The 288,358-nt window shown below is 37.9% G+C and overlaps 1 protein-coding gene and 1 long non-coding RNA gene across 5 annotated transcripts; one reads left to right on the top strand and one right to left on the bottom strand.

Moving 5' to 3' along the window:
• The first annotated feature begins 57,953 nt into the window (after positions 1–57,953).
• LOC135313893 (uncharacterized) lies at positions 57,954–62,521 on the top strand. Its single transcript, XR_010373390.1, has 2 exons — positions 57,954–58,500; positions 60,777–62,521. It is a non-coding gene; the product is annotated as an uncharacterized LOC135313893 (long non-coding RNA).
• Positions 62,522–82,586: 20,065 nt separating this feature from the next.
• On the bottom strand, positions 82,587–269,218 carry TBC1D22A (TBC1 domain family member 22A). Of its 4 annotated transcripts, none has more exons than XM_064445556.1 (13): positions 269,010–269,217; positions 266,411–266,467; positions 263,935–264,275; positions 262,990–263,169; positions 236,065–236,135; positions 231,002–231,130; positions 229,440–229,502; positions 221,050–221,164; positions 194,475–194,581; positions 176,150–176,225; positions 160,242–160,369; positions 119,525–119,620; positions 82,587–85,891 (listed from the first exon to the last, which is right to left on the bottom strand). In XM_064445556.1, exons 1-13 carry the CDS (start codon positions 269,069–269,071, stop codon positions 85,763–85,765), a joined length of 1,554 nt encoding a protein of 517 aa, XP_064301626.1. In that variant the 5' UTR covers positions 269,072–269,217; the 3' UTR covers positions 82,587–85,762. The 4 variants fall into 4 exon arrangements, with proteins under 4 accessions (XP_064301626.1, XP_064301620.1, XP_064301636.1 ...); XM_064445550.1 differs by having other exon boundaries at positions 194,475–194,584; positions 269,010–269,216; XM_064445566.1 differs by lacking the exon at positions 119,525–119,620 and having other exon boundaries at positions 194,475–194,584; positions 269,010–269,218.
• Positions 269,219–288,358: the final 19,140 nt, after the last annotated feature.

The following is a 288,358-nucleotide window of genomic DNA, read 5'->3' as shown; positions in this document are numbered from 1 at the left end:
TGCCGGAACTAGCCTTGGGAATATATTACTGATTCTTTTGCATTTCTTCAGCTGCACCTGAAAGACAATGTCTAATACTGAAAACTGAGCAACGTATGTTGTGCTATTAGAACAATCCTTTTTTAAAAAAAAAACAACAACCAACCAGCCAAACAAAAAAAAAAACCATAAATAAGATATAAGACTAAAACTGGCCATAGTATGCTACCATCAATGTTGTAAACAGCTTCAGCTGTTTATCACATTCATCCTATATTTCTACATATTTTAATTCCAGGCTTCTTTATGCCATATACAAGGTTACAAATAATGCTGCTTTGGCTTTCTCAGTGGTACTTTAACCTACTGCTGAAGCTCAAGTGCTGTTCTGACCCTTTTATGAAGAAAAAAAAAGCAGAAACGTTGTTTTGAAGAGAAAGGCTGAATTGTTTGCTTTTAGCTTTATTTTAAAATTTATTTTATTTTGAAGTATAAGAATAAAGTCATGCACCAGTTAGAGGCTAACTGGATGGAAAACAGCTTTGAATACAAGGACCTGGGGTTCTTCATGGACACCAGGTTGAACGTGGACCTGCAATGTGCCCTTGTGGCCAAGCAGGCCAGCAGCCTCCTGGGCTGCGTTAGGCAAAGCGTTGCCAGCAGGATGAGGGAGGGGATCCTTACCCTCTGCTCAGCACTGGTGAGACACACCTGGGTATTGGGTCCACTGCTGGGCTCCCCAGTGAAAGATAGACATGGATGCAATGGAGCACATTCAGCAAAGGGACATGAATGTGATTAAGGGATTGGGCCATCTCTCACAGAAGATGAGGCTGAGAGAGCTTGCACTGTTCAGCCTGGAGAAGAGAAGGCTCAGGGGGATCTTATCAATGTATATAAGCACCCGACAGGAGGCTGTAAAGAAGGCAGAGCCAGGCTCTTTGTAGTTGCACTCGGTGACAGGACCAGAGGAAATGGACACAAATGGAAGTACAGAAAATTCCATCTAAACATAAGAAAGAGCTTTTTATTGTCAGGTTGTTCAAATTTCAGAACAAGTTGCCCAGAGAGGTTTTGGAGTCTCCCCGCTTGGACATACTGAAAAGATGTCTGGACATGGCTCTGAGAAACCCTCTGTGGCTGATCCTGTTTTAAGCACAGGGACTGAGACTAGGTGATATCCAGAGGTCCCTGCCTACTTCAACCATCCTATGATTCTGTAGCTTATAGCATACTGATTTGTTGTTTGCAATATGAGGGTGTGGTGAAGGGTCTGAGGGTGGCAAAACAGGAAAACCAGTTGTCGTGGTTTAGCAGCAGCTCAGCCCCACACAGCCGCTCGCTTACTCCCCCACCATGGAGATGGGGGAGAGAATCAGAAGGGTAACACTCGTGGGTTGGGATAAGAACAGTTTAATAATTAAAATTAAAAGAAACAGCAACAGAAATGCAACGTAAAGGAGAACAATGAGAGGCGCAAAGCCCCGGGGGTGGGGGCGGGAGGGGAACGAACCACTGAAACAAACTGCACATGACGCAGCCGCCCGCCGACCCGACACCGCACCTCCCCCCGAGCCGCAACCTGCCCCCCTCAATATACTGGTCATGGTGTCACATGATATGGAATGAACCTGCCATTGGCCAGTCGGGGTCAGCCGTCCCCACCACGGCCCCGCCCCTCCCAGCCCCCCCCCCGCCACGCGGCAGAGCGCGGGAAGCTGGAAAGGTAGCCGACCCCCACAGTGAGGATAATTAACCCCTTCTCAGCCAAAACCAGCACACCAGCTTGTCATTTTCTTCTTGAAACTCCTGAAACTATTTAGTTTAAAGAAAATTCTTACTGAAGTTTGTTTTGTACAACACTACATTTTTCGAATTGACAGAGAGTATATACTGCCAAGTTTGAATAACTTAAAAAAGTAATAAATCTGGATTAAAATCCACCAGCTTACAACACTATACAAAGTTGTGCATTGCATATGTAAGCCTCCACTGAACATTGTACCTTTTTCTCTTGTGGAGCCATCTTCTGCTTTCTCATGGGCATCTTCACCTGGGTATTTCACTGCCTTGAAGCGGCTCTAGAATTACCACTATGTCCAAATACCCAAAGAGCAAATTTAACAAGGACTTGCAAATAGGCGCAGGGATAACAGCAGGATACAATTTAGTATAACATATAACTCTACTGTGAAATAAAGGATCTACTTTAACAGAAAGGACAAATTCTGGTCTGGATAAACTGGTGTAAATCTGTGTTAACAATATACTTTCTTCAAATATCTAGATATGTAAAAAACAATATAATTTTGCCCTAATATTTACTCCTGTGTTTCCACCTTCAGCTGTGTATTCCAGTCTTCCTCTCTGCTTCAGCTACATATGTTATGGATTTGGGGGAGAGTTATTAGACTTTTTTGTGTGTATGAAAGAGGGCTAAAAAGCAATGAAGCTATAAGGACAAGTTAAACAGGGAAGAAAACAATGTTGGCTTTCTTTGATAAAATTGTTTTATGCACTCCTATTATAGATGTAATTACAGAACATTAGTATACATTACCTTGAATTCTATGGGAATTTCTCTGCCAGATTAAAAGAAAGGTCAAAAAAATAAATATTCTCTGCTACTGAGCAAACTTTTTGCTCAGTTCAGTTCCTTGGTCTCATAAACAAAAATGGCTACTGATTTTCTCTTCCACAATAATATCATATCTCTTATTAATTCCGCTGTAATTTGCTCCATTCAATCTCATTTTACAAATTTATTACTTCAGTAGCCCATTATTCATATGGAAATATCTGCTTATGTTATGCTGTGTAGTGGAACATACCATGACATGGCTTTACCTCAGGGATTTTCATTCTCATTACTTCCATACTTCACCAGTTTTTACACTATGGGTGCCATCATGGTCTGAAAGCCTGTCAGTGACAACGGACATGAAACATAACAGTACCGGAGGCTGGATAAGGTGTAGCAAGACCTGTATCACGACTCCAATGAAATGAAATATCTTGGAATTTTGGTGTCTTTTTTACAGTTTCAACAACAAGCAGTGTATCCTTTTCATCTCTCTGTCTTCTCATGCACTAAGAGACACCATGGTGATCTTTTCATATCTCTGTATTAAGACAATATTTTTCCACTGTAAAGGACTATTACATTTCATAATAATCTTTTCCTAAGCATCATTAATGTAATTAACATCCTGTTAACCAAGGCATTAGACCTTCAACATCACATAATAAATTTTAAGTCCACAGCTGGTAGGAAACTCTTTCAAGAGAAACACTGCTCAGGAATACAACAGCCAGAACTGTGAAAATCTGTTTGTTCAGTGGTGGAGAACTTCCAGTGTCCATTACAGAAGAACAAATGTCTGACTTAAATTGCTCCAAAGTGTACTTAAATAAATCTCATGCTAAGGAGCTGCACTTCCACCAGCTAGAGCTCCACCAAAATTGGTTAATTATTCTTTTAAAGACTGCTTCGTTAAAGGACATAATTTTGCTACAATGGCTATATATTGGGTCATTAAGTACCCTTTGGCAACAATTATTTGACATTATGGTGAACTATTCAGAAAACTTTAAAGCAAAGAACAAAGATCTTGCTGGACATTAGGAAGCAAGTAAGGCAAAAGCTATCATGTCCATCCACCTTGAGACATCTTCTTCTGAGTAAATATTTTGGTAATAACTAATATCCCACAAATTTCCTTAATATTTTTAAAACAAGTGCAATAGCCAACAGCTATAACTCTCGTGCCGGGTTTGCCACGCAAGTCATAAATTTATGAATTTTAATTTTCTCCTCTGCCCCATTTTAAAACACTACCACACTGCCATAACATAACAACATTAAAGGAACGTAGCTCAGGACCCTTTTTCACGTACAACAGTGCCTTTTCTTATTTGCCTGGGGAACGCACTGCTTTTAGACCAAATTAACTCACAGGGTGTGACATACCTCACTCAGCTTTTGCCAGAAGAGCTGCCACAACAGAAGTTGCTGTGCCCTACTTAGGAAATCAGCACAGAAACAAGCAGCATAATAGCACCATAATGGGAACATTAAGAAACTGTTGACCACTTAGACCACTTTAGAAAAGTCTAGAGGTTACGTGGCTGCCAAAATGATTGCCACTATGTTGCCACAATGCTCTAGAGCAAGACAATCAACATAGCTTTGTAAATTTGAGATGAAGAACTGTGCTGTCCATCCTGAGCTTTCCAGTAGACTCAGATCCTAACATTTCTCCTGCAAAATATGAGTTGAAGAAATAATATGTATCAAAAAAACCCATAACTTGCCTTTAACCATCCTTTACTTTCCCAGTCATTAAAACAATCAATTCCTGTGTCAATCCAAAAATGAACTGTTTTACATGAAAACTTTTTCTGTTCCTCTCCTGAGCTGTCATGTTTTTCTCTTGTATGCCTTTCATTTTTTTTTAATCCTGGTTAAGCAGCAAGCAAGCAAGCAAAATTGCTAGATTTGCTGGCACTTGTTTGGTTGGTTTTTTGCAGTCACTCAGTGTATGAGCAACCAAAGGATGAATGCAGAGAACAGGAACAAAATGAAGGTGGAAAAATAGAAAATGCTGCTTTGCTCTTGTAGTTGCTGAATTTTCTTAGGCTGTCACACTCTTGGTAACGGAACGCCATCATTTTGCTAAAAGTGTGAAAAAGAACAAGAGCATTTTCTGCTGCTAGCCTCAGCTCAGGCCCCTTACCCATGTTCTGCACTCCCACTGCTGCTGCCATGGGCTACTTACGCATCTGCTTTTCCTCCAGAGTCTTTCACCCTTTCTTCATTGCTTGGTAGGGAACAAAGCTTTATCTTCAAACCTGCAACTCCCTCCTCGGTGCTCATTTCTGTAACTATTATGGACTCTGCAGGTGTGACAGCATCTAGCACAGCTGAGCAAAATCCTGATCACAGTCCCCAAGACCATCACAACAGCAAAAATAACACATCCATGAATAAGAACTATAACCCAGGAAGCACATACAGCCAAGACAATACTGTAATTTATTTCAGATTTGTTCTCCAGCATTAAAAAAAGACAAGAGAGTTACAGATAAACAGAAAACACAGTACTCTCAACCATCACGTTTCAAAAGGATTCAGAGCACAACAAGGTTCCCAACAGGCTGCAGAGCAAGGAGATTTCACATTACTAGAACTGTGGATTTGTTAATACCTTTAAGGAAATCATGCAGATCCTAGATGTACATGCTCCCTGATGGTTGCAAGCTCATCTAAAATTGCATCTTTGTGCATGAAGGTTCCTCTCTCTCCTCCTTCGTCTTAAAAAGCAGGGAGAGATTTTAATACTTAAGAGGATTCAAGGAAGTAAAATTGTCTTCTCCTCTTTCCCTGTTTCTCAATCTGAAAATCCCAAACATTTGCTACACTTTCAGAAATTCTTCTTCAGGTTAGGAATGGAGGATGTGAAGGAATAAAATGTGTAAGAACAAATTATTTTTCTGCTCAAACAACCTGACTCTGGATATTGAAACCTCAAGGGGCTGGACCTACTCTCAGGTTTGCTCACGTGAACACTACTGAGTTCAACACAAGATACAGTAATGAGGTGATCTGAAGCACATCTCCTGAGACACAAGGCTACTGAGCAGAAAAGCCTTATGAAGAAGGGAAAACTTAGGATGAAACTTACCTTTTGCAGATTTTTTTTTTTATTTTCTTCCATCCATCTTCCTGATACGCAATTTTAAGTGTTAGAATTAATACACGCTCCATTCCATCTCTGTGAGTAAAAGCCAAACAGATTATTTAGCCTATATTTTTAGTACAACATAATGAACACACAGTTCTCCAATATCTGCCTTGTAATTAACCACAAAAGCACTCATTTTTCAGATTTTTAGCACAAATATTATTGTGTCACTTCAGTCCACCCATCTTCCCTGAAGACAAATAATTTCATCTAACAGGGAAAAGAATTTTAACATAAACCAGAGTTCATGCATGCAGGGGGAATCACTAAGGAAACCAAATTTATGATCACTGTATTGTGAATAAATAGCTCTTTGATACATGCTATAGAATGAAATAAATATATCAGCAGTTTGTTAACACTTATTGCACAAGTAAAACCAACATATGTTTAAAAACTGTATCCTTACTGAGGACAAAATATGATTTCCAATTAACAACCAGCAAATCTATCTGTTGAAGCCACATTAAAATATTCTTACATGTCTTGACCTATAGATATCTGTCAGAGTGGTCTATAAATCATTATTTCTTGATCATGATACTATGGCTAGACCTTCCATTTCACTGATGTTGTCAGTGGCTGAGATTGGGGTCAGCTCCAGAGCAGAAGACTTTCACTGAAAACAATTCCCAGCTGAATTGGGTAATGCACAAAAACAGTGAGAGGCTTTAATGATCAAAACCAACACCCTGAGCTGCACTTTGAAGAGGCAGCAGGTCATTCTGGGTCTGATATATGAAGAGCAGATGCTGACTGTGCCAAGGACATAATTTCGGGGCAGGCCCATCCATTGAGATGACAGAGGCCATCACTCTGCTTCCACAGGACTGGGCTAACATGGAGCAGGGTGACTCACTCCCCCACCCCCTGGGGACCACGCAGTTCCCTGGCAGCAATGTACTACTCCCACAGCCCCATGCTCTTCTTCTTTGGTCTCTTTTTTCAGCAGGAGAGGAGAGAAGTGATGCAACCTTTGCTCCAGGGGGAAATCACAGGCACTTGCTCTAGTGGGATAGTGGGCAGAGGGTAAACCCTCTCCTTGTCCCTCATGCAGGTCCCAGAGCAGAGCCCTGATTTGGGACCACAGCTTAGACATGCACTGCTTTGGCATTACCATGGGACACCACAAACTCTCTGGGAAGTCTTGTAAGAAGGGTTTCACTGGGAATTTATTAAATTATGTGAAAATTCAGATTTATCACAAAAAAAAAAAAAAGAAAAAAGAAACACCACAAATGAACAAACAAACAAAAACTAAACATAAAAAAACCCCAAACCCAACCAAAAATATTTTAACTTGGTAACTGTTGGTTTTGACTGGGGTAGAGTTAATTTTCTTCATAGTAGCTTGCATGGGGCTATGTTTTGCATTTGTGCTGAAAACAGTTACTGCTGAGCTGGGCTTACACAAGGCCAAGGCCTTTTCTGCTTTTCACCCCACCCCACCAGCGAGTGGGCTGGGGGCCACAAGGAGCTGGGAGGGGACCTGGCTGGGACAGCTGACCCCAAGTGACCAAAGAGATATTCCACACCATATGACATCATGATCAGTATATAAAGCTGGGGAAGAAGAAAGAAGGAGGACATGCTCAGTGTGATGGCATTTGTCTTCTGAAGTAACCATTAAGCGTGATGGAGCCCTGCTTTCCTGGAGGTGGCTGAACACCTGCCTGCCCATGGGAAGGAGTGAATGAATTCCTTGTTTTGCTTTGCTTGTGTACATGGATTTTGCTTTACCTATTAAACGGTCTTAACCTCAATCCACAAGTTTTTTCACTTTTACCTTTCTGATTATCTCCCCCATTCCACTGGGGGAGAGTAAGCAGCAAGTGGCTTAGTGGGGCTTAGTTGCTAGCTGGGGTTAAACCACGACAGTATCCTTTATGTTTATAGAGTTCAAATTATCAGAGGGCAGAAATATAGACTTCAATTTTCAAATGTTTTAAGACAGCATGACTTGAGCAGCCCAACTCAGGTTTTTGAACATTTGGGTATGGACATGGTAGGCAACACGGCAGCAGCTTGGAGTTTGCCACAGGGAAATTTGTGCTGATATTACTGAAACAGAAAGTTCGTTTGTGTGGAGGGAGTGCTGGGATGCTGTTAGAAGCAGCCAGGGGCTCTGACAGACCAGTAAGTGTGGCTGAGGGCATTATCACCCCATCTGTCCACCCCCCCTTTTCTCTCCAAAGTCAGCGTTCCCATAGCAGAGGCATCAGAGGCAAATGTACCTGCTGCTCAGCAGAGATCGCACTCTCAGCTCATCAACGCTTCAAGCCACAAAGGCACCCAACTGCTACAGCGATGGAGCAGATCACGGTGGCTTCTGTCACCCTGCTCCAGGGTAGCAGCTCCCAGCAGCATGGGGCAGAGGAGAGCTGACGGTGGTAACACCTTGGATCACGGCTGCTCAGTCTGACAGATCCCATCTGTCAAAACCCAAAGTGAGAAAAAGAGATAGATTACACAGGAACTGTAGTTGTATTAAGGGGATATGTAAAGTCATGCTTTCCCAGAAAAAAATTATGTAATTAAGTCAGTTACTGCGCTTGGTATTTGTGCACAGTATCTGTAGCAGCACATTCAATTAAAATTAAATAATAGAAAATAAATCTCAGCTGGAGCACTGCCTGGATAAGTGCCCAAGCAGGAAGTAGAGCTGTATTGTCTGAACAGTTTATGTTTATGAGCAATTCATGAAACAGATTTTTCTGTTGATTCTGCACTTTTCACTAATAATTATGGAACATTTTGGGGGTGAGGAGCTGTCACTCTAATCTAAACAAATTTTCCACTCCAAACAAACAGAAGGTAAAAATAACCCTGTATCTTATCAAATTTTAAGGGGACAAGTGTGTTTAAAAATTCATTGTCTGTTTTTCATCTATTCTGAGGTTTCTTTTGGTATTATGAATATGATTTATAATACTTTAAAGTGCACACACTTTGAAGTCCTTACCCATTGCCAGAATGGACGAAAGAGACTCTTGCATGAAATACAGCTTTGACCATCGGTGCACATTTTAAACAATAGTGGTCTGTGTACCGTAGAGCCTAGCACATGCATTCCAGTTTTTCTACAAGATTTTTACATAAACCTGGGCTAGCAACTCCACCTCTCACTGCTTTATCTGTGATAGCAGGCTGGCATGGAAAGTCAGTATAGTCCTTCTTTACTTTAGCAGGATACTGACAGAAGAAAACATGGAGAGTGAGTGCATCTTCACATATAGTTACGCCTATAGCAGTAAACTAAACAATGTCAAGACACAGGCAGAGCACTGGTCTGCAGCTCTCCATTCAGTTAAGCTGTTGCCACAGTCCCTAACACTGGTTTAGGCTTTGCTGCCTCAAACACTGCCTAAGAAGGACTCGGGGATAGTAAGGGCTGGGACCTCCGCTAGCAGTCTGGGCATGGCAGTCCCATTTTATGGGAGAAATAGAGCAGGATTCCTTCTGGCTGGACACAAACCATGCAGCGCCAACTGGCCTCAAGACTGGAGACCTGCCTCTGCCTGTTTTATTTACTGGTATAGATATAACCTGTAAAAAACTCTGCTAAAGGGGTATAGCGTCTGGTTACAGACAATATAAAACTAGATTAATGGTGAACGTCAAGCACATACTGTTGCTTGTCAATTTGACCTGCAGTTAGATCCACACAGGCAGTTTCTTGGCTGAAGACTTCAGGACATGAACAATATTTTGTAAGTAAAGCCATAGCCTTTGCAGGGTCTGATTCTGTTGATAGATGCTTTTCAAATGATTTTACATGAAGACTAGACTCAGGGTTGATGACCTGAAACTCAACAGCATGACCTCCATCTCTCTAGCTATGTATGTGCTGCTGTGAGGACCTCTCCTACTTGCACATTGGTGTGAGTCAGGCAAACCAGACTACCAAGAGGTCCTGCAGAGCTGCAATCCAAACACATTGGACTGGGAAACCACTTCTCTCACAAACACCCAAGGAACAGGCTGTTGGAGGACCTTTGGGTGAAAGATACAGTTGTGCAACAAAGCACTCCCCAACAAGAGGAAGAGCAAAACTCATTTAAAAAATTCCTGATGGAAAATTCTGTACTACTTAAATCAAAGCACTTTCACAGGAATGTTTCCATCTGTAGATTTTACAAAAATAGTCTACTCATTCCTTTTCGATATAGCTGAAACATTTCATTTTGAGAAATCCAGAGCATTCTCTTTCACTGCTAGTGATACTGTGTTATATTGCAGTCTCTCTGAACTGACAGGCTAGGAGTTGCCTGGAGACATCAACTGGCTGTCCACTCCTCTGCTTTTTGGGTACTATCAGCTTAAATACAGCATCCCTGGCAGAGAGTTGTCTAATCTAGCCTCAGAAGGCTTTTTTCATGAGTTTCACCCTGCTTACCAGTCAAAAAGTTATTCCTAATATCTAACATAAATTTCCCTCATCATTTTGGAAATATTATAGAAAAATGTCATCAGTCACTTCCCTTCACCTGAATATGTAGAGTATAGTAGGACAAATACTACATGAAAGCGTTTGGTCCTTATTGAAACAAAGCACACGTATATTATTAAAAAAAAAAAAAAAAAACAAAAAAACAAAAAAAACCCACAACATTTTGTCATTTTTCTATTCCCTAAACTATTTGTCAGAATGTTTTTCACAAGCAGGATCACATTCAGATGTTCATTTCAGTTTGACACTAACAGATATTCCGAATTTCCAGCAGAATGGCCATCCTCACTTCCAGCTCTGTGTTGTCTCTTCATGATTAAACATGCAGGACTACCCCAGTGCATGTCTGAAATGTATGCAGAGGCCATAGGTTGCTTCTTCAGCTCTGTTTTAGCTGAAGACAGCCTTGGATGAGCTCTCAAGTATGGCACAGACTGAGCAGGGAAGTGAGATCAGGAGGGACAAAAAGAAAAGAATGTTACAGAAAATTATTGAAATATTCTTAATTCATGAGGATCTTATTACCATACCAAAAGTAGGGTCAGTGAGAACAGCAGGGAACTCTCTGCAAGTAGACCTGAATCTTGGCATGGGGAGGTTTGCTATTTACATGCTTTCGATATAGGACATAGCTGCCTTTTCCGTTTCGAGTATCCACTGGAAGTGCTATCTTTCCCAAATTAATGAAAATCAAGAGTTAAGTTAAATGACATAACAAGTTCGAGACATTTCTCCTGGACTTCAGGAGAGCCAACTCTGGCCTCTTCAAAGACATTCTAGGAGGAATCCCATGGGCTAGGGCTCTGGAAGGCAGGGGGATCCAAGAGAGCTGGTTAGTATTCAAGGACCACTTCCTCCCAAATCAAGATCAGTGCATCCTCAGGAGGAAGAAGTCAGGCAAAGGAGCCAGAAGACCAGCATGGATGAGCAAAGAGCTTCTAGAGAAACTGAAATGGAAGAGGGAGGTTCACAATATGTGGAAAAAGGGACTGGCCACTTGGGAAGACTATAAGAATGTTGTCAGGGTATGCAGAGATGCGACAAGGAAGGCCAAGGTCCACTTGGAATTAAATCTGGCGAAGGATGTAAAAGATAACAGAAGGGCCTCTTCAAATACATCAGCAGTAAAAGGAAGACTGGGGATACAGTGGGCCCGCTGCTGAATGAGGAAGGGGCCCTGGTGATGCAGGGTGCAGAGAAGGCGGAGTCACTGAATGCCTTCTTTGCCTTGGTCTTTACTGCTAAGGCTGGCCCTCAGGCATCTCAGACCCCAGAGGTGAGAGGAAAAATCTGGACAAAGGAAGACTTACTATCATTTGAGAAGGATTGGGTCAGAGATCACTTGGGCAAACTGGATCCCTGCAAATCCATGGGCCCCAATGGGATGCACCTGCAAGTGCTCAGGGCGGGTGTTCTTGCTGAGCCACTCTCCATCATCTTTGAAAGGTCATGGAGGACAGGAGAGGTGCCCAAGGACTGGAGGACAGCAAATGTCACTCTTATCTTCAAAAAGGGCAGGGAAGGAGGACGTGGGAAACTATAGGCCAGTCAGCCTCACCTCCATCCCCAGAAAGGTGATGAAGCAGTTCATCCTGGAGGTCATCTCCAGGCATGTAGAGGACAAGAAGGTTATCAGAAACAGTCAACATGGATTCACCAAGGAAAGATCATGCTTGACCAACCTGATAGTCTTCCGTGATGCCATGACTGGCTGCGTCGACGAAGGGAGAGCAGTGGATGTTGTCTATCTTGACTTCAGTAAAGCATTCAACACTGTTTCCCACAGCATCCTCACAGGCAAGCTAAGGAAGTGTGGGTTGGATGAGCGGACAGTGAGGTGGATTGAGAACTGGCTCAACAACAGAGCTCAGAGTGTCATGATCAATGGAGCAGAGTCTGGATGGAGGCCTGTCACTAGTGGTGTTCCCCAGAGGGCTGTGCTGGGTCCAGTCCTGTTCACATATTCATCAGTGACCTGGATGATGGGATAGAGTGTAACCTCAGCAAGTTTGCTGATGACACCAAGCTGGGAGGAGTGGCTGATAGGCTGGAAGGCCGTGCTGCCAACCAGCACAACCTGGACAGGCTGGAGAGCTGGGCCAAGGGGAACCTGATGAAATTCAACAAAAGCAAGTGCAAGGTCCTGCACCTGGGGAGGAACAACCCCATGCACCAGTACAGGCTGGGGGCTGAACTACTGGAAAGCAGCTCTGTTGAGAATGAGCTGGGAGTGCTGGTGGACAACAAGGTGACCATGGGCCAGCACTGTGCCCTTGTGGCCAAGAAGGCCAACGGTGTCCTGGGGTGCATTAAAAGGAGTGTGGCCAGCAGAGTGAGAGAGGTTATCCTCCCCCTCTACTCTGCCCTGGTGATATCACATCTGGAGTACTGTGTCCAGTTTTTGGCCCCCCAGTTTAAGAAGGACAGGGATCTGCTTGAGCAAGTCCAGCGGAGAGCTACCAAGATGATCAGGGGGCTGGAGCACCTCCCTTATGAGCAAAGTATGAGAGACTTGGGTTTGTTCAGCCTGGAGAAGAGAAGACTGAGAGGGGATTTCATCAATACCTATAAATATCTAAAGGGCGAGTGTCAGGACGATGGGACCCAGACTCTTTTCAGTAGTGCCCAATGGCAGCACAAGGGGCAATGGGCACAAGTTGGAACACAGTAAGTTCCAGCTGAATATGAGGAAAAACTTCTTTCCTCTGAGGGTATCAGAGCAGTGGAACGGGCTGCCCAGGGAGGTTGTGGAGTCTCCTTCCCTGGAGACATTCAAAACCCGCCTGGACGTGTTCCTGTGCCCCCTGCTCTAGGTGTGCCTGCTCAAGCGAGGGTTTGGATGAGATGATCTCTAGAGGTCCCTTCCAACCCCTACCATTCTGTGATTCAGTGATTTTCATGTTAGGAGTCATCTTTATACAAAGCATAATGTGTCATCCTAAATGTCACTCAGTCAGTGATACTATTATAATGCTATTCCTTGGTGATGGCCAGGAAAAAGTTGTCCAGGGCATTAATCAACACTGTCACTATGTCATTTTTTTTGTCCACTATGAAACCTGACTGTAAAAGGATTATATCCTGGTTATAATCAGGAGGATCCCAATTATAATCCTGAGGATTATATCCCTGAGAATATCTCAGATATTGGTTGAGAGAAAAACTAGGAGGCAGTTGCTACCCGAGCTGGTTCATTTGTGTGTGCTCCACTTCTCTGCTCTTCTGTTTGCTGAGACACAGATCACCTCTAACAATCAAATAAAGGCTAACGGGGAGCTTTGGGGCCAGAATACTAGTAGAGAATTTTGTAAGCATTCTAAACAATGCTGATGGAGCATTGGGTGTATCACCTCTAGCTCACAGAAGTGCCTTATGAAACAGTGCATAAAGTGTTTGCAGATGGGGTTTTCAAAGATGGGGGGCACTGAGCTTTCCAGAGGATCAATGTCCCTTTCCCAGCTACACCCCAGCTCAGCCTAGGCAGGGACTAAGCAGACTTTGAGGGAAGATTGCCATCTACTGAACCAGAGCCTTTCACTGGGCTGCCCTCCCGAACACCGCTCGCTCAGCCTGGGAGACCCATGTCCCACCTGCAGCCTTCCCTGCCCACGGGAGATGGCCTTTCACCTCTCTGGTCTTCTTTAAATACAGTGAGAGCAGTAGAATTCTATAGAAATACCATCAAGGTACAGAAAGAGAAATAAAATCCCTCTTGTATTTCCTGTTTTATAAATTAATTTCTTATTTATATAGCAAGAAAAATAACAGCTAAGCATACCTGTAGTGGTTGGACTGTTCTGGGGGTGATTAACTCAAAGATGTAAATGTCCACATCTCTCAGCAGCTCTGCAAAGGAATCATCCTTCTTCATAAAGAATAAGAAATTGATCTATCCTCTTCTAAGACTAGAAAGCATTACATTTGCTGAGCAACGTCCCTATTCATCAGAACAGTAACCTGCTGCTACATTATCTGGGCCGCAAGGGTGCTACAGTATTTTTTCATTTCATTATAATGAATTAGCTGCTTGGCTATTAACATGCTTCATGTTTAAGGGAGATAGTCACCAGCTCCTAAAGAATCAGAGCCAGTCCATTCAGTAAACTGTCCCAGAGTTTATTTAATTACTGCGGTGCCCAAGTGTTTAAATGAAACTTCCTCCTTCAGATATGCCCCATCAACACAGAGTGGAATCAATAAGGCTCATTTGAAGCAATTTACCCGCCATCGTCTGTATTCCAGGCAGCGCTTGCATTCATCTGGGTAGTATTAGTTTATCATGCCTCTGAAGTATTTTCCTGTCGAACTTTCTCATTCAGTGCTCATACAAATGAATGAACAGTGTCAAAACAATTTCAATCTGTTTTATCTTTGCAAGAATTTCAGAGCCGGGGATAGGAGGTGGGGATGATTATCCAGGTCCGTGAGGGCCATGGAACAAGGACAGCATCCTTTCTGATTGTCATGGATATAGTTTAGTTGCTACTCAGCCTTCAGCCAGATGACCCTAAATTTCATCCCAATTTACTGTATCATCCCAAGAGCCTTTACGGTCCTTTGCTCAGCCAAGGCAGTTACCTCCTCAGATTTTTTGTGCCACCCGAATGATATACAAATGAAGTATATTCCCTTCTGCCTCACTGCCTTAAATAACAGTCAGGGATTTGGGAAATGCAGCTGTAACTTGCCTGGGTATCAGTTTGTTATTGTATAGTTACTTCAGCTCATTCCTTTACTCAGGTATTACAAAATATGTAGGAGATCAGGCAGCTGAATTCATCTTTATCACTAGTTTTATTCTGAAAGAAAGGGGCATCAGGTAACAAAAGAGACAAACTGAAGTTTCTTAGCAGTCTGCTTGACTCACAGAGATCAGAGTGAAGGAGACATCTGTTCCCAAGTGACTATTTAAGAATTAACCTTTAAAGAGGGCATTTGCTAGATTGAAAAGAAATGAGAATTCATTACTTATAAAGATGTGGCCCAGACTTGTTCTTATTCTCCTGGCGAGGCATCGCTCCCTTAAAGCAGCTTCCTTTGACTTTCAGAAGATTAGCTATCATTCAGTAATACCAATACACTCAAACACACGTTTACTAACAAGAGTTGTCTCCTGCCTCCAATCAAGGCATCACGGGCTGTCCTACAGAATTAATACAATTCCAGCTGAGCAAAAAGCTCATTTGAATTTCAACAGCCTGTGGCCACATCAAGGAACAAGCATTTTCAGTTTTCCAGGAATTTCTGGACAAGAAGCATGATACAGCTGTATAATTATGGTACAGCAATATGTAAAATATGCAACTAACTGAGTATTTTAAATTATGCTTGTAACTCAGACTCATGCATCCACTTCATATACAGCTTGATTGTCAAGACTTGTATCAATAAGATGGAGTGGTGCAGACAAGAAGATAGCTGCTCCTGTCTATAATAAGAAAAAATGGACAGAATTGTTTCAGTGTCACAGAGACACTGCCAAGAGGGTCTCTTTCCGTTGCATTAATGTATGCATTACAATTACAGAGAGGCTTTTTGTTTGCTTGTTCCAGCTGTAGAATGCAATGCGACACTTGTGCACACAGCCTCATGTTCATGTCTACTGCAAAGCACCCCAAAATTCAGCTAGAAGAAAATCCTGCCTTCATATCTCAAGTAAGCATCTGCATAATGCTGTTAAGGTTACATTAAGCTGATTTTTTTTTCTGTTAAATTTCAAACAAGAAAGTCTACAGCCTTATTTTGGGCTGCTTTTCATGACTTTCTTTTTACTATGAAAATATGTTTTTGTTTCTTGAACTCCTTCACAAACCCAAACATGCAAAGGGTTGAATATGGATTTTGATCAGAATGCACTCAATAGTAGACCCTGGTCTTGCAAAGTGATCAGTGCAAAAACATCCTTGTGCTTGGGAAAAAAACAGGAACCTCATTCTGAGGGAGATTAGCTAAATCTTCTGTTCCTTTGTTTTAGAGAACTGATTCTTTTTGAACTAGGAAACAAAAGTGAATAAATGCATTTCTAGGACACTGACTTCCCTGTAATTTTGTATGGAATGGGGCATTGCACCTAGTTTGAGAGATTATCCTCTGTAACAATATGTTTTCTAGGCAAAAACCTTCACTCCACAAAGGTATGCTTGATTGAGAGATTTAGTGGTAAGAGGAAGACCCTTCCTAAACTGGAGCTGTGAAGCCCAGAAATTTCCACAAACCAAATAGCTATGGGCAAGACAGGCAAGGAAACCTAATTACTTCCTTATGTAGAACTTGTGCCTATGAAAAAGCTAAAAGTGAATGAAAAGGAAACAAAGGGAAAGTGCATCCTGTGGGATGCTGAATGCCCTTCCTTCCTCTCTTTCCTGGGAGATAAGGATGCTCAGCAGTATATGTGTTTCTTGGGTTTTACTACAGTTCATATGTGGAACATTATAAAAAAGAAAACAACTTTTGCATACTACTGGTATCAGCCCAGGACCTTTCCTGAGAATGAGATTCACTTTGAAAAAACAATCACAAAACACCCACTGTTCAAAAGTCCCTGTACACAGTGGGGTGGACGAGAACAGCATGTCAGCTTTAATTTTAAATGTGTCTGATTTTCTTTTCTTGTATCATATTTTCCTGGCTCTTTATATAGGATTCCTTTCATTTTTCTTGTGTTAGTCCTCTGATTTTTAATTTCTTTAATTCTCATTAGGGTACATGAGAGTTGATACAGTCACATCATAATGTCAAGCATTTGCAAATAAATATTTATGGACCTCAAAAAATTCAATTATGCAAATAGAGTTCAATAAATTGTGAAAAGATATATTATTCTCCACACTGCATTGTGTGCATCTTCTTTAAAAAAATTCTTTTCAACTGATATTATGAGCTTGATAGAGCATAACACTTCCACTGGAACCACCACAGTTTAATTACGTGGCATCATATGTATTCCAAGTATTTCTAAAATGTGTAGAATTTGCAATGGAAATGCATATCAAAACAGCTATGTGACCTCTGCAATAGCCAGTTTTCAGAGCGATATAGTAACCCCATCCAGAAAACATCAAAATATTCCTAAAAAAAAAAAAACAGAGATACCATTTGTGCACATTATGCTGAAAGAAAAGGACCCGGCACATGCAGGGCCAAACGCCATGTGCTCACAGGCCTCATTTCTCTGGAAGGACCAGGTTGCCCGCAGCCTGCAGTGCATTGAGTCCCATAAGAAGATCATTCAGTTTTTACAGGGCAAGAGGAGTTTTGACCAGCAGGAATGTGGATTTTAAAAGTAGGCTCATTTTAGAAAGAAGTGTGTACTGATTTCAAAATAGCTTGTCTTCAAGGTACAGGCACGTAACAGCGATGCCAACTCATACCTAGGTGGAATGAATTTGGGAATCATTCTGAGTAGAGCGTACTTTTTAAATTAGAGAAGTCAATAAAACCAAGACTACAAAAGGGATTTTTTTTGGCTAGAAATCTCTGCACACTGCCCATACCCTTCAAAAGATATAAGCACCAGCATTTTTAAACCAAGGCATGTGCCTGACTTCAGCCTTAAAGTGGGTCTGTTCAGAAAAGATCTGTAGATTCAGTTTTACCAATTTCAGCAAAGCTGAGACTAGGCAAAGTAACCTCTTATGCTGGAAAATTCAGGCCATTATACATCTCTTCTAAACAATTAATTGTATAAAAAAAGATCTTAGCTAATCAAAGTCATACAGGAAATCTGTGCAGGGTGATGCATGCCTTCCTCTGCATTGTGCTGGCACAAAACGGAGATGGTGAAGGCAATGCCTGCCCTCTCTCAGTGCAGTGCACTCTTCTGGCAGCTGCCGTGGACTCTGGCCACTCCAAATTCTGGCAGGGGAACAGGCAGGGTGTGCCAGGACCTCACTTTGTACAAGCCAGAAGGTGACAGTGGAAGTACTGCAGCAAGAAGCAGTTATGATTTTCTACAGGGCACAGGTCCTGTTACCTATCTCTCTTCTCTTGGTACCCACTAGACATTTTTCCTGGCACAAACTGAATACCTGACATAGGCATGTCTATTTTGATGCAGCTTCTAAAAGGCATACATTAGACCTGTATCTATAATCGATATAAAAAAGACCTTCATAATCAGATTTTGGATGCTGTGATAATCACAGTGCTCCATTATACAACTGTATGTAAAATACCTAGTGCTCCAAGAAGTAACATTTTTCAACATTAAAGTAAGGTTGCTAAAGGAAAAGTATACTTCCTGGAACTGCTCTCTATATGTCAGAAGAGTAATGCTGTATTTATAGCAAAGACAATACTTCTATTAAATCTTTCAATCAACTAGGGACTGAGTGAATTGGCAAAATTATTTTAACTGTTATTTAGTTGGCTGGCTTTTAACCACAGCTAAATTTTACAACAGTGTTTCTCCCCACCTTCCTTTTATTTGATCATTCATGTTATTATATTTGTAAATCTTGAACAGGAAGATGCACAGAGAGTTAAAAATGTTGATGTTTGCCTGATCATCTCGAACCTTGAAGTGGTGGCAGCGAGTATGAAGAACTGGGGAGGGCATCTAAGAAAGTATTACAGTTATGACCAATGAAGGATGAGTTATCTGTTAAATCTCACCATGGCAGGTGACTTGTCTTTAGTGGTTTGTTACCCTCACTGCACCGAGGACTGTTTTCTACCTACTAGTCCATAGAAGAAAATATGTCCCATGGCTCAGGCACTCAACATAAGGTCAGCTGTCTATGGAAGAGGCTTCATCCACAGGTGGAGGACTATGCACAGACATACCAGGAGAAGCAGCACATTTTGGCCCTGCTAGCTGTGTTCACAAACGATGGCTGACAAAGGGGTAAAGCAGAAAATTTAAGCTGGTGGTGTGAGGTTTACTGGGATTTGCTGGTTCTCATGTGCCATATTTGCAGTGGAATCCAGAGCAGTTTCAAGGCCTGTTTATTGGGAATACCTTGCAAGGTAGAGGGTTTGAATGGGCTTTTACAATCATAAATTATAAAAGGTACAAAAATGGGTGCATGGTTATTCCCTTATTCTTTTTTCTGGACTATTGAACCTCCTGAAAAGCAGCTGTTTGATCAGCTGGTTTAGTTGCTACACTTCTGGAAATAACATGGAAAAACATTTTAGACTTTTACATAGCAATGATTGCAGGAGAAAATGTTGACCTCTTCCCCCCAAAAAATGATATCCAGGATGGGATTCATCTCATCTGGTCTTAACCATCTCAAATTTAGTCATTTACTTCAAGTAAGGTATAGATTTACCCTAAAACCTACAGAAAGACAGAAGAACTTCCAGACCCAGACAGAGATTCTCGCATCCTAAAATAATTGGCAAAGATGACTAGTGCAGAGTGAGGTGATTTTCCCTATTAAGAGCACAAGTGGGAGGTAGGAGGATTTATATTCTGTTTTAATGTTTTCAAAAGGTACAAATCTTCACCATAAGAACTATTAAGTGAGGGCAGCTGGAAACATTCCCACTTAATATTTTAATGTGAATTTCCCCAAGAGGAAATGTTCACTGTGCTTAAGAAATTTGAAAAACCCTTGTTTGAAAAGAAACATTAGGAGGAAAAAAAGTGATTTTGCAATGCATTCCAATAAGCAGATTGTTAAATAATGGGATAAGAAGCTTGACTTCACACACACAGGGGCACAAAGGTAGGGGGAAGCTCAGATTACAGCCTGTCCCACCTCATTCCAGGTCCATCCCAGCCATCAGACCATCAAAGGCCCATCTCCACACCCATGAAGAAGCGGAGGGGCGCAAGGCAGGTAGAGGAGTCCCAGTAACCCAGTCAGAGAAATAGCCCCTGTCTGGCTTCTCCAGGACTGTCCCAGGAAAGCCCCAGCACCATGAGCTGGGGACATCCATCACCATGGGGCAGTGGGAGCTGCTCTCCAGGTCAGCTTTCACACTGAGAGGGACCACTGTCTAGGGGTATGGGACACACTGTGGGGTGCAGGGGAAGAGCATTTCAGGATTGCACAGGACTAAGAACGGGATGCTTAGGGCAGGAACCAGAAGTGAGGACAGGGAAGGATCAAAGTTTTGTGGGGAGGAATATGCATAGGAAGATAGAGGAATAAGGGGATAGAAAGGATCAGTCATGTATGAACAGGTGTTGATCAGTATGCTTGTCTGGCCGTGCCCTGAGCCTGATCAGTGCAATCTGTCCTGTCTTGCTAAACGTCTTTCTAACTCTTTTCCTGGGTGAGGGGTAGTCTGGGGGCACAGGTAGGTAGCAGGGGAGGTTGTATGTGTGTGTGCCTCTGGGAATGAAGTGGGAAGGAGGGGAGAGCAATGACCCAGACCAGCTGCTGAAGTGACTAAGCCAAACTACAGGAGGGATGCACAGTGCATGTCTCTGTGTGCGTAAGAAGGTCTGTACCCAGCAGCTGGAGTGAGGCTGCAGCCTTGGGGTCTCATATGTCCAAGTGCCAGAAACTGGGGATACTGGGACCCAGGGGCAGCTACTGGGTGTCAGAGCCCAGCTGCTGGAGAGGTCCACATTGTACACATGTATATATTTCCACCAGCAAACCTCTGTCCCACTCATCCAGAGAGGGGAGCATGATGGGGAAATAGAATTAACATTTTCAATTTTATTCAAACAAGAAATTTCAACTGACTCAAACAAACTGTGGTATTTTGCTTTAAAGAATAACTTCACACTGTTTTAAATGGGTTTTTCCTCCTGTTTTGAAGCACAGTATTCCCTATGATACCAAAGATCTATTTCTATTTATTGCCTTTAGAAAAACTTACTGGTACAGATTCTAAAAGTATTCACATCCAGAGTAGAAAATGTCTGAATGCCTTTCTGAAACTACAAGTTTGAGGAGTAATTCAGAAATCACACAGGGGAAATTTTATGGCCTCAGTAACGCAGTAGGACAGGTTAAATGATCATGATGTTCCCTTCTGGCCTTAAAATTTATTAACTTCCTCCCATTTTTCCTGTAGAGAGGTTCAGTGATACTTTCCAACTACACAGCTCTCTGTGGATATGATATGGTAGCTGCATATAATTGCTTCCATCTTAGAGTACAAAAAACTGAGATTCAGAGGAGTTAAGTGACACAATCATCATGCAAGAATGCACTAGAACCCACATTAGACCTTAGATTTATTGACTGGCCATCTTATGTGTAGTCCATCAGCCTCCCCACCTCTGACAAGTTAGTTAAGTCCAGTGTTCCTTTTTCTTCAAAAAAAATAAAATAAGGGCAATAACACCTTCTTATTCCTATTTACCTATAAACTGCTGTCAAAGGTGATTTCAACTCATGTGGTAGCTAAGCAAGATACCTTGGGCAACGTTAGCTCCATGCAGTAACATGGAGCTCATTGCAAAATAATCACCTTAGCATTTAAAAAACATATTTTGCATAATCTGCTGCTATATCTGCTACAATGACATGAAACCTATACCGAGTACCTGCACCAGGGTGGCTAGTTTAAAGCTAGCAGAGGCATCCAGGGTGGATTTGAGCTATGACTACACACTGTTACAGTGTACAGGTACCCTAAGTGCAGCTGTGAAGATCCACTGCAGTCTTTTTTTATTTCATGTGCACCTGACATCTGTACTCAGAGGCTCATGGATTCTTTAAGAGGTGTGATCATGTCTTGCATATACACCAATTTTATCTCTGATTGTCATTCTGGGTAAAAGTATTTACATTTTAAATGATGCATGCTCATACAACATTTAATACACATAACAAATAATTATGACAAACACTCTTCTTAATAAATAGCAGAGACCAAAAACTCCTTAGAATTTGCAGTGTGAGATATAAAGTAAATTGGATTTTAATACTTAATTAAGTTGTTAAAAATTGAAGAACACTTTTTACAGTACATTTAAAAAATATATTTCATATGTAAACTCTCAGAAGATACTTAAAAACACATGGAATGGAAACACCGTGCAGTAGCTGAGGTTTCTCCTCTTCAGCTGAATCCAAGGACTGATTACAAAGAGCTGTTTTCCACATCAGCTTTGCCCTTTTCTCCATTTTACTCAGTATCTACAGATGTTTTAGGAAGAGATGATAGGATAATGTACACAGAATTGATAACACTATGCAGGTGACGAGTACCATGAGCAGTTCTTTCAATCAGCTCTCCCAGCAGCAGCTTGTAAGCAATGCCTGAGCGAAGATATAGAAATCAGAAGAACTTAGAAAATGCACTTAAGAACTTGTCTCCTTCATAGCAATACCAAATATGAAGGGCATCCATCCCCAGAAAATGCATCCATCACATACACAGTCCTGGAACGTGTGACAAGTAGCACAGCAGTAAAAATGTCTTTCCATCCTCCAGATAGGAGATTGCCATCGCTGCTTTGTGCATAAACCCGGGGTGCTCTTCAATCTGCCTCAGTCCTGCCAGGCATCTTAAATCTTGCTAAGTCTGAAACAACAAACCTACCTACTGACCTTCCTAACTCCACGTAGTCCCTTACATTTGTTAGGTCCACCTCTACTCCATATTAGCTATGCATGCTCAGAAGTGCCTTCTGAGGGGAAATGAGCGCCTGTTACCTATCTGGGAAATTGTATGTATATGAACAGGCACTTGGCTTCTGTCTAAATCCCCTAGAGAACCCAAATGGTTAGAGGTGGTCAGAGGTGTGACTAATTTTACCTCATACCCTTATGGCCACTTCCTGACTAATAAACTAAACATAACAGTGTTTACCATATGCTTCCTCAGGTGTCTCTTTTCCAAGGTCAAACATGTTAGCTTACCTAACTGTTCTTATATAGAAGACATTCTCTACCTCTAGCTATTTTTTTCTGAGGGTTTGGGGAGATTTTTGGGGTTTTTTTTACCATGCTTCGAGTTATATACTTTGCTAATGTCATCCTGAGATCTTTTTTAGTATACACTTGTACATTTTCTATGGACAGAAAAAAGAACACATAGTGATTTCAGTAATCACAGAAAATACAAAACCAAGTATCCCTTGCTTTTAGTTTTGTTCTCTTACTTTGATTTATCTTTTTTTTTTTTCTTATTCATGCTCTTTTTTTCTTTTCAGTCTAATCATTAGCTTCTACTGGAATGTACTGATCTGTAAGGGGGATATGTTTTGCAGTTCTCAGATACAAAACTTATGCCAGAAGAAGTAAGGGACTGTCTTCTTTCACCCAGAAGAGGCAAAGCACAAAATACACCTGCCTGACTTAAGTTTTGCTGGGAAAAATGCTTTCACATGCATCCTACTACATTAATGTAGTTATTGGTCTTGCAAACTGCAGAAAGAAAAAGCATGAGATTTGCTATTATTTCCATTTTTAAGTATATGATGTGCGTAATTTATGGAGATGTGACATTCAGATATATGAGAGAAGAAGGAGAAAAATCCAGGCTGGAGGAGGAGGAAAGAAGATTCTGGGTTGTTAATACAGTATTTAAAGCTTTTATATACATTTCAGTTTTTTCCTTTCAATGAAGCAAGCTTAGGCTTTGCAAATTAATGATTCTGTGAAGGATTTCACAAGGAGAGAGAATTAATGTGGAAGAATTTTGCATTTAAACCAGGGTTTTGTTACCTGTACCAACATATGAGATGATGGCAAATTAGACCAAAGATCTGCATAGAAGTTTTTCTGAGGAAGCAGTGAGAGGAATGGCACAAAGGATTTTGGCAAGTAACTAGTTGCCTGGGAAGACAGATAGCACACCCATTTGACAGAATTAGCACATGTATCTTAGCATAGAAACTTCAGTTGTCTTTTGTGGTCAGGATTTTGTCAGTTGTCTCCTCCTTTACCCACAGAGGGAAAAGAATCTTCAGTATTAACATATTTGTTGAATGAGGCACATAATTCTGTCTTTCACTGTACTCCATTTCTCATAAGACACATAAGCTATTCTCAGTTCCCAGCTGAATGCAGCTCTGAACTTGTGAAAGGGATTACAGAATTTTATTTGAATAAAAGCTAGTAGTTGCATTTTGTGCCTGGTATGATTATTGAAATCACAATGTGTTCTTTTTTATGTATAGAGTTATACCAGTGTATACAATAAAGGACTTCTCTGCCAATGGCAGAGAAGAGTATCGGCTGGAGCAGCTCCTACGGACACACAGTTGAAGTACACCTGTTATTACATGCTGTAGTCGTCCTCCACTGCCATAAAACACAAGACCTACATTTTTGCATGTGCATAAACTAATGACAGAAGACTCATATTCCAAATTACTGTTGTGGAAGCCAAACCCCAGGCACCAACCCATTTTCATGAAAGCATGACAAAATGAGATTTTATTCTTGAACCAAAAATGGGATAAAAAGACCCCTAAAACACTAATAATTCTGAATTAATCAGTTATTACTGCTTTCTTTAAATTGAGTTTAAAATTTGTGCAGTGGCTTTGATTTTAACTTTTTGTTAAATCAAGCACTGTTTTTGCCAGTACGGAAAACTTGCCGCATTGCACTAACAGTTCACATGCATAAGTACAGTTTAAAAATTGGGCAAGAGTAGCTTTAACATGGGGGTGGGAACTAATCGTTCATTTGCTGTAATATCTGGGGAAGCTGAAGGCAGTTCACATTTTTGTGTGTCACTGTAATAGTTTCAACCAAACTAATCACTCTTATCCTAGCTCTTTTTTCAAGGCTATATAAAACCCCTGAGTGTGACATCAGCCCAGCAGAATTCAGGTGAACATGGCACTAAGAGATGGGATTCATGAAGAATCATTTACTTCAGAACTTATAGTTTGCTAGGGTGGATTTAACTCAACAGGACTTTCGACAAGAAGATCTTTCTATAGAAACCTTTATCTTTCTCTTGCCATGCCTTTTAATTAATCAGAAGCCTTGCATGGCTGTAATCAATGAACACAAAATAAGTAAGCAGGCAGCTGCAAATACAGCTAAGGGAAGGAAAGGATGTCATGGATTTCTAAACAAAGATGTGACAGATTTACTGGAGGGAGAAGAAAATAGAAAGAGCAGAAAGAAAGATTACAACCCAACAGGATTCTCTGATTTTACATTCTTCTTCTCTTCTACTTTCATTCCTCTGGAACATAGGATGGATGCCAGAGATGCATCAAACTGTCCAAGTATAATTTAAGTAGTCAGGGAACAGATGTTCACAACAGTTTCTGGTCAGTGCAGGGATTTTATTACCTGCCCACAAGCTTCTACCCACTGTGAAAACTGTATTTCTTGAAGATGCACTGTATCAGATTATATCAAATTACATGTATTCTATAAGGTTGAATGACCCTAATCAACTAGCAATGTAATACAATATCTCCTCCCTTCCTCTTATCCTCCCTTTCTCCAAGACTGAATAGAAGATACTTACACTGGCCAATATTATAATGCAGGCTTCAAATGCTCAAACACTTCAGGAATCTGACTTTGAATATTAGCTATTTCCTACAGTGTGAACAGGTGGGACAATGCTGGAAACTGAAGGTGAGCAACAGTTCTCCTTCCCTTCTCACTTGTACATGTAGCAAAGGTCACTGCTCAAATCCCCGTCTTACACTTTCAAGGGAAGGCGACAGTGTGTTAGCTCCAGAAATCTCCCAAAACTTTTTTCCTTTTTTATTTTTTCCACAAAAAGTAAGAAAATGGTTATTTCTCTAAGTGATCATCAAGGTATATTTATTCTTTTCATTTAAGAAGAAAAGGTAACCAAACACATTGATGGGATTTGAACGTAACAGGATTTACATACAGAACCTGATATATTGACCTGAGTGGAACTGGTAAAAGGAAGAAAAAATTACCGATACCTAGAAAAGCGTGACTGGAAAAATGCCAGTCAATGAATCAAATATATAACTTCATCAGCATAAAACATCTACTGTGCATTAGGGATAAGCTTACACAGCAATAACTGTAGCCCACATATACACACTTGTGTTAGCTTTACATACGTCAGCACGAGTGGAATAGCTGTAGCTTAGTGGACCTATGTATCTGACATTTTTCCCAACTTCCCTGGAGGCCACACCAAGAATGTGCCATCACAGCAGCACTGCCAGCAGAATCCAGGAAAGGCAATTTTAATCTAGCTGAGGTTTCTCTAGACATGCTGCAGTGTAGTTGTATCTTCAGCCTTCATTGCAGATGGAAGAATTCAAGTCTCCATGATCGTAACATACTGGTGTGTTTGGGGGTATATTTGACTTGTTTGTGTTCAACAGTTCCTTTAAGAAGGAGAGTGTTTCTGGACTAGGTCAGTCAGAATTTCTAGAAGAATACAAAATATTGCACATTTCCTTGGAGAAATTTTGTGCCTATTGGGGAAGAAAAGGCTCAAGACATTGTATGCTATGACACATGAAAGAATCACGGCACAGAGAGACCTCAGAGGCATTGGAAAGGAATTTCCTAAGACTCAAGGGGACTCAGCAGTTTTTTATAAGCTAGCATTACAGTGTCAACTGCAGTAAAGCTCAGAAGCAAACACTCATTGGAACTCAAGAACACAGTGGGCAGGGTAAGAGCTGTAAGTAAAACTACTATTTTTCGTTTTTAACTTCCAGTCTATGTTCCCTATTTACTTAGAGCTTTATTCAAAAAGTGAAGCTTCACTCAAGTAAAACAAAACTTTACTGATTTTGAAAACTGACTTGGAGCTAATCTGAGTATATTGATCTCACAGCTGTGGCCTCTTTGTGGCACTATCTCAGCTATCCAAGAAAAACCAAACAAGACTAATGGCCTACCTAGGCAAATAGAGTGGCTAGGAATACTTACTGCAGTAGAGGTGAAAATATTTCTTCCCCTCTTTCACTTCACTTTAGTATTCCACGGTATCTTCAAGCTATGAAAAAATTTGCATATTAGAAATCTTTGCAGTGTTTATAAATCCTTCACTGTACTAGAGAGAAAGGTTGTACACTTGTTCCTTAAATGTTTATCAAATTTTATACGAGTGGAAGATCTCTTCTCTAAGTCTGCTATTTTGAACAGGGCAATATAATGTTGCCTGATGTCGTGAGGGTCCATGTGGTACATATGTTCATTCGTGACTAGGAGATGCCTTAAAACAGTCCTGAAACAAGTGTTCTAGTTGGCTCTCTGGGCACTGTCATATCACACTAGACCTTCACAAAGAAACAAAATAAGCATGGTAAATAAGGCTTTCTCTATTTTTCCACTGTCATAAAGTCAACAATGAGAAACTCTGTACTTTCTTTGCTTAAACCAAAGTTCCTGAAGTGGCCTGGAAAGACAAAATAAGAAGTACAACAAGTAGGCTTTTTTTTTCCCCACACAGAAAAAAAAATCTTCAAGTATGCTTGCTATGTAGCTAAGAATAAAAAATGTTTAAAAGAAAAAAAAAGAGAGAAACAAAACAGCAAGCAGGATCCTTCTTTCTCTGCTTAAAATGCACCAACTCTCAGATGTTGTGTAAATGGTTCCACACCATCTGGCAGCTCTGTGGAGAAAAATAAAACAACATTTGCAGGTACTGTACTTCTCACATTTTGAATAATGTACCACAATGCACTAATTGTCATAACATGCAGCACAATATACAAAGAATTTAAAGTGTAGTATGTTCCCTCTCATTCATATTTATGCTACACAGTTCCAGAATGTACTTACATTGTGTGCAATTACTATTCTGTGTATTGCCTGGCTGTGTAGATTACATGAGAGAGAGATGATACAGAAATGAGATACTTTCCACAATGCAGCCTTGCATGGCTGGAAGGGTACCATGGCACAGCAACTCTTTCTTCCTCCATGCTGATATAGGGAGCCTGTCACCACCTCCTAACACGCTCCAGCAGTCTCACAGACTACAGCCTATCCTGCAACTGTTTCCACTGAATCCCTACAGATCTGCACAGACATCAGCAAGAGCCAGCTCCCTCAGCAGCTGGCCAAAACCCAGGTCTAATAAGAATTAGCAGATCAGTTTACAATGTGCCATTCTCTCTCTGAGAAAAGTCTGCATCCACTCACTTGCTATAGTGGCGCTGAATATAGCCCCAGGATACCTACACCTATACTGTGCTCCATTCAGAGATGGGAAGATGTGTTTCTCTAATTGCCTTGCATGAGTATAGTGGTTTCTGGAAGCACTGGTGTCTGTGGAGATGAGCCAGGAAGGAAGCAACAACAGTCTTCATAGTAGCTCATGCAGGGTCCCTCCCCACATGAGCTGCACCTCCCCGGGTGGCTGGTTTTGAAGCCAGCCAGAATGGTAGCATAGCCCTCCATTTCTTTGCCTGTTCTTACATAGTTCCACTGACAGGAATTTCGAGATGGCAAGTAAAGGGCATTGCTCGTGGTCTACAAATGGTGACAAGCAGGACCTTCCCAGGACTTGGTCCTGTCATAGGCTCAGAAACTAGATGGTAACAAATTATTCCTCACAACCTCTTTAAGCAGCTACCACATTTTTGTAAATTGCAGTCTTTATCAGATGTAGATAATTTGGGGAGAAATGCCTGAAGATTTCTGTCTTCCTGGTTGACTTCCAGTAGATCTCCTTTTCCATAAGGAAGGCGTTATTAAAACTTACACAGATAGAGAAGTTAGCATGTGTCAGCCAGTCTGGGGTAGCTTTCCATACATATCTTCTCAGCCCACACCAAGGCAATTAGTTATTTTAACCTTCTTTCTCTGAAAGTTTATATTATGGAAATGTCTTGCTCTATCAATGAGGAAATGCATACGGTGGCGTCTTCCCCAGCAGACTTTTATGCCTTCTGTTACTGCAGTTTTTGTCTCATCGTTCTCTCCTCCACCACATCCAAACTTTATGCCTACTCCTGCTCTTTCCTCATCCGCTATCCAACCTACGCGGCTAAGCCTCCTCCTTCGGTTTAGTAGGGTTTTTCCTTCATTAATTGTGCATGCTACCAGGCAGACTCAGCCACAGACTGAAGCTGGCATCTTATAAGGTCCTGCCTCTGCCTTCTGTATGTCTTCATTATATTGAGAAATAAATTATCTTGTTAGTTACACTATTACATTTTAAGTTGACATGTAAATCTTATTATAAAAGTGTAATGATACAATAAGATATTTTATTCATGCATTTAGCCCTCTTTCTCTGACACTTAATTATAGCTACTGCTGCATGGTGATCTGAAACATTAATTCGGCAAATCAACTAAAATCCTCCATAATAGACTGATTTCTTGCCCTGCTCTTGAGGTTCTAGTTTACTATATACTGAAATTACTTTAAACATGTGTCCAGTGAACCTTTGAAGAGCAAAAGGGCTTCATGGGAGTGAAAAAAAAATAAAAGGGAGTATTTCATTAGAACTGTGGAGAGAAGCAAACCTGAACTTTTGTATAGGATGAGAAAAGAAGCTTTGCAAAGACAGAAATGGGATCTTCCCTACCATGAGCAACACAGTACCCATGTATCTGTTCCACCACAGCACAATGAGCACATAACCAAAGAGTGTTACGTTATGGCATGGCGCATCTGAGACTGCTTCTTGGCTTTTTACGGACCTTTGGCCCAGATGACCTTCCTTCACATGCAGATGTGCACACTACTGTGCAAATGCATGCACATGCTGGCCAGGAAAGCTGTGGTGCGAGTTAGATGTGCCACACCATGGAGCCCTGAGGACCCTCAAGATTCCACGCATGGCATCCCAATTTTTCCTTGCAGATAAACAGCATTCAGCCTGTGTTCAGGCTCCCTATGATTCCCCATCACCTTAGTGTTGATAGCACCAGAGCCTTCTTCAGTCTTGAAAGGAAAAGCCATAGGTTATTCTCCCTGCTATGTAACCATAAGCCCCTTATCTCATTGTAGGAGCAGATGGAGTAGACAGTGACTGCACAGAGAACTGGGGCCAGACATCCTGCAGGAATATTTTTATTGAAGCACTCCTTAGGGGCCATTCACCAGACGTCAATGCCAAGGCCCTACATCTTCCAGTAGCAGCATGCAAAACATGCAAAGCCCTGTTTCACAGCTCACCTGTCCCACAGCTGAACCATCCCAGTCTGCATCCTGAAAGAGCCCAGAAGTTCTTGCATGTATAGGAGGGCTACAGAGACAAGCATGCATGGAGTTACAGCTCAAAGGGGGACAGAAGTAATTTTGATCTTCAAACCTTAATTTTAAAAAACTTCTGAAATTGAGCAAAAAGAATTATAGTTCCCAAACAACCTGTAAATTGTACTGATGATACTGAGACAATCTCCAAGAAAATAATCATCTCCTGCACTGAAAACAAGCCTGACCCTGGTAATGCACACTTTCAGTAAGGTGCCCATGACCTATATAACAGGGAGATTTTCATTTCCATAATGTGAACAAAACAAAGGACAAAATTGCATCTCATAAACATGAAAGATGTCCACCCTCTTTAACTAATAAAACTGACACATTTTCCCACCTAGTGTATACAAAAGTGGAAGAAAAAAAGGCCAAGTCTTTCCCTGTGGTGATAAATAAGGCTATAAACATTCCAGTAGAGTTACTGCACAAAAGGTAAAGACAGCTTAAGGGACTTTGGCACCCTGCTTTTGCTGAGCATCAGCTGGAGGTAGATGACTAACTCTCCTGCATTCCTTTGAAAATCCTTCTGAAAACTATACTCATTTCATCACCTCAGTAAAATTTTTCTCTTCTGCTTGCATATCACATATCCCATCAAACCTGGGACTTGCCACTTTAAACAGAAGACTTACTACCAGTAAACATGACTTTTCTAGCCTGACTCCAGCATGACTCTATTCATCAGTAATAAACTCTGAGTATAAATCTGTTTTACTACTGTACTTCTCTCTGTGTCAGAAATTCACATACAGATTTGGTATAAGCAAGTCCAACTTCCTCTGGAATTTTAGGAGGCAAACTCTGCAATGACAGGACATTGTAAGTTATATGCAACTATAAAAACATTCAAGTGACAAAATATACCTGTTTGTTATTCAGGGAGAGTATCAAGACAGCAATTCACGTTACCCTTTTCAGAACAACTAAAACTCTACAGCTGGGGCAATACATTCAAAAAATTTCAGATCTCCTTAAGACACCAAAGGAATTCACTAGGTTTTAATAGGAAGTCAGTCCACAAGTTGTCTACTAGGAGCTCAACGTTTTCTTAAAGTCCAACACCAATTGTGATCAACTTCACTGAAAATTTAAAAATTAGCTAATGAATTCTTTTAAAGGTCTGTTCCTTAAGGAAAGCATGACAGGAGGACATAAAGACTTTAGATTATACCTCTATTAGCTGTTTTTCATACTTCACTTCTTTTTTCCCTACTATCACTTCTAGCTTTACAAATTTAAGTAATTTCCAGTCCTCCACATTCGCAGGCCTGTAAGCTACCATTTCACCCCAATTTCTGGAAAAGATGATACAGAGAGAAAAGCAGTCCAAACTCATGACTTGACCCATATGTGCATACTGCTTAATCACAAGCTTGGGTGCAAGTTTACCATATGGTACTTGGGTCATCTGCAGAAGATGTGTACTCTAAGTCACAACCCTTTCCTTCCATATGTAATCATAGAATCACAGGACGGTTTGGGTTGGAAGGGAACTTAAAGATCATCTACTTCCAACCCCCCTGCCATGGTCAGGGACACCTTCCACTAGAAGCTTGCTCAAAGCCCCACCCAACCTGGCTTTGAATGTTTCCAGGGATGGGGCATCCACAGTTTCCCTGGGTAACCTGTTGCTGTGCCTCACCACCCTCATAGTGAAGAATTTCTTCCTTATATCTAATCTAAATCTACCCTCTTTCAGTTTAAAGCCATTATACCTTGTCCTATCACTATACGCCCTTGTAAAAAGCCCCTCTCCAGCTTTCTTGTAGGCCCCTTCAGGTACTGGAAGGCTGCTATAAGGTCTCCTCAGAGCCTTCTCTTCTCCAGGCTGACAACCCCAACTCTTTTAGCCTGTCTTCATAGGAGAGCTGCTCCAATCTTCTGATCATCTTCATGGCTCTCCTCTGGACTCAGTCCAACAGGTCTGTGCCTTTCCTGTGCTGAGGGGCCCAGAGCTGAATGCAGCATTCCAAGTGGGGTCTCACAAGGGTGGAGTAGAGGGGGAGAATCACCTTCCTCAACCTGCTGGTCACAATTCTTTTCATGCAGCCCAGGATACGGTTGGCTTTCTGGGCTACAAGTACACATTACCAGGTCACATTGAGCTTCTCATCAACCAACACCCCCAAGTCCTTCTCCTCAGAGCTGCTCTCAATCCTTCTCAATTTCAGCCTCAAAACCAGCCTTTATTTGTGCTTGGGATTGCCGTAACCAATGTGCAGGACCTTGCACCTGGCCTTGTTGAACTTCATTAAGTTTGCACAGGCCTACTTCTCAAGCCTGTCAAGGTCCTCCTGGCTGGCATCCCTTCCCTCCAGCGTGTCAACTACACGACACAGGTTGGTGTTGTCACCAAACTTGCTGAGGGTGCACTGTCCATGTCACTGACAAACATGTCAAACAGTGCCAGTCCCAATACCGACCCCTGAGGAATGCCACGTGTCACTGGTCTCCACTAGGACATTGAGTCATTGACCCCAACTCTTTGAGTGTGACCATTCAGCCAATTCCTTATCCATTGAGTGGTTTATCCATCAAATTCATGCCTAAAAGTGGTGCTGCAATGCTACGGATAGCTCAGGTTCCCTTTAGGGTCTAGCTAAGAGGCTCTCTGAAAATTAGCCACCGGCTGGCTGGGAATAGGTGTAAATTAGTCTTATCATACAGGAATAAATAACTGCTTCTTAATACACTTTTCCTTCATTGATTGTCCAGTAGACAGTGGTTCTTTCTTCTTTAATGCTGCTATAAGGACTATCTTCAGTTAAGAAGTAAAAAACTCCTTCTGAACTTATTTCAACTTGAGAAAAATTACTAGTTCAGTTCCTGGTAGTCAAACTTAGGCAATTATTAAAGACCAATTAGTTGCAATGCAGTTCTGAAAGATGTCATTAAAAACACATACATGAATAGAACTTAAATCCTACCAGTAATAAGCAGGAAGAATTTTATACAGTAATCATGATTCTATTTTTAGAGAATTATATAAAACAAGCTTGTTCTTGAATCTGACATGTTTGAATAACATATGTATGGAAACCACATTTTTATTTAGTAGCTAAGAAACACCATTCAGGAATAACACCACAACTCACAAATATACACCATTATCCCCTGTAATTGGCAAAATCAATACCTTACTGCATAAGCTACAGTATCTGTTCCTGGGGGAACAGTAAATTGAATGCACTTGGGAACAGTGGTGAATAGCACCCTAAACATTCCATTTGTCATGTATGATTTACCACTATTTTTTTCATTTTGTGATGCAAGTGTCACTTGTTGGTCTCATCTTCCTGTAGAAAGCAAATTGTTTTGATGAAGGGAAACTTCATGAGTTGTGGGAAAAAAAGGGCAGACTGGTCATGATATTTCAATTAATTGGAAAACTGTCCTACATGAATGCCATGAACAGTATCCTTCTTGATCGCAGAGTATCTTAATGTAATGACCCCTGAAGGGAAACACTCTGAATCTCTGAGATTTACCTTAGGGATATTAAAATGTAAGTCACAGTGGAGAAGACTGAATACAAAGCATGCTTCAGTCCTCCTTGCACAGACAAATGGACTTTAAAGAAGACAGCTTTTTATTTGTATTGCCAATTATATTATTATGGTAACACCTAGAATTTTCCCTTCCGCTTAACTCTGTCTGACCCCTTTAAGAACTCACTATGTTAAATACTGGAGAAATCAATAGACAGAAGCCCCCATGAATTACAGTTCAATTGAAACAAAACGCAAACAGAGAGAAGGAATGGAGTAAGAAGGTTGGAAAAGAAATCCTCCAGTTATTATCTTAGACTACAAACATTACAGTATTTGTTGTTCCTAGGGAAGAGATGAGGAAAGGGCAATGGATAAATGACCTAACTTTGGGAACCTCTTCTATATAGGACTGATGACATGTAACAAAGAACACCACTGTCTGCAGAAGTGCTTAGACAAGTAGTGGAAATTGATGCTGTTGTCAAGAACGAGGGGCATTCACAAAAGAAAGTATGAAGGAGAAGCTACAACACCCCTTCAGGACAAGAACCTGTGACATACCTGGACTAGGGTTTAAGGTTCAGTTTTCTGGATACGGAAATTAGAAGTTTCTTTAAAAGAAAACAAACATACAATCTCCCTTCCAAATTTCTAGTTTTTGTAGGTAAATGTAATTTTTTCCTAATAAATTAATGCCATGAAATCTGTTTGCTTTTGCAGACAGCTCAAAGAGATTTTAACTCCATCACAAGTATCATATACTTCCTCAAAATCCCATTGGGTGACACCAGCTTTAGTAAATACTAAATGTTCTGGGTGAAGCTAGCACATATGTATGGTATGTAAAGCTGCCACACGTGATGTAAATCATCATGTTTAATAAGTCTAAGAACCCTGCTCCCCCTCCGTCCCAAAATTTTCTTGCATGGAAAATTAGATGTTCTCCAAAATATCAATCTGTTGTGTTAGTAAGGTATTAAATCAGTATCTCTCTCTAATGTCTTATGGTACTCAATTTGTTTTGGGTTTGGTTTTTTCCCCCATTTTCCTATGTAAGTAAATGTTTTATTAAACAGATTTGATCACCACATAACAATCTCTGTCTGAGGTTGAACCACTACTGATTCAGCCACAGATCTTTACACCTTTCGTGTCCTTCAAAAGTGAGTTAAGATGTCTCCTCAGAGCAAGCAGAATTTGCAAGATGAATTTGAGTGCCCATGGCAAAAAGAGGGAGCAGTAAAATGGAAGACTGATGCATATAAAAAAGACTGAAGCAGCTAATGTTTTATATTTTAGTTCAATACTTAAATCTCTTCTGTACTGAAAGCTGTTAAATCTTTTCCCTTGATCATGATTTGTGAATGTTTCACTAATCAGTTGCACAGGTATTTTTCATAATTCCAGAAGAAACAGAACTGTCCGTATGCTATGGTCATGCTGCAGTCTTCTGAGCTGCAATTTATTTTTTTTATATTCAAGATATCCTTCTGGGTAACTGTCAACTGCCAAGAAGAATTGAGGGCCAGGGGCTCAGTCCTGAGCTCAAATGGGGCCCTAGGCAGGGCATGCAGGTATGGTCCTAGTGGGGTCAGGGGTACTTGGTGCCCTGACACAAATAATTTCAAAAGGTTTTCTCCCCTCAAGAGTAGTGTATTATCTGCCAAAGAATGCAAGTAAAACTTGCTCTGTGTACTTGAGTCATCTTTCATCCTAAATGACACTGTTTCCTGGTCACTCCCTGGGAAGATTAAAATTCATGAAGGTATCTAAGGCACTCCGTTAATTTTGGTTCTTCTCTTTTCCTTTTTCATTTCTTTCCTCTTGTTTTCCTCCCAGCACACACCTCCCAAACATGGAGTATTCTGACAAGCTTGGTAGAAGCTGAAATATTAAATTGACTTTGATCTGTTGAAAGAAAAAGGAAAGATTAAAACCACTTACACCTCCAAGCCAGCTGCTCAACTGCTTAACCTGAATTTGCAAAAGGGAAGATGAGACAGTGCTGTGAGAGCCAAAATGGTGCACGGAGCCATAGTGACCCATTTCAGCTTTCAGGCAACCACTCAGGCACTGTTTTCAGTGGTGGCTCCAGCAGGAAAAAGAGGAGAGGAAGAGTACAGCATAAATTGCTGAAGAGATGTGGCAAGCCTGTTTGGAAACAAACAGTTAGTGACCAGCTGGCAGAATTAGCAAGAATCAATCATGCAGTAAGGTCATTGGAAAATGAGAGTAACAAGGGATGAGCTAAACAGTAGCTAAATAAGGTAGAGAGGCAGAGTCTCAACAGGCTGCTGAGAAGCAGTTGGTGGAGGATATTATAGCCACTGAGGCAGAATTATAGCAAGTATTTAAGCATAGGGGCATCATCAGAAGGTGGGTCTGAGCTGGGAAAACCCTGCCATCTGAGGGTGGGAATGGCTCTGGTCAGTGCTTGTTCTGGCAGAGTGAGCAAGGGGTTGATCATAGCTGTCTGGATGCAAGAAGAAATCTGATTAACTCCTGAATGGATAGACTTATATTTTTTTAACTACTGTGCCATGTATGCATGTAAATAGAACATAGGTCAATAGTGCTTACAACCTTCAAGGGCAGAAAGACTTTCATATCCATGTTTCTGTAGACTGACATGAAAACTTATTTCTGCCTGCCCAGTACAGCATAATTACATGATCTCATGTTGATGTTTAATCCAGTTATTTCATCCACAAAAGTCTCACCTGGTTTAAGAGATAGTAATCATAAAACTCTTAGAAGTATATATCCAAAGGATAACTTAGCCCATTTATTAGTAAGGAAACAAAGGAAGTTATCATTAACCTAATGGCAAAATACAGATTGCAACTTCTGTTTACTTGCATTAAAAATGTTTAATTGTTTTAATAACAGGCTCACTGGCAAACTTCTAATTTGGATCTATTATCTTCCTCATTAGAATTCCAGAGGCAGGGTGAGCACACAGGCTGCTTATTATACAAGAGTTCATTATCAAAATCTACCATAGATTGATTATCAATAAAGTGTTTTCATTTCCTTAGAATCCTCATCACAGTGCTCTTTTATTTATTATCCTTCCACTCCCTTTTCTTTATCTAATCAGCCTGTGTTGAATCAGCTGCTAAGCATTCAAGAGCAAATGGTTTCTTCAGCCTCATAACTATTAGAAGTCCATGGGAGTTACCATTCAAACCAAATGTGTTATTGTTTTTCTAAAGATCCAGCTCTCCTTTTATTTTTAAATACCTATGCATCAACAGTGTAATACCAAATGATGACCAAGTGCTTTCTCAGGCAGATATAGAAAACATGCTCCAAATACAGAGTTTACCCTTCTGATCTGGGAAGTCAGAGTGTGCACATGCACATTGGCACCTTCCTCCTCACTAGCCCTGGAGAGCAGCTATTGCCCATGCCATGAATTTCTGCTGGGAGAGGGCAAGGTCCGAGAAGCGACTCAGGCAAGCTGGAGCACACTAGATGGCCGAGGTTCAGCTGCATGCAGCTGGTCTCTCTGCTTAACAAGGGTGCCTCTCTGCTTAACAAGGTTGTGTTAGAAAACAACACATGGCATCTGAAGTTCCTGTTCATTTGCAATCAGGGAAACTGAATTACTCAAACCTCCTCTAGGGCTGTGATTGGTAGGAAACAAGGGAAAGACATGGTAATGTTTAAGCACTGTCTTTTGTACCGGAAAGCTGTCAAAGTTCGTATAAATAAATTGTAGAAAGAGGAAGCTCTGGGCATGCTTTTCAGTGGAAAGGTGGGAACATAATTCTGGAGGTTTAAAAGAATGCTGCAGCGCATCCTGTGCTATTAAACAGAGTGAACACTACATGCATCACCTATTTGGGCTGAACAACTGAAATGACTGAAAAATTTTACTAGCTCTGACAAAGTTAATCTGTATGCCAAGCTGTTTACATCCTTTAAGTCTTAGTACTAATAGGTGGAGGTAAAATAAGTAAATCTACCTCTCCCTACGAGCTAAAGAGGGGAAAACTTCTTTTCTATGATTTCCATCCCAGCTATTTTTATTTACCTAAACTATAAAACAGCATGCAGTACAACATTACTCAGAGCTTTTGTATTTTTATCTTGCAACTGATGAGAGTCATAAACTGACCATAGGCCCTCAGTTGTTTTGGGAAGATTTCAAGGGCCTCTGAATGAACTCTCTGAGGTTTCCCAGCTGGCCCACAGGATGCTGTGATGGCTGGTTTGCTAGGACCCCACTGTGCTGAGTGGGCCATCCTTGGCTGGTGGAAGCAGCTGGCTCTGCTGGCTGTAGAGTATGGCACAGGGGAGCCTTCTCTTGATGGTTGACATGGGTGTTGCTCAGTTTCGACTTGTAAGTGAAGTTTCAAAGTGGATGGGATGGCAGTACCAGAGTGCTGGCCCCAAACAGGACAGCCACCTCATAAGTGGAACAGCACAGCCATACATCTGATGCCCTGCTGCAATTTTACTCTTCTGTTTGAAAACAACAATATATGGTTCATGTTTTTTACCCCCAAAAAGAAGAAAAAAAAAACCAAAAGGCACCTACATATTCCATTCTTAAGCATTTTTTTCATGACTGGGGGAAAGAAAAAGATGTAAAGACTATAGAGTAGCTTCAACATTAAATACCTAAAAAATGTGAGAGAAGTATGTTTGGGAGTGGTACTGTATTCATGGTATTTATTGAAGAAAAGTTCCTTGGCAAGTGGCATCTTGGTGATTCACTCATCCCAAAGGCAGGAATTTTGTGAAACAAAACTACTGTCTAAGTAAAAGCTATCTAACATTTTCTATGTAAAGCTGTCTTCTTAAAGTTGTCTTTCTAAAGTGACTGTCTCAGTCCCTGCCTCACCATCAAGCATTACCAGAACTGACCCTCTAATACTGCCCTGTGTGTTTTCCGCCTGCAGGTCTACAGAAGTAACTTTCTTATCCATCTGGGAAGCTGTTCTTGTTCTTCTTATATCTTGGAGAACAAATACAGACACAGTGGGTGAAAGCCTCAAATTATTTAGCAATCTTAAGGAAAAAAAAAAGACAAGGGTCACATATAAACATGAAAACAGAGAGAGGAAGGATCCTGTTTCAGAGGAGGCGCATAAAATGGGGGAGGAGGGAGGTGTTCAGTTGTTTTGTTTATATTTAGGTAAACCAGGGACATTTTTTTGTAAGCAGATGTTTTCTCAGCATTGAAAAACGCTTCTCATATAATATGCAAACAACCTACACAATATGTTTTAGCCAAAATTTTGGTAAAATTTAACCAGCATTAAATACACCTGCACAAAAAAAAAAGACCAAAGGTAGCTTATACTAGCTGAAATAAGAACTGTAAACTATATAACCTAAAGCCTGAGGGCTCAAACTGATCAATGCTGGAAGCCAAGGAGGATTTATATCCCCTTATATAATACTGCATTCCTGTCTAGGTATTCCGTGAGCTTTTTCTGCCCTCTTTGACAAGCTAGTAGGCTTGATGAATCATTGTTTGTTTTCTGATTTGGCAATTCCCATGTTCTTATAAAGAAAATAACATATGACAAGGTCAAGAATATGAAGACAATTATAAAAGAAGCTTGACAGATCAGATAAAACTTCTGGGGTATAAAGGGAAAAAAGTAAATAAGGATTTTCAGAACAGACATTAGTGTGGATAGTAGGAACACAAGCAGAAATAGACAGCTCCAGTCCTGGAAAGGCACAGGAGTCGGTTATTTGTCAACAACAGAAAAAAAGAGGGACAAAGTAGTCATCGATACCTGGTAGCAATCTAATCCATGAACGGTAAGGTATAAGATTTTTTTTTTTAAAAAAAGGGCAAATTTAAATGAAAGAAGAAAAGGAGGAAATAAATTCTGAGCTGGTGTAAATGAAATCAACACCAACATTGATGTCAGCCCACCTACAGGGCATGCTCCCTGTAAGGATCTGGTCTGGATATACCTCCATCTATGTTCAAAACTGTCTTCAAGCCAAGGGCACAGGGTTCATCAGGGAAAGAAAGACATGTATGAGTAGATTCAGAATGGAGAAAAATAATCAGAAACAGCATATCAGGTTTCAGGTAAGCAAAGAAAGGGAAGTCTTCTTGAATGAAATTTATGCATGAGCAGAAGAAAAAAATAAGATTATCTGAGGAACATCAAGTCGTCGGAAAAAGAAAGTAAAAGTTCAATAAAAATTAAATGTTTTTCATATAGATTACAGAAAATATAAAAGGATTTGGGCTGGCAGTGAGAGATGGGCAAACAGGAACAAGATGTAGAAGAAAGAGAAGGACTGAGATGGAAAGGGATGGTATTGCAGTCCAGGTGCTAGGGTGGGACTGTGATGAATAGCATCTGTTTAATTTTCTGGTTTGCAGTTAGTGTTTTTTTATGGTCCTATGAAAAATCAGTGGCTGGGCAGCAGGTAGGAACACTGCTTGTCTGCTTTGCCTTGACCACTGGGCTTTAGCAAAAGAGGAATATTTTACCGATGGGGCAGTTGCTCCTTTTCTGACAATAACTGAACCTGCTCAGTGGGAAAAGGGTGTAGGACAGCAGAGCTAGGCAGCTTGGAAGGGACAGACTTTGCAGGCAGGGAGCTGCTAAGGTGCAGAAGCAGGCAGGGGAAGTAGAAAATAAACATGTATTCAGCCCAGAGCTAAAGAAAAGAGAATTTTCTGAGGTACCTGGTAGAAGTTGATCCAAACCAGAAGGCTATTGAAATTTGTTAGACTAAGAATAGGGCTAGAGAGAAAAACCTGTCCAGCCCAGTACAGGAGGTAGAAGGTTTGCATTCTTTTATTTCAGCTCTTTTTGAGTTTCTCACTTTTTAAAAAATGCTTACTGATCTAATCTGTTCTAACAAAAAGTAGTGTTCAAAGTTAAGTGTTATCTGGTGTTTTCTGCAGTAGCTGCTTTAAGAAAAAGAGGCAGAGAGTGGCTTCTTTCTGGTAGATTTTCACCACTACTATCACAGGGTGAGGACATTTTCAGTTCAATTTCTAGTCCCAGCACAGACTTTTTAGGTGATCTTGTGGAATGGCCTTTTCACTTCTGCTTCAGTCCCAAGTTTCTGATATATAGATGATATGTAGTCAGTGTATGACCGCTTAATTCTGGAATTCGTACGTATCCACATAAGCAGTAACGAACTACCCTTCCGTGTCCCTTAAGAATACATCCAGTTTGTCTCATTTGGCACTTCTCCAAAAGCTTTTCCAATAACAAAGTACAAAGATGGCCTAGCTTTTAGGTACAATAGTATGACATTAGTACTAGTGTAGATATGCAAAACAGAAAAGATTAAACAAATTTTAAAAAAGGAAAGGATGATATCAGCAGTTTAGTAAACTTAATAGTCTAGGCAGCTGTAGTTATTATGTATGTTTGTACTCCACAGTAACAACGTGAGAGACATCAAGTGGCCACAGCGGTTTGGTTAGAGACAATTCTGAATTGACTCCAAAACAGAGCAATAAACTTTTGTAACACAAAAACACCAGAAACCTGGAAACCTTCAGGAAAGTTTTTTGATCAATCAGAAGACTTCATCTTTGAATGGAACTGGGATCTAACCCTTAGCTAGGTAGTCTACATTAACTCAGTCTTAACTCACCTACCGCAGAGCTGTTTTGCAGCATTGCCTTTATCTATGTTTTCTCTAAAGAATAACAGGCTATTTTTCCACAACTTATTCCATGAGTAGTCCCACTGATTTCAGCAGGAATGTATGGGAAAATAAAGTGCCTCAGAGACTAAGATTAAATTCTAAGAAAGGGAAGGAAGCACTGGAGATGGAGTGGCTGTAGCTATTTTGTTTCTGCCAGCTGGAAGTGATGACTCCTGGAGGCACACAACCCTGGCAGCAGTGAAAGTGGAAGGGGAAACGAAATCTCTCATGAGCTTACAAGGCCTGTGTCTTTCCCATTCTGAAAATCCAAAGGAAGACCTGCTGCTTTCTTCAGGGTCCTGCATAAGAAGACCACTGAGCTTTGCTCTGAGCAGAAAGAGAGAGAAAAAAAGGTCAACTCCTAATCCTAAATGAGAGCAACCACCAGCGTGCATATCCTGGCTTACAGACCTGTTGCATTGGAAGACACCTAAACCCAAGGCTGGAGGTTTGTCTCTGAGAATGCCTCTCCAGTGAGATGCAAAGGGTATGTGCCTGAATCGTGATGTGGTTTTATTATTATAGACTGAACTATGAAACCTGAACTTTTGGTAGGAACACAGCAAAGCAATGCACTTTCTCAAAAGTCAACATATATACTCATGAGCTAGAGATCACAACAGTGATATCTACGGTTAAGCTGATACCTCTTACTGAGGTGAGCAAAAACACAGGGTGTTGATGCATTGTGGTGTGATTTAGCCAACAGTGGAGGTGGAACAACTAGAGGTTGTTTTGTGTGTTGAAACACAGTGTGGACACTTCTTATCCTATATCTTTGCAGTAGAGTTCAACCTGTTCAGTAACAAATCCATTTAAAGAAGGAAAGCTGCTTTTTATTTCATGAGATCTTCATCTAATGCCATTTCTTGGATGTCTTCAGCTCTGTTTTTGTGTGGATGTTGTTTAGGAAAGAATTCTGATAAGCAGGCTGAAGAAATACAACAGATTAGTATGTTAAGAAAAGCAGCATATTAAATTACATGTACATTGTATTAGCAGCCACTGAGTTTGTATTACTAGGCAGTGCCATGTCTGCTTTGTGATTTTTTTAGTTGAGCAGTTATAAACACAGGGAGTAAAATTTTTAAAAGGTGCACCTGTACTGCACCAATAAAACAGGCAATTTTGTGCCTAACAGGCCATACAAATGCACTCTCATGCTCTTGAGGATTTTCTGAGCACAAACATTATTACAGACCTAACTGAGATCGAAGTAACAAATGGTGCAGCCTGAAGCCATGGTTATCTATTTATAATAATAATCTTTCCCTCTTGAAAGCTGTATCCAACCTGTGACATGATTTCAAGGTAAAATTAAAGAAATACGTTTCTTCAAATGGAGTTTGGGTTGATGCAGACAGAGTTGGCTGGCTGAAGGCTAGTCTAAATCCTTTACTGCAGTCTGAATTTCCAGGGAAACACCATACTTTGTGCCCAGGACTTGTGCAGCTGGAGAATGGAATAAAAAGGTTATAATAAATTGTGTTACTCTATTAAGAGCTACAATTCTATCAAAAAGCTGCAGCAAGTGCCTTACTTTTTAATTATGTAAGATACCATCTTTAAACATAGAGAAGAACTTTGTTCATGACTTGTCCTTCTGCCATAAAAATGTGCAGTATTGCTGGAATTCCAAGGTACATTATTCTTAATGACCCATTTCAGGCCACAAGTTCACAAGTGCTTTAAGCTGACATTTGCCAGCATTGCCACCACGAAAAGCGGCCTGCTGGCTTCCTCCACTTCTCCGGCCTGCTGTTGTGCTTCTCCACCCTGGCACAAAGCTACCCAGAGCTGAGTGGCAGACTGGGACAGGGAGCTAATACAAGCATAAATCTGAACTGGAAGTGGGAAAGGGTACAAAAGCCTCACTGCATTATTGCATAAGAAATTTAAGCACAAGGGTGAAGGCAATGAACTGGCAAGGTCAGGTAGAAGCTGCTGGGGAAAGGTGTACTGTCCTAGGAATTTCTTTTCTGCTCTCTTGCAAGAGTAATTGGGAAATTATAGTAGAAATTTGGTCTAGTCTAAGAGCTGTGTGCAGTGTAGGCATGGCCTATGTTGCATCCTATACTTCCATAGCAAAAGCAATTCTACATTCTGAATCACAATTTGTTCAGAAAAGGTATCACGTGAATGCTCTGAGGGCAATGTTTGTCACGTTGTCTCCCATTCCAGCACATCAGAGAAACAGCTCTGCTAAGGAATTGTACGTGTAAGGAGGTTAAGCAGGATTTCTGGTTACAGTTTTGACAAATGTTCTGGTTTACATGATTTTTTAATGGAGATGAGTTCAGAAAAGAGCATCTCATTCTTCTACAAGATGTAATAGGAGTGGGAGGAAATATTCATCAAAAGCTGATAGGTGATGATGTGCCTCTTTGGGAGTGGGCACTACCTACGGAGAAAGGCCTCTGTTTCTCTAGGAGGGAATGGGAAAAATGTTCAGTGAAATAGAAAACCTGCATGATGATTTCATTATGTCAGGTCAGCGATTCAGTTAGATGGACTAGGACAGTTAGTGCCAGCAAATCTTCTGACTAAACACATAAAGGAGGAGGTTACTCACCCTTCCAGGCCTTTTGAAAATGACTGCAGGCATCGTAGATCCTTTTAAGCACAGCTAAAGAGGGCAGATGTCCTTGCTGGTCACATATAGTTAGGCAACTTGTTGCCTGGAAACACATCCCAGTGGTTTAAGCACTATAAAGAATCAATTAAAAAGTTGTCTTTGTTCCAAATTTTAAGTATTCTCCTGTTTTCAACTTTTACTTTCTTTAAGGCAACTGTTCTATATTTTGTAAATTAGCCATAAATGGACATTAAACTGATGAAATCCCTTAATGCTTCCCTTAGCAAAAGTAAACAATGATAGGCACAGGTTTTTGAAACAGAGCAGCTAACTCAGCAGAGGTGTAAAGGAGTCAGCATCCTTTTGCCCATCCCATCTTGATTGACTGAGCAGCAGAGAGACGTGGGATAAGGCACTTTAAAGTGCCTGAGAGGTAAAAGTGAGGAAAATAAAATAGCGGTGGAAAGCTATTAAGGGATCTGGCTGCGGGCAGCACACTTGTGTTTGCATAAGGGATGTCCTTCAGACAGCATCATCAGGGTGCTTGGCCCTTTATAGAACATCAGAGACTCCGAGGCTAAATTTAAAATAAAACCTGATCAAACACTGTATGTAATCTATGTCTACCCTGAAGTGAAGTACTCTTGAGGAATGAGTTTTGTGCTGCTTCTGAATTACAAACACCTCAACCCAGATCACAAAGAGACAAGGTGCTCAGTCTCACAGACCCATTTTTAGGAACTTGGCTCCCTATCTGAAAAGATGCCTCAGGAAAAGATCACAAAATAAACCTGCCAAAGGGGAAGCCGCTTATCTAGCCAAGAGGAGACAGACAGGTTTTTTCCTTTGCTCTCCCTATTCTCCCTCATTTCCACCTCCTCCCATCTGGAGGAGCCTGCCTGAGATACTTGCTGCCCGGCTAAATCTTTCTTCCTGAAAGCAGCAGGCTTCATCCAGTCCTTTCATACAGTTGCTCAGTGTTCAACCCATCTAGGATGCAGGCTGTTTCATTCCCTTCATCTCTGCATATTTTGGAACGTTGCAATTTCAGAACTACCTCCCCAGAGGAGACTAAGCTGCTGGCCACGCTGAGGACACCCTTGCTGAAGATGGGTCACAGCACAGCCATGGTTGCAAAACTAACAAGGCACAAAGAAAGCTCACAGCAGTGAACCTGGATTGCTACCTTCACTGCAAGGGAACATGTCAGGGAGGGGATATCCTGCATTTCAGATCCCACTGTAAGCATTTTACAACCCAGTTAGCGTTTTACTTGGATACTGCATAATATATCAACAGTCCTCAGAAAAGGAGTGAAACTCAGGATTTTATCAAGTGAGATAAAATCCCCTTTATCAGGTGAGGATCCCAATTTCTGACCCAGGCACTAGACTGAGAGCATGTCTAATGTACCAAACATCCGCGTTGAGACAGATGGTACAGCAGCCACCTTGTGAAACCTGAAAGCACTCAGGTGTAACACACACGACAAAATGCTCGATATTGTCAAATATAAGGCATCTGTGAGTATGCACACAGGTGAAGTTTCATGTTCCTACAGTATACAGGGTTGTGCAGCAGCTGAGGAAAATGATTTGGGATTTAGGCATCAAATTGTACTTATGTCCTTCAGAGGGATATAGGATTTGATCTTCAAACCCGTGAGCAGGATTATTGGCTGGTACTTTGTCACTGCCCCATCTGGAGCGTGCCATTATGGCTCCCTCTGGGAGCTCCCATTTTTAACACAAGGAATCTGCCACTGTAAAAGAATTAGGCTCATTTAATTTGCAGGATTAGGAATCAGTCACACAGGACAGCAGTTTGTGGAGAACGGGTAGGTATAGTGCAGCTTCCAAAGTAACAGAAAAGCCTACAAACCAGTTGCAACATAGAGAAATTAATTAGTAGTTATTAGCTTATTATCTGGCTTATTATGTACTCCACACTGGAGTCCTGAATGGATTTGGGCATTCCCTCACTCGGTACTGCCTTATTTTATGCCCCAGACATGGATTCTCTCTTCTGCACACAGGAGGGAATGGGTATCTCAGGCTGGAGCTGTTGTGAGTGGTGGGGACAGGCAGCTAGCGAGCAAAAAGGAGATGCTGAAGTGAAATCTGTATCTGAAATCTTCCATGCAGGGAGGTACAACTGCCAAAGGGCGCTCCCGTGCCTGAAACTTTTCTTATGGTTAGGCACTTACATCAGTCTTGATATGCAGAGAGTTTCATCTGTGGGCTGTTTGTTTGTATTTAATAGGACAAATTCAGGTGGGAAGGGACCTCAAGAGGTGTCTAGACCAATCTCCTGCTCCAAGCAGGATCAACTCTTAGGTCAGACCAGGTTACTCAGGGATTTATCCAGTTGGGTCTTGAAGACCTAGATGGATGAAGACTGCAAAACTGGGCCACCTACCCCACTGCTTGACTGTCCTCATGGGGAAAAAGATTCTCCTTACATCCCATCTGAACCTTTTTTCAGCATATGCCTCTTGTGTCTCATCCTCCTTCCACACCCCACTGTGCAGGGCCTGGATCCACCTTCTCGGTACCCCTCTGTCAGCACTGAGGGTGGCTGTTCAGCCCTCCAGAAGCTCGAGGCTGGACATCCCCAGCTCCCTCTTCCCCTCCTCACAGAGCAAGTACTCCAGTTCCCCACTGTCATGGTGGACCTCAGCTGAACTCATTCCCAGTTATCAGTCTCTGCCTGGGACTGGGGACCCACAACTGCCTCCTCTCAGTTCTGCAATACCCCCACTGGATCATGCAAATACCTGCGAAATGGAAAACTCCTCAGCACCACCTTCCCCATGTGGAGCCAGGTCCCAAGCCACATCCCAGCGCTCCTAAAAGGGCTTCTATGTACCTGTGCAGTAGGATGGGGAGGTATGTGCTCTGCAGTTATACCTGGCCCGTGCATCTGCAGATGGAAGGTTAATTGAGCTGCTGTGCCTGATTTTTGTCTCCCAGACATTTGGGAAAGGGGGAAGAAGGCTGTGGTTTTTTCCTGCAGCATTTCTTTGTTTTAGCTTGAACAGCTGCTTCATTCAGTTGAGCTTTATCATTTCTCATCCAGTATGATTCTGAAAGTCACAGCTTCCCCGGCTGTTTTGCATGGCTCTAAGCCTTAAGTTTCCTTGTTAAGATGAATTCCATTTTCTAACTATTGATCTTACCTTCTAAATTTTTCATTCCCTCTTTGAAGTTGCAGCCAAATAGAAATGTTCCTGCCACTGACTGTGATTTTCTCACATGAAAATCAGCTCAGTGTATACTGGTATGTAAAGGTAATGAAATCAGATCATCATCTGAGAAAAATCAAAGCCTGCACCAAGTTACTTTTATAAAATTATTCTCTGTTTTCCTGCACAATGGAGGGCCAAATCTGTATTCCTGGCCTAGGTGTGGTGCTACTCAGATGATAAACATATTCTGATTCCGTATAACTTCTTAATGAATTTGTTTACTCTCATAGATTCACTTTCAGCAGATTAATGATTATTTTCTTCCTAGAGAAGATGTTTCAGTAATAATCCTTTTGGGTCAGAAAGAAAAACTTACTGGATAGAATTGCTAATGTTTCGGTGAAATATTGTACAGGACAAAATTATAAATTAATGCCACATAGACATATCTTAAATGCCTAAAATTCAGCTGAGAGACTTGTTTGTACATTTACTCTGCTGTGAACACAGGGAAAGTAGAGTCAGGTGATGATCATTAGTCAACTATTAGATTAATAGGTAGGAAATGTTGACTTCATAGACTCACAGGACTTTTTAATTAAATTTTCTCCTATTTTTTAATCAGTGTAACTCTAATTATAAGTTCATAAACAAGCTTACTGACCAAACTACTCCATGCAAATTTTTTCTGTGCGCAGTGCACAGTTACAGGGAGGGTGTTTGTCATAGAACTGAAGGGTTGAGCAAGAGTAAAACAAATTTTCTAGTAAATATTTTTTCCAACTTCTATTTTATTGTAGTTAGGACAACTGTTACTTATGTCAGGAAAGCCATAGTCTGCCACCCTTTCTAGGCATCTAGTCTAAGCTCTGCAGCCTTATCCAGTACCTCCCAGACCCATCCTGAGGTGGACGTTTCAGCGTCCCCATAGTAAGTGGGGAGCCCTAGGGATCCCAGCGCCCCCCAGGACAGCAGCTCAGGCCAACAGCAGCCCGATGATGGCAAAAGGTCTAGGCACAGTAAATGGGATGTAGCCTGGAACTGGACAATATCAGAGCATGGGCATTGTGGTGGCTGAGGAGCATCTGGCTGCATGATACACTCAGCACTTGTAGAGCCTGGTCCAGAGCTTGGGAAGCACAAGATGTGGCTGCTAGCCCAGTCGGGTGTCAGAGGGATGACACTTCTGCTCCCGCTTCCCTGCTGGGTGTCCCCTCCTGGGCCAGCTGTGGGCAAGGAAGGGGCAGGCTCTGCCCCACGGCCGCACAGTGAGAGCATGCAGCTGGCACTGAGCAGCTCAGAAGTCGGGGCAGGGAATAAATCAGGCTTTGGTCCCCAAAGTCAGATGGGTGCAGGGGCCATATGGATGGCACTGAATAAAACTTCTCTGTTTTATTCATTCATATTCATATTTATCCAACTAGCAGGACTTTGTGGCAGGGATGCTGGCTACCCTCTAGTGACCACTGATTTTTGGTTTTCAACTATCGGTTTTACAAGGAAGGCACTCAGATTTCCCAGAGATGGAAAATGGTATAAAACAAGCAAACAAAGAATTATACATCATCGTCATCCTTTCTTAAGCATCTTAATTACTGCAAATGTTAACACAGTTGTTAATCCCTCATTTAATAATGAAAATGCCTGTCTCAAAACCTGTCTGACTTTTATATGTAAGCTGTGATACTACAATGCTCTGGCCATCCTTTGATCTTAGACACAATGGGACTTTGAAAAGCAGCAGACTGTCCATTCAAGCCTCAGAAAGCTCCTCTCTGATCACAGTGTTTCTGTCTGAACAACCCCACTTTTATGCTGCACTTGCAAACAAAGGTCCTGCCTTCTTTCCTCGCCTCTTCACATCTTTCATGACCTATTTCCCACTATAACTTTGTTCTTTTCAGAATGGTAACTAAGAAAAATTTGCAATTTTCCTTCATTTCCTTTTTTTCCTTTCCCTTTTGATGTCATTGTGGTGACATGCTGAACTCGGGACTCTGCTCTCAGCACTCCCTTCCTCCCTCTGGCTCAGTTCATGCCACCCCTCCCCACCTTCCTGTGTTCCCTCCTCTTTATGCTATTTGGTTTATGATCTCAATGAATATAACTGTTCTGTTTAGGAAAAAAAGATCACTTTTTCTTTTGATCCACTTCCAGTGCTCATTGTATTACCTTTTATTTCATTCCTTCTACAAAAGTCATTGTTAAGCCCCTTTTTTCCAAAGTATTTGCCTTTTTTTGATTCAAAAATCTCTACTTCAGTGCCTTTTCTTGAGAACTTTTGTATCAGTGCTGGTATCTTTTGTCAACTCCCACTGCATTTTCAGTCTCCCTTTCCCTCAGTATGATCCCTGAAGAGGTATGTTTTATTTTTCTTACCTCTCTTCTCCTCAGTGCTCATTTCAACCAGGTTCTGATGTTACAAATGTTGCAGTTGCTGCAATCTTTCATATTTTTGGACAAACTACACATTTTGCCTTCTGAACATTAGTACATTGAAATTTGTTTCATGTCTGCTGCTCCAATTCATAAATGTCATGGTTTTTCACTCTGCAGAAATAAGCAATCCTGCAAGTACCTACATTCACCCTCCACTAATCTTTGGACACAGTTTATGGTTTTCCCCTTTTAAAAAATGCCCACGTTGTGATTATTCCTCATATTTGCAAGGACTGAAGATTCAGCATCTTTCCGACCCATAACTTATTTTCGTACTATTGTCTCGAGCCATTTAGAGCTCAGCTTTGCAGGATACTAAACATAATGATGCATTGGAGCACTTAAACATCGACTTACTCTTCAGCACATGCGCAGTCCGCTCCAGCCGTAAGCACCTGTTCACATATTGAAATTTAAGTACAAAATTAGGTTCTCAGGTGGACCAGGGTTCATGGGCTGAGTCTTTCACAGAGCCTTATGTTTTCCTCTGTCATCCAGAGGTGCTGCTCAGCACAGAATGGTGTTCAAGCAGCACCGAGCTCTCCAGAGCCAGATCTGAAGCACAACATTTTTTTGTAACACCAGTGGGTGGAGATTCGGTGCCCTGAAGTGCTGACATTTAATTTCAGTAAAACTGGAGATAATACTGGCAGAAATACCCATCTGCCCATCAGCATATTAAAAAGTAGCTCTCTATAGATGTATCAAGGCACCTTACCTGTCTTCTATTGAATAATTCCCCCATGCTATTCAACCACCGACCCAGATACTCCCCAAATTAAACCAGATTTCCTGCACTACTGTTGCAATAATTTTCACATACATCTTAGATTGCTTTTCAGTACAATGGTCTGTTCCTTGTTACACAGGAGGAAATACAGCCTGAAATATAACTTTGGAAATGAATAGAGTCCAAATAATTATAAAACCTGATATTGGAATATATTATAGTTATGAAAAGCATACCAGAGAAATTGGAATAAATTGAAAACTGGAAGGAGAGAGGATATTAAAAGGACATAGAGAAGTACAGCGCAGGGATCAAATTTACTAATATGAATATCTGAACAAACTCAAAAGTGATTTTGCTACACCTAATAAATGGTTAAGAGAATTTTAACAGCACCTACAAAGCTGTTTCATTTTCTGTTTAGAAAAGTGGATGATTAGTGTCCCTTCAATATCAACTTTTTCACATGCAAACCTGACAAGGAGTGATTGAGTTTCAGTAAGTTATCCTAAAACCAGGCTTTCTTGCATGCTTATCTTGTTGCATTTCCTATCTAGGCTGTGTCTGCAAATTTCTTGAGGACTTTATATTTTTACTCTGGGTCAAGATATTAATTTAAGCTTTCTAAAGTATTTTCCTTTACTAAAAATGTAAAATAAAGAAGAGGATCACACAAATTCTAAAACCACTTATTCTCTCTATCTTTTAAATAACACACTATATTGCAAAGAGAAAGTTCCAAAAGCTAAATCTAATCTTCAGAAGTATGTGCTCCATTTTACAGCACTTCCAAAACAGCAAAGCAACTGAAGATTGAACAATATATTTAAATTTTTTAAAAATATATATTCTGGAAACAGATTGCTTAAAAGCAAGTTTTGGCTAGCGTTATTTTTAATCCTTTAAAAATTTCTGAACAGAATGGAAGGTGAAGCAGGTATTGAGGATTTAAATAATTAAGATACAGTTAGACTAAGGGACTGGATTATTAACCACTGGTGGTTGAAACACCCAAGTTAAAGTAACCCATACAGCCACACATAGTTGCCCAGATCCTGGAGTTACTGAAGTTATTGAAGTTTCCGCTAGTAAAATGTACCAAGCACCTGGTGGTTTTGTACATCAGGAATTTAGATGTCCGACTTGAGCATCCGACTCCCGGAAAATGAGGAGTGACTGCAGTATTGCGAGAGTGTGTGTTGGCTCCCTCGAGGGTCGGGTTCCAAATGGCAGAAAGGGTGATTGTGCCTGTGCGTTTCTTTAAAGGTTTCTTAAAATTATATTGAGAGCTTGGGTACAGAGCTCACAGCTGAGTTAGGAGCGATAAGGGCCCAGAAGTCTCTTTTGTGGACTTCTTGGACATGCTCCAAATGCATGTGGCTTCAGTAAGGCTCACAAATTTAGGGCTAAACTGGTGCTAAGAAATCTGTGGGCCCAGGGCCTGCAACAATCTTTCAGAAAGAGCTGTGGATGTTCAATCAAATAGCAGCGGTGGCCCAGCCCGCCTGCCCGGCTGCAGAGATTGCAAGGCAAGCTGAAGAAGCTTGTTAAGAAATGCTTCAAGCAAAACTAAACAGAGAAAATCATTGTAAGGAGAAAAGGGGAACACTTCAAACACAGCCTAAAATGATTATTCTGCAAATAAGTGCTGCCTTCAATCTCAGTAAAAATACCTGTTTGCATAAAGCCAGATGATAAAAAGAGCAGCACATACTTTACTTTAACGTGTAAAGTAAGGGGACAGACACCTTTGGAGTCACAAGCTGGAGGAGCACAGCACAGCCTGGGAGGAAACTGCTTCTCTGCTCCATTTCCCCTCTGCTGTCCTCACAAAAGCCTTCCTCTGCAGCTTCAGGCGACAGGTCAGCCTCACCGGGACTAGTTGGTGCTCAGTCTGCCCCCGGGGCTCTCCCTTGCCCTCATCCCCAGGTTGCTGCCAGGGCTTGCAGCAGACCGGCCAGCCTCCTCCCAGCCACAGCAATGCGTGGTGTGTGGGCACAGGAGCCCCTGCCTCACATCGCTCCCCAGCCACAGTTCAGGTGCTTCCTTAGCACCCAATTTCAGCAACAAAAATGGGAACTCAGTTGTTCACAACAAAGAACAGTTCAGGGAATATTTTGACAAGTTTCTTTAGAAATAAAACTTAGCTGAAATAATGATGTAAGCATAGACCAGCCAGCCTGTATAACTGATTCCTTCTTCCCTTGCAGCCACTTTCATTCCTCAGTTCAGGGTGCAGAAGGACTTGAAAACAGCCAGGGGTCTTCTGGAGGGAGCAAGGCTTTGGGTTTTGCACTGCTTTGAACACCATGTTATCTCTATCTCCTCCCTGCTGTCTCCTCTGGAAATCCAGAGGAGGAGGAGGCAATGGTCCTTCCCTGGCATGCAGGCAATGCTGCCGTGGGCTGCTGTGGAGCTGGAACCCCCCGGGCCTGGGCTTTGCCGCTCCATCCAGTCCTGTCCAAAGGAGGTGGCTCAGGCTTGGCAGCCTTCTCCACAGGGGCTGTTGTGCTTCATCCCTGCCATCACAAAGCAGCTCTTTCTTTTCCTGCATACTGCCCACTACAAGAAGAGTTTTAGCACGAAGTACTTACCATTCTTTTATGAGACTGTGATCTCATCGATGTTCTATTATTTCCTCTCTTTGGATGGTTTCACCTGTGAAACTGCCAGGAACTGACAGAGGCAGTTCATTAGGAGTTGCTGAATCCTGTGGCCTGGTAGAGGCGAGGCTGCCACCTCTCCCTGTTCCCAGGGCCAACCCAAAGGGACCAGGAGGTCCACACTGCCTGTTGGGGACCCATGGGGCTCCCTGGTCCCTCCAGTAGCCAACTCTGAGATGCTCTGAACTCTCCAGTGCCCATCATTGACTGGGGGGAGCTGTTTCCCTGACTGGGATACTAGGGCTCCCCCTCCTGCTTTCCCTTGTGCCTCTATGTTCTTTCATGCATGTGTGGAGATGGCCTTTTACTCCAATAATTTAAAAGCTTCTGTTAGTATCTGCACTTTGTGCTAAAATGAGAATTTTGGCTATGGAAACTATAATATTGGTGGGTTTTTACATTTTACTGGCATTCATGTGATCGGTAAAAATATGAACCTTTTAGGAATGTCTTCATATTTCCACTCTGTAGTCATAACTTTCTTTGGACGGGCTGAGATTTATCAGAAAGGATTAAGGAAAAGATCACGCTGTTTCTACAGCTGTTGCCTTCTGTCTCTGTTTTCTCTGATGCCTGGCCATCTATCCCCCAAACTAGAAAGAGCTTCTCTTGTAGAGCAATTGAAAGTCTTGGGAGTGATATATATAAAGACACTGTGCACCTAGTTTTATATTTGAGACGTTTCCAGCGGATTCTTCTATTTCCATTTAGTAGGTCACTTACAAAGAAAAGAACATAAATTATTAATGGAAGACAATAGGTCGCCTTTTTTTTAAAAAAAAAAATCATCCCCATGGGGCTCTGATCAGTGGAGTTACACCAGAGGTGAACTCTACCACAAGCAGGTTGTTTTTACAGTCTACTTTGTACTAATGAAAATGCATAAGCAAAATGTTAACCAAATTATTTCAGAAGCTGCATCCTAGGGTTCAGTGGTTGTTCTAGCTCATTACTGCAAGGCCAGAATCAACTTTCAGGCTCTTGTCTCTCTTGCCAGTCTGAGGAAAAAGATAACATTCATGTATTCACAGTGGAGATTTTGTGTCATCAGATGTTCTCTGTTCATACTGGCGTGTGCTGTTGTTCTTGGGTAATCATACCTTCAAATTGTAAAAACATTACCATGATTATTGGGGAAACATTTTTTGGAGCTAAAAACCCACTCTGAAATACAAACCTACCTACTGCAGCTCTCAACTTACTGAACTCAATGGGACTTAACATAGCTCCAGTAAAGTCCACAACAAAATTTCTGGCAAATTCAGGGCAAAAGGGGTCTGTCCATTTCATATTACACACCTCCTTCTCCTTGTCATCTATATAGTTGAGAATACTGAGATAGTTTCCAATCATCTTTCATTAAGCTTATATAATAAATTGGGCTTTTTAATTATTGAAATAGAAATATGAAAAACTATTTGAAACACAGAATGATTCTTTCTGCCAACAGAGGTGGAAGATAATTACTACCAGAGTAAAGTATTATTTGTAAAAGACACCAGGAAAGAAAGAGCTTTTCAGAGACACAAGTGGCAATTACACACTAACCTCTCCAGGAATCTCCATGGCCACTGAACACTATCAATGCTTGTGCGAAAAATCCCCTCGTTAAGGTATTTCAGTATCTCTCATTAGCACGAAGATAGGTTATAACCTATTTTGAAACATAAAGCACTAGAACAACTCTGGCAATCCTGCATATGCAACAGTTGACATCCATGGATTTGTGAAAGTCTAATGACCGAAAAAACCCACCACTGCTGCTGCCAGGTGAGCAGTGAGGGAAGTATGTCTGTAGACAAGTTTTAATTGACTGTTATGTGACCTCTTCTGTAGGCTTTGCTGTGTGCAGAAGCAGATAACTGTACTTATAATACCAAGTGTGTGCTTGGAGTCATGTCTTACGCTACTGCTTTTGGTGGAAGAAGATGCTACTGGCAATGGGAAGTGGCAGTAAAAAACACTCTTCTGTAGATGCTACTCAGAGAGAAGCCAGGAGTGGTTCAGAAGTGCAGGGATATATTAGATTACAAGAGTTAGTGCAGGCTAAGTAATGAAAAACATGCAGAAGCACATTCTGCAGTTATGAATCATGTTTCTACCACAACTATCATTTTTATTAGCTACAATATTAATTGAGTTTCTTTGCAGTTACTTCAGTTCATCTCATTATTAGCAGAAAATATATTAAATTGTGAACCAGAGCCCGTGGTGATCTCATGGATGTAGGTTCATAATAAAGGACTAAAAGTGCCTGTCTCTGCAGCTATCTTTCACGGAGCTGCAGAAAGAATTTACTGGACTCTCGCTAGAGATTTTCAACTTCTGAAGCTGACAGGTAAATGTTTACATGCCACAGGAAAACTGGGAAAGGTGGAAGAAATATGATGTATAGGAAGAGGTGATGGTTCCCATACTACCATGACCATTTTAGACCCTTCTTAGGTGCGAGCTAGTGGACCCCAGGCAGGAGCAGTGCCACAGCCCACTCAGCTGCCCTTTGTGACTTAAAGCTGGTTGTGTCCTCTGCCTGCAGGGCTTATGAGCAGAGCTCTGTGCAAACCAGGCATCACCCCACAAAGATGGCTCAGATCCTGAGCTTGGGGGAAATAACATATCAGCATCAGTTTTTCTTTACCAGGTAGCACAGGGGAATAGCCGTGCATTACTTCTGAGCAAAACTGTCTCTGAATTATGCTTTTTTCCAAATGAAAACCAGTTTGGCAAATATGCCTTGTTCCATGTCACACAGCGAATGGATCAGTTTGCAAATTCATCAGTTTGCAAAGGACAAGCAAATCAGTTGCGTCGAAGCTCTCTAATAATGTCTTGGAATCTTTTTTCTTTTTACTGTAAAATAGTTTGTATGCATTTGTATATATTTGGTTATTATATTTCTATTTTAAAAAGGTTGTCAGGAAGTGCTGTTAGTAATTGACTTTGGAGCTAGAAAGTGGGAGGAGACGTGAAATGTTAACACTGGAATATCCCCTGCTATTTGGAAGGACTTCACATGCGGTGAGCTGTAATGTTTATCATGTCTGATCTCCAACCTCAAGTTTGCCAGCTTGCAGGTCTGTCCATTGTGGACACAGCCAGGGTGTTCACAAGCTTGGTTTAAGCAGGTGAGGAGGAAAAGGGATTATAAGCTCCAGTAGAGCAAAGTGGTGAGGGAACCGAAGAAGGTGACTTAGAGCTGTAAAATGTCATTAGTACCACCAGGTGAGCCGAACCACGGGGCTGCCAGGGAGAGGCTGGGCACTAACAATTTTGTAAGCAGCAGGGGAGCAAGAGACTGCAAATGAGTTTGTTCAGGAACATGATAGTCTCTATAGCTGGATCAAACAGCCAGAATCGATGAATTGGATATATTCAGGAGAGGACGAGAACGCACGTATGTTTGCCTGTAAGCCTTTGATTTTTTACCTGCTTTTTCCTTCCTGCAGAGCCATATGTTCTGTGTTTTGCCATAAGATATGTTCTTAGACCTCAAAGTCACAACAGACCTTATATCTTTCAGTCTGTGAGATTTCACCTAACATCCACTTGCATGGAGCAAGAACTGCTTTGGGCTAAAACTGTGTCTTCTAGGTAAGTATGAGGAGCCAAACTATTCAGCACTCTGATAGTTTGCTGTAAGAGATAATCCCACTGTCGAAGGTCTGAGCTCTGCTTCCTGTCTGAACTTCTCCAGCTTTGCTTCAAGACAGTGACTGCTCACCATCTTCCTGTGCTACTTGAGAGAGCTCTTAGGTACTGTGCTGGTTTTGGCGGGGGTAGAGTTAATTTTCTTCATAGTAGCTAGTATGGGGCTGGTTTTGATTTGTGCTGGAAACAGTGTTGATAACACAGGGATGTGTTAGTTACTGCTGAGCGGGGCCTACACAGAGTTGAGGCCTTTTCTGCTCCTCACCCCACCCCACCAGCGAGTGGGCTGGGGGGCACAAGTAGCTGGGAGGGGACACAGCTGGGACAGCTGACCCCAACTGGCCCAAGGGATACACCATACCATATGATGTCATGCTCGGCATATAAAGCTGGGGGAAGAAGGAAGGGGGGGGGTGTTGTTCAGAGTGATGGCATTTGTCTTCCCAAGTCACCATTACGCGTGATGGAGCCCTGCTTTCCTGGAGATGGCTGAACGCCTGCCTGCCCATGGGAAGGAGGGAATGAATTCCTTGTCTTGCTTTGCTTGTGTGTGCAGCTTTTGCTTTACCTATTAAACTGTCTTTATCTCAACCCATGAGGTTTTTTTTCACTTTTACCCTTCCAATTCTTTCCCCCATCCCACCAAGGGGGAGTGAGCGAGTGGCTGTGTGGAGCTCAGCTGCCAGCTGGGGTTAAACCACAACAGGTACCAAATGTATTTTTCCTAGGAGGCACTTACACAATGTGGGCAAGTCATCTCTCTGTCCTTTTTGATAAAGGTAACCGTAGCAATCTCTTTAAACTTGATATTATTAGGTCTGTTCTCCAGCCTCTAATCATATTTGACGTTCTTTTCAGCAGCTATTTCAATTTTTCCGTGTTTGTTGATTGTTCAGCGTTTGCCCTAGGACTATTCATATGTATTTGATGTATTTACAGAGGGAAAACCTCTTCTAAGCTTCCCTTCTGCTAGGTTAAAGGAACTGAGCTCCCATCTTCTGAAGCAGACTTTCCACTCCTCCATCTTACAAGCCTTTTCCTGCACCCAGTCAACACAGAAATCCCCTTTCTTGGACAGGAATGACTAGAAATGCACACACATATTTTATTCATCATCCTTTCCCCCTGACAGTGATTTTTCTTATGGCTGCCTCAGAAGTCTCTGGGATTTTTTTCAGAAGCTGTTAAATACTAACATTTGTGCCTGTGGGCCACATAATTTTTTTCCCAGTATGAACTTTATAGTGTTCTCTCTGTCTTTGGCAGTAAATAAGTTCTGGAATATTCAAGGAATGCCTTTTTCTGTTATTCCCTTGTTGTCCATGTGAGAAACTGAACTAAGGTATTGTTTATTAAGACTTATGTTAAGCTCAATGTAAAGCATGCGAAGAATACCTCCCAGGCGTGCTTATGCAAGATAACCATCAGAGATAAGACAAGCAACCCCATATCACCAGGAAGCAGGAAACGACCCCCTAACAACAACTGAAGCATGCGAAAAGTACCTCCACTATCTCATTGAACATGGAAGTAAAGATGTATAAAGAGAGACTGTTTGAACTGCTCAGTACGGCAGTTGGCGGAGCGCAGACTCCCCTGCCGTCCAGCGCTGTATTTGCTCATATTCTACTTGCTACAATTAATAAAATTCTAATTGGATTATGATCCATTGTGGTCTCAATTTATGACAATTTGGTGCCGTGACTCGGATAAGGAACGGTGAGCTTCTGTCCTCCGGGGAGGCGCCCCGCGGCAATCCGCGGCCCCGCGACCGACAGCTTACCTCAACCTTACCGACGAACCTAAATTCTAGAATGATGAGCAAAGGAGAAACCGGTAAAATCCCATAAAAATTCTGTGCACGGGAGTCCGGACGAAGACGCAGGGCGCGTAAGTATATGGCGAATTTGTTCGCGGGTTTACCGTTCGGGCGGGATTGGGTTTCCTGGAATATAACGAGTGAGAGGTTCGCTATATTGAACCAAGCGAGTGTGGACCCTTAAGTACTGCGTTTCCCATCTCCCGCGAGGGACTGGGCCAGGAACAAGGGGAACGAGTGAGTGCACGCTTGTGGATATTCCAGAAGATGGGGGCGAAGGGCAGCAAGCCTTCGACTCCCATGGGAAAGGTACCCACTGTACCTAAGAATACCCCTCTGGCATATATCCTAGACAATTGGAGATATTTCCCTGGAACCCTAGGGAAAGATAAACAGAAAATGATAAAATATTGTACTAGGATATGGGGAGGGAAGAAGATTTCTAAAGATGTCGTTTGGCCAGTCTATGGGTCAGAAGAGGATTGGGTCAGACAACAATTAAACCTCTGGGTTAACAATAAAAAACCCCTTAACCCAGAAGAGAGTCAGTATGCGGAAGTGTGGCTAGAAAGACCGAGAGCTAGACTTTATCCACTGAATGAAGTAAAAACTGAACAAAAGAAAAAGAAGGAAGAGTTAGACGAAACCCTTCTAACCCCCCCTCCTTATATTTCTCCTCCTGCTCCCGCAGCCCCTTCAGAGGTCCCCAGAGCGCCCACTCCCCCACCAGAATCGGAACAAGGGTCTCCCCCTCCTCCTAGACGCGTAACTAGGAGTCAAAAAGGGGCAGCTCAGATGTATCCTTTAAGGGAAATACCCATGGGGGGACCCCAACCTGTGATTGGATATATTTTTGTGCCCCTAAGTTCGGCTGACCTACGAGATTTTAAAAGAACCGAGATGGGAAACCTAATTGAAGACCCACTCGGAGTGGCAGAAAGATTAGATCAATTTTTGGGACCAAACCTTTATACTTGGGATGAGATGCAATCTATCCTTGGTCAATTATTTACTACCGAGGAAAGAGATATGATCAGACGAGCAGGAATGAGACTGTGGGATGCTCAGCATGCCCAGGGACCCCCAGCAGATATTAAATGGCCACTCCAAAAACCTAATTGGGATAATCAGGATCCGGTGCATAGAACTCATATGCAGGACCTGAGAACTATAGTAATTCAAGGGATTAGAGAAGCAGTACCCCGTGGCCAGAATATCAATAAAGCATTTAATGAAATACAAAAGAAAGATGAGAGCCCTACTGAGTGGCTGGAACGACTGAGGAAAGCCCTTCAGCTGTACTCTGGGGTAAATCCAGACGACCCTTTAGGGCAAGCGCTCCTCAAAACTCAGTTTGTGGCAAAATCATGGGAAGATATCAGAAAGAAGATTGAAAAGTTAGAGGACTGGCAGAATAGAGGGTTGGATGAATTATTGAGGGAAGCTCAGAAAGTCTACGTAAGGCGGGAAGAAGAGAGCAGCAAGCGACAAGTAAAAATGATGGTAGCAGCAGTCAGAGAGGATCGCAAAGGGCGGACTGGTGAACACAGATCTGCTGGAGCGAAACAAGGGAACGTGGTAGTAAAGAAGGAACAGAGATGTTGTTTTTACTGTGGAAAGAAGGGACATATAAAGACGAATTGCAGAGAAAGGATCAGGGATGAGGAAATATTAAAAACAGAATAGGAGAGTCAGGGGCTCTATATCTTAGGGGACCGGAATCATCATGAGCCCTTGATAAAATTAAAAATAGGTCCCCATAAACAAGAGTTCACCTTTTTAGTAGACACTGGGGCTGAGAAATCGACTATTAGGCAAATACCTGAGGGATGTAAAGTTTCCCCTGAAAAAGTACAAGTAATTGGGGCAAAAGGAGAATTTAAGACAATAGAATCGGGCCCCCTGAGTGCCAGCTGGTCGGCTCAAGCCTGTGAGCTGTACGCATTGTGGAAAGCCTTAGTGTCACTGAAGGGAAAGGATGGAACTATATATACAGACTCACGCTATGCGTTCGGAGTAGTACATACCTTTGGGAAAATATGGGAGGAGAGAGGATTTGTTAACTCACAGGGAAAAGAACTGATACACCCAGAATTAATTCGGCGAGTTCTGGGGGCATTGAAAATACCAAATAAAATAGCAGTTGTACATATAAAGGGACACCAGCGAGGCACGAGTTATCAAGTTAGAGGAAATAATGCAGCTGATACAGAAGCAAAATGAGTAGCAGGCAATTATAGTACGATTTTGACTATGCAACAAGTACCTGTTAGTAATAATTTGAGTTTTGAGTCTGCAGAAAAGGAAAAACGAGAACAAATGGGAGCTAAGGAACAAGATGAAACAGCTGTCCGGACTGCTGAGCGTGGATGGACTCATGCCAGTCGCATTAAAGGCCCAGTGACGAGACCCCACTGGAAAGTAATCAGTACTCCAGGTGACACCAAGATAACTCTGAAAAGATAACGTAATGATAAGAACTTTAGTTGATTATTTTGCCGCATTACCTTTTGGTATAAAGTGTATATTGCTGTTTATATTTGCTATAATTATCTTTTTTTAATCTATTATATATGGAAGCGTACAAAGTGTGTTGAAGGAAATTGCTAAACTTATGTAGTAACACAATATTGAATATAGAGGAAAAGCTAATAAGCACTTTAGATATACAAATTAGATGCAATCATTTGAACTGCGATTGTTATCCATTTGCTCGTTGCAAGTGTAAGGTATGCCAGGATAAATGGTGGACACACTGTGAATATGGATACCCTCCGATAGGAGTTTGCACACAGTGTTGGAAAACCCAAAGAACTCTCACTGAGTGGAAATTAAAAACAATTAGAGTCGGAACAAGAAATTATTCGAGGATCCCATGAATGGTGGAAAGTTTTGCCAAAGGAATAAACCCTTAGTATTATTGTTACCATTCCAACGAATCAATCCCCTTTGTGGTTGAAATTTTGGCTACAAAGTGCAGAAGGGAAGTACTAGCTGTGTCTTGCTTAGTCCCATTAGTTAAAGCTGCAAAGTGGGAGGCCTATATAAACAGGCAGAAAGCCTGAAACAGCTGTTCTCCTGAAGATTTCCCTTGCTGCCAAGAAGATGGTACACCCCGTGGCTCGAAGCAACCGAGTCGACGGGCGAGGCAGAGGAGGAACAAACTGTGGAGAAAAGAACCAGAACAATGAGGCGCAAAAGCAGCTATGGTCGAACTTCCCCAAGACTGGTAAAAGTGTACTTAAATTGGAAAAATTGACAGACACCCTTTTTCCTGGTATATCGTTAGTTTTATTATCGATAATAGCCCAAACTCCGGAAAAGGTTAGATCAACGTAAAAAAGATCGTGAAGCGGGCAAGTTATGGTATGAAAGCTGGTTTAATGTTTCACCTTGGCTAACCACTTTGTTGTCTGCTTTAGCAGGACCGCTTATTATGTTGATTCTGGGACTTATATTTGGACCTTGTATATTACGCTGTATTTTACATTTTATTAAAGAACGGTTTGACCCAGCTAAATTGCTTATTTTGACTACAAGGTCTGAAGCAAAATATAAGAGTGTATCTATTAATGAAGATGACGATTGTTGTGAATGCATTATGCCACATAAGAACTATGATTGTAATTGTGAGATATTACCTTGTGAGTGTTATGATAAATGTCGGAATTGTGGAAGAAGATTTGCCTGCAGTGCCGAAAATGAAAGTAGTGTCTAATAAACAATAATAGGATAAAAAGAAAAAGGGGGGATTGTGAGAAACTGAACTAAGGTATTGTTTATTAAGACTTATGTTAAGCTCAATGTAAAGCATGCGAAGAATACCTCCCAGGCGTGCTTATGCAAGATAACCATCAGAGATAAGACAAGCAACCCCATATCACCAGGAAGCAGGAAACGACCCCCTAACAACAACTGAAGCATGCGAAAAGTACCTCCACTATCTCATTGAACATGGAAGTAAAGATGTATAAAGAGAGACTGTTTGAACTGCTCAGTACGGCAGTTGGCGGAGCGCAGACTCCCCTGCCGTCCAGCGCTGTATTTGCTCATATTCTACTTGCTACAATTAATAAAATTCTAATTGGATTATGATCCATTGTGGTCTCAATTTATGACAGTCCATATCTGCTACCTTTGATAACCAGCAATCTAAGCGGGCTGCCTGTGCCAGCAAGCCTTGCTGGCACTTCAGATGGATATGCTCGAGAATGAATGGGACAGAACAGGGATCTGCAGGGACTTCACAAACCCCATTTCAGTTGTGATTTGTAGCTAAATAGAAACACATCCCTACCTGCAAAAGAATATCTGATAGTCATATTTATTCTCTCTCTTACAAACTATAAACTAATTCTTGCTGTTTAGCTCTGGTTATTCACTGAAAGAGGAATCATTTTCTCAAGGACTGAAAACCTTGAGTCACATCAAAAATCTAAAGATCTGAGCCTCATGCTTCTCACAGACACAAAGAAACCTCTTTCTTACGGATCAGCAATGGCACCTAATAGCTAAAAAGACAGAAGAATACACAGGAAGTTTATTCCTTGCAGTAGCTTTTTTCCAGCCATCTGCATTTGAAGGTGGTCAGCTTGTTATTCAAGGAATTAATGCCATGGGATGTGGCTGTTGGATAGTCAGGGTCATTTTGAAATGTGTTTGTCACCAATAGTGGCACACTCAATGATCCACGGTGCAAAGCTGAGATTATTTAGTGTGACTTCCCAGAGCGCACACATTAAAGAATCAGTTTGGCTTTTGGCCTCCCTGCATTTAACTCACTGGTAGCTACTTACCCAAACAATAAGACCATCAGCCATCAAAACGATTGCTGAGTTCAACTGTATTTCATTGGAATGAAACTAGAAGTCCTGCCAAAGAAAGGGGAGAGACAAGAAGGTCTTGTTTTACCATTTCTGTTGACTGTCCTCTTCTAAACAAATGGAATAAAATATAATTAATATAATGAAACCATTTTTCAAGTGAACACTTTTCTAAGTATTAACAGTAAACTAACATGTTCTAAAGGACTGTCAGAAGAAAAAAATCCTATTAAAGAAATAGGAAGATGACATCTTGTATGACTCAAAGTCTCAGACTCCTGTTGCAAATTAACGCCTAAAGAGTCATGCTCAGCAAGCAAAAGGGCACACTCCTGCAGCTGTATTTTCAAATATCCTATAGTAGGGCTTTGAAAGAACCCCTGCTGTGTAACATCTAGCTCAGTGAAAGACCAGTCACTAAGATCAATACAAAGACTCAGAACGCTGCAATACTGATAGGCCATTAGAGCAATTCTAAAAATCAATGGAGTATTTAACAAGGTGCTAATGTAACTTCATCGAGAGCAAGATAGTGAGCCTGCCATAACATGCTTGTGACAGATTTTTGCAGAAGTATTTTCAATTTCTGTGTATTTTTGAGAAAAGAATGCTCCTGATAACTGATAAATAGCAGTCGTCTTTGTGCATGGCATCCTAAATAACAACCTTCCCCGACCCCTGCCAACACGCAGCTGACATGGTGTACTAATGCTGTTTTGCTGGAACCAGCCCAGCTGTTAAGCCAGTCCTATCTAGCAGTGGATCAGCAAGGCAGCTCACTACCTACACCCAGCACCCAAAGTTGTTCTGCTGATACACTGACATGAGATGTACGATAGCTAAAGAAAGCAATGCTCAGAGCAACCTAGCTATATAGGCTACTCCTCAAAGGTCACTTCTAATTTAATGTAGGTCAATAAACTACCCCCTCTCAACATCTAGTACACAGAGCAGATACCACAGCAGCAATATTGATGGAAAATTCTTTCTCCACATGGAACTGTGCGACCAGCAACTATTTTTTGATCCCAAAGTGAGAAAAGGGATGAGGCAACTGGAATGACATTGCTGTAATCAATCACCTTGGTCATCCAGTCCCAGGCAGTGACTAGATGTCAGTTCTCTACAGCAAAGGCAGTATAAGAAGTACCATTCTGTCCATCCTCCCCCCTGCAATTTTCTACACCCATCAGTTGTGCAAGTATCTGTTGGGAAAATATTCTAAACTGAACCACTAAAATTGTTGCGTTTTTAAAAACAAAAACAACAACCAAAAAACCCCACAATAACTAGCACTTAAAAATAATTAACCTTGATCCTATTGCACCAGTGGTTTAGATCACGGTCAACAGGCAATTGCATTAGTGAGATTGAGGGTGCCCTGAACTGCAGGCTGGGTGTGAAAAGTCTTGCACCCCAAGAAAAAAATCCACATGAAAATATACCTGAAAAAGCATGTGATGATCATCGTCTCAGCCTGCAAAGCCCTTGCTTCTGGAGGGCTTGGAAATCTGTCCTGTCTTCCACCCTTGTCAGCTACTGTAACAACCTGTTGGAGCATGCCACTACAGTACAAATTAAGATGCCAGCAGTATACTGGTGGATTGGGGAAAACCTTTGGTTCACATGCAGGAAAAAAAGGATCTTTATTAAGTTGCCTAACCTATGGAAACTTGCTCCAAAGTTTTTCCATGATATGGCATTTGTACACAGGAATTAGAGACCACAGAGAGAAAAGAGAGATATACTTTTTTAAAAAAAAGCAAAATTAGGAAGTCACTCAAAAAGTTCAATGCAGCTTGCAATGGTTACTTCACTCCTTTTATCTCAAGAGATGAGAGTAAAGCAGCCAGGTAAAAGGATAAAGCACTTGGGCTCCATATCCCACTTCCAATCAATATCTGAAGCTGTGGAATTTCACACAGCTCACCAAGACGGAGATTTCCTTCTTTTTCACTCATCTGTCTTGCTTTCCTCCTTTCCTTTCTCCCTGATCCTAGACACTTATCCATTCCCTGCATTCTGCCAATTTCATTTGAGACATTTTAAAATCGCTAATCCCATACTTTTTTAACTTGTTTTAGGGGTCAGCCTTCTCCTGGGTACATTTCATTGGAGCACAGGTCGGTCTGGTGAATGCGAGATCCAACACAAAGTACGCAGTGCATAGCTAGAAACCGCAGAAGCGGTGGCGGATACCATCACATTTAAACTACTTTGTTTGGCTCATGATGCTGCATGAAGCCATACACTGGGTACCTAAACCCAGGTTCTTTTCAGGTGATGTTGTCAAACTGTTTTCAAAGGGATATAATGCTGCAGTCGGTAAGTTTCCTTGATATGAGGGATTCATGATTGATGAAGGCAAATATTGATTACCTGAACCTACGTTCAAGTTAATATTGAATTGTGGTCAAATTCTTTGGGTCTTGATTTCAAGAATCTGGGATTATCTACTGCCTGGAAATAACTAGAAACACTTCTGAAAGACAAGCTCTTTTTGCCTGGCTGCTAATATTAAATATTAGCATATTCTTAAAGCTTGGCATAAAGTATTTCTTTAAGACTGACTGTTTTTAATAAAACATATCCATCTGCAATTATAAATCAAATAGCATTATAATTAAGACATACTTAGCCTTTTTTATCCTGTGAAGGTTTGCGTGAAATTGGAGCCTTGGTGTGGTGGGGTTTTTTTACATAATTGAACCTTTTCACAAGTTACTTCTTCATACTTCTTAATTAAAGTGTATAACAGCTTTTTATTTAAAGAGCACAAATTCATCAAAACAAATAACAGCAAAATAAAATAAAATAAAATAAAACAAATAATTTTCACTGAATTGGTGCATCCGTGTTTCCTTGTCACCTAGTTAGAGATGTGGAAAGTAATGCAGAGATGGAGATGGAATTTCGTTCTTCTTCACTGGACTCCCAGCACTCCTCCACCAAATCTCCTCTGGGACAGCAGAAACAGCAACTCCTTTGGAGCATTAGTGCCGTTTGCAGCTCACTGATAATACCTTTCTACTAAACTATTGTTTTACCTGCTCTTCACCATTAAGAGTGTTCATGCCTACATTAATACACTCCTCCTCTTCTCCAGAGCCCTAAGAATCATCTGTCAAAGGCATTTCCATTCAAATGGAAGAACACATAATCCTATTCCTTGGATAACACGTTAGTTTAAGTTACCTTTATCTCTCCTGTCCTAGTACTACTTAATTTCAGAGCAAATTTGTTTTCATTCCGTCATAGTCTCCAACCTTCTCATATTTTGTCTGCATAATAGCATGGTGCAGCAAGTCTATGACAAAACATGAATTAATTTTCTGTGGCTGCAGGAAAAATCATGTGTTTTGTAGGCTGCAGTAATTGGGTGATCCTACTGGGACACCCTTATTGTCACTGCAGAATTTGAAGTGGCAGGTGTTTAGGTGTGATGCAGATTCATCCTCTCATGCCTGCACTGCCTAACAGCATGAAGGCAAATCTAAAGCTTCCAAAAGCCTGTAAAACTCTGATAATCCTGCTAAGATTTACTGCAACTGTTAAAGAAAGAGATACGAGCAAGTCCAGAGATTAGATAAAAAAGAAACTTTTTTTTTTTTAAAGATAAGCAAGTCCTTTCTGAAGGAAGAAAGTCTGTAATTCACCTTAAGTACTATCCAAGGAGAAACTAATTACTTTCAGATGCAGGGTCAAGTTTTATGTGGGGCCATCTTGGCCTGTAATCTGTTTGTCTATGAATAAACATATGTGCTCTGAGGAACCGTGGAGTGAAGATAAAATATGATCACAAACATATCTAGCCCAACTCTCTTGGAGGTCTGTGGAAAGGCTGCCATTGATTTCAATGGGATTTGGATGTAATTCTGTCATTCAGCACAGGTGCTTTTGTTCAGGACATTTTGGTTCTCTCAGTGTCAGAACAAATGCAGCCCACATTATCATCAGAAGAAACCAGAAAAGCACGGTACTTCTGAAAATTAAGCTACCAAAGCTTTTAGAACAAAGATGTGTCACCTCCAAATGAGTCTTTCTCTACTGGTGATGACCACCAGTTCAAGTGCTAGCTTAAATGTGAAAAGGGTTTTCAGCACAGCTGGAAAAAAGCAGGCAGAGATTTTGTGAAGCTGGAGGTTGCTACTTCTGAATTCCACGAGTGGCACCTTGTTTAACATATGAATTCTGGGGCGCTCATTGATGACAGCCATCACTAACCAGTGGATCTGCTTCCTAAATAGGCAGGAATAAAAATACATAATTCCAGTTTGCAATGGTCAGTGCATTAACAAAAGAGTTCACTATTTCAGTGATTTCTATAACTACCAACCTAATGTCACAAATAGCTGTTTCTCAGACACATCAGCTATAAAACTGAATTCATTTCACAGTGCTGAGATCCATGGGCTAAGTTCTTCCTGATGCATGACAAACAGGTTCATAAAAAATCATATTTCTGATTGCTGGAGCAATGGAAAAGAAGAAAAGAAAAAAGAAAATATCATTTTCCATGACTTGAAGTATTTGAATTTCAACTTCTGACTGGACCAGAAGTTACAGGGAAGTTGTAGGGCCTTTGAGGTGAGGCTTCTAGAAGCATCTATTTAAAGATGATTAAATAAGACAGTCTTACCGATCCATTCTGACCATGACATCACTGGACAGTAGCAAAATGGCTGAGCAAAACTTTGGCATTCTATATAGCCTGTTGATAATTTTCTGTTACAAAAAATTGGTGTCAGAAAACATTTGGAAAATTAGAGCAAAATTCCTTGTGGAAACAAGTCAATATCAACAACTCTTTCCACCGAGCAGAAGCAAGGACCCCATAGATCCTTGTCAGTCAGACTGGATTCCACTGGTATATTTGTGGGTTTCAGACAGTTTATCCTCACGTCCCCCAGAAGGATGGACTCCTCCCCAGCCATCAGTCCCTACACACCATTTGATGCACATGACCTGGGGGGGGCAGGAATGATGGGGATCCCCTGGCCGGTGTCAGGTCCCACCTGGGTGACCCAGGACGGTCTACCAGCTCAGTGTGATGCCAGTTCCTAGTGGCACTGACACCCCTTGTTCCTTCATCCTTTCTGCTTTCCCATTGCATGCCAGATGCTTTTCCTGACTAGCTCTCGCCACTGAAGGATCGTTGTTTCTCTTGGGCCTCTGCACTTCACTGCTCAGAATAAGTGTGGGGGTTCAGGTTGTCTGAGGAGGAGCCTGCTTTCCTGTCCCTAGCATTACCACCCAAAAATGATGGAGCCCTGCGGTTTTTCCAGTTACTCTGAAACTACTTGTACGAAAGGGTAGGAAAAGCCAAAAGCAAATCCCTATACCAAATTCAAGCACAGCAACGCTGCTGTCTGTAGAAACAGTTGGACAGAAATGAAGGGAAACGAACCATGCCTCACACGTGGCTGCTCCGTTGGCATGGTCCAGCTGAGAAGTTGCCAGCCACTCCCAGCCCTTCTGTTGAGGGCACTTTCATCCAATCTCATGTCCTCCATTTGTACTCTTGGAAGAAGATGGGGATTTAGGGTGTCTTTTACAACTCAGCTCCACCTTTGAGTGTAACCCAAATTCAGAACTTTGATGTATTATTACCTCAAGCAGAAATATCTCTACCTCCCTTATACAAAATCGCTGCCTGTTACACACACTTTGCACAGGTAAAGCCTGGTGCCACTCTCAGCTGGCTGTTGCTGACCAGAAGCAACCATGGCTGGCTAAGCCTTAATAAAGTCTTACCTTATTATAAGGACTTTCCCAGGGATGTAATGCAAAGGCAGAGATAAACTTTTTCACACGTAAACTTCAAGCTCCACATATACATTCAACTTGTTAATCATATTTAATAGCACATCACAACCAGACTGACACACGCAGTTTATTACCAACGGTCAGTTCAGATAGGATGGTAGCCACCTCTGAGATGACAATGAATTTGGGCATGCTCGTATCATACCTTCTAGGAAGCACCTTTCAAACCACTCACGGGTATAAAAGTGGTGCAGCTAACTCAAGGCATGGAAGACAGCAAATCTGTAGACAAGCTGTCTGAAGTAGTTGAGAGAAGAAAAACGTCAGTCATCCACACTTGGAAACTACAGTGTTTGGTTTTCACAAGTTACAGACACCTGCATTGTTTGCTACTGAAAAATTATATTTACAATCTCTTTAGGTGAAATAGTGTACTTTAATCAATGAAATTTAGAAGAGCTGAAGGGTTACTTTTAAAATAGCATTCTCTGTTGCCTGAAAGTTTTTACTGCAGAGCATAAGACACAGAAGTAAATGTAGTCTGTCTCCAGAGCCTGCAAGCTAAAGCGGCAGTGCTGACATACGAAATAGTGAATAATACAATGAAAGTAGTCTGCTCTTCTTCTAATATGAGCTTGGAGATGTCAGTGCTGGGACTCTTCAGAGTAATAACATTGTGCATTATTAAAGACAAGATCTCAACAGCTGCTTAATGTTAATATAAGACCCCTGAACATATTCTGAGAGGCTCCATGTCAGTCCAATATAGGCACTGCAATTTTAACTTGCAGTATAATTACTGCCTTCTCTTATGCTTTGAGAGTTTATTTCCTGTTTTGTCAGGCAATCATTAATCTCTTCTCTTCTCAAAAAAAAAAAAAAAAAATGTTCAGAAATAACTTGTAAAAGCTACCCACAGTTCTCCATATACTTATTTGAAGAAAAATAAAGTTATTTTAGAGTCAGCTGAATCTCTGTCCCTTTCCTAGAGCCTTGGCATTCATGCCCCATCTTCACTTTTCCTTGAATAGAATTCCACTGTTCCCGTGTTCCAAGACTGAGCAATACTGGCAGCAGCTGTGAGCAGATTCGTAAAGAGCCTCATGCAGGATCTGAGTTTAAATTCTAGCTGTTCACATGCTGTGTGCTAGCATATGTTATAAGTAACTATAAATTGTGTACAGATGTGTGCTGGAATTCCAGTGTAGCCAAGCTAACAACACTGAACAACACCTCATGTGCTTTGTAATTATACATAATGAATGTGCTGTCATATAACAGAGTCCATGCTTGTGGCAGGATTTATCCACTGGCTTTGGAAGCAAGGAGTAAGAATTACGGTATGAATTTTTAAACAAGATTTTTAATACAAGATATGCAAACCAAAGAGAGGAGACTGATTTCTGGGGAATGTTTTATGTAAGAGGCTCTGCGTAAATGAGCACACAAGCCAGGGCTTGAAAAACATTCGTTTAGAACACGTTTTGAAAGTCTAAAGACAAAAACATTTACATATAAGTAAAAAGAGGAAGTATGCAAACATTGTCCTAGTTGGAAAAGCAAAGTGCCAACAAACAGCAAATAGAGGGAAACACAGTGAAGAAAACTGGGGGGAGCAGGCACAGAAAGGCCATTCTAAGGACCAGGAAGAGCAGGGCTGAGGGGAGATGAGCATCCTTGCAGTACCTTGTAAATAATCTCTGCTGTCCTCTTGTGCAAAACTGGTGATTTTCATCAAGTGAAGATTAGTATGTTGCTCTCTGTAAATTAGAGTTTGAAGAATAAATGCTGGCAATATTGACTATCTTCGTTGGGTGCTGCGTGGAGGGGGCAGACCCTCATTGCCCACATACTGCTGTGCCCTTTCCATGGGTCCAACAGAAGAGCAACACGGCTTTTTTTCTCTTCTGACCAGTGGCAAACACCAGGCAGATAAAGACAGCCTGTCTAGAAGAAATAACACTTTTCTTTAAGCTGTATGAACAAAGCAGTAGAGGAAAAAGCAAGGAAAAAGCCTGAACACACTCTCAAAATGTGAGCACAGGTTAGCTAGCAGCTGGCAGAAGATCAAACTTCTGTGGTCTCTCCCACTCAGAGCCATCAGGCGAGGGCTCTCAGTATGTGTTTTAAGCTAATCTAAATAGCTTTAGCAAGGCCTGTTGTGACAGGAGAAGGGGTCATGGTTTTAAACGAAAGGAGGGTAGATTTAGACTGGGTATAAGGAAGAAATTTTTTACTATGAGGGTGGTGAAACACTGGCACAGGTTGCCCAGAGAGGTGGTGGATGCCCCATCCCTGGAGACAGTCAAGGTCAGGTTGGACGGGGCTCTGAGCGACCTGACCTAGTTGAAGATGTCCCTGCTCACTGCAAGGGGGTTGGACTAGATGACCTCTAAAGGTCCCTTCCAACCCAAACCATTCTGTGATTCTATGATTCTAAATCAAGGTTGCTCTGATCCCACTATCCTGCCCTTTTCCAGCTTTTTATGCACTTCTCCTCTGTGACTTTATCACAGGCACTCACTTGATTGCATAGTGAAATGATTCAGAGACCTAGAAAAACTGAAAACTTACCATGAAATAAAATAACTAGGTTTCAGCCAGGTCAGTTCCCTGAACAGGAGCCATGTGAAGTCACAGAGATGCCAGGACTAGTGCAAGAGAGAGGAGCGAGGTGTGCAGCCTTGGTCCACAGAGAGAATGCAGGTTACAGTTACCTCGCCCCAGATTGCTTTAAGCTGCTGTGGAAGCACACTGTGATGCCCCTCAGCAGATACCACAAGCTGTTTTGCAACCCCATTGATATACATTTGCCCTTTTTGGGCAACATCGGGAGAGACCTTTTTATATAAACTAAGATGTCTTGTGTTCCCTCTTCCCCACGTTGCCATCCTGAGCAAAAGAGGACTTGTAGGTTTAATGAGAGTACTCTCCAATAGACAGTAGCAGCAAATCATTAGTGAACAGCATCAGCTCTGAGAGAGCCACAGCTCTTAAGCTTCATCCTGCGTTTGAAAGTGATTTGCTATATCAAAGCTGAGAAAATATATTAATAAGAAAAAGGAAAAAAAATCCCATTACAGCTTGATTATATCTTGCATTTTTGTTATTCAGCTTACCTTTTGGTATAGATCTTCTTTCTGCTTGTATTATACATTTCAGTGCATTTCTCCATACACATAATATTTGCATCATTTGGCAGAGAACATGAAAACCTAAATGATGATCAGACTTCCCAGGCTGTGCTGGAAAGGGTCTGTTAACAGAAAAAACATGCAGTTAAATCACATCATATTAAATCAGAAACATTCTTAACCCTGAAGCATGGCATCTTATTATTTATTGACTGTTTACTCTTGACTCTTTGGACTCCTCATATCTCACGAGCCTGATTAGCTACCTATCTGATGGTTATGTTTTCTCCTCTCTTAACATCCTTGGCTTAATCTGTGCAGGTCATTTTGCTTGACCCACTTTGTCCAAACTTGTGATACTGCTCAGTACCCTCAGAGTCTACCTTATAGCATTGATATAGCTTAACACTGGCTGGTGTCCAGCCTTTCTCTGCTGCAAACAAAAAGCTGAATACTCCCATCCCTTATCTGGGAGGGACAGCTGCAGCTGTACTTCCTAGCTCAATTTTAACTGTGCATTTCTGAAAGATTAAGTGCTATATACAAATTCAAAGTGATTCTTTTGAAAAAAAAAATATGGAAAACATGTAAAAGCACAGAAGAACTAACACCAGGGAGGGCTGTGGCTCAGAAATCCCAGGTCACATTAGCTTGTCTGCCTACAGACTGTACTAGTCAATGAGCAACAGTTTTCTGCTATTTTATTGCCCCACTGCCTTTTTTTTTTTTTTTTTTTTGCATTAGATGCTCTATTATTTCTTTAAGACTGCTCATAAAAGAAAACTTTAGCAGACTGTATCTGACCACTTTATATAGCAATGTTTCCTGATTTTCTGGAGGAACTGGTCTGAATTACATGACATTATGCCATATAATGATGGTAAGAGGTAGCAAACTCTGCTACTACTTACGCAGTTTCTAGGCCAGGATAAACTGCTGCAGAGGAAGAGGAGTCAGTGACAAGTTATGACTAAAGGAATTTTTGTAAGGGATGATCTTTCATCTGAGTGTCTTAAACTTCACCTTAACAGAGTGTCATTGTGTTGGGCAATTGAGGAGTTCAGCGGCAATGTGCAGGAATTCCCAAAGAGCCTGCAACCAGCTTTCAGACCAGACTCGTTATGGTAGACCTGGTATCAAGTACACAGTATACAGGGTAACTTAGTAAGACAGTAAAATATGAAGTTAGTGTATCATCCATACAGAATAATCCTGGCCTCGACAACAACAAGAAAAAATCAGCTACCATTACTGGTTCTAGCCATTTTAATGTTTTTTAGAGAAAAACAAGATAAGAGGAGTTGCTCCATCTCAAAGGATATGTATTGCTACACCAAAGCATGACTAACTACATTGTTAGGACTTCAGCTGTAAGACTTAACATGCTCCACTTGGTTCCCAACTGGCATCCCCTACTTAACAGATAAGGAATGAGCTTGGTGATTAAATTATTTCCATCAAACGCTCTCCTCTTTCAGCTATGCTTGTTGTCCTTTTGTTGTTTTATTGACCTCCGTTTTTCCAGGCCATTGCATTTCCAGACAGCAGCGTTCAGAAGCATTACCCCATTAAGGAAAAAATTAGTTTGTAGATTTTAATATATCTAGAGCCTTACTGGTATGTGGTTGCATTTCTTCATCCGTCCATTTGTTTCAGGAGGTCTTGTATGCCTTTGCTGCCATTGTAATTGATTGCTCTGGTTTATTAGGAGAAGCACTGCCATAGTTGCTAGGAGCAATGCCCACATTGTGCTGATAAGCAATAATGCAGCTCCAGAGCAACCTGGATTTCAGAGGCTGAAAGAGAAGTGCTTGGAAATGTTTGCTATGGGAGGTGATCGTCTTGCCTAAGAACAAGTGAGTACAAACTCAAAGAGGTGACTTAAGCACCATAGCTGAACTTTTAGGGGGTGGTCGTGTCTCTGTAAGGACTTTGGCATGGTCTCCCCACCACAGCAGGGAGACAGTGCTGCCTTGTGCAAAAAATGAGGCAGATGCATGACTTTGATCTTCTCCTTCATGACACCATTGGCCAATATCTGTCTTTGTAACCAAGAAACCAAAGAAAATTTAATTGGGATTCATCCCTACACTATGCACGTGCTTTTTGTCTCCTTCCGTTTCAATATTGAACCAAGTTGCAGAGACAAAATCTGGCCCTGTGGTATTATTCAGGGTGAACAGCTGAAGGATGCAGATAGTCACTCTCTGAATGAGCTTGCAGAGGCTAAGTAGGTAGATTAGGAGAGTACAGGTGGGAAAGCGATAAATCCCACGATCAGAGGCATTTACAGCAAGCTATGAGACTCTGCTTTGTGCTGTTTGTTGCTTTAGGCTGGGATTTTTAAATCCCAGTCTTTGTTGTTTTCCCAGCTTTGTTTGCTCAAGGCAAAGTGATTGTTGAATACCTCACACAGAGACCCCTAATTCTGGCTGGGACATCCAGTAATATACAACTTAAATGAGACACGGTATTAGTACGCAGAATTATGTCATTCTGGTCTTACTGCTGCTGGTATTTCACTGATTTCACCATATGGTCAATGTTTTCAGTATGCTATTTTCCTACACAGAGTTTCAGCCTACATGCCAAAGCATAGCATGATGTACGCCAAAGGCTACATTTTGCCAGATTTCCTCCCATGCAGTTGGGTCCTGTAAGATCTGACCAGTCCCCAAATAGCAACAGAAACAACAAACTGGATTTTCCTGGTTCTGAAAACAGCGTCATGGCAGGGTAGGCAAATTTCTTTTGACTGACCCTGATATTGAAGGAAAGCAGGAAATTTCTGACGACTGGCTTGTAAAGTAACTATCCCTGTATGGCATAAGCTTTGGACTGCGGTTATTTTTATTATCCTTATGTTACAGCTAGAGACTTGACTGCTAAAGTCTTCTTTTGTAGGCTCAGAAATAAAGGGTTACTGTTCAGCAGCTTATTGCTGAGTGCGGCTTCTGGCTCTTTGCAATTGTAGGATAGATGCGCCCTCCCGTGTACCAGCTCCGAAGTGTTTTTACAGCCATAGCATTTGGACACCAGAGACACCTCTCCAGAGGTTTGGAGATTTCTTTTTTTAACAAAATTTTGTCAAATAGCAACTCTGCCAAAACTCTCTTTCAATCATCCAGAATTTATTGATAAAATTTTCAATTTGGAAAAAGTGGAGAAGCTTAGACTTGCAAAACAGATACCAATAAAAATAGTGGGGCTGGCTCCCCCCACCTGGCTTTTCTGCCCAAGACAGAAGCAGCACATGAGTACATTCCCAAGGATGGTCTCATAAGATTTTGTACATCTGCTTCTCATAACATCAGTAAAATTCCTGTCAAATAGAGCAGGGGAAAGAAAGATACATTTCAAGGTAACAGCCACTCTGCATAAACTTCATTGAAGGAGCATAGCACCAGACGTACATTTTAATTTCAGGGAACCACTGAGAATTCTTTTATTTATTTTTTACATACTTTGATTTTGACACCAGCATCCCTGCATCAGTTCACCACAAAACATTGAATCAAAACAGTAGCCATCAGTACCTGTGCCCAACAATGTAAATTACTGCATTTTTCAAGCGTATGTGTTTCTTCCTGAAATATTAGAGCATATCAATATACTGTAACGTGCCTGCATTACAGAGCTGTAATACAGGAGTCTCTAACTGACAAAAAGAGTGTCTTTGCTGACAAGGAAAAGCTTCTGGAGATAATTCTAGCTCAAATGGTAGAAGAGTTATGCCAGGGATTTCTTTATGTTTTCCCTCATAAAGAGCAAGGAGTCAAGGGGGAGGTATTTCTATTGCCCATTTTCGTGTAGCTGACTAGTCCATCTCAGCTCTTAACACATCTCTTCCCCAGAGTGAATCGGAGCAGGATGAAAGTAAGAGGCCGTCAACTGTCTCTGTACCTTTGTCTCTTCATCGTCCCTGGAAGCAACCTGAAGAGAGTAATGCAGGCAGTAAACTAGCTGCTTAACATTGGGTAGTGTGAATAATACCTTTTTGGGTGACAACTTAGCTATCTCAAAATATGCTCTGCCTTCCATCTTTTTTTTTTGTACTGCTATCCAAGGTGGTACAGATGATGCTAGTATTGTTATTTGGGTTAGAGATGTATCGGATTGCTTTCCTTTCAATGGATTATCCAGTCAGATTAATTTTTGTCTTTTCTTCTTTTCCTTCTTTCTTCTTCTTCAAAAAAGAGTAGTATTTTTGTCTTTGGATGGTTTTCAGGCTATTTCTTTTCATCTCCTATTGTAGGTTGGGAAATTCCAGATGTATTTTGTTTCCATTGATCTATTTTGCCTAGTCACCATAAATTTCAATCTTCTTCCTCTGCTGCATTTATTCCATCAGTTGTCTTAACTGGCAGTTTCTTTAATAGTCCTTGTTCACGTATGAGATTTTCATAGCTTTGAGCTACTTCTTTTCTCTAGAGAGGAAATTAATTTGCACTTTAAACATAAGCAACACTTAGTCTCCATTCAGACATCGGTAGCTCTTATGCTGTGGGCTGCCTCAGATCTATCAGTATTTTTTTTTTATCCCAGTTTGTTTCTTTCCTTTAATAAAAAAAAAACCCCCATGGTACTGGAACCTGATTTCAGATCCTGAAATTACACTTCCTTTCACTCAGGCCAAGCAAGCAAGAAACCTACCAATTACTTCTGAAGTTAAAATCACTTGCTTTTCAATAAGCCAGAAGCGGATGCTGTATCACTTCCTCATTCTGCAGATCCCGTTAGTATGCCTTAAAAGCCAGAAAGAAAAAAAAAAGCTTATAAAAAACCCTATAAAAGTAGAGTTTGAAGTTCGTGTTATTACTAAATGCTCAAATATATTTACTGTATACAATAAAAAGTTACCACATAATATGACAGGCTAGGCAGATGCTTTTACAGTTATAACGCTTAAGGTCCAAAATTGGATTTGACAAAAATTCCAGAAGTACACACAAATGATACCCAGAGGGTTTTTTCAAACTGAGTTTAAAACATATCTGGTAGTACTTATTGGTTGCAAAGAGGTTGTCCAAGATAAACATTCTCATACATGCTGGGCCTCAGGATCCCAAAACTATGCTGCTTGAAACCAGACTTCTATTCATTGTAGCTGTATTAATCCACTCTGTATAGATACCGGCTAGGTACCTTTGATGAGTTCCATGGTACGTTACCAATTATGGTGCCTCTTCCCTCTAACCATCATTTTCCTCCATCCTAAGTTAGATGAAAGATGGGGTTGTCCTGCCTGTCAGAAAGGAGCAGAACAGGATCTACAAGAAGAGCTTGGAGCAATCTAATGAACTGAAAGCAGTCATTCAGAATGAAAAGATGTATCTTCACAATATTCCTCCTCAATAAAACTTGACGTACTTTCCCCTAGATCTACTTGATAATTTGAAATTGAGAATCACTGCTGTCCTACAGGAACTTTCTACATCTGTACTTCACAGAAAAGTTGTGTAAAATACAATCAATATATGCAAGTAGCAAGACATAAGATTAATGTTATTAATTTAGTTGAGGAACAATGATTTAAAGTGGGCTGCTTAGGCTCTTTGATACAAAGATGGGTCAGGCTAACTAAAGTAAGGATGACATGGAGACTTGGCATTTCTAAAGGCGTAAGTCCCAAAGTTTGCCTTTTCTCCTGACATGGAAAACCAACACAACCACATTCATAAAGGTGAATGCATGGTTTAAAAAAGATTTGAGAACAAGTCTAACCTCTGATATGCAAACACAGTACGTTTCCTCCTACCATACACAAGTACTTTTCAGGTAGCTGTGGGCATCACACTAAACTTAAGCAGTAGCCTCCAATTTTTCAATTGCTAATACTGTCACTTTTGGTATTCTTCAATACCGATTCTTCAATATTGGTATTCTTCAAAAACAGTTTAGTTTCACAACACTGAAGTTACTCTGTTTATCCTGTGGATTGATAATATGTTACTGGTGGGTTACTAATTTGGGGGGTGGGGTGGTGGTTTGTTTTCTTTCTAAAGGACACATTCAGCAGGACACAATCAGGCCATTTTGCTGCTGACTTACTGTTTCTGTCTTCCAGAGGAATATGCAGGTATATGAAGTGAACACAGTTTCACACTAATTTGTGGTTTGGAAATCTGGTCAGCTAAGCAGGACCTCCTCTGGGCATTTCTCAAGTCCTCACTCCCTGTCACATATCAGCATCCCAGCCAACAATTCCCTCTAGTGTTCAGCAGTTTCACCCAAGACACCGACAAATGCATGGTCCATTCTGTGAGGTAGGATCTTTAGCTTCCTCACTGTCTGGAAAACAGATTATATAGTTTGGACGCTACTTAAATGGGAAGAGTAATCCCTACTATTACTACTTCTTTTGGTTAGACAGGATGGTAAATTGTGTCCTATACATTTTGCTTAGCAGCCTATAATATTTATTTACATTACAAGTAGTAGGAAGAAGATCCCAGTGCAAAGATCCCATTTTAAAATGAAGTAATTTGTCAACATTTCTGTTTCCACTCATTTCAATTTGCATGCAAGGATACTAAGTTTTATCTCTGGCTGTGCTACAGGGCTATGGTTTATTCACAGCAGGAAAGATAGCAAATACAAACAGCAAGCTAATGGGCTGAACTGCTATCTAGCTGGAGCTAAAGCATAGCTAAGTAAGGTTGACGTTACAGTACAGTAGCTGCAACAAACAAGTCAATGTGTCCTTCACATTATAGCTTATTTGGGCCATGTGAACATAAAATTTGAACTTCAAGTGTGCATTTTAAAAATGCGTCTGAGATAATTCATGATTCTTTCTAATATATGTACAGAAATACTGTTTCAAATTAAAATTGGTAGCAGCCACTTCAAAATATGAAAATGCCAGTGCTGACATCTAGCATTGTGAACATAAAATTAGAACTTCAGGTGTGCATTTTAAAAATACATCTGAGAGAATTTATGATTCTTTCTAATATATGTAGAGAAATGCTGTTTCAAATTAAAATTGCTAGCAGCCACTTCAAAATATGACAATGACAACGCTGACATCTAGCTGTGGCCTTGTCCCCCAGACTCCTTTAGTGCCGGTGGAGATACAGAGAAACTTTCGAGGTGCCACTCACTTGGCACAGTTCAGAGGTCTGTTCAGAGGCAGTGGCGATGGCACCTGGGAAGACCCGTTTCTCTCCATCAGCTACAAAAGGAGCGTGTGCCAAGCTCAGATGTAGATGTCTACATTTCTGACATGCTATAAAACTGAGGAGATAGCACCTTGCATAAATATAACAGAGTGACTACTTAACCAACACTAACTCTTATGTTGTCCAAAGATGTCCCCCTGTCAGGCCAATTATTTTGTGCTTACTACTTTTCTTGGGGAGTCCTTGTTGGATTTGGGTATCCTTTGCTGGCTACAATTCCTTTTAACTTGAATTGATCTGACAGCATATTCAGCATTTTCAGAGCATTTCCATAAGGAATACAAGTTTCCACAAACAAACAGGTGTCCTTGCATGGGGAAAGATGGGCTGTTATTCTTTTGTGGATAATAGAAATAGTATTTGCCAGCATGATTTGAATTATCACAACTTCCATGTCACAGAGGATGACGGCACATTCAACAACAGGCTGGCCCTTACCATTGAAGTATTCACATAAATCTTCTTGAGTAGCCTCTGTATGAGAATGTAATGGCTGCTTCACCTGAACATGAAGATGTCTGCCGCCCAGTATTTTGATGACAGCAACGGAGAGAAATGTACTCCTTTTTTAAACACACATAAAATTTTCCACTGATGCAATAACGGTAAAATATCTGGGAAAACATATAACAACAAAACCTCTTCTTTATTTATATGCCAACTTTATCCATTCCTGTGTGCAAAAGCTGAATTATTTAGTTGCATGAGATAATATATTCTATAAGGTTGCAGCAAATACTTGTTGATGTCTTAGGATAAATTTTTACTTGATCAGGTAGGTATGCGACTGGATTTTTTTCTCCAGATATATACACTGTTGTCAACTACAGTCTAAAGGTGCTTCCACAGGCACTGCTTTGAGCTGGAGTTACCAACTTATTTTTAGACCAAAAGTAGTGATGAAAAATTGCCAAGTGTGTTGAGTTGCCTTAGTTGTTAAAAATGACATTTTATGAGTGAGATAGCCATCTAACTATTGATAAGCCTGAGCATCTTGTTACTTCCTGTGAGCTATCATGACAGCTACATATTCTGTACTGCTGCTGCTGCTAAAAGAATGAACAGAATTGATCAAATGGGCTGGTAGCAGGAACCGTTCACTGGAAATCTCAGTTCTTTCTGGAGGAAGATGGAAATACACGAATTTCAAAAAGCTCTATGTCAGAGTCTGCATTCTGAGTTGGAGGATGAAGTTGTCCAAATAACACCAAGAGATGCATTTCTTATCCTTTCTGAAAATCAGAAATTAATGGGAATAAAACTCTTCTATTCTCCCAGTTTGTTTTTGTTTTTTTCTTCTATTGCTCTAAAATCCAGAATGATCTCCTTCCCATGAGGTGGACCTTTGAGTAGGCAAAGGTAAATGATGGTTGGATAAGAAATTTCTGGAATAAAGTGCATTGGGTCCTAAAATCCAGATCTCACTTGTGAAGGATACGTAACAGGAAAACCAAAGCAAATACGTACACTAAATCCTGATCAATCTGATAACAAAGGCAGACCAATAGACATTGCAGGAGACTTCTGCTAGAAATTTTGGCCCTTTCTGGCTTGTATTAGGAACAAAATGGATACCTGTACTGTAGTTCAGACACTTAAGCTTGTGCCTGGAGCATAAGTTTCTGAGGATCTCCATATGTACTGGTGGCAAATTCAAACTTTAGTTTTTTTGATGTTGAGGAAGCTTGATCACAAGCATAAATGTGGAAGTCCAGTTCAAACAATTATGCTTTGCTGACTGTGCACATTAATTCTCTTTTGGAAGCTTGTAGGAAATCCTCTTGGCCAAAAAAAGTGCCTAGGTTTCAGAGCATCTGTCTCTAAGAGGCTTCCTGTAGTATCACATCTCTCTCAGCCTCTCATTTCTGGCACATCTTGACTCAAGTGTGGGTATGTACAGAAGACACTGAACTGTTAAAAGGTTCTTTGATATGGTGCCACAGCAATTTAATTATTTACTCCCGTGCTGCCTCAGCTACGCTAAGCTTCAGGAATTAGATGGGATGCAAGATTTCAGCTTTAACCTATAAAAATGCAAATGATCTGGAATTAAATTGCTCAGGAACATCACTCTCCATCATACTGTGATTAGAAGCACTTGAGCTGGAGTTCCTTCCCATGACACAGCATCCTGCCTGAGTGATTGCTGGACTGGGAGCTTTTCCACCTTGCCTCCTTTTCCTGTCTCCAAAGAATTTAAAGCACTACAAAACACTTACCTTCCTCCCCACTCTGTTTTCAAGGAGGAAGTGACCTGAAGTGCAGATCAGATTTCTGGAAAGTCCTTTCTGTTGCACTTTACATTTATACCTGTGGGATATCTGCCCAAGACATAAGACAGATATCCAGGACTGCTTCTGTACAAGAAAATCAACAAACAGCTTTCAGCTATGTCTCCCAGCGCATTCCTTGTGAGACCCTGGGACCTTTACTCCACCTTCTGATCTCTTCTGCTTTTGAAAAAGTAATTTGAAAAACCTCCCCTTGCTAATTTTCTGCAGGATCTTCAGAAGATTATAGCAGATGAAGAAACCCAATTTTATTCAAGGTGAGAAACCAGCATGATTACAATTCATCATCACCCAAGCAAGTAACAGAAAGACTGCCATTGCATCCCTATGTCTCTTTTTCCCTGAATGCTGTGTGTAGTTTTACACAGAGAAGTCGTTAACTTTGCCTTCCATACAACCAGGCTAGTGTATTTTCTCACCAGACTCATCAGGATTATTGGAACTCGCCCCTAGCTTCCTTGAAATGAAGGACTTGAGGTTCCCATACATACAGGACATCTCTCCTTGCTTCTTAATCTACTTAAATCATCCTTAAGTTTCCAGATCTCGACCCTTTCACTACCTTTTACTGTTTCTCTGCACAGAGCTGCAGCTCCTCTCCTTCCTCACCCCAGAGACGTACAGAATTCTGTACCTCCTTTGTTTGCCACCTGCTCCCCAGTTTAATTCTGCTGTGGTGTCAAATTATCTTCATCTGCTTTTTGCAGAAAATCCTCAGTACCCTGTATGTATATGGTATATGCAGAGAGATACCTTTGGAAGTTGTCTGTCTTATTAACTTGCAAAATCTACAAGATACAAGGGTAGAGAGTTGCAGAAATGTAACTGAGCACAGAGGTCTTCCTACTGCATTTGCTCTTATGATACAGGGTTTTGAGACCGTAAAACAAACACACCAAAAACATGCTTTGATGTAGTATGCAATATGCCTGATGAAAACAATAAAGCTTTCCACTCTATATAGTGCTTCATAAATATGCCTTTATTTCTTCATCTTTCATCAGTTTTACAGTTTTAACCAGTGCCTCAGTGTTAATACTTGTCAGAAGCACACAATGGAACTTCAGATACTTCTTTTCTGTAGTTCTGAAGTTAAAAAAAATCATGGACTTTTCCATAAGGAACTGAGCCAAAAAATAATGAAAGTAATTTCTTATAACATATTACAGAGTTACATAAGATTTCAACTTACATGTCTATCCTACTCCATGTACTGTATTTACATAATTAACTACTTTTTTATTATTTACATTTTTCAAATACTGTAGTCATAAATCTTTTTATATCGTACATTCTTGTTTAAATTTTTATTACAGAAATTCTCTAACACGCATTTTAGACACTACAATTTCAATATTTCACAAGTTCTAGGAAATTGCTGTCTGGTTTCACTAGTGATGTGTCAAGATGTCTCCTTCATAAGAAAATACATATTACAAAGGAATTTTATAATACTCAGAATCTTGAATTTTGGAAAAAATAAAGTATGTGGGATGTAATAATGATAGCATTATTTCCTTTGCTATGCAATATTTTGTTTGGAATGACATTTTACCTGAGATGTAGAACTGTTAAATGTAAGGTGTACGGTTGTTTTTTTTTTAATAAAATGAAATATTTTATGTAAATCTTAAAGTACTGAGAATTTGAAATTTTACATAAATGTTGGCCTTCTATTTACTGAAAACTATTCCTATCTGTATAGATATATAAATGTTATTTATATATCTAGATCATATTTTCCAGAAAAGTCTATATCTACATAAATAATCATTGTTATTATGTTAGGAAACTTCCCACTATCCTTACAAAGCAATGTGCTCAAGTACAATATTCAACTTCTGACACAGACACAACAGTAAATGTGACCTCTAACGGTAATACTGTCTTCCAAGGGAAGTAAGAGGTACCTGTTGAATTTGGAAGACATGGCAGACAACTCACGTGGACCCGATGAAGGAAATTTTACATATCCAGTTCCATAAATGTTATGCAGGAGCATCTGACACAGCAGACAACTTTGGGTCAACTTCCCATGTTACATGTAACTACCTAAATAACATCTTAATAGAAAAAAAGTTAATTATAGAAAACCCTTACAACATTGTACACGTAATGCTGTGTGTCTTCTCTTGTTACAATAATATGCATTTCTATTAACAAACGATTGTAGATACTAAGTTTAAAGCAAACTATGATAAAGTTCAGGTTTCTTTTATTCTGTTATTGTTAGATACTCTGTTAGGCACAATATGACATTCTTTGTAAACATAAAGATAAATTTTGATACATTAGACCATGAACTGAAGTTACAGAAAACAGTATATGGACATTTAAGAAACACAGATCCACTACACACTCTAGGCACAAATGCAGCAATCTAGGAGGCCTGACCTTGCATCCATTGCAACTGAAACCCCCAGCTGACACCAGTGGAACAGAAATGCATCCTCATCACCAAACACTCATGCTTCTGAATTAATTCAGTTTTTTCTCTTCTACCAAAGATTTAATAAAATTTTAAAATATGGAACTCATAATCACATGTTGGTAAAAATGTATATTATTCTATTTACCCTGAAACACCTAATTATTATGAAGTCAGTGTCAAGAACTAAGGCCCCTAAAACAAGTAATGCAACTAACACACCTAGAAAGCTTTTCAAAATTTTTATCTACATCTTTTGAAGAACTTGAAAATAATCTTCCAATAAGAAGTCATAAGAGAAAACCTCTTGAAGATCTTTCATTTCCCAAACTTAAAAGAGCACTACACTTTTCACGCAACATTGTGCAACTTGAGAATTGAATTGAGGAATAACAATTCTGAGCTTCCAGTATATTGCTTATTGCAACTCTCACCCTTAATAACCTGTATGTGTACGGTAGGCACAAATTAATGAGTTATTTACATCCAGTAGAGCAACATCAGAATTCGTATCTGAAAAGATTTCTCAAAAATAAATAGAGCACTTAAATTATGTACGTTTTAAGAAATTATTCAGTATCCCATGATTAAATGAAGAAACATTAATTTCATCCTATAAAGTCATAGAGGATTCTTATTCTGCTAATGATACAAGAGCAATCTGAGTATGTAGTTACTGTCGTCATTATTGGGAACTATCTTCTCACTTCCTCTGAATAATCAGAAAAAAGGTATTAAATTATTTAACAAATAAGCTTTGGAACGATATATTAATTTTCCTTTTCTAACATGCTAGAAATGGAGAATAAGGCAACAACTGAGATAAAAATATATCTTGCTTTGTAAACCAAGCTTCTTAATACGTTTCTTAAAAGTGAACTTTCATGCTGAAAAATTGAAAGGCCTTGAAAGAAAGGCTTGAATTATTTTGACAAGACCAAGTCTTCTATTTCATTCATTATTTTAAAAACATTCCAAAATATATACAGAGAGATTTATTTCAGTGTTATAGATGAGTCTTCGGCTTTAGTAACTCTTCTGTAGAGCTAAAAAGCTTCTACAGCACCCTGCAAGACTGAGTAATGTTTAGAAAATGCCACCAATTTCCACTGCAACCTCCTATATTCTTATATTATTGAAGTATTCTAACCTAATTCCATGGAAAAACAACAGATGGTGTGTGAATATCAGTGTATTCTGAGTTATAACCAGACCTCAAAACACAGGCTTTGCTGTCCCATGTGGCCTTTATGACTATGTAATTTTTTTTTTTTTCCCACTGAAAGTAAATAACTTTTATTGACCAAAACTGGCTGATAAAGTCATGGCAGGTGACACTGAAATAATGACAAAATCATTCTGTAAGTAGTTTTAAGTCTTAGGTACATACAAAATTGCTCGACATAGATCAGACAGACTGCAATGCTCCTAATTAGTGAAGAAGGGAAGAAGAAGAAAATTATGTGATAGACTTCTGAACTAATTTTTCATGCTGAGCAAAAAAGTTCACTTTTAAGTTCATTCAATGCTTGATAACCTGCTTTGTCCATTTCTTTGGTATTCTGTTCTCATTCGGCAAATTCTAACAGAATTTTAATGGTCGTCTTAATTCAAATGAAAGAGCAATGAGCTGAGAGCACAACCAGAACAACAGATGCCATAGTACTGCAGAACACGTTGGTGTTAATGATTTCTGGCTCTTTATATTCATTTCTTGTAATGATTGGGGGCATCCGCAAATGCAAACTTCAGTCTGTAGGCCTCTGCTAGGAGTACACTAATTTCTTCATTTTCCCAGTGTACTGTGGGCAAATTTTGTAAAAATATCAGCAATTCCTAGATGGATAGAAAAACAAAACAAAACATTTTTTTCAAATACCAGTGTAACAGCAATGTATTACTTATACAGTGATTATCTACAAGCACTTACTCATGGTAGCACCTCAGTATTCCAGACAAACCTGAGATCCCATTAGGTTTAGTGATTTTCCTATAACTTTTACAGAAATACTTGTTATTCAGTATTTCCATTCAGAAACCAGCTATTAATTGTAGCTGAACTATGGTTATTTTCTAGCGTTCAGAAAAATAAAATAACTCACTTGCTCTGTATATACTATGAGTGAAAGAATGCATTACTACCCAAATGAGAGATGGGTAAATTCTATGTACTTGCACTTGCCCTTGTACGATTACACCACTATTGGTGCCCCCATCATGGATGCAGACCTCTCGCGGTATGTAGACAATCAAGAACTCACCCGCAATGTATCAGAACCATTCCATTAGTCTTCTGAGTGGTAAATAGTGTTAGCATATCAATTTTATTGCTGGTAATTGAGATACAATGCTCATGGGCATTGGAGTCACTAGAAACTTCTAGAAATTTAATTCTGAGCTCTGTAAGTCCAAAATGGTTTAACACAGGACCCAGTCTTCTTTTAGATTTGCCATATTTCCTACATTATTTTAGCACCTGGGTACATCTTGCACACTTGCCAATTCCAACCAAGCTCTAGAAGTTTTCACATACCCGTTTGCCTCTAGTTCTTTAAAAATTCCACATGTATCTTCCACATTGAAGATCTTCAACCTACTTTCAGTTTGTAACACCTGTTGCCCAGATCATTTCAATGTCGCTATACTGGGTATGAACAATAGGAATATCTATAACTTCCTCTTTAAGGAGCAATAAAATATTAATTTAATTTTTAGTACCTTAAATGTTTTTATAACCTCTTTATCAGGTGGGTAAGAGGCAGACAGCTACAGACAAAGCAAAGTTGCTGATTACATTGCAGAAGTGCTAAAATTTTCTTCCCTACTCTTCTCACATGCAAATGTGAAGAATATCTGACTTCTGGTGATGCTGCTTTCTAGGTATGCCTTGTATATACTACAGCAAACAACAGTTCAATTTCTTTCAATGTTAATTACATAGCAATATAGATAAGACTCATTAATAAAAGTAATTTCAATTTATAATTTGAATTTAATTTGAAAAGGTCCTAAAATGTGGATTCCTGCTTTTGTAGGGTATCTGTTTTATTGTAGCAACATGGGATCAGCAAATAAGCCCAATCTCCTCTTGGTCAAAACCCCAGGATTGTAGCATAGATGCTGAACTGTGAGGCACAGGATCAAATCCCACTGACTACACCCTGAAGGATCCTTCAGAAGAGTTACCTGAAAAATGTTTGCTTCCTATTCCATCACTGAATGGTCAGAAGGGCATTATATCTATCTGTTTTGTTGCCTATCCAAAGTATTGTTGTGCTCCAGGGCATGGAGTTATACACTTGGATATATTCTCAAAATTATGGTTGATTGTTAAGTTTGGGACTTCTGACAAAAATTTCCCAGTCACTTCAGATGTTTTCCCCTTCCCTGATATCTGGGGAGAAGTCTTTGGCAGTGATGCAACGATAAGTTACTTTTCTATTTATACATGGAAAAAAAAATAATTGTTATTTCAGTCAGTTGGAGTCAACTCCCACCTCAATGCTTAGCCCTGGTTTCTCACTCTCTTCTGGCTTCTTGTCCCAAAATATTTTCTTACAGGTCAGTTTTTCCTCTTTCTTGTATCAGGTTTAGGCAAAATTCATTTCAAGCAGCCTAAGCCCAGGAATAGAGGTTATAAGGAGCTCACTGGGACAGTGCCTGTATGTTCAGTTCTGATAACAGCACCAAAATCCACCATGACCCACAGCAGCACAAAACTTCAAATCCTCATCTGTACACTGAAGCTTGCCAGCTGTGAGAGCAGGACTCTTTGGAAGATCATCTACTACAAATTCTCTCCTGAATTCATGTAAATGACAGCTTTGTAATGCTCGCAATTTGACCAAACTTGGCAAGTTATTTTTTTTTTAAATAAAAGGCAACTCAAAAGCCCACAAATCCTCAAACCTGATGCAAAAGCCTCCCTAGGCCAATTATTAAATTCAAGTTTCAAACTTTCCAAACAAAAGACCACCTTGACATACCCTGTTTCATGCTTTTAATTGCTTTGACAAAAACATTCCTTAAAATTTAAGTTGTGTCAAAGCAGCAAAAGGGAAGTTTTTGGATGAGTTACATCACAACAAACTGAATGTGGAATTTTATGATGGGGGTTATAAGGCAACCTCAGGAATAAGTGCAGTTGTTAAGCCTCCTTGTACCTTCCAGGTGCTCTATTTTTGCAGAAAAAAATGCAGACAATTCATGCACATCTGTATATGTGCATATATTTGTGAGCATGTGCATATGTATATTTTACATGAATATGTTTGTTAAGATTTATTCTAAAGAGCAGAAATAAGAAAGCAGGAATGCAATTAAAACCACAACCATCACCCTGCTATAAATCAGAATCCTGCAATATCATGTATAAGTACACAGTGAATATCATCTTCTTCATAAGGGTCTTATTTTCCTTGTCCCCCCCTTCTCCCACCTCTGCACCTTCTTTCATGGAAGATGGCTATAGGAGCCCTTAGCAAGCGTTCTGTGACTTCAGGAAACAGCAAGGAACAGAAATGAACATTAAATGATTTTGTGTGTGTGAGAGAGAATTATTTTGGCTTATTCTATTTCATGGTCTTGCTATACTGGTTCTTGTAACATGAAACAAGAAAGGATAGAAGTTGAGCAGTACTATATCTTTAATTATAAATAATAAGTAGTAATACAACAGAGCTATCGTGGGAGTGTCTCTATTACACTTGAGAGAGCACATTTTTAATAAAGTGTTAAACAACTGCCAAAATCCCACTTTTTTTTTATTTCTATCTACTTATTTGACAGTTATGCTAATAACTGTAATTAATAAATTAGCAGTGCAGAGTAGGAAGATTGTGTGGAGGGATGATAAATGCCTACCTACATGAAAGGTTTTTTCCTTTTACAAAAGTAACTTGCAACCAGCTGTAAGACACAGCAGTTAAGTCAGTGAGTTTTGTAAAATTAGCTCTTTTACTGTTTGCAGTGCCAAGACTTTGCTGGGTCAGACTTCTGGTGCAAACTGGTACAGATGATTCATATTGCTTGAGCAACATTTTGGTTTGGTTTTCCTTTGGGCTACTGTTCAACCAATCCTCCGGCCACTGGAGAACTGTAAGCCTTCTAGCAGACCTCAGCACTTGTACTTTGTCCAACATTAAAACATTACCTGTTGCAACCAACACCTGCCTGTACAAAGGTCCTGTTCAGCTATTCAAGAGCTAGTGAATGGAAGCTAAAGTGTTTCAGCATGAGGTTAGAATGCAGGAGTCTACATTAGTCACAAATTTGGTCCACTACACTGATAGTTTCTGTGGCAACTGTACATGTTTTTCAAACTAGAAAATGTTGCTACATGCTTGTGAAACACAGATAATTCTTCTAGATGAATGAAATCTGCTTTTACATTCAGTTTTGACAGTAAGGTGGTCATACTTGATATGCATATCAGAAAATGATTACAAAAATATAGCTTATTTTCTTAAAACCTTCTACGTAGCAGTCACTTTTACAAACACCTGACTGCTCAATGATTAAAAAAGGAAGTAAAATCTTATTACTTGTTACACTTACCTCTCCAGAGCACTGAAGGTACATTATCTTACAGAACGAAACACATTTTCTAAAACAAATTTACAGTTTCAGAGTTTTGTTTGGAAGTGATCGAGGAGGAACCAGACAAAACACACAGTTTTTCTCCCAGGAGACACAGCACAACAGTAGGAGAAATCAGGTGCTCCAGGCTTAAGGCTGGAAAACTCAAACTATTTAACCTTATGCTCTTCGTTGAACATGCAAAGACTGTATCTTCAATATTAATGAAATTTAACATGCAGCTGAAATCTGAAATACAACTACTGGTGCAGAACTAGTTTACTACTTCTATGATTCATTGCAAACTTATTAATAATTTTCATCAGAATTGAATATATACATAAAAGACAGAACAATCCATTGACCATTCAAGTCCATTTCTGTTTGAGTGGGCATTTTGCCACTGTTACCAAGGGTAAAGACTCATTTCTTAACTACTCATCAAAGTCTAAGTCTGATACAGACTAGTGAACATGTGTTACAAATCCAAGTGAAGTAACTAGCCAATGACACACTACTTCAGTGATTTTCTAAAGAAAAGGCTTAGCTTCCTGTGATCTATTAAAGAGCTTCAAAATTGGCTCAGATAGAAATAAATCTTACATCTTGTTAAAAACAAAGTAAAACTTGGCAAAAACCCTAATAAAGAAATTTTATTTTCTTTAACTGCTAAAGAAAATCATGCTGCATTTATTGCTGTCTGAATATGGAGCATTCTTTGAAAACACTCACCCCCCACATCCCCCCAGAAAACCCAACCCAACACCAAAACCAAAAGAAACAAAAAAATCCTAGTCTTTGAATTTGAAGATACGTACTAACATATGCTACTTAATATTTACAAGACCACCTGAGAAGTTTATCTAAAACAGCTCTAATATTTACACTTACAAAAGAGCAGATGACCACAAGAATAATGACTTGAGAGTATTCATTTGTTTTGAATCATTATTCTTATTTTTTCTCCAACAGACAAAGCAGGAACCACTAGAATCCATGTGTAAATAAGGCATCCACGTCAACTGATTAAATCATTTTTCCTATCCACAGTCAGAATTAAAACATAAGACCCTCTGAAATATGATGAATCATAAACTTGAATTAATATTTACCATTAAAAATATATCACTGTTGATAAACTGCTTGGTACATTTCAGAAAATTGCATCTGAAAAGCAGTATTTCTAAAATATTCTTGCAAGAATTTTCTATTTAATTTAAATTATATTGTGAAGCCACCTGAGTGAGAAATCAGGGCAGCCAGTAGTCGTCAGCAGAGCTGGGGTTTCTGAAAGCCTAGTCCATTGTTTATATTCTGTCTGTGTCTACAACAAATACACTCAAATTTACACTCTCTGCATTTGGGAAATAGAGTATCCCAGTTCTATTGGGCTCTTACTGCACTGAATAGCCATATTCATCTCTTGAACAAGGGCCCAGCCTCGTGGCCTAGCCTGCCAGCACCACCTCAGTTTGGTCTATACATGGCGTTAGCCCTCTCCCGTCACATGGTGGAAAAGCATTTCCAGCCTCCCTCTTTCTTTGCCATTCAGGCAGTGGCAGGTTTCCTCCTGACTGGGGACGAGTCACAGGTACCTGAGGTATGTACAACCAGCAGTTCATTCCTCATCTACTGAATAACTTTGTTAAATTAAAATAAACACCAAACCCAAACCAAAACAAAAACAGAATACTAACAAAAAACACCCCCCAACCCCCAACCCCAAAACACAACAGCTCCCCCAGCCCCAAATTAATCCCTGTTTACTTTCATCTCTGTTTAAAACACAAGAAAAATAAGTATTTTCAAAGTGGTAAAAACCTTAACATTGTAGGGAATGAAATGGCAGTGATACCTTTCTTGCCTCAGCCTTGACTGACCAAGTCTGCTCTGAGAAATCACAGGTGTCTGTGTGCATGATCGACAGCTGGGGGAAAGAGGCACTACCCATAGCAGAGGAGGATGAAGGTACTACTAAGATTTGCTCCTCCCTCCCACCAAGTACAAGAAAAAGTTAAGAGACTTTAGCACAGGGCTACTAACATCGTTAGGGGACTGCAGCAGACGTTATACCAGCTGGGAGAAGAGAATGCTAAGGTAGGATCCAAGAGCAGTTTTCCACTACATTTCCACATTACGGTGAGGGTTATAAGTAAGAAAGAGGGGCCAAGAGGCAACAGTAACAAGCTGAAGCTAAACTGTCATAAGAAAAAAGCCCTTCGCAATGAGGGCGCTTGAGCAGCTTGCCAGGGAGACTGTGGAATGTGTCTACTGGGATTTTCACAACTCACCTGGACAAGGCCCTGAGCAAGCTGCTCTAGCTCAGATGCTAGCCTGGCTATCAGCAGTGGACTGCACTGTGGACCTCCCCCTGCCACTGAAATTTTCCAGTATTTTATTCTTTTAATGGATATGGGCTTAATTAGAAAAGAAAGCCAAAAGCACATAAAAAAAAAAACCCTGCTAAACATATTTACTTATTTGGTCCATTTCAGGAAACAATAAAGATATGTTTCCTAACAATGAGAAGGCTGTATATTTTCATTTGGAATGAAAGGATATAGAGGGCTGGTGTAGCAGTGTTGCTGGGTCGTACTATGAATAAATTAAAAACCTATATACCAAACTGATTTCTTAGTATGGCAAAAGATATAAGCACAAAGTATTTAATATTATTTGTAAGAGTGTTCTGGTTTATGTTGATGTATTTAAAACACAATTCTGAAATAATTCTTCAGCACATTTGAAATTCAACATTTTCAAAACAAAAAACCTCTTTTATACAATTTCACTCATTGTATTTCCACTACTTTAAGTGCATTTGGATTTACGTGATAACCTACATGTATGTTTTTTTAAGATATGCTAAAATATGCTAACACTTTACATATCATGGTCAACTATGCTACGATATATAAAGTAAATCTAAACACTTAAGAGCAGCTGTATAGAACGTACTTTTAAAGTAGAAGTACTTTCAAAATATCATTTTCCTTCAACAAATAAACACATACTCAAGAACTATCCTAATCCCCATGTAATCAAGACAAGACAGGGGTTAACTTGCTGCAAGTGCTGTGGTACAGAAGTACCTTTAGAAGTATGAAAAGTAAGAGTATGAGGTCTATGTCTTAAACACCATGGTAATAAGATCTGGGAGTAATACTGCCTGTTAAGCAATGGCTGCTGTCAGATATAAAATTATTCTTGAGGGAAAAAAAAAAATAATCTTATAACGAAAGAGCTGATACATATATCTAAAAGAAAACATCAGACTACAAGGCAGATATCTCAAATAGAAGATCATTTCCAAAGCCCATGTTCCTTAGTTTCCTCTAAAATCAAAATGTTACAAGTTCCTTGTAAACTAGATCAAAGCTGAATACTAATAAAACTTCACAAAACACATTTTTAATAATTATTACAAAGTCATCAGTCTCTCTTCACTGAGACTGTAAACCCAATGAAATCTCAGCCCATTAAATCAATCTTAAAAAATAACCCCAAAACCCAGAAGGAAAAGAAAACACGTTTTATCATGTTTTGAAATCTAGTTCATTAGCAAATCCCCTTATAGTGTGAGGTCCACTATAACCCCTTTAATCCATAGAGTTTTAGCATAAGATTTGGCAATAATACTGGTTATTTGGTAATGGCTATCTATAGCTATTGTGTTATTTATCGTCACCCTCACTCTGACTCTATATGTGGCTCTTGAAGGAAGGAACATCAAAGCCAACTACAGAACAAATAACATGTTGATAGTTAATAAAACATAAAAATATTTTTCTAATGAGTAGAGCACAAACGTATCTTCTAAGATAATCAAAGCGACTTATTTACTTTGAAAACTCCAGACTTTTTTGTCTGTGTAAATTATTGACAACGTTCAACTGCAGGGTTTTTTTAACAGATGAAACTTAACAGAACATAAAAACCAGTAATAGAATAGCATTTTTATTTCTAGCTAATATAAGAATGGCAATAACTAAAGTTAAAATCAAACTTGAACATACTGAGGAAATGAATAGAGTTAGTTTTTAATGTCAAAACTGAGAACTGGTCTATTAATTTAACAAATACAGGCAGTCCTAAAATACAGTATTTTTCTACGAGAGTTGTTAATCCTTCCTGCTGCTAACTGCAATGTAATTATGGTCTGAGTACTTCAGGTCTACCACAGCTCTATTTTGTAGTGATAGGCAGAACCTGCAATCTTACTATATTTTATGATCATGAACTTTTCAATATTATATTTTAGGACTGTATATAACTAAATGAAAGGTAAATTAACATTATATAAAATCTTTCATTATTTAATTGTTAACAGCTATATTTTGAACAAGAGCTGTATCTGTTACACATTACATACACATAAAACACTGCCAAATTTACACTGGCAATTTGATTAAATGCCTTCTTTATAAGAGTTATTTGCACTTTCAAATGTTGTGCTTGAAATTTTAGAATATAGCACTTACTTTTGAAGAACTAATGAAGTGCAATAGTACTAAAATTTATTTAGAGGAATTATTGAGACAAGCTAAGGAGGAAACCAATTATTGCCAGGAGAAAAATGCCCATTTATCTTTTCAGATAATATAAACCAGAAATAAACCATATGCATACATTCAAAGAATTCTAAATATTTTTATGATTTTATGAGAAATTGTAAAATGTGGTGCAGGGGCTAGCCAGAACTGGATAATGATTTGACTTTTTTTTTCCAACCAGATGTAACCACTATACAGGCAAAAGAAATACTTAGTATAGGAATGATTTAATTCCTATTTCCTTTACAGCATTCTTTTTAACTTGCTCATATTTGGGATTGTCGAGTGTGAAGGAAAGGGTGGCGTGGATGGCTAGTACCAAGCAGGCATCCTCTCCGTGGACTCGGTCCCTCCCCTGCATTGCACAGCGAAGCAGACAGACAGATGTGCCAGAGCTACTGCCTGGCTGAGGCCCTGTAATAGCTGCAGTGGCCAGGTTGGTAATGTGATGTACAATGCTAACCTCTAATCCTCTTCCCAGGTACTTAGGACGAAGGACACCCGCTGCTTTGGGACTCAGCCAAACTCAGTCCAAATCCTTCCCCTTCAGCCTGCTATCGAAGTATTAACAAGTGCACTGGGTGCTAACATGAAAGCACAGGTCCAGCGCACACTGCAGAGCCCACCTGACCCTGTTCAGATGCCTTAGGGCTATTTTCCCCTCTCTCTGCTGCTTGCCTTTGATACGTAATGCAGCAAATAAGTAGGGCTCTAGCTCTGAGACAAGTTTTGCTTTTCTTTCTCGAGTACTGTTTTTCCTCTTTCAATGCACTCACCAATATTCCCTACGCTGCTGCCACTTATTTCTCCAGCTGTCCTAACCTACTACATGGAGTTGCAAATAACGGGCTGTATTTCTGGAGTGCTGCGCATCTTATTAATTACCTGTGTTTCAGAGTCAGAGAAAACATTTCTTTCCTATTGGGCACAGCTGGAATTAGGAAAACTAAGATTTTGAAACCTAATACTAAAGAGATAGTAGGAATAGGTCATCTACTGCAGCTTAAGAAATATTTGCTGCAGATGCAGGTTAAGAGGCATAAACGGACCTGGGTCTTTCAGTGGTACAGCGCTGACCTCCTCCACCGCTTCCTGAGCGTGGAAAGCTGCATGCCATAGTGCGCACACAGCGTAGGCAGCGATGGCTGAGAGAGCACAAAGCAGCCCTGTTTGGATACTGGATGCAATAATGCCCTCCTTGTTCTTATCATTTCAAAGATTATGAGTGAACCTAAACTTTGATAAGCAGAAGATGGGGAAACACTGGTTCATCTATGCTAAGTGGTAGCCCCATTTAAGCCTGCCCTAGACACAGTCTGAAGGATTTAGGAGATATATATTCTTGGCAAGTCATAAATCAGCGTCACTCAAGAACTCCGACCTTGAGTGTGAAAGTTCACATCCTGTCCCATGACAGCTTAGAGGAAAAAAAGCAAACAAAAACCCCAAATATATGCTGCAATAGTGAACATTCAATTTCTTAAATTCAATGCTAAAGTTATTTTTTATTACAAATTTCTTTATTGCACATTACCTAAACTATGCATCTAGAATTTCTTGAAAGTGTTATTAAATCTTTCCAAAGAATTGACTATTAAACAATCGTTCCTACTTATCCTAATTTTGACCTTTCTTTCATACACCATGACATCTTAACCAACAGACCACATAACTCAGAACAGTATGAAACTAACTACAGGAAAGGTTACTCAGAGTTCTAACTAGGCTTGCTGCATCTTAGAATGCATACTTTTGAAAAAAATCTAAATAGATTAAAGGTTAATTTCTCCTCCTATCAGCTTATAGTCAGCAACTCAAGTGCATAGTGATTTTCAACAAGTATATCTTTTTGAGTCTTTTATTCAAATATACATTTTTTTCTTCTTCACTTCAACTGAACAATCTCCCATTAATCTTCTGAAAACATACAGAAGTATGCTATTCTTATAATTAATTTCACATTCCTAATAAGAACTTCATAGAAACACACCTTAATATTCTGAAGATGAACGCTTATGAAAAGTTGATGGTCTTATCATTTCCCTTTCATCTTTTTCTTTTCATGGCTACTGAAAAAGATTCCTGGACTCAGCATGTTAAAACCACTAAAACAGCAATTAAAGTCCTGTTTCATCCAGTATGGATCTCTCACGCAAGTCATTAGCAACCTTAATTGCTAATCATAAAATATGTAGTTCTAAAGAACTATGTCAGAGAAGCTGTGCTCACCTAGCTGAAGAGAAGATTTACATCTTCATTTACACAGGTATGAAAATACATAAACTAATATGGCCAAAAAGTTCATTAAAAGACTACATCTTAGCTAATATAGTAGGCAGCCTTATGTCCTTGTTCTCAAATGAAAACAAAAACCAAAACCACAAGTAAATCCCATCCCTAAATATAAAACAGGAAACAAAGTTCCGTTAGATCTTTTCTTAACAAAACCTACCATCTACATGTTATTATCTACAAGTTTGTAAGACGAGGTTAAGGACACAGACTTAAAAACAAAGCAAGCACTGCCACAGAACCTAAAAGATGTTCAACTCCATAAAGAAACACCTTACTTTTGTAATACCTTTTTGTTCTGAACTGTCTCAAAAAGCTTCCAAAATTACTTGCGTGTGAAACAGAAGAAATTAAGGTACCGATACAGAATATTCAAGACACAAGAAAGAAGAGGAAGTCATCTTACTTGAACAGTGATGTAAATTCATACTTAGATCAGCCGAACAAAAACAGTCTTGGGTTCTTCCTTACTTTTAAACTAGAGGAGACAGAACTTCCATTTTAAAAATCTCATATGAAAGGTGAATATCCCAGGAAACATCCAGGAAGATTTCTCAGTACTCCAATTGCTATGGCACAGAGCAGAATGGTCCTGATTATACTTTCTGCCATATTGTTTTATGAAATATTGCTATATGGCTGGTATTTGGAGCTACATGAAGTTTGTATGCATGAAAATACAAATCATAGCAAACAAATTAAAAAAAAAGGCCAAGTATATAACTTGTCACTAGCTCCATGCAAAAAGCAACAAATAAAGGAAAAGTACAAATATCTAGAGTACAATAAGTCATCAAGATTAGAAGTTATTCTGGTAACAACAAAAAAACAACAACAAAAAAACCCACACCAACAAGCAAACCCCATCCAAACACAGGACCTGCTGTACCAGTCAAGACTGTAGCAATTATGGCAGAATTTAATTTTTGAAATGAATTGCCAATGAGCAACTTGCTACATTCTATCATTTTTTTCTGTAGTCAAGCAAGATCAAAATATTTGTACAGCAGATTCCAACAGAAAATTTACTGTTCTGCCCTTCCATAAAGTCCATATGCTCCTCGCTCTTCTTGGTTTGGTTTTCCTGACCATAATTTGGCAAAGCATTTTAAGTGGAACAGTTTGCACAGCTCCAAATTGACACATATTCCCCTCTCTACAATGACTTTTAAATTTTAATGCTGTAATATGAATAGATAAAAGCTCAGCAAAAAAAAAGAAGAAAGAAAATCATAAAATACCAATTTAATATAATGAACCACAGGGATAAGAGTGTATCAAAATTTTATGTAATTCAGACTTAAAGCAATTAGTATGTTTTGACAAAAAGGTATTTCACACTGTAAATTATTCTGAGTAAAATCTCATTTTAAGAGAAAACATATATTAAAGATTGCTGATGCAAAATTGCCTGTATATATAAGTAGTACTGTCTGAGATATACAATTTTTACAACCAATAAATATGTCATAATGAGGTGGCTACTTAAACTAGCATATTTTTAGAACAAAAAAAAAAAATCCTAAACGTAATTCAAATGGAACATTGTCAGTATGCTAGCGATATAGAACTGGAAGAGGCCACTTCCATTATGTTGTTCAATCACCCACACCGCATGAAGCCATATATAGGTGTTTTGTTCTGAATAATAAATAAGAGTTCCACACTTGCCGTGTCAAAAGCCATGAAACATCTGTGCACCTCCGGCAGACTTAAGGACATTAATACAGAGAACCAATGTCTCGGCAGTGAAAAAGAAAAACCAGACCACCTTCATGAAGATATCACAGTTAAAGGAAAGGACAGATGAAGAACCTGTCCAAAGTCCTCTGTCTCTACCTTGGCACAGAATCTGGTAACTGAAATTTTCCAAATGAACCGGAGAAGCCTCACAAAATCAATAACAACTAATCCAAAAATTCCTTCTACTCTGAGGATAACACGAATGTTCACATCAAGAAATCATTTAAGCTTCCTTGGTGAGCAAAGCATGCAGGCACAAGAGCTCAAGACAGGGATCATCCAAGCTGCACAGGTTCTCTCAATGGACAAAACCAACAATATCCCTCTGAAATCTGTCCATTCCTTGATGCCTTAAGAAAAAAAAATATATGAAAATGCATTTCCTTTGTACCCCTTAAAAGAAATGATGCATCAGTTGGAGAGAAGTTCCAAAAGTCCTTCCAGAGACAATCAGACTGAAGCATTAATTCAAAGTAACACAATATAATTCAATTGTACATTAAAAGCTAAAGAATAAAACACTCTAAAACAGTATAAATACTATGCAAGAAACATGATTAACAACTGTGCTCAAGAAATCTTTCAACCTCTGTTTGGGGACAACAAGAAACCCAAACCAGGATTAATCTTACTGTATTACACAATATCATAAATTTATCAAGTTTTGTCAAAAAATATATACTGCTCTTTACCTCCTAATATTTTATGTAGAAGGTATTTCACTTTATCTAATGGCTTATAAATCAAAGTGGAATAATTTATATCCTTTTGATCTTTCACCAAAATTACATTATGACTTACCCATTTACGTAGTGATCCAAATGCATTCCTGAAGAGAATCATACTCCCTCTCAAGCTTTTTTTGCAAGGTTAAATAAGCCACATTCTTTTAATAGTCTCTGTTAGGGCAAGTTCTTAATTTCTCAGTGTACCTTTGCTGCTGTTATACATAATTCTGAACAAATTACATAAAACCAAACACGTAATTCTCATGTAAATCAGAGAGATATGCAATTTTTTCAAAAGCATACAGACAAAGAATTTATTACTGGATCATGGAAAAATACTAATTCTAAATGGAGTATATTAAAGCCCTAAGGTACCTACAAACATCCTAAGGCCCTAGGATTCTAATACAATTAAAATACTAATAAATTTTATTTATACACTATTTACATGCCTTTCTTACATATCACTACAATCATAAAAAATAGAAATCTACAACTTTGGCTTTGGCCAACCATAATTTGAGATCAAATTTCTATACAAGATGATAAATGCCTCAACATTCATGGAAAATATGGGTTTGCAAATCAACAGCTGAATGCAGGACTCATTCTGTGCTTATCTACAAAGGAACAGCCTCCAGATACAGACATGAGAAGAACTGAATGTCTTCCCAGTAAAGCAGGTGATGATGGGCTAGGTTAATATTTTCTGACTGAAAGATGAGCTGATTTTTAAGATTTCCAAGATTAAAGTTCTAAAAGTGCTTAGGCCATGAGTACCTCTCCTTGGTAATTCTAGTCCATTCATGTAAGGAAATAATCAAGTTTACACTCTAAAACTTCCCAAAAACCTGCACACTGAAAGCAGAGCCCCCCATCACAGTATCAATACCCAGAAGAGTGGTTTGGCAGTGGAGCAATCTGGCAATTGCGAAGCAGCTCCAGACCAATCATCAAAGACCAAGCAAGTCAAAAGCCTTCATTTTCCATTACGTAACAACAAATCTTAGTAAAATCATGGAAAATCAATATGGACATGTGACAGATATTACAGATATTACATAAACTAAATATTAATAATAGTTTGCAGTATTTCTCCCAGGTGTAGGGTTCTCACGTCCATGTGGTTTTGTAAAATTCAAATTACATTAAGAAAAAGTTTGTGGCCTTCACAGATTCAGCAAAAAGCCTTGAAAAATCTGCCTGGAATTATTATCTAAAGACTCAAAACCAAATAAACCAAATAAACCAAATAGGTTTTAAAGAAAACATAATACCCAAATTGATTTTCTTTAGAGAACTGGGCTTTTGACAAAACTATTTCCTTTATAAAACCGTACCTTGTGAATAAAATGCCATTTTGTTTAAATAAATGAACGTGACCAAAAGGTGCTTAAGGGTTTGGCCAAAACTGTAATAACATTTCTAATGGAAAAATACTTCAGTGGTGCATAATGCAGTATAATACAAGTGTCTGATGGGCTGGTTTGCCCACAGTGACTACATCTCTCGTCTGTTCCTTAGCAGGCAGATGAGGAGGAATTCCTGAATTTATCACAATAACCTCCAAGAGAGGAAACTATAGCACAGCTTGGATGATGTGGCCTTTTCTCACAGAAGAGAATAAAGACACCAGCTACGTGAAATATAACTTTCAGAGGTGTATTACTAGTGGCAATTTTGGTTCGCTTTAATAGGCTTGCCCGTGAGCTGGCAATTCAAAGGCAGCTCTGTGCTATGCTCTGTCGTCTTTTCTCAGGGGTGGTAATCTTTAAGAAAGGACATGGTAGAGAATAACAGCTATTAAGAATTTCAGGTGTCCCTGTTTAACCTGTTGACCTATGTAGATCAGCACCTGAAACTAAGCACACATGTAAGAACTGTGATGAAAAAAAGTAAGCCAAAGTTTGGTGAATCAGTTCCTGAGGACAGGATGCAGCCATTGCTATTCACTCAGCTAACAGCAAGCAAACGCTACCATGCAGAAAACAAATTAGGATGGGATAAATGGGAGCTCTTACTATATTTGCAACGGGATGTCTAATGCAAAGAACACTATAGAGAGCAAATGAGTTGTCATGTGTAAAGATCTCGCTCTTTATGGCAGCTGAAAGAGCTAACTAGGAGGCTAGGATGGCAATGTAAATCTGCTATAATGGCATTTCTGGAAGAATTTTAAATCCAATTGGTTTACAAGTAGACGACAAAACAACGGGCATTTTAATTCTTGTTATTTTTACTGTCTTGTAGTTGCAATGAGACAATTTTGTTGTAAGAGAGCAAAATCTACATGCAACAGCATTTAGGAAACCATAGGAGAGAACAGAAGATTGAAAGGAAGAAAATTAATCCTACTCCATCTGCTTGTCTCAAAGAAAGGCATATGTCACTTCATCCTATTATTCAGCTCATACTCCAAAAGCTTTTAGTTTCTCTTTGTTCTCTTATCAGTAGTTTTGATTGAGTTTGGTAGTCAAGTGTACAGGCTCCTGTGATTTTAGTCTTCTCCAGGGTTACACACTGATAAGGCCAATAATTGACATTGTTATGCAGCCGTTTCTGCTGAAGAAATAAACATGGAAAGAAAACAGTTTTCTTTGTAGAGAGATGTCTCCAGTGACAGCTGTGAATTACTAACTAAATGGAAGCCCTGCCAGTGCATTTAGTTTAGCAGGTCACTTAAATTGCTCAGGAAGAACAAGAGTTTTTTCTTTGTTCAAGAAAAACCTTTTTATATTGAAATGGAGAAAACACAGAAATCCCTTTGTGGTATTTACTGAAAATAAATACAAACATTGCTGATGAGAGAAAAATACCTTATAGTAATCAGAAAGTGTTTTTTTCTGGAAACTTACAGGACAATAAAATCAGATTTTCATTGTGTGGAAGATTTGATTTAAAACTTGGATAGCAACAGCATCTCTGTAAAATATAAGTGATAAAGCAAGGCTTACAGGAAATCTCTCCAGATTATACCCACCCTACCCTTCCTTTAGCAAGAGTCAGAACTGAATGGAACTCTTGACAACATGTACAGATGAGAGGGGACCCAGATTTTGCAAGGTGTTCTGCCCAGCCTGCAAAATGCATTGCTGGACCTGTATGGAGTTTGGTCTCAGCATCCTTACAACTGTAAGGCTCTGAACAGAAAAAATACATATATTTCTTGTTATTTCATATAGGCTTCCAAGATAAGGAAGGACACAACTTACTGGCAGAACAAAATGAACTTGTGTCTGGAGGTCAGTTATGTTATTGGACATGATGACAAAAATTAAAAAGTAATTATAAAAAAAGAAGTGATTACTCAACAACTACTAAAGCCTTTTTAAATGAAATAGTGCTTTTTCTCAACTACAGAGATCCACTATTTTAGACATATTTTACAACGGCAGTGTGGTTCTACCACTGTGGGCTTCTTAGTAAGGATAACTAAAAATTACTAGATATCACAATGTTTAAGAGTTAATTGAGTGAGGGCAAAAATGTTATACATGTTTAAGAAATGACAACTGCCATTTCAAAGTTGTACTCTAAGGCCAATTCATTGTCTAATTGTTTCAAGAACTGTGAGAACTTCAGATATTTTCTGTATCTACACATGAGAGCAACTATATATGTCAGTGAGAGTATTATTTGTCAGATACACAACAGAAACTTTGGGCTGATTCCCAGAGTTGTAGATGTTAAAGCCAGGAAACATCATTACTTATCTTGGTCTGACCTCTTGTGTAGATAATAGGAACTAAACCTAAACTTTTTTTTTCTTTCAGGAGAAACATCAATTTGAAAACTTTAAGAGCTACAGAAATTAATTACTCGTTTTATTAGTGTCTTAGGATTTTTCTCCTATCAAATTTCTCCTATATTAATCAATTCATCTATTGGTTTTCTTTTTGACAAATTAAATATGTTGAGTACTTCAGTCATCCACTCTGAGCCCTGTCTGTCTGACTTCAGACATCAGAACTGGGTGCAATATTACCCCCAAAAGCCCACCGAAATGCAAAACAAGCTCTTATGTTCATTAATTTAAGGATCCAATTATTCCCACGGGCCACAGCATTATTCTGGGAGCTCATATTGAGATAGCTGTCAGCAAGATCCCCTAAGATCTGTTCAGAAGCCACACATCCCCAGATACAGTCTCTCACTCCAGAGGCATGACCTATTCTACACATCCTATATTTGCAAAAATTTTTCATTTTACTATATCAAAATACAGCTTGCCTAAAGAGGTCAACTGAACAAGTGATTCAAGATTGGTTTATGTAACTGCTCTGTTCTCTCCACTTTGTCAGAATGGTAAACCTGTGCCATGCACAGATTTTTATTATCTGCTATTTTATTAGTGGAAATGCTGAATAGCATCAAGTCAATCACTGACTCCCACAGAAGCTCACTAGAAAAACCTCCTCTTGAACACAATTAACTAAAAAAATATTTTTTTAGTCCTCCTGGTAGGATGCCATATTATGTTTTTGTTGATACTGTTAAATGTATTTACAAGTAAAAAAAATTTAAAAACAAAAAAAACCAAAACCCAAACCACCACAGTATGAAACCACTATCTTGCACATTTATGTCTATTAACCAAATACAGGATATCACCAAAGGATAAAATCCAGTTTCACAGTCTTGTCTGTTATCTAATGTAGATTCACTTTCAGGAATAAAGATAGAAATGAAGCTGTTAGGAATGACACTGGGGAAAAGATAAGTTTCATATGTTCTTAACTGATCGTAAGAAAATTGGATATGTAACTAGATAAATAATAATTATTAGAAAAGTATTGGCTAAGTAAAGCTGATAAAAATATTTAATACTTTAATTAAAACTATATCTTTATTATCTTCATGAACATAATATCATTTTCTTCACAGAGAGTCTCCTGAGATAGATAGATAAAAAATGTCACAGAGACAGGAAGAATTTTCATGTTACAAGCTTTCCACTAAAATCTACAAAGGGAAATAAAGACAAAGCTCTTGTAGCAGACAATATTAATACCTCTTATTATTATTGTTAGCTGGACACGCTGCGGTCACTAAAAAACTGCAGTCTCTACAGTATTATCCTCTGGCAACTTGGATCTTCCCTACTTACAGTCTTCCTGAAAATTAGGAAAAGCCTTTGGATAGCACTCTCAAGTGTACAATGATGCCTACCCATGAAGAGAACAAACCCATCACTAAGAAGAGTTCTGATAAGCTGAAAGTGGTAGAAACATTAACAAAAAGTAACTGAGGATTAAAAAACTTCATGGAAGCAGAAATAAATATCAAAGACTATCCAAATAGCTAAAAACATAAAAAAAATTTTAACTGGAGTGGATTTCTTCCTGAAAAGTAAAGAAGACATAAATAAAGGTAATAAAATGTCAAATTCTTTCATTACAGTTTCACATTCATGACCTACACTATATCATTTATTGGTAAGTGATCATGGTGCCACAAGGGAAATGATAACATGCTCAGCAAGACTGAAATAGGATGAGACAGCATCCTTGCAGCCCCAGCGAAGCATGAAGTCAGTCTACTCACAATGACTGGAACCACTCCAACCCTAATGCTACCTCATTTACTTTCTAACGTTCTGTTGAGATAGCAAAGTTGCAGTACAGATTTGGAAAGCCACAACGGTCCACTGCTGATTCATGCTGTTAAATCATGCTGTTATTACATTATATTTATGCTGCTATCCCACTACTTTATGATGGGAGACTTCATTATGGTCAGAGCAAGAGCAGATGATGAACTACATGTCAAGAACGAACAACGCTTGTTTGCCTGCATTAAAATATATAAAGTCTATACATCAGGTGAAATTAACTGTAGTGATAAAGAAGCGTTACAAGTTTCAGATACAGTCTCATAGAACTCTATTTCAATGCTTATATAAACATACAGGCATGTTTTGCCAAATGAAGGATTTAGCTGTTAATCACATGAGGAAAGCAGTTAAGCTGAGACTATAACAGAGTTCTTATTTTTCTTTGATCCAAAAAGTCTAACTTTGGCTGTGTTCTTTATATCTTCAGAACTCTGTGGTTTGGGTTTTTCTTGTTCTTCTTATGGTGCATCTTCAGCAACTCGATTTAGCAACTATAATCAAAGGATTTGAAAAAGATTGCTAGGAGCCTGAGCAGCAGGAAAAGATAATTAATCGTTTCCTTCTATAATTTCAGCCTCTGGACTACCAACAAGATTTTACATGTACTTTAGATTTCACAGATACAAGCTAATTAGGAGATGGAAGACACATGTGTTCAGTGTACAGTCCTACTATCATCTTTGGAATCCCTTATCCTCTTTAGTAGGTTTTTAATGGAGTAAGTGATGTCAGTAATGAGAAAGCACAGAATTCAACTGAGTTCCTAGATACCGTGAGTTGGAGATGAACTTTTTATTTTCTTCCATGAAAACAGTGATTTACTGTAAACAATCATCTGAATAAAAAGGTGTCTAATATGTGGTCACCTCTCAAAAGAGAACTAACACTTAGAGGTTTGCACACAAAAGTACCACGAATTAGAGTAAGAAATAAGAATGCAGATCACACTTTCCAGTTTTTCCTTTTCTAACCAATAAACAATACTGTGCATTGATCCCCTTAAGAAATCTCCTATCAAAAGCTTTGTATTTGAATTTCTAATTTTGATTATATTTTCAAATAAATTCAGCTAGTTATTTCAATAGAGAGTATAATTTTTGGCTACTGATTTTTTTTTTTGCTGAATAGCTAGACTTTAGTTGCTGTGCAATAAACTGGGATATTTCCCAGTCTGTTTAAATTTGTGATATCCATTAAATTAGTTAACATATTTTTTAGATCATGTAATTTTTCCTTCAGTTACATCTATATTTATTCTGTGTCTAATTCTCTCCCCATTAAGTCTGTAGAAATGGGCATTTCAAATAAATGTTAAAACACCTTCCAATGTCATATTTCCAGCATTAGTAATTTTCTCTTTGTCAACTTTCTCAATCCCATTGGTATTCATCACAACACTATTCGCTGAATTAGTTTCAGTATAATTTGTTGACACACTGATAGTCTGGCATTGCTTTTCTACAGTAGCTGTCCTCTATTATGTAGATATTTTTATCCTAAGGCTCAAATTGTTAACTTTACTGAAGACAAAATATGATAATTCTGCAATTAAGACAAACTCAATGTTTACTCTGAGAAAAGAAATAATTTGATGAAATCATTCATGATACAGCATGATTGTAATGCAGCAAAAATGAAATCTGGACTGATAAGAACATCCAATGGTATTTGCAAGAATCAAAAATCCCCTCCAGTTCCAAGAAATGTACTGTTCTGTTAAAAGGTGATAATTCGAACATCATGGAAAGTTACACATTACTTGCTGTTTCAATGCACAAATCATAGTTGCAAGCTATATAGATGAATGCATTAAAAAGCACAGGGTTTTTTTTGTTTTTTTGTTTGTTTGTTTTTTTTTTTTACCAAACGGATAGCATAGGCAGCTTTTTCTGCTTTGGATGTTTTTGGCTGGTTTTTGGGTTTGGTGGTGGTTGGTTTTGTTTGTTCGTTCCCCCCCCCCCCATTGTTTTGAACATGAAGGAAAAATTTCAAGTTTTACCAGTCCTATAATTTCTGGTTGTAATTTCATTTTCTGTTCCTAGAAAGTCTTACCTGGTTTTGATACCCACTTAAGATCAGCTAACAGCAGCACATCCAGAATGACACAACACTTTTTTAAAACAGGGATGATACCAGAATATGGATGTAAAAACCTCAGCTCAGCTTTTTCATCTCATTTTCTGCCACAATCTTATTATGCAGTATTAACAGTGATATGTGTTAGCCTCAACTACAAAACTGAAAGAATAAAACCTTTGCATCCTGGTAAAATGCTCTGCAAATTATACTTGAATTGCTCTGCATGTTCAAAAACATTTCTGGTTTTGAAGCCTATTTATTGAACTTATATTTTATTGATTCTTAAGGTGCCCAAGTGAATTTGCCTTCAAAAACAAAAAAGCATGATTGTATTTATGCAACAGCAGCACACCTCCAGATCCCTGAGGTCCTACTCAAAATACTCAAAAGACTATACATTTTTCTCTCCATGTACAATTTAACTCTTCGACAATAGCATTTGCTAGAAATGGTGAGTTGAATTTGTCAAATAACTCAACAGAAGTCAAAACTGAATTATTATTCTGGTTCACTTAAAGTCATCCAAAGACCCAGAGGATTATCAAGGAAATACTTTATGGATAATTGAACAAAAACCAGTCCTGATCCTTGCATCTTTCCCAAAGGCTTATTAGACAAATTATATTCTTCATACTCATTGTATTTTATATATACACATCTCATTCTTTTTTATACAGTAAGTGAAATACAATCCTACTTCAATTAGGACATACAATATGATTTTTCAATGCAGTGGGAACTACTTAACCATTCCAGCTTCTCACTTAAAAGTGATTACAAAATTGTGCCAAAACCATAATTTTAAAAGTTTAGCAAGAGTTGTTTAAATAAATTTATTGACACAATGACTAGATTTGTCAGAGACTTTGAAGAGTCCTCTGTCCCTAAACAGCTTTCCCCCAACCCACTTCATGTGTGATTATCTCTTAAAAGTTGGGGGGTAGTTTATTTCCAACTTGATTTTGATCAAGCTAGTGATTTATAAAATACATATGGGTATCACCAGCTGTAACAATACTTCTACAGTTCTGGTTTTTTTTTTTTAAAAGAAAAGCAATAACACATGTAACTCATATTAGAAACAGCACTGTAAAATTATTTTCTGATCTCAGTTAGTTGGATGACAATAAATTACTTGCAATGTCTATTACACCGTTCTAAATTAACTATTACAGAATTTCATCTCACTTTTTGTAATCAATTCTTTTATTGAGAAGCATTAATTCAGCATAGATTAAAATTAGATATAGTGACCAAGTCAGAAACTTCTAGAACTTCTCAATATCAAATATTGATAAAGTAACTGGAGAAATCACTTTATTTGATTGCCACTTGCATAATTTCTGCCTTGTTGTTTACTCCAATGATAGCACAATATGCCACAAAATCCAGCATCAGTTAAACACTGCAACTCTGACCTTTCTAGATTTTCAGAATACACAGACTTGGGGAAAAAAAAAAGTCCAAGTACTGCTCTTTACTTCAGGAAAATGTTGTTATCCATCATTAAGTATCTTATGTGTGAACACTTTAGGAACTCATCAGAATATATGGACCTGAAAACTAGTTTCTATAACACTGTTCATAAAGAAACCTCGTTTAAAACAACAATGATTACACTACATTCAGTCCAGGTCAGTCTCATTCACACCAGAAGTTGCATTTGCTATTCATTTTTGTTGCTACATCTGGTCCCATTTATTGGGTGTCAGTTCATTCTGCAAGGACAATCTTCAACAAAAACAATCAAGTAAGGGACATAAAGCCATATTAAACATTTTCCTGCAATTAAAACAACAACATTAATGAAAACAATAGAGAAAAAAAGCACTTCATCTAGCACAAATTTCACTAAGCAATTTCCATTAAAAATTTGAGAATTAATTCCTGGGGCAAATAGGAAAAGCTGACCAATGGCACTGTAAGGTTAATGGGATCAATCTAATCACATCCAAAATATGCAATTTGCAGGGAGTATAATGAAATAAAGATTTTGGTAAACTGCGGAACTTTGCAAATATGTAACATGAGCTAGTCAGCTTGTCAGGACTGAAGTGTTAGGATCCTACAGCTTTTACAGAACACGGTTTGAGAAAGTACTTATTACTATGCCATTGCTACTGGAATGATCTATAAAGTTTTACGTTCAAGTAACTCTCCATGTCCTCTGGTTTTTGTAATCCTTTATATTTCCTTCTTCAAGAATCTCTGGCCCTTAACAGACTATTACAGTAGGTAGTTAGAGACCAAGTGACGTGTTGGTAATATTCTTGTTTAGGTTGGTCTGCTAATTAGTCACTACACAAAAAGGGTAGTAATGGAAAGGTTTAAAACAAATCAATAAAATACATTAAATCAATTATTGGCAAGAGTATGTAGAATGTGTAGTATGATGTTATGCAATAACTATAAGTAAAGTAAAAATGCACTCTAGGGTTCACTCAGTTACAGTAAACGGATAAAATTCTTTACTAAACAAGAGTTAACGTTAACACGTTCAGAGTAGAAACTAGGCATCTTATGGTTTGTACATTTGAAAATCATCTTCCTTTTACTACCGCATAGATGTGTTTTCCACCAAAACCATATTTCATTCAAGGCTATAATACTAAATTCCTTGAAGTCAAATAATAATAATCATAGAAAATAGAGCTGCACACAAAGGGGGAGGGCTCAGGACTCTCTCATAGTCAGTAACTCTGCCCCAAAGAATGAATGCATACTAAAGAAACACACACCTTTTCTTGCCAATGAAAACATTCCAAATTTAAAGGTATCTTTCAAGCAGTACAAACTGTATAAGCACTGTGCTCTACAGTTTTTCTCTACACAGCAGCAAGTTTTACAAGTGGAATTATGTTCAATATCTCCTTCCCTCTATTCAGTCGTCTCCACTGGATTTGCTCCTCGATGCTTAAGAGCTTCCCTCCCTCCTCCTGACTGACACCGTCTCTGGTAACAGGCAGTAGAAGAAATGGTATTTGGGCTTACAAAGAGACATTCAAATCTTCAAGGAGGTCTTCAAGGAATCTTCAATATTCAGACCACTTAATGTAGGCATTTAACAGATTAATTCTATTTTCTGCCAATGCCATGATCCCTTGTAATTAATAGAGTGAAATAAGTACTTGCAGAGGGTAGGATGAGATCAGAAGTGACTGATTCACACTCAGGTCTTTCCACTGACTACAAACGTAATTTAAAATTACTTTATTTCTAATTTAGACCTGGCTTACAGGATTTGCTTTATTTCATTAAACCTTAAGCCTGACTACATAACGTAACCCATTTTCAATCTAACTGGTCTCCATAACGTGAATCATATCTACATATAGTATTTGTACTGAACTATGGATCTGGTTAACATCCTTCTTTTGTTACTTAAAAGATTAATATTTGAAAAATAAGGAGGACAAATATTAGCTAATGTCACATATAACTGATTTAGCAAATACAAATGACTGCTAATTTTGTCATATAGTTGCTTTGTTCTTTCTGAAGAACACAGAAAACCATCAGAGTTACAACTCAGTCCTACTAATATATGGTATTACAACATCAGCTTTCATTTACACAAAATCTGTTGTCAAAGAGTTTGTTCTGCATTAAAGAAGGGGTAGAAGTTAATGAATTGCTGTATATTGCACATGAAATCCAAGCACAAAACTGCACATTCAGTGCTCATATTCAAACCTTTTAATTTGGTGCATCTACAGTTGCAACATGTTCCCTGACAATCACAAAAGCAACCCATTCCAAAAGTAACTCAATTTGGAACTCACTGAAGAAAAACACTGTCTAAATGCAATTTTTCAAATGGCATGAACATTTACATGGAGGCAAAAACCTGAGTATTCAGGATTATAAATGGCTATATCCCTTCTTATGATTTTTTTTAACTGTAAACAAACGTAGAAGTGTTATGCACATACTTTTGTACAAATTATTTACTTTCCTGTATTTTCAGTATAACTAATATATAAATTTTTAAAAAATTATCGTATTCAATGTTAATCATTCTGGGAAAGCTGTTCTTTCTGCATCATTTCAGAGAGGTATTAGCATATTACATGGAGTTTTAAACTTACCTACTAGTAATAAAAAAGTAACGGTCTAATAGAGCAAATTAAGAAAAACAGTGGAGGCAAAATATGTCTCTAACTTGCTCCGATGAGTGATGTAAGATTTCTTAAGACCCTTGCTCTTCAAGCATACTCCTCACCTACTTGCAAGAAAAGGTTGCTGGTAATCACTGAAAAACAATCCTCTGTATCCTCTTACCTCTTACACATTTCCTCTAGAAACAGCCGCTACAGCTTTTACAGTGATGTACCTTGTTCCCTTTTAGATGTTCTCAGCTAATGTGCTGGGGAATGCAGCACCTACTTCTATGTCCCAGTACCTTGATTTTCAGATTTGCCAAAATGCCGAGTAATAAATGACTTGGTGACAGTCATATGACTTGAAATTATATTTAAAACAGGTTAGGGTAAAAATGAAAAGAACGTTTCTAAATTGCTACACTTGTAGTAAAGACTACAGATAAAAACAATCATAAAAGATGAAAATAATTAAGAAAATATATTTATTTTACTTATATCAATATCAAAACCTGAAGACCCTTGTCCTGTTTCTTATCATCAAGGTTTCACCTTTCTATTTTTCATGCTGTATTCCCAAGAACAGAAGTCCTACTGATACAGTATGATGCTGGCCGTGTCGAGCTAGTCTCCCTCAGCAGGGATTTGGAAAATTTATTCCTGTGTTGGCAGTCCTATTTAAATATAAATATTTTTTTAAAAACAATATTCTCTAGAGTAGAAGATGGGTGTGTTAAAAACTAGACAGATCTCCTGAGGTAAGTCATGGCTGCAGTAATTAGGTATTTACCTCTTTCCATAAGTAGCTAAATCTACCACTCAAGGACTGCTTCTAGTTTTGCTAAATTGCTTTGGAGTGAGAAAAGCTTAGTTTTCACTGACTCCCGTGATTTTTCTGATAATATTAGACTAGTTCACAGCTCAGAGTAACTTCTGAGTTTCAGCAGCAAATATATATATTCAAGCTACTTGCAATTCAATATAATTGCACTATATCTTGCAATTTTACCAAGTACAACTGTTCCAAATATTTTGGGGAGTAACTATGACTTCTGGGAGAGTGAGCTAGATGAAAAGGGGGAAGAGAAACAACTGCGCAGATTTCAAATTCAGATACAGAATCCAGAACTTATCTGTATTACTGGAGGTAAGTTAAATATTATTTTTCAAATGTCAGACATGAGTAATGTATTATTACTATGAAATCTTGGCCTATAAACTCAATCAAAATAAAGAAAAAAGAGGTGAATTTAGGTATAAAAACATGCACATTGCTAGCTGAACAAAATATAAATCAAAAGTGGGTTTGTTTTGTTCTGGGTTTTTAAAAATTATTTCTATTCTCAGCTTTGCATATTTAAATCCAAGCTCCACACTGAAGTTTCAGAGATAAGAAATGGTACTGTTAGGAGTTTTATTTCCTTTTTCATGCTTCTTAAACCACTTTTATTGTACCATTTTTAGTATATAAACTGGTCAAAACCTTCCAGTAACTGTCTACACAGAGGGCAAATCCTCTGCCTGGCACAAGGCAAGCACCCCTAGTTTCTTGAAGTTAGAAGGATGATGTACAGTCCAGCTGTTATATTTTTAGTTTAATATTAAAAATTTGCACTAAATTTCTGTGGGACAAAACTGCTGTTTTCAAGACTGTATGATAAAATGTGTCTGCATTTAATTTACAATACACTCATATGTAGAGATCAAGTAAAGAAATTAATGATAGTCAGAAGATGCAGTAGCTTTTGACTAAGTTGGTTAGCCTTGTTAACAGAGCAGTTAAATTGAGACTGTAATAGCTGGAGTCAGGACCAATGGACACAAAGTTTTTCCCCTACAAAGCTGTGTTTAGATACAGCTTTTACCAGTCACCTCATTCTTTGCTGACTCAGCTCTTTGCATGCAAAAATAATGCAGTAATTTTATTATTGTAAGTTGGCTCTTCTGAATATAAATGATTTAACAGTGCTAACTCCCAGTTGTCTACTACCAGTACTCGGAGATTAAGGAGCAACCTCTTTAGATTGCAAACTACGATGTTTGAAGTCTAAAACAGCAGAGTTTCCAGTTGCTTGCAACACACAACAATATATTGAATGTCTTCCAAACATACTCACAGCAGGGAATAAAATGACAACAATGTTAGCGGTCATTAACTCTTGACAGGTTTTGGTACCTTCACATAAAAAGACCCTGTTAGTTTGCATACATGAAAGAGTGAGGGCACAGGAACCAGCACCACAAAACCATCTAATCATAAAGCTTACAGAGAAGAGAGGTACACACTCCTCTGTTCAGAAAACTAAACTGTTCAGAAACATTACTTGTTTTGGATTTTTTTAAACTCAGAAACACTTATTTTTACTGCAGTAGCAATGGAAACTAAATTTCTAGCACAGTACACACCAAGAAGCTAAATTAAAAATATATTAGTTATGCCTCATATATGAAGTGAGAAGTCCTGTACTGTAATGTAGAAGAAACCATTTAAAAACTCACATCATAAACTAGGAACAAGATCACAAAAGATTAAGGAAACTTGTATTACTGTAGTTGAGCATTAATAGGTAGTAAAAATCATGTTTTTGATATATGACATTTCTATAGTAGATAATCACTAGCAAGATTATTCATATTAAATTTTTTAAGCGAAAGCGTGTTACTCATGCAGACAGCACTATGAATTGAATTTATCTTCCAAGCATCTTGTAATTCAGTTATTCTCTAACCATCTACTAATTCCATTTTTAGGGTGCAAAGTTACATTATTTAACTTGTACAGCTGTAGCAAATACACACTCTGGAAGGTGTATGGAATCAGATTTGTCTTTCTTTAAAACCTTTTTCAAGTGATTTTAGTTCACATACAGGAACCTACTTTAATAGAAATGTTAGTTCATGTGAAAAGTGAAATAAAAAATATACCCATAATAAATTTAACAGTCCAAATACTAATAAATGCAATCTATGGACTCCTTTGTGATTGCATACAAAGGCTGTAATACTGTAATGGAGAAAAATGGCAGACAAGTCCAAGAATGAAGTAAGGAGACAATATGCTCATCACCTGTATGTTCCTAGAAAACATTTCCAGGGAAGAAAACCAAGCATTTTTCAATAGCTCTGTTTTTAAACGGTTCTGATTATTCCAGACTTTCATGCTGAAACTGAATATCATTTAATATAGGTGTGAAATCCTCTGCAAGAAAGATAAACTGCTGCCTCTTTTTTTTTTTTTAAATTTGACATTAGGCCAGAAGTAACACAAGCCAGTAACCTTCAGATACCAAGGGTTCACTCATAAAAATAGAGTATTATTCTTCTATTTCAGGGAATGACATAAAGGTTCAGGAAGTTTGGGATCTAATAGGCAGAAAAGAGATCACAGGTATAAATAATTTCCTTCTCACCCCAAAAATGCAGACAAATGTGAGAAAAAAGACTAAAGGGGCAAGCTCATGTGCTAAATGAGATTTGAAATATCAGTAGTGTATTCTTACCATAAATCAGATTATATCAATCTGGGTCTTCTCTACACTTACGTGAAATAAGGGGAAATTGAAGTGAGCTGACATTTAGGAAGAGTGGTAGGTATAGTGAACCTTCTAACCCTGCACTGATTGGAATTAAGTGATTATTAAAGAGGGAAAGAAAGGCAAAACAAAGTAAAGGTGTTGACAGTGCTCACTCCATCACTAAGCTGAAGATGTACTTCAAAGTCACCCTGCATCTGACTTTCATTCAAACACAGGCACTGTGAAATGTTTCACCATCCTCTGAAACAGGCATCCATCTTGAAACTAACATATACAAAACCTAAAATTTAATCTAAGAATAAGCCTGACAACAACTTCATAAGGCATAAACATTTACATGTGTAATATATAATTTCCTGAAAATTTTATTGATCATATGATGTAGGAAGATGGTGGTTGGCATCAACATTTGAACAACCATTAGCTTCTAATACTTTCCCATAATTAAACCCCTGAAAAAATTCAAGAGCATTTATCTACATTTTAATAGGACAGACAATTGTGCACACATTTATTTTGGCCATGAGGTCAATAAGATTTACTCCCTAGGAGTTCTATAACATAATGATTAAAGAATCATTATTTTAAAGATTATATAAATAAGAATAAAGGACAGTCACTACCCCGAAGATTTTATGGCTGAAGTATAAAACAAGAGACAATAAATTCACAGAAAAGTAAAAAGAAGCAACACAAAACTAGTCAATGTGACTGTAAGTGCTACTAACAGACTCAAACCTACCTGTCAAATCTATTCTGGGTATTGCAGAAAAACAGAACTTAGATAAGGATTTAGAGGAAAGTAATTGAGTATCTGCATCAGGTGCTCCATTTAAGTAGGATGGTCAACCTGGGAGACAGTACAGATACTTTCTTGCAAGCTCAAGTGTGTGATGAGTCTGTCATCACTGCCTGATAAACTGGCAGTCAGCATCTCAGTACTGAATAGGAGATGACATGTAAGGTGTCGGTATTAAAGGTCCATTAAAGGTCTTGAAAGAGAACGATTCTAAGTTTTTCCTTGGTGCTATAAAGGAAAGGGAGCTGAAGGAGATGCAAAGCAAGAAAAAAATGATGGACTGAAAAATGATCTTTACACCTTCTTTGCAGACTGGGTGAATATAAATGAAGCAAAAATGCGTTTGTCAAAGCCAAAGAAAAGGACACTGCAGTAATAAAGATGGGGGTTGATGACAGCATGGGTGAAAATGTCTGTCAGACAGACAGAAAAGCCTGTATCTTAGAATCATGAAGAAAAAAATCTGCACGACAGATTCCTTACCACAACATATTGAATATATTTTTAAGGCTCAGCTATGTCAACAAAATTGTAACTTAGTTCAACTGAAAATTTGGACTAAATCTCAAATATCTAACAGTTAAACTGGTATCAGTCCAACATTACTATTAGCTTATATCCAGTTTGACAGCTGAATCTAGCCCCTAAAGTCCTTACAGATCTTTCAGATGTCCTGAACACGACACCATTAAACTCAACAGACATGTTTTCTGTTAATATTTTAATTCTAAATATGCTCAAAATCACGCTTCACTACGTTATTACTTAGCAGTGTCAACCATTGACATCTCTCAAGAATTCAGGAGAATTTTGGAATTCTGGCTGTAGTTAGGAAAATGAATCAACAGTAAGTCAAAGCCTAAGACATGCTGATGAAGAGAAAGGTCTTAACTACATCCACCTTTAATTACTTAAGCTTAGATAGCAGATATTAAATTAATTTCATATTTTGTATCCAGATCGTAAGTCATAGTTTATCACATAAAAAATGTATTTTTATCTATATTAAACTTACTACATTTTTTTCTTTTTTTAATCTGACACTGGTATGGAACTGGTGAATTAACACAGAACATCTATACCACCAACAGAAACATCACGACCCAAGAATGACCCATTCGATCCTATAAAACATCATGTCAGTTACAAAGGGAAAATCTGAGCCAGGATTAAAACGTCTTCCAGGTACTGTCTGCTCATTGCATTCTCCATTCCCCCACACGTGAAGTAAAAACTGCTAATCTGAAGTATGAATAGAGCTACAGAGCTACCCAAACTAGCTTTCTGTACCTGGGTCTGTGGAGCATCCTATGTAGGTAAAGCAGACTCTCTCTAGAAGTGAGTACCATGACAGAATAACAAGCTCTAACTATAACTAAAGCAGTATTATTCTTTTCAGCAATATTAACGTTTGTATTATACATGGACATGAAATATTTAAAATGTCTACCTGAAAACATACCACTATAGTTTCATTGTTACCAAAAAGTGACCCTGGCAAATTTCAAAATTGCATGTAATAGTTTTTGCCCTCATTACATAGCATTGCATAGCTCATTGCATTACACAGCAAATTTCAAAATGGGATCAAAGCTTACTAGAAAGGTTACCACTAACTTTACTGAACAGGACAAACTGTTAGCAACTATAAACTCCTAGCAAAACAAAAATTTTTGTTGACATTTTCCCCATCCCCAGCTTCCTAAAATCAAATATTTTCTCTTGAGACACTGCAATTTGAAATAGTTGTCTTTTGTTCGCCATTGTACTGAATTTTACATTAGTCAGACAGGAACAATTTATAAGGACATTGACAAGTGGCATGGAATAATCTGTGGAAAGTCAAGAGGTGCCAGTTTTCATAAAGCAGAGACATGGGACAAATTCTACAAATTATGTTGTAAATTGCTCTATATTTACATATAAAGCCTCACCTTTCTCCTCATTTGTCTATTGCTAAAACGTATGGAACCTGCAAATCTCATATTTCAGAGGTCTACACTGACATCTTATCAAATAGACGGCAGTCAGAAAATAACTTGTTCACACAGATTAAAACGAATGCAACTTCTATCATTACTTGATTATCATCTTACAGTGAGAAAATTACTCTTGTTAAATTCTTTCAAACATGAAAAATAGGGGACTGGCATGAACACAGTTCTATCGCTTCTGTTACAAGTTTACATTTAGTATATAAGTCTATTAATTAATCTACTCAAATGGGGAAGGGTAAACAACACACTTTTACTCATTGCTTCGGTTGCAAAAAGACATACTTAAGAGAATGGAAATAAATACCTTAAGCGCAAAGATGACTTCCTATCCTCACCCAGTCTGTACTGATAATATACTTGCTCAAATAATAAGAAAAAAGTATTGCAAACCCAGGTTCTTTAAAACTGGCCTTTCAAAACCTGCTCAGTGCCTCATCTGGTATGTCACCACATCTGATGTGGTGAAATTATTCTGCTTTAAAAGTCCTGTGACATTTTTAATTCTACTGAAAGAGGTCAAGCAGATACGTAAAAGAAAAGTGTGATCCTTCACAGCTAGTACTAAAGAACCAGGCCCTCCAACTGACAATTAGGAGAGACTTCCTTATCTATGACTCTATATGCAGAAAAACAAATACAATTTGTGTTATGTGCAAGAAAAATGACTGGATGCATATTTTGATGACTCTTGACGTAGTCTATAGAACATAAAATTTCAGTACAAAATGTACTATCACTATGACTTCTCAATAATGTGAATTCAATGCAAACCGAGAACTCCAACAGCATGCACTGAACTTGCCAATTTTCCAATGAAGTTTAAATGCCTGTTACTTGACCTACTACTTTGAAGACTAGGCAATGGTCTACAGCTATTATTAACAAAGCAGAAGAATAATGGTTTTTATTCTTGCCTGTGTGAGAGAAGTATAATTTGGAGAGCTGATAACACTTTAGTTTAGAGATTTTAAAAGGTCATATTATACAATAAAGAAGGCCAGGCTTTTTAGTGATAACATATGATAATGATGAAGCTAGCACTAGTCTACATATCCTCAAAATTACTAATTGCATTTCTGTGTTGTAAGCAAGCTAAAGTAGTCTGATGAATGTGTTCCAGTGTGTTCCTGATTTATGTACTTTATAGTCTAGTTTACATAGTCTATAAAGAAATTAACCACAAAGAAATACCTTAATTATTAAATAAGTAAACAAATCAGAACATATGTAAGGAGAACAAAACAAATCTTCAGAGTACTATACCTTGGGATTATTATTTACTTTAAACATAGTTTTAATAAATTCAGTAGAGAGGGGAAAATTATGAACTTTGGTACAGAAAATCATCAGGAAAAATTTAATAGGAATGATTAACAGTGAAAAATTGTAGTTGAGAGACATGGCTGCCAAAGTTAAAGTTGTTTTTGACAGAGTACCACAAATTGAGAAAATCTGACAGTGTTAGCAGGTAGTATAAATTAAAGTTGTTATGTTGTGCCCTTAGGCATTTATTTATTGTGAAGATAGGCAATGACAGTTAAAGTGCTCTGAATAAATAGTTTTATAAAGAAAGACTGAAGTGATACACAAATTTACACAATGGTTCATTTGTACAGGGCAACAGAACTCCGTCAGCTGCAGAGAAAATAAGCTGGTAACGGGCCATTTCCCTGGGGCAGGCAGTGGTGTGGGCTCTGCAGCATGATTTGTTTACAGTCAGCCTGTAAACAGAACTTTAACACCTTTCAGGCACTGTGTGTGTATCACAGGGTAAAACTCAATATAAAATATTCCTATGAAAGTGAACTGTTACCAGTTCAAACACATAACTGAACTTCCACAGGTGTATGAAAATTATTCTCCTATTTACCATATTTAATTCCCATTCCAAAGAATTCCCTGATGTGCTCTTTGCTGGAAAAGCATAAGGCTTTGAAATATACAGACCTGAAGTAAATACCCTTACAGTCCTTTTATTTCCCACTGAAAAGCAGGCTCCTTATTTTAAAAGACTTCCTGCCTAGCTTTTTTTTAAAGAATGAACATCACCTTGTTAGAGTGTGTTGTTACATTATACAGGTAAGAAATTATAAATAAATAACTTCAGTGATGCATTTAAGAGGAAAAAAAATCCAGTTACCTCTTCAGAAAATCTCTTTGTGAAATACCAAGGCTTTACTTGTAACAGCATCTCCAGAAATCATCTTCTCAAAGTCTGTCTCAGTTAAAACAGCATTTCTTTTCCAGAGTGGACAAATAAAACACATCTCCTACTGCTTATACTCCATCACTTCGGGTCTAACAGTTTTGGAGCAACTCTAACAGTCAGTCAGACACTGTCAGTCCTGCTGCAACTGCTATTATTTCATCATAAATTCATCCCCAAGTAATGCTAGGAAGCTAAATTTAATAAATAGCACCCTATGCTTGAAAAATATCCCCTTTACTTACTTGAAAATCCTTCTCTTCCAGGATCTCTTTCCTCCACCTGACAAGGAAGGCAGCACAGACGTACAAGTGGAAGTGAGAAAACCCCTCTGGTTCAGACTAGAAAAAATATAAATAAATCATCACTTCAATACACAAATAATAAGAATTAATAATTCAAATGTGAATTGGGGATCACCAATACCCCAGGTATATTTTTGTGGCATTCATTGCTAACTACAAATTTCAGCTCCATCTCTCTCTCTCTTCGTATCACAAACATGTATACATTTCATCTATGCCAAATGTATTCATACCTATTCTCTGTAACAGGAATTAAGGTGAGGTATGCAGTTCTCATATTTAATTCATTCTTTACAGACATACATCATCCATTTCTGATGCTATCCATTAGCTTACATCTGGCATGAAATACTGTACTGTCCAGCTCAATATTGTGGCATTAATGTATGCTTCATAGTTTCATTTGACACTAGTAGCTTTTTTATTATAAATTCTCCTACAGGAAATTATTAAGCATTTAAAAATATATACACCTTGGTCTATATTTGACTGGATTAGAGGATTTTACTAAAGGAAAAAATATCTACTCCTTGTAACACAAAAGAGTTACAGCTCAGATTTGTATTCAGATCTGCTGCTTTCTGTTCTAGTTCAAGTCAGTAGATTCAGTCACTTTATAAAACTATCCCTAGAAATTAAGATTTTTTTAAGAGTTTAGAAAAATTTGTGATCCTACTTTTAAAAGACTCCACTAAGTTTTTTCCTATTACCACTTTAATCTTAGATTTTATTTTCTATACCACTGAGAACTGAAAAAATAATTATATTTAATTATCAGTGTGATGACTGTGAAGTAATGCTACATAAAATCTCATTAAAATAACATTTAAAAATAATAATTATGAAAGTAAGCTACATAATCTGATAAATGTAGGGATACTTAAATGTTGATATCTAAAGAATTTGTAAGATCTAATTGTAGTGCTTTAAAAGTTTAGCAATTTTTTTCATATTGTTTACTGGTCATTTTAAAATTGCTATTTACTCTTTAGAAAAAGAGAGTGTTCTGCTCAAGTAAAAAGAACCAAGGCAACTTCTTATGTAAAAGATAACATGAAAAAATACCTATTTTATTGGTATTTAACCTAGAAGACCACGGTATCTAAAACATTCCACATAACATTCGTAACAGTGCAGTAAAGTAACCTCACTTCTACCACAAGTGGAGAAGGAAGAATATTCTCCTGCTCCTGCTTTTCCTCCTCCTGTGTCCTTGACTGACAGAAGTGCACAGTGTACTACCAGGGCTGGTACAAAGACCACGCTAGCAGCTGCAGAAACTACAGATCATCCTGTCCACCAAGTCAACAAAGGCCAAGAAAAGAGATAATGTCTATTATTTGCAGAGAAGTTTTAAGTTTAAAAGTGTAGTTGGAACTGAAAATAGGAATTAGTTGATTTTGGAACCAGAAAAAGAAGATTCTGATTTTAAGATCCTGTGATATTTTTCCTACTCCAGGAAAACACTGTTCTTGAATAACATGACTTGAATAACATTGTAAAAACCCAGGACAGACAAAGCATATGGTAATTTTAACAAGACTTCTCTCTAGAGTTTGCCTTAATCAGAAAAACCAAAGTAAAGTTCAATTTACAATATTAAAGCTGGAGTTTTACAGAATCATGTACACTCTACCAGCCTCCTGAAAAATCCACGTCTTTTGCTTTAGTGTTGGCATTTCTCTTGGGAAGGAAAGTTAACATATATAAAAGCATAAAATGGTCTCTCAAGAAGACATACTTGTCACTAAAGTGCTGCTACCACTTATCATATCAGATACTGTTGTGGCAATATTTAAATAATCAAACACAACTCTAAAAAATGCTGAAAGTGAATTCTAAGAAAATAATCCTTTTCCTACTTTATTGTGTAAATAAATTTACAGAACACGCAGTATTTTTTTAAATTCAATCTTTGACAATATTTTATAACATTTCATCTCTAAAATGAGAAAAAAATTCAAAAATTTTAGAAACAATAATTAGAAACAGCACTTGTAGTCTATTTTTTTCTCAGCACCGAACTCCAACCAATTTCTCACTTTTAACACAAACTCTAAAAGTATCCTTTCAAGTAGCAGCCTTTAATCATACGTGAAAAGTTTCTATTATTTTGGAATACACAACAAAATCTCATAAAAGTGACAACCTTTCTTCAAATTTGGAAGGCAAATGGTATTGAAGACCAGTGAAAACAGACTTAGACTAAGTCTAAGTCAACAGTCTGTATAAGAAATCACCAACACATTTTCTAGAAGCCCACTCTGAAGCATGCACTGTCACTGGTGAAGACTTTCTGGCATAGTAAGAACCAGCTGAGTTCACCTTTACCTGGTGAACTATGATCTCTGTTTAGATCAGCTTCAAAGAACGTGTAACTGAAGAACATGGCACCAGCCTGGGCATTTGCATTAAAACAGGAAAGCAGGGAAGAAGAAAAAAGATGGTTACTGAATAGAGGCAAATAAAGCTGGATTGAGATTGCTGGAACAGATAAGAAAAGTACAGAAATACTGCTGAGGGTAGATTAAGAAAGAGGAAGACTGGTTTTGCAGATGAAGAAATAGGAAGACTGGATAGTCTGTAGACAGGAAAATGTCATTTAAAATAATAATTATTAATCACAATATTTTCCGTATTAGATTATTTGTTATCCTACCTGAATATAATAAAGGTTTACACTTCTTTAATGACAAGACATGAGCAAGAAAGAGGGAACTGAAAGATACTTGGTTTGGTATTAATATATACTAAACCTCCCTCCTTCTCCTCGCTCCTCCAACATTACATAAGTTCTTGAAAAGCATATGGGAGAAGGTGGCAGGAATAAAGAAATCTGTCTGAAAGCAGCACGTTAACTCACAAAGTCATTTAGCAAGAGCTGTTGGCAAAGTTGTTTATTTTGCTCTCTCTTACATTGACTCATAAACAATATTACATAGGTAGTCAGATCAGCAGAATATTCTTTTTTCCTGATAACCTACGAATCTGATTTTAAGCCCAAGAATTTATTCTATTATCACATAATAAAGAAAATTCTTCCATAGCCAGAAAGTCAAGATAAGTGGCTTAAAAAAATTAAAAGCAAAAACCCCCAGAACTGCAATACTGGAAATTGAAAATGTTTTTGAGGAATTGCAGAAAAAAATACCTGGAAGAATATAAGAACCTGTACTTTTTCTCGAAATTTTTCTGTTCAACCTTTTTTCCCCCCCCCAATACAATTTTCTTCAGCTCTTTTAAATGGAACCAAATAGGTTTAAATATGCAATTCATTAGAGAAAAAATGCATATCCCCCTATAGATTTAAAAATTCATCACGCTTCAGAGATAAGTCTAGGCTACAAAGTATTTTCAATGGATAGTTTTAGACAGTTTTGGAAATTGAGTAAAACAGCTAATGCATAATTGCCTTTTCTAACACCTGCTACCTATTATACTTTTCCATTTGTAGCTTTTGAAGTTACAAACAGTTTGATCTCTAAATATACAGAAATGCAGACTACCAGCTAAAAGCTATTTAAAATCAAATATAAACAACGACCTTGATTTAAATATTTTACCAAAAGATCTCAAGACAGATGTACAACCTTCCAGAAGACTTATTCTGAACAGATTACAGACGACTTGGAGCACATTATCTAAGAACCATCTGTCATTATCAATGAAAATCATTTAGATTGTTAACATCACAAATATCTCATTGCCCTACAAATGCTGGATCTCCTCTGCAGCTGAAATGAAAGGCATTCTTTATACTGCACTCCCCAAACTTCTTGAATTAGACAATCACTGAAAGAATGCAAATTTTGTTGTATGACTAGGCTGATCATTGTCTAGTCAATGATCCATCTAACCGGCCTCCCATACCCTGGATACCTCAGCATTTAGGGAGGATAATATCACCTGGTATTATATTTGTTGATAGAATAAATACAATATGTGAATGTTCTTTAAGTCCTCAGAATGATTAAAGCTATGAAATTGTGATTGTGCCAGGGTTAGGTATTAAACCACCTGCAAGTAATTAATCACATGCAAATAATAGCTCAGACACAAGGACTTCCAAATACTTTATGATTACAGATGAATAAAGCAACTTTAAGCAACTTGGTTTTTACTCTATTACAAAGAGCAGATAGTTTAGCTTTAAAGAGGTTTAAGCAATTTTTCCAAAAATATCCAAGAAATCTATGACAGAAAAAGAGAAAGAAGTCAATGCACGATCGCCATGGAAAGTGGAATATGTTGGCTGCTCCTTCAAGATTTGCCTCTTCCATCAGCCAAGAGCTCCAACTTCCTTGGCACAGACTCAAGCCACTGTCAAAACTGAGACTCAGAGTTCAAGTCTTAGAAGCAACGCAGCATGAGCAAAGCACAGAGAGGTCCATCAGGGTAACTATCCTGCCAGCAGGAATGATCAACGGCAGATGACTAAGAGCGCAAGCATATATCAGTACCTCCCCAGAATACTCTTGAATCTTTCAGTGATTTCGTGCTTAGATATCTCCTTACACAAGCTGTAGAACATGCCCATTTAATAGCTGTTAATGCATTTGTCTTCACTGATCTGCCCAAAGCTTTTTGCAACTCTAAGGTTTTTTTTGTAATCACGATGTCCTGTGACAAAAGAATTCCAAAATGCAAGTTCATGTTATATAGCATGTCTGTTTTAAACCTGACACCTGTTAGCTTTATTCAAAGCTGTTCAGTTACCTCATTGAAATACAGTATGAACAATCATTTCCTATTCACTTTCTTCAGCCCCTTCATCTTTTCTTCTCTTTCGCAGACTAGAAAATTTTGGTCTATTCCAGCTTTCCTCACATACCGGTTCTATCATCTTTGCTCAGCCTTCTTAAGTATACTTTACTGTACTTTTCTGTTTTTGAAACAGGGTCCAAACCATGTACAGCATGTAAGACACTGAGAGAACGTAACTCATACAGCTGCACAATGATGTTTTGTTCTCCTTCCCCAGCAATTCCTAGCCTTTGTTGGTCTTTTCTTTTTTTCTTGACTGTTACTGAGCTGATATTTTCCTCTGGTGCTTGAGTGTAGAAAGCTAACTTGAAGCCCATATTTGTATAGGTAAAGTTAGGATTATCCCAAACACACATGCACAATATCACCTTTTTATTTGTCCATGTGGAATTTCACCTGTTATTTACTCCCTGGCTGTTAACAGCAACGTGAAGTCCTGCAACTCCTTGCTGTCAACCTCTCACCCTCCAGTACTCTGAATAACAGTGCTGACAGCAAACTTGGCTGTCTCACACCTGTATCACTTTTCCAATCCCCTCAGCAGAAACAGCTAAAGCCTCATCGCAAAGAATTACATGTGATCTCCTTTAATTTTGAAACTTGCCTGCTTATATCTACCATCTGTTTTCTGTCTTTCAGAGTTAATATCCATACAAGGGCATTCGCTTTAATTCCACAGCAGTGTTTTTTTCTTTAATAACCTTTAGTGAAGAACCATCTTACCTGTTTATCAGCAATCTCAAGAGGCTACATCAACCTGCTGCATATGTTCCCTGGCTCTTAAAGCTTTGCAAGGTATGATTTCTCACTACAGAAATGACGACAACACTTTCTTAAAATGTCATATTTATTCACTGTGAAAGAATATTATGATTAAGTTTAGAGAACACTGTATTGAAGTCATCTAAATCTTGTCATTCTAAAAGATACTGGAATACTTTGAGGATTGCAAGTATTTTCATTGTACAAAGCAGCCAACCAACTCATGTAGGATCATCACCTTCTCCTGCCTGGCAGTTTTACAGTCAGTTATATAATGAAATTTTAATTATTCTGTGGTGTTAAAAATTTGTATTTTAGTAATCACAGAATGATAGAATGGTAGGGGTTCGAAGGGACCTCTGGAGATCATCTTGTCCAACCCCCCTGCTTGAGCAGGGACACCCAGAGCAGGGGGCACAGGAACGCGTCCAGGCGGGTTTGAATGTCTCCAGGGAAGGGACTCCACAGCCTCCCTGGGCAGCCTGTTCCACTGCTCTGGCACCATCACAGGACAGAAGTTTTTTCTCATATTGAGGTGGAACTTCCTGTGTTCCAGCTTGTGCCCATTGCCCCTTGTCCTGTCATTGGGCACTACTGAAAAGAGTCCAGCCCCACCCTCCTGGCACCCACCCTTTAGATATTTATAGATATTGATGAAATCCCCCCTCAGTCTTCTCTTCTCCAGGCTGAACAAACCCAAGCCTCTCAGCCTTTCCTCATAAGAGAGATGCTCCTGTCCCCTGATTATCTTGGTAGCTCTCCACTGGACTTGCTCATGATACATGTTAAAAGGTATTTTACAGTTATACATAAAAATACATATTAAAAACATTTATTTGCATTGCCTTAGCACATTTTGGGTTGTCTTCTATCATTGTTTTTGTTTCACCGTGACTATTCCCAAAGTGATGATCCTAAAAGCCATTAAGTGACTAACAGCACTTGTCTAAGCTGAATCCAATCTGACAAACACAGCAACAAAGTTGGATCATTTATGCTTAAAAAAACCCCAAAACCACCTTACTTACAGGTAAGGCCTATGAGTAACTATTTCCAATGCAAATATCCATCAATTAATATGAAAATTTATGGGTTGGTTTGATCTCTACATTAAAACCAAATCTGGTCCAAACACATTTCATAGCACCTTAAAATCTGTAATGGAAACTAACAAGTTCAGGTCATAATAGCAAGCTAGGAGCATTTGGCATAGCCAAAACACGATGCAAAAAAAAGAATTAGTGCTCATTGTAAGCTCCTTATAGAAGAGCTATTTAAAAAAAAAAAAAAGACTTTACAAGAACTTTTTTCACATTTCCTATTTCTGCTAGGAACTCTTACAATGTTCTATTAGATTTGGCAGATATATGCTGAAAATTAGGTGAAGATCAGTTTTCATAACAATCTAGTAGTTGGCCTCTCTGATCTAGTCAACAACAACTTGGCAACAGTTCCCAAAAGATGACTTGCGATATAAGCCTCTGCCACAAAATCCCAGCCACAAGGAACACGGACTGTCATCAGAATTTGCTTGCATCAATATTTTGCCCTGTTCGAATGCTCCATATGGCCTGCAAAATTCCTTGTAAGACTATTAATCAATATCATATATAAATGGATGCTATTAATTACTATTTACTTGATTTATCCAGTCTCTCAATCATTTAAAGAAGCATTTTTTATATAACTTTCCACACTAGCTTGTGCAGTTGAAATTACTGTCTTTTCCACTTGCTAATATGTTCAATTCAAATAGAATAAAAAAAAATAACTGACTTCAAGCGCGTATTTGACTTTTTTTGTCCCAGCTTTTCCAGAATTAAACTGTGGTGAAAAAAAATGTAGTTTCTCATTTGGTTCATTTCAAGAATTCATAATGATTTTTTTAAAGAGTTCATCATGACTAGAATGTCAGGCGGATTCTCACTCAATGAGGTACCTTCACATGCAATACTGAAATGTGTTGTTCTTTTATAGCAAAGGAATGGAGTTTGTTGTGCAACTCTCTCATAGTCCTTTCTTACCGAATTGGGAATTTACAGAAGAAAGTGGAATAAGGCAGTTTTCTTGGAGAATGCCTTTGATACAAATGCAATATGACACTGAACTCTACACAGGGAGAACAACTGCATTTTGCAACACTTATTTCCAACATTTCTTTGAAGAGAACCCAGATATACCGGAAGAATTATGCATAGTGAAACCACCAGAAAACTTATTGACTTCTTTCTGTAATTTCTCATGTTAATAAGCCTCTTCTTGTCTGCAGCAAGGAGTGACCATTAGTTGTTCTTCGTACTTACTGGAGAAAGTATCTGCTGCTTTGAATTTCTACAAAGCAGACGGCAAACAACTTCCATTTTACCTACTAGTTACAGATAGGCAAAACATGGCCAGAAGAGGGATGTGGCAATGTGAGCATGAATTCTACCAGTGATAATCAATCACTGCAATTCTAGCTATCAACAAACAACATAATGGTGAGGGACGAGATACAAAACCCCAATCTAATATACACATTTTTGGTTCCTCTGGTAGAAGAAAAAAGAATACTTTCTGCAAGTTTTTATTCCTTGTTAAGTATTTAAGATCAAAAACTCCTAACTTGTTTGGAGATGAGAAGAGCAGAACCAGCAGCAAGAACTAATGGAACTACTCCAGACAGGTTTCAGTGCATTAACAAATAACTACCACATAACATTTTAAGTCCTCATCAATAACAGTAGATAATTTACACTGTTCAGGTTTTAGAAAGTCATTGATTACTTACAGCTATATTTTCCTTCGTTCACCATAGCTAATGTATTGAAGAACAAAGTATTTCGGTTAGAGCCATTAATATGGTACCTAATTATCTCACCAAGCCATGGCACAGTATAATTTCTTAGAGCATCTCTGTGTAATTAACACTGAGCATCACTATGCCCTTTACTTCCTCTAACAGCAGGAAATACAACTATACGATGTATTTTGTTTCTTGCATGAGTATAGAGCTGAAGCATACACTTCCCTACACCCATTAATCCTGAATATTTTCCTCAGGCAAAGGCTTAGGCAGTCAGATCACACAAGCTGTAAGAGGATATGAGAAGATGATGTTGGCAACAGGCTTTTCAAAGATCTACATATGCTTGAAAAGTCTAACCTGCTGCCTATTTCCCAGGAAAATAATTTTGCATCTTTAATTTACTTGGATGTCCCGCACTGTAACTTAAAACCCCTCTTGCATGAGAGAACTTATGGAAGTACTGAGTTGTTATTGAAAGGCTGAAGAGTAGTAAGATGAGGATAAAACCAAGTGACAGACTAGTTGGCCTCTCCAGCACAGGTGAAGTTGAAGAAAACATTTTCTAAAAGCTGCTGGCTGTTTCTTTTTTAATAGGTAATATGGCAGATTTAAGTGAAAACCTCCAGACAAAGTGTTTTCAAAAGGCATGCACGTTTGGAATACCAAAATTTAAATCTCATCTTTGTTTCATCTACAGTCAACAACAGAAAGAACATGTACTGCAAAGACTTCTTTTATTTTAGGCTAGGTTTAAAGTTGGGCTTCAATTATTCAGGCATGATTGTCCAGCTGGGAAGAAATTTGTTTTGAAGTTTCCTTCTAATTAAGACCCTATTCACTCTGTCTAAAATCAGTAATTTGAACTTAAGCATTTAAATTCTTTCTCAAGTAGGGACTTAACCCAAATTAGTTGGCCAAAACTCTGGCGGGGAAAAAACCCACCTGTGTAACACCAAACCCAAACCTGCTTTTATTCACAGAATTCTATTTAAAGATACGATTTACCTTACCAAGCACACACTAAATCATTAGTAAAAATATGCTGCAACTGATTTATTTCTGAAGAACTTTGCTGCAAGGGAAAATATTTTTACATAAATGTTAACCTGCTTCAAGCAGACTACCAATTTGAAACAAGGACAGACACCATTGATTAGAAAAGAATATAGCAACTGTTCCACCTGTGAGCACAACTTCAGCAGGTCACGTGAATCAAAATAGCATCATACTTCCTCAATAACCTCTTTTAAAAGGCAAATGAGCACAAACAAGCATTATGACTGATATTTACTAAACTAATGCTCTATTTCACTTTTTGAATTTCTAAACTATTTACCTCGTATCATTTTAATTATTTTTGCAGTTCATTCCCAGAGAACCTCAATGCTGGGAAATTAATTAATGGACACAATAGAAGAACTGTCAGAATTGTTTAAATACAGTTTCAGCACTGGCCTCATTTACATGTATCCCTTTATTCTAAACAATGAGACTGCTGAATATTTTGTATGAAATTGTTAATTCATTAAAAAGAACACAATGATATCCTTTTCTGCAGTTATTCATCAGTTATCACATTTTGCTGAAATACATAATCCATGCTCAAGACAACCACTAGAGCTTTTAGCCCCCAGATTTCAGAGATACTGAAATAGTTGTAAAATAGCTGTATAATTGTTTGATTAATTGGCTTTAGCTTTATCATATTATTAGCTTTAATAAAAGTTATTAGTTATTCAAAGCAGACCTATAAAGAGTAAAAAGTATTAGCTTAACACTTCTCAACTGAAAAAAACAATTTTAATAACTGTACAAATACATATCAGATTCATACTGAAAGACAAAAGCAACATCTAAATAACATTATTAAAAACTAACAGTTGCTTATTCCAGCTTCTCAGCAAATAACAAGAATATGCTTACTCACACACCACCAATGTGAAATTCAAAGACATCGTCTCACTGAGTATGTTTTAGGCCACATGCCAGTTCCAGATATGGAGGCTTTCATGTGTGCCTTTTTGGACAAGAGATGGTATTTTGATTACCATGAACATTTACATGAAATATTACTGGTCATTTGAGTAAAGCATATTAAGTAATCCATAAAGACATTACTGAATTCCTGTCAGGTGGACAGAAACTTTACAATCCTCTAATTCCCACATCTGCAAAGTGAAGGGATGGTTATATCAATGTAATATGTAAACGTTTTGTGAAGATTTCTTATTAGACTCTGAATATGAAACGGCATTTATACCAAAACCTTGTGCGGTCTAAGAAACAGCTAATTTCTTCTTAATAACAACAATAACTAAATTTTCAAGCAAACTATTCCAATGACTTTTTCCTTCTTTTGAAGAACACACTGTAAGAACTGAGAATGAACAAATACGTGTAACACATTCCGTCACATGTTTTCTAATAGGTGGTCTTGTTGACTAAGAAGATAAGAGGATAGGATAGCAGAAACAGAAATACCAAAGGTATTTAGTAATAAGCATGAGCTATTGCTTTCCCTTCCTGTTTTCCAAGCTTAGTCATGACAGAGTCAAGTCACAACAGAATCAAGAAAAACACCCAAGTTTCTAGCACAACCATTATAAAGATACTCAAGATACATCACTAGTTTTCATCCCCTTTTCTCATCATTAAACCACATTACATTCTACAAACTAGCAACAAAATACTTAATTTCTGATCACCAGAATTGGAACCAGTATTTTTCTCCACTTGTTGGCCTGCAAAAAGCTTAACACTTACTCATGAAAATACTGCTTCCTTGCAAATAAACACTATCTGAATCAGTCTCTACTTAGGAATGGCAATTTGGCTGAATGTTCAATCTTGTCTCATGATGATTATCTAATTGCACCAAGGTTTCTGTGACCATGACTGCTTAACAACATCCCTTGGCCTGCATGCTTTACATTTCGTTCAGCTTCTATTAAAACTAACATACAAATAATGCCACAGAAACTAAGGTAAGCAGCTGCTGAATTCAGCATCTTCTTTACTGATTAAAAAGAGGAAAAGGCACATAATCTGAAAACATTACTCAGCTGCTCTTCAGCTACGTCCAGCACACAGGCTCTACAGTTGTGATTTAGCAAAACTGCAGGTTTATAAAAGGGCTGACATCAAAAGCAACTGAAAAGCCAACACCATTACACATTCCAAGTATCCACAAATTGCTAGTCGCTCAGTGTCACAGCTGGAAATGTTAATAATGCATGTATTCTAATTAAGTTCATTAGATATTTGATAGCTATTGCCAGGAGCTTGATCTTGTCTGGATTAATAAAATAAGCTGCCTCTTACCTAAACAGTTAATACAAAAGACTCACCAAGCAGATCAAAAAAACCACTTTTCAGACCACTTCTATTCCCATCTACCGACTGGTTAGCACAAAAATAAAATAATAGTGATGAGAGGGTGCAGCTTTGCTGAACTCTGATCAGAATGAGAAACTATATCCACTAAATATAAATGACTTACTACCTTCAACAAAAATATTTCCTGTGAATAACACTATTGTTCTGAAGATGCAACATGCCTTAATAGATGCCACAGCCTGCTCATTACTTAAATATCTCTCAGGACACTGAACCAAAGTAAGTTCTTTGATTTGAACCTTCTCAATATGCTGAACATCAAAACCTGGTGGACAGCAGAACAAACAAGTCAAGGTCTGCACTAATAATCAATCCTCACACCGGATCACTGACTGAAGACAGCAGCATGAAACAAGAGACTTAAGTGGGAATGGCAATACCTGTAGAGTTGTCACACTGCTTTATCAAGGTTCTCTGGAGGTTAACTCTGATGCTACTACTCTTATCTCTGAGAACTGAAAAATCTATCCTGACCCTGAAGAGCCCTGAACAATTAGAAGACAGTAATACTCTCATACTTTTCTCCATCTCAGCTGTATCATACACCAATCATCAATGCTTTCCTAAGTATACAGGTTACAACTGCTTTGTTGAGAAAAGCTTCTACAAGAATACCCCATAGCAGTGCAAAGGAAGAAAAAAGCAGAAGAAAGTGAGGCAAATCAAGACATTACCACCTGCATAAAACTTTATTAATTCTAATATTACCAATAATCCAGTTTATTTTTATGGAAAATCTTACTCCATCACAGATACAGCACAGCTGAGTAGCCTGAAAAGCCCTTGCTCTACAACAGCTTCTTCCATACCAACAGCTTGAGGGGACCAGTTCAGCTTCACATTTTCACATTTGACATGATATCACCAGAGTTTAAAGTTCAAGTTATTAAAATCTCCTACTGCTGTAAATAAGCATGGCTTGGGTTTTTTTTTTTATTTCCACCAGCTTTTGCAAGCATCTCTCCACTAATCCATGTTGACATTTAAAGGGCTGAATCTTCAGTACCAGTATCTTGAGATGCTTCCAACAGATGACAAAGCAAGCAAGAGAGCCCTAATCACTACCTCCATGGCCTTAAGCAGCTGAAAATGGGAGGTCAGCTTTGATCCAAATAAAAGCTTTCTGGCTGAACTTCTTAGCTGAACGCAGAATATTCAGTTGAAAATCACAGTTAAAATCTAGTATAGTACTTGCTGCAAATTCCTTAATCAAGAACTATTGACCAAGTAATTTAAAAGCACAATAATAGTCATATTGCAACAACCTGGGCACTGCACACATTAGATTCCTAACATGGTTCCAAATTTTCAGAAGTACTTTAGAATTTATTTTAGTCAAGCTTTCAAAAGAGTGCTTACTGGGGTTATAAATTACTTCTACTGGATTTGGTTTTTTACTATTATAAAAGAGAAAAATATATTTCCATCTAATTTTCTTCAAATCTCTTTTATTAAACTGTAACAAGCAACAACAAGACAATCATAAAATTGTACTGCCAGGCTTCAGGTTGAATTTTATCAACAAAATGAAGGTGAAAGGAACATATATTTAGCAAAATAACAATTCAGCCTCTAGAAAATTACAACAGAAGCCAAAATATTATCTACTCAAGTTGTGAACTAAAAGATTTATCTATTAATAGATGTATCATCAAAATGTACTTTTTTACTGCATCTGTCCTTCAGCTTTATAATATTTTTCAAATAAAAGTTTTTCCCCAGATTATTTTGCTTATAGCAATGATGACTCAAGACTCCGAACTTTTACACTTTAGAATCTGACAAGAATATAACCCAAAATGTTGGAAGGATATCAAGCTGTGCTTTCAAACATAAATTTAAGTCAATGCCAATGTTTTAATATCTAAGATACCTTTTAAGCTGCAAATGAAGCTTCCTTTGATACTAGCTACAAGATTTTCAACACAGCTTACTCATCTCCAGGTACTCTGTGTACACTGCTATTCCTCAATTCCTGAACACACTAAATTAATATCAAAATGGTAACAGATGTAGAAAAATTAAGTAAAAAATAAAACATTTACTGCTATTAGATTTTCTATACCTTAAAAAAAATTGCATGCAGAGATTTTATGATGGCAAATACAGATCATCTACTACCATTTTGGAAAACTGTTTTCTGTACACGTTATTTTTCAGGGTAGAACTTAGCAGTATAAAATCTCTGCTATCACAGAACAGGTCTGTGGAAAGATGAAGTTCACCATATACTGACAATGTCTGTAACTCATTCTAGTCCAAATGGATGCAGTACAGTGCTAACCAACCAATGTGCGAAGCAAAATGAGTTGTGAAACAAAGAAATCGTCTCACCCGAAGTTCTACTGAAGGTTTACTCACTGAAGAGACTCCCAGAGCCACGCAGAAACTGCCTGTCCAGGTGCAGGGACAGAAGTAGAGGTGTCAATCAATTAACTGATTCCAGATTTACTATTCTTAGGACTAGTGATGAGCTAGTGAAGATGCATCCTGGACATCTTTCAAGCGTCTGCGTTTGCCAGACAGCAAGGACTCTATCATGAACATTTCTAGGGTTGTTAATTTTTCATGTTACCTTAACAAAGCATGGCTAGGCTTAGAAGGCTGTAAAAAGCCTTCTTTCACTGGGAACTTAAACTATAAACAAAATTAATACTAATTTCTGAAAAAACCAAGGTGCTGCTCCTATGGAAACAAGCAGAAAGCAAAGCTTGACACACACTGCCCATTGAGAGCCTACAGGGATCCAAACTGCAGAGTTCTGTTTCCATAAAGGGTACAGGACGAGAGACAAAGAGAATTTAAGACAAAAGGAAGAAGGAAAAAAAAAAGTCATAGCCCAGTTAGAATAAAAGAAACCAAGAATGCACACGTAATGTGTTTCAGAGAACTGAAAACCTCTTTACCACATCCCTAATTTATGTAGCAGGTATTCAGAGATGATATTAATAATCACGCTTAAAATTAAAGAAAATAAAAATATACTGCAATCATACAAACATTTACTCTGCACTTAAATATTTAACTTTAAAAAGTGATACAGTGCCATGCAAAAAAAAGTATTTCAAATTATATATCACGGAAGTCTCAACAAAATGAAATTTTTAATTACAAAATGTTTTATGAAAAACCAGGTGTTTATTATTTAAAAAAACCCAACAAACCAAAACCCTAACACAATATCCCCATAAAAGCAATTTTTCCTGAAATATTAAAATGAAGTTAAAACATACCTAAGAGAACTTTCCTCTATCTGCAATCTAAGCTTTAAAAAAGTATCATTAATGAAAGTTGTTTATACCCTTCCGAAAGGACAGATTGATTTGTTTTCCCACTAACACAGTGTGTTTCTGCGGGTTTGATAAATTACTATGAACAAAGAAAGAATCTAGCTAGAAAGAAGAAAAACCTGTTTATTAACAAACAGGAAAACTATTAGAACTTAAAGCCTCAATCATGAAAATGCTACTGTTAATTTTGTGGGAAGGTATCTGAGCACCATGTATAAGAATTTTTCCCAGCTACATGAAAATTTATTAAAGGATAATCAGAAGACACCGTTTTTGTTGAGCTGATTTGTGTTTAATAATATATAAAAACCTGTCAAAAAATCTGTTCTCCATTTGTGGAAAGAAAATGGTAGACTGTTGACATTATCTGGAAATTTTAATCCATAACTTTTTGCAAAAGAGAAAAAAATAGAGTATTTAAATAAAAAAGCAAGAAAGTACAGGCATTTCAACTGTTATTTCTATTGCTCTATCTACCAGACCATGTTTCCCCTCCAGAATAAACTACTAATTTCTGCCTTGAATGCAAAAAACCTGCTGTATTGCTTTTTATATCTATTTATCTTATTCCAGGTATTATTACTATTTCCGAAGTCACTACATAAAACTTGCATTTTCAGTACTATTTATTGTGTTTCATAAATGTTCCATTAGAAACAAATGCAGAGCAGATATAAGTTGGAGGCATCATTTCCATTTATTACTTTTCATAATAACCTTTTTCATTCAGAGGTATCAACACAATCTACAGAATTATTGCCATTGTTCTCAAAGACAGATAAAGGACAAGAAATTCACAGCATAGTGTCCAATTATTGTCATCTATGAAAAACAATGGAATATATATTAAAAGTTATACAATACAGTATACAGTAATCATATGGATATTTATGATGAACCAGTTTTAGACTATTGTGAAAGATGGTCTGACATATAAGTTTTCAGTTTGTGTGGGTTATATTCCTTTTCAAAACACACACCAGGAGGTCAGGATGATGTCCTTGGAGGGAAAGTGAGATCCCTTCAGAGCAACTGAGGATGCCCAGGAAGGAAAGTTCCAGTGACCACAGTGAAGACCAGAAGAAAAATTACAGCAAAGAACTGGGGGCCTGCACCAACCAGAGCCAGAAAGACTGATGAGAGGGTGAGGAAGCAAAGACAGTTTGATGAAAGAAACCTCGTAGAGGCCAGAGAGGGCTCCAAGGTGCTTGCTAGGATTCAGAAAGTCATTAAGGGCACAGCTACTGCAGTATTTTGGTTTCGATTGTAAGCATTCTTTTGAAATACATTCTCACATATATTCACATACTGAATCATGGCTTGCATTGCACAGTCTCTCTCCACAGATCCACTCCTATTGCACTGCACTATTTGCCAGTGCAGACACTCAAAGTAAGAAATCAAACCTGGAAGCAAACCTGCCCTACAAAGATGCGCTGAACAGATATAGAGTGGCCTACAAATTTCTTTTACTTCTGCTCCCTCATAAACAGAAAGAGTTTTGAGACTAGTAAAGAAACTGAATATTCTAACTTCTACCCAATAAAAAGCAGCATTTAAACAATTCAAAACCCCTTTTTAGAATGCTTTCAAGTAAAAGAGGAGGAGCTATGTTAACCCACCTCCAAGCTCAGGCCAACCTGAGGTTTTACTGAGTATCCAGGGTCCTGTCAGAGGTAGTACAGGCCGTTAAGAACTATCCTCTTGCACATGAAAGACTTTCTGCAAAGCTTTTGTATCTTCTACTTCCGTCATCGCTTACAAGCATAACAGAAAAAAAATGAGTCAGACTGGGAATTTGATGTAACGTTTCCCCATATGCTCTCACTCTGCAGGAAAAGACAATCAGACACAAAGTATTTTAGTTTCAAAAACATTCAGCCAAGCTAAACCACAGAAGAGTCTGCGATTTTATCTCAGCCATCTGCTTCGTTTATAAGCAAAGGATGTTCAATATACTGCAATAAATTCAAAGCCTTCAACCTGTCTCCTGTCACAAGAAAAACGAGAATGTTGCACTGCAAAAGATGGGAAAAACTGTGAATTTCCATTAATTCCTGAAGTGGCCAAACACCCTTTGACTCCAGAGTAAAACAGAATATCATGCCCAATTTTCTTTCTTCTGACATTCAGAACTAGAGAAATAATTCAGCCACCGCTCCAATTACCACTTAAAAATGAAGATTTCTCGGAACTTGGTAAACACTTTTCACATAATTCTTAGCATTCTGAAGTCAAATGGACACCACCATCTTCCCTCTAGAAAAAGGAAGCATAGCTAATTCATAATTATTAACACACTCTCTCCTTCATTATTCACTCTGTATAAGAAAGCATGGACATGCACAATTGCTAGTCCAACCTCCAGCAGTAATGGTATTCATCAGTAATCTTCTTGTGAGCCTTTACAATGACCCTACTACTTGACTTCAATCAGCTGTAAAGCTCCTTTATTCTGTTATCACATCAGTGTGAGGGAATGAATGCCAAGGCTTGAATGCCCTCCTAAAGGAGCACAGTCATGCTGTTAGAATAGAAATGAGCTTCATCTGACACTGCTCAACACATTCTTTCGCACTCTCTCACTCTTGCAGAGGAATGCATGCACAACAAAAATCTGTTGAGCGCGACTGCTAAGTAACATATCTACTAGAATAATGTACTAAGTAAAGCATGTACAGTTTAATAGAGTTGGAATTTGATATGAAGTATGCAATTAATAGACTTAACTGGGAGCAGTTGTTTTCCATTTGTCAGAATAAAGGGATGGGCTGAATAATTATTCTACTAGTGAGAAAGATATTCAGAATTTCAGTACAGAATGTCTCATCTATTAAAACTCAATTCTTCTTAAGCTCTTTTTATTTTTGCTGAATCAATGACCTAAGAATAGACTTGATTTTGCTCATTACAGTAAAGAGAAGAAAACAAGGGATCCAGATTCAAAAATGGATGATTGTAAATATTTTAAGTAGAATCTTTTGGTAGCTTAGTCTGTCTGCTCCCTGTACCACTGACTGCTGTGCACACTGCTTTAGCCAAAACAAGGGATTTAGCCTGATGCGAAGTCTCTGATAGCATGCCCCGAGAATCTAGACTACCGTATCAACAAAGTTACCAGTCAACTCAGGCAGGAAACTGAACTGTCATTCATAATTTAATATTGCTTTTTAAGACTGACTCAGAGCTTTTTTGCTTTTATTTTTGTAATTTCAAATACATCATCAACACTCCACCATAAATGTAAGCTGTGCTTTAGCAGGAAGAACAAGCAAAAGTGTATCTTTCTAGCTCAAGTACATCAGTAGATTTTCAGTAACGAATATATTATAAAATGCTTTACAAAAATGTATATTTCAACAGTTAGTTATGATAAACTCCACTTTCTGACCAGATAAAGGTGTTTTTCGTCTAGAAAGGCTATTTCTACTGAATATTTTAAAAATATTTCAATCAAAACTTATTTGCATAATTATACTGAAAAAACGTACACACTCTTGCAAATAGAGTATCTGAAAGGAAGACATACATCAGAAAGCTTGGCAAACAAAACGCAGCAACTGCCCTAAGAAAAAAATCATTCTTTTTTAGGACATTCTCTGTTAAATCAACAGTAGGCTGCAAGTTCATTCATTCTGTAAATCTTATACCTCATAATCTCAAACCAATGTGTTTACACATCTATTTTCTTACGTTCACTAAAATACTCTGATTTTTCCCCCCCTCAGTTAAATTTATAAATATATATATAACGTCTTCCTTGCCCGTGAACTTATTTAAATTCCTGTGCTGTCCCATTAAGGATGAAGAGAAAGGATGTAGACTGTGAAATGCCTTTCTGTTATTTGACCAGGAGCAGATTAATTCAATAGTGCACTACACTCTACAGTCCATTTTAAGAGCAAACATGAATACAGTGAAATCTCTCTGCTGTGAAGTATCTGTCAGCATCAACTCCTCCTTGGAGAACCTTTGTGCCCCTTCTTAGGAATAAGGCATTGATGTGGCAAGTGAATGGGGCTTCTGAACACCGTTTTGAGAACACGAGCTGACATCCTGGCATACTGGAGATTCATTAAAACTTAATCAGTTGAGAACTGATGATGTTTTCTTGAGGAGCCGCAATAATCCAGTGATGCAAAACAGCTTTTCCAGTAGGAATGTTTTAAATATTGTCTCCTACACCTCTCAATCACACTTGTGAAAGGATCAAAACTCAAGATGGAGCTCTAAATAACAACTTCCCCAGTGAAAGTGCATAGCTAAAATTGCATTTTCAGGTGTGCTAGACTTCAGTATATGGTATTTTGGTGACACCCTTTCCCAATAACATATGCAGAGAACTCTCCGTCAAGGAAGAGAAGGCATTGACAGAAATCAGTAAAGGGGCTTTTTTTTAAGTATAGGTGAGCAACAAAGACTTGTCATAACTATTATATCCTAACAAATAGTTATTAGCACATGCAAGCAATAAAACTGAATCACAGGACATGTGGAAAAGGGCCAGAAATGATTGCTCCTAACGAGGCCAGACAGCCATTCCCTGTCTCCTCTCACAACAGCATGATATAGAACTGCCCAGCTCCCTATGCCTTGCTTAAACTTAATTATGTCTAATAAACAGTAAAGCTAAATTAGAACAGGATCCTCCTCACAGCCATGGGCAGAAGCAAGAAAATGAATGGCAGCTGACATACCACAAGTCCAAACCCCCCACTGACAGGAGAACAAGAATGCACTCATGGCTCACACTTGGTTTCAGTAAATAACATTATTCAAAAGAACTAGGCTGCGCCAAAGGTAGATTGCAAGAAGACGCATTTAATGAGGTAAAGAGCTCTCAAGGTTGTTAACATGCTGTTTTTACACAACATTAATGAACCCCTGGGCATCAGTTTCAGGATTAAGAATGAGATTAACCTTGTAGTTAATGTCATATGCTTTAGTAAAGACTTCTTCAGGAAGCATACTTCCACATGTGCTGATCTTCATACTTCCAAGAACTCTTTCTAAATATGAAGAGTTTTCTGAATCACGATTTATTTGTATTCCTGAAACCGATGAAGCAGAATAAAGGTAAAATTAAAAAAAAAAAAATTGAATTGGTGAGTAAAACATTTAATGAAGATTTAACTCCGCAAACTCTGCTTTTCTACTGATACTAGCAGAATTTTTGAAAATGACACTAGGGAAAACTATTTATAGGATGATCAATCTGAAAAAAGCTAAGGTGATAAAATACATAGAGTAGCTTAAATATAAATAAAAATTCAAACACATATAAAAAAACCAGATACCCATAACATTTTAATACCAAAATGAGTAATTGTTAAATTCCTCATTAAAAAGTCCTTTGCAGAGACTAAAATTTCCGACAATAAAACCACCTGCAACATTACTCTGACTTCGCATAATTTTCTGTTAATGACCTAGTCTTCACAATATGATGGAAAACCTAATAATTCCTTCAGCTCTTACATTAAGGAACAAACTGGAAGAAAAACAAATTCAGAATAGTTTTAAATGACTCAGAAAGATGAAAGGATTTCCTTAGCTTCCCTTGATTTTACAATCACTTCTTTAAGGGATCAAAGCATGTTAGCACAACTGTTTTATTCAGAAATGTTAAATACAACTCATTTCTACTACACTTTGTTCTCCTCACTCCCTCCCTGCTTCCCTGCCAAAGGAATAACATTAGTTTTTTGCTAATGCTGTTAAACAATTTAAATGTCTTGTCCATAGTGGAAAGCCATCATGTTTAAAATTAGAGAAATATTTATTTCCAAATATATGTGCTTCTGGCTTGTAAACCCATATAGGAGTGAACTTAATATTTTGTGATGAATAAAATGCTTCTGAGATCTATCTTGCAATAACGTGGAACTAAATAAGATATAAATAATGAAGAACTGGATTACTGGAAACACTGGAGGTCAAATCTGATGCTCGATTGAGACCAGGACAAGGAAGCACTAAAGACAGAAGCAGATGAACAAAAAGCAGACCATGTGTCTGTGAGCAATACTAACACCTGCAGGAAACCACCTTGTACTTTGAGCAAGAGTTTATTCACACAACAAGGTCTACCTATCACAATCCCATTAAAAATACAGTTTTGATGAGTAATTGTTTACCTAATTAAGGGCTTTCTTGGCTTAATTGAAAAATAAAGACATAACTTGCCTATAATACAAATCAGATTTTATGTAAAATACTGGTATTGATTTTTTTCTTGACACTTTGCTTTGCTCATTTATTTGTCAGCAAATCAAGCAACCAGCTGAACCAGGCTGAATGAAGAGCCAAGCTCTCCTCATGTACTTGCAGACCAAATGAGGATGTTAACTTTCCCTACTGGGACATGTTGCCAACTGCTGGAATACAGTGTACGTGGACGGAAGTGCAGAAAAAAAATATTTTAAAAACAAACCATGGCACATTTCAGAGTATTGTTTTTAAAGCAAAAGAAGATCTATGTGGAAAAAGCAGGTATAGGTATCTAGCAAGAATTATCTCACACAACACTATAGGTGCTTTTATTATTTTCTAGTAATTTCCAGATGATAACAATGTTTTCTGCAATTCTTACCAAACTACCTTCTAAAAAAACCCCTCAACTTCAGTCCGCAGGAAAAAACCCAACCTCGTACCAAAATTAGGACCCGAGAGAATAGCAGGAAGATGTGCCAGGGGAGGTTTAGGTTGGATATTAGCAAAAGGTTCTTTACCCAGAGGGTGTTGGAGCACTGGAACAGGCTCCCCAGGGAGGCGGTCATGGTACCAAGCCTGACGCTATTCAAGAAGCATTTGGACAATGCCCTCAGAGATATGGTGTGAATTAGGGGTTGTCCTGTGCAGGGGCAGGAGCTGGATCCTTGCAGGTCCCTTCCAACTCAGGACATTTATGATTATTTTATTGTTCAAAATTAGAAACAAACCTCTTAAAATGAACCTCTTTTAAAATATGACTTAATCTGCAGGCTGAAAGATCTTCACACAGGAAGGTAATGTGGACTTTGTATGAATCACTGTTCTTCGCCTACCCTCAAAAAGAAAAGTATCTTTGATTGAAATGCTATATATCGAAGTCTAGAAAATACGTACCTTAGTTCTTTTTAAAGTATCAGCTATAAGTCTATGACTATATTTTAATTATTGTTGAGGAGCAACTGGCACGATACGGGTTTTCCCGTTCATTTCTCACAGCTACATATCAGCTTGCCAGTTAAATCCTTCTGAATAGTCTCATTTCTAATTCCTTCTCCCTTTGACTGTGATCCATGCTTACTTTCTGCTGAGGAAAAGGCATAAAAGGCTTACAAGTTCAAGTGCTTAATAGATTTATGAAGAAGAATGTTGTAAGAAGGATTGCTTTGACAGTTTGATTAGATTAATACAATCAATCAGTTTCAACAACATACGCCGACCTTAGAAATACAGGTACTGCGACTTCTTTAGTGGATGCTATTGCATTTAAATTGAAAAGCACCAATATCACATCTTTCCAAGGTGTATTTCCAAGGAAAATTAACTGAAACACACTGGATAAGGATGATGGCATTTATAAATACACCCCTCTCACCAAAAGAATGAATTAGGAAAAAAGCAGCATAGCCACCTGCATGCTTGTTTGTGAAGATGCACTTATATTTTAAAAATGTACACCAAATTTTTAACTAGTTTACTTGTATGGAAAATAACCTGACAATTTTTTGAATTGTTGAGCTATACAGGAAAGAATTACTAAGTCACAAACTGGAATATTTACAAAATAGATTGTACATAAAGTATATTCTATATTTTATAGCCACATGCTATGCTGTAAATAAGAATATATAATGCTGTAGTTCTGTCTTCTATTAGAAATATCCAGAAAGCTCAAAATATGAAACAATTAAACCAAGCATGTCTAGCAATTGTTAACAGATCTGATTCCAAGAATTGCAGAAAAGGAAATGATCTATTATAATTTTGTCTTCTTGAATTTGTTGTTTTGGCAGTCATAAAGTTACCTAAACATTGTTTTACTCCTCCCTCCACCGAGTTTTACTAAATTTTGTATTTTAAAAGATGATTCATACTCCATTCATTAATAAAAATAATGTGTGATCTGGTACAGCTATAGCACAAACCTCGCAGATTTATAACCATCCTGTCATAACAAACTCACCGTGGTACAGGAGAGAGCAGAATATAAGGTTAGTAGCAGGATAGATATCTCCTATGGTGCTGAAGCTGGAGTAAGGATAGGGCCTTATTTTCAACTCTGGAGCTTGTGAAGGACAGGTCCTCATTGTTTTCAACTCTACCATCAACAAAACACAATATTCTATATTGTGACAACACTTGAAAATTTTCTATACAAACACTACTTTCCATAGTAACTACTATAAACAAGGGACTAGGTTCTGATTTACGGTTGCACAAATACATGATGAATCTTATCGTGTATAATGGTACCCAGTGATTCCATCATGATACGGCAATGACAGCAAAACTAGATCTATGTGAACTTTTGTTAACCAAGTACAAATAGTCTGAAATGACTAGAGAAAAAAGTGCACAACTTTTAAATCTTTTCAGCAGATGTTGAAGATAGTCTGTATCTAATGTTATTCAGTGTAACAACTATCTGATAGACCACGGTGATCTCCATACAATAAAATATTGGCCTTGAGATAGTACCTACTTAATCCAGGACTATGTAATATGGACCAAATAGGGTCATCTGAAAGCTCATGTCTGCATTTGCATTAGCAAGTAACTCAGGGCAATAAGAGATGATAAGAAGATCAGAGCAGTTCAGGCTGAGGCTTCTACAGCTACAGTAAATGCAGCTTGGATTTGCAGCTTACTTCACACTCGATTTAGTCTTGGATTTTTACTTCAAACTACATTTAGCCTTGAGCCCCCAAATATAATGTTCCCACCATTCATGTGGTTCAAAGCTGCCCATGCTATTGCCTTGAGACATGTGTGTCCCTGCTGGGGAACATTACGTGTTGGAGCTTCTTTGGTGTGCAGCTGAAAAAAGAGGTTACAATTAAATTTTCTCAGAAAGGAATTAACACCAAAAATATTCCATGAACTAAACCAATACAAGGCAAGTGAGGACAAAAGAGGAATTTGCTTCAGAGCTACAGTACTATTCCAAACCAAAATGCAGACTTGCATTTGCTGAATGTATATGCAGACTTGCATCTAAACCTTGCCTCTCAGGCGAAGAATTTGAAAAAAACCACAGAATCCAAACAACCTAGAGAAAGTGTCAGAACATCACTATGGGAATTGAAGAATTCATGAGCTGCACATGTTAATTTATATACTCAAGGTCACCTCACATGACTGCAGAGATACTACCTACAAGTACAAAACTGCAAAACTAGCAGCATGCCTATTAACACATGATTGTTCAAAAAACTTGGGAGTTATTATTTCCACGGCTGTAAACATATATCTTTTTAAAAGACAAATGATTCTATACAGAGAAAACATTTTTAAATTCGGGGTGGGGGGGTGGTGTAGTGTGAGGAGAAAGAAAAAGATGAAGGCTGCAATTAGAAGACCTATAAACAAAGATAGAAAGGTTGATGAATTGTCTGCTGATTAAGACAGTGTAGAAATGAAAGCTAGCCAGGGTGAAATGAAAGCACTGTGAACCGCTGCAACTGGAGTAAAAAGAAACCTCAGTAATCAGCTAAATACAAATGTACTTTTCTACTCTGCTGAAGTGGGCTGAAGTATCCTTAGTGTAATAATATTCACCGTTCAAAATAATAGTAGCTAAATTCAGCACACGGCACACTGTACATGTTGGGGAAAAGATACTGTTCAAATTCAAGAACTACCAGTTTTGCAGTGCTCAACTGGAGGCACATTAAAAAAAAAAAAAAAACACACACAAAAAAAACCCCAACAACAAAATATGGTTTTCTTAACTCATTTCATAAGCTACCTTCAGATGAAGTTCCCAAAAGCATTTTTGGCAACCTCTGTCAGCATACATGAATGCCAAACTTGTGCCGTTGGCAACGGGCAATTCAACTTCTATCTGACTGCATCAACCCTAAAGTCAGTGTTTCTCAAACATCACAGTTAATACAAACTGAGAAAGCTATATAAGGAACACTATTCTTTCTCTGTTAATAAATAGAAATAAAGCCCTAATTTTCCCTCTCTACTGTGGAAAAACACAGTTCCAGCATTTAACCAAAGTACCTCCAGCTTGAATTGATATTTATCTCCCTTCAATTATCACATTTGTGGCTTTCAAAAAATGCAATGGCAGATGTGAAGTCACCGTCTCTAAGATATGTTTCCCACAACAGCTATTTTTATTTTATTTCTAAACTCTGTCATTGTTTACAAAGTCATGACAGTATCACAGCACAGTAATGATTCAGCTCAAGTGTGATTCAGACATTATACTTAGTCTTGAGTGAGTGCTTTAGAGAGATTTATTTTGGTTTGTAGCTTCATTGAAAGATAATACTACTCTGTGGAACATTGTTGAAGACAATGGAGTTACCTGAAATGAATCTTATCCACTGACTCTCATGTACAAGTTTGTTAACTTCTTTATTGAACATACAGTGAAAATGGATTAAGGTCTAGCCAAAAATTTTGAATACAGTAATGAATTTTCTTCCATAGATATATCTTTTCAAATAGGGTAATAGACTAGACAAAATTTATAAACAAAATTAAGATATAGTAGTATCAAAATAATTCATTAATTTAAAATGTGCAGGTATTATTAATAATAACCGATTTGTGTACTTGATAAGAATAAACACTAGAACAACTTCGTATTTCACAGATTGTACTTTCTAGTGCATGTTCTATACTCTGTTTAGAGATCTCAACAATCAGAAGGACAACTTTCTGAACCACTGCCAAACTGAAGATTCCTATGCTGAAATTTTTTGTTGTTTTGAAATGAATCTTAACAGCTAAAGGAAGCAAAGACTTAGTGGAATAACGCTTACTAAAGACAGTCCAGAGGAAAGCTGAAATCAAATTTAATTTGAAAACCATTGTCCATAACTGATGCCACTTTCGACACCACTTTAGAACCTCTTCATATTCACATATATACTGCAGCATATGTAGCATTATTTTAGTTTCACACTACAAAAATATTAATTCCAATTAAACACAGAACAGCCAAAATTTAGCACAGATTTATATACACTTTGAAATAGTTGGAAGTTTATTTGATCGGTAATTCCTGAACTACTGCTGAGAGAAAAAAAGCCCTAAATTTGGATAACCACAGGAATGCTTACAGAGAAAAATGGCAAGAAATGAAGGAACCAAATGATGGAAGATCTGAGAAATGACAGAAGCAGCAAATTAAATATGCTATCTGATTTAAAGAGATTCATATTATCTATATTAGACAAAAAGTTCAAAACAAGAATAAGAATTGGCCTTTTTGAAATTCCGTGAGTACAGCAGAGTACAGATAGTCTGGAAAATGTAAGAGAAAAATATGTTTAAAAAAAAAAGTCCTATACAGAATCTACTACAAAAAGTTATAAAATAAGAGAACCAAGAGCTTTTGGGAGGAAAAAGAAGAATTCTTGGTATCAGTAATTGCCATCAGCTATCTAGGGAGAACTGTCATACAGACGGTCTGAAATGCACATCTCAACTAAGGGAGTCAGGTCAGGAAAAAAAAAGTAGATATGCAAATCATCAGCATAAGCTGACAGTGAAGTTGTAGGAAAGCCTCAGATCACCCATGAATAGGATGGAGAAGGAAAAGTGAAGAAAAAGATGAAGAACCCCTGTGAGACTGGAAGAAAGGGCAGAATAGCTCTCAAAATAGACAGTCACGGGCAATGCAGGTAGCTGCGCAAAGCACAAGAGTGTCATGTAACAGGAAAACAAGATTACAGAAGTGATCATTACTACGAGCTAAAGCACTGGATGGACAAAAAAAGATAAGGTTCTTAATATTTCACATATTTTTAATGACGTTGTGCATTCCAGACACAGTAATTATACGAATTTCATAATCCCCCTAACAAGTACCTATGCTACTATAAAGAAGCTATTTTTACTGGATTCCACTGATTTTGTTGAATCCTAGTTTGTACTTTCTCCCCCCCCACAAGGTTGTGTTCGAATTTAGGTACTGTGTCTTACACAGTGGAAAAGAGGAAAAAATTCTTTTGAAAGCTTAATAGATTTTCTGTGCAGGCTGATTAAAAGCTTTGTCATTACAATAGTCTGCTTCGAAGCAAATCGAGTTAATCTACTACGCACTTCAATCTACTAATCTTCAGTGTAGTAGAATATTCTGCCTTACATCAATGAATTTTGTCATGACTATGATATGCTCATGAGGATCCCCTGCTTTGTAAAGGGGTATCAACTGAAGATTTCTGAATTTCAAGTCTATTTTATGGTAATTTATTTTGTTTCTTACCCGAATTGAGTTCTGCTATTCAGAAATTTATTATGCACAATAATATAAACCATAAATTCAGTATTATTTCCAATTTTGTTGTTCATTTACACAAGTAACAAAATGCTTGCATTTTTATTCAACTGTTCATCTTACAACTCCCATAAACACTTCTGATTTGATCTTAAATTTTTACTGTTCAAAGTTGGAAACATCATGCATTCTCACATTAAGGGTAATCTGTATCAACTACACGTTAGCTACGGATCCTTTAATAAATTTGAAACAAGGAACGAGAAAACTGTACAACATGTTAGTGTTGTTTTACATTTTTTCAGGTTTTAACAACAATAAGACATCAGGAACAAAAGGAAAAAAATCAAATGGTGGTCACGGTTTAGTTGTTAGTGTTCACTTCTATTAACACTAATAACCAGTGTAACTAACAACATGAGCTTGAGAAAAGAATTATATTCCAGTCTTAAAATATTAAGCTAAACAACTTGAACTTGTAGCGTGGTCTCTTAGGACACGTAAATGAAGCTCAGTGAAGAAGGGCTCTCTGTGGGAAGAAGAAACAGGGGTTGTAGGGTTGCCCTGCAAAGCTCCTGTTGCGCTCCGGCTCCTTCCCCTGGGAATTGTGAATTACACATCGACTCCATTTCCCTGGTCACAACCTACCCAGCAGAGTCCTGCATCCATGACACAAATACGGGCACAAACAGAATACAATAGTTTTGTTTCCACTACTCTCATGTTTAAAGAGCGTAAGTGCTATGAGAAGAAAACCCTGAATCAGTAAGCTCAAAGAAGTTTCAGATAAGAACGCTTGTCATAGAGTGCTTGCCTTTTTTTTTTTTTTTTAAATAGTACTTAAAGGGAGAAAAGGTGAAACACACAAGTATAACTTACACTGAAGCAATTTTAACTGAACACCCTGCAAAGACAATGGCAATTATTTTGCTGTAATGCATAAAATGATGCTTACAATGGGTTTGAAAACAACAATCTATTTTTGAAGTGATAAAGGAAGCTTACTCTCCCCTACTCCAAGTAAAATCCATGTGGTTGTAAAAACCACACAGCTGACAGCACTCAATAGCTTGGATCTGTGCTTCTTCATGCATCAAAGGTACTTTTCATCAACAGCAAACCAGTTTGTCATGAACAAATGCCCTGAAGACAAACTTATGGTTATCTATTACTACAGCCGTCATTTGGCTTATAGAATTTTCACTGTGTACAGCTAAAATTAAGTAGTCTCTTTGACTTTCTCATACTAGTTTTAGATTGTTGTATTGGCAGTTATAAAATGAAATTTAATAACTGAAGAAACCCAGTGTGTTACACAGACACTGAAACAATATTGTTGAGATAAACCAGGAATAACTGAAGTAAAACAGGTTACAACACTTAACAATACTGTATGGAGAGAATGACCTACTTTTTGGAAGCACTGATACTACTTACTTTAAGCATCTGGTTTATGTGAACCGACATGACTCAGACTATGAAAATAACAGAATTAAATTCCGATAGTGTCATATCCAGTAGTGATACCTTGGGAGGTGATCATTCAGAGGAGTTAAGATAGGTCTAAGTAAACTGAGAGAAAACTTATTCAATCAACAGACAGTGCAGAGTACCATTTTCAGAGAACAGCCATATACTCAAGAGCAGCTGAAACAACAGTCAAAGGAGATTAAAATCTGGCATAGTTAACTAACCTAGCCTACTTTACTGAATATCTGGGATAACAATAAAGCACATTAGTAAAGCTAAAGTGCACAAGGCTTTTTGAACAATATTTAAAGTATTTCTTTCTTAAGCCAAGTATCTTTCTCCCTTTATCCATGCCATTTTTGTTAATAGAATACCCAGAGCATAAAACCAGTTAATCTAGAAACTATTGGCCTATTCAGATAAGTAGCACTAACAAAGGAGTTTCCTCATTTAGGAACCATTAACTCTTCTGTTAGAGGAATGGGAAAATAAATTTTTAAGTAGAACCAAGTGATGACTTTAAGGAACACCTACAATAATTTATTTGCTATGTAATGGGAAGTCATTTAATGCCACATTGAACTCTATAAAATGTCTTGTATTTGAATGGTGCTTGACAATACTTCACCTCTACACAGTCATCCTTGCTCTGACATTTAGTTGTTGTGCCTATATAGTGTGAGGCAGATGGGGCTAAACAGTTTTGCTTACATCTCCCCATGAAGAGGAGATATGGCCTTGCAGAATCTCCCCCCATGTATGCAGGCTTCCTGTAGAGAGGGGGGAAAAAAAAAATCCATGTACAAAGACAGCTTTACAAAAAACTTCATAACGTGGGGTTCCACAGCTGCTTCAGGACAATGTAAGCATAGGCTGCTGCTGAAAAGGTAGTCTCACCTACCTCACCGGCGTGCACGTACTTACGCAGTTTCATTTATGCCAACATACAGGGTTATGTAGTCACGTAAGGAGCCACATCATTAAACTCATCTAGGTGAAAACTTACCTAACAGCGAAAAGTTATATCCACTCAAAGCAACAGTGAAATCACAGAGAAGATGGACAGTTTGGCATGCCAGGAAACCTCTGACAGCTCACTTACCAGAAGGACATTCACCTTTACCGTTCTTGATGATTTAGCTCATTGTGGGGGCAGGAAAGCATAAGATCAGCTTAAGGAAAACTGTAATTATGCACAATGGCATATGTGGAAGCAAAGGCAGAAACGTGTTAGTGGTTGCTTCATTTAGATGTCTCAAGTAGCAAATGTGGACAGACATCTTCCAACCACTTGCAAGAAAACTCATTTTTGAGAAGCATGGGATAAATTCTCAGCTCCTGACTTCCCAGTCTGCACAGGCATAACAGATGTGAAGCAGCTACTCTTAATACATACTTCTTTAATTTATGTCTAATATAAATCACAGAATCATTTAAGTTGGAAAAGACCTCCTGAAATCATCCCAGGTCATCCAATCTAATCACCCTGCTAAAGCAGGATCACCCAGACCAGGTGGTCTAGGACCATGTCCAGGTGCCTTCTGAATATCTCCAAGGATGGACACCCTGTAAAGTAGGCAACCTATGGCAGTGTTTGATGACCTTCACAGGACAAAAGTGTTTTACTGTGATCAGATAGAATTCCACGTGTTTCAAGTTGTGCCCATTACCTCCTGTCCTGTCTCTGGGCACTGCTGAGAACTTTTACAAATATAAACATAATCTAGAGACTAAGGGAATACATGGGGACTAGACATACTGATTTTAAAACTACCTTTGAAATTACAGAGAAGTGTTATAAAAGTCCACTCTATACAGACTCTAAGAATCTAAAAGGTGCACGAAATTACACAGCATATGGATGTGAGAAGGCGATTTGCCTTCTTCTCTTCTTGTATAGCAACATGATCCTCTTTCAGACTTTGTTTTTAAGAACAATATTAATTTTGAAAAAGCCTTCCTCTAGAAGCACTGACTACTTCAACGTAGCTAAGAAGCAAACCAAACTATTTTCTAGACGTTATCTAACATTCTATTACCATCCTATAAAGTCATGCATCAAGATCCTGATCAATAAAGCACTTTGGAGTACATGCTTAATTAACTTAATTCATGAGTTGTTCAATTCAAGTCAATGAGATTACACACGTTCTTTAAGTTAAGCATAAGAGAAAGTACTTTATCTCATCTTCTCTGCATTCACAATCAACTTCCATTTAGCCACAGAAAAACTACCATCTATTTCAACACTGCTGGAAGCTGCCTTAAGAACTTGAACCTAGAAGAACCTACAGGCCTCCCTAAGCATCACTGAGTTTTGACTTTGTATGTTTTTTGCATGTCTAAATATCTTCCTCATAAAATAGTATGGCTACACAACTTTTTACTTCTTTTATTTTCCACTCTGAATCCTCCTTGATGTCAATGAAAGATACCAAAGAAAAATGGACAAAAATTGGCAATACCAAACATATGTGCAATCCACACTTATTTAAAAACACTTGATCTACTGGCCCAGAATTTCACATGATAAAAAAGTCCTTTTGAAAATTATGAAAGGAATTTAACTCACTTTTTGCAGAAACTCAGAGAACTTCCATTTTGAGATTAAGATTTCTAAATATAAGTGTCTACAAGCTTGCTGTGTACTTAAGCTACACCGGTAATGAAGATGTACTCGGTATGTTCAATGGAGCCTAAAAAGGGATTCAGCTGACCAGCCACTCTAAGCCATAACTCACTCTCTCTAGGGTCCTCTGAGTTTATTCACCAGGTCTCCATCAACTATAACGGAAGCTTTGGATACCTGACACCAATACACACACAAAAACTTACAGTAAGACACCTATATTTTTACAGTTATATCTCAAACTGAACCGTACCTCCGCTGTTCACAGTAAGCCCCACAGATAGGAAGGCCAGAGACCAGGAACCTCAGAGTTCCAGATCCGACAGACCTCTAAACCCAGAAATTCCCATGTACTGGCAAGTAGTATGCAAACCCATTCAAAGGCATGCATTTGTGCTAGACGATAACTTCAGTTTTTATGGGGAGTCATATTTAAGAATCTCATACGGGCAGCTAATGTTAGTTTTATAATTGCGAGTTCAAGTAAACACCAGTATATAGGCATTTACTTCCCAAGAAGTAACCTGATACACATCTCATGGTCCCCAGCCTGCCTTGCTGTCCCACAGAATTCGAGTGCCAAGACTGATTCTTCCTGCAAGGCCAATATAGAAAGTGAAAATAAAGACAGGGCTAAGCAGATGAGATTTATTAAGTGATATGGCTAAGATCCCCATTAGGTAAAGGGCTGGCACAGGTATAAAGCTGATTTTATTTGATGGAGGAAAGAAGTTAACTTTTGGTTTTTAAATCCTTGTCAAGGCGAAACATAGAAGATTGGATGGGGGAAAGTAAGGATATGTAACTGCAAAAGACAGTCTGGGATGTGAGTGTGCATACTGCTCTATGCAAGACTGTGGTCCAGCTCAAAATCAGAACCTACTTAGTCTGCTTTCTTTGGGAATTTGGGAACCCTGCCTCTCAATAAGCAACTGCAAAATAAATAGGAACAACTAACAAACTGAACCTGGATGATCAATAAAGGAGTACCAATCGTATATACACATCATTATAATTCTACAAATAGCATTTGGCTTTCTCTTTTTCTAGGAGAAAACCTGAGAGCTTATATAAATGTGAATGAGTTTATTTTAAGGTCACATTGAAAAGCTGAATTATTGTTTAAGAAACTTGGTTTTTCTCCATTGTACACATAATCCTCACACATGTTAAAGACTGCACATAAAGTTATATATACAGTTCAGGATAAAGCAGTCTGGATCTTTTTTTGACTAACATTCTTACCTTGAGTTTTATATTATTTCAGATTGCAGTTAGCACAAGATAAACAATAAGAGGTCACTGACTTCAGTGATATATATACTGAAATATAATTGCCTGCCACAATAAAGTCCTAATGAGCACAACTCTTGTCAATGGGATGTTGCCTTGGCAACAGAGTTTATCCCAGAAGATAACTATCCATGTGGTAGAAGGTGATGACAGTCAGTTGCCTGACAAAGATTCGAAAGTATAAAAACTTTTCAATTGCTCAAGTTGAAGGGAAGCTTTATGTATCAGGAGTCACTGACATAAGGAAAAACGCTGACTTGCTGAACACAAAAGGATCTAGAAACTTCCAAAGAAATGCAGAGTTAGAACAGAGATGTTTTGTTTAAACAGGAGCATGTTTAGATTGCCAGTCTTGTAAGTAAACATCCTTCTCTCACATGTTCACATCTTCCTATGGTGTCCAAGAACTAAATCTGTTTTAAATCATACTTTTAGATTTAAATAAAACAATGTGAAAAGGTCGTCTTGTACTATAGTGAAAGTGGGTGAGATAAATGCTGGGTTCTGTAGACAGCAGGACAGTGAATTCCAGCTCTCACGTAGGAAGCTAAAAAAAATATCCCCAAGAGAAAACAAGAGGTGGCAGAATCAAAGGCAGAGGCATGACTTGAGTACAGGCTCCAGAGGCTGCTGATGCTTTTGAGTCCAGGAGCTGAATTCTCTGATGGTATATGGCAGGCAGACAAGAGAGTCGCTACCAAGTCACACAGTATTTTTACCTTTATTTCCTAAGAAAATTAAACCTTCACATTCACATTTTATGTCTGGGCAGGAAAGGTTATATCCCATTGCGTCTGTCTCCCCTACTCCAGCAGCATTTAACCCACTGGCCAGTTTCAATCAAATTGACAAATGCCTAGAAATCTTAAAGACATGATCCTATCCATGTGTTAGTAATTGGATATTAAATATTCAGTTGCCCAGACACTTTTAACAAGGTCACTAAGCAAGACTTTAAAATTAAGTTCTTGTTGAACAAGAGAGAAAGCGTTCATGAATTAAAAGGACAAAAATAACAGAATAGAATCTGTGTTACTCACTAAATTACTAAGTGGTCTTGAAAAGGAATGGTTTGGTAGAGATACAAAATTATTCAGGATAACTTTTACTGGTAAAAAATAAAGCTGGCTGCGAAAAGTTGCAGAGAGCTGTCATGTCACTGAATAATAAAACGACAAGGGAAATTCAGTCTGGATATACAAACAGAGGGAAAATCACTGCAAAGCATACATACCTGATGTTGTCCTTGACATTAACCACTAAGACGGACAAGCTGGACTAACTATGAAGAGTTACCTGAAATCACTCATATGCAATAGGAGAAAAGCCAGGAGAAATTATAAATACAGAAATAAAGAAGAAGAAAGCAACTTCATCTCACTTTATGAATCTATGGTGGTCTCACCTCTTGAAGAAGTTTCCATTTAGTATATGATATAAATTTTATTTCTGTAAAAATATAAAGACTACAGAGAAGAAAGAAGCACAAAAAGTGCATGAAATGGCTTCTGTAAGTACAGATATTTTCAGCTTGGAAAAGGAGTGATTGAATACAGAGGTAGAAAACAGTTTTGAAACAGGTGATGGGGAAAAAGTTAATAAAGAATGATTTGACACAATTTCTCATAATCAAAGAAATAAGTGGAAGTAAATTCAAAAGAATCTTTTGTTAAATCAAAGAAGGAAAATTCATTTCCATACTGCATAAAGTATTTACAAAAAATCACTGCCACAGGATGTTTTAGACGCTGTATTTTAAATCAATTAGATACATACTTAATACTTATGGGCATTTAAAAAAAAGTATAACAGTGATATACTAAAGTTTCTGAGTAGAAGATAGGAGGATATATCAAGCTGTACCTTCCCGACTCTTTTGCTCTCACTCTAAATGATTGTTGCTGTCCACTTAACCTAATCTGGTTCAAGGATCTTTATGGACCAAACCATGCTTTCTATAAAAAAAGAAAAAAGACCAGACCACTGGGACAGTGAGAGGTCTTATGCTCCTGCTGAAGTAAAGGATGAGGACAATTCTCTACTTAATATCATGGACTCAATATGGAAGAGAGTTGTTAGAACTGCCATAAAAAGAAAAATATTCCTGGCCATGAAAAATTAAACCTGCTTTCAGTAGATGTATTTTGAGTCTCTTGCCTCAGGTGGCTTAAGGCTCTGACTGAGACCAGAGCAGTAATAATATCTTTCTTGTATAGATTCTCCAGTGTCTGTTGAGAAATGCACTCCTGTTTCAACTTTAATTGATTTTTTTAAAATGAATACTAATCACAAGACAACTCTAGTGGAAAAAAACTTAAATCATTCTCATGTCCAGGGAATCAAAATCTCTGATTGAGTCTATGTAAAAAATGGTAACACAGGGCAGGGGAAACCACAACAAAAAAAAAGCCATAACTGCATTTTTTTAACATTTCTTAGATTTCAATGACTGATGGCCAGACAAATAACACTATTACATGTAACCTTTTTTGCCCCTCTTTTTCTCTCTTATTTTTTGGGGTGGGGGGGTGGGGGAAGGGGGCAGTTTCTGTAACCAAACTTTGAATATGTCCCTAGAGTTAGACCTCTACTTTTCCATTTGGATACAGAGAAAACCCGTGCTTTTGCAGTTTTCCACAAGCTTCAATAGATTTTTGGGTCCTCAGCACTTCTGGAAAATCATACCAATGTTTTTTAATAAACTATAACATTAGATGTTCACTTTTAAACAAAATCCCCTTGATCAAAAGCTAGTAATGAGCTACATAAATGATACCGACAAATAAACGGGAAACAAAGATGTCTGTGACCATTGGTCAATAGAGCATATGAGGTCCAACATGGGATACATGACCATAAAAATGAACACTAAGTCAAAGAGAGGGAAAATAAACTTCATCCCTCCTTGAAGAAGGATATAAACAGCTGGATAAGTACATGTGATAATACTTGGTGCAATGAAGACACATTTTCCAGGAAAACAATGTTTATTTTGAGCAAAGGAAGCATCAGTCTCCTGCATGAGAAAAGATAGATTACATTTCAAGGAGGAAAAAATATATTTTCTGGACCCACCCGCAGGACTTCAGGTAGAGAGGCATAAGCCAGTAGGTTCCACCAGCAACGGGTGTTCTCTATTGAAGTTTGTCTAACGGACCCAACCTGAGAAATGTGCTACCTACCAAGAAAGAACATCATCTTAGGAAAAGACAGTAAATAAGCTGGAAAAGGACAATCATTCTGATTTAACACTAGGGTTCAAATCACAGCTCTGCTCTTTCATCCTCTCTCCCTTGCACTGGCTGTGGTACGCATCAGCCCCCTCACTCAGCTGATCTGAAGAAAACTAACAGATACTGCCAAGGAGCAGGGGGTAATGGGGACTAGGAGAAAAACCTATTTCAGCAGTGAGACAGTATTTCAAGTCACCAGTATCGGCAAATACTATCAGTGTTATTATTTGCTTTTTCCTACACCTTTTGTAAATCTTTGTAACTGTTTTGCATTTTGCATGGTAGAATTGTATGCTTTAATTTGCATATATTTTCCATTATAAGCCTTAAGATATCTTGGTAACACTGAAGTTCTCCTCACACAAGAATAGGGTAAAGCTGTAGAGTAGGACACCAGGGCACTGTGAACAGTACCTATCTCACATGCCTGTTTTGCAGTGTATCCAGTGAGTCTGAGTGTGTGACTCCTTTCAACTAAATCAGCCTGCTGGTAAGCTGACAATACAGCAGTCAGCTAAGTGGAACTAAACAAAAAGGCTTCCTGGCAGGAGAAAATATTAGGCTGTACACTTGAACTCTAAACATTCACATGGCACTTGCCACCATGTATTTAAAATTGAAAACTAACATACATAGCTACTACAACTTTGTTCATTTTTCACTTTTTTTTTCCCTGAGCAAGTTTTTAGCTGTGGAACTTGTGGCAGTGTCTCTTCTACAAATTACGTACTACTACAGAGTTACACAGAGAAATCACTGCACAAAAGACAACACAGGTAATTTATGTAAGGAAATCAGATCAGAAGGAAAACACTGTAGTGAAAAATACATGTACTCCATTCTACATGAAAAGTAAATAAAATTAAGTACTTATATGCCAAGGAAAATTCTTATCCTGTTTAAAACAGCAGTCAGTATAACACTGTGTTATCTTGTACCAGGAAGATTTCATGGCATTGTAAAAGACTTCCTTCCAGCTCCAAACTGCCCAGAAATCAAATGTAACTTCGAACTCATTATTTAAGCAGTTTAAAAATACTCATAGTTAAAACTAAACACTGTTCTGCTCTAAGTATTGGTATACAACCACTGAGTTCAAGTACTGTATTGCCATTTCTAGCCACAGATGAAGAGTTTAGAATGGATGCCATCACTGTAACAGCATTGCTTCCTCCCCCTGCCAGAGAAGCATGCAGCTACACAAACACAGTGGGTCTTAGAAGTGCCTTACGGACAACATGCATTTTAAAAACTAAAATAAACCAAAATAAAAACCTGGTGCAAACTTCAATAAAATGCCTTAAATTGAAGCAAGAACACTGTCTGAGGTTTTGATGGTAAACATTTTTAAAAATTTATCTAAAGTAGAACAACGGAGACACTGAGCATGGACACATTCCCACCATTTCTAATATAGTATGCTGAATCTTTTAAGTCAGAGTTAGAAGCCAACAAGTCAGTTTCAAATTCACACAGCAATCTTCAAATTGCCCCTCTGGCAAGGAACAAATATAAAACTAACTTGTATTTCGTAAGTCCATAGAAACGTGTTAAACACACATATATCCTGAATAATTCAGCCATCATGCTATTTCATTTTACCAATCCTTTGTGCCAAAAAAGATGACAAAATGTAAGATAAAAAGATAAAATTGAGATCTTATGTTACACTATTCTGGTTTATGGAATCTTTCACACTTAAACTCTATGAACATTCATATTAATCAGATGTACAGATTTAAAATTTGAGTGTCTTGGGTGTAACTTAACAAGCAATTTCCATTCTGAAAGATTTTACAAGGTATTTACAGCATCTATCTTAAAAAAAAAAACAAACACCAAAAAAAAACCCCAAAACCCAATACCAAAGCCCGAATCAAGTGAAGAAGTGGGATGACTCACTCTCATTAAAATGCAATTCAGGTTAAACAATAAACCAAACTAAATATTTATGGCTAAGAAGCTCTCACAACATAACCTTTGTAAGCAAGATGTATAACATCTTTAATTTTTCTACGTTACCAAGTTCTGCTACAGAAGACAGTGATATATTTTAGTGGATTGCACAGATACAGTTACAGAATATCGGAGTATTTACCAAAGTCAGGATTTGGGAACCTTTCCAAATTTCTCTTCCCCTCCCCTTTAACTAGCTTAGGTACAGGTATTTTGGATTATATATTCCATGACTTACTTCACAGAGCCTAACAAATGACTGATGAATCCTAAATTAAAATAGAAAATACGACACCAGCTAGAGCACCTTTGGTACCATACATACCAAGACAGAGATGGACATCATTTAAATGTCCAATCCCATTCTCACCAAAATCAATGGGAGAACTGGAACAAATTTTGAGAGACAGAATGCAGTCTTAAACTCCAGACAGCAATAGTTACCTATCCTACTAGGAAACACACAACACAACTATTGAAGTGTGCTGTCATTTCCCTGAAACCCCCCCGTTGCAGTTCATGAGAAAATGGGGCCTGCTCTGAGAATGACCAATCTGGAATTTAAGCTGGAAACAGCACAATATTTATCTTTCCACTGCAAAGAGAGGAAGATGTGCAGCTCTGTGAGACAAGGCATTATTTCACCTTTGATGGGGAGAGGGGAAGACAAAATGGTTTTTTCTGTGAAAACATCATCATCAGGATTCTCTCTTTCAAGAGAGGCACTGTTCTCTGATCCTTTGGAGGGGAGGGAGGCTATCCCACCATCACCCTGGATTTCTGCAGAAAACGCGGAGCCAGAGCACATTCCCAATGCAGACATGAAGGAATACAACAATTCGGCCTGTCTTCCCATTCTGTCCACATCAAGGAACTTGACTGTCCCACCTATCCTGACCCTCCTCTGGCACCGCTCCTATGCCATTCCCGAATCATGCTGTGCACTGGGACTCGAGCTGCCTGTAAACAGTGCCTTGCAAAATACCCCATCGCTTCCCAAGAGCTGTAGGTAGGCAGAGCCTCAGCAAAAGCCCTTACACCAGCAGTGTACGGATGCCTGTAGTCCACACTGTGGCTAGTATTACATTGCAACGTGATTTGTTCACCCTCTGAACTTAAACTGCTATTAGAGGCATTTCTGTTTATAGCAGTTCAAGGGTATCAGGGGGAAAAGTCAGTACATGCACATCCTGAGTAACCACTAAAATAACAGAAGGCATAGGTGTGGCAATCTAAGAAGAATCTCCGTTTTCTTACTTTCCTTCTTTATGACATATAAGGTAGCAAAAGTAAGCCTGACAACAGCATCATTGGCCTTTGAGTACAGTGAGAAAAGCAGTTAAGCATCTATCCAGGCCCTTACAATTTTTAGTAAGATTGGTCCTTCCATCTGTATCTGGAAAGCTAAATTTCTTTCAAAAATAAGACCCTGTATTATACTTCTGCCTTTACTAATTTTACATCTGTCTTCCAAATCCAACATCACAGGTCCATCCACAGCTAGACCCTCTGAAAAACTTCTTTACCAACGTAACTCTAAATGACATTTTGGCCTATAGCAGGCTTTACAGTTAAAAATATGAACCAGAAGATAAACCTAACTGAACAAACTCCAGCTCTAACATGGCATGCTCTTTCAGCATGGCAACAGTTAGTTTGAGAAATAACTACACACATGAGCTCAAAGTGAAGTTTTGGCAAAAACTGCTATTCCTTGGACACATATGGGTGGTTATCTGGATTAAGGAAGAGCTTTTACATCATTTTAGCACACTGATGAGACTAATCAAGTATCAGTTGCAGTGCTTCAGGAGTTAGAAATGCTAGTATTGAAGTCTCTGAAACTAACTAAACACTGCTACATAATGAGCAGTTGCAAATACCCAGATATTTAAAGATGTTACATCTCTTTACAAGATATTATAAATTATGAGTTATTCCCACATTTACTAAACTAATTCAGTTGAAAATTCTTATAGAATTCAAAATCCCCCCCCCAACTTCAACAACAAAGAGACAGTAAGTAAGAGCATGTTGTTTAAATACAGTTTAAAATTGCATCCAGAAGCTACTAGAATGTCAAGTAACAGAACTAAGAATGAGCAAACAGTTTTTCTCTGACATCAATTCCTTTACTTGACTGTCAGGCAAGAAATTATTAAGGAAAATTATTACCTCAACCAGAGGTCAGTAACATAAGTTTTGTCTGGGCAAACAATAAAACACAATACACGACAGAAGGATAAACGATGAGAACTGGAGACTGGAAGCTAGCATTGGATTGAGTAGTTCGGCAGGCAGGAAGCAAGAAGCCTGGCATTCAGAATCGATGGAGGGCATTGATTAAGCACAATTGAATGCTTTGCTTCTCTGAAGAGACAGAAGGGAGTATTGACACTAACCCATGCTTTGAGTGACTGTTCATTTTACCACTATAAATTAGCATGATATTAAGTACTTGGTTTTGAAGGGCATGATCACTGAAGGCTTTTTCTCTTACTATGATGATTCTCAGATGACACTAAAACGAAAGTTTCATGAAAGGTTCACAAAAAACCACACACAAATATACTGGCATGTCCAAAACACGCTATCAGAGTTATGGAGCTTTGAAAAAGTACTTACTTGGTATGTGTCCCATAATCTGATGGTGCACCGTAAAGGGACTTCTCTCATCAGCAAGTTATTCATCCAACGGAAAGCAAATTGCAAGTATTTCACCTCATGCTGATCCAAGTGCCTATGAACTTGTTCTGAAGAGAGAATAAACAGACATTTTACTGAAACTTTTCTGAAGTCCTTAAGTATCAAACACACTGTATGAAAAAATAAAATATTCCTCCCATCCCAAGCAAATAAAACGTGGTGGTGCATGCAAACTCTTACAACTGAATGAAAATCTTCAAAATATATATTAGTTAAACATTACATTGGATTTATTTTTCTGCCTCTGGATGGCTTAAACAACTGCTCTCAGTTGTGCTATCTTAAGAAAAGATTAGGGCCAGAGCTTTACAATCTACCACAAAAAATATACGAAGTTATAAAGTAAAATGGTTAGCTACGTATATCCTCACTAATTTCTTAGGCTACAAATTATTTGGGGCAAGAACAAAGGAAACAAGATTTGCAAATAACATAAGGGCTTCCAAAAATAAAGTGTTGGTAATAAAAAGAACACAATATTAAATTAACAAGGCAAAGAAATATAAGGAAAGTACATGTAAACGTTGCATTTACTTGAGACAAAAAAAAAAGTGAGATTAATGTGTAGGAAATACAGTAAGCAAATTTAAGTAATTTGCAACTTAAATAATTTCTTAGTATGACAAATAAATACAAATAAAAACCAGTATAAATCAACAGTTTCTAAAGCAGTACTCGTACACACTGTGTTTATTGTAGCACTTTTACTATTTGAAAGCTGTGATAATCACTTGCACGGGTTATTGCTAGAGCTAAAAGAACTAATCTACTCCATGGCTTTTATAAACTTAGCAGAATTTCCTCCAGAAAGGATCACAGACATTCTGTTAACAGGTTTTAGCCAGCAGGCTCAAGCATGACATTGGCATGGTGTAAATGACAAATACTGCAGAAATGCTAAGGTCTTATTTTGCATAAATTTATGACAAGGAGTCTTTGTTAAAGCCGAAATAAGGTATTCCTACTGTCTTTCTTTTTACAGATACATTATTGGGAGATTTTGTTAACCAGATCATCCTTCATCCAGATTCACAGAGGTGTATTATCAGCTAAAACAATGAGTACATGCTGATCTTACAAATTTCACATTAATCACAATAGTATGGTAGCACTGTTACAGGAAACATTACCTAAAGATTAAGGTAGCAGAAGTTAAATTATACTGAATTATAATGTAGACTGAAGGTATTCAAATAATTTTTTTCTCATATTTTATGGCATATTTTGTGGCTACATGAAAGTGTCAGTCAATATGATACAGTTGTTTCAATATTGAAGCAATTAGAAATTTCTTAGATTTTAAAGACAATCAACAAAGGTTCACCTATCACGACATCCCGTCTCCAGTGGTGTCTGAAAACAAATACCCATTGAAATGTATAAAGCACTGGTATTTCTCCATGGCACTTCTCTGCCTCTATCTATCTGTGGCTAAAGCACTTTTCAGCAGACCTGGTCTCTATGTTCCTGAAGTCATATCCTTCTGTAATATAAATATAGACAACTATATAAAACTGTATGCATATCTTAAAACTATCTGTTACCTCTCCTGGGAACGTTCTAGTGTTGTAGATATATATAAAGATGCGCGAACCTTTAAATTATTCATTTCTATGTATAACACTAACCAGGTAATTAGATACTTTTGCTATACAATAGACCAAGCTGCTACTATCGGATGTGAAAAGGTAGAGAATGAGGGTGGAAAGGCAATGATCTTGTGCTTTTTTAAGTGATCGCATCAAGTCCTGGATAATCCCTTTCCTTTCTTATTTTGTGTACAGGAAAGGTACTACAACATTACCATTGTCTATTGTGCCTACATATTGTCAATATTTCTAAAACTGCAAGAGACCTTTGTGATGGATTTTCCACTATCCGTAACAGCCTCAGTTTTCCAGTCTTAAGACCCTGTGACTAATCTTCCTTCCTCTACAAACTAAATATCCTCCCATCACCTTCACACCCTTCTTTCTCAGGCTTTCTACAAAACTCATCAGCTGCCCCAGCTGGGAGAGAGACAACAGTCAATATCAAGTCTAGTTCTGAGCTCTGCATAAAGTGAGCAACCTATGCAAGTGCACCGAGTATCTAGCTGGCACTCCAAACACAACAGCTACCTGTTGGGCTTACTCTGCAGCCCTCCTTCAGCAGCACTGCTAACTTGGGTCACTTTTTTTTGCCCTGGTTTTTGTTTTTAAAATAATCAGCAAATGAGCTTTATAAAAGTCATGGAATTCTGCACAGTGGAGGCTTTTCTCCCTCTGTAAAATGCTGATGAAGCAACCCCTCAGCTTGAAAAGTTAGTGGAAGGAGAAGACATAAGGTAACCACATCTGTTCTGCAACCTTAGAGAAACAGACTTAAAAATTAAACAAAGTAGTTTATATTTAGAAGTCCACATTTTGAAGAGAGCATAAGCTTCTGAAGCCTCTGTATTTTCATGTTCCCCACAGACGCCTTGCATATCTCCAAATTCTAAACAGATGGAATGGAATGGAATGGTTCAGTTCATCTGGCAGGGACCTATGATAATCATCTAGTCCAACTGCCTGACCAGGTTCAGGGCTGACCACAAGTTAAAACATGGTATTAAGGGCATTGTCCAAAAGCCTCTTAAAACACTGACAGGCTTGGGGCATTGACCACCTACCCAGAAAACCTGTTCTAGTGTTTGACCACTCCCTCAGTAAAGAAATGCTTCCTAATGTCCAGTCTGAACCTCCCCTGGTACAGCTTTGAACCATTCCCACAGATTCTAGAACTTCATATCAGGCAGAAGAGATCAGGATGTCCCTCTCCAATTCTCCTCCTCAGGAAGCTGCAGAGCACAATGAGGTCGTCCCTCGGCCTCCTTCTCTCGAAACAAGGCACACCCAGAGTCCTCAGCCGCTCCTCACCAGCTTTGTTGCCCTCCTCTGGAAACATTCGAGGACCTTCGCATCCTTCTTAAATTGCGGAACCGCACACAGTATGCCAGGTGAGGCTGCACCAACGCTGAATACAGCGGGATAATCACCTTTTTATGCTGCCCTTGATGCACCCCAGGATGTGGGGTTTGCCCTTGGCTGCCAGGGCACACTGCTGACCCAAACCAAGCCTGCTGTCAGCCAGCACCCCCAGATCCCTTTCTGCAGGGCTGCTCTCCAGACACTCCTCTCCCAAGCCATACGTGGGCCTGGCATTACTCCATCCCAGGTGCAGAATCTGGCATTTCAACTTGTTAAATTTTCAAGTGTTAAATAATCACTGATGATTGCCCAATGCTCCAATTTATCCAGATACCTCTGCAAGGCCTCTCACCCCTCAAAAGAGTCAACAGCACCTCCCAGTTTGGTATCATCATCAAACTTGCAAATGGTGCCAGTTCCTCACCCCGTGCACCGCTACTAGGTTAGTTATTCAGGACACGTACAGAATTACTGTTGTGTGTCTGCCTTTCCTCAAGGCAAATTTAGCTGCAAGTTAAATATACTGAAGTCAGATACAATGTTAAATTTATTTTTTAAATGTCACATTTCGATACCAATATTGCAGAGTTCTGTAATTAGATAATCCACTAACTACATCAAGCAGGATGCAAAAAAAGAGTCAGTTTTATTTCTAACTGAAGTTACTAACTCACAAATGTTTTTGTTCTTCACACAGCAGAAACAAATTTCATTTGGTTGCTTGCAGCCATTGAAAGTAAGTAATGAAGAACAATAAATTGTGCCAGTTGTGATATTTCAACTACAGTTGTTAATAGGCATAATGAATTTCTTGACAGTTTCTTTCTAGTCTAAACAAGTTGAAAAATAGACTACTAAACTCTGTGCATTATATACAATTGATCCAAGACTGGAATAGAAGATGCATTGACTAAAAAAGCTAATTCTTCCTACTTTGAAAGTAATCGTGAGTAGAGGCTATTTTGCTGATAAAGGTAATTTGGACAGTCATAATCTAAATTTAAAATTTCCATTTCAATGAAAATAAGTACAAGTGTGCAATGAACAAGCAAGATATATAATTACTGTCAGCTTTCAGACTTAAAGTATTTTATAAAAATACTTCTATTGCAGTTTCTGATAGTAAAATTATTTTACAGTTTTTAAAAAAGGTGGTTCTTTTATGAAAATTCAAAAGAAAGAAGAATTACTTTTTAAAAGTTTCCCAATACTTTCAATAAATCTATAGATAAAATTTGGGTGAAGCAAATCTTCTGATTAAAGAATAAAACACATTATAGAGACGCATTCCAAAGTAGAACACCACCAAAAATACGTATTTTGTACACAATAAGCATTTATAACTATTTATAGTTTAACAAATGCACTTATTGGATATATTAGTTTGCATGATTGCATTTAGCCACTTTAAAACACATGCTTCTTATGGCAGAAGGACCTACATATATAAAATATTTATTGTTAATGTTTAATGTCAGTTTCTCATGCTGTTTTATTGATTTCAGAATTTATGTTGTATGTTACTACAGACTCATGAGCTAAAAGCCACAGGTAAAGACAGAAATACCCTGTACTAAAGGACGACTTAAATGCTCTCCTGACTGTGGGATACTGTCAGAATGAGTGCCTAGGAAAGTTTACATATAAGCAAAAAGAAACCACAAAATAATAGTATAATTATGCATGAATTGACAAATTACAGTGGCACAGCATGGTGCCACCACGCCCATCTGTACAATTTATTACTTTAGAATATTAGCCTTTCCGTGTTAACCTTTATTTAAACATTCCTATCAACCCTAGCAAACTTTTCTGACATTTGACTTTAGACCTAGTTTTGACACTTTTGAAAACTACTTAAAGTTCTTTTTTTTTAAATCATATTTCATACCCTGGGCACTTCATTTTTAATTCCATTTTATCAATACTTTATATGTATTTTAATGTAAATATAAAAAGCACTAATTGCTAAAAATTATCTGAAATGCAGTTAAGCTAAGAATCTCTGATAAATAGGCCTTTTAGTTCAATGAAAGGAAGAAAAGTTTGTATTTCTCATGAAGAGCCACACAATTCTTGAAGAGTGTACACTAGCTACAAGAGTAACTCCTCTGGTACCAATTCAAAATGAACAGTAAAATAATGAGCCAACATTTGCCACAGAGGCTTACTGGCACTGCCATTTACACACGGAGTGATGTTTGTGTATTGCTCCTTCGCATGTTTTCACGTGTTATGGAAATATGCTAGTGCTCCTGTTTTCCGATGCCACTCTACCAGGACTATCTTACTTCTGGACCATACCAATAAAAGCAAGCATTATACACTAACACAGTAGAAGACAAGCTGAAGAAAGCAAACAGCATGAAGCACTGACACATTTCAGAAAACAATTTCCATGTCTACTACAGATGAGAATCTTCACCATCTAATTCTCTTAATTTTCTAATTAGTCACCTTATTTTTAAAAGCAACTGGCATTGCAAAGACATAAACAAACATCATAATCTATAAACCAATAAGGCATCTAGTAAGAAAGCATGACACCTAGAAGAACGATTGTTTCAAAACTTAAAATGCTTTCATTTTGAAATACATAAGGTCTCTCGCAGAACTAACATAGTAGTTCTGTTTTTCCTTTAACTCTCTAATGACTGTTTTGGAAGGTTCCCTGTATGAAAATATGAACCTAACAATGACAAGAAATTGAGTAATTCTTAATTATGCATAGTAGTTCTGTCTGTGCGAGGTTCCCCCATAACTTTATTACCTGCCAAAGAAATGTCTGTGTTTGTTTTAAACAATGTCTTCAGTCACTATTTCATTCATGTTTTTTGTCCTCAATTAACTCTTGCTATTAAATATGACTTTAAAACTCCTGCTATTAAAAACAACTTTGAGACACCTTTTAAAAAATTGATAGACCAGCGTGATCCAAATTTCTCCTCCTGTCTTCTCTCCATCTGTAAGGAAAAAAAAATCCAGCAAGTTTTCAGCTGCAGGATTTGATAGGAATATGAAAGAATTTGGATTTTCTTAGGATGCAGTTTTGAAAAAAATTTAAAACAGTTCAATTTAAAATCCAGACACCTTTCATCTCATGTTACATCAAATGTAGTAAGAAATTATTTATGGCTTAACTCACTCAATTTGACAGTTGATGGTGATAATGAAGCTTCGTAACATAGGTTATAACAAAGCCATATTTAAATTTTTTAAATGTCCTGTGTCCAAGAGTCAAAATATTACAATGTTAGGCATTTCATTACCTCATCGTTTCTCCCATACACTACCAAGCATTTACCTTTTACCAGAGATATCACATGATCCGTTAAATTTTGCCACTAATTATTAAAAGGATGAGTTAAAAAAAAAAATCACATGGTTTAATTCTCAAATTCTCAAATTCATTCACAAGGGATGTGATTGCAAGCCTGGAATTTGTCTGATCATTTGATTAAAACCAGTCAACTGCACTGCCATAATTTGTGTGATATTTTGAGTAGGCAACAATGATGTTTCCCTCCTTGTGCAATATTGCAACTTCTTGACTACAGAAAAGTTTTCATGGCCCAGCCCAAGTATGAGATGTTATGTACAATCTAAGTAAACAGTGCTAAGTAATCTTGCTTTTCCAGTTTCTTCTTAATGTTGTGACTTGATACTTGACTGACAGCTTCCAAGTACTAGTTTCCATCTACAAAATTTTAGTACTGTTTTCTTAACTGTGCAAAGCAACGAACTAACTATATTTTATTTTACTTAGTGCAGTCCTATAGTAGGCATTTATTTCTAGTTAGCTGAACTTTCTAAAAGTGCGGGTAGCTATTAAAAAAAGACAGTATTGTAACACAAAAACTACATAGTCTAGAGGAACACTGTTTCCTAGAAACGGTGTAATCCACAAGGGTCATCCCTGCAAGCTTGCACACACAAGACCAGAATCTCCTGAAAAGCAGTGACTGCTTAAGGTTCACCTGTGACTTACCTCAAACATATGATAAAACTGGTTTTTGTAAGTGTTGCCTACAAGCGCCCCTTTGACTGCATCAGCTCCCATATGGATATGGTCATCCATGCTTGTCTTCCACCATTTTGCAGTACATTTTGTTCCACTCTAGACTCAGTTGATTAACATGGAGCAGTTCATGCAACTTTGCTCATTTATGTACAGGCTCCACAACCAACATATCCCCCACCAGCTCGTCTGTACTATCCATTCAGTCAATACAATAACAAAATGTTGAAATCCTTTCTACTATACCTAGCTTCTTTAAACATTGCTATTTCCTTAAATTCATAGCTCCCACATACTGAACTTGCTGTTTAAAAGAAGGAACTTTGTCATCAGTAAATGACTGTTCAAGTACTCTATCTACCTAAAGCAAATTTTGTATTTCATTCCTTCTCTTCCTGAATCATTTCTACATCATTTAAAGCTAGTATGTTTATGGGAGACAAAGGCAAGACTTTGGAGTAAAATCTCAACACCAGATGCTGCCAGATGCAGATTAAGGCTTACAACTTCCCAACCTGAATTAATGGAAGTCTGAACAAAACTAATTCTATCAAGCTTAGCAATGAGTTATGTGTATTAATTTTTATTAATATACATTAATAACAAAAGAAGTTCCTGACGATTGAAAAAGACAGGTGCACTTGAAGACAAGATCTCATTATGATACACAATTCTGCTTCAATTAATAGTAGGGATCTGAGTTAAAAATTTACATGCTGATTATATTTTTTTCCAGAATTAGTTTGCTTTTTATACCTGGCTAAAATCATCCATTGTAGGAATTGTAATAAAAGCATTTAAAAAAAAAATTGAAGTCCTATACAAAATGAAAAGACAACTGGCAGAAAACCAGAAATATTACCAAATTATATTCTTCTCATTGCCTACAATTTAGAGATAATGGTCTATTTGAATCTAGCTCACTAAATGTACAGCTAGTAGCTATGATACAAAATGTACAGTTGATAGTCCAATACTAAAAAGCCCAAGATGTTGATCCCAAATCAGAAGAAGAAAATACAGAAGGAAGCAGGAGGGAGGGAGGAAAGACCTGGTTGCCTCAGGGAATGAAATGCAAGTAATGATTCTGTGGTATCCAATGCAAAAATGGAGGAAATTATTAGGAAAAGCAATTAGTAGAGATCAAGGAAGATCTACTGTCCTAGTTAAAGGTTGAAAATAAATCCTGTGCTTCCAGGTAGAACTTGAACTTAACAGTTAAAATGCAGCAAACAATAGTGAAAAATATATTTGATGAGACACTTCTACTTCCAAGGTACAATTCATCGGACTTTCATAGCCTGATCTTCGTAATCAAACTGTGTGCACTCATAACAGGGTTTATGCCTAACACACTTCAAATTCCCCATCATGTTAAACTTCTTTCTTCTTTTTTTTTTTTTAATTTGCCATGGAAATAGTAAATTTTTGTTGTTTAAAGTGCTTAAAGAGTTCAGGAATTTACAAATGATTTTACAGTCAATTTCAACTCTTGCTAAGACCTCTGAACTCTGGAAGAGCATACAAATATAATCTCCACAATAAAACATAAAAATATGATTTCAAAGAGGTATTAAATAATTATAATACCCAGTGAGCAGCACTTAAGAGTGGCCTAAAGTATAATACAGTAATTACAACCATAAAATCAGATAAAAAATAACTACTAGTGAGCCAAATAATACGGTTTTGTTAAAATGAGAAACAGCTTTGTGGCACAAATTAATTAAAACAATTATGAAATGCTTACGAGATTTTTAATCACTTCAGCACCAAGCTGACATATAAAGATGGACGGACAGAGAAGGTCCTTATTTTATTCACTAATTTTCCAAAGCAGCAACAAAATCTAAATAAATCCTGTTTCCATTTCCAATTCAAAATGCTTCCACATGGTTAAAGGACACCAGTCTTTTCAATTATTACAATTAGACCTCTTTTTTTCAGATACTTCAACACAATCCTAGTGCAAAATTATAAGTGTCAGTAAAATGCTTTACAATATAATTAAACATTAATATAATTTTCCACATACAATTAGGTATTCTTTAACCATACTTCAAAAAAATCATTAGCATGATTAAATATATAATAAAGATTGATCAAATGTCACCTATTACCACAGTTTAATCATCAGTTCATTGTATGAACACCCAAGATTCAAAGTAAAAGCCAAACAAATTAACACACCATGATAGACATAGATTAACTAAACAGATCGCTAGTAAGTTGTTTAATAAGAAGACGTATTAGTCTTGGTTGATATTTTGCCTTTTTGAGATTCAGTTTTTCCTAAACAAAAGAGCAAAATAATTTTCCTCTGCAGTTTAAAAAGTTCTATCAGCACAGAAACTGAATGTCCTTTAGAAACTACGGAAATATCAAAACTACTCAAGACGTCCCTCTCGGTACTTTTTGGGCTTAATTCAACATACGAAACTAAGTTCTGAGCAGAACTGTGAAATGTTTGTGTTTGAAGCATTGGACATTTCTACAGGAACAGGCACCTTTATTTTGGGGGATGAGAAACTGCTGAATGCCAAACACCAACTCAATGTTCAGAGGGGTGAAGTCTGGACATTTAGAACCTTAGCAGCCCAGAAAGAACACATAGCTCTTAAATCAACTCAGACATTAGAAGGAATAATTCCACCAGCAATAATCTTATTCTAATGAATGATGTTTTATAAACCTCTCAAATTAAGTAAGAAACCATAACATGATACATAAATATTAAGAATTATATCAACCAATCTTTTAGATACATCTACAGCAAATATTTCAAAGCATGAGAGCTACATAGAATGGTGCAATTAACCTCTTTCACCATGGATAAACAAAAATACATTTAAAAATGAAACATTTTTAATTTACTACATTTATGAAGAACATGATATGCACATGTACATGCACAACACACCAATATATAAGATTCATATTTTAAATTTCTGTGTGCATAAATAGCAAAAATATATGCAAATTATAAATTCAAGTCCATGACATGAAAGTACTTTATTACAAGTCCTTACTTGTGGCATTATCTACAGAACTGCAAACAACCAACCAAGGCATTTGTAACCCAAGACAGATATAAGTAAATAAACTATGATTAGTGGAGCCAAGATTAATTTGTTCAGAACACTAAAACATAATGCATTATCTAACATGTATTTAATTTTAAGTGAATTAAACACATTTACAATATGGCAGCAATAAAAAAAAAATAGGACTTCTAAAATCCTTAATATAACAGGGTTTTAAAAGGTAAAAGAACATTTTTACTGCACCTAGGCATAAGTAAAAATATTTTGCCAAACAATACTATGCAGTATCATTGAAATAATCTTTCTTTAAAATAATCCAAATATAATAAGTTTAATTTTGCACTACAGACACCTTCCCTTCTCTTGAAAAAAATGTAATTTTTTTTACAATAATAAAATGGAAATAAACCAGAAATTGTCCCATTTATATTATCCTGTGCAAGAATACCTGCAGTTACCCCTTCAAAACCGATGACCAGAGATGCAGTCACAATGGATACAGCAGAAATACTGAAATATTATGTAACCTTTGAAAAATGTAGCTGAATTCTACGTTAACTTCCTTATGGGAAAGACAAAATGCAGCACTCTTTATGTTCTTAGGTATTTTTCCATTACTTCCATTTTCAAGAGAAGGGGAAAAAATATATATACAGCAACAGCAAAAGCTTTTTCCTTTTTTTTTTTTTTTAATAATTTTCTGCATTTGCATTTTTCCATTTCTTATTACTAAGATTCAAGGGCAAATTCTACAAAAGATTGGTGATTATTGGTGAAAGAATCCGGAACACTAATAGCACAGAACTTATTTAACTACAAGAAAACATAAGCACAGATCAGGATGTGCAGAACACAGATGCAAACCCAGGAGTTGTTCTACAGAAGATGTACAAAAAAATCTAACCAAGCTTACCCTCACAGAAGATGCAGAATATTTATACTAAGTTAAGTCATCAATGCTGCCTTTAGAGTTTATTGTAATGCTAATGAGAAACCAACACAAAAAATAAATTTAACATAATAGCCTATTTTATTTTTTTCTAGAACTGCCTTCTTGCTAATTTAGAGAGAATGCCATGCAATTTTAACATATTTTAACAATTTTTACGAAAACCCAAGATTACTTTTACCTACAAATTCCCATCCTTCTCTAAATGGCTACCTCAAACTCTAATGTAATTACCAGCTGTCTTACAGTAAGCTGAAGAATCAGACTCTGCCAAGCATGAAACCAGCCAAATGCTAAACACCTGTAAATTCTGGAAACACGAATCCTGAATTAATTTTGGCATTCCTACATCACACTTCTTTGCTTTCAAACATAAATGAAGAAAAAGTGGGAGACTGCATGCCACATGAGTGTAACCTTTTACCAACCGTGAGAGATGGTTCATGATTTAGAACATAAAAACTGTATTGACATTACAGGAAACAGAAAAGATAATTAGTTATAACAGATGCCTTATATTACTGAGCTATCTATAGATCCTCCTTCTCCATATTTGTGTATAATCCCTAGAACAATCTGAATTATGAAGACAAGGAGACAAGTGAGACTGAATAATGTTTTATCTTCCAATTTGATCTGGTCTATAACAACTTTCTATTAACAAACCTGAAAATTCCATTAAACATATGATTCATCAAAATTATTTTCTGGAGTTTAAGCAGACTGAGATTATGATTAAATTAAGAGTAGCTTGGCTGTTTGAAGTCCACTGCAATGTACTGCAGTGTCCACACAAGGGCAGTTACTTTGAGAGGAATTGTGATCCATAAGGCTGGGTTAATGAAGGTTGCTTCAATCACTAAGATAATGCATTAACACTCTCTAAAGGGTGAGCATCACTTTTCATAAACTGGTAACCCATTATGATTAGCAAACAAGCTGTACAAGCTTCATCCATTCACGCAGCTACTTACTACATTAAGATTCTCTTCACCATGCCATTACCCAGCAACAATGAAATAACATGACACAGTAGCAACAGAGGTATTATTTTCCTCTACAATAACTGTTGTGGTTCAGCCCCAGTCAGCAACTAAACACCATGCAGCCGCTCACTAACTCCCCCCACCCCTGTGGCATGGGGGAGAGAATCGAAGGGCCAAAGTAAGAAAACTCGTGGGTAGAGATATCCAGTTTAATAATTAAAATAATAATAACAAATTAATAATAATAATAAAATTAAAAGGAAAACAATGAGAGAGAAAGAGAGAGGTGAAACTTCTGGAGGAGGGGAAAAAACCTCAAACAACAAGTGATGCAACCGCTCAGCACCTGCCGACTGACACTGCCGGTTCCCGAGCCGTGATCGCTGCTTCCCCCAGCCAATTGCCCCCAGTTAATATACCGGGCATGACGTCATATGATGTGGAATATCCCTTTGGTCAGTTTGCATCAGCTGTCTTGTCTGTGTTCCCTCCCCTCCTGGCTTCTCGTGCACTCGGCAGATCATGGGAGGCTGGAAAAGTCCTTGACTAGCATAAGCACTACCCAGCAACAACTAAAACATCTGTGTGTTATCAATATTATTCTCATATCAAGTCCAAAACACAGCACTATGCCAGCTGCAGTGAAAAAAATTAACTCTATCCCAGCTAAAACCATGACATAACCTTAATTAGCACTTAGGATATTTACAGTAAATACAGATAGTGAGATTTTGTTTAAAAACAAAGTTACTGAATTCCGATCAACCATACAGTTCCCTTTAGCTACAGTATAAAGATAAAAAGACAAAACCAAAAAGAAACGGAGAATAGTAAAGCACAACAACACATAATTTAATCAAACTATGTCGTGACTCCATCAAAAAGCCAAGCAGGTCAGGATCCCTTACCTGAGGCATCCAAAAGTTTATGGAATGACAGCAGTATGCACTCACCCATTGCCTATCTAACCACTAAAACTTTATTTCAATCTTACATGTACTTTGGTGTATTTTTCTGGCAAAAGAAAGTAACTGAGTGCACAGCCTTCTAGACAAAAAGAGACAGCCCTAAGAATATTGAAAGATGCATATCTTTTACTATACAAAACTTGAACTGGACCACTGTACTATAAGGGCTGTGAGCAGCAGTACAAAGTCCAGTTGACAGCTAATTACTAATGGCATCCCTCAGGGGTCAATACTGGAGCCAATACTGTGCAACACCTTTATTAACAACTAGTGATGGCACAGAGCGGACTCCCTGTGTTTGTGGATGATACCAGATTGGGAGGAGTGGTTGACATGTTCAAAGTCAGGGCTACCTATTCGGAGGGACCTTGGCAGGCTGAAGAAATGGCTGATAGGAGCCTCCTGAAGTTCAAGAGAGACAAACACCGTGTATCTGGGATGGAAGAGTCCCATGCAACAGTACTGACTGGCTGCCAACTGGCTGGAAAGCAGCTCTGCCAAGAAGGGCTTGGTGTCCTGGTGGACAACAGGCTGTACCCAAGTCAACACCATGTCCTTGTAGAAAGGAAGGCCAACTGTATACTGGGCTTTCTAAGCAAAAGCGAAGCCAAGAGGTCAGAACAAGTGATTGTTCCTCTGTATTCACCACTTGTGAGACCATGTCTGAAGCACTATGTCCAATTCTGGGACACTGGCATACAAGACCAAGTCCAGCGGAGGGCAACCAAGGTAGTTAGGAAGCTGGAGCACTTTACACATGAAAGGAGGCTGACAGAAGTTGGTTTGTTCAGCCTTAAAAAGAAAAGTGTATGAACAGCTGCAACTACTTCATGGGAGGGTGTAGAAGAGATGGAGCCAGATTCTTCTCAGAGGTACACAGAGATAAAAGGCAGTGGACATCAGTTCCATAAACAAGAACTCTAATTATTTATATTTTAAAAAATCATAATGACTGTAGTAAAACCCTTGAACAATCTTATCCAATGAGGTTTCAGAATCTCCATCCCTGGAGTTACGCAAAATTCCACAGGGCAAGACTCTACACAGCCTGATCTAAGTTGGCCCTGTCCCATTAGATCAAGAGATGTGAGAGCAGAGGTTGAAAAAAAAAATTGGATCCACATTTAGAAAGATAAATGGTTACAGATTTTAATATGGAACTACTTCAGCAATGTCCTATTAAATACAGTCCTACGAAGACCTCACAAAACTGTATTAGATCAGATAAAAATCAGGAACCTGCACTTTAATTTCAGTTACAAAGAATGGTAAAGGACAGTTTAACAAAATACAATTATTTGCTACAATTTTTTTTTTTTTAATTGAAATGTAAAGCCTTAAAAATAATGGTTCCCAAACCTAACCATTGAGAAGTTAGGGATATTTAACTATATCCCTACCACTTTGAGGGTATAAATAAACCTTCAAACTTTTTTTTCTTTCTTAGAAACTAAACAGTAATATATTGTATTATATTTTCTATTTTTATTACACAAAACAATAAGGTTTATTACCAGAATGATATTTTTTTGTTTTAAAAACTTGATTGAAGAATTTTTTTATGCAAGCGTTCATTCACCAAGTTCAGGAATTCTCTTTATAGGCATTATAATTATGCACTTCATGTAATATACAAACATTTGGTTCTATAACAGAAATGTAAACCCCAATATTGATATAAGCATAAAATGACATATAAAAAGTCACACTGCAGGCATTTAGATTATTTCTGAAATAACAAAAAAGACACTGCTTTAAAAATATTTTAATGTATTTCGCTACACTACATACAAAAGCATCCCCTTCTATTTTTCATATTCATTTATGTTTTAAACAACAACAAAAAAAGCACCTACAACAAAAAGTTTTACATACATTTACAGTGTAATATTACATAAACATTGTTCTCCTGCCCTTAGTTTTTGATCATTAGAAATACTCTGACATCCTAAAAAGGCACCAAGAGCTTTACCAAATCCTCAGGATGGAAATATGTGCAGGCCAACCCAGAATCTGCTGTGGTAAGCACTGGCACACAAAAACTTAACAATATGTATAATGAAAAGATGGAATTAATCTTTCCAAGAAGATTATCAAATATTAAGCTACACAAGAAATATTTTTCCTATCTCATCATTGACGGCTAGTGTCGTAAATGTATGCCTGGTTCTGCTTGGCAACATTTTGTTAATACTCTGTTCATTAACTTAACAAACTATCAAGAGAGTATGTTTAGAACGGGCAAGCATTATCTCTTGCATTTCATTTAATTAAACTCTGTTCTAGGAATATGACAGTCAGCATTTCATGAAGGGAATTATTTTAAGGACGAAGGTAGAAAATATTTCAAAGTGCCCTGCTAAAACATGAAAGCATAATCTAAAATTACCCCTGCACACACTGTAATTTATCTATAATATTAAAGATGTTATTTCCAGAGTTCATAATTAATTGGATTCCACAGAGAAATTATTCAGGCATTCCAGATAGCAAAATGATGCACAAAGGCACAAAACATAGTGCCAAAGGACAACCATAAACAACCACTCTGACTTGCCCGAATTACAACAATCATTGAGCTTAATGCGAAATGAATACTGGCTGCATTTTGTATGTGGTCATTACTCTGCTGCAAAGAAACTGCCATTGAATTTTGATTATATTGCCTTAATAAAAAGTAATGAAAATGGCTCAAGCTCTTGTGGCTTTCTTTTAAATGATACACGACAGCGATCTTGTAAAGGCCACTGTGCTGCAAATTGATTGCGTACGACACCTCATCTGAGGAAGGTGATGCTATCCCGCCATTGCGGGTAACAGCGGTGATGTTGGCTTGACTTCTTGCAAACATCTTAACCAGATACTTTCAATGAAACACCGGTTAGAAATTAGGTTAGCTTTTAAGACTTACCATCGATCCGACTAACAAGTTCTTCCAACATTTTCACTTTCTTTTGAATTCCTGGCTGTGCAAACGTGTAGTTATCCTGAAGAAGAGACCATATACAAGTATAAGGTTGTGGGAGAAAAAAAAAAGGTTATTTTCCTTCCATTACTTATCTCAAACCATGTATTTTTCTATGTTTTAAGGCATTTTGTTTTCACATTTCCTAGGTCTGCTTCTACAGTTAAGTAGTAAATCATCACATTGTATAGTCCTACTTCGAGTCCCTGTCTCTAACAGTATACCCTACAGCTATTACTGCATGAATTACTCTCTACTTGCTAACCCAGTGCCCCTGAAGTTACATCTTTATTCCAGAAGACCAAGTAGCTTTAAAACTGTGTCATCTTAAATGCCAAAATGTGCCACGCTAGAGATTTTTTTAAGGTGATTTTTTTTCTCATGCATTTACAGTTTTATCGCAAATAATGTCGGAAATGTTAAAATTTAGACCCTAATCAGTGACAGGATAACAATTTTATCTTTAGAAGTTCAGAATAATACCTTCCAGTAGCGTAAGAAATCAAAAGTCTATTTCAACAAAGTCGTGACTGTTCTGAACCCAAGGTTACAGTTAGTATTATGAATCAAAATCTAACACACAAGCTATAGAGCTAAAATGGCAGGGTATTCGCATGTATTTGTTTGAATGTATTAATTCTAACTGGAATTTTTAGTTTTGTATTGCAGCTCTATAATATAAACCATAATTTTAAATAATGAGAAAGGGAAAGATATCTCCACTTCAACGCCAAAGTGATAAATCTTTTTAAATAAAGACATTATTTAAATACACAGCAATGTTCCTGAATATTTGCTCAACAATCCCTCCACTCAACTCATTTTGTTATGGTTTTCTATATAGAGAGATTCAAGAAAATGAAATTACCAATATATATTTGTAAAAGAAAGTTGCTATGTAAAACTGTTTTCAGAAAACCAGGATAAAGGATTTTGTCTCAACTGCTGTTGTTTCAATACTTCCTTTATGAAAATCAATTGGAGAGCTGAGAAACTATGCCAAAAATAATCTTAAAAAAAATTTCACTAATGTTGGAATATTAATTTTTCTTGACTTGTTTTCAAATTTTAACTTGGCCTTAAAGGGATGAATGTTAGTTCATTTTTATGTATCTGAAGACATTTATCTTTTTATAGTAAAAAAGGACCATACTGACTTTCTTGACAATATTCACTTGCTTTTTTAAAATTTTGATTAGTTTTATGAAATTGAATTGCAATTGAATCTTCAAATTCCACAAAACTACCATAAAGTATAAAACCTAAAATTCACAAGGGAAAATTATACACTAATAATTCTGTTGGCTCCAGTACTTCAGCCAACAACAGTGATCTACAGTATCAAAAAGTCTTATTACATGCTCTGATCACTTTTAACTGACCACAGCAGTAGCTGTTTAAAGAATTATAGCTAAGTTCTCTACTGGCCAAGCAGTAGCACTTTCACAGTATTTGATATTAGAAATCAATGTATAAACCAAGAGAGTGTTGATGAGGAAGCAAGGACACTTCTCTGATTTTTGAATTTTTCCACAGGAAACACCAATTAAAATAGGCAACCATTTCATCTTGTCGGCGTTCTCTCTCAAACAGAACATAAGCATCCTCAGCGGTGCCACAAAGCATCAAAACTGAAAGAATGGGAATGGGAAGTCTCACACAGAATTCACATCTACTGTAATCTTATTTCAGAGACAGAGAAACTATTCCATGCACTGGGACAATACCTTTTATACAAGTCTGACACACTCCTGTATTAGTCACGTACCCTATCCAGGATACAGCATCTTTAGGAAACAGTATATTCATTTTCTTTACAGAAAACTGTATTCAAATTTTTTTCCAAATGTTTATATACTGCTCTATTTATTTAAAGAAATAAATTGGTATTTCTATAAGTAGCACTGTACTCAATGTACAGTAATATGGTACTCAACTGTTTAATCTATAACAGATCCTCTGCAAAAGTATCTTCATGTATTTTACACTGAATGCCAACACAGAGCTAAACCACTAGTCTCTCCCCAGGTAGTACAACTCCCAACTGTGATCTGTAAATCTGAAACTGTTTTCTTTCTCAAAGCATCATTTACTCCATGCACACCTGAAAATGCAATCCAAAACTGCCATCTTGGATTTGAGAACAGGTAAGTTTGTTCTTTGCTTCATTTGATCTTTTGCTTATTCATTTATTTTTCTGTTCATTATTTCAGCTGCAAATGAACACACCTGGGAGTCAGTCTTCTACTTGAGCTGACTCATCTAACTGGAAAGATCTTTGTTCGCTCCTGCAGTCCTCTCTTCTAATTAAACTATGCTGTTCATATTCCCTCCTATGATACTTTGTCATTGACTTTCTGGAGTTTGTGAAACTGAGAAGGGCTTTGTGAACATAAAAAGTATTTTGTCGTCTACTATTCTTGCTCCTTTTGTGCTTACGGGTGGAGGGAAAAGCTAGTAACACAATTAAAATAAAGAACATGTCAAACTCATGAAATTTATTAATTATTTATCAAGGCAATATAGAAGTACAGTGATTAAGACTCTTGGCAATTGAAGTTGTTTAAAGAAGTTGTTTAAAGTCTTTAAATAACTTCAATTACCAAGATAATCTCCTTGAGTCTTCTACCTCCTCCCCCGCAATCAGCACAGGGGGATGGGGAATGGGGGTAGTGGTCAGTTCATAACATTGCATCTCTGCTACTCCCCAGGGGCCATATGTCCTGCCAGAAAGCCTGCTCCTGCGTGGGCTCCTCTCCACAGGCCACAGCTCTTGCCAGGAGCCTGCTCCAGCACAGGCTCTCCATGGGCTGCAGCTTCCATCAGGGCATCTCCACCTGCTCCAGTGTGGGGCCCCTCCATGGGCTGCAGGTGCTATCTGCTCCACTGTTAACCTCCCTGGGCTGCAGGGGGACAGCCTACCTCACCACGGTCTTCCTCAGAGGCTGCAGGGCCATCCCTGCTCCTGGATCACCTCCTCCCCCTCCCCTTCTTCAATGACTTTGGTGTCTGCAGAGTTGCTCCTATTCTCACTCCTCTGTCACGGCTGCTGTGCAGCGTTTTTTACCCTTTCTTAAATATCTTTTCACAGAGGCATCACTGATGGGCTCAGTTTTGGCTAGAGACAGGTCCGTCTTGGAGCCAGCTGGAACTGGCTCTCTCTGACGTGGGGCCTCTTCTCACAGAAGCCACTGGCTGCAGCTCCCCTGCTACCAAAGTCTTGCCACATAAGCCCAATACAAGTTCTCTGCTAACTTCTGCAGAAAAAAGTGTTCCAGCATTTAACTCTCCTGCTTATTCCCTTTCACAGTTGTGGGTCCTCACAGGAACATCTCATTACTCATCCTGCAAATTTTTCTTATACTTTCTTATTTATTTCTTCTGTAACTTTGACCACTGGTATCAAGGAAAAGACAAACTGAAAAAAGTCGTAACTGACAACAGGGTTGTCTTGCCTCAACAGATCTTCAGCAAACAGTTAAAGCCTTATATTTCTAACCACTGTGTTGACACTTTGTAGTAAGTAGTCACATATGACAAAGTATGCATGAGTCCACAACAGAATCTATGATAAACATAAAAAAATCATGCATTGGTCTACAGTATCTAAATTCCTTGACATTCTGCTCAGGGAGCTTCTAAGATCTTTTCAGTGAACTATGCTAACCTACTTCACAGTCAAATGGTTATAATACCTAGTTCAGACTCTGACACACAATTAGTTTCACCTTATGATACAGAAGGTTAAGATTTTACAATGTCACAAGGGCTCAAAACTTGGTTCAGTATCAAATTTTTGTGTAAGTAGTCTGTCCTTATTTCTCTAGAGGCTAGTATAACCACTTCACTGTCTGCAACTACAACTAGGTCTGACAGGACTTCTCAAAAAATAATAATTAAAATAAAATATTTTAATTATAGCCCTCACTAAACATGGAAAAACAAGTATTAGGTAATGCCTTAATTTTTTTAAAGGTTAGAGAAATTCTAAATGGAAGAAACTTCCATTTTTCATTTAGAAAATCGATTCATATTAGAAAGTGAAAATAAAGAAAAAATTGCACTGAAAAATTTAACTGGGTCTATCCTCCTGGGGTGGGGGGTGGGGTGGGGGAGCAAGCACAAGCAGTTTCTAATAGCTTGTTTAACTACCAAGTAACCAAGTCCCACCCATTCTGCTACGTCTATTTTGAATGCTGACCGTAAGATATAACTTGGAAAGGTGTTTACCTTGAAAAGTAAGTCCTAAATTAACCTTTTCTGTCGATACACTGAGAAGGTGAGAATGAGTGAACTAAGGATGGCCCTACTTACATTCTTAATATCCTCCAAATGTTGGAGTATCTATACCATACATCGCTAGCATTTTTTATTTGTCTACCAAAGTAGATTCTAGTATTTCAACCACATACAACAATGAAATTGTTATTAGTCACTCTGATGTATACTGTAACAAATATACTCCATTTCTAATCACCACAGGCAGCCACAGTACTGACAGCTATCTGGTCAAAATATTACTAACTTACGATGGAGTACTAGAAAGAACACAGATGCTTTTAAGTGCACGTAAATGTACTTCTGAAGCAATCATTCAGTAAGCTCAACATACCTTCATGTTATTTTAGTTTTAAATCTCTTCCAAAATTCTATAGGTACTTCATAATAAGGAGTCCGTAAAAATCTGAAAATCTTTCTTTCCGATTTCTTTAATTATTTCAATTACATGTGGAAAAAGGAATGTAAACAGCATTTGTGAATGCCATCTGGTGTATAACTACAGACAGCTGTAAGCGTAACACAGAAGGTATCAAATACATACCAAGTATTATATACAAATATATGTAATAAATTTGTAATATATATACATATATATCCTTCTGTGTGTATATATAAACATAAATATACACGCACTTTAGATATTTACACACACGCGAATGAGAACACTATATTACTTTTTCTACTCATCCCTTAGGAGATATTTTAAAGTTTCAAAATGCAACTTATCTACACATCAGAAATTTTAACATTTTAGATCCTTTGCCCTTCTGCACTGATTTATATTATTTTAAAATATATAGAAGGAATTTCAGAGCATTAAAAATTGTTTCCCTGGGTCAGAAAATGAAACAAATTTGTTTCCTCACAAGGGGAGGAGGAGGGGCAGGCGCTGATCTTGTTTCTCTGGTGACCGATGACAGGACCCGAGGGGATGGCAGGAAGATGTGCCAGGGGAGGTTTAGGTTGGATATTAGGAAAAGGTTCTTCACCCAGAGGGTGTTGGAGCACTGGAACAGGGTCCCCAGGGAGGCAGTAATGGCACCAAGCCTGGTGATGTTCAAGAAGCCCCTGGACAAGGCCCTCAGAGATACGGTGTGAATTAGGGGTTGTCCTGTGCAGGGGCAGGAGTTGGACTCGATCCTTGTGGGCCCCTTCTAACTCAGGACATTCTGTGGTTCTATGAACTCTCTAATTGAAGAACCTTGGGAAAACAGTGCCCTCTGAATGATACAGAACCTTACTGCGCTACTTAATATATTGCACATATGACCTTTACAACAGTTGTCACTATCAGGAATACCTTCTATTTTGAAAATTCAGACTTTGCAGGCTTTAGCTAAACGAAGTCACCCATCTTTTTTTTTTTTTTTAAATAGGTGATGACAGGATAACATTAAGAGAAGAAGAAAGCTGAAGAGGAATGGAAAACAACCTTTTACGTCATCATGGAAGGAAAAATAAAACTAGCCAAACTGAAAAGAAAAAACACTGTCAATAATTTGACAATAATGACAGCAGCCAAGCACAAGCATAGGCGCAGTGCTTCTCATCTATCTGCCAACACATACTGTTCGCCAGCAATGTACTGATGAAAATACCAGGAACATTTACAGAAGCAAACAGACAGTTCTGACAAAGTCTTCATGTGTTGGGTTTTTTTTAATAAGGTTTTATCAATCAGATCAGAGCTTTTAAATATAAGGGGAACATTAAGCAATCTGTATATGGCATACCTAGACATCTATTTTCTCTACTGATGTATATTTAAGAATTACTATACATCGATTTAGGTATGTTCAATTATATTACCACACGAACAAAAAAAAAAGTGGAAAAAAATGCCTTCTGAAGTTGTAAAATTTTCCCATTATGTCAGAAAGGGTTCTTCTCAATTCTATTTCTTAAACTCATTCAACAAATTCATTCACACATTCGTGTATCCTCTAAGCAAATTCCTGTTAAAAATCTTGGTTCACCTTGCTCTCGGAGTTATGTGAAAAGGTGGGGGCAGTTGGGAGGGAAGCATGACACTTAGATGATGACAGCCAACATGTATATTAACACTATCAATGGTAGACACAGTTTACCCAAAATGTTTCTTGAAGCTGGAGATTATAATGTCAATTCAATCTTAAACACTGTTTAGGTGGGAAAAGCGTGCACATGCATAAGAACAAACACACAAGTGTGCTGGAGCATGCTGTTTGCACATATTCTATAGTAGGTTCCACAATTACTCCAAGATACTTCCTTTAAAAGAAAAGATCTTTCAACCTTTGTAATTATTAAGCCTGACTTTTTAAAACTTAAAATTCCTTAAGCAATATGAAAGAGACTTACAAAGTGCTGCAACCCAAAATTTTCTACACAGAAAACATTATCTATTTTATTACTATATATCAGGATAGAAAAAGCAACATCTTATTAAAAAGTAGGTACTGATACTCATGTTATAATAGTCTCAGAATCAAAGACCAAATCTTCTACCGGGCTATGTAATTAAACCTCAGTTTTACAGCAGTAGATGTATTATAAATTACAGAAACTGTTCAAGTAGCAATAAAAGAATTGCTCAGGGTATATTTTTGGATTATGGCATAGGCCAGACAACAGTTCAAATCTGGGTAAGGCCTAGAAATCATAAATACAGACACTTAAAATGTCAAAAGCTGATGCTGTAAATTTTAGGTAAAAGATAAAATATCTTTATTCTGAAGCATACTGATAGCACAGCATGTTTCATCTAGCACAAAAAAACCAATGTCTTTTATGTAAGTATTCAGAACTGGTACAAATCAACTTACTCTATTCCTGAAAATTTTACTCTCAGTGACATGCTCAAAAGCTGCGTTACTGGCTTCCAACAAGACACATGCTCCTTAAGAGCTTCTGAAGACACCTGTCCTGAAGAAAAACTACAGCCCTCAGGAGAAATCCTACTGATGTCCTCAATTTTCTATTACCTGAACTCACAAAAAAAGACATTGTTACAAACTTAAAATTGCGTACTGGGCCAAACAAAAGAACCACCTTGTTTTTTCCATTTTAAAAAGCAGTCAGTAGCAAATGACTACCTGGGATGACAAGAGCAAAATAAGCCCGCAGGGATATGCTTGCAGCATTCTCAGTTTCCAGCTTGCAGTACTGGGACTTCCCTAACTCAAGGAGATTATCTTGGTAATTTGTTTAAAGACTTTTCTTCAACCAAACTTCAACCTGTTCAGGTTCTAAACCCATGTAAAATGCTTTTCATCCTTTGACAAGTTACCTCGCAGCTTAGTTACTCAACCACTGGTGGGTTTTTTTTGAGCCTATCACGCAGCAGTATTCCAAGATACTACCTGGGCCTTGCATCAGAAGGGATGGAAAGCAACTACTCCCTATTCACCTTCTTCATGCAGATCATCATTTTAAAGACTGCTATTAGATTTCTCCACCTAGCTGGGTCATCCAAGCTGAAGGACTTAATCCATCACCAAGAAACTGTTCCATACCTTTTATCACACTTACCTTGCTCCATTATTATTTTTTTAACTTTCAATCCATCATTTCAAAATGGGATGGACAGAAGGGATTAGAACAGCATACAGCATACCAAGCACAAATTCATTTTAGGTTTTAAAAGTAGCAAAGTGATGTTTTCTCTTTTGAGGACTACTTATTTAAACCCTCCTCCTCCTATGTGGTAACAGGCAATGCTTCTACCACGGATGCTTAGCTTCTTTATGAATTTCTGGTAATGGACTTTATCAAAATGCATTTTTGAAATGCAACTAAACCATATAGTTGTTCAGTCTCATTGATTCTTTCCAAAAGCTGATAGATTTGCTTTACAGGATTTATATGAAATACTAAATAATATGAGTTTTTATCCTTTAACCATTAATTCTCTTTATTTTTACACTTTCTACAAACCTTCGTGATGTGCATGTCTAATTGTCTGTGCTCTCCCGAATCCCCTTGAAACCATTTTCAAAGTCTGATGTCATATCCACTCTGTTCATTCCTATCTTACCAAAGCAGTTTTGACCATTGATCTTGTTTACCCATTACCAGAGACCCTCATAAGAGGTAGTCACAGATGTATTTCAAACTGAGCAGAGTTAGCAACTTCCTCAGAAATTCTTACTAGGCATCCTGATGCACAGTGTGCGAGTGATGCATTCAGTCTTCTCAAACTGATGGGGAGGAATATAAGCCCTCCAGCGGCCAAGTAGGCCACTTGAAATTTCAGGAGTCCCAAAAGATCTCTTGTGGGCAGACACTAGCCCAAACTCAGAAATTTTCGTGCGAAGCTTATTGTTGTGGCATAGTCCTACTGTCCAGTTCAGTGATACAAAACCCAACAGATTTAATTACAATTCTTCTAAATCAGTGCACAATCTGTACTTTGCAAAGTAGACACCGATGCCATATGAGTCAGGCTCATTGTTAATGACAGTCTCAGTGTAGAGAAGTTTGAAGGATCATTTATTCCAAAAATCTAAAATATTGATGTATTTTATCTCAGCTTTTGGTACATCACGAGTTTCAAGATGTACTTTGAAATAATCTGTCAGGTCATCAACAATCATGATAGAGCCCTTAGCTGCTCAGACTAAATCTGCTCAAAGCCATACAGGAAGACCATAGTAGATATGCTTTTACATTTTAAGTATTCCAAGTTTTGAACAGGCAATAGCAGACACACTTTAATTACTGTCACATCAAAAGAAAAGGGCTAAGACAATAATTGTGTTAATTACATTCCAACAGCTTGTAATTACAACTACTCTACTGCCTGAGTTTGTTTATTAACTTCCTAGTGTTGTTCAATAAAATGTGGGGTTTTTTAATTCAGGTACTAATACAGTCTTCAAAGAACTCTATGAAGAGGAGCTTCAAACAAGACTTTGAAGATCTGAAGGTGCTCTGGAAAAGGAGAAGTCACACAGAATGACACAACACTGCATCTGTTTTGCCCTCAAAAAAGTCTGCCCTTAATGGCATTCATGCTTAACAGTAATTTATGTGTAACCTGTGTAAGAACATTCTCTTGAATTGAGAAAGGTAAAACCTGCTTACAGAAAAATTTCTAGACTCTTGTTCTACTTTGACTCTTCTTTTCCTTCACTTTAAAACACCATAAAACAATATTTGCTCCAACAGATTATATAGGAAAAATAGAAGCAGACATCTGAGCATGAATACAAAAAGGATTCTGGACAGAAGTACCTGTTGTGGCCATGCTTGCGTTTCAGAAGATTTGAGTCTCATATGACATGCAGATAGAGTAACAGAAAAATACCATTTTGAGGTATAATTTGATAAATGATTACTAAAAATTTTGAAGTTGACCATTTCTCATTAGAAGAAAAGCCATTCTAGAATCCTGAACAGGTGCAAATGCCTGCCCTAATTGCAGAACCTATTTCTCATGAAATTTCTCATGTTTATGACTTTCCAATCAATATCTAAAATTTGAGAAACTCTATATTTGAATTTAAAATTGTTCATGATTTAGAAATAGCTTTATGGAAGCTGCTGATAATGAAAAGAATAAGAGTAATCCCAAGCTATTGTTTATTCATCAGAATAGAAGTCTGCATCCAACAACAAACTCACTTTCGGCAAGACAAAGCAACCTGTTTGCAGTCAGCAACAGTCATCCCTATAATTATATATATATTATCATTCATAAAGTTTTACAACACAACTTGCACTCTAATTCTAAAATGAAAAGCTGTTACTTTTTTAAGTATTTCACAACACTATTCTGATCAAGCAATCCATTGTTTTTCCTTAGACTAGTAGTAGCTTCAGGTAAAAAACCCACCATGTTTTGTCATTCTCAGGATCCAACTTGGACAAGACACTGGCATAAAATGAACAATCTGGGTTTCTGGAAATTACTAAACAGTTATTACCATATAGAAGCTCTATCTCACAGATGGAGTTACAGCAATACTAGCTGCAGGAACAAACACAGAACACGAATATGCAGCCCAAATGTTAAGAGAACTACGTACAAAAATAACTACTGCTAGCATTTCTGACAGTTCCTGACAGGACTTCCACATTCCTAAAACATATATTTCTGACTAGTGTTAGGATCTGTTCATACAGAAATTGGAGCATGACTGCAGACTGTCTTTCAGTATCAGCTATATGATGTTAGCAGAGACTCTGAAGACTGCTTGGGAGACAGTTATATCATATATCACATTTTCCACATTTACAGTTCAGCTGAGGAAGACAGAAGGAAAGACTACTGTCTTTCCTTTTAGCTAAGCTTACTAGAAGCACTGGGCTGATGCATATCTAGAAATCCCAGACAAGTTTTCACTACATTTGCACAGGTAGACCCTGCGGTACCTGTGAAACAGAAACTTGGCCCATGCACAAAAGCACATATGTAACAGACACGCGGTTCACATGACAAGAGACAGATAAGACACGGATGCAGACACTTACAGTATATATCCTTATCTTGGCTATCCTGGCTAATGAACCCATATTCTCAGACAACAGATATGCAATTTATCATAACCCTAAACTAGCCACCCAAATGAATTGCAGACGTAATCAAGACATTTGTCTTGCAAGAGTTTAATGAAAAGGAAAAAAGAAAACTATATCCGACCTAATTTTCCTTAAAAATAAACCTCTGGAAAGTCCTGTGAAAATTTTCAGAAGAGCTAGCATAATTTATTTCTGCACGTACTTCTCAACATTTGAGCTCAACAGTCATGCTATTTATCTGTTCCCACAGACCTCTGAAAGGCTTTCCAAGGAGCATTCCATCCATCCATCCATCCATCCATCCATCCATCCATCCATCCATCCATCCATCCATCCATCCATCCAAGTTGAGGCACACATTAGCAACAACTTTCCGTAACTGAGGAGCAAGACAGAACTTTGCAGGATTTCCTTTGCAGATCATAAATCTTGCTATTTCATCAGCCATAAAAATAACTAATATATATCTCAGCATACTCCTGTCCCTGGAAGTGAGTTACCTCCCTTTTATTCTAAAAATTCCCAGGCCCTAATAAATAATATTAATATTTTATTGCTATTTTTAATACATCTGGTTAGATTATGCAATGCATGTATTTCACCTTCAGTTATTTTATTACCATTATACTTGAAGTTGAAATGAAGAGTTATATTCTATTTTATACATGGACATTACATTTTCAGGTGGCACAGATCAGCACGAACTTTTTACTTGAATGTTAACAGGACTCTGTTGCAGAAAGTGTTATAAAGGATGATTTAGTAATAAAAAAAGCTAATTATGATGGATATATGGGAATGTCTACTTAATTAAGTGGAAAAAATACTTGTGGGATAAGTTCTAGTTTTCCCATATGCACAGCCATTATTCTTACAGGTGAAAATGCAAAAATACTCACGCGTCATCTACAGTTCAGAAGTGTTCTAACGACAACCAGCTTTATCATAAGCATGGTGGATTGACATCAGAAACATTTAATCTTTTGTTTGTTCAACTTGAAATGCAAGACAAAAAGGTTTTGCAAATTAACTAGCCATAAAAAACTAGGAATACATGATTCTGTTTCACAATAGGAATGCACCAAAATACTGTTACACAGATTGCAAATGTGAAATTATCAACTAATGTGTTGAAAATAATCAGGAATGGTGGTCTTATTTAGACGTATTTTGCACATGGCCACACACTCTCAGAAACAGGTTTTCATAAACCAGCATTAGAGCAGCATCTTGCAGTACAGGCTGGGGACAAAATGGCTCGGGAGAAGCCGGCTGGGGAGGAGTTCTGTGGAAAAGGGCCTGGAAGTCTCAACAAACAGCAAGCTCAGACTGAGCCAGTGGTATGCCCTGGCAGCAAAGGTGGCCAGCAGCCTCCTAGGCCAGTAGGTAAAGGGAAGTGATTATCCCCACTCAGCACTCATTTTGAATCACCGAGGTCGGCAGGGACCTCTGGAGATCATCTAAGCCCAACCCCCTGCCCAAAGCAGGGTGACCTGGAACAAGCTGCTCAAGGCCACGTGCAGTCAGGTTTTTAACTCCAAAGATGAAGACTCTTCGACATCTCTGACCAAACAGTTCCAGAGTTCAATCAACTTTACAGTAAAGATTTTTTTTTCTAATGCTTAAAAATAAGTTATTTTATTTCAAGACCACATCTAGAATGCCACATCAATTTTAGGGACCTCAATACAAGAAAAACATGAATAAACTGAAGCAAGGGCAAAAGGTCACCAAGATGCTCAGTGGTACAGAGCACATGCCCTATTAGAGGCTGAGGGAACTGGGGTGGTTCAGCATGAAGAAAAGAAGACTTCAGAGGCACCTAATAGCAGCCTGATAAACCTGTATTATCAAGACAGAGCTTGGCTTTCAGTAGTGGTGCCTAGTGGGAAGATAACAGACAAGCAGCATAAACAAACAAGAAGTATTCCATCTGGCTATGGGGAGAAACTTTTTCAACATGAGGGCAATCAAGCATTGGAACAGGTTATCCCCCAGTCTCCATCCTTGGAGGTTTCAAGACCCAAGTGGACAAAACTCTGAGCAACCCAGTCTGACCTCAGAGCTGACCCTACTTTGAGCAGGAGGTTGGACTAGATGACCTGTAGAGGCCCCTTCCTACCAGAATTATCCTATGTTCTTATGATTTTAGAAGTTCTCATTTGTTTTCCTGAAATAAATAAGAAAAATCGCAGTGAGGTATAATCTTTCTGGGAGAAAAGATAAAGAAAAATTTGCAGCACATAGTCATGAAGCACTGAAAAGGAAAACCATTAGAGCATATCGTCAACCAAAACTGCTGTAAGAGCATACATACAGTTACAGATTTCAAGATTAACTGACATCTTAGAGAGAGACAAATTTATGTTAAAAAAAAAAATCTCTTAGCATTTCTATTTAAATATATTTTTTAAAAATTTCCATCAAATTGTGGAAGCTCGTAACTAGAAAAAACAAGCTGAGAAAGAAGATGCAGAGTTATCTGAGATCACAAAAGAGATTAAACTATTGTGTAATATCAAACATTAACTATTGGAAAAGTTCTGCAAAAGAAAAATGAGAAACATTACCTCTAACTGGAGCCAAAGACATACTTGCATAGAAACCCCCACATCACCAGAAAAACAGTATGAGTGAATCTGCTAAAGCAACAGATTATTTGACCAAGTTTTTTATTTCTTCTCTAGGCTAAGACCTGCAAGCATGTCAGGAAGAGACTGTCATGGTGCTCAGTGACAACACTGTCTTTTATTCCGTAAATCCCTATGGTTCAAAAATGTGCTGTAATACTAAAAATACACAGAGTCACATTAGGTAAGGAAGACAAGGGGGTAAGATGAGTGAGGAGAGGCAAAGTAATAGATACTGTGTATAGCAAAACTTGACCAAGAAACGCATATTTCTTAATAACACCTTTGACAATTCTGGAATCAAGAAAATGAGACAGTCTGTAGGAGCTGGAAGAATAAATTCATCTTCCATTAAGAATAATAAAGGAATACAAATACAATCAATTTTCCATTACACTCTTATGCACTGGAAAAACACACACACACAAAAAGGTATCATATTAGTGAAAAATCTCACAACAGGAGGGTAACTGTTATCACAGTACACCCTTTAAACGTATCCAATACTGGTAGTCCAACATCAAATGGAAGCCTATATTGATGAATAAATTAACAGATATATTCTGCAGAGATACTTAAATTGCAGTTATCACCACATCACATATTCCTCTTCTCTAAAATCCTTGTACAGTTTATTCAGACATGTCAACATATCAGTAGGCATACTTGAGTCTCTTACAACATATTTTCAGAGGAAATAAAACGTAATAGCACTAGTTTTGTTTGGGATTCTCCTTTGGTTTTATGTTTTTATGTTGCCTGGTTTTGTGGCTTTGTGAGAGAGAAGCAGTTTTTCCTGGCTGGCTGTAAAGAGATTCCATTATCTATATGAGCACACATGGAAAATACTAAAGGAGTAGTAAGAATTAATTTTATTATTATTTCCAATAAACAATCAGCAGCAACTTTCCTGAGAAGTAGAGAGACTTAAGCAGATCATCTAGACTGCAACTTATTGGCAACAAGCTGGCAAGCTGAGAATCTACAGCTTTTAAAGTGTATGTCCCAGCTGTTGCAATCCCACCTTGGCCCAACCGTGTAGTTCTACTCATTTCTTTGCTATGGTATCTACCCAAGGTGTTCAAACCATAAACCAACCAGTACTTTTTTGTTTTGCTGTGTTTTTGTTCAGCTCTGTGAATCAGCTCACAACAGGTAGCACTCAGGAAGGGATAGACAGGAATGAGCGTTCAGGTGCAGGCAGGAGCATAGGATTACTACAATTTGATGTAAATCAGCCTCTGCAGTGTGGGGCATGATTTATCTTAAGTTTAATGATTTCAGGTCCCATCTCACCCTTCCCCATCTAGTTCTTGCCCCCACCAGTGGATGTGGTGATCATGCATCCAGAATGCAAGTCAGGTAGAATCACAGAATCACAGGTTGGTTTGGGTTGGAAGGGACCTTTAAAGTTCATCTAGTCCAACACCCCACCATGGGCAGGGACATCTCCACTAGATCGGGTTGCTTAAAGCCACATCAAACCTGACCTTGAACATTTCCAGGGATGGAGCATCCACAACTTCTCTGAGCTCCCCCATCATAAAAAAATGTATTCCTTATGTCCAATTTAAACCTACCCGCTTTCAGTTTAAAACCATTAACCCTTGTCCTGTCACTACAGGCCCTGTAGTCACTCTCTGTCTTATAAGTCCCCTTGAAGTACTGAAAGGTCATTCTCATCTCCAGGCTGAACAACCGCAACTCTCTCAGCCTGTATTCATAGGAGAAGTGCTCCAACTCTCTGATCACCTTTGTGGCTCTCCTCTGGACCTACTCTAAAAGGTCTAACATGTCTTTATTGTGCTGGGGTGCCCTGAACTGGATGCAGTACTCCAGGTGGGGCCTCACAAGAGCAGAGGGGCAGAATCACCTCCCTCGACCTGCTGGCCACGCGTCTTTTGATTCAGCCCAGGATACAACTGTCTTTCTGGGCTGCGAGGGCACATTGCCAGCCCATATCCAATTTCCCATCCACCAGTATCCCCAAGTGCTTCTCCGCAGGGCCGCTCTCGATCCATTCATCCCTCAGCCTGTACTAATAATGGGGACTGCTCTGACACAGGTGCAGGACCTTGCACTTGGCCTTCTTGAGCTTCATGAGGTTCACATGGGCCCACTCCTCAAGGCTGCCAAGGTCCCTTTGGATGGCATCCCTTAAGTAAAACAATCTTTATTGTCTGGGGCTTTTTATCCCATTCCTTTCAATGAGCTAATTTCTTGTTGCATTAATTCTCCCAACCAACTCAACCTGCAACTACATAATCCCTCTATCTGACAAGTGAAGTGGTATCAACACAGAAGGGAATCAAACCAGCAGAATGGGGGGGGGGGACGGACGACGACACCAAAACCCACAAGCAAACCCCTTCATTTCAGCAGTACTCTGCAGTTGCACTGAATTAACTGTAACATCATTAGTCACACCACTAGCATAATCTGGCAAGTCTGTTTTTGATAGATGAGTGCATCCTTGATAACACCCAACTGATAACCATTCTATTTACATAAAAGCTTAGATTTTCATCGATGCAGTTTACTTCCATTACAGTTAGTTTCAATATTTTATCAGTACTTGATGGTTTTGTATGAAAATAGAATTTTAAGGAAAAATTATGTAATCTCTCAACTTCCTTTTCTAGGAAAAAAAACCCCAACAACCACCAAACACCAGAGCAGCAGGCCTGTGACAGAATATGTTCCAGAAACAGGTAAAACAGTTGGAGGACTTGCGTTCCTTTATCTTTCTTCCTTTTAAGCAGCTTTCAAGTTCTCATGATTTTTCTTTTTAAGTTCTCACATATTTTTGACATGTAGTCAAATATTTTTAAATGTAGTAGTTCTGAGAGACTGAAATAAGCAAAGCAGCATTTTTTTTTTTTACTGGAATCAACATGACAAAAGAGACTACGTTTTTCAACAATGCTACACAAAACTTTGAGCTACTACTCATTTGACCTTTAACCAGGAGAAATACACTTAGAACACCTTCAAAGAAGTTAGAGACTTCTCTTTGTTGACTCAGTTTTATAACAGTTTTGTCAAAAATGAGCTCCATTACAAGTTTAAATTCACAATATGCCTTAGTGAAAATGCCTAAGCCAATGAAACACTCATGTTAAAACATAAGTCAGGCAAGAATGTCTTAAAGCACTTTTAAAAATACCAAGTACCATACGGAAAAAATATCTATAAAAATGCAATCAAAATAAAGAATCTGGAAAACATTAATTTAGTTTCACTGAAAAGTACAGCTTCAATTCATAGGAATTTTTATGCTTATTCACATTATATGATGATTTACTAATGATTGGAGGACAGCCATTTTCCACACACAAATTCAACCTCCAGGGTCTTTGCTACATTAAAACCACTTGGAGAAACAAAACCTCTAATTTTCAAGTATTTGTCCAAAGCATTTCAAAATAGTTACATGGGACATACCAAAAGGATTAAATCTAATAAGTACAGTAGAAGCAGTTGTCCTACCCCATCTTTTAAGAGAACATTAGGAATAAATCTACCAGAGTTTTGCTATCCCTGTAACAATTTTTATTGTCACCAAAACAACACTGAAACAATTTCAGAAAAAAGAACATCTACACTATACAAGTAGCTCACTTGGAAGCAGGGAATAATCAGAAAGAGAAGGTATGAACATAAAAAAAAGAAGAATCAGCAATGTGCTAAATATTTGTAACCGTAATTTATTTTCTAATCAGCTCCCTGAAAACAGCAAATGAACCCTGACTGCAAACATCTGCATACCAAACACGGATACAACAATTCATTGTTGCCAGTGCAAAATAGAAATCATCACCTTTCAGAAACTTTCACATTTCTAGCAAAGGTCCATTTTGGTCCCATCGTAACCCAGGAATTCACAATGACTATTTTAGTGCATATATTCTGAATTTGCAAAATCAGATTATTTTTACTTTCTAGCAAGATTAAAAACATTTATCTCAAATGACAAAGATCTGAAAAACAGATATTAGACAGATAGTATTTTGATGCCTATTGCAACACAAAGCCTATAAAATTTAATTCAGGTAACTTCTCTGTGAACTGGGAAGTCCTAAGTTTCTACTTTACCATGCATCAGCATTGCAGCATGAAGTGTTTTAATATGCTAAGTATCAAATACAGATGTTTGGACTCCCATTTAATCTATGGTAGATCGTATGGATTCCTCCCTCACCCAGATGCAAGATGTTCAGCTACATACTTACTCTTTCTTATAGATCCTTCTAACCTTCACAAACTTATACGCCACACAAATGTGTGTAAAGACATACACACAAATCCACCATTCTTAGTTTGTAGCTTGCTGCATTTAACAGAAAATTGTGCCCGCATTTATAGCTTTTCCACATAGAAAAATTCAAATATTCAAAGTACCAAGTTTTAAATGGATTTCCTAAAAATACAAAGATAAGTTCAGGAACTATTATGACAACAATTGTTCATAGGTTGCTTTGTTAATGACTTAAAAATGAACGAATAAACCAGCTTTTCATCACCTCAGTAAGACCATTTTACTTGGAGACATGAGCAAACATTCTCCAAGCTTGTGCACTGAGATGCACAAGATGCCTCTAGAATTGGAGGCTCCAACTCTGCTCTAGATCATCATACTAAAATGAAACATGCAGACAGATGTTTTGATGAAAAGTAGTTGCACTTTTTTTTTCCTCTTCCTTTCCTATGCCAACCCTACAGCAGATTTCTCCAATGGGAAAATCTACTTCTCCCCTGTTTTTCATAGATGTACTCCTCCTCAACAACCATGAAGTAGTTCAAAGCCATAACATTAATCGGTTAACTCCACTACTTACAGACAGGAAAAATCAATTTACCTGAATGCCATCAAGCAACTTGCTCATGCACCAGTAACTGTCAGCTTCTATGTTCTGCAGCACTTCTTCAGGCAGACTGGAAACGTCAAAATTTTCCACTTCTTCTTCTTCTGTTTCAGGAAAAGAGATGGAAAGACAAGTCAATGAAGTGTACAGAATAAATAAAGCAAGGATGGGGAAAATAATTGAAAACAAAGACAACCACCACTTATCTTCTAGTCAGAAACTTCAACGTACATTTACTTTCACAGGGACTAAATGAATCATTTATTGCTCAACTGTGTCATCTAATGGCTTTAAGTGTTAATGAATACTTCATTTCTTGCAGACTGTGAAAATCTCAAATCATGCCTGGTTAACCAGAATTAATATATAATAAATTACTTCATTCTAAACATCTCACACCTGAAGGAGGATCATCAGAAGCACTTTGAGACCCCTCAAGCTATGTATGAAGAATCTTTGCAAAACATGTCTACGTTTGCATCATGCATAGCAAAATATGTTGCCAGTCTTCACAGAAGGAAAAAGCCCTGAAAAATACTTTTTAGAAAACTAGTGAAATTTATTTAGAAAGCTGACTACAGCTTTTCAAAGAAGATTTGTTTTTCAGGCAAGCATTTGGAATCAGAAGGAAATCAGACAGAAGGGAATAGATGATTCCTGTCCCCCACCCTAAAAAAACCCCGTGATTCTCAATACTGGAAAGGCACAGAACCCCAGTGATGTCTAATTCATGGAAAGTTAGTATTTCACACAAGTGTGTTAAAAGAAATTCACATTTTGCTAGGAAATGAAATTTCACCAGGTAAACCACATTGTTTTATTTTTAAACCATGGCATCTGAATTAATCCATTTTGAGAAGAACACAGAATGTGCTGCCTTGCCAGCTAACTCCCAACACTCCATACAGCCTCAGAAGAGAGTTCAACATGGGCTGGGAAGGCTCTGAGTAAATGCTGTAGCTTCCCTCTTGCAGCAGCTCACAGTGTCTTAATGTATCAAGATGAGACTCAAAGAAGCACCACCTTTCCCAGTCCTGGTTTCTTCCTGAGGAAGGGGTGGTGCAGAAGAGAGAGGTGTTTGGTTCTACTTAAACAGAGTATGATAACCCAAAGAAGTTATTTCCTCCATTACACACTGCAAGGTAGCAACAGAATATACAATAAGAGAAAACTAAGAATATGTAATATCTAAAAACTCCTCTATTATCTGTCTCATAGCTTTGCAGTATGTCATTACAGTAGCCTAAGTACATCTTTATGTTGCCACATTTGACTGTGCTACCTTGAAGCACTTATATGTCAACCAGTAACTGCCATGAGCATTACATGTTATACAATAATTTTAACATACCAGTGATTTTACCACTACTAGTAGACACTGGCAGCAAGGTGTTACCAAATCATTCTTGTTTGCACTGGTATCTATATGTGGATATGCATCTTCTAAAGGATCATTGTTCTGGGGCTGTGAAATATTAAGAGCTACTTATTAATAATACTTTTTAATAGTTTTTATAATTTAATTACAGTTTTAATAGTAATAATACTCTTAATAGTTAATTATTAATTAATAAAAAGGACAAGGAGTTTAGGTCATCCTAATAAAACATTAGGTAAGATATTAGGAAACCTGGTAAGTAAAATGAGATTGCAGCAGAGACTTTATGAAATGAAAGCGAACAGTGATCTCAGAGGTGGCAGGACTGTAAACAATGCACCAGTAGTCACTTACTGGTTATTAAAGGAATGCCACCTTTGCACCGGAGTACAGTTTTAAAAAACCAGTTTCTAAAAGGTCAATAAACAAGTATCCAACACAATTTAAATACCCTACATAATAAACTCAGATATAACGCGGCCTTTTGTGAGGAGGAAGAAACTCCTTACCCAATGTCAGCAGCATATTCCTCCTAGCAAAAAGGAGGAGAGACCCCCCCAGAAATCAGTATCATACTCCTTTTCCAGCAACGGACAGCAAAATGTCACAATGCTCTGTGGAAGAAGTGGTTAACATAGGCAGTTATCGGGAGGTAACGCTTCCCTCCAGCAGCTCTCTGTTCTGGTCCCATCACTTTCTCTATTAGACTCCCCTCATTAAACACAGGTTCCAGAACAAACATGTGCTCATATCACTTATTAAATCTAACCCCTTAAGAAAAAAACATTTTAAGAGAAAAGCCTAGCATAACATAAAAGTTTTTCCACAGTAAAGATGCTTGAATACAATAGAGATAACAAGGAAGGACTGAAGGCAGACAGACCAACATCAACAAAAAACCCATAACATCTAGCAATGAAGAAAACTAACACAGATTAGACAAGTAGCGAAGCTGATGTATATGTGGCAAAATTAATCCAAACCAAAATGCCAGTTCCACAGCTCAAGAAGACGACAACAGAAAGGTCCCTCAAAGTCCAGAAAAAGTAGCAAATTATTATTGTCAACATGTCCTTTACTAAGTCCACTAACAGAAAAATTACTGAGTACTCAACAGACTTACTCACAGAAAGACTGAAAATCATTACACTTACCATGGACAAAACCAGACAATTTAAGATCACAAGTTTCATATGAAGCTGTGAAAAAAAAATCAAGTATCTACCTATCCACCTCAAATCTGATGTGCCTTGAGATAAAACAAGGAAGCAAACCCCACAATTTTCAGCAGAGAAGCCCAGAAATAAAAATGAAGAATGAATAAATGAATATTCCCAATCATTTAGAAAGGAAAGACTTTTCTAGATAGAAAAGAACATCAGTGATGTAGCCTCTACAGCAGGAACAAGTTTTTTCATATATCCTATACATTTTAACTCATTAAAATGTCTTACAGTTATACAGGTTATATTTATTATATATTCATAAAACAGTGCCCCCATGGAAAAAAGTCGTTATTATTTTTAATTTTTATTTTAATATTTTAAACAGCAAAAAAAGGAGTAACCAATTTTCTCTCTGCCTCACAATATCTACAGAGAAAATAAATGAAGCAGAGTTCCTCATATTTATATAAAACACAAACATATAATGAACTTTATTCCCCTTGAAAAAAGCAGTCTCAGGCCCTCCTTCACTAAACACTTGCTGAAAGAATGAGATTATGACTACTTAGCTATGTGTTCCTTTGCAAATTTCCTGCCTTTGAGCACCTTTTCTTTTCATGATACTGCTATCACATTTCTGAACAAAAAGGAAGTTATAAACCATAGCACAACACAATAACTCTTCTACAGGTGGGCATAAAAAGATGCAAGTGACTTTTAATCTTCTCTTTCTTATCTTACCTCTTTCTTGTCCTTCTCTTCTAAAATCTACCATTCCACACTATATGCTCACAGCAGCATTTCAACCAAAACCTGAAGATACACCTAACCATTGAAGGTGGGCCTCTTCACCTCCCTACACAGCCGACACAGAAAAACAAGTAGCGACAGAGTACTAGCTATTTTGTTCTAAAGTAGAAACCTGAAATAAATCAGATTAATCACATCCAAAAACAAATCCTGTTTCTCAATATTAGCTATAATTTGAATTTAAAAGGATTGCCTCAGAACACAGACCTCTAAACTGTGGAAGTCTAAACTTAGCTGAAATAAAACTTTAAATGCCCATCAAAGGACTTCCCATCCTGTGACTGAACTACCTGCAACAAGCAAAAATGGCAGGCTGCGAGAAAACAACAGCAGTTTTAGAAAAAGTGCTGATGCAACTTGGACAACAAAGACACCGCAGCATTCATATTTTGGAAAAACTGGTTTCTAATTGTCCTAGTAAGGAAGGACTACCAAATTAAAAAGACTTCGCCCCCCAGAATGTAGAATATAGCTTTTAAGAAATGTTTTCCAGTGGTTCCAACTACTTTTCATCACAAGTACAGTCACCAAGCACAAAGATGTCAGGACAGCCCCTTCTGAAAAGAACACAGGTCTGATGTAAATTCACTAAGTAGAATTCTCATTTCTCCACAGGAAAAAATAAAAAGGATTAGAGATGGAAAGGCAAGTATTATCAACTTCTTTCTGGTCTAGTTTGGGTGATCCTATAAATATGAAGATACAGATAGCATTTAGGAACCATCCAACTCTTTCACTAAAGGAATCCATAGTCCCTAGCTATAACGTCACAGAGCTGCAAGCTCAACCATTACAGAAATAAAAATAACACTTTTAGGAGGTACTCATCCAGCTTTCTTGTTCTGTCTCTCCCTTTGGAAGAGACATCCAAGAACATTATACTTTCCTGTTGCTTATACTGACTGATCTGGATTGGACGCAGAGCTGCCTGAGCAAGTCCAGCAGAGAGCTACCAAAATGATCAGGGGGCTGGAGCATCTCCCTTATGAGGAAAGGCTGAGAGACCTGGGTTTGTTCAGCCTGGAGAAGAGAAGACTGAGGGGGGATTTCATAAATACTTATAAATATCTAAAGGGTGGGTGCCAGGAGGGTGGGGCTGGACTCTTTTCCATGGTGCCCAATGACAGGCCAAGGGGCAATGGGCACAAGGTGGAACACAGGAAGTTCCAGCTCAACACAAGAAAAAAAACTTTTTTCCTGTGAGGGTGCCAGAGCAGTGGCACAGGCTGCCCAGGGAGGCTGTGGGGTCCCTTCCCTGGAGACATTCAAACCCCACCTGGACGCGTTCCTGTGCCCCTGCTCTGGGTGTGCCTGCTCATGCAGGGGGGTTGGACAAGATGATCTCCAGAGGTCCCTTCCAACCCCTACCATTCTGTGATTCTGTGATCTCTAGCATTTTCATAAGCTTCTTAAACATAAAATAAATATTCAGGATTTTTTACATGTTCTTTAATATATAATCTACTTGCAGTCCAATTCTTGTTTCCATTCTGCTTCTCATGCATCACTAAGTCAACTCTTCTAATGTCAGATATGTTTTGAAATACAAAAAAAACCCCAGACCAAAAACCTAATGTGTAAGACAACTCAATAGTATTTCAACTATACCTAGTAGTATTTACCCTACATAAAACTGTCTCAAACTTCAGCTTAAAACTCTGCAACCAAATATTTTAAAGAGTAAATCTAATTACTTAGAGATATATTAAAATACATTTTTCATTAGATCACCTAAGAAGTATATTTTTGTTTATATTATATTAAGTGGTGCTTTTTCATTTAAATGTGGTGTATGCTGAACAAGGAGTTACACTGTGAAAGCCATCCAGGCAGTAAATCGAATAATAGTACAGCATCACAAAAGGCACCAAACAAGCAAGTGCACAGTGATGTGCAATGGTTTCTGCTCTTCCATTCACCTTAACTTGCTGCACTGTTTTGAGGAAGTTCAAAACTGACTGAATATCTGAATGACCCTTTTCCACCCTACTGTTGAAATTAAAAAGGGCATCCATTTTCATGACAAGCTCCAATTAAGGAACATTTGATTGGCAGAATAATATACCAAATAACAGTTTACATATCTAACATTTATTCATTTATTTGTGTAGGCACATAGTGCAAAGTACTTGTTTTTCCATGTACTTTTAAGGGGAAAAGCAATCAAGCTGCGTGTCACTCCCCACTCACCCCTTTTTTCTTTATCCCCCCACCCCCATTTGGATGAAGAAACACACTAGAGATGTTTGGAAAAGAAAGAGCAGAAGGGATTTCAGGACAAACAACAGAAGATGCAAAAATAACCATCTCAAAACTACATGAGATTTTAATTCAATTTAAGACTTCTGCTTGAAAAAAATTAAAAATTCTGGGTTTAGATAACTTTAAATTTAATTTTCAGTGAGTGAAATCTGAATGCACAGAAATATAAAGATTAAATAACAAGAATATGGGGGGAAACAGCAGGCCAGTGCACACATGTATCAATATCTGGGGAAAATAAAAAGATCACTGCATAAAATTTCCTGAATACAACATCTCACAGCAACGTTTCTCATTTTCTTCAGTTTCCTGTGGAGATCTTTATCATGTTTTCTATGTAATTGTAGAAGACAGTAAAAGAGTTGCCTGGAGGAAAACTGCTGTAGCATGGACTCAATGACATGCTGATCTGAATATGTGCATTGTTGTAAGCACAGTATTAGCTGGTCTTTGCTCATTCCCAATGTATGCTTCTGAAACTTCCCACAGTGAGAAAAGAATGAGTAACTTTTTCTAAACAGCTTTAAGTGGATCCACCTCCAAAGGCAGAGACACAAAGATAAAATGAAAAATAAAAAAAATTATTACTTACAACTACTTAAGACTTTTCTTTTTCCAACAGCAGTAGAAAATAAATAAAGAGATGATAACAGCTTACATCCATTAAAAATAGGTTTTAATATTAAGCCTAGTTGATTATTTTGGTGCAAGTTGTTCACAAAATGTTAAAATTAAGCTCATATCTGATCTCTTTTAGATGTATTTGACGACTTCTAAAAAATGCTTAAATTTCACCCTTTCAGTACAGATCATGGGTAAAAACATCTGCCATTACAGACAGATGGAATCATACAATCCAATACATCTTTTTAATTAAAGAACTGGACAATTTTAATTTCAGAAATACTTTTATTTATGAAGAAATCATGACCTGAAATAAAACTAAAATATTGGAAATGTATGACATTATTATAATGATATCGCTACAGTAACTAGCAGCCCTCTCAATGCATCCAAATAGCCATCTGTGTCCAACTATGTGTTCAAATGCAACCAACCAAAAGGGAACCCGCACTCAGAATTTCTCTAAAACTGTTACTTACAGCGACACCAATACTCAGTCTTTATAACGTGGGCAATAAATTAATGTAACTTCATAGTTTTACTACTTCATTACACTAAGCAAGCTCACACAAAAAAAAATCTCTATTAAATGAAGCTTACATTCTTTCAAAGGAAACATTTTTAAGGAATTAATTTTTAAGACATTTAATTGGCTTATTAATGTTTAAAGTTTAGCATTTTATCTTGAAATGGTGTCTCAGCACTAAGAATCAGGCAAAATTGAGGTGAATTCACTGGAGTGGGAGGTAGCAGATGGTGGTATAAGAAAAGATCCAGTGCTGAAGCCCAAAACAGACTGTAAAATCATCAATAAATTGATTGTCCTCTACCTACACCCAACATAGAAAATAATACATATGAACATTAGAAAGGTTAATTCTCTGAACATACTAAAATCATTCTTTTTTAAACACTAATCTGTGCAAATGTATTTCTCATCTGATGAAACATATGATAATACTTTTTATACAAGTCCAAACGATACAGCTCTTGCTGAAGTGCTAGGAAAGTCTGACTGTACGTGCACAGGTACCTGACTGTATAAAGTTAACTTTGTTGTAATCTACTTTAGATGTTGTATCTTCAGATAGACCTAACCTAACATTTACCAGTTAGGTATAGAAACTACAGAACTATATACATATGATTGCATGCAGAGGGGCACAGTAATATTTCCACATCTAGATGATCTTACATATTCCACTTCAAAATCAGTTTTAAAAAGCCTTATGAAACAGCTACTCAGTCACTGCTGCACTAAGGCAATGTTTTTCTAAGGAGATCAGGACATAATAGAGCGTTTAAATGTAAATTCTTTCAGTAACAATTACCTAATTAAATACATACATAACCATATCAATATTTCTCATTGAAAAAAAATCCTAATTACATATTTATGGGATAGAAATAGCTTTTGAGCTGTTAAAAATTGTCACAGTTTAGCCCCAGCCAGCAACCAAGCCCCACACAGCTGCTTGCTCACCCCAGTGCCTCGGGTGGGATGGGGGAGAGAACTGGAAGAGTAAAAGTGAGAACACCTGTGGTTTGAGATAATAACAGCTTACTAATTGAAATAGATATAATAATAATTATTATATTATACAATTGTATACAACAATAATAATAATTATTATTATAATAATTAAAAGGAAAATAACAAAAAAAGAGATAAATAAAACCCAAGAAAGACAAGTGATGCAAATAAAAACAATTGCTCATCACCAACCGACCGATGCCCAGCCTGTCCCCAGGCAGCGATCGCTGCCCTCATGCCAACTCCGCCCACTTTATATATTGGGCATTTCAAAGGGTATGGAATATCCCTTTGGCCAGTTGGGGTCAGCTGCCCTGGCTGTGCCCCCTCCCAGCTTCTTGTGTACCTCCAGCCTTCTTGTTGGCAGGCCAGTATGAGAAGCTGAGAAGTCCTTGACTGCTTAACAACAACTAAAACATCAGTGTGTTATCAACATTATTCTCATCCTAAATGCAAAACACAGCTCTGTACCAGCTACTAGAAAGAGAATTAACTCTATATCTCAGCTAAAACCAGGACTAGGATTAACCACCAAAGTAAAAACTTTCCTTTCTTTGGGATACTGCGGTCACAAAGATAAAATACCAAAAAAACCCAAACAAACAGCAACAACAAAAAAACCCTCAATCATCTCATCAGTTCAGGCTTAGGTAAGCATGACTTTTTTGCATTTCAAATATTCCCCTATTGCCAGTCATGTTTTCACACATGCAACACACTGTTGACTTGTCTGTTTTAACATTGTTAATAATCTTACACTTGTTTTCAGTTGATCTGCCACAATTTCCTTAAGATGCAAAAGGAAGCAAGATAAATATATTTATACATCAGTATAAGAATGATGTTTTAAATTTTAATCATTTTACTTATTAGCATTACTTCTTGAAATAATTTTACTGCACATGGCGAATGTTATCATCTCCTCTGACCTGGAGAACAAGGTTAATCACCATCTCCAAAACCACTGTAAACTTGATTACTTTGGCCTAATTTTTATCTCTTTAAAATTCATGTACAACCCTGCAAGTACTCTCAATTTGTTCTATCACAAAAGAGTAAACACTTCATATACTTATTCTCTAATTTCAAATTCTGCATAACAGTAATCAGTAAATCATTGAGAGATTTCCTTTAGTGGGCTTACATACTTGACAGTAATATTTTCTACTCAGGCTTTTTCTGGACTAGATGTTAATGGCTTCTTTTTCCCCCCCCACACACTAAATACTCCAGAACTTACCCTGAACTCCTATTCATAACCCACTGCACATACCCTCACAGAAACAGGCTTGTCTCAAAAATGATAAATTTATTTGAAAAATAGGGAAATTCTCAGCTCATGTTGCAAATTAGAACAAAAGATATCAGTTCGTCACAGGATGCAGGCAACTGAGATTACCGCTCAACAATTCAGATATGAGAAAGATGAAAAATATCTCTACTACTTCAACAACTCTACCCCCAAAACAGGGTATGAAAGACAACTAAGTAAACCACGTGACCCACAGTAGGTCTTTGACCCACAGAACTTGCATAATGCCAAATACAAGACTGGCAACCTCTTACACAACCCAGGTGAGAAATCTGGCCAGTAAATGCAGTTTACATTTATAAAAAGAGGCACAAGCCACATCCTTGAGTATGACATTATTGCAAAACAGGAGTCTTCAGAGCATAAATGGTGACAGCTCTTCTTAAAAATGTATTTTAGCAACAATGAAGAACACAACGTTCAGCACAAATTCTTCTCAGAGTAATCACTTCAACAGGTTTGCTCCTGTCAACCAAAACAGATTGCCAGGGAGAAGTGGTGCATGTGATACCAAATTACGGGACTAGTAATTAGCATCGTGCATAATAATGCACGATGAGCACAGGATGCTGATGAGCGGTTTCTTAGAATGCCTGATAAGGAAGTTTCCTGAGAAATCCAAAAGGTGCTTCAAGAAAAGGAAATGAAAGATTAAAGGTTGAACATGTGCTTCAAACCACATTTTTTAATTATCACCTAGTTTGTCCTTAACATTTATTTTTTTTAATGCATCGAGCCTAGGTATGCGCATACACACAAACAAGCAGTACACAAAACAGCATGAATGAGATAAGAGTAAATAATAGGGTGGTCAAACAAGTCTAAAGCAAGCCTCGGGAACACAGGCCTTGCCTGTGCTAAGGTATGGGATTGATCACAGGGCTATTCCAGAGATAATCACTCTCGCACTGTATTTTTTAAAACGTAAGAGCCTTCAAAAAGAATCTATAAATGAATGTAGGTTTTAAAAGGAATTATTTATTGGACGGGGGGAAAAAAAAACCAACTGCATGAAAGGCCAAAATGTATCTAAAAGATTAAGAAAGCTGTCTATGTATCTGCATGATTAAGGGTGAATTTTAAAAGTACTGAAAATTAATACCTCTTACCTGAAACTATTAAAAAAAGGAATTGTCTTGTATGTAGTTACTTAATATTAAAAGATAGGCAAAGAGAACTTATTTGAACAATCCCATAAACAGTAATATATTCAATATATTACCTGGATAACTTAACCAGCCTAAAGGTTCAACTTAAACTTGTATAAATATGAAAGTAATAAAAATTATCCAACAAAATCTATGTAAATATAAAAACTCTTAAAAATTCAGAAGTTGAATTTTTCAGTGACAAGACTGAAAAATTTGCCACCGTCCAGTAAGCTCAGCACCCATTTGCAAATGAAAATAACTCTATAGAAGCATAAATTCTCCCACTCATGAAGAAGTTTTTATTTCAACCTATTATTGTCATTGAACTGAAAAACTAAATAAATTCTCAAAGAAAAATGAATGGCAGGGGAAATAACTCTTCTTCATACATACAAGCCTACGATCGTGGCAGTTTGCCACAAATCCAAACTACGCAATATTGATCAAATTTCTTAATCAAAATCACATGCTTCCTTGTTCTGTAATCTCCCATGTCATTCACAGTTAATAACAAAAAAATGCACTGTACAGACTTCTTGCCTTATTTACAACAGATCTAAGTACCACCCATTATTTGCACTTCTTTGCAAAAATTGAACATACTGAATTAAAAGAAGCATTTTTGAGAGAATGCACTGGCAACACTCCTTATATTGCTTAATTGTTGAGTGGCTTCCTTAACTATCTTAATCTGCTGTGATTTACAATTTCCCAGTGAAACTGCTATGTATGCATCTGTGGCAAAAAAGCCACAAGGCTTGCTTTATTCACAAGATTCAATCATATTTTTACATAGCACATAGGTATTTATCATTAAGATAATCACATCACATGGTACAACATCTAGGAAAAAACCTGCTCCATCCACTCAAAAATAAAGAACATGGTTTCTTTATTTTTCTTCCCTTATGTTACCATAAGAGAGGTAGTGTCCTTAAACTGCAGTTTTACTGTAACAAAGTAAACTTTCCACTCATAATTAACTGAAGACCGAACATGCAAATCAGTTCAGAAATGTCTTTGATGACAATACAATTGGTAAGTCAATAATTTTTTTAAAGTATTGGTTTTTATTAGAACTAACGTGCTATAAAAGCATTAAATATTTTCTGTTTCTATGAAATAAGGCTATTAAAACATATAGAAGAAAAACTGTTTCGAAAAATCCTTTTTTTCCTTTTTTGGTTATTGTGCTTAAGTACTTATTTTTTCACTTTTTCACTTTATAATTAGTTTTCCACAGCTTAAAGTAGAAATTAAAAAATTCAGATCCCCCAAATTAAAAACAAGCAAAAAAATCCCCATATTGAGGCAAAAGCCCAATTACTTATGATTACTTTGATTTAAAAGAAGTTTGCATTTAATCTACAAGCAAAGCCTATACAAATTTAAAAGTTTCAGCATACAAACTTCTGACAACTGTATTTGAATTGGTTTGAAATCTACAACTAACCACAAATCTCATTGAAAATAAGACACAAAAGTTGTTTACCACTGCTTAAAGCACTGATCCACCTAATTTGAAAACTTTCTCTTGGATCTTGAGATGCAGTAGATCTATACAATATTTGAGTGTTACCTTCCTGATATATGTACAGTATGTTATCATTGCTTAAGTAAGTCTTTCTCTTTTAGCTTTTCTTCCTGTGAGTTACCTCATAACAAAGACACAAAGTTGTGACATTTGGATGCCAAAAGCCATTAAAGTAATTTCCCAGTCTATTAGAAAGCATGCTTGAGAAGATTTAGATCTGAGCTTATAACCACCTCTGTGCTGCTTCACTATAGAAAGATGATCATTAATTACAACTATACGGAAACCATGGGGGAGAGTAAAATGAATGCACAAGCCAGAACCAAAATATGCAGCTCCCTTTGGAATACACATCTCTCCCATGGTTTCATTAGTTGTAATTAACTTCCGCCTTCTTCACAATTCTTTCATTTTTGCACCTGCAGAAATCTTTTTGTTTCTCTTCAGGTTCATTTTACTGCTTCTACCATTATTCAAGATCTTGTTTTCCATTTATTCCCATGGCCTAATATTTCCAGTTTGTAGTTTCAAATAAAATACCTCTCATTACTTCCTCACTGTGCAAGTCTATTAGTTTCTTACTAGCCTTCAAAAGATATTTCAAACTTAAAAGAAATATATTATCTTTAAAGTAAGATTCACCAAATGTATTCTTAAAATTCTGGGAGTGTGCATTAAGCATCATGAAATAACAAGTCTTCCTTAGACACATGTATTTAAAAATGTAGAAATACACACACAGATGCAAAACAAACTTAAAAAAAGATAATTAAAATCCACATCAGTAATCATATTCAAACACTTAAACACATCATCTTATGCACCAAAATAGGACTCCGTTAGTACATTTAAAAAAAAAAAAAACAACCAAAAACAACCAGAAGAGCTAGAAGTAAATACTTGAATAATACAAAAAGTCTGTGATTTAACAATTTAACAGACAAATCTGAGATAGCTGAAAACCTCACATACTTACAATGAATACAAAAGACTAGTTCTCACTTATTTATTCTATTACTAATGACAAAATTTGAGCTCGGTTTTTCTTATGAAAATGTAAAATAATATTTAATATAGAGTACAGTAGGCCAGAAGAAAATCCATATTAAGCCTCTAAACTATCCAAGGCACCTGAAGTAGAACACAAGCAAGATTATGGATTTCCATCTGAAGAACAGTATAGAATCACAGGACGGTTTGGGTTGGAAGGGACCTTAAAGATCATCTAGTTCCAACCCGCCCTGCCATGGGCAGGGACACATTGCACTGGAACAGGCTGCTCAGAGCCACATCCAACCTGGCCTTGAACACTGCCACGCACAGGGCATCCACAGCTTCTCTGGGCAACCTGTTCCAGGGTCTCACCCTGGAACACCTCACAGTAAACTCTGCTTTAAAAGAAAAAATAAAACAGCAGAAAATAAAAATCACACAGCCAATGGAGCAATTGTTGTGATCTAACAGACTTTCTTGGAGAGAATGTAAATGCCTGGTAGTAGTAAAATGATGTGGAATAAACTTTCAGGAAGGAAGGAGACAGCAAAGAACCTGTGGTATAGGAAGCAATTCTGCTCACCAGGCAGCAGAAATAGAAGAGAAACTAGTATAATTATGCTATCTCAGCATTTGTACAACTCATCTGTTTAATCAAAGTATAAAATTAAATTAATGAAACAAAGGTCTTGAAGATTTCCTCTAGTAAAAGACAGAAGGTAGCACGCTGAGTGACTCAAACTGGATGAACCTCTCAGTGAGCTGAAACCATATAGCTAGGGGAAAAAAAAGTATAGCCAGAGAAGAAGCAAGGCAGGGTTTATAGGACGAACATGTATCTTGTCACACCAACTGATTTATTAGGGAGATAGCACAAAAGCTGCTTTCATGGACTATAAAGACATTACCACATTACAGAAACGTTAATTTAATTTTGTTAGAAACCTTTGGTTAGTCCCATTTGACCTTCAAAATTTCTTATTAATTTAGGGATTTGTTCTCTACATCTCTTATAGCAAAAATTTAAAAGAATTCCTCTGATTCTGTTCATAAGACAAGGTCTGGAAAGTTTTTTCACAGGAAATATCTAATCAAAGAACCCACACAGCTCCCCTGCTATCGGGTGACATCTTAAGAGGTTCCCTTCACACCTCTGTCAGACTTCTTGAATCTTTCACAGGCTTCCTGGCACCGGTACGATTGAAGAAGTTTTTACAAGTCCCTACCTGGCTTTCCTCTAAAATGTAAAACCATGATACTCATCTAAAAGGGGATTTAACTTCCTGGGGTTATAAACTTCTTCCTATTTTTCACGTTTTGATTCTGCTTTTTGGGAAAGTCTTCACATCACAGTTTTACTACGAATAAAAAACAGAGGTTGGGCCATACATTGTAACATACTGGTTCGTATTCTCAACATACTCTTCTTTCAAACGATACAGAAGATGCAGACAAAGGTAAAAAAACTCCCAACCCAAAACCTCAAACCCCACCTGCAGATGCCTCCACTCACAATAATGTGCAGAACAGAACAAATAGCAGGAAGCTGTAAATTTAAGAAAATATAATCCAGTTACTTCTGCCCCAACATCAATAAGAATTTTTTGTACTAGAACAAGATATTATGTTAGGAAGAGTAGGAAGATGAAGGTAATCTTACACCTACAGACATAAATGATTCAAAAAAATTTATATGAAATGGCAATTGCCATTTTTTCCCGTTACTATCTTATGCCAACAAAGATCAAATATTTTTATTTAATTCTCTATTTAAGAAGAAAGCAGCATTTTTAAGATAAAAACAATGAAATCAAATAGTAGAACCTGGAAGTAATTACTACCAGTCAACAGAAATCATTAAGTCTGATAAATCCTCCATCTGACTCTTATTTAAACATTTGAGATAATGTTTGCTCCTTCAATAGTTGCTGTTGCAGCTTTTCTCTGTAGCCATTCTTTCTTAATCCCTTTAGACGCTTTTTTTTAAAGCTCGTCCCAGAACACAGATCAAAAATACAGAGACTGTTGCTTACTACACTTTCAATTAAAATATTGCACTATGATAATTAGATATATCACTACTTTGAAAACAGCTTTGGGACTGAGAGCACACAGACTTAGTATGTAGATACCACTCTGAAAAAGGAAGAGCATTTTCTTATATGACAATCTGAACCACTCAGGTATTTTCTTGTTAATTACATGAAAGTCCTCTCCTTTTATTCAAAGTGCTACAAAAATAATGCTGACATTTGGGAAAAAAAAAATAAAGCAAAGAAAAAAAAAAGTAAGTTTGAGGATTACAGATTTTTACCCTCTCATCTCCTGAAGAAAGGCAAAGCTACATTTTAATGTAACAATGTTTTTCTGTGAAGGTATATTCATAGGAAATCACTTACATTTTTAAATTTGAAATACCTGAGTAACCTCTGGCATACTCTTAGCAGAAATCCACCACCTACGTTCTGTCTGACTTTTCTATTCCTTGTATTACCATATTTCATTTGACTGAGAACAAGTTAGGAATAGCATTTAAAACAAGGGAAAGCATCTTTCCTTTTACGCTTCTATATTTACAAAAATTGGATCAAATTGCATGAGATAAACAAATCAGGGCAATTACACTGAAGAATTGTTTTTAGACAAATATATTATTTCAGTTTGAGGACACTATGAAATTAGCATAAGCACAAAGGAATAGAACAAATACTTTCCAAAGTAAAAACAACTTACACAAATACATACTTCTCTTATTTATCAAATAAAAGCTCATGAGAAAAATTTTAAACCAAACTGTCATCTTGAATTGTATTGATAATTTGCCCACAGAAGTATGTTGAATATATAACAGTTCAGAACTACAAAATTCAAAGACAGCATTATCTGAAAAATTGTTCAAATAGTCAAAAAATACCATGAATATCTAGACAGTAAATAGTAATGTTATAAAGCAGTGCAACAATCCTACTAAGATCTGGTAGAATCTACTTTACACTTTGAAACTAGAGAGCAAACTGTTTCAAATGAGATGCAAACAGCGATAAAGAAGCTTCATAAAACTCAAATGGATGAATACAACTGCGACAGCTTCTCTCGTCATCCAAACTTGAATTTAGATTGATGAGTACATAAGAATAAATGCAACAGAAAATTTAATTTAACAGTAAAACTGAAGTATTATTACTACATTTTCCAACAGGTCGTGGGGTTTTGAGCTCTACCTTTACACATTTTAGGATTTTGGTTTCATGAACTGAATTCTGATATCCCTGGTAAAATATTTGCAATTCTATATGTTAGAGTTAAGTTTTACATTAGCATGACAATAGACTCCCTGTTAATGATTTTTTTTTTGCACAGGCATCTTTCATATATACTTTATGTACTTTTTTTTAATTCAGCATTAACATTCAAGAATCTTTGCTTTAGTTATGTTGATTGCCCTTTCTTTGAATATTTAAAAGCCTAAAAATATCTGGAAGACGAATACACCTTAAAATTTCAGGGTTTGGTGTTTTTTCCTTTCCTTAGTTTAAACAGAAACTCGGAAGACACTATGAGCAATTAATACCATTACTCAAAATATTAATCTTCTCTCAGAGAGAGAACTAAAAATAACAGGCAATTAAGCAGTTGGATATACTTACTAGGATAACCTTAATGTCTTTTTCACTTCTGACAGAAATTGCTAACCGCAGTGAGAGAAGTCAAACTTTAATTAGGCTTATTCCACTTCAAAAAGATAGGAACCTTTTTTAAAAGTACCCCCAGAAAAGTTTCAGTTAAAATAAGTTAATTTTTCCCTGGCAGATAGTGAAGCTGAGGTTACATCCTACTTCCTCTACTAACACACCTTTATGAACTAAATACTCAACACTGTTACTACTATACTTCTGTAATAAAAATAAAAAAGACATTTTATCACAGCCCAGTTCATAAGAATAAGAATTTTGATTTTACAATTTGTGTGGTTAAGCAAGGGGATTTTCAAGAACTTAATTTTGTTTCAGTGGAGGTCACAAAGATGACTGGAGTTATTTTCTCGATTCCATCAATATGGTAAGACTTGGAACACTTTGGTTATAAATATCTATGGAACTACTTAAAACAAAAGAAGATTATAGAAAACACAACAGAAGTAACAATAAAAACAATTCTACGTACAATAAGCAAAGAATCAAGGAATTTTCAGGGGCATTAAAAAATTTTGCATATTAGTCTTTTTTTTAATTAGTCTTCAAGTTGAAAATGGCAACACTGCTTGGTTACCACAATTATTGATTAAAACTAGCTCAGTCCGTCTCAGATTTTTCTCCAAGAAGTCTATTGGATGCAACCACTCACCCAGCATTTCAGATGAAATGTTATAAATAGCTTGGAAATCTGACTGTATATTGAAAACAGTGAAATCAAAACTGAAACACAGAAGTAGAGAAAGATTGATTTTGTAAAACAGTATTGTCTATTATAATATATCGTAGCCATTCAAGACAGTACTATTAAGTTTTTACACTAGAAAAGCAGATTACCATACCCTACATCTGTCTGTTGAGATGCTTTTGAGTGCTCCTTAACTTGCTAAACGAAAAGTAAGTGGAATTCACAAAGTCTTATCACAAGGGTGCAGCTTAACAACACAGCTAAAGCAGTCTAAACCCAGCATTGAACAGAGGTCTTGCTTCTCCCTTCTTCCCTAACATGCTCCTATCCTCACATCCGAGACATCCATCTCTGATCCCTCAGATGAGAGCTGCAAATTACATTATTCATTTCATTATGGGACTAATTTCCTGCCAGTTTGGCTGAACTGACCCACTGTGCCAGAGGAAAGCCAATGCTGAACAAAGTGAAGACAGGAACACATACTTGGCACTGGCAAAGACAAAGCAAGGCTACCAATTTTGACAGCAGCAAGCCCTGATTTAGCTGTGTGATCTAAGAACACGGCAAGTGAACCCTTTTCTGTCCAACTAAACCTGATTTGGGAATAAATATGCAGCTCCACTGCTAAGTTTGAAGAGTGGTGAAATGAAGCCAGGACAGGCAGGGTATGTTAACCTCTTGAAACAGTAAATGGAACCTTGAAGAAGATGAATTCTACAGCACAAAGTAATCTAGCTCACACACTTCCAAGCCCTTACTGGGAATCAAATATTTTAATGAGTAAAATCTATGTAGCAATATACTATCACCCAACTACACCAAACAGTTACTTGTAGATGTGTGCTCAGATGCTCATTATTAAGACCCTCTCAAAGTTACTACACTCCAAGAAATACCAGTAGCCCTAATTGGGTTACTACAATTAGCTAAAAATCCACTAATTCAATAAGTAAATCACCTCATTTTGATGAAAGCAGACTAAGGGAGATCTCATGCAGACAGATTTACTCATATATTTGATACTGAATGCCACCACAGACTTCCAGTATGTTAAGCAACTAGGGAAAAACAGTAGGGAATAAACTCTGTCACTAGCAAGCCACACACAAAGTGCATACCTGGATAAAGCTCAACTATATTCATTAGGACTTCTACTATTATAACTACAGGAAAAAAATAGTACTTAACTGAAATAGTTTTATAACTCTAAGCCAGAACAAAATACTCACTACAAGACTACAGCACTACTGCAACTAAAAAATAAATATTCCAACTCGTTATGCTGAAAGATAAAGATGAGTTTGTCCAGGTAAATAATTAAAATATTCAAACACAAAACCAAAAGTATCAAAAGATTAAAGGCAATTTATAGTTCATTGGCCCCCTATTAATCCTCTCCATTCCACAAGTCCTGCAGGCATATTTGACCTTGTTCATGCTCTCATTCCTTAACCCTTCAAAAACTAAGCATGAGATGTCCTCTTAAAACCATCCACATTTTCCTTACAATCCTGTTTGCGCTACCTCCAGATATACTGCTTTATTAACCAGCCCTAGACACAGCAGTATGTTATGGCAAGCACTGCAAGCTGACAAACAATTCAAACAATCCACTGCTAGTTATTTTCACATGGATTCTCCTCCTTGATTAAAGTGAAAAGAAGGATGTGGAATAGTAAGATTTCTTTACCCAGTTAGGGCTGAAAAACTGTATTATATATTAATAAAGTTGCTCAGACATTGTGAATGGTACATTTTTCTTAAGCAAGACATACATAAAAACAAATTAACAAGTTAAAAATATAATCTAGTCAACCAAGTGCTTCAGAAAAGTGTTAAGGGATTTTTTTAAAGCACTAAAATTTAGGTCTATATTTTTATCTCCTTAGATGCAATGTAATTTACCTGGAAGAACTTAGGTGTTTTTTCATTACAACTCAAAAATATTTAAGTGAATAAAAATAAAAAACAACCCTCTGAATTAGAGAAGGATATGCATGTATTTTAAAGTGATTACAAATTCTCAGAATACACTGCTCCTTCACAAAGATCAATTATAACAGGACTATAAACATCAATCTAAAAATCGCAGTGACTTAAAAATAGGGCAATTAGCACTTTCTGCACCAAAAGAATGGTTAAATTCCAGCTGAGGAATCTGATAGGTGATATAAAACAGAAGATGTAAGGAGGAAATGAGACCTATAAAAGGGTCTCTGGAAGCTCCTAAATAAAGTAGAACAAGCCAAATCATAAGAAACAAACAGGATGAAATATGATTTGGCTCCACGAAGACTATTTAATAATGAGTTCGGAAAGACCCTGTTAGGACTCTCTGTTAGCACCTATCATTTCTAGCTGCATTCCCACCACAGCCAAAATAACTTCTGCCACGCAGCACCGAGGACTGGTACAGAAGTACCAAGACCTCAGTGCCGTGGATGGGCACAACACAGGTCTCTGCTTACTTGTGGATCTTCTTCACCTTTTTCACGGTGCAAAGCAGGAATCATCAATGTGTAAAAACAAATTCAAATGCTCTTTATCTTATTCATCACAGTCTTCCCTCTCCTCAGCTACTCTGTACCAGTTTCAGAATACATTCACTGGACAACAGACTGGCGCATCAACATGGTGAAAGTGGGGGAATATATTCCAAGAAATTGAAAAAGTGAACAGTGGTTATTTCACAGCAAGCTGAGATAATGCTGAACAATTTCTGCATTGTATTATATTATGAAACACTTGGTGTATACATACATATGTATATATATACCAAGTGTTTCATAATATGTAAAAGCAAAGAGTGCTTTAAAGAGAACTGACAGGTAAGTCAGAAGTTTCAGATCACTGAGTGGCTTGTCTGTGTTGCAGATCTCTTACAGAAGAATGCGTATGAAGTTTTCTGATCTTCTGTAGAAGACAGAATTGGGTTTTCAGTATTTTCAAGACTTGAATTAATAAGAGTTTTGTGTAAGCTTTCTTCCCAAGTCACACAGATAACCATTCAATTATCAAAGAATACTTCACAGAATAATGTTCATGTTTATGAGAATTTCAGTCAATTTCACTGATGTCATGAGTATTACCACAGAACATCACTGAAATTATTAACCAGCAGCACTGAAATACACCTTTGTATGTGGAAACTACAGTACTGGTGATTTGGATTAAGGAGAGAAAATATAATGTGACAAAATGGAACTTGTGGCATCAAATTTTCATATGACAGAAGAGTGACTTAATATTTTGAATAGTTTTTCATGAAAGTTTTACAACAGTTAAAAATGAGGAAATATTTTCTTAATACTTTTACAACTTGCAAGAAAATGTTAAAGTGTCAGTTATGCTTCATCTCAGTGCTTTTATGCAGATTTAATTTGTATAGGTTTCACAAATTTGTAAATAAAAACATTTCAATACAGTATTGTTCAAAAACATGTATTTATTTGAACACAGAAAAGCATTAAAACAGTAGAAGTTTGTAACAGTGTAATGCCAAAATTATCAGAAAAGTTCAAGAGCATACAACAACCACAAATAAAATTTTTTCATCTCTCTAACTGAGGAAATCCCTCACATTCCTGAGCACTCTGTGCTGGGAGGTTTTCCAGCATTTCTTTCCTGGTAAACCAGAAGACAGCAAGGATGATTCTCTCAGTCTCTAACCACATGAAGGGCCTGGGAAGGAGAGAAGCATCCAGTTAATCCAGTTATAGCTCCTTGTTCAACTTCCATTTTTGTCAAAACAATTTGTCATTCCCTCAGTTCCACTCAGTCTCTTCTAAGTAGAATAACTACAAATATGTTACAACTCTTCCACCTCATCTCCTCAAAACCCCAATGCATGAGTCCTACTCATAATTCTCCACGGACTAGTGAATTGGTGGAACTAAATAAGAAAGGTGTAGGTATTTAGACCGCAGGATTAATTATGTCAAGTTACTTTACATAGAGCAATCATGATTTCAGCTTTGTCTTGTAAAGGAAATCATGCATACTAAAACAAAATTTTACCTTCCAACCCTGTAAGTATTGGAAAAAGTCTTCTAGCAGCTCTCTGGAGTCAGTGGATTAAGACTCTTTGCTCTCTGGCTTACTGCCTTATCATTCAGAAATTCAGTTTTATGTACATTCTAAACAGATTTACTTACTGCATAAAAATCACAACTCTCCTGAAAAAAAAACAAACCTCTGCTAAATGGACAACTCTTCATCTTTTATAAACAAACACTGAGGAATTACTTCAGATACAGCCATGACAATGCTCTGAAACATTACTCCAATTATACTATGAAAACAACAATTTTAGATACAGCATTCAACAAACTACACCAAAAAAAGCCCAAAATTAATAGTTTTAGGTTTAATTATTTCAGCAGCTGAAAAGGAAAGAAGGCAATAAGCAGTATGAAGTCTCATTTTAAGGACAGGAAGAATTCCTATGACACAAAAGGGAATGGAAAGAAAGGTAAGAGAGCAAGCTATAGACAGAATTGGCTTTTCCAAGACCAAAGAACCTTTGTGTTCTCACTAAACCCCATTATGACTTGAGCCTGGAATAATTATTCTATAAAGTCATGGTACCTTCAATTTAAAAAATAGCAGGCAACAGAAGTTGCATTTAATGCCTTCTACAAAAGGATTTTAAAATACTTACAAGGGTAAGACCCCTCTCTCCAAAGTTTTCAGTTCATGAGTTCTTGTAAATATCCTCAAATTTTCTCCAGCTCATTTGTTGCAAGAAGATTGCAGACAGTATCTCAATCACCATTCCCGTCTTCAGCAGGCTTGTTTTTCTTGACATTCTTTATCCAACACAAAATGAAGTACTACAGTAGTGCTCATTTTCTGCCCTTGACTTCCTGCTAACTCCTAATTTCCTCCTGACCTAACAGTGCTAGGGGTCTCACAGTGATCTCACACAGCCATCCCATTTAGCAACGGCCTGACATGCATCCTTATAGCGCTCTTCTTGAGCTTTCATCTCTCTGGATGGCGAATAAATCCAGGTCCTCTCTGTAGTTCTAGATATACACACAAGGCCCAGTTAATTACTGAAATGCAGGTGTAATACTGAAATGTCAGATATAGTGAAATGTAGCTGACTCTACGCACCAGAAGTCACAAGCAACTGTGCAGCACAACTTCGTATTTGGAAACAACGTAGATCAACAGGAACTCAGAGCAACACGAAAGTATATAGAGACAGCAACGTGTGGCAACTTGATATAGGACTTGCAATCCAGTGCAAAATGTCCTTGTCCACATAAAGTCAGCAAACACTGAGCAGTCACATGGTTTACCTTATCTCATTAACAAAATACCTCTGGAATTTCATCTACATGGTCAAGATTCATTTTGACACAAACTAATACACTACAGAGCTTTCAGGAAAACTGCCCTGACAGTAATTAGCATTTATTCTAACGACACGTTATAACAGTACTTTGTCATATAGTAGGTTACACATAAGCATGAAATAGTTTTCCAAAACCAGTACCATTTGAAGTTCTAGAGAAGCTATTATATTATGGAAGAATAAGCTTACAGATCTCTAGAATTTTTCACGGAAGGGACAAAAAAAAAAACAGTTGAGAATGACGTACACAATCACCTGGTATGAGAAAGCTAAGGTTAAATTCCTACTCCTCATAATTTAGACCAGAAATCCTAATCTGAATCTACTGTGTTCCAGCACGGCCCAGTACCTACCCTCTCCAAAATTTTCTTTAATTGCAGCTGTGCCTCTCCTAGCTTGGTTTGACAACCAAGTTTTATCTTGCTGAAAATGTTATGGTATTCTGCTTTTATTGTAGAGTGGGGAGCTAATGAGGCATCACCAAATTAAACTTTCATCACACTTACACTGCTGGAAAGGTTGACAGAATGCTATCAACATTTAACATATTCAATTAATACATTCAATCACTCAACCTATTCCAAATGTGTGAACCTATGTGCTAAAATTAGGTACCTCAATCTATACTAAACCATCAACAAATCTATGACTTTGGTCCTTATAAAAAGACCCACAAACCTACTTTTTGGAATTCAGATATGTGCTGGTTTTGGCTGGGATAGAGTTAATCTCTTCGCTGTAGCCAGAAAAGTGCTGATGGCACGCTGATGCTTTAGTTGCTGTTAAGTAGCGGCTCAGTGTCACTAAGAAGCATCTGTAGTAGTTGGGGACCATTCCAGCTTCCCCTGCTCTGCCACGTGGGCAGGAGGCCGGGGGGGCGGGGCCACAGCCAAGACAGCTGACCCCGACTGGCCAATGGGATGTTCATTCCATACCACGTGATGCCGTGACCAGCACATTAACGGGGGCAGTCGGCATGCGGGGGGAGGTGGGGCAGTTGCAGCTCAGGGACTGGCAATGTTGGGTCGGCGGGTGGTGAGTGGCTGCAACACATGTGGGTTGTTCCGGCTGTTCATTGCCCCCTACCCCAACCCCGAGTTTCACCTCTCTCCCATTATTTTCCTTTTCATTGCATTACTAATGTTCTTGTTATTATTTTAAGTATTAAACTGTTCTTAGCTCAACCCACGAGCTTTCTCACTTTTACTCTTCTGATTCTCTCTCCCATCCCACCAGTGGGGCAGTGAGCGAGCGGCTGGGTGGACTGAGTTGCCATCTGGGACTAAACCACAACAAGATATGAATGACAATAAATGTTACTAGGCAAGTAAATTATCACTTCTATACAAGTCATTTGTAGCTTCAGAAGTTCTTTAACAACATTTTTCCAAATGGTTTTTAGATGTATTTAGCAGAGCAGAGACTCCCCTCACTAAAAGAAATATGTCACACACTTGTCATGCAAGATTAAGGGTTAAGGGCACTTCCAGTTGTCACAAAGCTAAAATAAACATGGCTTGCCTCCCACCAAAATATTTGACAAAACTGCAACTGTGTAAACATTATCAGAATATGCCATCAGAATATCTAATCAGCACAGATCTATTATTAACAACAATGCCATTAATAATAATTTATTATTACTCTTTAATAATCTTTTAGGACCTTTTTTTTTTAATTATTGAAAGAACCTAAAATAAATGGCATTATTTTCAATAGCATGAATCAGGACCCAAGTGACTCAACTGCAACACAAAGGTTTCAGTTAAATTGAGAAAAATACAAAAATCAGTAGTTAAAAGAAAGCAATAAATAAAGCAATTTAAGGTACAAACCAATATTCACTTAAAATCAGAGCAAGAATCTAGAGTAGAAGTCTATGGTAAATACAGAGTATTACTGGAGTAAATATTAGATACACTAATAGCTTAAACATTTTTGTAAGGAAACTTCTGCATTTCTGCATTTATTTCTATCTAAATTACTTAAGCACAATTCACAGTCTGTGTTTTGAATCCTTCTGTAATCTTATTACATATCAGGATTTTTGAGATATCTGATAAACTTAATATCCCCATTTCAAGTTTAAGTAAAATGCACACTCTTATTCATTTTTACTTGAATGCATCACTCAGTGTAACTTCAATATAGAAGAAAGACTGAAATCAAAAAGTTATTTAAAGACAAGTCTTACAAAGTTTTTATATGTCACTGGTGGAAATAACTTCTGTTCGCACTTTGCCAGGACCAATATTACACTGAAGTAAATACCTTCATTTCGGTATTTTTCTTATTACATAGATATTAGCTTTTAAATGAGCTTTTAGAATACAGTTATGAGTTTCATACCATTTCAGTGGCAAAATATCTTTTATAGTTGTCAGTTTTTGAGTTTTGTCTTTCTTCACTGGACACTAACTGGAATAACGATGCTCCCCAATACAAAAACACTGTCAAACTAGCAAATACATTAACAATCACCAGGGTCTCCAAATGTAAGTTGGTGGTAAAGACAAACTTATTTACCATATTAATTAAACGGTCTATTTAACATGGAATATCAATTCTCTAATCACATCTCATTTGAACTTCTTATTTCAATTAACAACCCTAAAGTCTACTAGAGGGCCTACTGTTCTAGGATCATTAAGAACATTTTCATTATCTGTCAAATGAGGGAGTAAAAGGCAGAAACTGCAAGTACTCTCAGGAGTAGGCCTCTACCCTACTTAAGAGATGATTAGGGAGAAAGCAGCAGTAGTTCTCATTAGTTGCTTAGCAATGAAATGTCCCCCTATGAAACAAGAAAGGAATGAAGCAACAGAGGTGTTGCCATACAAATGAGCAAATGGATAGTCTATCATCCACTCAAGGATAATCTGTCCTTCATTAAATCTAATCAATCTGGACTAAGACGCCAATGGGCATCTTGCATAGAGAAGGTAGGAAGAATCCAGTATATACAGTCTCACTGAAGTAGCCAGACAACACATTGCTCAAGTTTACACATAGGCATTGTGTATTTTCATTGTATGTGTCCATAAAAAATAGAAATACGAGGAAAACAATTTTATTTCAAGACAGATTAACACTGTCATTTGTACTGTTTAACCTCACCTTTTACACCCATAGTTATATCCAAATTATTAATGAATTGTTAATAAGCCATACTCTTAATGTTTATAAGACATAAATACTAATATATACACTTAAGATTTCAATTATATTCTAGTAAGAGGTGAGTATTTAACCAGAGTTCGCAAAATAAAAGTTTTCAAAAAGTATATTCACATGTAAGGCCAGAAACGCAACAGAAATACAGCTATCTACGCTACTATTGTTAGTAGTGTTGTAAACCCCAGAAAAGCAGATCTCTTAACCAGAGAAATTTCATTACTGCTTCCTTAATTTTCAGACCCTAATTACAGGTTGCCATTCTTTCAGACACAGATCCAGTTTAATAGGCTTCCTCTACATTAATTTCCCCTGCCACTCATTTAAAAGGTTTCCTTGTTTCATGGGGGTTTTGTTGTTGTTTGGTTTTGGTTTCTTCAACTATCTGCTCATTTAATATGTACAATTCAAAGTTTTCACAGAAAACATGAATTAGAAGAGAGAGAAAAAGGGAGAATAAAAACACCTATGAAGAAAAAAGCATCAAGAATCGCAAACACTTCCTAACTAGAAATCAAGATGAAAGCAAATGCTAGATTGTGGTTTTTTTCCCCTGCTTTCAGATCTGACAAACAAGAATGCTGTCTGTGACTTTTACAGAGGGCTTTGGTTGGTTGGGGTTTTTTTTTTTTTTGGGGGGGGGGGGGAGGTTGTTTGGAATAAAAACCTGGAAGATTCTTGAACTCCACTGACTACTTAAAGTTTGATTGCTTCTCAGTATGTACACAAATAGAATTATACAGATTTATAATTACAAAGATTTTATAAAAAATTCTGTATCAAATTATGCTTTGATTAGCTAATTCAAATTGTTATTCAGACTAAAACGAAGATGCTGTTCCAAAACAAGTACCAATTCATAATTCAGTATTAAGACAAGCCTTACCTATATATTCACAAATGAAGACTACAAAAAAAGGAGTAACAAGATCATTTATGCCCTGAACATATCCACTGGCTGGATGACGTATTGCCCAGATAAACAAAATTCTTTCAAAGATCTGAAAAAGAGTTAAAGAAACAATCAGATTATTTATCAAGTGAGGAGCACATTTTAAACAAGACACTTGAAAATTATACAAGGACAAATTTAATGTCAGAGGTACTAGTACACAAATATGCATACAAAAGCATAAATGAACACTTGTATTCATAATTAAGTTCCAGTGCTGAGTAAGCTTCTCACTTCTTCAAAAGGAAGAATTTTCAGGGTATTAGCACATCCTAGAAGCAATCTAGTATATAATTCAGTTACAGTAGTTAGAACAAAGTAGCATTTAATTACTGGAGGTTTTCCAATAACATAAAATTCCTCTTTCCTCAAGAGGCAGAAATACAAAATCATCTTCCCAAGATTTTTCACCTCTTTGAAAGAAGAACTTTCTCAATACAGCATTCTATTTATTCCTAATTAACACAAAGAAGTACTTCATATAGCTTAGATTGTTTAATAGCATGTGATTAAAAACAGATTCCATAATAGTTAAGCTTGCCTAATACTGCAGTGTGGGGTTTTAGACTTCAGAAGCATGTATACAGGTTAATAAAAAAATCTGAAAAATAAAATCAGGCAACTGGCTGCCGTATCACATAACCTCACTCCCTCAACGCTGTAAACTGTACCTTGCTTAGCATCTGTAAAAGCTCCTAAGGCCAGAACATATCTGATCACAGGAAGGACAGCACGAGAAGAGCACAGAGCAAGGAAATGACATAACTTATCTCTGACACAATGTAGGCCTGTGGGAAGCTGTATTTCCTCCCTATTATTTGCTTCTGAACATGCCACATATCTTTAAAATGCTGCAAAAAAAACCCAGCAGAGTGGAAGCTGCTATGTGCTTTGCCCTAATTACAGGTACTCAGTCAGGTACAGTCTTCTGAAACAAAAGAATGTTTGCTCTTTCCCTGGAAGGTCTGCCCAAGAAACCACAATGCAGAGGCAGGTAAGTGGAGCAGAGGCAGAGGAGCTCCAACCAAAGGACTACATCGCTCTTAAGACCAGGCCTCAATATTAGTAGAAAAAGAGAGGTTTTATAAGGACCCCAAGGAGATTGCACAGTTTGCTGCAACACCAGAATTCAATGAATGCTGAGGCTTAAACAAAGCCCATAAAAGACCTGCCCTGAAAGGACGCAATAGGGAGAGGAAGTTTAGTTTATAAGCCTGTACTATTTCTATTCAATCTCACTTCAAGCTTTTGCTAGATTAAGAAGTCACTATTCTAATTCTGGTTTAAATAAAATCTTGTTCTTTAGTTGAAAAGCCCTCTTACAGTCATTTTCAAGTAAGGAAAGGTCTAGGTATACAAGACTCGCGTGACACATATGAAAACCCGGGCATTTGAGTGTCCCATCACATGCTTCTACATGAGCTACCTGAAGCTGAAACACATTTGCACTTTTTCCTTTGAAAACAAGTCCCAGACACCAACATCTACCCTCTGCCACAGGTGTCTTTTGAGAATCCTTTCCTTAATCTCCAGGTTTTATATACCCCTGGCATGCTGAAAATCTACATAACGAGACAGTCAACAACAATAAATATTAAAAGCTTTGGTGGCCACCAAAACACAAGCCCTAACACAGCTCATGTCTGATCCATTACAGCTACAATTAAGATTCAGTTTTGGAGCAAATACAAGGCAGAACGGGAGGTATTCATTTAGCAAATTCTTCATAAAAGCCTCTTGTTTTCATTAACCAAGATACTCCTTTAGCTATAAATTCTTCTTGGTGCTAATCCTGTCACTTCATGTTTTTTAATATGCACTGTATATTAAACTGAAAAAACACCAACCTCTGCCCATCTAGCAATAGCCAGTGGGGTTTCATTGTCTATCAACAACTGTATAAGACCTTAAGTTCTGCCATTTACAGCTTGCTTTTACATTTCAGAAAATTATAACTTTATGAAGTTACAGTTATTTATGTCATATTTTACTCTTACTGGAAAATTGCAAATCTGTCTAGGTCAGTTAGCTCACAGCCATTCTTCCTGCTCTGTCAGTTGCCATTTCTAGTTTCAGTAACATTAGTTTTTCAGTACTATCAGTGTTATCATTCTGTGTTTTGCTTCAAGCAAATACCTTTCTTGAAAACAAGTATCAGATAGGGGTGACTAGAAAAACCTATTTAAATAATAATTGATTAATTAGAACTGTGGAATAGTGTTGTGCACTAAGCTAAACAAAAAAATCCTGGTGCAACGGGGTTACAAAATATGCACAGTGAGAAACAAACAAAAAAAATCAGTAATTCAGTAACAGCTATCAAAATGCCCTTTGTAAAAACTGTAAGAAGAGTGCTTTTCATGAAGGCATGTCTCAAATAACCACAAAAGTTGTACCACCAAGCTTTCGTTTCCTCAGAACCTAGTAATACACATAGTTTGCATTGCAAATTGAGATGCCTATGGATTTTAAAGCATTATTAAAATCCAGGTACGAAAGCTAAGATGAGAGGGTGTTCTGGTTGCATTTTTGTTTGTTTGGTTTGGCGGGGGTTTTTTAATGCTATTAAACAGGAAGGATCACTCAGTGATTGGCACACCAGATTTAATACCCCCAAATGCATCGAATCAGAAATTCAACAAATACACAGTGAAATAGTGTTTTCAATTTCCTACCCATTTTAATAAAGTCTCATTTACTGTTCTGAATTGAAAAAAGTGAGCACTGAATACCTGAAAGGCAGGCTTATTTAACTTTCTATACAGCACTTATCACTCTGTTCAAATAGGACTCATTAAAAAAGTCACTTTCCCAAAATGTTTCTTCCTTGATTTCCAAACCAGCAACAGAAACTGGAATTACTTTTCTACTGTGAACCACTACAGCTCATGAGATGTCATTACCAATCATTATTCTCCTTTGAATTTAACTTTCATTCATGACAACAGTAGGAACTATATTCATACACAAAAAGAGAAACATCCACATTAGCTTAAACGCAGATTTTTAATTTCTTGGGAGTTTTGCCACCTCAGAGGAACTCTGAAACCTCCAAAGCTTTAATCATGAAAGCTTTTGAGAATTTGTTTTTTTGTTTCTCTAAGTGGAGAGAAAAAATAGGTGGGGAAAAATTTATAAACTATGTTTAAATAGTGTTGTTTCCTTGAAATTACTTCTCCCATGTAATGCAAGCTTCCACAGGAAATATACAGCCACCTACTATCCATTTCAACAAAACTCAGTTAAAGATAAAGCAGAAATTGATAATAAATTACAAACTATTCCACATCAACCAATTAATTTTATTAAACCTACACTTACAGTCACTAGTCTTTAAAATAAACTTGACTCAACTCCTTTCTCCTCCTCGAGGGCCCAAAAATTTATAATATTTATTCACAGTCCTTCAAGTCTTCACTCCAACATTACCTTCACCCTCTCCCGAGCTATATAAACACTTTAAACAGATTTTGAAAGGAACATATGAGTTATTTCCACACATCAGACTCAAAAGGCCTTTTTCTAAAATGAAGCATTTTATTACAGAAACCAAACTGCAAGTTCAGATAAGAAATTAAAACACCTTTATTAACTCTAATGAAAAGCCCTTTAGGAACAGACTCAGATACCACCAAGAATAACAAAAAGCCTGGAATAGCAACATTTGGAAATGGAAGTCAGGACACTGTGGGGTTTGTACAGGTGTTATGTTTATGGTCTTTTGAATAGTCATTCTTTTTAGCTTTGTCACCTACAATCTCTTCACCTCATTGTAAATAACATTCTCCCTAGTACCAGTATCATTATTCTAAATCTCTGCAGCATCAAAATTATGTACAAAAACCATCCTAATATCCACCATAAGAGCCTTCCACACCATGCTATCTTTCAAAACCTGTCTTTGATCCATACTCCAATTCCCTTCTCTTCTTTATAGCTCTTGCCACCTGACCTTAAAAGCAAGTGGAAGTGACGGTTGCTCACCTGGGACCAGCAACAGCTTCCCCCTCGCAGGAGGGGAGTGAGGTCCGGGAACAAGGCCCCTGTCTGCACTGAGCCCTTGGGAGTAGGAAGGGATCCCCTGCGAGGATAGGGGATTAGGCTGTGCTAGGATAGGGCTCCAAAAACACAGAAAGGGAGAGGAAGGAACAAGGGAGAAGTTGGATGTTATGATCCTTCCAGCATCATTTGCACTAGTGTTTCTAAGATGACATCAAGAAAGTTGTGCTTGGGTCTTTCATATCAGAGAGGAAAGGCAAAGCCATGTGCAAGCCCACCCTCCCAGTAGCCCACACATCTAGTCAGGAGATCAGTGGAGCTCTAAAAACATCTAACACATGAAGATACTGCAGCTGTGTAAAGTTCAGAATACTGATGGATCAGTAAAAATTAAAATCAGATCTCCATCACTTCTTCACAACTCAAATACTTCCCACATTTCCCCTTATCCCACTGACGGCTGCTATCCAACCTTTTCATATTCTCTTTCTTCTGTACCTCAAGACCACTCACTCCCAACTAACAGTATTTTATTAAAATACACCTTTGTTTTACAGTGGTTTGGTTTTGGGTTTTTTGGTGTTAATCAGCTGTCCCTTCGGCTCCCCCAAGCTTTCTATCATTTTTCCATCCCTGTCCTTACTACTTACTAGGGAAAAAAAAAAGGGGGTTGGAGTATAAAAAAAAAGATGATGAGATAGGGTATGGACAAAGACCTTTTTTTGGGGGGTGGGGTGTTTTGGGGTTTTGTTGTTGGTTTTTTAGTTGTGGTGTTGTTTTTTTTTAAAGAAAGCAGCAGCAATCTAGCTGTACAATGCCTCGATCCCATTGATGAGAAGTAGGTCAATCTAATTTACACGGCTCAATTTACTAAACATTCAAACTAAAGAAATATAAGTATGACCAGCAAACAGGGATATTGGGCTGTACACAACAGACTAATTTGAGAAGTATTTCTACATTATTTGCAAGAGCAACCACAGTTTCTAAAAAGTGTGGATTTAAAATATGTTTATTTTAAGGCAGTGTGTAAGACACATATGTGCTGAAGCATTAGAAAAACATACCTTTGGACAAGTGTAACAAGTAACTAGAATTAAAACAATGCTGAATTTATGAAAAAAAAAATTTGCAGACGAAATCTCGGTAAATGACATTAAATGAATATACTACCTGAGCAATGTTGTTAATCTGCCAGAAGAGAGTTAAAAGGGAGAAAGACCTAAATAATTCCACATGCTTAATGATCCCACGAAATTCAGTGAAACTGCATTCCAGAGTCAAACTTTACTGAATAATATTTGCTACTAAAGTTCTATTGACATGTTGGATTTTACTTAGCAAGAAGTTACCTAGACACAGTATTTCCTTTTTATTTTAGTTACTTCCAAGCAATAGTAAGTGGTTTATTCTGGGAGCACCTATTAGTTCTGAAGTTGACTGTCAGCATTTTTATTAAATCAGCCTATTTTCAGATTATAATTTAGCTACTAAAAATGAAAATCTCCTTTCAACTGTGACTGCTTGTAAAAAATGCTACACTAATATCTTTTTCATATTAACATACTCCCCAAATTCCCAAATAAACCCTTAGCTCTAAGTTAATCATTCAACCAAAAGGGGCTTGTAACTATCCTGTAACTAATTCTTTTCAATGTCTTGTCATAGGATCCTTTCCCCAAACACCAAATATTTAACAAAAATACACATTTCAAATGTTGGAAAACCTTGACCATACCTTCTTTAATTATCAATACAAGTTTACACTCAAGCATTTCTAACTGTATTATGGAAAAAGCAGATATCCATGGTAAATATAAACCTGTTCCTACAAACTATTATCAAGATTCCATCTAGTCAAAAGAAGTGTATTAACCATCTGTTAAGAGCAGTCATATCAATACATCTTGTCTCATGCATAATCAAATAAACAAAGACAAAACTAGTCCAAGATCCTAAAGGCATCTATTTCTAGCGGAGAATCTCATCATTTTACTAAATAACTCTTTACTTCAAAATATTCTCCAAAGACTGTCTGTCTTAGTATTGTTTTTATTAAGCTACTTGACTTCTCATCCATATACTTTGATAAAAAGGACATTCAGTATGTTCTACAGAAGATGTTTACCGGTAATTTTTATTTCAAAGTTGTTTTTGCAATTGTTCAGCTAATTTAGAAATAAACACACTGCCTAGAAGTCATTCTTGAAGACATGTTTTGTACTTTGCAATATTCCTTTAAAAACAAGAATATACATAGATTCTTACACCAGACAAGTTAACTTCTAATTTCTCCTTCACAAAAACACGGGGGGGGGGGGACGACAGACGGACACAGACATCATTTTGGGGTATGTTCACCCATACTAAGAACTACAAAAACACAATCATCGTACATCTGAACGACAGAGACGTTTATGAGACATGGATGATCTTCATTGAAACCTTAAGAACAGTTTAATCATGTAACGCAAGGAAGTAAAAAAAAAAACATTAAAAAACCCAAACCTTTATGCTGGATGCAAGTATATCTTTAGAATAATTTAAGAGACTATTGCCGATAGAGTTCAAGAATTTCTTTCCTCTCAGAAGTATCTGAGTGTTTCTGAAGCCATTTTTTCATGAAATAATATGCACGTCCAGTTTCATTTACTGGCTCATTTCTAGCTACAACTCTGACACTGATCTTATTCAAGAAATGAATAAGTTTTAGTTTATTTCTTGCTGATATTGTTTCCCTTCTTGTCCCTTTATTTTTCTTACTTTACTCTGACTCTTCCCTAGAAAAGCCAAAGTAAAACACCACTCTGCAGAAAGCAGATGGAAAGCAGTATTCTTACACCATTTTCTTTCAAAAACCTGTAATAGGCTATTTCTTCAAACCAAATTCTCCCACATGTGCGGAGGACCATTTACATTAAAGAATTGCAAGAGCGGTATCCTGGTTTCAGCTGGGATAGAGTTAAATTCTTTGGTAGCAGCTAGCATGGGGCTATGTTTTGGATTTTTGCTGGAAACAGTGATGATAATGCAGAGATGTTTTAGTTGTTGCTAAGTAGCACTTACACTGGTCAAGGACTTTTTCAGCTCCCTGTGCTCTGCCGGGTGCACAAGAAACTGGGAGGGGACACAGCCAGGACAGCTGACCCAAACTGGCCAACGGGATATCCCACAACAAACGACGTCATGCTCAGTATATAAAGCTGGGGGAAGAAGAAGGAAGGGGGGGACACTGGGAGTGATGGCGTTTGTCTTCCCAAGTAATTGCCACACGTGATGCAGCCCTGCTTTCCTGGAGATGGCTGAACACCTGCCTGCCCACGGGAAGGAGTGAATGAATTCCTTGTTTTGCTTTGCTTCCGCGCACAGCTTTTGGTTTACCTATTAAACTGTCTTTATCTCAACCCATGAGTTTTCTCACTTTTACTCTTCTGATTCTCTCCCCCGTCCCACCAGGGGGAGTGAGCGAGTGGCTGTGTGGGTCTTGGTTGCTGGCTGGGGCTAAACCACGACAAGCAAAAAAACAAATGAAAGCCAGTTCTGCATTTAACTTCTCATATCACCTGAGGCACTATCAGATGATGTCCTGTATGGCTCTGTAATGATGCTAACAGAACCTACGTGGAAGTACATTTCAAGGTCTAACTAGAACCAACAGAAAGGAGAAGAAATGGAAGGATTTCAAGCAATAACTGAAAGCAGATGATTCACACTGTCTGTTTATGACCTATATACTTTACAAAGAAAAGTCCCCATGGGATTCAATTACCTAACAATATAGACCAATTTAACATATTTACCATTAACTGATGTACATCTACTACAGCAGCGACATAATTTAAATAGTATACTCAACATATAAAATTTACAAGAAGCAAAATCAAATAAGGAACACAAACCAGTCATGCTACAAATTCATGAAAAGAGAATTTCCCAAGTGGATGACTATGATAACTTCCAGACCTTGAATGATTTTGATGAATACATAGAACCATGGGAACTATGCTCTGGATTACTTCAAAAACACATTAACAACAAAATATATAAAAAGCAAAAAAGGAAACATCCTCAAAGGAACAAAACTGAAGAAAAAACTGTCAGATTCAATGCAGGAGATTAATGAGATGCCTTTCCTTTTACTGCTTAGATTTACAGTCTTATTTTTAGCCTATGCTTATGTATCCTCATTTTTTGAACTTTTTTAAGCTAGTTCTGAAGTCAAAATAGCAAGTGTTGTAAAATTAATTAATAAATAATGCTTTGACATCAGATTCATTAATAAAGTTATTTCTAAAAAAAAAGAATTCTTCAGATATCATTCTTACCTCTGTTACTTTGGGCTGAAGTCTTAAAACTTCAGGACTCATGCGTGGGATATCTATATGGATCTAATTAGACAGAAAGAAGAATACTGTAAAAGGAACCAACAGTATACTTTTTAAACACAATAATAGTTAAAACATTCCTATGGTTTTACAGTATTAGTCATAATCCCACTCTATCACTGTGCTGGTTTATGGTTAAGATAGAGTTAATTTTCTTCATAGTAGCTAGGATGGGGCTGTGTTTTGCATTTGTGCTGAAAACAGTGTTGATAACACAGGGATGTGTTAGTTACTGCTGAGCGGGGCCTACACAGAGTCAAGGCCTTTTCTCACCCCACCCCACCAGTGAGTGGGCTGGGGGTACACAAGGAGCTGGGACGGGACAGGGCTGGGACATGCTCAGCATACGAAGCTGCGAGAAGAAGGAAGAGGGGGGAGGGGGGTGGTATTCAGAGTGATGGCGTTTGTCTTCCCAAGTAATTGCCACACGTGATGCAGCCCTGCTTTCCTGGAGATGGCTGAACACCTGCCTGCCCATGGGAAGGAAGGAATGAATTCCTTGTTTTGCTTTGCTTCCGTGCACAGCTTTTGGTTTACCTATTAAACTGTCTTTATCTCAACCCATGAGTTTTCTCACTTTTACTCTTCTGATTCCCTCCCCCATCCTGCTATGGGGTGAGTGAGCAGTGGCTGTGTGGGGCTTGGTTGACAGTTGGGTTTAAACCATGACAATCATTATTTTTGGAACAATGTGGGTTTACTGTATTTCAAAACATATGGCTAAATCTTTAAGTCATTGCCAATCTATAAATTAGGCAAAATTTTAAAAACATACTTTGTTTTCACATTTTAGGATGCCTATATCACATTTTGATTGTTTGCAAGTTATAGTCATATTGGCAATTACCTCAGGGTAATTGTGAGTAAATACATACTACTATTTCCGTGAAGTTATGTTTATTTGACACTATCACAATGTACTTCTTGCTACTAAAGATCAGGCTGGAAGCTGGAAGGAAGATCTCAGGTTCTTCTGTCCTAAAGAAGGCTAAAGTAGGATTGCTTCGCCTATAGTTAGTGTTACACACTATTTGTTTCAATACAAAAACTTGGAGTTATCTGCTTATCTGGGTGGGCAAGAAAGTTTGGCACACCTATGTTTACTGCACATTATGCACAGTTTCAACTTCTTAAGCAGAAGCACGGAGCTAGTAAGAAACAGTCACTGTTATACTTTCCCACCCTCACTCATTTGAAGGAGGGTCTAAGCAGGAGATGAAAGATTTGAACAACATACTAATTTTAAACAGAAAACCATGACAGCAAATGGCAACACCACATGGCATGCCTAAAGCTGACATTAAAAGAAATCCAGTGTTTTGAACTTCAGACCAAAATATTTAATGTTTTGCTTCTGAAATGGTAAGAAAACAATTGATTAGAGAGCTGTCTATCCAGTAAGAATAAAGATATAGAGAAAAACAGTAGCAAACTTCAAAAATAATCTCTAAGTTCTTCAGCAGATATCCTGTAGGTAAGAGACACTTCAATAGGCGTTCTACCTGTCTATAGGTATCTTGATGATTTTCATCATTTCTGGAATCATAGTATTGTTCAACAAATGCAAAATACTCTTTACGTTTTCTCTTTAAAGTGCTCTCTCTTCGGTCCACATTTGCAGGAAGATAGCCCTGAAAACAACAGTAAAATGAAAAGGATATTACTTTTTGCCTTACAAAAAGCACCTTGGCATTTGATGACATGTGACAGAAAAGCTAATAAACTGATGTAGTGCCATGCAGTGCTACATGGATCTGAACAGTCCTTTAGTAAATCAGTTTTCTAATCATTCCAACTGATACAGAAGTTCAGATACAAACACCTTACTAAAATCAGCTTTTTTTTTTAAGACAGTTTCATGCTTTTCCACCTTTAAAAATCAATTTCTCATCAAGAATTCTAAGATGATGTTTGCCTTCCAAAAAGAAAAGCTAAAAAAAGTTCAGATAAACGTGAAGCTCTAAGTTCATTAATTTCTGCATTCCTGAACATCCAGAACTAGTTATTTCTAGCTTGTAAGCAGCTTTATTTCAAACAGTCAACACCAATATCCCATAACACAGCAAAAAAGAAAGCCAGTTGGTATTTTACATACATGACAGTCCTGAAAAAGTACTTTGTATAAGAATTATTCTAAAAATAGATGGCTTTGAAAGAGAATTGGACATCCAAGACAATATAAGAAAAATCTAATAATCGTATTATTCACTAGTCAAGTCAAATTAAAATGTTTCTTGCCAATATCACAAAAGGTATCATTCCACAATAACAGCTATCACTATACTAATGGTAATGAGTAAAACAGAGAAATCAAATTTATGTCAAATTTAAGTTTCCTTAAACAAAAATCCTCATAACATCAAAAAATACTACACTAGAAGCGCAGCATATATTTCAACTTATACAATGAGCCATAGCCACTGCAAGTTACTAATAAATTGCTGTGCATTTAAGTACAAAAACAACTTTTTCATTCAGTCCTACAAGCAAAAATGGAAAGGGTAAACCTAACATGCTAAAACTGCTAACTATACAATAAAATCTAACAGTCTAAGAAAAACTATACCGGCTGCATTGCTCTCCTGCGACTATCCAACATTATATCCCGTTTCTGTAACTGTCATTTTGCTCAACTTTTAGTAAAACAATAAAAAATACATACCATACTAAAACATCAATAGATTTTTGAAAATATCTCTGTATTAAAACCATTTCAAATGTTATGCCCATATATTTGAATTTTTTATTACAAGAGGACAACAGAATAAGTACAAACCATATTACATTCCAGATACCATAAGAGGTACTTCCTTTGGCAAACCTGTATCTTTAAGATGTACTGACTTGTGTCTTGTTCCAGCTACTTTAAATTGCATCAGCTTAACTTTTGCCTCAAGACTCAGTCTGACATTTAATATCCTGTCCCACTGTTTTGTATTAAGTTAAATATTGAATTCTGCCTCCCATTTATTCTCAACAGTTGTTTTTTTTTTTCCTGTAGGATATCTTAGTTCCATTAGAAAAGAATTCATTTGTGAGATCAAATGTGATTGTTTAAAGGATACCAATATTTTCTCAGAAAGTCTTTTTGCCATTATTCAAAGACTGAAGTAATCTTTCAACTGGACGTGTCTTGTTTCCTGTTCACTTTACAAATTAGGTTTTATTTTTAAAGGCTGGAAAGACTTGAACATATCATCAGGGAATAAATTGGTGGAGAGTTTAATCCGTTTATTCATTAATTTCCTCCAAAGGCTTTTGCAACCACATCTTTAGTTTTGTTATTCAAAAGGGAAGTCAGCCTGAACAGTTCTGCTTGCTGTTTAGGTACAGTATACCTAACAGTTTTGATATATTTTAAAAATAAATCATGTAATTTTTTTATATACCGTTACGAGTAGACATACATAACATCAACAGCCCCTGAGCATTATATTGATTTTCATACACTTTCCCTTTGAAAAACTGTATTCATCAAGCACACGTTAATATTCTTAACCTTCTATGTAATAAATACCTCAAGAGCTTAATTTTTTTAAAATCATGTTTCAAAAATTCCAAATTCAAAGCTGATTTTACAAACAAGACAGTTTACCACCAACTGCACTCAATTCCCCAAATAAGTCATAGTTTCAGGCTTTTTAAGACTTAAAAACCAATACATCGAGCCCTAATTTAGCTCTAAACTATGCTTTGGTTTCTCTGGTTTTCTGGTTTGTTTTGGCTTTGCCACTGATCTTTAACCAAAATGGTTTTGCTTTTGTACACTTATTTCCCCAGTAGCTTCCAGTGCATTTTAACACAGAAGTTTATCGTGTTACCCACTCTTACCTGGGATGTACACTAGCAGTAGGTAACATGCTTAAACAACCAAAGTGACTTAAAAATTAATTACTATTAGAGAAAAAGCATCATGGAGTTTATGACCACAAATACTCAATGCACTTTTTCTTCCCCACTTTGGAAATAAGATGAAACAAGCTGCCCCCTTACAGTATAGAAAAGTAATGATTATTAAACGATTTGTCTTTGGGTTTCCAAAGTCTATTAATTGAGAACCATTTAGTAGATAAGAAATCATGGTAAAAATTACCAGGGCTTTCAAAACAGTGGTATTTGGTGACAGGGTGTCCTTGTTTCAGCTGGGATAGAGTTAATTTTCTTCGTAGCAGCTAGGATGGGGCTGGGGCTATATTTTGGATTTGTGCTGAAAACAGTGGTGATAATGCAGAGATGTTTTAGTTGTTGCTAAGTAGTGCTTACACTAGTCAAGGACTTTTCAGCTCCCTGTGCTCTGCCGGGTGCACAAGAAACTGGGAGGGGACACAGCTGACCCCAACTGACCCAAGGGATATCCCACAACAAACGACGTCATGCTCAGTATATAAAGCTGGGGGAAGAAGGAAGCGGAGGCCATTCAGAGTCATGGCATTTGTCTTCCCAAGTAATTGCCACACGTGATGCAGCCCTGCTTTCCTGGAGATGGCTGAACACCTGCCTGCCCATGGGAAGGAGTGAATGAATTCCTTGTTTTGCTTTGCTTCCGCGCACAGCTTTTGGTTTACCTATTAAACTGTCTTTATCTCAACCCACGAGTTTTCTCACTTTTACTCTTCTGATTCTCTCCCCCATCCCACCAGGGGGGAGTGAGTGAGCGGCTGCATGGTGCTTGGTTGCTAACTAAAAAAACCCACACAAACCACACGAACACTTTTGGAAGTCTCTTAATGAAAAAAAAAAGTTCTTGAAGTAAAACCAAAATAACCTGAAGACAGTTTCTTTGCAGAGGTATGGCAAGACAGCCGAAGATAAGAGTTAAACTGGAATGGATCCTTAATGGGAGTGCTTTAAAAAAACTACAAGGGAACTCTACGCTTAGGAATTTCTCTACACTGGGAATCTCAGAAATACTAAACTAAAATCAACTTATGGAATGAAAGTGAAGCTCACAGAAAGCCCACGCTCTTACTTAAAAGAAAGTGACTGCAGTTAACTTTTGCATAATTCCGATTCTCTAAACCACAGTGTCAGTCCTCTGATTCAGAGCTTAACCTATCCTTATGCTTCATCTTACTGTGTTTCAAAGTCAGTTTTGAGTTAGCCGTAACTTTTTTACTTTGAGTGTTCTAGAACAGGCACCCTAAGCTTCCAGAAAAAAAAAAATATGCTCTTTTCATTAACAGAATCTCAGACAACAACTCTGGGAACAGAAGTAAAATAGACTGTATATGTTTAATTTCAATTACAGCAGGATATTTGAATTTCCACCATTAAGAAGCTGCATCTGCATTTAGCATTAGAAGGAACTAAGCTGCAAATTTAGTAGAACTCATCAGCAAGAGAGACTCTTTCAGTCACTGGAAATCAGTCTCAATCTGCAGTAAATACTTAGCATTCCCCGATGAATTATTCTATAAAAAGCAAAGCTATTTAAGTCTACTCTCTGAAAAATTCAATACCGTTAAACTGTTGTGTGTATAACTCAGAATTTTAAACACTTCTTAAATGCATGAAGATTTGCTGATAAAGTGTCTTTCACAGCCCCTGGAGATTTTTGCTTCTTTTTAATACAAACATCTTCAGAAGTTCTTCATCCAACTCCAGGCAGACAAACAACAGCTAAAATGCACAACTGTTTGCCATTGCAAGTATTATAGCTGAAAAGATTGACATGAAAACTACTCCTATGAGGAATACATTGTATTTTTGCAAAAGAGCCTTTTTAAATATAATGCAAACACCAAGATTTAAAAAATCCAGTTCTGCAACACCAAAGCCAGTAATTCCCAGACTCTCACAAGCTTGTCTCTGATACCTGACCAAAACACCTCTGTGTGCTGTTCGCTGGTATGTCAGTCAACTCACTCCCAAGCTACTGTCGTTGCAAAATCCTCTGACCGCTCGGCAAAGTTCAGAGAGCTCAGCCAGCCAAAAACTCAAGCTACAAAAAAGTGACTAGCTTTTTAATTAGCTTGTCTCCTTGAACTGACTCACAGGTCTGACATGAGGAGAGCCAACGCCACAAGGTAACTGACCACAGCAGTTGAGATTTGTTTGCTGAAACCACTATACAACAATCAGCCCAAAAACTCATAAGATCCTACGAGTTTTTCCTCAGTACAGTTGTTAATCCTTTCCTGTAGTTACTTTAATGTGAAGTCAGAATTAAGCCTTTCGTAGGACACTGATAGGCTTTGTTTCCTCTACTGTGTGCCTAGTTTCAAGAAAACTAAGAATCTACTTGTCATTGAAAACTCTACTATTCCATCAAAATTGGTTGAAAGAGGCCACTGTTATCACATAAGCCTTTCTTTCATAGAAAGCCAGGCTGAAAAACAAAGATATAGAGCTGACATGATTTACTACTACTTCTCATTCCCCTCCTTTCAATGTGATAAATTAATCTTGAAATTGAGCAAAAGAACAGAACTTTCATTACAATTCAGCATCAAGACACCATGTTTTCAAGTATCACTGATGGATTACAACTCAAAATTATTTGCAATGCTTGAAAAAACTACTAATACTAAATACAAAGGAAGAAGGAAAAAAAAATACAACTTACTGAAAGAAGCTTCCATGCAACTGGACGAACCCGTTTGGGAATGCCAGACCAACTCAATCTCCGTAATTCTTCTATTAAAAAAAGAAGTATTTAATGAGAACTAAGGGAATTATTATCAAGTAACATACACAGATATATTAAAAATAGCACAAAGCTGTTTACAACAATGATCACGTCTTCTTATACAGTCTAATGAAATCAGAATTACATGGCAATTCTAACGAATTACTAAAATATTAGATAATTACTATCCATACGGATACCTATGATAATAGATACTGAGTTTAAGGTAACTTTCTGAAGTATTTCTCAGCATTACTTGTTATTATACATGCCTTATATAAACATGCAAGAGATACTCAGACTTATTGTATAATATGCTTACACAGATCCTAATTAAAAATGAGATTTTCAGTTGTAGAAACAGAATGATACTTTGGCTGAATGCTGGAATTTAATGCCATGCCATATTCTCATTCAGCACATTGTACTCCTTTCTCTTGAAAGCTGCTTGTCACATACCATACCCAGCTAAACCAATCTGTGGGATTTCACAATTTTTTTGTGAAAACTGTTTAACATTTGCAAAAAATTATAGAAACAATCATGGAATATGTAGAGACAAAAGATGCTTAACAGCATCTCTAAGAAACAATATTTTAATGAGACATCCACTTGTAGCTCTTTATCTTCTTATTCTGAGTAGAAAATATGGGCTAAAATTGCACAAGTTTAAATTATCAACCTGCTAAAGAACACGGAACAAGAAAATTCTACATTTTATTTTGTCTATACTTATTACAATTAATTATATATATATTTGAATTAACTACCTATATTCCAGCAAATTTGATCCCTATCAAATGCATATAATTTCCAAATTCTATACTTCAAAGACTTTAAAAACCATTCTGCCTATCTACCCACCCCAAGAAAACAAAGCACGGAAGTAATTAGAGTAAGAACTTTCTGAGTGGACACCGCAATTGACTCACTAACGGCCATTTATAGATGCATATTCTCTTTACTTTTTGTTAAGACAAAGACTCCTATAGCAATATCTGTCTTCATTCTCCCACCCCCACCCTCCTTCTCTCTGAAAGAAATGTGCATCTATAATATGAAGAAATGCAAATTATTATGTTAGATGTGGTATGATATCATAAAGCAAATTATTTCTAAACACAATTAAAACTATTTTTATCCAGGAATGAAAGCATAATCCACTGAAATCAGTACAAGAATATATAATGTATTCTAAGAAAAAAGGAATATGATTTAAGAAGTATATTGATGCTAAATAATTAATGCAAAAAAAAACCAAAAAAGATTCTTAGTTATCAATTAAAGTTTCTCAAAGAAGCATCAACTAAAGCAAACAGGTCTAGTAACCTGAAGTGTGAGTATGAAGTTACCTGACCATTAAGATGCTCTATTTTCTACTTCAGATACATTCTAGCAAAAATGATACTTGCAAAACCTGCTTTACCTTAAAATGAGATGACAGCATTTATATTAAGTTAAATAAATCATGGCAAAAAAAAAAAAAATCCAGCTGGATGAATGGATTCATACTTCCATCTCTTTTCTTACAGAAAATACAGAGAGGAAAACTGGCGGGATGCAGAAATGAAAGGCTGTTTCAGTCCCAGGTGGATGAGTGGTTTCATGGCGGTCACTTCAATCATGACTGTTCCAAACTGTCATGGGCTTACCAACACTTGTTCATGTAAGAAAAACTTTGCAGTACTGGATATACACATTCAACAAGTTATGTTTTCCCTCTCACAGTGAGCAGCAGGCTCTGCCAAGACAACAGCAGCTGCACAGAGATCTCACTTAGAACAGTGAGTCTGCATCACCAAAATCCAATCTAAACCGTGACCAGATGCCGCACTAAGATCAAAACAAAGCAGAAACTCAGAAAAACAGAAAAAAAACCAGATATGAAACAAGATGTTAAAAGTCCATCATATCGAAGTGAATATATCTATTGCAAGTCTTGAATCCAGTCTAAAAAATAATTACTTTCTTACACCACCAATGAAACTGTCATTGGTCTATAAGCTTTAAAATACTATCGTATTTGACAAAAATAAGTTTCATTAATAGGCGCTTTTCTTTTCTACAAGATTTCAAACCCCTGAAAAAGTCAAAAAAACACTGACACAGGGAAAAATTGAAAAAATATGAATCTCCTAATAAGTTTGACTTAAAGACACAGTTTGTTCTATAGTTTTTTTAAATGAACTAATTTATGTCTTTCCTACAGAAGAAGAAATAAAAGGATGTCAAAGCGATATCTTGTTAAAGCAAGAGTACAAAAATAACTCAAGGTTATTCTCTATCAGTCCAAATTATATTTAGGCATGCATTACTATGTAAGTGTACCAAAACAGCAGAATACCTAACCAGTAAGAAGATTATATTAAGCATGATGAAAAATAAATTCAGTCATATACCTTGGGCAGTCCAAAGACTAGAATACCAAATAGTAAAGGAAAAAGTATAAGAACACACCAGATATGGACTTATTTGATTTCCAGCACACAAAAGATTCCTCAGCCTTGTATTTCCTTGTACTTATAGCCTACCCATCACGTCTGCCAATGGTAAGATTAAATATACACAGAGTTAATAACATAACTACACTCACTGTAACTGATGACATTTTATTTTCTTTCTTATTTGCAGTCTATACCTATCCAATATGTCGATCATTTATAGCAAGTATTCTTTGCACAAAAATTGTAATGCCAGATCTTCCTCTCCCCCAATAATTGGCATAGACAGATTATTGCCTGCTCTTTGATCCAGAAATAAAAACATTCACTATCCAACAGAAACAAATTTAAGCTCATTTTACCTGTCCCAACTCTAAAACAAAAAAAAAAAACACAAAAACACAAGGGAGCTTCAGTTAGCAAAACCCGAACAGGCAGACTGAGAGCCACCTTCAGTTCAGAGAACACCTGTTTATGGGAAGGCGCTGAACTCTTTTTTACTTCCCCTTAAGAACAGAGGGACCTCAGACAGAGCACCTACTGAGCTACATACAAAAGAGCAGTAACTATAAGTCCACTCTAATAACAAGGTCCCTTGACAGTAGCATGACTACAAATCCAAAAGAAAACCATCCCTTCTAACACTAATTTCCTAACCTCTACTTCCTACTTACAGATCGCTCCTGAATCCCATTTATCCATTTCACCCTCTTCTCCAGACTTCCTTTTACCTTATTTTCCTCCTTTATGGCCCTCACCCCTATATATTTCAGCTCTACCTGTCCTCAAATCATCAACTGAAATTCCACACCTGCCTTCATTGTTGGCCAATAGAATTCACTGTCATTATGAAAACCTTAAATTATTACCTAAAAAGTGGTATCATCTTTAAAACACAACTGTAACTTTAAATCAAATCTAAATAATTATTTAAAATATTTTCAAATGAACCTTTTTTTGCTTTTTATCTCAGAATAATCCCAGAGATTGATGCTCTCTTGCTTTCTTATACCAAACTGTAACAATATATTTAACTACACCTTTTTGCATCACAGATGTTTTAAAATTAACACGTAAGAACGTGCATTGGGGGGGGAATCATATAAAGTCCAAATATTCATTACCCTTCTATAATCTAAAGCCTGTAACAAGAACTCAGATCAGAAAAATAAAAATCTATTCAGTTTCACAGAGACAAGCTATTATAGACGATCACCAAACAACATTTTAAAACACCAGAAACATTAAAGACAAAATATATGCTTTACTGCAATTATTTCTGAAGCCATGTTACCTCCATACAGCTTGGGCTATTTTCTATTGTTAACTTACAAACACCAGACTGCTGACTGGGCTTCTAAAAATGAAATCTAGGCAACAAATTTTGCAGGTTTTTTTTGCATATCATCTTCATTATTTGTAGTTAACTTTGAACACTGTTGTCCTGTTATAACATCGTCTTACAAGAAAATTTTATCTTGAAGTTTTTGTTGAAAGAACACTTTCAAGCTTTCAACGCCCTTAAGTATCAAGTTAATTCTAACCCCAAGTTAGTTCTAAATTCATTTTATAACTCAGGCAATTTTGCCATCATGAACTACAGTCATTCTGTTTATCAAATGACTTTTTAAAAACTTCATATTTGTTTGCATTTGTAAATATGATTATTCTTCTATTATATTGTCTTTTTAGATTTGTCCCACTCTAGAAAAGTATCTTATGAAGCAAATAGACATCGTATGTAATGTTATAGCAGTTTTCTTGTTGTAGCGTATAAAATCCATGTGTTTTTAACCATCAGCTTAAAAGTTATTGAATAAAATTATTACTTCTATTACTTTTCTTTGTATTGCAAAAATAAAACAAGAATATTTTTTGTCTCACTTGGCAACTTACTATAGAAGTATAATATTCTTCCATTTTTCTGAGATACACATGAAGGGTATACAGTATATAAAATCAGGAAAAGCAGTTGTAATATACTAGAGCCTAAGCAACATAGGCAGCAGTAGCATATGCTTTCATTAAGAAGGTCACAGAACTTCTGCACACTCAATACGCATGGGTGGAGGAAGTACAAAAGCATACTTAGACACAACTCCAAGCAATTTGGTGGTATCCCAATAAATTCCTCCCTTACTCTTGATTTCAAGGAGCTGACAGGCACTGGAAGAATATAGGATGATCAAAAGATCAGTGACATTAGAAAAATGCTATACTAACACAGTTCAGTGCGGACTGAAGTCTCAAAGAAACAATTAAAGCAAAACTTGTGCAGACAAACACTGATTAAGAGAGAGGTGAAGTTTAAGTTGAACTACAAATCATAGGCTGGCACAACAAATATACTTCATCACGAGTATGCTGTCACTGCAAAACATGAGGGATTAGTGGGAAAGAGATGTAATAAGTAACTAAAATGTTCTGATATTAAATAAGTGACTCCTGAGTTTCACTGATACTACACAGGAAACAGCACCCAGGATTGCCCATTCACGATAAAAACCAAGGCTTGGGCACAGAGATGCATTAAGTGCAACAGCAGAGACTGGCTGCTGATACACTGAGGACAGAAAACAAAAAGCAGTTCTAAAGTCAAAGAGCTATGGGATGTCATGAACAATGGGAATAAGGCACTATTGGATTCTGAAGAAAACCTGAGAATACCTATGACACAGAACCCCTACACCAACAGCTCTGCCATGACACACAGCAAGGGTGGGATACAGAACACAGCTGGACAGGAACAGGCTTCATTAAGGAGAGTTTCACAGAGAGCAGATGGATGCTACTGAAGGGAAAACCAAGAAATAGGGTTTGGGTTTTTGTGTGGTTTTCTTTTTTTAAACATCAGGAAAAGATGAAAAACAGTCTGCTACATCAAAACAGAACAAAAGTCTGAGTGCATTACTATTTGGAATGGGCTTTTGGCTCTCAGGGATTGGTTCTTTATAGCAGTAGCTTCGAGCAAGTAGTTTTTCAGGATGGGGAGAGGGGAGATGGTGAGTAGCAGACGAAGAACATGAATTCCCAAACAGCAAAATTATGTTACTGTGGTATTAAGCAATCACGTTTAGAAGATCTTGATATTTGGCCTTAAATAGACATTTATCCAAGAAGTTAGAATTAAAATATAATCTTTGCATTCCAAAGAACAGAGAGTGCCAGCTTCATAACAGATGTCTGAGATCAAGAACACTGATCCCATATATTATATATATAATGACAAACTGACAACGTGCAATTAAAAGGCAAATTTGTAAATTCATATGCTACAGTTTTAAGTCATAGTAACTTCAGCCATTTACCCAAAACAGAAGATGGGCCATCCATCAACCTGAATTACATGCAATTCCAATTTTCTAGGCTATAAAAACAGACAAGATACACTTCTAATATTACAAGTTCCCAATGACTGTCAAAAGAAAGAACTACCGTCCAGTCTAACAGTGTTGGCAATGAATGACCAGAAGCACCATAAATCAGATATTTCGACACCCATCTTGTTAGGGAGTGGTGGCTCTACAACCAGCCTGAAAGAGGCACTAAGCCAGTGGCAATAGGATTCTTGGTCCACCCACCCAGGTGTCTGTCCTCTTGCCAACTAAGGAAGCCCTCCTCACAACCCAAGTAGGTTTGACTTGTATTGTTGGGTCTTAACAGGTTTAGTTTATTGCCAGACTCCAGCTGTGATAATCAAGCACAAGCTGCCCAACAGGTACCCCCAGACAGCACCTGGTTGCAATCCTTTCCCTTTTTCCCATTACTTGATCTTCTTTTTCTACCACCCTTCTACCTCCTTTTCCCTGCCACTAATTAAAAAACCACTCCAATGACTTCTTCCCTTAGTGGTCCAAGTTTCACTACAACAACACCCAAAATCGGTATTTCTGAAATTATTACCTAGGCACTGCTGGTCTTGTAACGCTGCACCTTCCAAAGTGGCCCCAGTGCTCCCCTCTATGCAATGGCAGCGTTTGGACACTTCTCACACAAGTCCCCGTTTACTATTTGTGAATCCAGGCATCCTATAGGGTGCTATTTATAGCTTCTGCCAGCTTCTCACACTGTTGTTTATGTTCAACAACAACTCATGTCACCTCCAGTAGTTCTCTACACCCTAGGGAGTTAGCTCAGCCTCCAAGCAGGGCAGTCAGCAGCTTAGATATTTGCCTGCAGCCCTAACACATCCGAAACAAGTTTCAATTCCACCCATGATTCCACGTCAAGTAAATCCCCAAGCCAGCAAGCACTAGATCATAAGTAACAGTATCACTGATTATAGTCTTCTAAAACCCAAGAAGGCAGGAATCAGTCAGAACAAGTAAAGGCAAAGTAAGCATGTAACATGAACAACACTAGAAAAATGGTATTTTGTGTAGTTTATGAACTAAAACGAGAATATCTGCCTTAACTAAATGTGTCTACAAGTCGTATATGTATTTCTCCTCCACCCCACGATTATATAGCTGGATTAAAGTTGGATTAATAACAACAAAGGCCTCAAGTCTTCAAAAGCAAGCCATCTCCAACTGTGCACCACACTGCTCCACTAGTCCTTGTGCAGTACTTATGAACAAGAACGCTTTACCAGGTCTGATCTCTCTGCGTCACTGGTAGTCCAGCTGAAAGGAATCAGATCTTATGCATCAGTTTTCTTCTTCCTTACACAATCATTTTGCTAAAGCACTTGAAAGTTTTGGCTACGGTTACACACAAGCACATCATTTACAAATTACAGAAGCAGCACAGAAAATTCATATAATAGGAAAGAAATTTCAATTCAAACTACTTTTATTACCTTCAGGTAATACCAACTGCTCATTCTCAACTCTGTACCCCACTGAACTCCATCTAATATTTCACCTTACTGTTTTTTTTTCTCCTCCCTTACCTCGACCCAAATAGGAATCTATGCACAAACATGGGTGACAACCTCTTAAAAACAACCCATGTAAAGAGGACCAAAAAAAAGAAGGAAAAAAAACCCACAAAACAAACCACAAACCACCCAAGCATAAAACAAGAAAATATGCAAATCTACTATCAGGATCAGAAATATGGAGTATATTATTAAATCAGTGGCAAATCATCCAGGACAAAAATCCCACTTACTCTTAAATAACTCATTTTAGGCCAAGGATAGGAACTACACAAATGAATTGGAATATAGCTTATTCTAGTAACTTTCTATGCTGTATGCAGCTCAGCTTTCCTTCTAAATTCAGGAGCAAGCAAAGACAGTTTTGACAAAGAGAACTTAAATTATGGCACTATTTCAAATGAAACCTCTGCTTCTAGGCTAAATATAAACAACTACTTGTAGGACTCACTGAACTGAGTCATTCTTTGAAAGTTAAAGAGAAAGGAGGAATAATGTTTTATTTCTGCAAGTTTCAAGAGAAATCAGTTTTCATTCCTGACACTATTCTGCAACAAACATACATTTCCTTTAATTATGGATAGCTTGAACTGTCATGTAATTCCAAACAATAATGCACATATCCTATGGGACTGGGTTTCAAAGGACTGCTCTTTCTGGAAGAAAATCTCAGCACTGGACATGGAAGTAAAAATGTACAGCAAGGAAAACATCTGTTTTACAACATAACACTTCCTTGAAACAGATCCTCTGACTAATTCTCCACAATGTAGGAATTGGGAGCGAATGCCTCCCTACATTGAGTGCTGAACACAATTATTTATGGTCCTCTGCCAGAGCCTTATCCCCTCTGGGTGCTCTTTTTACACCTGGATTGCCTGCTGGGCCTACAGAATCTTTGGCAATGCTCCTGCTCCCAATACATTTTATAAAAAGCATTTAAACACTAGTTTTTAATATCCTTTGCAAGTTGTTTCTCAAACTCTTATTTAGAAGTGCTTCCATGCATTTAGCCTGACAGGTTTTATATTCTGTTCTACTCTCCTTATCTGGCACAGAACTTCACCTTTTGGATTGTATTTAATAACCTCCTATTGTATTTAGTAACGTCCTCTACTGTGTTGTCATGTCACACAGCATTCTTCCAAACTTTCTCAAGGCTTTTGTTGCTGTTTTTGCTTTCATACGCGGTATAGCACTTGCTTGCAGTATGGAAACTGTTAGATGGAGAGATGACTGCACACCAGAGTTAAGTCAATTCCATCACAACCCATTAGTCCCAGATATGTCATAATCCCATTTCTGCACCGACTGCTGTCCTACGTAACAGTCCTCCAAAGTTCCAGGACCTCAGACTACTCCAAAAATCATAAAATTCTGGTCCTAAGTTTTCACTACACGGAGTTCAACCAGCATTTTGCCAGTGACAAACAGCACGTACTATAACTGAAAGAGGTTACGCAAGAATTTTCATGAGGTGTCGTAGCAAGCTTTCAGGATCATCACCCAAAAAGCACATGGTCTGACCCTTGCGCATCACTACTGATAAAGCATTAATTCACATTGTGTTTTCCTTTGATGGTTCAACACCAAAACAAGAAGAAAGAAAACCAAGAGCTCTGCCTTTCCCAACAACAATTATAAAAAGCAGGAAAAAAGTCACTCCTGGAAGACTTAGACTAACACTAGTATAGCATCAGATAAAAATGCTTCTGGTGGCGAGAGGGGCAAGAACAAATTGAAGCATACACATAGAGTAGCATGTTAGATATATGTAAAAGATTGTCAGTGAAGCTGTTATAATAATACTGTTAAAATACATTAATTACATGTAAATTTTATTTGAAATATATGCATGACTTTTACAGCAAGTGTATCTACTACTGTTTTTAAGATGCATTTTATTCTTATAAACGACCCACCAGATCACTTCGTAAAATCAAATGATAACACAGAATTGAAACATTTACATTCAGGTTCTCAGGTTACCTTGAGACACATGGATCTTAATTAAAAGAGCTGAATGGGGTGAAAATATTCTGATGTTTTTATCTCAAAATTAAAATACCAAGTTCCAGTCTGTAAGTTGTCACAGTATCTTTTTTTTACGCAATTTTCATTAGCTTTTCTTTTAAACACCTGGTTCTTCCCTTTTCCTCCCACATTTGCTACTGAATATTTAACTTTCCCACTGGGAAGTGCCAAGTACATTCATATTCTACAGTACCTTGTAATAGAAAATCCATTTTAGGCTGAATTTTCTCCATAAACACGTGATAAAAAGACTCTTTTAAAAAAGTTCCATACTGGGCCAATATGTAACACACAGCATGCTCAAGGGAGCAAATAGCTGGACATGAATCTGTTGTGAACACAAGAGAGCTACAAAAGCATATGAAATGCCTAACAGAGATCAGAAGCTTGACTTAAGAGCAAATAAATACACAAAGATGTCTCACAAAGAAAAACTTATTTGATTACACCTCTAAAAACAGCATCTTTCCAAGAAAATGCAAATGAGACACTTTACAAATTTTAAAAAACGATTTAGAAAACAGTTGTGGTATGCTACTCTTATAAACAGCCTTGACATGACAAAAATCAGGACAGACGTCAGCTCACACAACATCCGATACGGAATCCTTCCTGGCACCCAAGAAAGAAGAATGCCTTGTGTGTATCTGCGCATGCCTGAGTGTCTGGCCTTGAAGCTGTCACCAGTCCCACGTAGCTCCTGACAGCCACGGAAGCTCCAAACCTGGAACCCATCTCACAGCTTGAGAGAGACTGGATAGTTCTCACCTACATCCACAGATGCTACATCTTCACAAAGAGGAGGCAGATTGATACAGAGAGGCTGGAAAAAGCAGCACTACTTTTCTAACTTCTGTCAGCTTGCTATATGGGGAATCTGTTCTCTTTCAACCTGTCCACCAGCAGAAGTTTTCATTTCCTTCCTTTCTCAAAAATTTTTTGCCTTTTCCCCACTAACATGTATTACTATTCAAACAGATTCACAAAACGAAAGGATGAGCGCCAACTAATGGCAAGAGATGCCACAAGCAACTTGTCTAAGATGAAGCAGGTAAATTGAAAGACAGAAAGTCCAAGGATACAGCTTGAGATGTATGCATACCAAAAGACTCTAGCTGTTTGACTCTTATTGTTAGCCCTTGAAATTTGAGTTCTTTATTTCATTTTAGTATAAAGTTTAGTATAACATCCAAAAGAAGGGAAATTATATTCTATAGTATATATTAGAGTACTTCGTATAAACCTAACACATATTACTTGCTGTTAATACACAATGTACAAGCCTTCTCTGATCAACTTCCAACAAGCGAAAGTATAACTAGGGCCTTTCTCTCATCAGTAACACCTAAGCACTCTGTTCTTATTCTAGGTCATCTTTAGTAAGGAAGATCAGTAGAACACGAAAGAACCATCAAAAAACTGTCTATACAACATCAAACGCAGAAAAAACATCCAATGGTCAAAATTAAGAGTAAAGGTGCCGGTTATATTTCATTTCTGAAATATTTTTACTCATCTATTACTGTTAATAATGAAGTCAAAGGATCAACACAAAATCCAATTTACTTGATATTACTTCTTTGAGGGGAACACTTCTAGAGCACCTATCCAAATGCAACTATAACTGGGGAGGACAGAAGATTTATTGTTAGCTACTGATTTCCTCTCCATCGATACCTACAATTGTTAGCACAGCAGCAGGAATGGCTAACATTTTACACCAAAAAAGGCTGAATTTTACTTTTTCTTCCATCTAAACTTCACAGCTTTGTTATCCCCTGTTTTCATTCACAACAGTGCCTTGGCCCCACTGATACCCCCTCAAAATAGTTCTGAAGGAAAGACTTGTATTGTTACAGTGTTCAGGGATTTTTTAATAATTGGGGTTTTGGTTTTGTTTTGGGATTTGCTTGGGCTTCTTTTTTTTGTCTTCTAATATTCACAGTATTTCTATACCCATGATGCAATGGACATGCCCTTTTGCCCCAAATTGCTCCTTGGCTGTTAGAGTGTTCACAATAATTATTATTTTTAATAGGGCCAAACAGGAAAGAATGAAATTAGGGGCAAATGAAGAACAAATCTAAAGCTACCACATTTCCACTGCATAACATACCAACAGACTCCAACCACACAGTAAGTTTATTAATTCTTATTGCATAGAGTGTAGCAGTACAGAAATACAGGTGTGAAGTTTTCAAACTTGGAAATCGCTGTCTTGTAAAAACCTGTTTGACTATGTATGTCTACCCCATTGTTTCCAACACTTTAAATCAAGGATCAGAAGAAATCCATCCTCAGCCAAGACTTTGAGAGTACCACGGAAATGTAATTGCTCTTATATTTGAAACTTGTCCTCTATTTAACATCTAATTAACCATTAAACTATTTGTCATTGGTTGAAATGTTACATCCTCCCCAGTCAAAGCATAATTTCAATTCATTGTTATTATACTAACTCTTTCCCCTTGTAAATTTCCCAAGGAATTAGATGTCCTAGTTATGAGCTGGGAACACGCTCCCCAGCACAAGATTTCTACATAGGAGTTTTAATGCCACCTACAAATCAGGCACACATTTTCCATCAAGATTGTACTGCAAAAATATCCTTGCTTCAATATAATAAATGTTTTCTTAAAGTTCATGAACAATTATTTTGAAAACGAGTAGTTATAAAACATTCTTATCATAGACACGATCACTTGCTAAAAATGTAAGCACAAAATTAAGTTTAACCTACTGATTGAGATCTGAAATTGGCCAGATCCAAGCGCAGTATTTGTAAAACCTTGTCTATAAACCCTGTCCCATATTGAAAGGATACTTTCTGAAGCAACACTTTGAGCCCCAATTGCTACTCTGTCTTTCAGTTGTCTCATTTTACAGAATTCTGTGACCATTGCTATATCAAAATATTTATAAATCCCCATACTTTTTAGGCCAAAAATACCTCCATTTAACAGCACTAGCCAACTGTCACTTCTGCATAGGGAAATTGCTTGCTTTTTTTTTTTTTCCAGAAACATCACTGGGTTAGGATCTCTTATTATGAAGGCATAATGGGATCTGTAAATGCTTGGAATTGATGTAATTCATTTAATTTTGGAAAAATTTGTTTTATCTGGTTTAGTACAATATATTCAGATATATGTTTCTTCTCTCTGAAGAAGAAAAAGTTTAAAGTCATTATTCTTTAAAAAAAAAATCTTAGGACAATCTCTTTCTACTGCTTAAAGATTCTTCATACTCCATAAATATCTCACAGGGCATTCTACATGGAAAACATCCCATTAATTTACCAGATTTCTAACCCCACGAGCTGTTACTAGAGCTATTACCCATTAGACCTAAAACACACGAGGGGCAACAATCAAGTCTACAAGTATTTTTCTTGGAACTACCACCTCATCATTCTATCAGTTACAAATAAATAAAAAATAAGTCAAGAAATATTAAAGGAGTTCAAAATTTCTCTGTCTGCATTATTCATTTTTGATACAGCTGTTATTTTATTGAGATTACTGTGAACGGCTACATGAAGTGATGGCCTGCATGAACAACTCCACGATAGATATGATAAACTAGATTTACATGTTTTATGTTCCTATAACATAAATTCCTTGGATAATTTAACTACACAAAGCTGGAAAATTCTTTCAAGAGCATAGATTCACAGAACTGCAGCTCCCCCAACAGCATGTTACAATACAGGCAATACATATAGAAAATAGCTTTAATAGAGGGCTTGTTATTACTATGGCAACCACAGCAACTGGTTTCCAAAAAGAATAATAGCTCTGTTAGGCACTTCATTAATTTTTTTTTCAAGCAAACACTGCCCTTAATCTTCTCAATGGAACAAAGAGTTATTCTGAATGCACGCAGGAAACAGAAAATAAAGCCCAATACAGTGTTGTAAATACAAGGTAAGACCCTTTCCAGGACCTTTGCTAGAGAAGAGCAGAAAAGTACACCTTGTCTTCTATTTCACATAGAAAGCTAAAGAAGCAGAAGTACATGAGGTTGCTGTTAGAAGGTATGAGAAAGCAAGTGAACAGATTAGGAAAACTAAGGCAAAAGGAAGATTAATAAAAATGCTAAGAAAGAATTGTCACAAGCAAAGCCAACAATGTAAATTATGAAAATAAGTAACGGAGAACAACTATGCCAGAAGATTTTAAATGGCATTACAATTTGTCATAGTTCTCCAGCAGCATTCAATTTCTGTGTATCATCAACTATTTTTGTTTTTACCTTAAAGCCATTCAAAGAGTCTCTAACAAACTTTCCAAGTAGAACTAAAGTACCTCTCTATACTAAGAGATAAAATAGGAAATACCACTTATAGTACCCAGTTAAAGGAGAATTTTCCCACTTACTTAGAAATAACAGACAATATTTATTTCTCCTGTTTGGGGAGAAGATGAAATTTTGCAGTCTGTTTACCAATCACAAGAAAAATCCAGTTTTTAAGTGAGAGCCAAGTAATATTTATTTACTTTTGGATAATGTCATCTGTGTTCCATCCCCCCCATCTTTTTTTTTTAAATATATTCATATGCATTTGGAACAAATAACCAAGGCATCAATTTACATATTATAATACTAACGCTTCACATTATTAAGAAAATACTCCAACAAACCAAATCAAATAAACAGACTTAAAAAACACTATTGCAATATCTACATTCAAAAATGCAATCTAACTGACATCAGTCCTTCACAGTGAAACTATAGTACAAGAAAGGCACAACTAAAATAACCAGGATTAATATATACATGTCTAGATTACTGAGCCACATAATTCATGCAATTATTTGCAAGAGCTAGTACTAGAGAGCTTCCCCCACTAACACCAAAACCAAAACCAGTAGGTCTACCTACAATGGATGATTATTTACCACATAAGAAAAGCAAAGACTTCCTTTCTTTTCATAATTTCCCTCAATATCTTTGGCTTAGGAGGAAAGCTGCTGATAAACTCCATGATGTACAGAATAAAGAGGGTTCTGATCAAGCAAAGATTTTCACATGGAATACACCTAACGAGCTACAGTTTTGCTCTTGGATCACTCCCTCCATATGCATTGAAAAGTGAGCTTGGGAAAGTCAAATAAAAAAGCAGGCAATTTTGCAAAATTAATGAATTGACTTGGTCATCCAAAATAGTTCAGATTGCCTTTCAACTACTGAAGTTGGCTCTTTCTGTTCATATTAACATAGTGAATTCTTTCAGGCATCTGATATTTTAGTATTTCCTGCCTCTCAGGAGAGCTAATGTCTGCCGATCAGCCCGAAGTGAGAAGACTACTGGGACTGTAGTGCATTCCTCCTAAATGTTTCAAGGATTTGGGAAGACAGGAAACAAGGCTGAATTTCAGTTTGTGATCAAGCACTAAGGGAGGTGAACAAGCTGAATTTAGCTCAGAGTTCACAAAAAAAAAAATATGAAAAATTGCTAGTATGGGCAATGAGAAATCCTTTTATTCTCATTGTAATTGTCAGCATTAACCAAGAACAAACACCTAGCTGTCTGAGACCCTCATCTATACCTAAACTGAGCACAGTATTTCCTACACAGTCATTGGAGTAAAGATTCAGAATTATATCAGTAAAAGCTACATTTTTTTAAAAAACATTCAGGATAGGGTTTAAAAGCTTCTCCCTAATTTCCCACCTCTGTTACATCAAATTCCTGTAAAAGGCTAGCCCATAACCTCTATCCTCATAAGGTTTTCTTGGTTAACTGCAAACATGCAGTTAACATACACAGTGAAATATGCTCCACTGTGATTACCTTCCCATGCAATAACAGCTTTATATATATTTATGTATCTTCCAGTTCTGGACTTCCTTCTAAATACAAAAGCAAGACTCAAACTTCAAAAGTACATTTTCATAGGAAACACTTCTCATATTTAAGCTTTCTTCCATGCAATTCTCAAATTTAAACCACTATAATGGTTTTCATTTCCACCAGCCCCTGTTCCAGCTTGAGCTGGCAAATGTAATTATCTTAATAGGCATTGGGCTTCCATATTGAAAAAGCAGCACACATACTAAAAAATTTTAAAAGCAAGACTTGATTGCAAGAAAAAAATATTTTTAAAAGGAACTCTTCACTAACATCTTGCAATCAGGAAAATTAATAACAATTCTGTCTTTCTTCTAGGGATTTTCTAAATCTGAACTATTGAGTTATAATTTCAAAGGATGCTTCTTTAGAGCTACATTTGGAAATTGTTTTGCAATAAAGTGTGTCAGCTTCAGTTATACTGCATAAAACAAATCAGATTATAATCTGTTTGCATGTGTGAAGAATGCTATCCTGCAAAGGAGACATATTTAACAGATGTTAAATGTGTTTCAGATGTTTCTGATGTTTCAGAAAGTATTCGCAAGATCAGGGAATCTTATGAAAATTCATACTGTAATTTAGGCTCTCATTCTTTTCACCATCAAAAGAAGCTGAATTCAGAGGGACAAAGCATCAACCCATTTTCTGGAGATAACAGTTAATTCCTATAATAAGGCAAAACATTTGCAGAAAGATTAATATGCCAATTTCTCAAAGGATGTACAAATTAAAGTTTCTGCAAATGAAGTAACTAACTGTGAATTAAGTTTCTGGTTTTTTTAATGGTGGAATAGATAGCAGCAAGAAAACATACAGGATGTATTATACTTCCTTGAGTATTCGTAAACACACAAGCAGCAGTGCCACTCATCAAAACTTGTAAATTGCTAATCTTGATATTCAAAAGTTTCAAGGCCCATATAAGGTTCAAAGTTCTCAACAGCCTTGATGGTGACCTTTCGAGTAAGTTCTTCCCCTGCTGTGTCAGCTGCACAACAGGGTGGGAACCAGGAGAGGCTGTTCCGTCAGATAGTATAACTACCATGTAGAACACTGAACTCCTCACCCAAGTCTCTTTTACTATGATAATGCAGATTGCACATAATGTCTGTATAAGTTCAGCTTTCATGATGCTATCAGGAAAGCAAGGGAGACAGAACAATGAAGAATAAATAAATAAATAAACCCAATCACAAAAAAAAAAAAAACCTGCAAGAATATTTCATCACATAGTACCTTTCTTTCTCCCAGATCATCCAGAGCAAAATATCTCTCTGCATCATTTTGTTCACCACACAGCTCAGGTTTAAGGATGATTTTTGAACAGCTGATCATAAATCAGTACAATAAGGGGTATATGATCTCCTAAAAACTCTGCCAAAACTTTATCCAACATGAAAAAAAACTTCGTTAATGAATTTTGCAATTTGTAGTAGAATGCTGCCTAATTCTCATTTTTCCAATGATCAATTAGTCGATTAGTGGTAACTACCAACGTAATTTTGTGTGTGCATAGGAATTTGGGTAATTTGGGGATTATTTTTTTTTAAACAGTAATCCCTTAGCATCAGCTGAAGTTATGATCCCACTGTAATGCTCTTCATCCAAATGCATTTGGAAACAGAATTAGTTCAGAACTCCACATCTTACTGAAAGGAACCTACTGCCATGAGCATAACATGGGGGTTTTAAAGACTGCACTAAGAGCACATACCTTTTTGAGTGCTTTTCACATCAACAGTTTTAATGTAGAATGCTCTCTCTGGACTTCAGCATAAAACGAAACTGTTTTACGCTCTATGCTATACCGCTGCAATTCATATTAACAAAAATCAGATAAGAGCTCCTCAATTTATAGGCAAGTATTTCCTGAAAAAAGTCCAGAACCTCAGAACTAGGGCTCTTCTGTGTAGTCCACAATGTCCCATCCCCATTTATTAATTGAGTCATACTTGGATACCAAAGCTCCTGACAAAAAAAAAAAAACAACCCCAAAGATTTACGCTACAGGCTCCTCTTCCAGAACTGAGAAAAAGGGAAAGATTATTTTGTTATTAGCATCTGAAGACGTTCAGTCTCTTTTTTCTTCCACACCCCCCCCCCCAATAAAAATGTAGTTCAATGATAGGTAGTGTTTGGAACTTGGAACAGGAGGCTTTGCTCAAGTCAAAATTAACAGATTCTTGCTAAAAGAAACCAATATAAATCTACTGGGGTTTTTTTTCTTCTTGAAGTTATTGACTCCAACTACAGTTCTGTAAGGCCTTTGATAGTGTCCCCCAGAACATTCTTGCCACCATATCTCACCAACTGGAGAGATATGGGTTTGATGGATGGATTGTTAGATGCATAAGGAATTGACTGGTTGGCCACTTCCAAAGAGTTACACGCAACGGTTTAATTCCCAGTGGAAAGCAGTAACAAGTGGTTTTCCTCAGGGGTCCATACTGGGACCAATACTATTTATTATCTTCATCAATGGCATAGACAGCAGGATTGATGAGTACAGCCTCAATATGTTTGAAGATGACACCAAGCTGAGTGGCGCAGTTGATTTGCTAGAGGGAAGGGGTGCCATCCAGATGGACCTTGATAGGCTTGAGGAATGGGCCCATGCAAATCTCAGTAAGTTCAACAAAGCCAAGTGCAAGGTCCTGCACCTGGGTCAGGGCAACCCCAATATCCATACAGACTAGGGTATAAATGGATTAAGTGTGGCCCTGCAGAGAAGGACTTGAGGGTACTGGTGGATGAAAAGCTGGACGTGAGCCAACAATGGGTGCTCGCAGCCCAGGCAGCCAACCGTATCCTGGGCTGCATCAAAAGAAGCGTGGCCAGCAGGTTGAGGGAGGTGATTCTGCCCCTCTACTTCCCCCTGGTGAGACCCCACCTGCAGTACTGTGTCCAGGTCTAGATCCCTCAGCACAAGACGGACATGGAACTGCTGGAGCAGGTCCAGGGGAGGGCCGGAACACCTCTCCTGTGATGAAAGGCTGGGCGAGTTGGAGTTGTTCAGCCTGGAGAAGAGAGGGCTCCAAGATGACCTTATTATGGCCTTTCAGTACTTCAAAGGGGCTTATAAGAAAGATTGAGACACACGTTTTACCAAAGCCTGTAGCAACAGGACAAGGGTAACAGTTTTAAACTGAAATAAGATAGGTTCAGATTGGACATAAGGAAGAAAATTTTTATGATGTGGGTGGTGAAACACTGGAACAGGTTGCCCAGAGAAGTTGTGGATGCCCCATCCTTGGAAGTGTTCAAGGTTAGGCTGGATGGGGCTTTCAGCAAACTGATCTATTGAGAAATGTCAACTAGATGATCTTTGAAGGTACCTTCTGACCCAAACCATTCTATGATTCTATGATACTAATTGTTGACTGCTCACTTCAGAAAATATTTCTTGGTTGAGTAGTTTTCATCAAGTTAATATAACCAAAACATAGATGTTTAATATGTCCCAAATAATACTAGAACTGTATAACAATGACATCATGCAATTCAGCAGTGACCTCTCTTGGGACAAGATGAAGCTTACAATTCTAATTGGATTAATCTGTATGACGCCAGACAACTGGTATCTGATAACTGTATGTTCATCAAACAATAATAAACATAAAAACTAGTATTATAGAGTCCACATTAAATTGCAGTCAAGTACTGAAAAATGAATTTTTGTTTTTCTATTGCCATCTGTTCTCATGTTTGGCCAAACAAAAAATAAATTTACACAATCCTTGGTCTCACTGTGAGAGCAAAAGAATGTATAACTGTAAAGCCTTTCATTACAACCAAGAACTGTTTAAATGTCAGGGTATCTAAAATTTTAGAATTATGTGTATGAGACACACAAATGATGCAGATACTTGATGTTTTCAGATCAATCAAATGGAAAAGCGTACAACTAGCACAATTCAAGCATTATAAGGCAGATGTATATGGCTTCTATATCTGCACCAATGTATCCTAGAGTGAAAGGGATATATTTGCTTTTTCCTAGTTAGACTAGGATAGTACGTGAAGTAACAAAAATCAACCAATGCTCATTTTAATGGAACGTGAACATTTTTAATATGGTTAAAGTGTTTTCTCTGTATTTTTCTCTAGCCACGAGTGTAAAAATTCAAGTAACTGAAAAAGCATAAGATAGAAATGACTCAAATTAAACTACAAGTCTCATAATACAAAGGGGTTTAATTCTGGCTTGTTTGTGCAGATAATCTTGAAGGTATAGTTGGAGGGAGAGAAGGAGTTACAACCACTGTCATGTTGAGTACCTTCAATATGACCCTACACCATAGCCAGTCTCTGACCACAGAATTCTTCTTAACTTCCTATGACTCATTTTTGACATACATTTAAAAAAAAATTTTGCTATATACCCAGCATCAACAGTATAGCACGTAACTACTACAGCTTTGTTGTAACTTTTGCAACCTAAGTTTTCTTTCTAAATATCATTTAGAAAACAGAATTAATTTCATTTCTAAAAAACACCCTAGATAACTATTCTAATGCATAGAGACAACCAGCTACTCTTATGAGATAATATGGGATTAAACTATTTGTAAGTCCTGTAACTTCTATAATAACACTCCCTACTTTTTTTAAATTTTAAAAGTGTAAATTTAGCAAAAGAAAATATTTTCCTCTAATATATATGCTAACAACATTATCTGCCTTTCAAGGGTTACAGTCGCAAACTACTAAATTAATTAAACTGGTATCTTGAATACTAGGAAATAGGGGCATAAAGAGGAAGGAAAAAGAAAAAACAAAATACTTAAAGCCTTAGATCAGAGAAGGTACAGAAAACCAAGAGAAAAAATTGAAAGAAAAGAAAATGTTTACTGAAACAAAAAAACAGAGCAGACGTTATGAAGTAATGCACTGACTACTATGTCAATCGGGTATCTTTACAAATGAAGGAAAATACATCTTCCAGAGACAAACTATGCAAAATCCTCTCAAAATTGTTTCAAGAGCCTATTAACACCTAGTTACACTAAAAAAAAAAAAAAAACCACACTTTAAATTGAAGTATCCCATTAAAGCAGTAATCAGAATAAATGCTGATTATTACCTGAAATCACAAGTTATGAGACCAAGCCATTGAAAATAGCAAGACAAAATACTAATCCTGCAAAAAGCAATTAATACTAGGAACCATTTATGGACATTTAGCACTGATTTCCTTCAGAAGATTTTTCATTTTAAAAAAGAGTTCCAAAGCCTACCAGTAGAGTCCTGACCTTTTTTTATTAGACTTGGTTATTAGCTGAAAAGGCAAACATGTTTTGCAGATAACAAGCTAACTAGAACAGGAGAATCAGAGAGGACACCTTTTAGTGATAATAGTTTGAAAAGATAGATATGACTAATGGTATCTCATGTGAAGCAGCAGTAGGACACATTGTTTGCTTCATATTATATACCAACAAACTGGAAGAATGAACGCTAACATGATCAACTACAGGTAATTCAAAACTGCAAGGGGCAATAAAGTTCTCAATGACATGGATGGACTAGGAGCATAGAGATAAATCGCTATGCAGTTCAGTGCAGATAAATTAATGAGGCTGGGAACAAAATTAATCAAGTTCATTTCCATTAATGCATTTTGTGAAGTTACTGAAACTTTTCGATAACATCAGTTTGACAAACAGGTTTAGACATAAATATAGTAGTCTGTAACAGCAGTCGGTTATGAACCATAAATAAAAGATAATTACTATGTTTAATCAGGTTTAATATACATGTAGAATGTATCAACAACCATAAGCACAAGTAGGAAAATCCTACTTTTAAAGTTGCCGCAACAAGACAGAGGACTACTGTGGTGGGGGAAAAGACCCATCTAATAAGTTTTCTTTCTAGATTTCATTTCTACAGAACCACCCTAGAATTCTTTTATTAGAGTACACAGAGGCAACAAGCTATTTTTGTGAGATAATTTCATCCGTTTAATTCCTGTAAAATTACAGAAATAATTAATCAAATGTTCAGCTATTCTTTGTATGTTCCGTAAGACTTCACAATATTACCTACTACCTCTACAGCAAAGGACTGGCTAAGAGATGGCACCCCACTCAGCAGCTTGTGGCACTCTCTGCAAAGGTTTTTTTTCTTTTTAGAGATTTTTTTTTTTTTTAGAATGAGTACAAGAAATAGATGAGTTTTTAAAAAGTGCAAAGAAACAGCTTTTGAAGGTGAATACAGGATACAGCAACATAAGTAAAACAGGAATGCTTTACCATTTTCATGGGTACTTTTACAGGGCCTTCTATCATTTTCACCAAGGTAGTATGCTAAAACCAATGTTATTTTGTTCAACTTGGAATACATTGTGATTAAATGGAAAGGAGAGTCACCCTGACACACAGAACAACTTTACATCTTAAGAAATCAGTTGTATTGACTTTGCAAAAATTTGATATACATGTGCTAAGTCGCATAACAGTAGCATTACAATGTTATGAAGCTTTATTAAATCAAGAGAACACAGTACACCCAGTATACCTCAATGTGATCTAACTGACAGGTGTCAGTCCTCAAGCCCCTCTCCAACCAAAACTGCTTCTTAGAAGACATTTCTTGCTATAACATGGTTCAGCTTGTTTAGCAGCTTTCATTTTATAGTTTTAACTTTATGAGATTACCTCCCCATTCTTTCCATTATATTACTACTTGAAGGTATATTGCCAGGGCTCTTGAATACCTCTCTCCTGCAGCACAATTTGTATACCTAGAAATGACATTTCTATAGGAACTGAGATTTTTTTTTCATATAGGTAACTACTCTTGACATCCAATTCACGTTATACTTTTCCCATTTATCTCAGAGGTAGTAACAGCTAGCAATAGTCAAATAAAAAGTGCCAAATGGAAATAAGGCATATTATTTGCATCTGTTTATCATGCAAACAACAAAAACGCCTGCAGGACAGAGAAGTAAAGTGTGTTAGGAGGGCTTAAGGGAAGACTCAGAACAACTAGAATTTTAAGAGTGAGTTTATGAGTTCAGCTGTACAAAACATTAAGAAATTAGTTAAGGGCAGTTTTGAGCCATGAAAATAGGCTCTTTATTCATAAATAGGAGCTAAGTAACCTTGAAGAATTCTTTTATATTCTGAGAATTCTGTATTTGGGTTTTTTTTCTTCCTTTCCTAGTTTCTGTTCTCAGATTGTGCCTTGCTCTAATAACTATTTGTGTATGTAAGCATCTGCTGGATAAAACTGCACATGGAAACTTTGACAATGGTTCTGTCATTATATATATTTATGTAATATTTACCAGTGGATTCATACCCCAATTGCAAACTATACCTGGCATATTATTTTGCTCAGTGGATAGTCTGATGGGGTTGACAAAACCTATTTCCACAACTTCACAATATCCAACCTATGGACCAAGCCCAACTCCAAAATCCATTACTGGACTTTGATACCAAAAATAATCTTCACTTCCAGATTTATATGCATAATCCATCTTTTTGAGCTTTCTCGTGAAAGAACCCACTCTTTCACAACCTCTAGTTGATATACAAGACTAACATTGCATTTTACACTGTCTTTGTAGGATAATCGTTTTTCAAACGAAAGGATTTTAAGGTCATTTGTATTCCTTTGTGTTCTTAGTCCGTGTTGATTTCTCACATTTTGATAAAAGCCTTGAGTTTAAAACATACATGACATTATTTCAGTTCCACAGATTAACTTTTTTTTATATTGCTGTGAAAGGACTTGTCACATAATCTTTCAACAATACGCAAAACTGTATCAAGAAAACAATAAACAGAAATACTTCTGCTACCACTACTTCCAAACAAAATCAACACTACTACATGCAGAAATGAACAGAAGTGTTTGCTAAAATGTCTCCAAGACTACTACTCACTAATTCAATTCATCATGACAAACAAAACACAACTGTCTGTGGATCTCACACAAAACAAAGACCCACACATACCACAACATCACACACACATACACACAAAGAGAGTAAGCCAGCTGCAACAGAAGCACCACCTGTCCCTTCATTATTCACTACAAATCTTAGCTTGGAGCCTGTTACCCAGTCCATTTTCAGTATTACTCTGGAGGAAAAAACACAGAGCTAAACCAAACAACTCCCAGAAATGCATACAGACATGCACACACCAGATTCTAATGAACTGTACATGTGGTCATATGCATATACTTGTTTGTATATGTATATATGTATATATGCATATACGCGCTTTCCCTAATACATACATATAATGTAGTCCAAGCACTACCATCACATATGAGCTACTACTGATACCTTCATGATCATCAAAAATTTGCATGTTGTCAATGAAGAGTTCACTTCTTTCACTACGAAAAATCTGTAATTATTTACAGATTTATTAGCAAATGCTACTGGATATAACAAAGGTAAAACATTTGTATCAAAAAAGTAAAACTGGACTTAGAATTTTAATTAACACAACTTCAAATTCTGTATTCATTACAGTTTGTAAGCAAGAAAAAGAACAAGCTTCCTACAAACAGGCACAGAAAACACCTTTTTTAGTGATATCTACAAGAAAGAATATTGAGAGTTTATTAGATATAAGAGCAACATACTCAAATTTTGGATGCCTATGTATATTTCTGTGCAAGATTTAGAAAGTTCAACAAAGACACAAACCCATGTTGTTTACACAACATTGATAAAATTCTCACCACAGTGAAGGTGACTGCACTCCTTATAAGAGTGGAAATTTTCTTTCACTACTTTCCAAAATATTTTATTTTAATTCCTAAATTTGATTTACTGACAAAGTATTCCCCTCTAATTAGACAGCAAAAGTGAAGTGGATAGGTTTAAATTAAACTTTCTCTTCCCTCTGACTTTGCACCCCTATGTAATAAAGATTTCTACCATTACGACATTCTTAAAAGTTAAATGAGTTTTCATATCAGTAACAATCAACACAGCTCATAACATCTATTAGGTCAAAGGAAGAAATAGTGATATTTGATTATCATTTTCAAGCTTATATAAAATACGTAGTTTGTTTTAACACCTCAGAGTTTATTCACAGTTGCATTTTATAAGAATGTCCTATAACTCGCTGAAGTGTTAGGTTTCGTGTAGTTAGCATTGTGCAAGTATTCTACAAAGAGCTGGAAGAAGCCTCACAATCGCTAGCCCTTGTCCTTGTTGGGGACTTCAATCTACTGGATATCTGCTGGAAACACAACACAGCAGAAAGAGTCTAGGAGGCTTCCGGAGTGTGTGGAAGATAACTTCCTGACGCAGCTGGTGAGTGTGTGGAAGTGCTCACCATGCTGCTTTCAATCATCAGCAGTCCTGGCTAACTGGGGAGGTCCTGGTTAACTAGAGATTAGCAAACATGACACCCATCTACAACAAGGGTCAGGAGGAGGATAAAGGGAACTAGAGACCAGTCAACCTGATCTCAGTGCTGGGGAAGGTTATGGAGCAGATCATCTTAAATGCCATCATGCAGCACATACAAGAAAACCAAGTGATCAGGCCCAGTCAGCGTGGGTTTATGAAAAGCAGGTCCTGCCTGACTAACCTGATCTCCTTCCATAACCAGGTCAACCACCTAGCAGATGAGGGAAAGGCTGTGCATGTTGTCTACCTAGGCTTTAGTAAAGCCTTTGATACTGCTTCCTACAGCATTCTCCTGGAAAAATAGAGGCGGTTCATGGCTTGGACAGGTACGCTCTTCACTCGGTAAAAACCTGGCTGGATGACCGGGCCCATAGAGTTGCGGTGAATGGAGTTAAGTCCAGCTGGCGGCCCGAAACAAGCAGTGTTCGCCCAGGCTCAATACTGGGGCCAGTTCCATTTAATATCTTTATCAATGATCTGACAAGGGGATCGAGGGCACCCTCAGTAAGTTTGCAGATGACACCAAGTTGGGTGGGAGTGTTGATCTGCTCGAGGGTATGAAGGCTCTACAGAGGGTCCTGTGTGGGCTGGATCAATGGGCCAAGGTCAATTGTATGCGGTTTAAGAAGGTCAAGTGCCAGGTCCTGGACTTGGGTCACAACAACCCCATGCAACGCTGCAGGCTTGGGGAAGAATGGCTGGAGAGCTGCCCGGCAGAGGAGGACCTGGGGGTGCTGGTTGACAGCCAGCAGTATGCTCAGGTGGCCAAGAAGGCCAACAGCATCCTGGCTTGTGTCAGCAATAGTGTGGACAGCAGGGCTAAGGAAGTGATCGTGCCCTGTACTTGGCACAGGTGAGGCCACACCTCAAATACTGTGTTCAGTTGGGCCCCTCGCTACAAGAAGGGCATTGAGGTGCTGGAGTGTGTCCAGAGAAGGGCAATGAAGCTGGTGAAGGGTCTGAAGAGCAAGTCTTATGGGGAGAGGTTGGGGGAACTGGGATTGTTTAGTCTGGAGAAGAGAAGGCTGAGGGGAGACCTTATCACTCTCTACAACTACCTGAAAGGAGGCTGTAGCGACGTGGGGGGGTCTGTCTCTTTTCACAAGTAACAAGTAATAGGACAAGAGGAAATGGCCTAAAGCTGCACCAGGGGAGGTTTAGGTTGAATATTAGGAAATATTACTTCACTGAAAGGGTGGTCACAGATTGGAACAGGCTGCCCAGAGCGGTAGTGGAGTCACCATACCTAGAGGTATGTAAAAGATTTATAAATATGGCACTTAGGGACATGGATTAGTGGTGAACTGGCAGTGTTAGGTTTATGGGTGGACTCTATGATCCTAAAGGTCTTTTCCAACCTATACAATTCTGTATTTCCATAGTTCTACTTTGCTAGCAATCTCACAATAAGACACAGCACAAAGGAAAAAAAAAGCCACAACTTGTACCCTATTATACTCAAGAAGTCTCAGTGCATCTACAGGGCAGGAAAGCATCAATTCCAAGAACTGCAAACATGCAGTTTCTACTTCGTTCCATGTTTCCTCTTCCAGAATGTTCTAACTTAAAGTTGATTTTGTTTATTAATTATTTTGAGATTAACTCCTAAGTGACCAGCCAAGCTCTCCAAATGCAGTGTACTATTTCTACTTGCTCCAGATTTTCTCATAGGATACAAAGCCATTTGATTCAGCAATACCCCCCTTTGAGCAGTTAAAATCCAGTGCACAAAGGGAACAGTCAAGTTAACTGACAATACATTTGTTTTCACATTAACATGTTGTCACCATTCACAGATGAGACACAGAACTACTGTATCAGTCTGTGAACATGAAGAATGCTTGCTGAGTAGACAAGCAGTAATACTTACATGCCTCATCATTTTTCACATTCATATTTCTAACAGAGAATCAGTCTTATACTGCATGCTGTTCCATTATGAGGCATTAAAACTAGACACAGCTGATTATACTTTGTTTTTCTCCATAGATTAGTCCAGTAGAAAGAAATAACACAAAAGAACAAGAAATCATCTAAGACGCTATGTATTAGTAAGAAGCATGCAAATTGCATATTACAAGCATACGTAATACAAGTATTCAGTTATATTCCGTCTTTCTTTGGCAAGATCAGTTTCAAATGTTGAAAGGATTAGATCCTAACAAAACCATCAGGCAGAACAGTACATCAAACAGGAAAATTTTATAGTTATTCTTTAACTCAGATGTAATTCATAGCTCCTGTAAGAAATACTCACCAAGATCTGTATTGGGACCTGCAAGTAGCTGCTTAAATTTGTCTAATCGGGATGCTTCTCTTTCAGTTAATGCAGGAGTAACTGAGGTATTAATGTCTGTCATTCCACTCACCAAGGGAGGTGTGGAAGTTTGTGGAAGGGACTGTGATCTCTGCATGGAAGAATTTTCACTAGCATTATCTGAAGAGAAAAAGAAGCATAACAGTTAGCCTCAGCTAGTGAGAAGGCTACTCATAACTTGAATTTAATTTGTAAATTTAAAGTAGAATTATGTTTTGGAGAAATGTAAGCTGAAGTGTAGCACAAGTTTGGCCTTCAAGTGACTTGGATTTAGCAGGAGGAGCATTCCTCTTCCAAGCAGTATTACACAATTAAAACACATCCATTACAGATTATACTAACAGCAAGGCTAATTGATTTTTAAAGTCTTTGTGCTACTGAAAGCTGTTTCTATCCCACTCACCATTCTATTACCAAAAAAAAAAAAGACTGGGAAATCATTGCAATTGGTTGCTTTAAAGTTTATACGTAAAACACAAATCAGATGACATGAAGATGAATTTGCATGGTTTTCTCCGATTTTGCAATATATTTATAGAGTAACATTTTAGCAACAATTTTTCACAGTAGTAGGAATATTATTAATTGCATACATCTCGGTGCAGTTAACCATTACAATATATTCAACAATGCAACTTCCTTCTAAAACTGAGGATGTATTAAGGCTGAAAACAAAGAAGTTTAATTATTCTTCCCTCACCCATGTATTTCTCACACACATGCTTTACAGTTTAGTATGGCATGCAGTATCTCCCTCAAACAAATCAATATTGCTTAATAATATTTTCCTATGGTACTAAGAAAAGTTTGGGAAGGGGTTAACGTCTTAAAAGGCAAATATTATAGCTCTCCTCATCTGAATTTCAACACCTTTTTTTAACATACCTGATGAACTCGATGTATGACCTTCACTGACTGATTTAACAAGCCTATTATCACCACACGGAATTGAAGCTAGCTCTGCAGATTCTACTTGTTTTTCTTCCTGTAAATGTTCTTCCTGAAATTTATGCTGTTCCTGTAACTTGCTGTGATTCTGAATTACTTTGTGAGCTGTTTCCATGACCACTTCTGTATTTAAGTTTTCAGCAGCTATTGCTAAGAGTTCATCATCATCATCCCCAAGATCCCAAGCATCACTTGTGTTACTTTCAAATTCTTGGAAGGTGCTGACTTTCTTTAGTTTCACTGGAGTCGTAGGTGGCTTTGAACCTGGTTTTATCAAGCTGTTCAAAAACAAAAAAAAAAATATTCAGAGAACTAGTAATGCGGTAAGCAACACACTATGGATTGGGCCAAAAAACAAAAGTCCATGCTAGACATTATATAGGTAGAAAATATTTGTCTCCCTCCACTCATGTTACTGCTACATCCATCCATGATAACGTACAGCTGAATATGTCTGAGAACAAGGGCAGGTAAAACCTGACTCTTCTCAACTTTGAATAGAAGCTGAACAAATCCTTCCTTCCTTAAAAAGGAATCCCTCCTGTCTTAAAACACCAAACAAAACAACGCCCAGGGTGGGGGCAGCAAGGGGAAGACAACCAACCTCACAGTCAAATGAAACTAATAGTACTGGAATAGTTTATAAGATAGACAGGCCACATTGCACTTCTGTTGCGTCATGAACTTCTGAAGAGATTTCAGGCCTTTCAACGCAATTGTTTCATAACAACACAGGAGCAATAACCAAGCCATCAGGTCTACTCCTAAGTCATCACAAGTAATCACATAATACGATCACTGTCATAAACAAATCAAGCCTGACCTTAACACTCACTAGAACTATCATGCTGAAGCGCCTCAATGGGGAGGAATGAATTAGCTTCAGAACTTTGCTCTTCTTATAGGCAGGAGATTTCCTCTAGTTACTAGTCTAAGTCCACCCAGATCAGCTCCTAATCTTTTGTCCCTCTGTCAACATGCAGTATGAGAGAGATGAACCAGGTAACACTCCCTAGCTTGGCACTCGTTCTCACTTACAGTAATGCAGAGCAATCACATCTCCCTTCAGATTTCAGCTAAATAAGGCATTGAGAGAGTTTCCCAGTCTGCTCTCAAAAAAAAAAAGTTACTGCCATTAACTTAATTGTCCTTTCTGACCCCATCTTTCCACCTGTACTCGTTTAACTTTTTCCTGTTAAGACAAGGCAGCTAGAATTGGAAATCAGAAGTTCTGTCACAGTCCTCATACAATGTCAGTAATGTTTCTGTTACGCATTACAGGGAATATCTTTCCTAACAGGTACAACACCGCTAACACTTTTGCCTAATTTGTCATCGTTGTCCAAAACAGCAAGGTCTTTCTCCTCTTCTGTCATCATTTCAAGCAATAAGCTTCTAGATTTTGCTGTTGGGTATCTCTTTATAGCTCCACATTTTCAACAAATTTATCCCATTCCTTTTTTGTTCAGTCCTCAGGGTCACACATTTCAACTGCCTTCAACTCTGTATCACCCAGCAATTAACTACCACATATTGATTTCTTGTGCCATTTCAAACCAGCCCCTGAAAAAATCCACTAGAAGTATGGCCTCCTTCCAAGTCAATACTTTTCCTTCTAATGTTACTTTTTGTCCCTATTGCTTTGGGCCATTCATTTCATTGGTCACACAATTTTCCCAAAATTCTCACATACACCAATGTTTTAAAATCAATGCTGGTTTCAGAGCAGCTGTGAAATCTACCAACAAATCAGAAACAACTCTGTCCTTGACAAAACTTTAAACAAACTGTCTTTAAAAAAAGACAGAAAGGACAATAAAGCAAAGTATAAAAAGCAGACGCTGTCAGAATGCAGAATTTTGCTTAACACCTCAGACGTAAGGAGATAAAGATCATTCACTTGCATTAGTTGTGGGTTATAACATGAAACTTATTTGGTTACTAAAGATGTTTAATATAACATTGCCATTTTCACATACATTATGTTCCGATATTCAATAATCATGATCTAAGACAATAAACTCCTAAATCACTGTAAAATCCGTTCTACCTACTGTCTTCCCCACTCACAAGCAAAATGCCCACCTTTGCCTCAAAAGGATCTACACCACAACCTGGCTCTTTTCTCTTATAGGAAGACAAATAAAGGCAGTCCATCAACAGAAGGATGCATGCAGAAGAGTCACTTACACTTGAGCTGTAAGCTTCATCTGCAGAATTACAGTTAGTATTTACCATACAATTTCCAATGTATAAGGCACTGCAAACAGGTAATAGAAGTTGGCAATCTATGTTAGTTCAGAACTGAACAGCTGATTTGCTCTTTCTAATACGGTAAGCACCAGGAAGTCACAAAACAGAAGGCAGAGGAGATCCAAATTACCTGGAGTATTTAAATATTAGGTTAACTTACGTTCCATGCAATAATGGATCAAAAGGTGGATGCTGAGCTCCATACACATGTTGAATACTACAGAAAAAGAGAGAGACAGTTATCAGAAAAATTATAAAACACTTGTGGGTTTTCTGTGTATTAAATCAATAGTCAATAGTGAACAGAACTGAAGTGTTCCAACAGCTTTCAATTTCAAATAATCCCACATACCACTAAAAATAATGAAGCTGAAATTGAAGGGTATACTAAAAAGTAACTTAAGAAAAAATCATAGATTTGCCAAATGGGAGCTCTTTTTGAGGCCTAGGCTAACTTAGGCTAACTTAGGCTAGCTTATTTCTCCGACCAGGAATTAAAACAAGAAAAAGTTAACTCCACAACAAGAATCTGCACTGCTTTTGAAATAATAAGTCTGAAAAGAGAATTTTTCATTTATCTCTTAAAAAAACCAGAAGTTCTCAAAGAAACATCGGCAAAGATTGAATCTGCCACACAGCCTTGTCACCCCAAATCCAACCAGTCAATTCTTAACCATTACTAAAGTACAAGGCTGATAAACTTAAAGAAGCATGCAAAAGATGGCATGTTAGAGAACAAAAGCCATGGGAGGATTAAAAACAAATGCTTTGAAATAAATAAGGTTTCAAAGACAGATTTATTCACTACAATCTGTAATATTCCAAAACAGCGTGTTAGTGTGTGAAGAATTCAATAACTGTGAGGAAATCGAACTTTCAGCTATAAAATTGTTTTATAAGTAATGAAAAACTCCACAGAAAACACATCAAGATTTACACATGGCTTCCTAATGGAAATCATTACTACAAAACACTCTGATTGCAACAGGAGCAAATCATATGCAACATTAACACCTACCTAAACCTGTACTAAAAACCACATAAAAGGAGACAAACATGCCCTCCTGACAAAACAAAACCAATCTCTAGACCATAAATATAAGTCTGACCTTAGTAAGCCTGAGCTAGAACCAAGCTAAAAACACTGCAGTCATAACAGATTTTAAGAGAGGCTTAGAGTTATACTACCAGGACAGCACTAACAGTAGTGAAATTAGCCCTAGAGGTGACTGAGGGTGGTGGGTTATAAGCTCTATTGATTTTTATGTGATTCCACACAAATCAAAAAGTCAGTCCAGTCTTTCTACGTGACTGTAGATGTAGAAATACACTGCACGGTCAAGTCTCTGCACTACCCTGCTCTACACTCACATGAGGGTCAGGTGTGACCTTCCATTCTGGCATACAGACAGAATCTGCCTTTTCCTCCAGACACTATGAATGACCATGGTGGGAGTCCACCCAAATAGAAAGCAACAATCCTCTCCAGATCATTAAAAAAAAAAAAAAATCAAACACACATTCTCCACAAAGTCCTCATTTTTCCACATGCCTGCAGTAGCCTGCAAATTAGTTAACTTCAACTATTCATAGACCCTGTGTAATCAAGGAGGGTCAAAAGTGTTCTACCCCCAAAGGACTCAGCAAAATTATAAAACAAGTTCGGAGAGACCAGAGCAGTTGTGAAAGAGTTAGTTTATAACTAGAGGAACAAAACCACTACCAGCTAGTGCTTATGGGTAACTGACAATGTAAGAAGTTAAATGATAAGCACAATTATTTTACTGAATTCAGGTAAACGGTATGAAGTATAGAGTTACTGTTCTCCGAGAACCAAGAACACGCATCATTCTTACAAAAAGAATGTAAGAAACTTAATTACGCTACTGTGAGAAGCATTTAGGGATGGGTAACTGAGAATATTACTGTTAAATACTCATCTGAACAAGCATTCCCAGTCTGACATCACAGTCAAAAGAGTTAACATGACTTTGAGGATGTATTCCCTAGAAAATTTTGAATGGGAGAACATGCTCTTGACAATGATACAAACCCCAGGTCTGGTATTCACACTTCAGGAAGAAAGCTGAGAAATTGATGATATTTTGAAATATTAAGCAGAAATTAAAATACAGCTACACGCTTGTAAACTGCAGTTTCCTACACAGCATGTCAAAATACCCTAACTTTCATTACATCACAAAACTTCATAACTCATACCATTGCTAAGAGTTACATTCCCTCACTCAAAATTTTCTGGGGAATACATCCCCAAAGTCCTGTTAACTCTTTTGACCACAACGTCAGGCTGGGAACGCCCGTTCAGACGATTACCGAACAACTTTTCCGACCCAAGCTATTACGAACGCTTCCCGGTGCCACCAGCGATTTCCGACCCGGTAACGGGAGGCACCCAACACCGGCACGCTCCGGGCGCTGACCTGCGGGGAGGGCGCCGCCGGGGGGCGGAGAGGCCCCACGCCACCGCCCGGCCGCACTTCCCGCAGAGGGCCCCGGAGCGACCAGGGTCCGTCGCGCTGGGCGGCCGCAGCGGCCGGAGGACGGAGCTGGAGAGGTAACGGAGCTGGAGAGACAACGGAGCGGGACGGGACGGGCCCGGCGGCGCGGTAGGGCAGAGCCGCTCCCCGGCCCGGCACCCCCGTGTCCGGCATCCCGGGGCTGGAGGCTCGTCCCGCCGCCCCGCGGCCGCCGTCCGGAGCCTCCTCCGCGGGCCCCGACCTACCCGCGGCCCGTCTCACCTGCCCGGCACCTTCGTGCCGCTCCGCCTCCAGAACTGCTTCCTGCCCCCGTCGCTGGCCATGGCGGCCGTCACCTCATCCCCCTCCCACGGCGCGGCTCGCAGCCTCGGCCCGCTCCCTCAGGCCTCACTCCCCCTCATTCCTCCCCACAGGAACAGGACTGAGCGCCGCCATCTTGGGACCGGGAAACAACCCCACTCCTCATTCGCCCCCCAGGGCTGCCCGGAGGTTTCAGCCAACCAGAAGTGAGAGTGCTGCCGGGTGGGTTGGATTGGGCCAATCGCAGCGAATGGAACATTGGGAAGCGGGTGGGGAGGGACCGTGGGGCAGAGCCCTCCGCGGTGGCGGCTCAGCTGGGCCCGCCCCTCCGGTCACGGCGGCAGCGCTGCGTCCAGCCTGGGCGGGCAGTGGTACGGGTGGGCAGGGGCGGTGGGGCCCGGCGGGGCAGCCGGCCCGGAGGCCTTGGCGGGGCTGAGGCGCCGGTGCCAGGGAGCCTCTCTGCCCTTCCTTTCCCCCTCCTTTCGCTTTTCTCTCTCCCTTCCCTCGCCCTGTCTTGGTGTGTAAGTCTCCAGCCTGTAATGGTACAGACACCCACTCTCGGTTCCTGTCTCTGATTAACTAACATATTCCTATGAAGTCAGTTTTTACTTATTGGTAGGCTGGATATGACGTTTTGAGGCTTCAATGCTTTTTAGTTTAAACATAAAGAGTAATTTGGAATACTGGATAGGAAGAAATGCAAAACTTGCCATGTCAATGGAAAGAGACATTAGCTGATGATAACACAACAGATTTCAATCAAGTTAGGCCTGACACCATTTTGTAACAATATACATCAAATTTTTTCCACTTCGTTTCTTTCACAGTTTACCCAGTTACCTTGAGACTGGTGGGCTTTAATCTTTCTTGGCTTTGAAGTTCTCCTGAAGATTGGACTCATCCAGTCATTTTACTCACTTACTTTGTTTGCTTTGAGATGATACAAGATTGAGGGTCTTTATATGTATGTATGTCATTAATTCTGATCCAAGGATACATCACCTCTGCAAACAAAACAGGCATGGTTTTACATTACACTTCGGGGTATGGCTCCTGAGAAACAGTGCTGGCTTACAGAGTTTTTTGCTGTATCTTAATGCAATAGTAATTTAACATGTCAAAGATTGTTCAGGGAACATTCTGCCATAAATAACTCAAAAACTGTCATACAGCATATGACCTGACCTGCAACTCACATACTAAAGGACAAATGTCATTTCATGTGTTATTTATTAAAAGTTAAAAAAAATATTACATTTTCTGCCTGCTTTGGGATTTACTTTAGCAATCACCTTCTAAGAGCTGACAAAAATAAAATGTTTTGCAGATCTTAATAGATCACAGCCCACGAGTGAAAGCTGCATGTCCCAGGGGCCCTGCCACCTCAAGCACAAGCTGTGACCCACTTAAAAGGAGCTGAGAACAGTAGGAGCTGTGGTATCCACCCAGTAGAGCTGTGCTATCAGTGTCCCTTACGGCCCCTCCAGCTGCAAGAACTGATGTGGCCACCCAAACAGCCTTCAAGGCGACACGCAGCCACCCAGGTCCCAGGCTGCAGGGCAAGCCTGAGTATCGGGCCAGTATCTGAGGACAGCAGTGAGCTCACCTGAGGGAGGGGCACCCAGGTAAAGGAGCTGCTCAGCCTGGTGACAGAGCTTCGGGAGGAGGTGTCCAGGCTGAGGAGTATCAGGGAGTCAGAGGACATTGACTGGTGGAATAGTACTCTACCATCCCTCTCAGAGGGGCCTGCAGCAGCCAACCACAGCACAAGCGACAAAGTACCCCCTACCCCCTCACCACCAGACAGAGGGAGGTAACCCAGGAGACAGGGAAGAATGGAAGCAGGTTACTGCTCGGGGCAGTAGGTGAATCCACTCTCAGCCTGCCTCACCTTCTGTGGTGCCTGAACAGAATAGATACGAGGCCCTGGAATTGGAAGGGCAGACAATGGATGATGGGGATGAAGGTCCTTCTGGCATGGAGCAAACATCTAGGCAGCCCACCCCCTGCATCACAACCACTCATGTTAAGAAAAAAAGAAGGGTAGTTGTCATAAGTGACTGCCTTCTGATGGGAACAGAGGGTCCAACATACAGACCAGACTCCACATACAGGGAGGTCTGCTGCCCTCCTGGGGCCAGAGTAAGAGATGTTGCTGGGAAACTCCCTAGTCTGGTAAACTCAGACTATTACCTGCTATTGGTTCTCCATGTCGGCAGAGAAGAAGCAGCAAGGAGAAGCTCAAAGGTTATCAAAAGGGATTTCAGAGCCTTGGGATGGAGCGTTGAAGGATCAGGTGCTCAGGTAGTATTTTTCTCAATCTTCTCAGTATCAGGGAATAATATTGAATGGAACAGGCAGATCCAGCTGAACAACACATGGGTCCAAGGCTGATGTCGGTGGAATTTCAGCTTTTTCAATCACAGGATGGTATTCTCAACACCAAGTCTGCTGACATCTGGTGGTATTCAACTTTCTCAGAAGGGGAAAAGGGTTTTTGCTCAGGAGCTAGCAGGGCTGATTGACAGGGCCTTAAACTAGATTGGAAGGGGGAAAGCATCAGTACCAGGCTAGTCAGGGATGGGCAATGGATAGAATCACCAAAATTGGAGGAGCTGCGTGCTAGTGAGATTCCAGACTGCTACCTGTGACGATGGGCACAAGGAGCCACACTTGAAGTGATTCTACAGAAATGCACGCAGCATAAGGGACAAGCAAGAGGAGCTGGAAGCCTTGGCCCGGTCCCAGACATATGACATCATTAGCATAAGTGAAGCCTGGTGGGAAGAGTCCTGTGACTGGTGTGCCATGATGGATGGTTACAGGCACTTCAGGAGGGACAGGCAGGGCAGGCAAGACAGGACAGTGGCACTGTATGTAGCCGAGGAGCTGGAATGCATGGAGCTTGCAGTTGGCAATGGCACAGCTGAGACCCTCTGGGTAAGGATTAAGGGACAGACAAATAAAGCGATGTTGTTGTGGGAGTCTACTACAGGCCACCCAACCAGGAGGATGACACTGAGAAGTTATTCTTTAAGGAACTAAGGGGTGCCTCTAAGTCATCTGTCCTTGTCCTTATGGGGGACTTCAACTTGCCAGATGTCCACTAGGAATACCCCACAGCTGGGACAAACAGGTCCAGAAGATTCCTAAACCATCTGGACAATAACTTCTTGGTAGAGGTACTAAGGGAACTGACCAGGAAAGGTGCCTTCCTCCATTTGTTGCTTATTAACAGAGAGGGCCTCATGGGTGGAGATCAGGGGCTGCCTTGGCCATAGTGACCGTGAAAGAGTCAAGTTTAAAATCTATGGTGACAGGACTAAAGCTGCCAGCAAGACCTCAACTCTGGACGTGAGGAGAGCAGACTTCAGGTTGCTCAGGGAACTGCTTAGTAAGGTCCCCTGGGAAAAAGCTTTTGAAGGTGCCTGGGTCCATCAATGCTGGTCACTTTTTAAGTACCACCTCCTAAAAGCACAGAAGCAGGCAATCCCAAAGTGTAGGAAGTCAGGCAGGTGAGGCAGAAGGGACGAAATACCTGCAGCCAAAGCTTAATTAGAGTTGAAGCTGGCCAGTGCTTTGAAGGACAATAAGAAGGGCTTTTTAAAATACATTAATGGCAAAAGGCAGGCTAGAAATAACATTGGCCCATGGCTTGATGAGAATGGTCACCTCACAAGCAGGGACATACATAATGCAGAGATGTTTAATGCTTTCTTCACCTCAGTCTTCAACACCGATGGTGGGTGCAGGGACCCCCAGAGCCCTGGGCTAAAGAACCATGACTATGGGAATGATAAACTCCTAATAAATCCTGCACTAGTGCGGGGCTTGCTGCTCCAGCTGGATCCCAGTAAGTCGATGGGGCCTAATGGGATTCATCCAAGGGTACTTAAAAAGCTGGCTGATGTCATAGCGAGACCTCTTTCGATGATTTTTCAATGCTCTTGGGAATCTGGAGAGGTCCCAGTTGACTGGAAGCTGGCAAACGTTGTCCCAGTCTTCAAGAAGGGCAACAGGGATGACCCCGGTAACTAAAGGCCCATCAGTCTCACTTCTGTGCCTGGTAAAATTATGGAGAAGATTATTCTGGGAGTTATTGAAAAACACCTGAAAGACAATGCAGTCATTGGTCCCAGCCAGCACGGGTTCACAAGGGGAAAGTCCTGCATAACAGATTTGATTTCCTTTTATGACAAGGTCACCCACCTAGTTGACCAAGGAAAACCAGTCGATGTGATCTTTCTGGGTCTCAGTAAAGCTTTCAATACTGTCTCTTACAGTATCCTCCTGGACAACACATCCAGCACACAGCTGGGTAAACACGTAATGCGGTGGGTGAGCAATTGGCTGATGGGTCAGGCTCAAAGGGTTATAGTAAATGGGGTTACATCGGGCTGGTGGCCAGTCACTAGTGGGGTTCTGCAGGGATCCATCTTGGGGCCGTTAGTCTTTAATCTCTTTGTTAATGACTTGGATGCAGGACTTGAAAGAATACTAATTAAGTTTGATGATGACACAAAATTGGGAGGAGCATTTGACACTCTTGAGAGCAGAGAGGCCCTGCTGAGGGATCTGGACAGACTGGAGAGCTGAGCAATCACCAACCATATGAAACAAGGGCAAATGCTGGATTTTACAGCTGGGGCACAGCAACCCTGGATGTACATACAGACTGGGGAACAAGAGGCTGGAGAGGAGCTCTGCAGAGAGGGCCCTGGGGGTTCTGGTCAATGGCAAGTTGTACATGATCCAACAGTGTGTCCTGGCAGCCAAGAGAGCTAACTGTGTCCTGGGGTACATCAAACACTGCATTGCAGCCAGTCAAGGGAGGGGATTGTCCCGCTCTGCTCTGCGCTGGTGCGGCCTCACCTTGAGTTCTGTGGGCAGTTTTGGGCACGACAGTACATTAAGGATATAAAGCTATTAGAGAGTGTCCAGAGAAGGACCACAAAGTTCGTGAAGGGTTTAGAGGAGAAACTATACAAGGAGCAGCTAAAGCTAAAGTCACTTGGTTTGTTCAGCCTAGAGAAGAGGAGGCTGAGGGCAGACCTCATCGCGGTCTGCAGCTTCCTCACAAGGGGAAGAGGAGAGGCAGGCACTGATCTCTCTGGTGACCGATGACAGGACCCGAGGGAATGGCAGGAAGATGTGCCAAGGGAGGTTTAGGTTGGATATTGGGAAAAGGTTCTTTACCCAGAGGGTGTTGGAGCACAGGAACAGGCTCCACAGGGAGGTGTTCACGGCACCAAGCCTGACGCTATTCAGGAAGCCCTTGGACAATGCCCTCAGAGATTTGTTGTGAATTAGGGGTTGTCCTGTGCAGGGACAGAAGTTGGACTTGATGATCCTTGTGGGTCCCTTCCAACTCAGGGCATTAGATGATTCTATGATTCTAATCTCAATGCTAGTTATAGTAGTAGCATCTTCTTCTCTCTTCTTCTTCTCTACTTTTGTCCTTTAAGTAGCATCCCTCTTTCACATTCTGGACCTGTAAGCTTTTTGTAATGCATTGTGACCTTAAGTCTCAGCATCTTTTATAGAATATATAGGAAACATGATGTAATACGAAGTACGTCTATTAGGTAAAGTGAAAATGAAACCTGCAGGGTCATGAGTGGAACTTCGCTTGATCTTAGCTAGATAAATTTAAATTAGACCTATTGCAGTTAGAATGCAAAAATGAGGTACTTTTGGTTGTGACAGTCAAAAAAGTGTTAAATTCATAAACAATACATTCTATCATTAGCATTACTATGGATGTTGAATCTATATTTATGTTGTTTTTATTTGTTCATTTTTGATATTTGTTAAAGGGAAACTTAATTAGCTTCAGGCTAGATAGCCTAAGCCATCTGTCGTCCTTGCAAAAGTTGACCTGAATCGTGAGGTAATGCCATTTAACTTTTGTGTCAGCCTGATGCAGCCATGTGGAATTTCTGGTTCATTTTAGAAGTGGAGGTTTTATTGAATTGCATAAAGTCAGTACAAAGTTAACTTTACTACTTAGTTTTCATTATATTCAGTATACAGTACCGTTGTGCTTAAGTTTTTAGTGTGGTGCAGAATTTTATACTGGAAACAAATAACTATTGCATTGATTTGTTCAGGTGAAAAGTCTGACCTGCAAATGGGGCTACGTTTGTACCAAGAACTGGAAGCACACAGTCACAAAATCTCTGTCAGCGCTATGGTGAAGAGCTGCTGCCAGTTTAGACCCTTGGACTGAAGTCATCCAGACCTGGACTGGGCCCTCTCTGTTGTTGACTTTCAAGTAGGCAAGGATACTATTTTCATTCCCTTTCCATTCATTTCTTTCCTTATTCTTTGTTTGGTTTAATACCTGACACAAACTTGTGTTGGCAAGGTTCCGGAGGTGGAAGGAGGAACCTTTCCAGACCCCATCAGGTAATCTAGGTACAATTCTTTATGCCCATCACTTAAGGTGACCCAACCACAAAGAGTGCATCCTTGAAAAGGACTTATAAAATGGCATTAACAGAGTATCATAAGAAGGTGAGTTCATGGCTATACAGTACTTGGGAGGAGTAGGTGGTCTGAACATGTATTTTAGCAGTGTTCCTGTTTAACTTTTTTGGTTACAGAAATTTAAGATGGGCAGATGAGGGCATACACAGATTCTGCTGTCAACTTCTTCACTGGGTTTGAGAAGGAGATCTGCCAGTGTTTCCGGTGCTGTCATTCAAGAAGTATAACAACACTGCAGTCACCACTGGGACTCACCTACTGCAGCTGATTAGCATAGTCTTCAAACACTCCCAAGAATCTAAATAAGCACTTGGGAAACTGGTTAATGTTAAGTTGTGCTTAACTGTAGTTCAAATATCCAAACTAGCTATTTCAAAGTCCATGCAGCTATATTAACTAAGGTCTGCCCTACTGGGATTGCAGTATAAACTTGCAGTAATATTTCAGTTACCACTTGCATAGGAATTTTTGTTACTTCAGAGCAAGAAGAAATATTAAAAGGCCTACTGCAGTATTTGTTTTGTTTCATGCAAAGTTGTACACAAGAATTTATAGTTAGGAAGAGGTCTGTCACCAGCATGGACAAATAAAGTACTGAGCTAATGAGAGGTTTGTGGGCTTTTCTTTTTTCTGTTTTTCTTTGCTTTTATTTTTCTTGGGAATTTTTCAGAATCAAGTCACTGTGTACAGTCAGTTGAATGTTATTGAGGATGGCCAGGAAGTTTCTTATGTTCTAATACGTAGAAATGCAGCCATGTTCTTGACTGATCAAAATTAGGAATATTGTAGGTTGCACTAGCAATATTTCGAGCAAAGTAGACACTGAGATGTTTATTTAGGGTAATAGCTGGTGAGCTATATATGCATGTGTTTCAGGAGGCATTCAGTTATACCAAATTGTTTTTCAGCTTATCTGCTCTAGAGAGCTTTTGCTAGTATAGCTGTGCTGGTACAGTTACACAGGTGGACTTTTCTGTGGACATGCAGTGTATTTTGGGAAAAGAAGCTTTTCTGATGATGTACGGGGAAGTATAGATTGATGTTAAACAAAATTAACTTAGCTGACAACAGCACTCCCCTGCTAACTTAGCTACACTCACACCAGGATTTGCTGATCAAGTTGTGTAAGCTAGGGAGTGTGCTTTTTCATGCTTATCCTTGCATGGCTCTGTCAGCAACACCATAATGTAGATGCAACTGTGAGGTGTGGTTTAAGCTGGCTTATTCTACAAGCTAACAAGACTATGTTTCTCTATATGCATTTTTTTTTGTTTGCTTTGATCAATAAGGAAAAAAAAATTAAGCTCAATTCAAATGAGCCACTTCCATGTTGAAGCATTAGTTTCTGCAAATGTTTTTACTGCTTTAATAAACTGGTAGAAGTGCTTCTGAAAGCAGCACGCAGGGTATTCTGTGGTGGCTGATCACTGTTTCTGTTTGGTACACGCGCGTGCCTTTCTACCGAGCCATTGTATCCATCTACTTTATCATAAATATCATGGAAGAAGCAGTTCTTTAAAATAAAACTGAGCAAAGGGAAGTGAAGTTGCCAAGCAAGCTAACCCAAAACCAGCGTTCTGCACAAAATGAAAAGGGCAGTAAGAAGAGAAAAAGCTGCTTATACAAGGAAAGACAACAGTCTCAGAGGGTAGAGTACTTTATGACAAAAAGATACAGGGCAAGGTAATATAAATGGGAGAAGCAGTCATGTAGAACCATGGAAGAAAGAACAAAGGGATGTTAAAGAAGAGGAATAGCCAAGAGCTAGATTGAAGGAAGTTAGACACGGTCCAGCAAATCACATAGTCACAACAGCTCTCTTAGCGCAGTGCAATTCTTCTCCAGAAAATTGGAGAGGAAGAAAGGGGGAAGGAATCAACATGAGAGTATAATAGCTGTGAGGAGTCATCACTGCAGACAGACAGTCATCATAGCGTTTTGTAACTTTTTCTCTGTAAGTGGCCTTCCCTTTTGCACATGAATTGAACAAGATTTTGAAAATAAGGGCAGACTTGCCAAAATACTTATGCTGGTAGTGCACACGTATGAAATTGTGCACACACACTCTGTATTCAGTAACAGTGAAAGAAGACTGCAAAATAGAAAAGAGCTTAAATATGTGCTGTCTCTGGGTAAATGTCCTTGTCTCTTGTTTCTCCTTCTAGAATAATGATCAATGTGTGTAGTTTTAAAAAGCTGTCGTTCACTAAAATATTAGTAACAGTGTTCAAGTTTACACTTAATGCATTTTTAGGTGAAGGTTTTTAGGTTTATTCTTATTTGTGTCACAGCATCAACTGAAAATCTGACAATGTCTGTTGGGCATAGCCTGGAACAACACCCTGTGTCCAAGGAGCGCTTGCTTACTGGCAGTCCAGAGGATGAAACCGCACTTTCCTGAAGTCTGATGCAATATGCAGTTGAGGCTTAAATGAATCAGAGGAGGAAGGATGCTTTCTAAGTGGAAGTCTTGGGTAGAAGATGGAGAAGTTGGCAGAAGCAACAAGTTCTCTTTCCACCATGCTTCTAGTTCCTTGAAATTTCGCGTTATTATGCCTCCAGTACATACAGTGAAGGTTTAAACATAGGATTGCAGCATGACTGAACTTCAAACGCAGAGAAATAAATCGGTGCATATTTGGCTCTAAGCCATGATAGCTCTGTTCATCGCTGATATAAATTTCTTTTCTTTAAATTATACAATTCAAATCAGTTTCTAAACATCACATTTAACTTGCTGTCAGAACAAGGTGAAAAGCAAAGTCACTGTAGCATTAGCTGATTTTTCCTGAGGCTAAAAGGTCTTCCTGAGTTATTGGGAGATCTTTAGAGGTGCCAGAAGTCCTGCTTAGTACTGTGGCTTGATAAGGAAGTAGGCAATAACCTTTCTCTAAAATCAGCAAGAGTAAGCAATTTGTTGGAACAGTCACAGATCTACTAGTTTACCCAAAGTCAAACAGCAACACTGTCTACTATTGCTTTATTCTAAAAACTGGGCATAAAATAGGGCAGAATGTAAAAGATGGGTGTCTGGAGCTTTTCTTCTGAATCTACAAAGTGGTATTTTTTTTTAAGTATCATCTGTAATTAACTGGATTGCAAAACCACATTTGGGCACATAATATGAGAGTGAATAGGCCTTTCAGATCCCATAGTTTTCTTCTTAGAACAGTCATGCTAAGTGGCCTCACTTTTTTTTCTTTTCAAAGTTTGTATTACTGATTTTTTTGGAGAAAGTACCTGAAGCAAAGTGTCTTGTAACACTAAGAAGGAACTGAACGGCAGATTTAGGTGCTTTGGTTCAGCCTCCAGTTTTGGTCATTTTGGTTCTAATGTACAACTTAAATTTCAGGAAATGCACCAGGCATGGAGAGAAGTATTTCTCAGAATTGTTTACTTTTTGGTTATCCTGCTGCTGCTGTGACTGCTAATGCTGACCTGCTCTGACCTGTGGTTTATAACAACCTCTGATGAATTTGTATGTAGATCTTTGAGACTTCTTCAGCGTTGGAAATCTCCAGACCTATAAAAGTCACGTTCCCTTTAGTTTCTTCCCTGGCCAGTCTGTGTTTCTCCTCCTGCTTGACCCATTGTTCTAAACAAAGCTTCTCAGAAGATGTATTCAGCATGAAGACATTGCATTTTGCATGCCACTGGCATCAGTCATGCCCTGGCCCCTTCCATTTTTTGGTCAAAAAATACTATTTAGAAGTAAATCTTTAATTCCTCCCATGTTTGTAAGAAGAATGGAGGCATGATACTACACAGGAATTTTGATGGATTATCTTCAGTAGATATTTTCAAGTGTTAGAATTCATCAAGCTGTGTGCTAATTGGCATCTAGAGTTTATCTGGACAGCATACGTTTGTTCTCTGTCAATCTTCATGACTGACTGCTGCAAAGTTTGGTTGGTTTTTGCTTTGGGTATTTTTTTTTTCTATTCTTGTCTTTGACCATCCAGCTCCACCACCAGCACTTATTTAAATTCCTTTTGTGGTTTCTCCTTGGATCTCTATATCTAATTTAAGTTTATCACTGCCTTCTCTTTTCATGCCTCAAAGCCACTGTTAGTGCCTTTTTCATGTCATTTGTATCTGTGTGAAGGATTAGTTTTTGTTGGTGTTTCTTAAGCAAAACCTTTACCGTGCTGTTCAACCCCATTTCTCTCTCAATTAATTTCTCTTTGATCCAAATGTATATTAGAAGGTAATTAAGTTTCACTGTTTGCTTTTTAATCCATTTCTGAGTTTCTCTGCATAGCAGTTGAAATGCACACTTAAACTGAAAACAGCCTTCTTCCTTTCTTTTTTAGTGTTCCATGTATTTTCAGTATTGAAATCCTATTAATACGATTTCTGTAGAAAAGGATTAGTGTTAGAGTGAGTTCAGGTAGTGTAAGGTGAATGACAAATACAGGACAGAATATAAATTCAGGGTTGGACTTGCAGTGTGTTGCATAGATATAATTTCCAAAAATATCTTCAGTATAATACATTATAGTTGTTATTCAAGTCAAGTGAGTTGTATCAAAATCTTGCTTCCTTTTTCTTAAAGAATAATGGAATTTGCTACTTTAGAGGTATGTCTATATCAGGTCTCATTAACTGTTCTTTATTACTTTAATTTTTTGTTGCTGTTTTTGTGGTTTGCCTATGCTCCTGTTTGAGTGAGAGCAAGTGTAAACAAGAGTGATGACTATAATGAAGATATTGCAGTTGGAGTTCTAGTAACAGAATCCTTCCAACATGACTTCCATTAGAAAAGAGTTTCTGAGTGCTCCTGCAGTAATGTTGTTTGCTGAGCCGCCCATTTTACTAGTGAGAGTGTTGGGAAGGCTTATGATTTAGCAACAGAGGGGCTGAGAGGTTGGTGAAAGAGACATAAGCAAAATTATATTGCAGAGAAAATGAGAGTAACTCCTGATATTTGGGTGAAAAGATATGATAAAGTTAACAAAGTGTTTTATACATTTGCCTTAAAGTGTTGCTCTTCCTTATCCAAGAGGTATATTCTGTTAGTGAATTGGATTTACAAAGTACTTGTTAGCTGAAGATGATAAATGTTTTCCCAAATTTAAGAATTTTGGTGGAATTGGGAAAATATCAAAACCTGCATAGTTGTGTTCTTTTTAGACCTTGATACTTTTGAGAAAGGGGCAGGCATAGTATAAGTTTTTCAGCTAAGGAGAAAAAAGAAAACTCAGACTAAAAAGTGAGAATGAAGTATTTCACTATTCATATCACTTTCTTGTATAACACAGCATGTAGCATCATGTTGTAAAGTAATAAAAGAAAGAACAGCTTAGCTTCTAAACCTTGAAATGAAAATTTGCAATTTCACTTGAATGGTCTTGACAGTTGTTTCAGGACTGGCAATCTTAGTGCAAGAAATGAACTAAGAATACTGACGTAAATCCACCAGAGAGTCCCTGAGTTTTGAAGAGAAAATGATAAGGCAATCACAGGCAGCTCCTCAGAAGTTAAAGCCATTTTAAATAGAAAGAGCTCAAAGGATTAATCTCTTCTACTGAAATCCTGAAGTATAGTGGTAATAATTCTAGTATGCATGGTCATTAAAATAAGATTTCACAAGTAGCCAGAGGAAATAAATATGTTATGCATCATTTTTGAAAAATCTCTCTAACTCTGAAAATCAGCCATGGGCTGCAGAACAGAAACAAAATTGAAATACTAATGAAGCTTGAAAACTTCTGTGTTTTCTCCTTTTTGGCTTTGTTTTGTGAGAGGAAAGATTTGTACAGGGAGATAGAATTTTATATTAGACCACCTAATGTAGCCAAGGGAAGGATGGGTAAGTTTCTACCAGACAAACCTTTGGTTTTTTAAAAAAAAAAAAAAAAAAAAAAAAGGCAAAAAAAAGCACCAAGAATTTATTTGATACTGAAAAACGTTTCGTAAGTACTGCATGACAAAAACTTTAAATTCATAGTTCATGTCATACTATATTCTTGTTCCCACATTAATACTAGAATCATTAATATTATTAATATCAAGCTGATCCTATACCATCTTTATTGTCTATGATATAAATTAATTTGTATGTGGAATCCTTCTCTTTGTACCAGTTCTCAGACAATGCTAGCCAACATTCTTACTAATGCTCTAAAAATTAAAAATCACTGGTGCCATGCATTTGTAGGTGCCAAAAATCAAGAGTTGCAAATTATTATAATGGCAATCACTGCTAAAGAATGTAGCAGTCATAACATGGTTAAGTAGTTGGAAATTAATGCTAGAAGAATTTAAGGGGAAATACTACATAAAGAGCAAAGATAAGCAGTTGCATCATTGGGTAGAGGATGTCGGCACTTCTCCATAAATTCAGTTCTTTAAATCAAGACAGAATGTCTTGCTGAAAAATATGCTGTACTTCAGCTACAGTTCATTGGGCTTGATTGAGGTTTTTACTGTGTGAAAAATCTATGTTCCTTGGGCAGAAAATCAGAGGAGATGATCATAACAGTCCCGTGGGCTGTATAACCTATGAATTGCTCTCAAAGCTATTCCCTTCTGAATTCCTTCTTATTATTAATCTCTCTTTTGGCTGGCATTAAACTCTGTACAGTAGCGAAACAGTCACATTACATTGTTTTAGACATAGCGCATAAATATATGTATATATGTAAGTGCACGTTAGATACAGATGCTTAGTCTTCTATAGGAATCAGGTTAAAATGTGGTTTTGTTGGAGTATCACCAAGAATAGTGATTCTTTCTTTCCTTTGTGGCAAGAGGAAATTTAATGAAACAAATTTATTTAAATTGCTGAATCTAAAAATGAGCTTTCCTATGTTTGTGTAGGTGGAGAAGCAGGGCCACCTCTGCATAGTTTTTAGTCCGACTAAGATCTGAAGTGCTGTGTAGAAATGACCTCTGTCTCTCTTCACTGAGAAGTCAGGAGGGTTGGCTCCTTCTGTAACATGCCTCACGAGATGGGGTCTGAACTGGGGCCTTTTCCTTAGGAAACAGTAACTCAGGTGTTTTCTTCATAGCTCTTAAATAATTAGCCAGCGGAAGTGTGAACATATGGGAGAAGTGAAGGAATAAATCCCCACAGCAGCAGCTATATGAGTTCTTTATAGTATTCCAATTTTCTGTCTGTTACGCACCGCACAATAGAAGAAAATGTCCACTTTATTTCAGTGCTAATAGTTGGCAGCATGCTCAAAACCAGTAAAATTAGTGAGAAAATTATTATGGTGGAGAAATAGCAGTCAGTTTTCATCTGGTGCTTAGAAATGATGGCTCTAGGATAATAGTGTCTTCAGTAGGCTTCAGGTTTGGCCATGATGTTTTTCATAGCACCCTTGTTGTTCATTAACCTTTCAGTATCTAACTTAGCTTAGGAAGTCTTCTGTTGTGTTTTATAAGATGGGTAGAAGCTTGAAGCTTAGTGCTTTTGTTTTCACTCATCTCAAAATGTGAAAGAAGCATTTATGTTAATAAATCCTTGTTGGCATTCACGTTCTCTTTTCTTGAAGGCAGAGGACTATTCAGCACTCTGCATCTCGTTGCTCTTTTCAGTGTGCTTAAGCGTGTCTGGAGAGGGGCTGAAGGGCCATTGGCTCCACTGGAAACATTATGTCATCATCTCAACAAGATGTTATAATGCCAGGAAAGGATCAATAATTTGATGAGGAGCTGCTGGCTCAAAACCACGGTGTTATTTGATAGAGGACTACTTGGAACACTTTGCAAAGCATTTCCCATGGTATGAAGCTCTAGGGACTTGATTTGTCTCTTTGCCCAGGAAACCAAGTTGATTCATCTGTAAATACATGTCTGCCAACCTCAGATAACAAGAAAAATAGCACCTTCTGCCCACGTTAGGCTTCAGCCTTTCAGCCATTTCAATAGTATACTCTCTTTGTGAAGGAAGTACTTCACATACCAACAATTAATTCAGTGGGGAAGGGAGGCAAAGGTTTTAGCCTTTTTCCTGCTGGCGACACCAGACAAGCCTAGCATTCAGTTTGTGTGACCGCACAGCCCTGGGAGTGCTGCATTGCGCGGGGTGTGAGGGCTGGCAGCCCCACAGAACCTTGACTGCGAAAGGGTATTGTACTTCAGTCCTTCCACCTACCCCCAGCCACCTTCCCTGCCTGGGGTGCAGTGCCAGCGCTGTCAACCCTGTCGGCCTCAGGATCTCCAGCTGAGACAAACCAGGACAGCCGCATGCCTCTAGGTCAAAGTGTTGTGAAAGGCAGGACAGCTAGAGCTAAAGGGCTCTCTGTTGAAATAAGCTCAGCTCTCTGCAGAGAAACAAGTCTCAGAAGGGATTAGGGGTGTTCGGGGTGCTAAACCAACAATGCTTGGGATAATATCACTAGTATACAACGATCAAGGATTACAAAAAGATTATTTCACAGTGAGTGAAATGGACTGGAAAAAAAAAGGGCTGGCCAAACCATTTATGATTTTTGTAGCCTCTTCATGCAGTCAGAGATGGCTTTAGCAGAAAGGCTGTATGGAAGTCCTGTAGCTCTATGAACAGCCTGTTGTCTGAGGGGCAAACACTACCTTGCTAGGAATTGCTGCTTCATTTAACCCTCCTGTTGGCTCATGTAATCCTCCTGTTGGCTCAAGTCCTCCATAACCCAGTTTGAGGTTTTATATGACTAAAGACAAAGAATTATTTTGTGAAGGTTTTTTTCTTTTCATTGAAGACAAAAATGATGACTCCAATTATCTTAACCATCAAAGAAGAGGAAAAAGGAAGGAGTCAGTATCTTTTCATGATACGTAGATGTAAATATCACTTTTTACATCAATTATCTGTTTATACTCTGGTTCATAAAAAGTCAGTATCTAGTGCAGTTTTGAAGGAATTTGAATTGTTTTAATAGAGAGAAGTTGCTCATTGGTGTTATCATAGTAAACGTATTTTGACAGAAGGCAAGCTTAACAACATCAAATAATTTCTATGGTACTTCTTCATGTCTAGTTTGTCAAAAATGCTCCCAGGCTCTTCCTTGTGTTCTGGGGTGCTGAAATTCTTGAAGAAGTCGTGTCCATAATTTGTTATGTAACACTGTTGAAACATTGATTATAACATTTGGATTGTAAGAGCTTCAGAGTTATTGTCAAAAATGTTGCTTCATCATATTTTCTTCAAACCTAAACAATGCAGAACCTGCTTTTCATGTGGAAACAACAGGGTTCTCTACATCTGGAAGGCAAGAGCAGCCTGAATACTTATTTCACCTCAAAAGAATCACTCAGTATTTGTTTGCTGTTTTGTTTCTTTCAACAGTGAAGCCATATGATCTTTTCCTCTGGTGGAAGAAACAGGCAAGCAACTTTGTCAGTGCTGTTGTGAAAAGCCTTTCATAGCATCCGTCAGCCCCCGTGAACTTCAGTGGGATTGTTCATCTCTTTCATACCAAGGAAAAAGGATCAATATCTGAAAGATCTTTTGTAGGTCTAGGAGTCTTAGAGAAATCAGCTAGCAGTAGGCATCTGTGGTTCTCTGAATGTTTATTCTTCCATGCAGCCTTTCTTTCTGTTGCCATCTGCTCATCTAACCTGCATTGCTATAGAATTTTCCCTGGCAGGTAGGCCTCAATATGCACATATACAATGCCTGGGAGAAACTGAATCTAGGTGGTAAGGTTTCATGCTGTTCTGAGAAACTGATTTTTATAAGCAGTCCAGGTACAGATATTATGGTTTCTAAGGACTGTAACCTTAAACAAAGACATTTTTTTCTTTGAAAAATTCTGAAAACTTCTATGCAGCTAAAGAAAGAATAGCCTTGTGTGCTTTTGAGTGAGGACTGGGCTTCGTGATTTGGTCGGTTTGTGTTACAATTAGTCTACTTCATTTGTCCTCTACTGTACAATAAAATGAACCCATTGTAGCATCACTATGTAAGTGGCTCTCAATGTCACTTCCTACAGGATCAATGCTTTTTTCTCATCTAAGCAGGCAAAACCAAAAATTCCTCTTACTGTCCCTCATATAAAAGTATCATCAAAGCCCACTGTCTTGGTTTTAGTTTTCTGTTGATCAAGTACTGGACTTTCAACGTACAATTATTCCTTATCAGAAGGAAGCACATAGCTCAGCAGTGTCTTCCCACCTGCAGAAGAGGATCCAGGGAATGCCTGCCTTGTGACCAGCGTTTCCGTCCAGCACATTGGAATAAATGGAGTTTTGAAATTACTGGTAATTGCTCTTTGAGTAAGAGCAGGCAGTTTCCTCTGAGCTTGCTATTAATACCTCATTACAAGATTATGATAAGAGATCTCCCTTGAGTCTGCCAGCAAAACAGCTGTTGGGAGTAGATGAGTAGGTACTGCTCAGTGCTGTAATGTTTTGGTAATCTCTTTCTTGAAGATCAAGTCAATTATCACTTGCATCATGTCCAGGTTTCAGTCAGCTGAAGATCAGAGGGTTCCGGCATGATGTTTGAATGTGACGTTTTTTCATGTCAGCGTGACCACTGGGCTGTTAATGTGAATCTGCATTTTTCGGAACCTACCTACTTTTGATAGTAGCATTAGTGTATTAGGAGGCACAGTCTGTGTATTACAGTAACTGCAACATTGACATTATCATTGAAAAATTATACTCTGGTAAAGGAGAAAAATAGTCCTTCATTAATTTTGAAGAGCACATCCTACTCTGTACCACACTCAGAATTGTTGCCCTTATGTATAGGTAGATGATTGGAGGGGGGATTTCTGTTTGAGACGTGTAAAAAATTCTGCATGTTTTTTTATTTATTTTTAAGGGGTTTTTTGTCAATTCATAACTTCCCTATACCCACTTTCTGGAGATTTAGCAAAATAATATTGACTTAAAAAAGGATTCTTCCGAATTCCAGTGCTATGATAGCTGCACCCATACAAACCCATACAAAAGCTGCTTGAGCAGCAGTAGTAAAAACTGTGCCAAATATATTCAGCTGTTTACTTTTGAGATAAGCAGTGCAGCAGGGATCTTGGCATATGGCCCCCAGTATTTGAAATCTGAGGAAATTCCCACTGGGCCGGAGACCAAACACTTTCTTGCAGCCATTTTGTGGGCTTTTACTGCTACGGTGTTTTAAAAGGCTGATGGTTAGCAGCCTCTCACTGCTCAGGAATCCAGCTGAGCTGCTTCACAGAGTGCTGTTCAGCTTGCCTTGGTTGCAAACAGAATTCAGCCACTCCCAGCTGTGTTCTGCCCACTTACAGTAATGATTAATTTCTTCCCAAGGCTTCAATATAAAAATCATTTGCACTGAGTGATGTGCAGCGCTTCCGTTCCTCTTTGCTACATTTTTTAATATCCAGGCAGTGAATTATTGTTTTTTTCACATTAGAATTTTCAGAAATATCGTCTCTTACCTTCCCTTTTTTATTCTAGTGATTCTACAGAAGCAGGCTGAAAACAAATCTGTAACTGAAAACTTTATTTTTATGTAAGAAGCAGCTTTAAACAGTACATACTACATATTAATACATATTAATTAAAAACTGTTCATAAAGTCTGAGTAAAAACTGCTTTCCTTCCTGATTATCTATTTTACACCAGTCTGGTGTTTCTAAGATGTGTTTATTTGAAGTTGGGCTCAGGGCATTATAGGGGCTAACACATGATAATGCCAATAAAGGGTAGAAAAGTCGATTGTAGACTGTGAAGGTTCTAGGCCCAGCACTTTCTACATTTGTTCAAAATAATTACGGGTTCCAAAGGTAGCATCCCCCTGACTTCTCATGGCAACTGCTCTGCTGCAGTTCAGAATAGTGCCCAACCATATAGAGAGGTCAACTGCACTGCAGCCTGAGGAATTAAGAAGTATAATGGTTAAAAACATTCATGCAGAACATCCTAGAATATTGTAATAAAATAAAGCAAGCTTCTGTAACTGAAACATGTTCCGACAAGCCATGGAACTATTCTTAAAGTTGCATCATTTTGCATCCAAGAGAAAAGTCTTACAGTCTGTGGAACATCCATTTATTTGATGAAAGCTCTTGGCCTCTCAGAAATAGGTTGAATTTCAAAGCATGAGGGAAGGACCTAGCTGGCTGGGAGAGCTTCCCTCAGGTACCGTGAAGGTCAACAGAATTCCAAGCCAACCATTTCCCCCTCAACAAAGTAGCAAATGGGATTGCACTGCGTTGTTCGTGCTATTCTCTGTATTTGTGCTAGGCAGTGCCCTGAAACAATCAACAGTGTTCACTTCTGAACTGTTCCAGGCTATGAGATTTTACTCATGTAGGATTTGATCATTCACTAGTAGCCTGCTTGAAACAAGATAGTTTGCAGGCTGATATTCTGCTTCTACTGGCAGCTTTCAAATATTGAAGACTCCAAGGAAAACAAAAGATTATGTGCTAAAGAGGAAAATACATTTTGCCTTCCAGATTCACTGGTAGAAATAAACTTGAAATTTAATGTGCTTATGCACTTTAGCTATTGCATCAGCACGAGAGTAGCTTCTTCACCAAATTAAAGTGACACAGCACTGCTTACCATGCTCCTGTATGCATCAGAAATTTTGCATAAAAGATGAATCCACGTGTGGATTTCTGCTAGTGGAAAACTGCCATGAGAGGATTCTGTGTACCTGCTCTTAATGAAATAATATGATACCTTTTCGGGTTTAGTCAGATTGATTGAACGCTTACTGAGCCCAGAAGCACTGGGTAGTAGGCATGGTTTGGACAGATTATACATCAGTGACCAAGCAATTCCCATACAGTGAGCTGGAACACATGTAAAGGAAGAAAGGTGGTAAGATAATACTTCAAAGATACCCTAGGAGCGCATTTGACTGAACACACCCTGCCAGCTAATGCTTCTGGATT

The sequence above is a fragment of the Phalacrocorax carbo genome, chromosome 1 (assembly GCF_963921805.1).
Source record: "Phalacrocorax carbo chromosome 1, bPhaCar2.1, whole genome shotgun sequence".
In the NCBI taxonomy this organism is placed as follows: domain Eukaryota; kingdom Metazoa; phylum Chordata; class Aves; order Suliformes; family Phalacrocoracidae; genus Phalacrocorax; species Phalacrocorax carbo.
This window is presented reverse-complemented; position numbering and strand designations above follow the sequence as displayed.

Coding starts and splice junctions, on each gene's coding strand:
- TBC1D22A (XM_064445550.1), bottom strand. CDS start 269,071: ATGGCCAGCGACGGGGGCAGGAAGCAGTTCTGGAGGCGGAGCGGCACG. Junction 264,276..266,410: donor GATCCATTATTGCATGGAAC/GTAAGTTAACCT, acceptor GTTTTTGAACAG/CTTGATAAAACCAGGTTCAA. Junction 194,585..221,049: donor CTTCATTTGTGAATATATAG/GTAAGGCTTGTC, acceptor TTCCTGAAACAG/AAGAAGAAGAAGTGGAAAAT.